Genomic DNA, 208,034 nt, shown 5'->3' on the forward strand with positions numbered 1-208,034 from the left:
GTTGGGAGAAATGTTTGTATAAATCAAGTATTCTGACTAATGGAGCTGTAGTCAGTGTGTATCCAGTAGATTAGAAGCTTTTCAGAAATGTGCAGAGCATGAATCTTTGGAAAATATTTGTATTTATTTCTATTTCTCTTTAGTAGAAGATCTCTGAGTGACTGGGTCAAAGAAGGTAGTGGCATTTTATTGAGGGAGGGTCCAAAATCAGAACAGGAGGAGCTGTGGTGAGGAAGCAAGCAGGAATACAAAATAGTAGTACCCATTTCTGCACAAGGAAGCTTTGTTCACAGCTGTCTCATTATCAAGGCATTCCACTTCAATACCTGTTCACAGGTTGAAAGAATGGAGTGTTGACATTAAGAATCATTCTCAAATATCTAAAGGCCAGAATGTAGGGTTAAATGAGCCTGAGCATGACATTGGGACTGGAAAGTCTAATACTCTTGAATATAACAATAAAGGAGTAGAGAACCAGGAGAATAATTTATTGTGGTGTTAGAACTGTAAAAATGATGGAAGGGCTGAGAAAACAGCCTTTCAGTGAGAGACACAGGAGTTGCACACACTAATAAAAGTGTTACTGCAGAGTAATGAGGTGCTATGTGTCAGCTGACTCACAGTCACCGCCTGGATACTCAGTCTGGCTTTGTGGCCAATGCAAAGCAATTCAAATTAACTCTGCCCTCTTTAAGAGAGGAGAGTTGTTTAGTTTGGTTTATCAAGAAATAAACTGGAAAATTATTTCATCAGAATGCTTACAAGTAGAAAAGCCTGAGTACCAAATAGTTCCTTAACTACTGAAAAACTGCAATAATAGATGTAGATGCAATTAGCTGATGTCCTAAAACACAGCAGAAGCAGGGAATTCTCTGAACTGTTGAGCCTTGATATCAAGTCTAAACAACTTCTGGAAAGTTTACCCAAGCACAAGTCTTTAGCTTCATAAAGAGAAGAGCTGAGGCAAATGCACAGTCTATCAAGCAAAAAGGCCTTGCAGTTTCATTGGGATGGCAAATGTTTGAATCTATTTAAGTTAAAAATACAAGAAGATCAGATACTACTGCAATCATGTAACCTCACCTGCTGTACAAAATAGAATCTGTAGAATTCAAAGACTCATTGCATGATGGTACTGTCTGTCCTGTTTTCAGCTGGGACAGAGTTAATCTCCTTCTTCACAGGTGGCACAATCCTGTGTTTGGAATTTAGTATGAGAATAATGCTGATAGCACACCAATCTAGTTGTTGCCAAGTAGTGCTTACTCTAAATCAAGGACTTTCCATTTTCCCATGCCCTGCCTGCAAGCAGGTGCACGAGAAGCCAGGAAAGAGCATAACTGGGACAGCTGATCTGAGCAAGCCAAGGGGATATTCTGGACCACTGAATGTTATGCTCAGCAAATAAACTGGGGTTGGCTGGGGGCATCACCCACTGCACAGTGATGGCACAGGTATTGGCCAGCAGCTGGTGAGCATTGCCCTGTGTACTGCTTGTTCATCTTCAGTTTTTGTCCTTTCTCTCTCTTCTGCTCAAGAAAATTACTATTATAATCATTATTATTATTAATATTTTGTTTCCATTATTAAACTGTTAGCTGAACCCACATGGTTTTTCCTTTATTTTTTACTTCTCCTTTCCACTGGGCAGAGCAGCAACATTATTATTGTTATAATATTTTGTTTCCATTATTAAACTGTTCTTAGCTCAACCCACATGGTTTTTCCTTTATTTTTTACTTCTCCTTTCCACTGGGCAGAGCAGCAGTGATGAGTGTCTGTGTGATGTTTTGTTGCTTTGTACTGGACTGGAGTTAAACCATGACACCATCTCAGTTGCATATACTCCAATATCAAACTGTGGATGCAACCTCTAGAGGCTGCATTATTATGTTGCAGATTTGCAATATATCTGATAGAAGAGCTGCTGCAGAAAGTCAAAGTCTAGGAGTATTTGCCTTTCAGATCCCCTTCAAAATATCAAAATAAATATGCTACACTGGAAGATATGGTAGGCAGTTTAAGAATGCTAGTGTTTACTAAGTTTGGGTAATAGTGTGATAAGTGCTGCTTTAAAGGCACTACTGTCAGCTAATGCAAAAATGAAAATGTAAGATCACACATTTTTAGCAAGAATTAATATTTCTACTCAACTATATTTATTATGTGACATACAAATACAGACAAGAAATTTAATGCATTAGCAGCAGAACAATATATACCTTTATACGCTGTAATAACTGATCACACATAAGTATTAACAAGGAGAGCAGCACTGAAGTTAAAAGCAAAACAACAGTGCTTACTTTCATTGGAGAAAATAAGGAATGATTAGGATGGAAAAAATACTAAGAGTTAAAAAACTGAAAGAACATGCAGATAGACCCTGCATTCATTCATCTGATTTACTACAACCAGGAAAATAAATATGGCTGACAAGCTTTATTATTTATGCTAAAGGATCTAGCAAGGGTTGCAAAGGGCAGTAACATCTGGGCAGGCTTACAGTTATTTATTTGGACACTTTACAATAGGCAGCAAAAGAGTACCTGCTTACTCATCTGAATTCCCTGAAGAGTTTTAAAACAGAGTAATAAAGAATCACTTATAGAAAGCTAATAACTATCACCAGAGGGGAGTGAAAGAGCCACAGGAGAGCTTCTGGGCCAAAATACAGGCTTCTGAAGCTTTCTGCAGGAATCAGATAGAAGTCCTAAGGGCTTTGAGGCCAAAAGAAACCCCTGCCATGGATCACATCCCTGTATTCCCAATGCAAGCCACACCATGCTCGTTCAGTGACCCATTGCCAGTGTCCCTTCTGCTGCATCAGTCACAAACGCCACAGCTCCGGCTGAGTTTCACCCCTTTTTGCCTTGAGTGATCCTTGTGTATTATATTGAAGAACAAAGCACCTCCTCTGATAGCTCTTATTCCTTGAATACAGAAAAAGCTTTTTAAGAATTTAGATTTAAACATTACTTAGCTTAAACATATTTTTGCACGGACCTCTTGGGAACGACAACATTTCTCTTTAGATCCCTCGAAACTAGACAACGAACTCGTAAAACAGATTAAACTGTTGAAAGATAAATTACGAGCTGTGAGGGAAGAGACTGTCTCTGCACCTGCGAGCAGTCCCGGAGGGGACAGTGCGGAGACCTGTCCTGTGGGCTTCAACCTGTTCCTCCTCCTGCCAGGCAGGCACGGCACCTCACCTTCCCCTGCCCTTGGGTTTTTGTTGTTAAACACTACCAGAACCACACGGCTGGATTCGTCCTGCCTGTCGCTGGGATTACCCAGCCGGCGCCTGCCACCTCCTCTCCCCTCGGGGCTCGGGAGGACGGACTGAGGGAGGGAAAGAGGGAGGGGGCCGCCATCTTCTCAGGGCGGGCGCGGGTGGCGAGTGCACGGCGGCAGGTCCGCTCCGGGCGCTGCCGGGGGTCGCGCGGCCGCGCCCCCGCTCCGCGAGCGTGTGAGGGAGCGAAGGAGGAGGAGGAAAAGCGAGAGGGGGAAAGCGACCGGGAGGGCGGGGTGTGCAGGCAGCTCCCGCGGCTGGGCGTGTGCCCGGCCCCCGGTGCTGCGTGACCGCGCGGGAGGAGCAGGAGGAGGAGTGTGGGTGCGGGGAATTTCCTTGTGTGGCGGCTGAGGAACAACACCGCTCCAGACAGCGGGGCTGCGAGGAGGGCGCTGCCGCCGCCGCCGGTTGCCGAGCGATGTGAGGGGGAGCCCCCCCTACGCCCTCCCCTCCCTGCCCCTGGAGCCGCCTGCTTTCCCCCTCCCTCCCCTCGCTCATCCCCGCCCCGCCATGCCGGACCAGATCTCCGTGTCGGAATTCGTGTCCGAGACCAATGAGGATTACAAGTCACCCACCGCCTCCAACTTCACCACCCGGATGGCCCAGTGCAGGAACACGGTGGCGGCCATCGAGGAGGTGAGCCCGGGCGTGGGGCGCGGGGCGCGCAGCCCTCTCTGGCCTGGCTGCAGAGAACAAGGCGCTACCGGCGCTGGCTCCTGCCGCTCCCTCTCCCGCCCGGCCCCGAGCAGCGCCCTCGGCTGCCGCTTCGAGGAAATGGAAATGGGGCTCGCCCGAGTGGAGAGGGGAAAGAAAAAGAGGGGGGAAGGGCCGGGGCGCAGCTCCCCCGGCCCGCGGGGCTCACGTTCCGCCCGCCCCTCAGCGCACGGCGGGCAGGGTCGTCCGCCGCGCTCAGCTGGGGGAGCCCGAGCCGTCGCTTCTCGCGCCTCCTGACGCCCGAGGAGCCCCGACCTGGGCGGTTCCGCCCGCTTTCCTCGTACATGCGGGGGAGGGGGGCTGGAACTTGAACTCCGCAGTCTCCTCCGTCAGCCCCTTTCCTTCACATCGATACCTGAACCGCCTTGGTCTCGCCAGCTGCCGTGTGGGGCTTCAGCTTTCCCTGTTTGTCCTTTCCCTGAGTGTGTGCCTGCCTGCCTCCGGGCACAGGTGGGATTTAATCCGCTTTCCATTTCCCGCACACAGAAATTTAAACGCACTTCCCCCGGCCATACGGTTTAAGGCAGCCTTCCCTGGGGATCCGCGCCCTCAGGGCCGTGCCCGCTCTTCGGGTCGGGATCCCGAGCTCCCTCTTCCCTGCCCGCGCCGGGACAGCCGGGCTGCGGAGCCTGGCGTGAGCCGCTTTTGTCTCGCCGAGAGCCGGCTGTTTTTCTGTCTTTAAAGATACTCGGAACGTGCCGTTGGACCTGATGGTGAGAGCCCAGCCTCCCTCCCACGGGGATGTCTGCCAGCACTCGGGAGAGGGAGGCTCTTTTCCCTCCTGTTTCAAATCAGAGGGAAATCTGGGACAGGTCTGAACACAGTGAGAGCACATTCCACATCCCAGTCATACACACACAATGAAATGAGAAGCGTCTGTGTATCTTGACTCCCCTAGCAGCTTCTCTGAAGTAACTTGTAGGAGGGGGGAATCTTACTTGTGCTGCAGATTAATTTGCTCCATCTACCTGTTACATCAGTTCTTACAGTGTGTGTTTAGTTGATTTGTTTTGCAGTAAGCATATATTTTAAAAAGAGCCTCTTCAGCAAAAATAACCTTGTCAGTTGTTGATGTCCCTTCTTTCAAAAGAACTGCCACTAGCAATGGATTATTAACGTGTCTTAAGTGAACAAAACCCAGGTTAGGTGTTTAAACACCCTTTTCAGGATTTTCCTGTTTTGCCAGTTCCCAAAACCACTAAAGCAAGGAGTTGAATTCAAAATAATCTTGTTCCTGAGGTAATTTTCTGCCCTGCAAGCTTGCACTTAAATGCCTGGATTTAATTATGCTTTATTAACCCGATAGTCTTAAGATCAACAATTCTGTAACAAAGACAACCTCTTCCTGAATATTTATAGTAATGAATAATTTTAATTGCAAGGTAGAAGTGGTTAATAATTGATTAATACAAGATCCAAGTTGGTATAAGCATTTGTGTCAAAAGCAGTTTTGTGAGATTTAGAGATTTTTATTGCAGTTCTGAAAATTGTTTTTTCTCTAAGTTGAATTTAGTGGATTGGTGTTTGATTTTTAATGGAATTCAATCAGAATGTTAAATCCTTCTTTGTATCTGCATATTTCTGGTGTTAGATGCTGTCTGCTAGTTTAGTACAAAATTATCTGTAGTAATAATGATGATAAACAATGAGCCTAGTAAAGTTTGCAAGGCAGGAGGTGAGAGGTTGCAGACACTGGCAGTAGTTGTTAATAGTATTGATCTATCTGGCACTTCTGGCAAAATATCAGCAGTTCCTGCCTGTTTGTGCTGCTGTCTGAAAGCATGTGTGGAAATGACTACTGAATCTTTTTCTCTGTGATTTGTCAAGAACAACAAATATATTTTCATAGTTTCAAAATGGTAAAATTTTTTTTTCAGACTTGGACTTCTTTGATTTGGAAATACTCAGGTCCATGACGTGCCTGGTTTTTCAGGTTAAATGTGATTCTTGGATAAAAAGCTGTCTATAAGTTGTGTAATAGAGAAGTCAAGGCTCAGCAACTTTTTTCTGGGAGGCTGGGCAAGAAGTAGTTCATCAGCTTGTTATGAACTGAAGCTTATTAAAGAATGTAACTAAAAGTGTTCAGGGAATACAAAGAACCTGTGCATTTCCAGTGGCACTGGTAGTGTGAAGCATTGATTTGCAGAGCACACTGCTCTCTTGCAGCAAGCAGTGTAGTCCTGGGAACTGGGAAGTCTGGCTGTGTATGATTGAGGGAATGTGTTACTTTAAAGCAGTTAATAGGTAAGTTGAAACTGGCTGACTGCTGACTTTGTGTATGCACTGGTTTGAACAAGTGACTGTAAGAGCTAGTTTATTCACTGAAGACACATTTTTACTTCCCAGGCTATTGTATACATTTATTAAATCAACAAATTAAGTGGTTAATACTGATACTTAGAGGATGTCTCTTTACTGCTGCTCCCAGAAAATATGGCTGTGGAATGGGGTATCCAAGTGCCTGCATGAAGCCAGCTCCAGGCTCCCAAGCCTGCTGCTCCCCTGGGAGCTGGGGGGGCAGTGCAGAAGCACAGGAGGGGGGGCTGCTGTCACTTGTTAGCCTGAGCTCAACTGTCTGCAAACACAGATATGTTTTCACATCCCGTTGGGATGTCTTTTGCACTTAACATTGCTGACTACTAGTTTTGTAGTTCTGTCTTTGTTAATTAGTAGGTATCTAATAGTGTCTCAAAAGTTTAGTTAATGAAGCTTTCCGTGGTGGAGTGGAAGGGTCTTGTTAAGTGAGCAAGTCAATAAGATGTTGGACAATTAAGAGTGTATAATTTATCTGTATATCTTTGTGGGCAGTGGTATTGCCTTAAATCTGAATTTGGATTAACTGACCTCTGTCAGTTTCACAATATGGTTGATTCTTAGTACCAGTTGAAAATACTTTCAGTTTTACTGTTTTATATGATTATATACACTGATTACAGACCATGGATCATGGCTTTTCAGATCACCAGAAACACCTGCATTGCAGTTTGGGAGCTGGTGCCTGTTCAAACACTTGCAGAAAGAGCATCTGATTCTTGGCTGAATCTGTTTATTTGCTCTCAGTAGTGGAAGAGGGATTGGGGAAGTCATGGTTGTGGAACACAAAGTGATTTCAAAGGAAAAGGAATCATAGAATTTCTTCATTGTTCTCAGATTAGGATGTTGCTTAGCAAAACGCTGGGAATATTTAGCATCTTCTGAAACAAAATTATTAGTGAGCAATATGTCACAGGTCCTTACAGGTTATTGTTTAATCTTTACAAATGTGACAGTGACTAAGATTAAATAAGTTTTAATTGACAGAGTGCAGAGCATGGTCACATGATTGGGGGAGGGGTTGCTGAAATCAGTAATCTGGTCTGAGAACTGCAGCCTTTTTAATTGTCTGTTTCTACTAAAGGTAACAGGATCTAAAAATTTGTGGTGACCATTCTTAAACTATGAATGCTTAAATATCTGGTTTCAGTACTGCTGTTACTTAGAGCACATGCTTCTCTCTTTTATGTGCTGTAAGTTAAATAAAATAGTCCCTAAATTGTAATGAAACCTGCAAAGTGGTTCTAGTAACTGTGATCATTTTAAAGATTTTCAGAAATTAGTTTAAAGAGTAATTGAATGACTAGAATCTAATTGTGCCACTTTTTTTTTTTTTTGAAGCATGAATTAAGCTGTACAATAAAGAGTGGAAGTGAAGCCCATATTTCTGTTCTGACTGTTTATTGGGATCCAGTGCTGGACCAAGTAACTAGGATAGGGAGCAGTTTTGCAGAGTAATATGTCAACAGAGAGTAGCAGACAGTCCCTGTGCTGAAGACATTTCCATCCAAGTCAGCATTGAGGTACAAAATTTACCCACCTACTTAAACTTCCCTGCATGCACAGATTTCCCTGTGAAGGGAGGAGAATGGAAGCACCAAGAGAAGTTTGATAGGTTACTGGAACACTTCCACATCACAGTGGCATTTGCCACTGGAATAAATGTGTCCTAAAAAGTAGAGAGAACAAACGTGGGGGAAATATGTAGAGTGTACAACCAAAGAAACAGTGTGGTGGTACCAAAGATGGTTTTAGGTCTCTGGATAGAAATGGATTTCAATTGCTTACAGTCTAATTAAAAACCACTCTCAAGGATTTTTTTGTAAAGGCTGAGGAATTAATGTTAAAGACATAACTTGTAATTTCAGGTCTCTCTTGCCTTTGTTTTGTAGGTCCCATTCCATGATGATTATACCTCAATAATTCTGTTATTTTACACTTTCAAAGATTTTTTTTTCCCAATTACTACTCCTACAAATGTAGCATGTCATTCCTGTATCAAATCCTTTTCTTCCTCACTGTCATTTATAATGCAATTTTCTATCAGAAATGGCAACATCTTCTTACCACCTAAGGCAATCCACAGTTTTCAGCTGGCTTGGAGTGGTGTAAGGGATCGATGCTTATTAAATTTGATTCCCTCTTGTATGGTACAATTCTGTAGCATGCTCTTCTGCATTTTGGTTCTGCAAAGCTAACAAGGGGGGGAGATATAAAAACAGCTTCATAGGGTGGGGGAATGTGACTCTGGATACATGGATACACCTGTATATTTACTTTTTGCTTGCTACATTCATAGGACTGGATTCTGTTTTCCTATAGTTGCTGATTGTGCCTTGCATTTCAAAGTTACTTGAAGACAGTGGTTCTATATAGTTTGAGAAGCAGTAGGAAGTGTCATATAACTATTGTTCATTTTGGGAAATTTAGTGTGGTGTCTTATATATTTCTTTTTAATAAAATATATCTTTATGCCCGCTATGGCATGCTCTTTAGTAGAACATATCTGCACAGTTTTCTTATCTCATTACTAAATACATTTCCACAAATACATGTAGTTTAAAATGGTTTTTTTGTGTTCTTTTCTGGAATCAAGATTCTCTGTCATCAGCATCCAGAGATTTCTGGAAAAGTCATTATAACACAAAAGGCATGATGATTTCAAAAGGAGTGTGGGAATTGTTTTCTTTTTGAGAGGAATATAGAGGATGAAAATGGCAGAAATACAGGAGCTAAACTGAACGGCTTCAGCTGGAGCTTTGTGCATATTTTCAGATAGCCAGTTTCAACTTTAAATATTTAACAACAACATGCAGTCAGTTAAAACAATGTCAAACCACAAAAAAACATTTCTGTGCACTTTACCTTAGTGCATTTTGAATCTGCTTCACATTACCAAATACTCCCATTCCTCCTAGGAGCATGAATGAAAAATACAGATTTATAAAGAAAAATATCTATCTTTCTGAAGTATTTTACTAATTGGGGTTTTGTGTTTTGAGTTTTCCATAATGTTGGTGTATTTTTCAGAGCCATTTTATCTGAATCTAGTGTACCTCATGCTGATGCTAGAAGACAGTGATGTAGAAAGTGGCTACTTCTGCTTAGCCTTCACTTCCTCTTCATGTTGTTTTCTGTATACCATAATATGCAGCAATCTCAGGTAAAGGTGAATAAAGGTGAAGCCTTTATTCTGAAAGGCATTGCAAAGTCACAGGACAAAAGCCTAATCCCTGCTCCAGAGTTCTTAGAGTCCACATGTCAAGTGAATCTGGCTGATGAATAGAGATGGAGAAATGCAAGAAAACTTGGTGCGCCTGACTAGTGTAGTGTGTCAGTAACTGAACCACTGTGAAGTGCTGTCTTTTAATTCATATGCCTTGGAATAGTGGTTATCAAACACTTAGTTCAACTCCTAAATCTATGATTGTTTTATAATATTCACTTTCCATGTATGCATGTATTACATACAGCCATTCCCTGTGTGAGCTCCAGCACTGCACCTGAGCCTCGCTCTAGACAGCCCACACGATCTGTCTGCTCCAGGATCCCAGAAACATCCTTTCCACTTAAAGCTCCACAAAAGTTGACTCTAGCCTTGTTTAGGCTGACTCTTCCCTTTCTTGTCTTGGCTATCAAGCTTCTCTATGCTTTTGAAATGTTCATAGTCTCCTTATCTTTCTTGATTTCTTGAAACTCCATTGCTACAGCAATTATTGGTGCTTTGTCCTATCCTTGTGGAGGTCCCTGCCTTGGCCCAGCCCTGTCCAAGGTACTGGAGCAATGGTTGAACCTCAGGTGGGCTTCATGCTGGGATGAAATGACTCTCATGGGTGGGCTGGTGGCAAGAGCCTTCGCTTGTTCTCAGCCCTTGCTGTCTCCAAATAAATCTTTTTTTCCTTTATGAAGCTGCTAGAGAGGGAAGAAGTCATGTTATAGTCAGGCATCTGTCAGAGCAAGCCAAGATGCTGACTTTTATACAAGGAAACAGAAGCTGGAGGGGCTAATGTGAGAATCACTGGTTTAAAGGAAGGAATCAAGTTGTGGAAACAAGTGAAGTGTTTATTGAATAGTAGGGGCTGAATTAATTATGTACTAAAAGCAAAGCAAAGAAATTAAAAGCAAAACACACACACACACACACACATATATATATATAGTGAAAAAATCATTGAGAGCTGGTGAGGTCAATAGAACTAAAGAGTGCATATACTAAAGCCTGAAAAATGTCCATTAAATATTCCAGGAAAGGGGAAAATTATGGGCAAATCTACAGACTTGAAACACCCCAGGAAGAATGTCACAAATTGTCTGAGCCTGTCAGACATGTGAAAAAACAGATATTCAGAGGAAGGTTTTGTTTTAAAGAATATGTGTAAAGATAAAAGACAAATTTGCAAAGGTCAAGTTTCTTTAGGAATGACAGGAGGCAATAAAGAAAACAAAAACACTTTTAAGCACATAGAATTGCAAGGTGAAAAAGAAGACATAATATGCACTTAGAATGTAGTAGTATTAAAAATAATGTAGGTACTGCCAAATCTAAACAAGTGCTATGCTGCAATTTTTGAGTTCAAGGTGTGGGAGATGGCAAGAATAGAGATACAAGTAAGCAAGGCAATAAACAAAACTGAGCTTAAAGCACTCAGTTTGTTGGGGCTGGTTGACTTATTTCCCAGGATCCTGAAAGAACTAAGATGGTAACTAGCATATATTTCTGACAAATCCTCTGAAGACTAGCTTGATATCTGATCAGAGGGCTAAAAAGGCAGAGATGGAGAGAAGAGGAGAAATATTTACATCTAAAAAAAATTGCAATGAATGCAGAAATGCAGACTATGACAATTAAACTGGGGAGAGGTGTTTTTACTCTAAGTGTTCCTGGATGAGTGGCAAGCAAGTACTGGTTCCCCTCTTCCTTCCAGAAATGCTTGAAAAACATTCTAAAAACATTTACAGCAATTACCACTGCTATTCAAGAAGACGGTCCTTTCACATTTGTAGCATAGTCAAATGTGCAAGAGGTTCACAATAGGAGAAATTGTGTATCTCCTTATTTACTCTTCCAGCAGTGCTGGAAGCTGCTAATGTGAAATGAGAATTACTGAGAACCATACTTGTAAAGCTGTACAAAGTGGTTATACCCAGTTTTTATCTAGCGTTGAAATCTCTCCTTTGGTCCATTTTAACTGAGACAGATTTTTTTTTTTCTTTAACCCAGCTGGAATATGTAGTTCTGGTTATGGTACAAGCAGAAGTTTGAAGTTGGTAACTATTAACTTTATTGCAAATTGAAGGCAGAACTTCTGGTTTTTGGGGTTTTTTTTGGTAGCCTTTTCCCCACCCAGTCTCACGTTTGTTAGCACGAAGCTTAAGCAGTTCTGTGTGCAAAATGCTTACTGTGTGTGTATCTGCTCTTGGTGGGGACAGATACCAGCTCAAAGAGTTTTAGTATTAGAGATAAGATTTTCTGTGATTAAGGTGACCACAAGCTTCTTTTGTTTTGACTAAATCTAGACTTCTTTTCTGAAGTTTATATCAATCTAGAGATTAAGTGGTCAAGTAAATTTGGCTGGGAAGTAACAAAAAATGGTAACATAAGAAAGGGAAGACTCACAAAGTAATGGGCACCTGAAATGTTTAAGAGGTAACATGGAGATCAGTCAAATGTGAAGAACAGGAAAAGGAAATTTGAACTAAAAACAAATTGAGAGATTGAGGGAGTTATTCAGAAGCAGAAGTACTGTGATGGCATACGAGGAATTGAAAGGTCAGGAATTGCCACTTGGGGAGAAGCGTTAAGGAGGGGATAAGAAAATGCATCAGAAGTCTGAGGAAGTTCAGAGAAATTGGAATTGACAGGAACTGCAGAGGAAGAGGCAGTGTGGCAGTGTTCACAGGAAGCAGGATGAAAACAGGCCTGAGAACGTGGGGGCAGGGCTACTGTGAAAAGGATCAGTGTAGCAAGGAGGTGGGCAGGAATATAGGGAAGGGGTAGTGGTGGAGGGCAGGGAATAATGGTGATCTCAGCTATATCCTACTGTGTAGTTTAGGAATGGAAGAAGAGTTCTGTAAGTCCCTCAGAAAATGGGATGTAATCAAGAATTATGCAGACTTTATGAGATATTATACATATCTCAATTTTATACAGAAGGAGAAAATAATTTACCTTAATGGGAAGAATTTATTGATGGAGGAACCAAGATACAGTATTGTAACTGAATAGGCTTTTTCTTATGAGCAATGGTGCTTTGCAGGAAATTAGCTTGGGTGGTGTGATTCAGTACTTTTCATCTCTAGTAGTAGGCTTTGTTTTCAAGTGAGTAGGTGTTGGACAGAATTTGAAAAATGTGTTTCTTTGTGTGTGTGAACTCTGCTTCACAAAAATATTTACTACGTAAGTGACATATTGTGCAGTGAAGTGTGTTTCTTTGGAGTGTATTCTTTAAGAGGTGGCTGTAAAAGTTAACATGAAAAAAGCTATAATATAACTTCTAGCATCTGACTTGTTATACCAAGAAGAAATAGAGAACTGAGAGAGAAGGCTGAAACTGCTCCTTGTTGTCGTGGAGCAGTGTGGTGTTCAGAACCATCTGCTGTTTGTGGACCCCTCAGCTAGCCCTGATTAAAGATCAGATTATCAATGTAGTTCTAGCCTGAAATCTGTAATTCTGTCTAGGCATTATGCTAAGTATGTGTGTGGATACATCAAAACAGCTGAAGTGATTAGAGCTGAACAAACTACTTCCACGTTCCTGAAAGCTTTGTACTACATCTAAAAAGCATATAGGAGGGGAATGTTGTAGTGAAGGGATGTGGATGTTCTTACGGATTATTTTCTTATGTTTTATGATTTCTGTTCATTGTTAATGAAAGATTTCTTTCCTAGAATATGCAATTTCAAGGAATTTTAGGCTGTATTCTAGGGAAGTCAACTCAGAAACAAATGCATGAAGTAATCATTTTAAGCTCCTTCAATCAACCAGGATTATTGTTTGGCTATTGCAATAGGAGTAGAAATTTCCTTAGTATTTGCAAACACAGAACCCCTGCTCCATAGTCACGTGTAAAACATGCAGTATGGAGTTTTGCAAAGCATGTGTTTTTAATTATTTGTTTATTTTCCAGCACTGTAGGTGTATGTTACACAGCAATAGAAAAAATGCCAGCAGAGTCCTCCTACACTCTGAGCTCCATGTAGACTAGATGCTGATTGTGCTGATGAGAATAGCTTTGAAGAAGCAATGAAGTAGTAAATCTTTTCTAAGCTGCTTTTTGTTTGATTTCATTCATTCTTCTGCTTAGTTCACTCTCTTCTGTTGCTTAAATGGTCTGGATATAGATGATAAGCTTTTCACATAAGCATTTCCAGCCCAGTCTGTTCTAGGGGTGGAACATGTTTGCCACTGCCTTCCCTGTCCGCCAGGCGATGTGGATGTGGCACTGGTGCAGGGACACACGGTGCTTGGCTACATAGACATTCAGGCATTTGTCTCTTGCTTCAATCAGTTGATTCCGTAGCTCTTTCCTATTTCATTTAAGAACAACAGAAGTTCTGGACTGAACATAACTGGACATGCTTCTGGACATGTAACTGGACATGTTCTGGACAGAACGTAACTGGACATGCTTGTCTTCTCTAAATTGTTTCAATTTTAATTACAGAAATTCTTTGTCTTATGTAGTGTTTTGTCTTAGGTAACAGTTGTGTATGAATTTACCTTCCTAATCTAAATTGATGATACAGGGAAGTACCACCTGTTCCATTCTATAGATACCTTCCATGACAAGAACTCTCTCATTATTTTGGCAAAGTCCACTCTGGGGATAAAGCTTTTATTTTTGCATCAATATTATGTAAATGAATGTTGTATCTCTACTGTTTGGTGCACTAATAATTGCATTACTTTAAGATTCACTTACACATTGAGGCAGCTGGCTCTAGTGACAGGAATGTCTGAATTGTTAATTTTAGTTATACTTAAAGCTGCTGAAATTCCAGTAGAATTTAAGATCATTATTTTCAAGATTGTTATAGTGTCCTGTGATTTCTGTGTTAAGTACTTAAAATGAATGACAGTTCAGATACATTCTTTCATTTAAGTATTGATACTGAGACCATGCAGAGATTTTCAAAATCTCTGAAATTGGAGTGCAAATCACAGGCTGAAGTCTGAAAGCCACTATAGAACAGAAATAATTTTATAATGTTTCAAAAGAAAATAAGTTATACAATTTGACTGGATTTTATGTGTTATAATAATATACCTTTAGTATTATAGGTAGATGCTGTTAATAAATTTCTGCCCTGATAATAGGGAGATGATGTCCAATGTGCTGCTTTACCTCTCATGAACCTTATTTTGACAGCTGGTTCTGTATGTCCCTGGGAATGGTTGGTTCATTTGAGGTGATTTGTCTTACTCTCCTGAAGTCCCCTCTAGATACCTCTGCCATTCTTTGTTGTGGGAATATGGCATCCTTAGAGCTTCAGGTGTATCATAAACTAGACAGAGTTTGTGTGCCTTCTATTCCCTTTCAGAGTGTAGTGTGTATGTGTCTGCCAGAGATGTTTGTGACACCGGTTTATTATTTATTTCTGTTAAGAAGCTCTCAGAGGCCTGTTAAGACTGAAGTTCAATTTTGCTGTGTTGCTGTAGACTCTTTTCTAGGCTAGTTTCTTGTTCCTAGAATTATTAGAAACCTAAAGAAGAAAAAGTCAGAGGTGTGTTGGATGTGGAGGGACAGATCAGTTTATGGCATCCAGCTGATCTGTGCACACACTGCAAAGGTTCTCATTTTTAGTATAGAGTAAGTGCATCATACACAGGGGGAATGTAACTTTATTTTTCGTTGTTTTCTAGAGATTGTAACAGGAGTGTCTGCCTGGTTCAAGTGGAGGTTTGGAAGACTACAAATACCAAATTAGACCACTAATATGGAAACTTTTGAGTACCTGGAAAGTGTTTTGGTTTGTTAATTGCTCCCATAAATAACTAAAAATTCTCTTTTCAGAAAGCTTATCACATGCAGAATGAAAGGGCATTATGTTCTGCAAAGATTAATTCTTGTTGCTTCTGATGGTGTCTAAAAAGATTTAATGCTGGGGAAAAGAGTTCCTGAATTTAAAAAATCTGCAAAAGGAAAATCCCATCAGCCAGCTCATCATAATGCTCTTGAATGATACAGTGTAAGGATCAGCCTTTTCCAACAGCTGGACTCCAACCATGGATGCTGACAGCAGACAGAAATGCAAAAACATGAAGCTAGAAAAAAGTCTCTTGCAGGGTGAGGGCCAGAGAATTTTGTCATGGGTAAAGGTTGGTAAATCTTACTGGTCCATTTAAGACAATCATCCCTGGAAATTTGATCCTGTTGCCTATGTTACTTTATTTTACACGGTGATATATATTAGGATGTTGAAGCCTGTAATATTAAATAAATGGAGATGGATATCAAGAATTGGCTACTGCAACTGAAAAAATAAACAACAATTAAATATTAAATAAGGGAGTTTATTTTGCATCCCCTCTGTTTATAAATGAGCAACTGTAAAGATTAAGTGGATAATCTGTTACGTTGCTTATGAGATGTGTATTTAAAGTCCAGTCATCTTGTCTTTGAAAGCAGATAGCTGCAGTGTTGGAGAAGGAAAGTATATTTCTCAGTGTAAAAATTGGTTAATGCAGGAGGTGGATGTGTCCTGGAGAAATAGTTGGCATAAGCAGCTTCCATTCTTTCTCTAAGCATGAGATTTTATTTTACAAAAATGCTTGATGTCTGTTTCCTAGTTAAGTATCTGTTGCATTTCTAACTTTTTGTAGTGAGGGAGGCCTGTGGAAATCGGTTAATACACAGATACAGCACCTGTTTTGTGTAGTGTGGAACAGTCTCATTTAGTGACTTATTAATGGTGTAGTATTTTGTATCTCTGAACTTCTAATTTGGGATTTCTCTTCTGACAGAAGTAGTCTGTTAAAGAATTCTAGTTTTTAGGCATCCCTTCTTTGTTTTAATAAATGCATTGTACAAAGCCATGCTCAGGTCTGGTTTTATACACAACATAGAGCAGTGCCAAATTCTCCCATCATTTACGTTTGCAGCAGAATTACCTTGCACTTTCACGTATTCATTTCCCAAAGCACATTAGTGTTACTTTTTTCCAGCATGCATAGCCTTAGCTCAAGAGTTTACTACATTCTTCTGCCAAATACACCAGTGCTTGTTTCAACAGATTGTCTTGGCATTGGGCCCTCAAGAACCACGAACCCAGATGCTGGAGAAATAATGCTTTTGTGGAAAGGGACCTTTCAGAGATTATTCTGCAATAAACTCTGTCCTTTTTTTGCAGGTTTGTCTCTGAACCTTCAGTCTATTTAGCTGACAGATCTCACAGCAAAGAGCTCATTTATACAAATGAACTGTCATAGCTACATTTTCACATAGCTACTGCTCCAAGTAAAGTAATTGCCCCAAATTAAAGTGTCTTTAAATTACTGTTGTCCTAAGATCCATTCAGAAGCTACAATGCCTTGCCCCAGACTATGCCTGTAAGGGTTTTTTTCCACCCTTTGTATCAGTTCCTCTGCAAATGTGCAAGGTGATCAGTGGGAGGAAACTGGAGAGGGTTTAGAAAAGAAACTAATACATTGAAGGAGGAAATGATATAAGAGTAGGAGAATGGAAAGAGGATTCTAAAGAGGGATAACATAATTTGGGAAGTTTTTTTACCACCTTCTGTAACAGAAAAGTGGATTGAAGCCAGCAGTGTTGACAGTTCATTTCTAGTAGAAAAATAACACGCTGAGACAGAATGTCTGTGGATATCTCTGATCTTTTGAGTCAGCAAGGATTAATTACAGCAAATATCAGATTGCCTGTAAAGATACAGGAGGAAAGCCAAACTATTGTGGTTCCTGGATACAAGGATAAAAAATTTGCTGTTGTTAATTTTTAAACAAGACCAGTCCAGTGAGGCACAAGAACCTTGTCTTGTTCTGCTGTCTCTACAATAACTACTTGATTGCCTCTCTTTTCCTTAACTGACCAAGTTTCTTCTTGTGCCCTTTTGTTTTTGGGAAGGGTGTTCCTATATGTGTTCAGCATCTGCAGCAGCCTCTGGCATTATTCTGAAACACTGGAATGGATGAAGTGCAGGATTTATGACTGTTGAGAAGATCAATGTTTTAAAGCAAATTGCTAAAATTAAGAGTGAGATCTGATTTTGTTTTAAAGAAATAGTGTTAAGATAACTGTGTATAATAGATCAAATATCAGTGTGTTAATATTTTTTTTTGTATATTTGTCAGTTAGATGCTCAGTATAGAGAAGAACACGTAGGTTCCTGACTCCAGGATAATTTTTCTAATGATACAAGATTTGTTTCCCAAAATTTTTTTACTGCTTTAGCAGTACTTCCCAGCATTTATTTTACAAAATGGTAATCTTGAGACTTTCCTCAAATTCAAATCCAGTTCTATGACTACTTTCAGCAAAACCCCATCCAAATAGGTGAAAATATGAAATAGTTACTTTTACACTTTCCAAAAGGAAGCTGCTGTGGGTAAGAAGGAAGGAATGTGTTAGAGATTTTGAACTGTTTTAAATGCAAAGTAAAGTAAAGGTGATGGCCAGCTCCTTCCTCTTCCTCCGTCCCTACTTCCCATGCTATGCTGTCAGGTTTAGTTTTTTTTCTTTCCCTTGAGAAAATGGAATGAGAAAGTTTGGGCTTCTTGTTTCTCTTGAGAATAGCCTGTTGGGTTATGTAGTGTTTATGGTTGAGTGTATCTCAGTCTTTTGTTTTTAAACTCATTACTGGAAACTGGGAGATTATCCTGGGGAAGGATGTGTACGTGCTTTTCCTTGCTGGCTGCCCCGAACATCTGCTGTTGGCTGCTCCTGATAGAGGATATCAGGTTAAATGCAGTGTTGATCTGATCCAGCATGGCTGTTTTTCTATTCCTTCACAGATAATTAATTATATTCTGGGCCACAAAGAAAAAAGACACTGGTGTGAGGACACTTGTATGAGATAAAGACACAGACTTCTGCTGTATGTTTGGCACAAAAGATGTTTAATGAACCACTAGAGCCTGGGGACTCTCCACTTCTGCTGCTACTGCCCTGGTTTTCCCCGTACCCTTTGGCTCTGTAAAAGGTGCCAAAATCATCTCTGGGATGTTCAGTTTCTGAGTTTCTGTCTTCCTGCTTTTTTTCCTTCCCCAGTTAAATATGCTAATAATAGAACAGTTGTTTCTTCTCTCTCCACCTAAAACAGCAAATAATACATTCATCTTTTATGCCAGCCATCTATATTGCACAGATCTATTTAGACATTATAGATTTGGGGATTGATGCCAGTCTTTTTATTTTCTGAGTTTTTTGGGGGGGAGCAGCATAATTAAATGTTTGAAAATTGCAAATCCTAGTGGGCTTAAATCTGTCTAGACAATGTGAAACAGACTTAAGCAGAACTATTAATAATAATAATAATAATAATTAGAATGAAGCATACGGAGTAGGATGTAGAATAACATTTTAGGATGTTTCAGTAATCTTAGACTGATTTCTTCCTGGTAAGATGGATTTGGTTCTAATTAGTTGACACATTTTACCGTTCAAAGTAAAAACCTTTGAAGCAGGGAAAATGGAAATTGGCCTTTGGCAAGTGAAACTGGACCTTGTTCCTACATGTGGAAAAAAACTTTGCTACTTATCAATGGTAGCTTGAGTCCTCTGTCCTGTGTTCCTTTGAGAATCTACCTTTGATTGTGATATGCTTGTTCCTCTCCCTAGTAGACTTCTGACTAGAAAGTAATTTACCTTAAAAGTGGTTTCATCAGATTGCCATCAGAAATCACGTGAAAGTAAATGAACAGAAGACATAAATACTGTATTTGGAAAAAAGATTGCACAGACAAGGACACACTCAAGAAGGTCACTTTGGAGCTTCTATTCCAGTTCACATGCATAACACCACTTCCACAATAATGTGACTTCTTGTCTTATGTACTGTAGAGAATTTCCCCTGCCCCCCTCCCCCCCAAGTCTAAGCTATATTTACTGATTTTAACAATAGAGCAGTGTGAGTGCTCATCACTGAAGCTGAATGTGACTGAAAATTATTTATATGGCCTCATAGTCTCAGTTGTGCTGAAACAGATGCTAAAATAAGCAGTCTTACAACAGAGTTTTTTGAGGTAAAACTAGAAACATTACCTGAGAGGACAAAGTGATCCCACCATGTGGAATACAAAAGAATACACTTTTCTTCTGGTTCAGGAGTTTACTGGGCATTTTTAAGTGAATAAAAAGAAACACTAGTATATGCAACATCCAAAAACATTTTAAAATGTCCTACTCCTGAAACTACTGAGAATGCACCAAGAAGTTTTATTAGGGTGCATTTTGGTGCATGTGTGTGCATTGGTACAGTGTGTGTGTATTTATGAAATAAGCAGAAGCTTAGAAATGTGAACTGTCGTGAAGCTACAGCTGGATTTGAGCTGATTTCCCAGTACTAAAATGTGGACAAAGAAAAGGACAAGGAAATATGAGGAACAACACTAAAGACAAGGAGCTGACATTTTCATGTTTTGTCCTGAAATGACTCCTTTGAAACACTAGATGTGAATAAACACCAATGCTGCTCGATTAAACAAAGGCAAAGTCTTCCTCTCTATTTTTTTTTTTGGTCTGTAAGCAACAGTGAAATACAGTATTAAAGATGCAAAGCTTTTCAGTATTTTGCCCATTGTAGGCACACATAGGCACTCTTAAATGTCACACACTACGAGAAGATTGCACCAAGGAAGGGAGGAATTGACAAAACTTCCTGCAACAGCAAGTGTAGTTCTATTACCACAGTTGGAAACATAGTAATTCTATTTCATAAATGTATCCAGGTCCCTCTTCAAATGGCTAGATATTTGTTATCCTTTGTTTCCTGTTTGGAAAGCTTTCCAGAACTGATTTTCCCCCCTAATTTCTAGTAACAGTTTGTTAAGGTTCAGGTACAGCTTTGCACTGACACAGCTGAAAAGACAGGCAGGGGATGAAGAGAGGACCCAAGAAAGCCTGACCTGTACAGTTTCAGCACTGTTTTAGGTTTTGCTTGTTGTGTTGTCCTTGGTGCTGTCAGTGGGATATTTTCCCCATTATCCTTTGTTTTTAATTTTTATGTGGACCAGCTGTGTGGAATAGGTTGATGCTTGAGTTGTCACTGGTGCATTAGGGGCATTAGCTGCCATTTCTGTTGGACTCTGTGCCTTGTGGGTTTGTTCCTCTGCTGCCTGATCCTGGTGAAAGTGGAAGTTGGTTGAGAGACATTTCAAACCAAAATGATGACTTTAGTTGAGGAAGCAGATTTGAGGTTTTTTCCTTGCTGGGAGTTTGTGCTTTCTGACTGAGGCAGTCTTGGGCCAGAGGATTTTGTGAATCCATAGATTCACAATCCATCTGTCTGGATCCCTGACCACAGGAATACAATTAATCCCATGCATGTATCCTTCTGACATTTTTCTTCCTTAAGAATTATCTTCCACAAAGGAAGGTGCAGAGATTTAAATTTTCTCAGTTGCACACACAAATCTAAGACTTGGCTGAGAATTGAATTTGTAAGTTTTAAGTCTCTGGCTGTCAGCCTTCTCTTTGGACTGTTGCTTATATTGCTTGTAGTTGGAGACATTCCTTTTGCTTCTACTCCAAGAGGATGATTGCCCTTTGATGCAGTCATCAATGAAATAATTCCTCTGTATTCAGCTGGTTGGAGGGTGTTCTTCCAAGGTTATTTTTAGAAATCACTGAATATACAATGAGGGAATTCACTTCATGTACTCCCATCCAAACAGGTGACTAATCTAACCTTGGAGATCACACTAGATACAGACTTGTTGTAGTAGATGGAATTCAAATTGCTGAAGAGGGTGAACAGATCTGGCATGGCTTTTATGGGCTTGCTTAGATTGTTTTATTTTCCCCTTCCTCTGTACTTCAGAATTCCAGGTGAAAAGGCCTGTGCACTTTTCCTCCTCATGTGTTTCAGATGTGAACTATAAAGATGCTGGAGGTGAAACCTCCAATGGATATAGCAGTACCATGAGACTGTAACCATTAATGTTAAGGCATGGTCTGAATTGTTGGTTTCCATGGAATGCTGTGAAGGTTTTGTTCAGCTATTTGTGGTCTAAATAGATTCAGTTTAAGAATATACCCAGAATCAGGGGGCTTAATATTTCTTTTTGCATTCACTGTGTTAAAATAATTGGATAGAGTCCTAGGAGCTGACTTTTCTGCATAAAACAATGGTTTGTCAGATGTGTAGCTGCTGCAATTCATTGAAATGTTTTGAATGAAAACTGGAATTAATTTGTTAGGTTTTCTTTGCTTTATCATGTATCATGCTAAACAGCTCTTGGCATAATACATTTTGTAGTGTTCAGTATTGTTTTTCAGTGGGCTTTAAAGATACCCCATCTCTGGAACATATATTTTCTTCAAGTTTCACAACTTTAAAAAAAAATAATTTGTATAACCATAATTCTGCTTCTCCCTTCTGGAACAATTCTCCATTTTTGAGTATGCTCATATTTCACTTCAGTAAGCAAAATGATTACCTGCTTTTACTTCTTTCTTTGAAACAAATTGATTGTAAGTGCTTGAGCATTCTGGGCAAGATTTAAACTTGAATTTTATATAGTGTTGGGGAAAGCTTAGCCTAGATAAACTGTGTGAATGATATTTGAGAGATATGCGATTTATTTTGCTCAGCATAACAGAAAGTTCAAATAGTTGAGAAAGCAATTAACTAAATTATCCAGGAAAACTGAAATTAAATTCCATTTTCAATATTCTGCCTAAGGAAGTGATATGTCTCCTTTCTTCAGCAACATCAGAATATATGATGGGTGAAAACTGTTTCAAGGTTCTTTAATAATTCAGCATGGAAAGATGATACTGTGTAAATTGTTTCCTGCTGAGTTTACATGATGCTGGTCCCCAGCCAAAGATGGAGGGGGTGTTTTTCGGGCAAGGGGACAGAATAGGTTGTATGGATGGGGGTGGAAGCAAATAGCAAGTAATTTATTAATTATGGAAATAAAGCTAACTATGCAATAGTTGTAACTACAGCAGGTTTCCAGGGTAGAAATTTACCAAAGGACAATCCATTATTACATTTTTCTCTTTTTTTAGGCTCTGGATGTTGACCGAACTGTTCTCTACAAAATGAAGAAATCTGTCAAAGCCATAAACTTATCTGGTCTGGGTAAGTACATAATTCCTGTTAGTTTGTATTGGTAAAAATAGAAGGTTTAAACAGTCAGATGTCATACTGAATCAGAAAGAGGTAACTCTGAGAAGAGAAATATGTGCATTTTAAATGGCAATCTTGAACTAGCTGTTTGAGCATGACTTCAGTAGGGATGAGGTGTTGTGGGGTAGCTGAACCTCTCTTGCTGCTGTGCTGGTACTGAGTGGTGAAGCTGTGCTCTCCTCTTTCCACTGGGTGTGGGCTCCCTGCTCCTTCTGTCACGCCTGCTGCTTGGCAGATCCCTAGATGAGTTTTTAAGCTTGTATAAAGCCGCATATGCAGTGAGATCAACTTAAGTGGGATTAGATGAGCACCTGAAGTGGTAGGGCCATCAAGGCGGTGGGGGGGTGAAATTACTCTTTGGCTGCAATAAGAAGCTACATTGGCTCTACAGCCTTGTGAAACCTCAGTCTCCCTGGTGGCTTCCACTTATGTATGTTGAGAACTTCATGACAAGAGGGAGCTGATGAGCTGCAACTTTTTGTTGTCATGATGTAAAAAGTCAGATATTTTTCATACAATGCTGTATAAAATATAAAGAACTATTGCTGCATGCATTTTTAAATGTATGCCAATCTCTTAGAATTGTGTATGTTTATCTTCTGTGAAAAAATATTTGAAGCTTTTGTTTTTGTGGATCAGCAGCATTTTGTGAATAAGAAATAGCATTTGTTTTTGTGGATAAGAAATGGCATTTGTTTGGCTTTTGTTCTCACTGTGCAGTCCATAGCAATTAGAGCTAACAAAACCTATATTAAGTGCGAAATAGATTGGCCTGTCAACCTTGGAGAGCCACCAATACCTGACAGAACTTGTGGCCATGTTGGTGTTCAGACAAGGTTAGAACAAGAACTGCTGTTGTGGTATAATTCATCTCCAGTAATTGAAAGGAAGTTCCTTGTCGAATGTAATAAAGCTGTTATCTTTGGATTGTGGAGGGTTCAGTTTAAGATTCATCAGGAGCTGTTTCACTGATTTGCCATCCTTTCTTCTCTTCTTTTTCTTGCTTGGCTGTTTTTTTTTTTTTTTGGCTGTTGAGTTTTTAAAAAATTTTATTCTAGAGTGCTAGACTATGCCTCATAATCAGAGTACCTGTTAGAGCATTGTAGCAAATCACTAGTCTTTGCATAAAATCAGCACCTTGCCCACATTTTAAATTTGTGCTGCCCACACAATCTTGACAAGAAAGGTTTGGAGGCTTTTATCTTCCCCCAGCAGAAACATCACTAACCAAGCCACTTGTCAGCCCCTGGGGTTTCTTTTAACAAAACAAACCCCATGGTCCTATGCTCAGAAGAGCACAGCGACTAGATTTTTAGCATAGGTTCCCTAAATAGTTAATAATGTTATAATAAAATATTGGTTTGTCTTTTTTTCATGTTTTGTCTTTTTTATTAAGGCTTACATAGTGACTCCCAATTTGTACATAGCTTGGGTTTTTACTTAAAGAAAGCCTCTAAACCTTCAAAATTGGATCAGATTTCTTTTTTTGATTTCATACCTTTTATTTGTAGACAAATTTTTACAATTTGTCAGGAAACACCATAGAACAGGAAGAGTATTTTGGAGAATTCCATTGGAAAAGTAGCTTTTTGTGTTCTTCAGAAGCATTTGAGGGGTACCAGCTCAGTTAATAGTACTGCTGCAATAAACTACCATCAGCATTCTGGGGAATGTCTCAGAATCCAGAAGAACAGTCCCCAGGATGGTGGGGAATAGAAGACTCCTGGGGATGCCATGTGGAATGGGTGCTGTGCTTGTTTCCTAAGGTAAAAAGTCAGCATGGCTCAGCTATGGTTGCACATCTAGCCATAACACTTAATGGTAGCAGCCTTTTCACCTTGCTTTCATGCAGGGGCTCCTTTCTCTTTTTGCTGTAGGAATTGTGGCTTGACCTCTTCTCTCACCTGGGTTCATCTAAGCTAAGCTGGATGCAGGAAGCAGCAAAAATGCAGAAACAGTGTGGAAATAATTCACCTTACTGGGTAGATGTGAGATCTAAAGGAGCTGTGACCTGCCACATGCTCATTTTTGCTGCCTGTGCCAGTTCATTGGAAGCTTGTTCAGGTGTATATATGTCACACAATAGAATTAGTTGAGCATCCTTACTTCATGCTACAGCAAAAATTTTGGTGAGTGCTCAGCCCTTGCTGTTGATGCTGAGGAAAATAAGTAACTTTCAGTGCTAATACTCAGTTTTTAAATTTAATAGCTATCTGCAAACTATCTGTCACAGGCTGCAAATTCAAGTGCTCAAGTTAAAGACTTTTAGAATTAATGCTGTTTGTGTTAATACCCATTCTGTACATTATGTCAGTCTTTAATTACATAGTGTTATACCACTACAGCACAGGGTTTTAGTTTCATATATTGGAAATTATAAAATTTGTAGCTGTTTGAGAAATAAAGTTCTTGAATGGTGTTCCAGATAGGACACATGAAGAGACAGGTTTGTTTTTAGTCTGGAGCATGATAAGTTTATTGAACAGGTTATATAACCAATTCACTTAAATTTGGAAAAGGACATTATATCAAAAATACTTTGGATATTAAGTGTGTTTATGTGTAAAAATGGGCTTGAAATGAAACAGAATCATTGCTTGTTTAAACAGATTAATCCTCTCTAAATAATCTTCAGGGTTTATGCTAGTCTCATATAATGAACAAGACAGTCTTTGTCCTTATTAATGCATAATTTGTTTTCTAGGGTGTGGAGTTTTTTTCCCCCCTGACTTCCTTTGAAGCTTTAGAAATTGTCTACAGCTAGAATAAGAAATAGGCAATGTTAGCTTTCTCAGGTGCCAACTTTGTGTGCTTTGTCCACATGCTCAAGCATGACATGGTCACTAAACTTGAGTTCAGAAAAACTTTCTGTTTTCTTCCACAGGTCAAATTGACTTTTGACAAAGGGACTTTTTATGCCTGTCTATATAGGCAAGTAACCTGGTGACCTAGGAGTAAATCACTTGGGCAAAGTAGTTAAGACTCTCAGATTTCCTTTATATTCGAGTTTATTTTATGCCTAGTTTTCCTCTCGTGCCCTGGGCTGAATAACCCCCAACATGTGCAGCTCAAAGCTTTCTGAACATTGATGTTAGATGTGTGCTGCATTAATTGTCCTGGTGCAGCCCAGGACCACTGGATGTCTTCTGGGGCAGAGCTTCTGGTTTTGTTGTCTCAGAAGGGAATCTGGTTGTCATGAACCAGAACTGCTTTCAGAACTGACCTGGCCTGTGGTAAATGCAGATTGCTAGGATATGCTGCCCTGAAACTGGAGAACTAACATAGATATGGTTTTGTCCTCTGTAACGTGTTTTGTAGTCCTTTTTCCTAGGATGACCCAAGAATATTTGATTTCTTGCCTTCTGTGGTAGAGATCCAGCACACTTTAGCTCCTCTGCTTCTTTTTCAGCACATAGTAGAACATAATAGCACGCAGTTAAAATAAGGAAGTGTTAATAAAGATTAAAATCTAAAAGTTCATTATAGGAGTTGGGAGTTGTTGTGATGTCTCTGTATATGGTGCAGAAGTATTATTTCTGTGTCTTTCTAGGATGTGAGATGTTTGTCTTGTCTTGGCACATTGTCATTTTTACATGTGAATAGGTACATGCAAACCAGAATGAGTGAGGTATGTCATACTTCTGGCATATCAGTGTTAAAGTGTAAATAATGACTGGTTTTTGTATCAAGTAAACATTTTTAACAATAACTCTGGAAAGCTTTTTTTTTTAAACCCCCATAAATTGTGATTTCAGTAACCTTTTATCTGATGATGATATCTTCGTGTTTTGCTCTTTTTGAAGCTCATGTGGAAAATGAAGAACAGTATACACAAGCACTGGAGAAGTTTGGTGGCAACTGTGTTTGCAGGGATGACCCAGATTTGGGAACAGCGTTTTTAAAATTTTCTGTGTTTACAAAGGAATTAACTGCACTCTTCAAAAATTTGGTAAGAATTACTTAAGAAAAACCTGTTGGAATTTTAAAGCCAAAGGCTGTATTTTGGAATTATAACAGCTCTTCATATTGAAGATAATTTATGTTTTAGCAACCACTGTTTTTAAAAAATTCTCAGCTTATGAAAATATCTCATGTGCTAGGTTTTCCCCTTGCAGAAGTCCAAACTCAAATCAAACCAAAGAAATCATAAAAGAAACCACCACAACATAAAACCACAACAAATCCCCCTCTTCCAACATTTCTCACACCTAAAGGCTTCCCACAATAAAGTAGTTATAACATGCATTATAAAACACATTTCAATTTGCTTTAAAATGTGAAACCAGCAAAACCCAACTTGATTTACTGTGTGATCACAATGTTTTACTTTACTTTTTCCCACTTTCCATTTGTGTTTGTAAAAGGAGATTTTAGTGGCCCTGGAAGAGAGCATTTTTGCTTCTCAGGGAAGTGAGTCAGGGAAACAAAAATCAAGCAAAATGCTAAAACAACAGTAGCGTCCATCGGGGACCAATCCTACTGCTGAAGCCAGTAAGTCTTAAAAGCCTCTTTGGTGAGCCAAATGGGATGGAGCCAAATGGAAGAACGGGATTTTTAATTATAAATGGAGAATTTTCAGCCTCAATTTCACATTAATCAGAGGGTGCAAAAAGGGCAGATTCAGATTACATCCTACCAGCCAGAGCTTTCCCCTATCTTAAGTACCGAATTTACTTGAATTCACAGAACTCTTATACCAGGGGCTAGGAAGGGGAAATGACCCAGATTCCCAGGAGCATTTAAAAGTCTGTGTCTGCTGAAATCAATGGCATGAAGACACATCAAATGCTTTTGTGAGTCTAGACCAAATGTCGGTAGTTTGCAGCCAGCTGGTCATAATCACTTCTTTGGGGAATGTTTCCAGCTGATGGGATTTAGGGCAGTTCCATTCACTCTCTGATGTTGTCCTGTCTTTTTACCCAATCATGATATTGATGAATACAGCCACAAATGTATTTATCAACAATGAAATGTATTGCATATTGGTTATATTGATTTGAACTTCTCTGGATGTGCAAATACTATCTGAGATTATGTATCAGAAGAGGCATCCTGATTCAGTGTGAGTCAGTTATCCCAAACCTCTCATACAGAGGCAGGCAGCTCCTATGGAAAGGAAAATTGAATGGGTCTTCTAATTGATGCCTTCTGTTGACTAAAACCCCCTCTCTGTCATATATTAATTGCAGTATGATGAATTCATTAGGCAAATGGATCTGGGAAATGTGATGTTTAAGTGGTTTTAAAAAGCAATCTGCTAAAAGCTGCACCCCACTCCCCAGAAAAATCTTTCAATGTATTACATTTCAAGAATACTTCTGAAGGCTAGAAGGTGTTGCTTTTTTACCAAAAATCTTAGCTATTTGTTCTCATAAAACCAAAAACTACTATCTTTGCAAAATGTTTCTGACAAGAATAAATTTTCTTCCACAATTTGGAAAGGACAAAAACACCAAAATAAGTATCTATGGGAAGTTGAACGCATGTTTTTGTTACCTCTTGTTATCTACCTAAGTGTGTTGTGTGTCTTCTCCAAGGAATATTTGTAGGTTTTTTTGCTGTGTATTGTTTTTTTTTTTTAGTAGCAGCTATGTCCTTTTGCTTCAGTTTGTGTGTATAAGAAGAGGCTATGTCATAAGAAGTAGCTAAGTCTGTAGTTTTTCTCAGTTTGTGGTTATTTTCTCTGTTTTTGAAGGGAAGAGTAATTTTGCATAGGCATGAATGTAATTTCTTTTTTTAATATTGCAGTAGCATAAGCACCTTCTTTCTTTATTATTTCTGGTGAAAAGCAGGTCTCTGTAAAGTTCTAACTCCTTCTTAATATGTCTCATATTTATGAGGTTTGAAGCTTTTTGTTTTTTTCTGACTAGCAAAGGAGACCTAATGGTCCTTGAATTTGGTGTCTCAATAGAAAAAGTTTCCTCCAGAAAGAAATACATATGAAAAAAAGATGTGAACTTCATTATTGCTTGTAAATGCCACATTTGTGAAAAAGAAATCTGGAATAAAGAAAAATGATAGTCTTATGTAGCTTTGCCTATTAGAAGTTAATGCCACTAGAAAAAATTTTTAATAACTGGTCACTTTGAAAATCTGTTCATAAATTCAGTGTTTGAGGTCCAGTTTTCTAGAAGGTTAAAAGGGTATTGATCAGTATAAAAATTTCTGTACAGGAATTGGAAATGATTTGGGATGTATTTTGTTTAAGTTATAGCCATATGTGCATTCTCAAAATGAGGTGATGTATCCAACTCTGAATGCTCTCTTCATAATGGTATTAAAAACATGCTTCTCCTCTGGTGTTTCCTTGTAGCACTCCACATGTTTTGGTTGTAAATATTTTCATCAAAAATGTAGCTGGGGCCATGCAACCTGCTACTGTTAAAAAAACATTCTGAAAGGTACTCTTTGAGTAGACCTATCTCTGGAGTTTCACAGGGTGCTGAATTTCCACAGAAGATTTTAACTGAAGTGGATGGGGAATGTGCAAGGAAGTGAGAGGACATGTTCAGACTGGAACAGATGCCAAAGCTATTAACACTGGCAAGGCTTTAGGGCTACTGTCAAGTTTTGCTTTGTCATATATTTTACTTTTGTTTCTAGAAGCTGATGTGTTCTGTCAGCTTTTGGCCTGGATGGCATTTAGAGCTGTAGCTCTACAGTGCTTCTGCACACAGATTTTCCTTAAACTTGTCCTTTGTAAGGTAGAGGAAAGCCCTTATAAAGTTGTTCTGCTTTAACTGGAGTTTCAGGTGCTTGTTTTCCCTAACAATTTTTAAAGTTTCCCAAAAGACTTTGAAGTTTTTATGGCCTTATCAAGACATCAGTGTTTTAAAAAGTATTTCAATAACAACTGAAATGTTTTTGTTTTTAATCCTAAAACCTGTATATTTACTATTCAAGTTAAGGTTTAGGTCTTGAGGTTTTTATAAGTTTGCTATGCTGCTTTCATGTGTGCACTTTCAAATAGTGCATAAAATTTAAAAAAACCCCACCTCAACCTTTGTAATTTTTCTTCACTTTTGAAGGGATATATAAATACATCTTCAAGAAATGAATTTATATTTACTGTATACAAGATCCTTGTAACCACTCATTTTAGCCATTCTACCCCAGTTTGCATTATTTGCGTCACTTTGTGATATGTACTGTGCAATTATTTTCTCTTGCCAAATCTCTGATATAAACTTGAAAGTTTTTTTTTCAACTTCTGTTTTTTAAGAAGATTGAGCAATCAGTTTTTCTTTTTGGTAGTGAGAGATCTGAAAATACTAGAGGCCATTTTCAGAGATAGCATACTACATTTTGTGGCAAGCACAATATGGCTTGTTGATGGCAACCTTGTTACTAATTCCTAATAGACTTGGACCACCCGCTAGAGTAGGCAGTGCTCCCGGGTGGGTGAGGTCTGTATGGTACTTGCTTGTAGTGTTAATTATTATTCCTTCTTAAGTATAGTGCCAAGGGATAAAGGTGTGAGTCTTAATATGAAAAATGTTAGGAGAAGGAAAGGCTCATTGCAATATGTTTCCATTTTAAATATTTTCTCCTTTAAATCCTATTAAATTGCTACACTGAGAAGAAATAAACTCTAGCTGTGCATTTTTGTCAGCAGCCCTCAAAAAGGGGTTTGATCTGTGAAAATGAAGTAGCTATTTAACAAGTACCATTTTCTGTATTTGTTGCTGTTATACTTACTTTTTTCCTTTATTTTTCATTTATATAAAGTTAAAGCTAATGAAACAAGCTGCATTGAGAGGAGTGAATCTGATATTTCTGCTCTGTGGAAGACAGCTGGAACTAAGAGATTCTAATTTTTATTAATAATCCTTGGAGTTTTAGTCAGAAAAAATGGAAGAACAGCAGTGGTATTTTTCTGACCATATGCTCTTGCTTTACTTACTTTTTTAAATGTAAGAAGAAAGAAAATGTGCTTAACTGTAAAAGGTAACAGCAAAATTGAAGGAACTATCTTTTCTGTGTTATGTAATGAACTAGAAAAATTTATGCCCAGAATTTTCTTTGTTTAGACCAAGGTGTTAAAACACAATGTTTGATGCTTGAACCTTTGCAAACATATTTTTGTTTAGAAGGACTTGCTGAAGTCCATGAGAAAACTCCACAGGTGTACATGTTTGAGACTGGACTATTATATATGGAGCTTAATGATTTAAGTTGTGAGCTTTCAGTTTTTCACCAGTACACTTGAGGAAAACTTGGATAACAGTGTGAGTTAAAAAAGGGTACTCTTTGATTTATGCTTGTGGAGATACAAACCATAAACCAATAATTCCTCCTTAGCAGCATGGATTCAGCTCCACCTGGAGTCAAATCTTTATTTTTTTGCCAAGGGGTATTGATCCAGCTGGAGGAAATTCAGAGGACAGTAATAAAACATGATTAGGGCTTCAATAGCTAGGTTTATGAAGAAAGTTTAGAAGAATGTTTACTTCACAGATAACTCTGATTGTGGAGGAGGAAAATAATAAACTGTGTATAAATGGAATCTCACTCTGAAAATATGAGGTGAAGCGCCCAGAGAAAGTGATAGAAGCCTACACTTAGGTCTTTCAACCTAGGTTAGAAAATGTGCACTCTGGAGCTCTCCACTGGCAAGGAAGAAGGACCAGAATGACCCCAAGCCTCTTCCTTCCTTTTCTTTTGCAGCTCTTCATTTTATGCTTTTCAGTTTTCCCGTGAAATACTTCGTAACAGAGAAGTTCCCAGTTTGTAGTTTGCATATTGGTGCTAATAATGGAGCTGATTCTTAGTCCATGGTGGATACACTTGGTATCTTGTGTGAAGACATTTTTCTAGGCAGCTGTGCCAGCAGCTCCATGGGGACACTTAGTGGTGCTCAGCTCCTGTTCTGCTGGAGTCATTTTCCCTGTGGCATAATGGGTGGTGGGTGATGTCCCAGCTCAGCCACATCTGAGCTGCAGGGGAAAGGGGGTGAGGACAGAGGAAGGACAGCACTGTGTCCTTGTATGCAAGGGGAAGACAGTGCAAAGATGAAAGTTTGTGCCACCAGTCCTTGTTACATTTTTCTGAAGTCTTGGGGATAGATGCTAAACCTCAAAGGTCAGACAAACAATGTCTCATCTGTACAATGCTCACCAGAGCATCTGTGGATGCTCTGATTTCCACTTTCTCCCTGCTGTGTTGATTTGCCTTGTCCAACTAAAGCTCATGTCACTAGGAAAAATATTGGAAACTATTAAATCCAATTGCACTTGCCATAAAAAATAGAAAATAACTTAAAGAATGATTTGTCACCAGGCAGTACTGCCATCACCTGCACACACACAAGCTCACTGATGGTTCAGAAGCCCACAGCCAAGCATGGTGACTGCATTTAAGGTTTAGTAATGGCAATAGGAGACATACCATACTGCTCAACTGCCTGAATTTTAGTTTAAACTGAACAAGCTTTAAGTTCTGCATGTTAAGACAAGTATTTAACTTCTGAAGTATACTGAAAAGGCTTTTTTTCCTTTTTGCTTGGATTTAGCAGACAAAATCCACAGAAGTACTGTGGGTACCAGTATACAAAGCTTTTATGGAAAAGAGCTTTATGTTAAAGTAATCAGGAGGAAGTAATCAGGAGGGCTGGCAGTGCATTTAAATGTTTAACCATGGGTCCTTAAACCACTTGAACAACTCTCCCCTTTACAAATGCTGGCTTGCTTGTTGCCTCTACCAGCACTTCTGGCAGCTATATGTTTTGTTTATATGCTCTCTCCCCTGCCATTTCTTCTTCTCTGAGGCTTCTCCAACTTAGGAAGTTTTAATTTTTTACACTGTCATCTTGTTGGAAACTGTCAGAGGAAAACTGCAAGTGCCAAAGCTGCAAAGTTGGAAGTGGAAACGAGGTCAACTATTTTTTTTTCCTTTCTTTGTTTTTTAACCTGTGAAATTTGCTAGCATTCCTCTGAGATGGGATGACATTAATTTCTGTAAAGCTTTCTTGCATCTTGATGTATTTTTTAAAGCACATTTTAAAACATAAAGTAGTCAAAATGTAGAGTCCATTACATATGAACTCTGCACACAGAGTAGGAGATGCACATATTACTGCTTCTCTGTATGCCAAAAATGGGTCTATATTTTTAGATAGTTCAGCTTATGCTTCTCATGAAAGAGGGGAAAAACATGTAAGATCTTTCATCTGTATATTGCTTGCTGAGTTATAAATATGAGGGAGTATGATTCATCTAACTGGGTTAATAATGACAAGTTCATGCATTATGTATGTTTACTTTTGTTACAAATAGAATAGGAGCATAGGGAATACAATAGGCTGATGGTAATGTACAGGTGATGGCACACAGAAGGAATTAATTTGAATAGGCAGATATTCTCTAAACTTTTGAAATGAATGTAGAGGTTTTGGCCTGTTTTTTTGGTGTTGGTATTTTTGGTTTGGTGGTTTTTTTTTGTTGTTGTTGTTGTTTTGTTTTTTGGTTTGGGGGTTGGTTTTTTTTTTGGTTGTTTTTAAGTTTCTTTGGACTCCAGGCTTCATGGTGTGAAATTCTAGGAAATATCCATAACTATTTTGGAGTCTGATTAATGTTTAGACATGAGTATACTTCAGATGGTTTACTTTTTTATGACTTAAAGAAAAATCAGTTGTCTTGAGTCTGCTGTTGAGAAATGCTTTGTTCTTTATTCCTGTGTACTGAATTTGAGGAATAATTAAATGGAGGCTATGAAAGTATTGATCCTTATTGTCAAACTTAGACATTTGACTACATCATACTCATAAAACAGAATGACAAAGTAGAAAACTTCACATGGGAAGATATCTTGAAAGAGACCTCTTCTTTTTTCCACCTGAATAACCATTCTGGATGTGCACTTGCAGCTTCTAGAAGTTTTGGGGTTATTTTATGTAGGTGTTTTGCAGTTTAAACCTTTGCACTTATCCCTCGTATCTCTGACATATAATTTTGTTACCTTTGGGAATGGTTGTGCTGATATGTGCACGTGGTAACGCTGCTGAGGACTGAGGAGGTGGATGGTTTCCAGCACTGCCAGCTAAGCATGTGTACATGTTGCTCATTCAATTTTTACAGGAAGTACTTAAGAAAAACAACCCCAATACAGAGCCAAAATATAATTTGTTTATTCTGAAGGGCTGTGGTTGGGTCCTGCAGCTTGTTGGGGAGGAGAAAAAGTAGGGTGGAGGAGGGGAAATATTATTTGTGTTAAGAGTTTGAAAGACCAGATTTTCTGTATTACTTTAGCTTTTCCATAGCAGAAACAATCTGTGTAACCTTTAAAATTGATGAAGGTTCACTTTGACTGGTGGCTGAAATTTCCAGCAAAAGCAGCAAGGTAGTTTCTTTGAGGAGGAAAGGTGGGGACAGTGGGGCTTTGCTTGTTTGTTTTAACAACAACTGTTATGTATCATGGAGTTTGTTCTAGTGAGGCCACCAAGTAACTACAGGGTGATAATATTTTGTCTCTGGGGAGACTGAAGCATCCATAATTGGAAATATTTTTTCCTTGAAATTTTAGTATTCTTTCACCTCTGGATGGGTTACACTAAAGGGGACTTTGATGTCCCTGACATAATTCCTGAAGAAATAAAAGCATTTGTTCCTAAATGATGGAACATTTGAAATTCATCTTCATGTCAGGATTTCAGAGCCATGATGCAAAGTTCTTTCTATAACTGGAACATTTAAAATTCATCTTCATGTCAGGATTTCAGAGCTTCTTGAAAAAAAATTGCATTTTAAAAGAACATCGTAAAATACCAAAAAAAAGAAGTAACTCATGCAAGGGCAACTTCTACTGAACTGCTGCAGAAGTTATGCTGATTTTTTTGTGTTTGTGTTATTCTAAAGTATTTTGGGTTTTGCTTCTCAGAGCAACAAATCTGTTTGAATAGTTACAGTTTAAACTCTGCCTAGATATTATGATCCATACCTTGAATGTTTTCCCTGAATCATAAAGGAGTTGATATACAATCTTTCCCTAGCTGTCTTATTCCTACAGTCTTTCTTTGTTCTTTTTACTTCCTAAAATATTATCATACAGATGCTTAACAAAAACCATGATTATTTTACCACTTTCTTAATTTGAAATAATTTTTATCTTCTTGAAGTACTTGAAGTACTTCTCTTGAATTGCTTACATACTAAAGACCCCACTAAATTCTTATTTCACAGTTTGCATGAAATAAATAAGGCAGATGTATTGCTTTTTAAAAAGAAATGGAAAATATTGGAATGGTGATTATTTTACAGGCTAGCATTCTTTGTCTTTAGAACTTCTGTCAGAGTAAGATGCCATGTATTGGGAGAGTAGCAAATGTGCTTTATAGAATAGGTCTGAAGAGGCTGGAAAGTAAAAAGGTTAATATAAAATATGCTCATGAACTTAAAATTATCAGTGGTTAAAAATTAAATGCTTCTTTTCATAGAATTTAAATGAGGAAATAAGGCAATGTAAAAATTAGTGGTCTTATTTTGCAGACACTGTTGGATGAGATATTTATAACCAGAAGTAATTCTGGAGGTTTCCTGCTGGTTTGGGTTATAGAGTTTCCAGAGTGAGTTTAATTAGCTTGGGTTGCTTCCATCTTTGATTACTGGCTATGCTGATAAACATCTCCATAAGGCAGGGACAGGAAAATAATATGTAATATTTCCTTGTGAAACTTTCTGAAATGTGTATATTAAGACAGTTTATGTTCTGTGTCTAAATATGTTAACTGATTTGGTGTAATTTTCTTGTTACAGATTCAGAATATGAACAACATAATCACTTTTCCATTGGACAGTTTGCTGAAGGGAGACCTGAAAGGAGTGAAAGGGGTATGTCTTTCCTCCTATTAATATATAGGACTGTTGTTGGTACAGTAGATACATTTAACAAGTGTATTAATCTTATGTGTTGGAAGGTGCAGGACACTCAAGTAATGTATTAGCTCAATAAACAAGACTGGGGTTTTTGTTTGTATTTTGAGTTTTTTTGTGAATCAAGTCATCCTTTCTGTTTGTGGATTCACATACCTCATGTTCTTGAGTATGTATACAAAACAACATTTGAGAAGCTTTAAAAGCAGGCATGAGATACAGAAGACAAGCAGAGAAAGAGGTGTAAGAGTCAGATATTTACTTAGTTGTGTTAAGGGTAGTACTGTATTTTTAAGGATTTTTAGCATTCTAAATTTACCTGGAACTATTAAGAAACACACATTAGAGTGTATGAGCATATTTTTTTTTAAAGAAGCTGAAATCTATTTATCTATTTGTTTACGCCCCAAGAACATTTCCTATTTGAAATAACAGCAACTTAAGACTCAAATGATGATATGTTTATGATAAATTTCAGAGCCTATGGCGAGCAAACTTACTTGGCTTTTGCTTTGTTTGCTAGTGAGCAAACAGGAAGTGACTGGCAGCTATTGTTCGAGGACATCGAAGGAAGGAGAAAAATGTGTGCATAGACTAAAAATGGTTCCTGTAAATTACTGGAGGATAAATAGATTATTTAGTAAGATAGACTTATTATCTTTGTGTTGTTTGCTTACCACATTTCACTCGTGTTTTTCTCTATGTCAGAATAAATACATTTATTACAATACAGTGTTTCCCCACTGCCTTGAGTATATGATCAAATGCTACTTCAGTTAATTTAATAATTGGCTCAATAATTAATTAACATGTAAGAATTAGTTCCTAATCTGTAGTTGCACAGTTTTTCCAGTGTCTGACAGTTGTAGTTGTCTGTTCTCTTGAACTTCATCAAAGTTTCAGCTCTTGCATTTTTAGACATCAGTGAAATAACTTTACAACTTGTTAAGATAATTTTATCCAAATTACCTTATTTAGAGGAAAGAAGACAAAGGCATTTAGAATGAAAGTAATTCAGAATTCTCATGGAATTAGTTATGCTAAGCCATAAAGTCTATATTGTTCCCATTAAGTCAGTTGAAAATCAAATTTTTTAAACTTTAGTGTGATGAATCAAGTTCTTAGCCAAGGCTATACTGCAGCCTTGGGACAGGGACTTTTTTCCAGTAGAGGCAGAGATAGAGTGATGAGAAAGTAGTTACTTTGATTAATTGCATAGTGTGGTCTTGGGACAACATGTTGTTATACTTTTTAAGGAGTAAAATGGAGCTATAAAAATCATAGTAAAGAGCATCCTAGAGATGCTTTTAAAAACATGAGTGTATTAATTCTCTTTGCAAGATTGATTCTCCTATGTGTGAGATTGCTTTTGCACTACCCTTAGAAGAAAGAGTGAAGTTCCTTATTCTAGTAGGCACTGCAAGGGGCCAAGGTGTGTCTTCACTGTTAGAGCCACAGTATTTTTCATGTAAACAGCTGGATGTTATTTTTTCTCTTTTCTTGACAGGACCTGAAAAAACCCTTTGATAAAGCTTGGAAGGACTATGAAACAAAAGTGTATGTATCTTTTGAACTTTTATTTAAGAGGGAAATGTAACTGAAACCTGTACAGGTTATTACTTAATGCTGAGGTTGGATGCTCTCAGCAGGTGCAGCATGTACTGGAAGTGGATGTACACCTCTCTGAGGCTTGGGAGTTGTGTCTTAAGTTCTGGATCTAACTTTGCTTAGCATAAGCCACTTGTTTGGAGTTACCAGATACACTGTTTAAACAAACAGCTATAAAATAAGTTTATAAAAACTGGAATTTTATATCTAGCTAAATAAATTGAATGAGTCAACAAAGCTCAACACCTAATATCAAACACAATTTATTCTGGTTCCTAGTAAATCTTAAGTGATTCTGTGTCCTGCATCAGGGACAGTTGTTTCCAAGGCTGGCCAGGTTAATTGTATTAGTACAGCTGACAGTCTCTGAAGTAGAATTTTGTAGTCAGTTTTATTCCACATTACAGTACTACCTGGATTGACTATCAGTTTTGTGTCACATGTTCAGTGTCTTTGTTCCTCTGAAATAATGCTGCCTTGCATATGCCTTGCATATCATCAGACCATCTCTGATGATACAGGTCCAGAAGAATCATGTATGATGACACTATTTAACATAAATAACTTGCAGATCCACAGCCAACTAGACTGGCTGAAAATCTAGCTTCTCTGGTGCCCACTTAGTTAGTCTGTTTGAAGTCTTCAGAAGTTATTCCTGTAACTCATTTACCCACAAAAGCAACCAGTTAGCTACATTTCATTATTCCTTTTGTGAATAGCAATGAAAATGGTCCAGTTATTGCTTTCTAGCATGAAATTGTGAGGAAGACCTGTGTGGCTTTTGGTTTTTGAAACTGCCTAGCTATAGCTGGATTTTCATAAAAGGGCATTCTGGAATACTGAGATAAACCTCTGGTCTGACACTCTAAATCCATAGAAGATCGTGTTGGCTCCAGTGTTTTATGGTCCTGACACTGGTAAGCAGTCTCATTTGGTGCCATACCAGTTATTGACTATTGAAGTAATTAAGATTTCTAATCACTGCTTATGGCAGTAGTTGATCTCTGAGGATAGGCCTTAAAGAATAGTCCTATATTTTAGTCTGCTGCTGTCTAGCACTGCTTGATTGCCTATGGCAGTAGTTGATCTCAGGACAGGCCTTAAAGAATAGTCCTATATTTTAGTCTGCTGCTGTCTAGCACTGCTTGATTGCTGGATCTGAAATCTTGTTTACTTGTGTGACTATTCATACTGACAACCCACAAAGTTTATGTGCAGAATTTGAAATAAATTTGTTCATTGCTGGGACATACACCAAGAGTAATGTTACTACTGGACCAAGACCTCTAGTGCTTTTAGATTTCTGGTCTAATATTCACTAGGATGAGTGTGTTGAAATGATGTAAAGATTTCTACTTAATCATCAGTTTGTTCGGAGCTGGCATTTCAGAGTCAGATATACCAGAAATGTTTTCAGTTGTTATTTAATTTTATTAAGTACTTGAGAAGTAAGAAATCCCCTTAGAAAATGTATTTGTATATTTGGGGATTTTCATTTGAGCTTATGGACATGTTGGAAATGTTACTTTGTGTGCTGTGTCATTCGGGACCTGAAAACGTGATGCTGACGATGTGTTTTCTGTCTGTGGCATTGAATCCATTGTTGCTTGTATTTCTTTCAGCTGGCAATCCTTTAGAAAACCTTTTTTATGACTTTGCTTTCAAGTAAGACACTTGGGTTTTGATATGAAACAGGTTTTCTTTTTCACAGTTATTTCTACTTTCTGCAAGATTTTTTTAACAAATGAAGCAGACCTACTTGACAATGCTAATTTCTAAGCCATTTATGTGTCAGGTTATTCAACATGCAAAAGTTGAAGGTAGCACACATTCATCAGGAACATTTTTCAGATGCATGAACTATTTTTTTGGTATTTCTAAGTGGTGGGCTGGTACAGTTACTGAGTTCTGTGTTTTTTTAAGTGGTTAGATGAAAGCTCCACATCAATATTTTGAAGTTTTAAGCTCTTAATTCAGTCTGTTGGACTCCTTGACTTTGATGAAGACCAAAGGATCATCTGCTTGAGGCTCAGGATAGGGAGCCTGGGAATTCTGTGTGCAAGACAATTCTTTCAAATAATGGGCTGCTCTTTTTTTGCCTTTTTTTTTTTTTTTTGTAGGCTGTTCTACAACAGTGGAAATTACTTTTCATGGCATAAGGTTGGTAGTTAGGGAGTACTGTTTTTCAGTGCAAGCTGTGTTGCTTATACTAAGGACCAGACCAGTTTTCTGTGGTTTTGTTGAATTAAATTCAGTCTTGGAACTTCCCTGGGACCACTGCCCATAGAACTGTGGAATTTGTCAGACTCCTGGACATAAGATCAGTTCCCAGATAAATTGAGATGTTACGACTTGTCATTATAGAGCATTTGTCTTTAAAAACCAGGGAGTACTGTTTTTAAGTGCAAGCTGTGTTGCTTATACTGAGGAGCAGACCAGTTTTCCATGATTTTGTTGAGTTAAATTCAGTCTTGGAACTTCCCTGAGACCCCTGCCCATAGGACTGTGGAATTTGTCAGACCTCTTGGACATAAGATCAGTTCCCAGATAAAGTGAGATGTTACGACTTGTCATTATAGAGCATTTGTCTTTAAAAACTAGAGATGGGAATCTTAATGATGTGATTTTCAACTTAGGATGAGAATATTAATTTGAGCTTGAATTTGTTCAGGTCATCTTTTTTCTCATACTAATTTTTTGACATAGGAAAACAGTGAGGTTTCTCTGGGTTGCTATTGTACATGCTGCTGAGGTTTCTTAAGAAATAACTCTTTTCATTCTGTGACTGTCCTGGATGAATCTAAACTTCCTTATAGCTGTGTGTTTTGATCATCTGTAGCAGTGGGTGGATGCAGAATCACCTCAAAAAGTCTTAATTACAAATTTTGGGGGTTTTGTTCTGGTATCTTCATGCTCTCTTCTTCAATAAAAAGGACAAAGGAATGGGGAGAGGTAACCTCAGTCTCACCTACAGCTTGTGTTGCCAGAGTAGAATGGTGGATGTAGGTGCTGATAGCCAGAGGTTTGCTCAGCCTTCTTCAATCTGTTAGTTTAGGTAACTCCTTGTTTGAATTCTGCCTAAAACCAGTTCTAGGTGTGTGCTTAGTGAGCTGTCTTTTCCAGTGAGATTTCTTCTAACATGTGAATAACTCTTTTTAAAATTCTTCCCCCTTTATTTTTCTTTCTTTTCCCTTTTGGTTCACATACTATTCAAGGCTGCTAGGCTGCTCTTTTTCTGCACATGCCTCTGTATCATATGCTTAACATCATATTGTTCATCTGCATTTCCTAGTCACAAGTACAGACCTGTGATGCTACATGCCAGATAATGAAGTGGTGTTTTTGTAGTCTGTTGGGAAGTGACAGTTTTCATAATGATTGCTGTCTTTATAAGGAAAAATTTTAAGCTTATTTATCACACTATCTCATCTCTCTTCCTTGCACCTTTGTGATAACCTCTTGGGTGCAAATATACCCAAGTGTGACATATTTGAAAAGAAAGAAAGTTAATTTTAAAATGGCATCTGCTTTGCTTTATTCCCATAACAATTTTTGAGATTCAACCTCTCTCTGTAATGAGGTGTGTTTAAAAATTCCTATGCATCTAGTTCTTGTTTGGGAGAGAGATGTTAAGATCCTTTCTGATGATCTTGGATCACCATCCATCATTGTTGATTACTATGCACCTCCTTTGCCCTGCAGCCACCTAACTTCTCAGACTATTTTCCTCAGGATCACCTTAGCTGAAATAAAAGGGGGAAGTTGGAGCCCTCTTTCTCTATACCCTGGGGCTGCTCTTGAGTAAGGTGGTATGAGGAGAAAGCAATCACTAGCTTCATGCAAACCTACTTCGGTCAAAAATTGGAACTATCCTGAGGTGGCATTTATGAATAATTTATATTTTCTCACCACCAATCATTAACATGACTCAGTTGGAGCCATAAAGATTTTAAAATGTTTTTAAAGCCTTAAAGCAGTGCATTTCTGATGGGACCTCAGTTACAGTTGTTGTTTCCCACATAAAAGCTGGGAGATGCCACCAGAGCAGCGCGGCGGGACTGGTCTGTGTCCTTTGGGAGAGCTGTTTCAGACTGGGCTCTTCTTGCTACGACGCAGTTGCTTTCCCCTGTGTACTTAAACACTAATGGCAGGCGTGCCGGGGGACCATATGGGGAAGGAGTACACATGTCATAAAAACTGCTCATTCTCCCAGCAGGCAGATTGGATTCAGCAAGGCACTGAGCCAGATATCACCCACATGCTTCAGTTTGGTCGGTCCTGTTGTGGTAGATTCCGAAGTAAAGACTTTGTGTCAATTTTACACAGGAAATAGAAGCATGAACTTACTGAAGCATATTATTCACAAATTTTTTTTTAGCTGAATATGTCTGTATTCTGGACATAAACCTGATTTTCCTGAAAAGAAAAAAAATATTTTTAAAAATAGAGTTGTCTTATTTTGGGGCCTGTAAATGCCTATTATCTTCAGAAGTCTTCTTTAACAAGTGTTGTGATCATGCTATGAAATGTAAACGTCAATGGAAACTAATAATATTTGAGCTATTTTTGGGAATGCTGATTACCTCTCCTTCTTTGCCATTCTCCTTTTAAAAACTGGGCATGAGGTCTCTTTGACACAACTGAGTGAAGAGAACAAGTTGTTTGAATATGCGTGTGGCATTTTAAGATCCAGGCGTTAACAATACGTTACTGTGAAAAAATGCAAGTGCTCATATCTAGAAATAACTATAATTCATGAGTTTCTGAACTATTTGAAGTCAATGGAAAAATGAACAAAGTCAAATACAGTCATCTATTAAGATGCCTGCACAACTATTTAAGTGATGCTATTTCCAGTTTAGTAAATTAATGTTTTACACAATATGAAACAATTTGAGCTGAAATTCTGCAAGCATTTCTCAATTTACTTCTTCAGAGCTCTAACTTGACTCAGAAAGGCATTGATATTCATAGCTCCTAGATATTGCTGTCATGTTTCCTTTTAATGCAAGTACGTAAGATGGAAGTGGAGTCACAGCTTGTAAATAGTGGTATAGAATGAAAGTGCTAAACAAGGTTGCTTAAACATAGAATCATAGAATAGAATAATACAATCATTTAAGTTTGAAAATACCTTTAAGATGATCAAGTTCAACCATAAATCTAACGCTGCCAAGTACACATCTAAAGCATGTCCCTAAATGTTACATCTACACATCTAAATACCTGCAGGGATAGCGACCCAACCACTTCCCTGGGCACCCTGTTCCAATGCTTGGCAACCCTTTCCAGAAGAATTTTTTTTCTAATATCCAATCAAAACTTCCCCTACTCTTAACTTGAGGCAGTTTGTTTTTGTGCTATTGCTTGTTACCTGTGAGAGGAAACTGAAATTCCACTGCTAAAATCTCCTTTCAGGTAGCTGTAAAGAGTGATAAGGTACCCTTGAGCTTCATTTTCAACAACGTAAAGAATCCCAACTCCCTCAGCAACTTCTCATCAGACTTGTGCTCCAGACCCTTCTCTGTTGCTCTTCTCTGGACTTGCTCCAGCACCTCAGTGTCTTTGAGGGGCCCAGAACTGGACAGAGCACTTGAGGTGTGGACTCATTGGTGCAGAGTACGGGGGGACTATCACTGCCCTGTACACACTATTACTGATACAGGCCAGAATGCCATTGGCCTTCTTGGCCACCTGGGCACATGCTGGCTTGTGCTCAGCTGGCTTCTGACCAGGACCTCCAGGCTCTTTTCTGATGGGCAGCTTTCCAGCCACTCTGTCCCCAGCCTGTAGCGCTGCTTGGGGTTGTTGTGATCCAAGTGTGGGACCTGGCACTTGGCCTTATTGAACTTCATACCATTGGCCTTTCCCTATCGATCCAGCCTGTCCAGATCCTTCAGCAGTCTTCCTACCCTCCAGCAGATCCACATACCCCCAGCTTAGTGTCATCTGAAGGCTTACTGGGAATGCAGTCAATCCCCTTTTCCAGGTGATTCATAGAGATATTAATCAGGACTGGCCCCCAACACCGAGCCTGGGGAATACCACTAGTGACCAGTCACCAGGTGGGGTAGTTTCATTCACCATCATCTGCCAGGCTTGGCTCTCCAGGCAGTTTTTTTGCCCAGTGAACAGTGTGCCTGTTCAAGCCATAAGCAGCCAGTTTCTCCAGGAGAATCCTGTGGGAAACAGTGTCAAAGGCTTTACTGAAGTCCAGGTAACCACATCCACAATATACTGTTTCAAGTCTAAGATTTCATATTAAGTATTTTTATTTTGAAAGAGATTACCTACAAATTAAATGGAAAAGTCTCTGAATGAATCTGCAGATGCTATGGGTGAAATGATGAAAATATCTGAGCGCATTTTGCTCCTTCTGTCCTCTTTCCCTTTATCATTCAGAGCAGGATGTATGGAAGGGAGAACCTTTCAAGTATTTCCAAAAGGAAAAGGTAACTTCTTCATTGAGGATTTGAGTGTTAGGAGAGACATACTTTACTGTGAGCATTGACAGACAGTAGGGTGAAATGAAATGGAGGCTCTTTCACCAAAAAGCTGGAGGCCCCAAGCCTGGAGAGTCAGGCTGAAAAGGAAGACTAGACAAAGAAAGGATATTTGAAATGAAAATATCTATTATTTAATCAAACAAAATAGCCTTCAGAAACACTTTTCCCAGAGTGCTACCAATTCAAGTGTGTTCCTTCCAGGTGCTATTGTCAGTCCCATGTATGTACCCAGACTCAGCCTGGCTGACTGCTGTATGGAGAAGAGGAAGAATGACAGAGTTGCTTCCCAGCCAGCCAGTTCACTACTGCTGCATGTACACAGGGTGCTCTGATTTTTTACCCTTATTGACTGGCAGAAAATAAATACATGTCTTTGGTGCTTATTTATACCACAATCTGTATGACAAAATTGATTTGTTTGAAATGAAAATTGTGATTTATATTGAAAGATAGTTGCTTTTCAAATAGAAGTGGTAAAAATAGTCCTATATTGGAAACTGAATGGGTGAGACCATTCACTTTGTATCTGTTTACCTTTACTGTTGTAATTATACATCCTGTATTTCAGCTTTGCTTGTCTATTGCACACATCTGACCTCACTGTATATTAGTTATGTGCAGCTGCCTTGTAAATGGACTGACGTGTGCTCACATTTTAATCTTAGTCAGCAAAGTGTGTATGTGTGATATGTGCTGCATGAGCTCCAAGAATAGCAGCATTACAAAACATTTGCTGCTTTCTTATTGTTTCTAGAGTATTTTTTAGAGTTTTCACAATTTTCTTATTGATTTGGGTTAATTCATCTGCCTGGAAAACCTGAATACCCTGCAACACTTGGAAATCTCACAGTGTAGTGTTACAGGACTGTCTTTGCCAAAAGGATTTGGTAATGTCACAATAGGCTGACACTTGAAGCTGAGTTGATCCTTGCATTTGGATAGGACACTCAGCCAGCCTTTAGCACTCGGAGGATTTGCATTCAAAAGGGCTGTGAGGGGTTTCTTTGTTTCCCTAGATACAGTATCAGTCAGATAGCAGGTAGCCTTTTACTGTGGCAAAACAACAGGGTAAATTCTGAATGACAAAGATGAAGATGTAGTTAGATATTAAAAGTAAAATAATGAGGAAATGTAAATGTGAAATGCACGAGGCATGTATCTCTGATACTTGTCACTGAGAGGTGATTTGGGGGTTTTGGTAAAGTATCTTTTTGAGTTTTTGAAAACAGGTAGCCTGAAGCTCCACCAAATGGCTTCAAGGATATCTTTCTCTGAATTGCTTGATAGAGGTCAGTATATTTTCATCTTAGTTTAACTATTTTTTTGCCTGTGGAGTATGGTTTATCCTTTAAAGAGCAGAAAGCACTCTTTCACCAAAATCTAGCTTTCTTTAGGAGGAGTACAATGTATGCTGTGGTATTGTGCATAACATTTGACTGTTTGGCAGTGTTAGCTGTCTTTTGGTTTAACTAGCTTTGAGAGATACCTTATGGCATGCAGATAAACTCCCAAGATTTTGGACGTGGTTTCATTTTCTTGCGGTTGAGTATTGTTCTCTGTAAAAAGTGAAAATACTATACAATGGCAGTTGGTAGTTATTAGCCTTCTCACACCTGGTCACACATTAGTGAGTTCTTTGGCCTCAAGAATTGCTGGTTCATTTGGAAACGGAGAGAACGGAAACATCCTGGATCTTTCCTCTGAGGTTTGACTGCTTCAGAACGATCAAGTATGACATAATGTAAACTCTTCTAGAGTGTGTGCTAGAAATGAGCTGCATATTCATAATTTTCTGTGAATCTTTTTTGTAGTGGTTTATCTTTCTTGTTCAGGATTGTCTGGTTAATTCTTGTGTCTGGACTCTTGTTTGCTGTGCCTTCAAAATAGCATAACTGGTAGTAATTGGGTAAGAGTGGGGACTTATTCTTGATGAAAACAAAACATTCTGGAATTTAGTTTTAATTCAGGCAACTGGAGGTTTTCAGAACATTTATTTCAAAGGAGAGGAGCTTCCTTCAAACGTCTGCTTCTGGCAGGATGCGATGGACTGAGGAGGAGCACAGTGCTGGCTGAATGTGCTGGCTGCTGCAATACTGCACAGGGCTGGCTTTGCTGTGCCTGCCTGTGCTGAAAGCACAGTGGGGCTTCTTGAATTGCTGCTCAAAATGCTTCCCAGTGGGAATGTTGTAGGGAAGGATTAATGGAATGAATTCTTGTTTTCCCATGCTGCTTGAGGTGTAATAGGAGGCAGTTTCTCATTTTTGAGAAGTGTAAGTACAGAACATTTTGTTGACTGGAAGTCCTTAGACCTTCTAGACATTTTCCTATAAGCTGTTAGGGTAATGTTAACATCAGGTTAAGAGAGTACTTGAGACATGTCACCTTTTCAGAGAGAGAGCTAAGAGACACTTGACTGCCCAAGAGGAGGTAGGACAGTTGTGTGTGTTATTTGTTCCTCTGATCTCCTTCCTGTATTCCTTGTTCAAAAGCAGCATAGCATTTCCTCAGGAAGCTCTTTTCAGAATTTTGAGGTTCTAAAAAGTATGAATGACAAGCTAAGTCTTCAAAAAGTAAACACCCTCATGTATTTTCTCTTTATATATATATATATATATATATATATATATATTAGACTTATCTAACTGGGTTGTCAAGTTATACTACTGCGTTTAGGAATAATATGGAGAATAGCTTTAACAAATGCAGAAGGGAGTTTATAGGAATAGGCCAGGCATTGGTTATTCATTTATATTCTGCAGGAGAACCTGTTTTATTCAGAGCTCTTGGAAAATGTTCATGGAAACTTTTAGGGAATTAGGACAGCTGGTCTAGCAGACTTTGAAGTCTGTAACACAGCCGGCTGGTCGGCATTCCCAGTGCCAACTGGCTCAGCAGCAAATAGAGACAGCAACTGTGATTTTGGCTTAGGAAACCCTGTATATATAGAAGATGACTTGATGACAGGCAAGACTCAATAAATCTGGTGACATAACTGAACTTTGTTAACCAGTGTTTGCTCTGTTGGGATTAAACATCCCCCTATGTTTTCAATTAAAACTCATTATTTTTTCTTGTATTTTCTTTCTTTGGAGCAGGAACTTAGTATGTACTTCTCATTGACTCTCTTTTGGAGTATCTGTCAGAACATTACTTTTACAGATGATTAATTAGATTTCAGCTACTGTATGTCATTGCTGATCTTTAGTCATTGTCAAATTTCAAATGAAATGTCATCTGGACGTAAGTCATATGCAAAGCTACAGGAGTTTGGCTCTGCATCTGTCAGTAGACTTTGTGAATAATCTGATTTCCTGAGAGGCTGTGGATTTCTCACTTCGTTGACTGATTCTTTTTGCCTTATAGTACAAAAATAGAGAAGGAGAAAAAAGAGCATGCTAAGCTTCATGGGATGATTCGTACAGAAATAAGTGGAGCTGAAATTGCAGAAGAGATGGAGAAAGAAAGAAGATTCTTCCAGTTACAGATGTGTGAGGTAAGATTCAGGGTGAAATTATTATTATTATTATTATTATTATTATTATTATTATTATTATGCTGTTTGTAGGAAAATTTTGAAAAATGCAATTGTTTAAGAGTGGCTGTGATATTAAAGGGAAATACCAAGTTATTTATTGACTCCATTTATGAAAACACATTTTTTAATTATCCTGATGGGCAAACTTTATAGGGAATTTAGATATTTTCTAATTGCACTAAACTGCTAAATTAATGCAAATAAACCACCAAGAGATTGCAATAAATCAGTCTTTACACCACTACTTCACTGTAAGTTATTTTAAGCCCTTGATCATTCTCTGAATTGTTCCTTTCCTGACAGCTGTTGCATTATTAGAAGTAGAGGCTCTAGTCTAGCACAGGGTTGGTACAGGAAAAAAGTGCTAGGGATGAAATCCAGTTGTCTTTCAATTTGTTTCAGAATGTTTCTACTTCAAAATCTCTGTGATTTTGCAGTATGTTAAATCTGATGTGAATATTTTTGGTTCGATTGCTTTAAGGCTATGTCTGGTTCTGTTGTTGGGAATTCAAGTTGCTGTGTTTGTTTTTAGTACACATTAGCCCAAAAATACACCATGGGTGTTTCTACTGCCTTTCCTGTGATGATGATAGCTAATTTGACTCATATGCCAGCATAGCATAACTGCAGTTGTCCTAGATATTACTTTTAGTAACTGCATGCACTCATACATAAGAGAAAAGTTTCACATTCCTATACAGAATCAGACTAAAATGTTCAAAACTGATTAAGGGATTTGAGTAACAAATAAACATATGGATGCTGTCAGCTAATTGCCCATCTGTATCCTTCCTAAGAAACAACTAGGAACAGATGCTTCTCTCTTGCTGTGTCACAATAAAGGAAGAGTTCACTTTAGTCAGTTGTAGTGATAATGAAGGGTGATGTCTGAATTTGGATTAAATTACTCTAAATGTGGAATAGCTGAAGTGTATCCTGTATTCCTTCTGATTTTGAGGAAAAGAAATTTATACTAGGTCACCTCTGAATAGTTGTAAAAGAGGACTATGGTTTTGTTGTGATAGTAAATGAGAAGGGTGACATATTGAAGTTTTATCATAAGTACCAACTAGTTATCTATAAATTATGGAAGTGAACTGAATACCAAATACCTAGAGCTCCATTTGAAATTAACAGGAGCTGGAGAGGTGATTGTTGTAACTAAATACTATCCAGTGCACACATCTACATTTAGGCTCATCGTTTGTTCACCTGAACCAGCATAAGAAGCTGCAACATTGAAAGCTGGCACTTGGATGCTGCTTTACTTTAGCTGATTTAAAACATTTGGGGTCTCTGGTGAGAAGGGGAAACCCAGATGCACTAGAGCACCATTAAGACATTCATTCTTTCACCAGGAGGTCACTGGCTAAGATGGGGTTAAATTTTTTGGTAATTTCATGGACAGTTAAGGACTTTGATATTTGATCAATCATACTTCTGCTTGTGTGGCTGACATTTTATGCTGTGATATTCATGGGAAGAGCTGCCACTTAATATGGACTTTGTGCCTTATGCAAAAGGACAGTAATTACACTTCTTTTGCACTTGACAGTAGATTCATTGAAAAATCTCTTGCTAAACTGTAATTTGCTGTAATTACCATGTATAAGGATTTGATAAAGAAAACTATGAAATCAACAGGCAGATTTTAAAACTTGTTGAAATAATTGCTCACTTTAATTTTAGCCAATTGCTTTCCTCCTTAATGACATCTGTATAGTAATGAATTTAACAACTAGTGAGATAAATTTTTAGATGTGCTGCTAGGTATAAGAATGGGTTCCTAAATGTACTGCACAAACCTTTTCATGCTTTCTTTAACAGTGGCTTTCCTTAGGAGCCCCAAAGGATATTCTAACAATTTGAACAAATCATAGTGAAATATCCTCACAGGATATCAAAAGTCAGCAGACAAGAATTCTTTTTGTGTGATTTAACTCTTTAAGCCACTTTTTGCTGCATTTTCTTTTAGCTTTTGTAAATCTGTAACTATTAAAACTTGTTGAAATATAATTGAAAATAAAGTGTTAAAAAAAATCCTGTAGCAGTAATAAATAATTTGTTTTGTGAATTACTGTTTTTACAGTACCTGCTGAAAGTCAATGAAATCAAGATTAAAAAAGGAGTGGACTTGCTTCAGAACTTGATCAAGTATTTTCATGCTCAGTGCAAGTATGTTTTACTTTTCATAATCTCTACACTAACTGGAACAACATTTTGTTTTCAAATTTTGACATCATCATAACACTTTTCTAGAATCTTCAAAATCTTAAGTTTCAGCTGTTCTTGCTGATGTTTTTTGACAGATTGCTTTTGACAGATTAGTCATAGCTTTTGTTACTATATTCTGAAACATGAAATGAGGTTGAGCTTGTTTTGTTGATTGTAATTGTATGTTACAAAGGAATACTGAACAATAATTTGCCATGTTTATAAACTACTCTTGAAACAGGGCTTTTAGTTTGATCTATTACTTAGTGGTCCGTTAGTTTTGATGGACTTTGAGTGTATCTAACAATGATGTAAATTAATTATGTGCTCAAGAAAAATAAGTTGCATAAGCAGTGGAATAAAACTATATTGAAAGAGTAACTCTTTTTCTAGTTTATTGGAGGAGGACCCAGTAGTAAAACACAGAGTTCTCATTAGAATTATGTGCTTTTATTATGATAGTGTTACAAATCTGTCATGTAGCAATGAAGTCACAGCTATAAACTTGAAAGAGCCACTGCTAGCTAACCTGTTGAAATCAGTTAAGTTTTTATCATCTTAAAATACCATGCATCTATGAGTTTTTTCCTTAATACTTGTGTTGCTTTTAAAATCAGTTTCACTTGTAGTGTGTCATTAATCTGCTCTGTCCCTTTAATACAATTTTACCAACGTAAGTGCTGTGTTGCATTGTCACTTTCATGACTGCTTCCCAGAGTGAAAATATTTTATGTTGTGAACAGTGCAGCAATATTTAAACAACTATGCATGTAACTGTGATTTCTTAAAATTTATTTTTTAATAATTTTTTTTTAAAGAACTGGAATACTTGGCATAGGCAGCATTACTCTGCCAATTCAAAATGCATGTACTGCAGAAAGATGTAGCATATTCTATAAGCTTGCTTATAGAGCATAATTAATGATTGGGAAACAGAGGGGTTTTCCTTTAGTAAAAAGATTGCATCAGACATAAAATTATGTGGCTTCAAGAAATCACAATTATTTTATATGGAGCTTTTGCTGTTCTGCAAGTGAATCTTTCTTGTTCTGGGCCTTCACAAACTGTGATGAGAACTTGTATTTGAGGTGAGAATGAGGAAAATTTATGTGGCAGTGGATTCTGGCAGTTCTGAATCTAATTGGGGATTTTGCATGTTAGAATAAGCTGTGATGGAAATAAAGAGGTGAATCAGTCAAAGATTAATTTTTAAAAAGTTTACTATTTTGAAGTTTATGCTATGGTATAATAATATGCATGTCTTACTATGGCAACTTTTTAAGCAGAAAATTCAAAGTAAGATTTCATAACAGCTGGCTTTTTGCTTTTCTTTTTAAGTTTCTTTCAGGATGGGTTAAAAGCAGTTGAAAGTCTCAAACCTTCAATTGAGACGCTCTCGACAGATCTTTATACAGTGAGTAGCAACATCTCACGTTTGTGTGGTAAATTTAGTTTTTTTAAGTAGAAGAATTATCATTTTGTTTCAGGTTGTCTGACTGCTTTAATAGTCAGCATTTAAGGTTTAGAGTAGATTGTTGGTAAAGTCTTGTTTTAATATGACATTCAGAAGTCTTAGTTTCAATTCAGGACCCCACTGTGTAAAATGTTAGGAAAAAAGCTTTGCTCAAAAGTGTTTATCAAGTGGAAAATAACATGTGGTTTCGAATGGAACACAAGGAAGCAAGAGCATTGTGAGGCAATATCAAAGCCTTAACCCAGCAATATCCTAACCATTATCAAGTTTTCTGAAAATACAAGGGAAAATAAACTGATCGCATTGTCTTTTCTTTTTGCTTTTATTCTCACTGAATATTTCTCAAAAAATGAACCAATTAAGTAGCAAATTTGCATTGAAAGTTAAAAAAGTGTTATTTTTAACCTGTGTTTTTCTTTATTCAAGATTAAACAAGCACAAGATGAGGAACGAAGACAATTAACACAGCTCAGAGATATTTTAAAATCAGCACTCCAAGTTGATCAGAAAGAGGTGAGTATATTGGGTGGTTTAACTTTGGAATACCTATTTTAATTACTTGTAATGTAATGTTAATATTCAAGATAAAATTATTTTAACTGTTATCAGACATTTAATTCCTTTTGTTAATTCATTTTTGTTTTGAGGCTGATGTTGAATGTTTTTGACAAAGGCATTTTTAAAAAAAACAAATGCCCACTAAAAATGTGACTTACTGAAAAAGAATTTCTTTTCATTACCAGTGTTGTAAAATATTTCAGATGTTGCACTGTTGCTCAAACTGAGAATGAAAGAACTTGGGCAGTATCAAGAAGACAATATTGAACCTTGTCTCACAATATTACTCCAAACTGTATAATGGTTATGTAAAACTGAACTTCAAATGCCAAAACACCTCTGTCATCATCTGCAAAAAATGGCAATCAAGTTTGGTACTTAGCTGCAAAATGCCAGTGTTCAGATGTGCAAGAGCTGGGTCAGTTTGGCAATCCAATAAGTATTTTTTGAGATCCAATTGTGATTGCCATTAGATTTAATGAATTCTAGAGTAGTCTCAAACTCTGATCTGGAAGTAAGCATCTTTTGTATAATGTAATCCTAAATACTGGGTCTACTTTTGTTTCAGATTGCTAATTCCTCCTCTTCATATAAACAAATGCCAGCCAGCTTCCTTTGTGTGGCTGCTGGGCCATGAGTAAGTGATGAATGACCACCCCCCACTCTTCAGATTCTTTCTGAGAGGGATTACAATGAAATAGTTTAGTCTACACAGCTCAGACTTCCTTGATCTTTTCCGGTCTTGCTTTGATCTTCCCATAAAAGTTCTGGTGACTCCTCGCTCTTACTGGTGACAGATGATGGTTGTGGAGCAATGTAATCTAGTGAAAGGTGTTCTTGCCCACAGCTGAGGGTTGGACTTGATGATCTTCAGAGGCCACTCCCAACCCAGTCCATGTGATTCTGTGACTTGCATACAGGCATTTGGAACAGTCTCGAATGCTCCTCACTTTGTTACCTTGGGAAGTTTGTGATAATGACCATTGTACAAAGTCCCACAAGAGCAGCAGGCACTTCCTTAGATTCTGCCTGGCATTCAGGACTCACTGATTTGCCAAAAACTTCCAAATTTGAGCTTGGTAGAATGAGACCCTAGGGAACCTCGTGGAAGTGGTGACTGCTTTGGGTTAGCCATTGATTGTCCACTCCCAAGAAGGAGCCTTTGCTCTTTAGGGTGTGTTAGCAGGTGTCCTCTTTTAGTTGGGTCTGTGGCTTTCATGGTTGCTGGGAATGTCTATCAGTGATACTGATATTAAATATATATGGAAGATGTGACAAGTACACATTTTTTCACATACTCAAAAATTAATAATACACATACATTTGTTATTTCTACTGAGTTTGTGACATTTAAAAATGCGAGTATAAAAGTGCTTTATGCTATTATTTATTAATTCTTCAAATTCAGATATAGATGCTTACCTGCAGAGCATGAGAATTATTGTAATTATTTTTAAAGCTTTTTGAAAACATCAATTAATCAGTGGGATTCCAAAGAGTTCCAGTGGGATGCCAAAGAGTTCTTATATAATTTACTGTACAACCAACTAATGTTATTCTTGTTGCACTGTAATTTTCTTTACTATAACTGATTTCTTTTTCCTTCCTGAAATGCATTTACATTTTGTGACCGAAGTCTAGGAGAGTAAGTGTTACTATGTTTTAATGAAAATAGTGGCATGATTTCCATTCAGATTTCAAGAAACTGGATTTTTCCTCTAAGCTTTTGTCTGTTGGCATGAAAAGACTGATTCTTTCTTCTCTTTGGTGTATTTTATTACCAAAAAGAAAAAAAGAAAAATATTAGCAAAAAATTTATCACTCTTCTTGAGAAAGAAAATTGTTGTAAGACAAATTGGTGATTTCCTTTGTACTTTCTTTTGGAAATTAAATCCAGTTACTTGATTTGATGTTCTTGCAAGATTTTGAAGCTGTATGTATTTTTAATTAGAATGGACTTCATATATGAAATGAAAGAATGTTGACAAACATTCTTCCTGTTATGTTTAAAAAATTTAACACACACAAGCACTCTTAGTGAACCCTCTTTTTGTCATGCCTATATGCATAGTTTCTTCCTGCACACAACTTCCTTAAACCTGGTTTGTATTGAAACTTTATTTTTAAATGTAATTTTGTGTACACCTTCATAATTTTTAATTTTTAAACTTTTATTTTTCAAATGTAGAAGTTCTGCAAGTTTCAGAGTCAACCTTAGAGATGTATTGCCTTAACTGTTCTTGTTCCCATGACCTTGAGTAAGGTCACCTCCTGTGACTGTAGTGTTTAGATTCATTTCTGCTTCTTTGTTAGAACCTATAATCTATTTAGATCACTGCAAAATAGGATAAATGTTGTGTTTCTTGACAAAAATTATGGTAGTTTTGCTGTAGGAGAAGCTGCCTGCAGGGGATAGATATATCTTTTGGAGACTCTGTGGGGCTGTAATAGGGATAGATAAGGGATGGATCTCTGGAACATCCTCCTGGCAATGATCCTGCAAATGTCAGAGATGCTCAGGCTCTGGGAGAGCTGTAAGAGGTTTTTTTGGCAGCTTTACACACAGAAATGTCTAAACAGTCTAAAAATGCTGCTCCATGGGAGCTGTGGAATGGCTGGCCATAATTTATTGTGTATAGGTTGAAGCACCTTGTATGAAAAGTTGTGTTATGTTCATGTGGTGGAGCTGACAAATAGGATCTCAGAATATCTCTTATCAGTAGTCACAGACCATCTTTAGAGAATACTGTTTTCACATTTCTTTCAGTTTTAGCTCTGCTGTTCAGCTTGACTTAAAAGCCAGTATATCTTCATAGACTTTGGGAGAAAGGTTTGAAATTCTTTCTATGGTCAGTGAAGTGATTCACTAAGAACATGCTGCAAATTTTAAATGACTCACTTCTTTCTATACACCTATTTACATTTCCAAGTTGATAAAGTGGTCAAAGTTCAGTTCCTTAGGCTTGTGTACTTCAGCCTGTTCTGATTTTGTTATGTTCAAGATATACTTAAAATGACAATACTCTGCACTAGGTGTGTGTCCTCTAGCCTGCAGTGATCCATTTCCTCCCGTAGGTAATGTACATTGTTTCTGCTCCTCCAGTGAGGCTGTTGGGTCTGTCCCTGTTATCTGTGATTTCTATCTCTGGTTTGTGTAGTATGCAAGCCAGAAATAAGGGAAGATCCTTGGAGTGCCTGCTTATGGAAAAGGCATGCTGAAAGGAAGGATGTTAATTGTGGTGGTGATTTGTGGGGTGGTTACTGTGTCTTAGGAGCTGGATGAAAATCATGAACTTCATGTCAGACAGCTGTGGAAAGCCATCATTTGGCAATCACATTGGACAGTATTGATCTGGACATGGCCTGAACTGAGAATTTAAAATGGACAATATGTTTGTCCTTAAGATTTTTTGACGAAATAGTATTAAATTTTTTAGATACTGTTCACAGTCATGAATGTGTGGAAATACACGTCAGCTGCTGCAGCTTCCTCTCCTGCTGAAATGAGGCAGGAAGCTTGTATTATTGGTTTGCCAGTTTGGCCAAACACAGCAGCTGAGCATAAACAGATGAAGGGAGGTAGCTGAAATGAGGCAGAAAATAATGCACAAAACATAGCAGCACAGACTAATGGGAATGGTACTATGAGCAGGTGTTGAAGGTCATCAGTAATCTTTACATAATTGAGGATGGGGAGAACTGAAATTAATTTCCTGTCAGGCCTCTAATCCTGTGAATGGAGTTCCTTTACTGGCTAATGGAAGGCAGAGATCAAGGCATTGGTAGGGCACAATAGGCAGTGTCAAATCAGATTTTCTTCAAAAGTCAGTAAATGTATGTGTGCAGCGGTTTTTAATGAGTGACAGGAATAGTTTTAAAATGTTGTTGTGGCTTTATGTTGTGCAGAGTGCAAAACCAAATAATTCTATGTAAACAGACTAGAAAGGAATGATAAACAGACTGGCTTAAATCTAAAGAGATGCCTTGTCAGGCACAGACAGCTAAGTGGCAGTTCTTTAGGGCCTTTAAAAGGCTCAGATGATGTTGTAGGTACCTGGTATGGCTTCCTGGCTCACCTGCTGAAAGGCAGGGAGAGGTCACAGGTTGCTTCTGTTGAAAAGGAGCACCAAGGAGTGCTGCAGCCTGTGCAGTGCACAGCTCATGGCTCTCAGGACCACTGAGCTCCTGTAGTGTATTCAGGATGAGCCTGAAGTCCTGAAGCTTGGAGGTGTGGAGGCCTAAGTACTCTGAACAGAGGTGTAGGTGGGAGCTCTGTCTCTACCATCATGTTTAGAATAGCTCACAGTCATATTAGTGAGCTCCTTTGTGGTTTTTTTCCTTACTCTACTTGTATTAGATGCCATATATAGCACAAGAGTAATTATGTCCATAGAGCAATGACAGTAGAAAAAAAATAAAAAAATAAGTAATAGTCACTGATACTGTGTGCATTTAAAAGTCCGTTTTGTCATGTTACTGCTGTTAATATGGTGTGACACATCAGATTGCTCATTTTCAGGTTCTTATTTTTGAAGAAGTTGGACTCTTATAGCAATGGGTCCTGCCTCTGGGTAGTTCTGAGAGCAGTGAGAAGGGTCCTTGTCTCTTTGTGTCTCAGAATTTTACTTTCTTCCAGATATTTTGCTTTAAATTATTATTTTTTGGAAATAAATTTTCAGTTTTCCTGTATGACTCCTGAACTATGTTTCCAGGAGGATTCTTCTGCTTTTCAGACAATAACTTGACTCAGTTTCCACAAAGAAAATCACTTCTTCATATTGATGTATGTAATTATCTTTTCAGTGGAAGAGTGCACTAGCAATTGCAGGTAATAACAGTCTTTAGTGTTTGTACCTTGCTGTGTTTACATGAGTTGGAAAGGCCACTGCTCAGTTAAGTTTTGGGTTAAAACCCCTATATATTAAGGCCAAGAGTAAATATAAATAAAAGCAAGTAAAAAGATTTTGGCAAGTGCTGATAATGGATACTTCTTAAATGTTTTTTGTGCCCTCTGAAAAAATAAATGGATCTTCTTCACTCTCATGGAGGAGCAAAATTTTGCTTCATTTGGCCTGTTGAATTAAAGCAGGAAGGAAAAGCTCTGAAACTCATTAATGGGGAAGTAGTTTGGTTGAAAGTGTGGAGTGCATCACAAATTGCTGTTGATTATTTCAGGATTCTCAGATTCGTCAGAGTACAGCTTACAGTTTACATCAGCCTCAGGGAAACAAGGAGCATGGCACTGAGCGGAGTGGCAGTCTGTACAAGAAAAGTGATGGGTAAGTACTGCTGCAGTTTGCTGGGAGAAATATTAGGTCCTAAGAGCTTAAGAAATATAATACAAAATGTATTTAAAACTGTCACCTTTCTTTTTTTTCCTTTAACTAGAATCAGAAAAGTGTGGCAGAAAAGGAAGTGCTCAGTTAAAAATGGTTTTCTTACAATTTCCCATGGTACAGTAAGTATTTGTTTACAGTATTTTATGTACATGGTTGCTAATACAGAAAGGCAAGCTATGCTGGTCTATATTTATGGTTTGGAATTAGCTAGATTCCTGATACAGTGTTTTGAATATGAGAGATATATTTTTTAAGGCAGCCTTTTAGAAATATATCAAGACACACACAATATCTAAAAATACAGCTATTTTAATGTTCATGACTGTTAATGGGAAAAAAAGGCTTATTTAGTGACTCAGTTCTTGTAAATGTTCATATTTTACCAGGCTATCTAAAAATACAAATTCAAACTTTTTTTGTTGTTGTTGGTTTTTTTTTGTTTTTGTGGTTTTTTTTGGTTTTTTTTTTTGGTTGGTTTTTGTTTTGGTTTTTGTTTTGTTTTGGGTTTTTTTGTGGGGTTTTTTATATTTGTTTGTTTTTTGGTTTTTTGGGGTTTTTTTTCTTAAGGTATGGTTGGGCATGATGCCATTTTTTAGATATGAGTTAAACAACTTTTTATATTTGCAAGATAAACAGAGTTTATGCTGAATTGCTTAATTGCTGAATGCTGAATTGCTTTTCTCCCCCAGATTTGCTGCTGTATGGTAGTCTGTTAGCTCCTTAGGGTCTTTGGAGTAGCTGTTGGGGAAAATCAAGTCTGAAAACAACTTCTACCAGAATGACAAGAAATAGAGAATTACAAATTCCTGTTTATTACTGCTACCAATATTTGAACACATTAACTATGGCTACTAACTATTTGTTAAAATTTTAAAACTTTATGCTTTCATGGTTTGGACTTTTTGCACTTTGCCTTCAACTTGGTTGTGCTTTCCTATAACATTTTTGATATTGTTTTCTCAAAAGTTTTAAAAAAGTTTCTTGAGGCAAAAAATAACTCAGTGTCAGTATTTCCCATTCTTGGTCTAATAAACAGTCTTGTTTCTTGTTCCTGTTATGAACTGTTCTGTTCTTCATCCTGTTATGCCTGTTGCTATGACTACAAGTTGACCCTGGCAGCAAAAATGAATCAATCTCTCATTTGTGCATCTAAGCACAAGCTGCTGCCTTCAGAATTGATAATCAGGAGTTAAGGAGGAGTGTAAAGTCAGGCCTGCAAAGCAGAGTCCTTACTATGGCTTTGGAATTGTCCACTTGTTTATGCCTCTTCTCATTTGGGTGTGTAGGAGAGTGTCTTTGGCAGAGATGCTGGTGTCTCCATGTGCTGTGATTGTGCCTGATGTTTGACATGCTGTACTGGTACCAGTAGGAATGTCACTGGGGGAGCTCAGAGCTGGCAGAGGCTACAAAATCCACTTGTGGAGCAGAATTTGAAAACTTTCACTTGCAAGTACAGTTACTGAGTCTATCAAGATTCTTTCCCTCTCTTTTTATAAGCTGTCTACCAGATGGTCTAACGTTTTTAGAAGCAGTACATTCCCACTGGAATCAGTGCAGCCGTAGCTGGAAATCAGTTGCTAAGGGAAATATTCACATGTGAATTTAGATAGGTGCATTTCACAGGTTTGGTCTATAATGTTTTTATATTACAACATTAGAAAAATCCCTTTTTGTTTCAAAATATACTCCTAAAAGGTATTTTCACTTATTTGCTCACTTCCCCCTTATATATTGATGACAGCTTTATGTAAAAATTAATTGTTGTTTCACAGGCACTAAAACAGGTAGAAGTAATTTTTGTTAAAATTTTTCTAGGCTGCTTTGAATGTCTTCTGAGAATTTCCAAGCTTCTCAGGGTTGATATCTCCTGGTCTCTGAAATATGATATATTGTTCTCTCATCCCATCAGAATATCGGAGATTCAGTTGTCAGTTTTGCTTTCTGTATTTGTATCAAATACAAATTTGTAAATACTTCTCCTTTAAGGTCTAAGTGTTCTTGATGGATTTGGCTTCTTTGGTTAGGTAGCCTCTCTTTATGAGGGACTACTTTGTCAGTCCCTGGAACAGCTATCTTCAAACAATTGCAGGTGCATAAACTGGCCTGTCAAGTGCTCTCCTGATGCATGGAGAGAATATGTTTGGTTCTCTGTCAGTCACCCAGCTGTTACCCTGTATGTGCCTGCCTGCATTAGAATACCTGCAGAAGTTGTAGTTTTAGACAACTAAAACCTTCAAAGAAATCAGCACTTGTACATTTCATGTACGTGGATGAAAAAACAATGATAGAAGAAGATTGAAACATGTAATTAGGAATTCCTAAGTCCTTTGCAGATCAAGAAGTCCCAAGGCAAAAAGATTTCAGAAATATCAGACTCCTCAAAGCTGGATTTGTGTTTAAAGAAGTTTTGCTGGTTGTTTGCAAACGAAAGCATATAAGAGGCTCCTTATCAAAACTTTTTTTGTTGGTCTTTCTTTACTGCTGAAAACCTTACCATGATGATTAAAAGGACAATCTGAAGGCAAAACAATCAGATTTCATCTTTTTATTTTGAAGCTGATCACTGATATCCAGGAGAAATGCATGATGAAAACAGCCACTCAGTCTGTTAGTGGACATATTTGCTCATGCCTTTTGTAAAATCAGCTCTATGTCTCCTGTATTGTCTCGGAGGCCTAACTTTTTGATGCCTACACTTCTGTTTGTGGCTAGAACAGTTTTTTGTCTTTAAGCTTCAACTTCTCCCCAGGCAGTGCCTGCCATGTGGTGAAAGTGTGTTTTCCACAAGCAGTGGGCACAGGCCGGGGAGGCTGCTGGGGAAAAACTGTTAGCTGCAGGATGGAAGCATGAATGAGATGCTATCAGCCACATGCAGAGGGTTTTTAATACCCTTGTTAATGCTGACTTCAGGTTAGGAGTTTTTCAGATAAAAGCTCAAGAATATGTATGGATTCCAAGATCAGCATATTTGCCCAGGATATGTTGTTATTGTTGCAGCCATTTCTTTGGGTTGCCAGATTGTGATACTGAGTTCTTCTGCTGCATTCTCCTGTCCCGAGGGACAAGTCCTGTGGGTATTGCTCCTTCAGACCCCTCTAAAGCATTTTACTGCATTCATTTACAGCTTCATATTTCATGAGTTAGAGAAAACTAATTAGGTCCCAAACGCACTTCAGATCCAAAGTCTTGGGGCGAGGGGATTTTCTCTTAAACATGAATTGCATTTTTACATTCTGATAGAGCCTGTGAGAAAGGTATATATGAGTTGCCCAGTGTCTATATAATTAATAATTTAGAAATATTTTATTATATTTATATATAATTTATAACTGAATAATTAAAACTGTATGCACTTTTACTACTAAAAGGAAGGCTGGAATTTGAAAAGCTATTTATTAGGCAGAGAATACAATGGAATTGTCAATAAAATGTCATCTTGCTGCCTCCAAAACCTCTCTTGGGTATAATTTGTTTTACATTGCCCAGCAAGCGACCTGCACATTTATTGTTTCAAAGCTTGCTTGACTTTGTTTTGTCTGCTGCTTATGCTGGGCAAAGCATGAGCCTACTATTTTTCAAGGACACCATGCTTTTTTTTTTTTCCCTAACAGGAAAAAAATACATGATTGTTTCCTTTCTTATGTTTGTCCATGGTTTTGATTATTTTTAACTGATTCTGCAGATATAATGATACTGTTCTTTTTGGAAAAATACATGATTGTTTCATTTCTTATGTTTGTCCATGGTTTTGATTTTTTTTTAACTGATTCTGCAGATATAATGATACTGTTCTTTTTTGGCCAGCTATATTGTTTTATCACAATGTTTCAAGGGAATCGGTAGTATTTTGACTTGTTGTCCCTTGTTTTTTTGAATTAAATGTTTTCATCAATAAATTTAGATTATATTTTGAGAATATCTACATTTCTTATGCTTCATTGCAAATTAATAACATTATGTGATAGTACAGCTTCATTTGGTAAGAGATTTGTTTAGATATTTAAATCTTATTTTAGCAACTTCTATAAATATTGTTAGAATGCAACAATAAGTGTGGTAACAAGTTTGTGAATATTTCTATCCATGTAATAGGTGTTTCCTAATGGTTTAATGATGGTTTAATTATGTTTTAGATATTATTGTCTAGAGAAAAAGTTGACTGGTTAAATCTGCTTTCTGATTTAATTATTCTAAAAGAATAGTGAAACTAGTTATCAGTTGTAGGAAGTGAAAGCCATTCCTCAAGTCAAGGTTGCAAACAAGTCTTTCTAGGTCCTACCCCAGGTCTGTAGCACAGGTAGGCTAAGGGAAAGAAGAGTGTAGAGGTGCTGTTTGAAAAGTCTTTGTAGCCTTTTTGAGTCTTCAAAAATCCAGGTTCCTTGTGAATCTTACTCTTAGTAGAACACTCACTTTCTGTTCAAAAAGGAACTGAAGTAGCTCAGAGGAACTTGACTAGAAAATATATGTCATTATAAAATATACATTATTTCACTAGATTTTTTAGTAATCAGCTAGCTCAGTTTACTTTTATATATGTTTGCTGCAAGACTTCTCTGTGAAAACTTATTTTCCTTCACTTAGTTCCCTTTACTGATTTAAAAATTCAGCATTTATTCTTAACTGGTTATTTGGGGACCCCTTAAAGGCATTAGCAGAAGTCAAAATAATTAATTGTTAAAAACTAAACAAGTAATTTTTTAAAACTAAATGTCTGAGTGTTAGGGGATTAAATATAAGGATGAGCTTGTCTCTTTTTTGTACCCAGTTCCTTCAGGTAAGTGTTCCTCGTTAGTGGTAATTAAAGAGACACCCTTCTTTCTTTCAAAATTCAGTTACCAGTAAACAAAATTATCAAATAAAAGTAGCTTATGAACCGTTATGTGGAAGAAAACATGAATGAAAACCTGGGGACCTTAAAAATTTAACAGCCATTTGTCAGGTCTTTTTGACCAGTGAGACATGATGGTGTGCTTTCAACCTGCAGCTTTCAGTCAGTGGGGGTGTACTAAAATGTGTGTGTTTTATCTTCAAATAGGCTAACCGACCTCCAGCAAAGCTCAATCTGTTAACCTGCCAAGTGAAAACAAACCCAGAGGAGAAAAAGTGTTTTGACCTCATATCACGTAGGTTTGTTATTCAGGTCTTTTTACTTGCAGCTCATAGCAGAATTTCACATTATTTCTGTAGATGTGTCAGTAATCCACTAGAACATTTTTGCCACTGTAGAATGCTTCCCATTATAAAATGCCCTTCCTATGACAATTTGACCTTTCAGTTATTTTAACATAATGCAACTAACTGTGCTTGTTTCTTTGGAAAACCACTTGTATTTAAAAGCTGTCTTCACTTCTTTTTTCTATTTAATTTTTTTGCTGTCTTACAGCACAGTAACTATTTTTTGCTATGACATCACTCTTCATACTAAAAATGTCTTAGCTCATCATCGTGAAAAGTTAAAACCTTTGCACAAGATCAAAAGGTGCTTGTTAAACTTTTTTAAATTTAAGTCTGGTGGTTGCTATGCAACTGTGAAGAAAATACGGAAACCATTTTTTGGTTTTCTTATCTCATAATAGAAAGGTGAGATAAAAAATCTGCATGTTAAACACACAAAAACAGAATAATTTTTGGATCAGAATGGGATGATATGAAATTGTGTACTAGAATGTTTCCTTTGTTTTCTAACTAAGATATTTTACTGAAATATGTATCACAAATTAGCTGGGGAGAAGAATACAAATGTATTCCTCATTTTTTCCTTTATTGAAGCATAGAGTTCTTCTGCACTTATAAATGTAAGCTGTGCTGCTTATGTGAATAGACTCAAATGTTTGTGTGAAACATAGAGCTAATTCATTTCTGCTCAAGTAACTGGGCTTCCCTGCTTGCTTTTGCACTTTGTTTCTTTGTTGATGACCGTGTCATGTTTTCCCCAGTATCAGCTTATTGCAATGTTACCACACACTTGAAAAGGCATAATTGGCCTCTTAGCCTTGTCCAGATTACTTTTTCACTTTGCTTTACTGTAGAGTTAAAAAAAATTCCTTGTTCTTTACAAAATGGAAATTGCTGTATCATGGCAAGATAAAAATCTCTTAATGGGGCACTTTCCTTTCTGTTCTTTCATATATCTTCACTGTCTTAATATTTTCCATGCTTGAAGCTATCTTTTAATACCTTTTAGCCTGAATATTTTTCAAACTTTAGAAATTTTCATCCTAGAATATATTTGCCTTTAGCTTTACCTCCATTGTTCTCATCAACTATTCTCACTCCAGCTCAGTCATTAAACTGTATCATATCTTATTCTTCATAAATGTACTATGTTTTTTCTTTAATAGTACGCTATAATAATAATGCTTAGAATAAGAAAAGTAGTAGTTAATTAAAAAATTGTGAGCTTGGTGTAATTGAAACAGATTGGGGCTCATGCTGGTTGTAGTTTGGACTTTGTGTCTGGCAGACTTTTTTTTAAGTTTATGATTATTGGGTTTTAAGAGCTCATTTGAGCTCTTTAAGTCTTTCTTACATACACAGATAAACTCAAATATGGACTGTATATTTTACTCCTCTCCCTCCCAGAAGAACTTTATACTTGTGATGGTGGAGGTTATATTCACAACATGGAGCATTTCCTTTGCTCTCCTGCTGCTTGTGTGATAAAAACACAGCACTGAAGAAAGCAGCTTCTGTTTAAAATGCAGCAAGCCACCCTATGTAAACACAGATGTAATCATACAGGAACTATAGGTAGTAAGGTGAAACTTCTTAAATGGACTTTTTGTCTCTCAACACACTCTAGTGATGAGAATAGAGTCCTCAGGAATCAATTAATTTTAGATTTCATTGAGAGATTTCTGCAAGATGAGTTTTTCAATAACTCTTTTTAATCAGCATGTGAATTATTTATTGTGCAGATGACAGAACATACCACTTTCAAGCAGAGGATGAACAGGAATGTCAAATGTGAGTTACTTTCTAATTTTGTTGTTGACACTGGTGGTCTACTGAGACTTACTTTGAACTTCAGAAGTGCCATAACACTTAATAGCAAAATATTGCTGCCATTTTAGATGGACATCTGTGCTACAAAACAGCAAAGAGGAAGCTTTAAATAATGCATTCAAAGGCGATGATAACACAGGAGAAAATAATATTGTCCAGGAACTGACAAAAGAAATTATATCTGAAGTCCAGAGGATGACTGGAAATGATGTTTGTTGTGACTGTGGAGCACAAGGTGACTCAATTAAGCATATTTCTAATTGGTAAAAATTCTTTGTCTTATGAGAATCTTTAAGCTAATGTTTTATACTTTCACTTTTACTCATTGTTTCACAAAAATTATGCACATAGTAGAATATGCTAACAATTTAATGGAACTACTTTAGTAAGATTGATTTGCTATATGCTTATTATCAGAGGGGAGAAAAGTTACTAAGAAGCTTGTTTTTCTCCCATGTATTTTGCTAATTGTAGCTTTTTCTTACATAAATCAAATGAACATACATAAAATATGGGCTAATAATGTAAGATTTAGGTAAAACTGAGAAGCCATAAGTTACTTGAACATTTTCTTAATACACGTTTTTTCTTTTTTCTTTTCTCGTCATGTTTGCTTAAGTGAGACAGGGAGTATGTCTAAGGCTATACTCATTTTGAGAGGAATTCTCCTGCTGACTGGTTTGCAGTGGTGTTTTCTATATCAATGAATTTCTGCTTTAACCCTCTTCAAATTATTTTTAAAATCCTGCTGTTTCTTGTGTTCTTTTATGTTGCAGGGGCACTGCAGGACTTAGTTTTTTGATGTAAAAGTGTAGCTGCAAACATCTGCTGGGATGCTGTATGCGCTTTACAAATCGATAGTAACTTCCAGCAATAAGTATTGTATAAGGCTATGGGAAGAGTCAAGCCTGCTGTCTTAAAAAAAAGAGTGCAAATGACAACTAACAAACCTTTATCAAACAAATTAATTGCTAAGCTGTCTAAATCTTCAGAAGTGAATTATTTGGCTGGAAGAGGCAAGAATGATGTAGTAAATGCAAAATACCAGGAGAAAAGACCACGAGGGCTATGAAAGGAGAGGGATGAGCCTTTGTGTCTTTGGAGCAGTTGAGTGAGAATCTTGTAGTGTCTGCCCTTCTCAATCACTTCTGCTTCACTTAGTTGAAAGTCTATATTTGAAGTACAAAAGAACCCCAACCCTGTAAACATTGTTATTTCAGTTTAAACTGCACCTGTATTCCCAGTTGAGAGTGTGACACCGTTATACTGGTGGTGGGAAAATGCAGTTCCTGAAAGTTGTTTGAAGAATGACAAACTAGATTGGTTAATGGGCTCTCTTGGATAGCAGTGTCTTTCACAAATATAAAATAAAAATTCTCCACTTCTTTCAGCATTAAAAAAGATCCCATTTTTATTCCCAGGTAGAGGAAATGTAAAGACATAAATTAAGAAAAAAAATTATAATTAATGTACAAGAATCTTATTTTACAGAATTTAATTCGTGTATTTTACATTTTCTAGGTGAAATAATTGCCTGAATAAATTTTAATTCTGTGGGTACCTTCTGTTTCAGATCCTACCTGGCTTTCAACAAATTTGGGAATTTTAACTTGCATTGAATGCTCAGGAATCCATAGAGAACTTGGTGTTCACTATTCCAGAATGCAGTCACTTACATTAGATGTGCTGGGAACATCTGAACTTCTGGTAATCAAATTGTTTTTATTAACTTAAAAACAGTATTGTAAAATACTAACATAAGTATATTTTTTGTCACTTTAGCAAGATGTTCTTATCCTGAAGTTGTCTCTGGATAAACACAATTTAAGAAAACTTAATTTTTGAACTTTATTGGAACCTTCTGGAACATAGCGTCCTACTATAAACTTTTTCTTATCTTAGAACTCCAATTAATAGAGGCTTCATATTTTTTGTGTTTTCAAATCTTTTTGTTCTGAGTTGCTTTTTAAAAGAATGCAGCTGTTTGACATATAAATGTACTTCAGATTAAAAATTGGAGGACTTCACAAATACTTAACCCATTAATTATTTAGTATTATTTTAGAAGAAAACTTTAATCTCCAAAGGAAGAAAATATATTCAGCTTTGCTACGTAAAGAAGTTACCAGTTATCAGCTGCTCCATGACAGTTTGTACATGTGTTCTTACCCAGCACAAAGTATTTGCATTCACTGTGTGAACTGGTGTCTTGATGGATTATTCTGCAATTATTTGTTCATGTACTGAATCCCAGTTGAAAATTCACATCCAAAAAAAGCCCTTAATCTGTTTGTTATTGCTGACATAGCAGCAGACCAAGGAATCAGAAATAAGAGGTCCCAACTCTCATTTTCCCTTGATCTCCCCTTGTTATCTGTGTAGCTAATAACTGAACATGTTTATTAATTGAGCTGTGGGATTTTGTTTTTTAACAGCTTGCAAAGAATATTGGGAATGCTGGATTTAATGAGATTATGGAATTCTGTCTTCCAGTTGATGAGATGGTCAAACCTAATCCAAGCAGTGATATGTAAGTAAAGAGCCACTACTACTGAGAAAGGCAGGCATTTCATTTAATATTGCTAAGGGGCTGTGCCATTATGGTTTGCACTAGCAGGCCATGGAAGATGTATAATATCTTATTTATGGTCTGAGGGCTGAGGAGTAAACCTTTCTTCTGATGCTTTGCATGTCTGTTTTATTGAGTTTTATCTGACTGTACTTACTCTAATAGTAAGGAATGTCTTACCAACTCTTTGAATCATGGTTTGTGGGAAAGAAACAAATTGACTTGTTGGGAACCTTAAAGTCATACAAGGATAGGGAAATCATGGTTTGTGGGAAAGAAACAAATTAACTGTGACTTGTTGGGAACCTTAAAGTCATACAAGGATAGGGATTAAAACCAAAGCAATTAATTTGGTGCTATTTGAAAACAAATAGAAATTGTAATAAAGTGCACATTTACTTGAAAGATACAGAACAGCATTTAGAAACGGTACCTAGGACCAAAGTCCATGTGGGATGAAGGCAGAACATTTAACTGAATTCCTCGAAAGCGCTGAACAGTGATGGCAGAGATACAGCAAGGACAGCTGCCTACTTGGCTGGGTACTACTCATCATGAAAGAGCTAGTAAACAATGCAGAAAAAAACCAGAAGAATTGGCTCTGGATGAAGCTGATTTTACATTACGTGTATTTTTAGCATTCTGACAAAACCAGTGTTAAACAAGGCAGTTTAGATAATATTTGACTACTACTATCAATAATTATGCAGAGTATTAATATTAATAATTTAAACTACTAATAATTTTACCATATGCTGAATCAATATAATAAGAACACTTCTAAAAATTTGTATTTAAAAAGATAATTTATTTTGATACCTCTGCTTATCAAATTTGGGGCTATTTTATTGAAATAAGAACCTGAATACTGTCAAATGCTTTATGAACAGAGTTATCCATTGATTCAATTTATTATTATTTATTGGGGTTTTATTACTTCTTGCCCATTACATAGTATCTAGATAATGAGGTATGACATTGTTAATTGTCATCTGTGCAATGCTGTCTTCATCTCAAGAGCTGGTAAGGTGTTATGCCTTTGGGAGGCAAGCAAGCTCCTGCCTTGCAGTGGTGGGAAGAGGAGTAGATGTGTTACTGGGCACCTACAGCAGAAGTGACAGCTTGTGCTGGGTTAGGTGGACAAGTTTTCATCTCGCTGTAGAAATGTCACTAAAAGGTCCAACACATCCTCCCTGTTACAGTTATGGTGAAGAGTTTAAAAAACATACTCACTGCTGCTGAGAGCGAATTCAAATTCAAGGCCTGGATAGTCTGTGCAGAAGTATAAGATGGTATAAGATAGATTTTTCTTTTTATTATCTTTTTTTTGTATCCCATGCCTTCCATCCCTTTCCAGCATGTGTAGGAGTACCAAGTCAGGTAGACATAAATCTGCAAGGTGACATAAACCTGCAAGGCAACATAAACCAACATCATAAAGCTCTGCTCTGATGTATCTGTACGTAGAGCTGGATAGCCTTGATCTCAATATCATCACAGAGTTTGGAGGAAGAAATTCGTGGTCCATCTTCATATTGGATATTTGATTCATTTTCTGTAACTACATTTCATACTTGAAATATGAGACTGCATAGTTACAACTGCAAGGCAACATAAACCAACATTATAAAGATTTGATGTATCTGTACAAAGAGCTGGATAGCCTTGATCTCAATATCATCACAGAGTTTGGAGGAAGAAATTCGTGGTCCATCTTCATATTGGATATTTGATTCATTTTCTGTAACTACATTTCATACTTGAAATATGAGACTGCATAGTTACATGCATATTTAAAAAGAAAAATTATCATAATGAATGATTTCAAATGACTTGCATGTATTTATGGAAATGCTAATGTGTATCTTCAGCTGAAAGTTATAGAAGTAAATCATATTCAATTTCAGGAATGCAAGAAAAGATTACATTACTGCCAAGTATATTGAGAGAAAATATGCAAGGAAGAAGCATGCAGACAATGCAGCTAAATTGCACGCTCTTTGTGAAGCAGTGAAATCAAGGGACATTCTTGGATTAGTCCAAGTGTATGCTGATGGTGTGGATCTCACAGAAAAAATTCCCCTGGCCAATGGCCATGTAAGTGTTGTAAATTTTATTAGACAAATTGTTATAAGTGCAATATGCATTCATTCATTCATTAAAAATTATTTGAAATAATATCTGAAACACTGTTCTGAATACATGTCGTTTTAATGATGTAATTTAACAATAAAAAATAAGATGCAAAATAGTTTAATCTAAAATTGTTTCCAAGTACTATCTTATTTTAAATTTATTAAAACATTAAACATTAAATAATTCAATAATCCATTAGTCTCCAACACATTTATTTATTTATTTACTTTAAGTCACTTTATTTATTTACAGTAAGTCTTCACAGATGTTTTAATAGTAGCATTTGAATATTTTGAAATTACATGTTTTATTTTATTTAATTAATGTTTTATTAAAATTTCTTTTTCTTCTTCAGAAGAAACAAATATCTTTTTTCATTTTATTCTTAGGAGCAAGATGAAACAGCACTGCACCTTGCTGTTAGATCAGTTGATCGAACATCCCTTCATATAGTTGACTTTTTAGTGCAGAACAGGTAACTATGGAAAGCTAAATACTGATGTTGCTTTTATGTAAAGTAATATAAATACTAAATAAATACAAATACTAAAGCTGCATTTGCAAATGTAATTTTGTTCTTTGAAAATGTTCTAATGAGAGTGGCTTAATAATATAGAGTAGGAAACTTATGTTTAATTACCTTTCTTCTTTCTTGTACTCCAAAAGTGGCAATCTAGATAAGCAAACCTGTAAAGGTAGCACAGCCCTGCATTATTGCTGTCTAACAGACAACGTTGAGTGCCTCAAACTGCTGCTGAGAGGGAAGGCTTCTATTGAAATAGGTAAAAGGGTAATGTGTACTTCAATTTCCTATTTGTCATTGCTTCAGATAAGAAACATTGAAGTTGGAATAAGTGCATTTTCTCCTCCATTGTTTATCACAATTCTGTAAATCTTCATTATTAGAGAATCAGTATTCACTGTTTATTTCAAGTTTTAAGTTGACATATATTACACTTAGTTTTTAAACGTTTAGATTTTTAATTGCTGTTTTGTTGTGAAGTTATATACTGCCATTTCATGGCTATCATTCATATGCATATCTGGCATGTTGAATTGCTACTGCTTGTTGTGTTCAGAGTGTTGTGTTGATGTGAGTTGGACCTACCTATAAAAGAAAGAGATGGGTTTTTGAGAGTGTTGCTCTAGTACTTTACTATAGTAATGGACATGTTAATAGTGACATCTCTCATCATACGTTTCTTTTTTTGCTGTAATATAGCAAATGAAGCAGGAGAGACACCACTTGATATAGCTAAACGTTTAAAACATACTCACTGTGAAGAGTTGGTGAGTATCATGTCATTCTGTGTGTGCATTTCATGTCTGATCATTTAACAGTTTACTGCTGAATTTTCAGTAAATATATTCCAGATGCAATAGTGGTGTAGTAGAAATAGTTATATCCTCAAAAATAGTCTTATATGCTCAAAAAATAGTCATAGCTTACATAAAGTTATATGCATTTAAGGACAAAACAATATTTTTCTTCAGATGTAAGGAAGTGGTTGAGTCATCTTTCCTGAAGGTATTCAGAAATGGTGTAGATGTGGCACTTAGGACTGTGGTTTACTGGTGGATGTGGTGGTTCTGGATTCATGGTTGGACTTCATGATTTTAGAGGTCTTTCCCAACCTAAATGATTCTATGAATCTAAGTGTCTGACATCTCCTTGAAATCTAAATACTAAAGTACTTTTTGTGAGTGAAGGCCATGGATGAGGGCCATTCTCCTGTTGCTCAGAGAAGTTGTGGATGCCCCATCATATTCGGGGGATCAAGGCTTCTTAATAAGTCACTTGGATTCAAGGAAACTGCCATTGCAGTTAATTTCTTTGAATTGCAACTTCTAAATCAAAGCAAATACAATGTGGTGCTTCTTATCAAAAAATGCAGAATGGATCTACCATAGTTAATGAAATGTCTAGTTACTTTTGGTTTATTTGTGTTGTATTTGGTAACACAGCTTAATTTAAATTTACTTCGGTGCAGTAACTTTCCAGATTGCTGAAATCAAGATTTTTCCTATTTGTGGACTTTGTTTGCTGTTAAATATGTTGTTTTAAAATAAGTACTGCCCATAATGTAAATGTCAACAACCATATTTTTTTTTTCCTTAGCTTACTCAAGCACTGTCTGGAAGATTTAATTCTCATGTTCATGTAGAATATGAATGGCGGTTACTTCATGAAGATCTGGATGAAAGTGATGATGATGTGGATGAAAAGCTACAGGTTTGTATCAATATTATTTTCTGTACACATGTATGTGTAAGTGTGATGTTCATAACTATTTCAATAACTGCTTTTCACTATAGGTATGAAGACACTGTGAAATAAATTTCTGTAGTAAAATGCAGTAGCTTAGATTTTTTTTCTGGAATTATAGTTGGTCTTCTTTTTCCTCTTAAAACATGATCATGTGGTGCCAAATTATAATTAGCCATGTCTTATATATTCTTTTCAGTCAAATCAATAGTTGGCTTCAAAATATCAGGAATATTTAGATCTGCTGATTGTGAAGCAGATCTAACATGAGCTGGGAAAATTGCCTTTTCAATGGAAGGCACCTCAGACTATCTTTTCATGTTTGTGAAATATCTCCAGTCAATAACTCTAACTTTAGAAGAGTTTATTCATTGTTTTGTCTTCAGGTGAACCTGTGCATTAAATAAGCTTCATCCATTAACAGCAGGGTAGGGTCTTAATTCTGAATCTTCACATCTAAAATATTTTTTTCATTTTCATATTTTTCATACCTGAAATGTCTAGTGGAGTTGTGGTACTTTTAGGTTCAGAATCACAGAATGGTTGGGGTTGGAAGTCTAACCTCCCTGCTACACCAGGATCACCTGGAGCCAGTTGCCCAGGACTGTGTCCAGGTGGTTTAAATGATGGTCATATTACAAAACATTTCAGTAGCACAGAAACTTCATTGCATTTTCAAAATTTAATTTCCCAGTTTAGGGAAGTTTAGGGCCCAACTTGAAAAAGTATTTATGCACCTAAACACACAGACAGGTAAAAAACTACTGTGTTTTGACACCTAAAAATGGCATGACTTTGTAGGGGACAAGTAATTTGAAATTATGTATAGGCTCCTAAATACTAATAACATCCTGAAACTTTCATAATTTGAAGTATTCCATATAAGTATTGAGTTTTTTACCTGTTTACTGGTTTTTTTCTACCTTTTTACACCTAAAAATGGCATGACTTTGTAGGGAACAAGTAATCTGAAATTATGTATAGGCTCCAAAATACTAATAACATCCTGAAACTTTCATAATTTGAAGTATTCCATATAAGTATTGAACAGGTTTTTGTTCTTTGTGTGTGTGTGGTGTTATTTTTGCTTATGCCCTTTCTGATTTCCTTATAAAGTACAAGGAATACTTGTACAAGGAATAATAGGCTTTATGTTAGTCTTCAGATGTTAGCACAACGTTTTTTGAAAGTAGCTAACCAAACCCCTTTCTCCTCTGAATAATGAAATTTTACTTTTTCTTTCTAGAAGCTTTAGCATTTTAATACTTCTCTTGCAAAATCCACCATCTCAACTAGGGCATGAATTGCTAACACTAAATTAATAACATAAAACCAAGTCTTATGTATTGGGGTTTTCTTTGTTTTCAGAAAGATTAAAACATGACAGAGGTTCATTTCCATTACTTTCATAGAATCTCTTTAAAATTGTTTGTTCATCAGACCATTAAATAGGCTTAAATGTTTTGGAGACTAATTTTGACATCAAGAATTCCTCTATTGCAAAATTACCATTTTTACACTACTGTGTGTGCATAGGGCTCTCTCCCCATGTCCTCTCTAGTCCAAGATAGCTGTTACCTCTGGTGCTTGACTTGAACTAATTTGCAATAGAAGGTGTCACAGGCCATTCCGTTCAAAGCACAATTTCTACCTTCTGAGACTCTTCTTGAGATTTTTTCTTAAAATTTTGGTATCTGTGGAAGAATCTGAAATCTGTGAGCTGCTAGATCCAGTTCTTCTGCATGAGCATACTCTATCCCCATATTTATGTATTCCTATATATTTTATCACCCTTCAGATAATAACAATAGTAATGATGATAATTTAGATAAAACAGATTGAAACCTTTAGAGGTCTCATGTTTTCCAGCTGTAAAAGATTTTGGTTATTTACAAATACAAATCCCTTTCTGGCATGATCTAAATTTGTTTTTGATCTGTTCTTGTCTTTCACTTTCTTCATTGTTGCCAGTTGCCTTCTGCAGTTGAGTGGGGTTTTTTTGACTAGTCCCTGAGCTCCATCTCATATAGGAAGGTTTCTGCTACTCAGCAGTGTGGCTAAAATGATGAAGCTCCTATTTCACTGCCCACTAGTAGTAGGTTTATACTGCAGGGACTTTTGAAAGGAGATTTAAGACTATTAATCACAGAGTCACAGTGTCTGTGACTACATTGTTCGCACGGGTGAGTACTGCTCTTGCTTAGGATCACATCAGAATTGTGTTTTAAAATGCCAAGCTATTGGATGTGTCTTGCTGGTAAGGTAATTGAATACATTTTGTAATCTATGTCAGAAAAGGTCATGTCTGAAGTTTAAGTTTTTTTATATATTTCATATATGAATATTTCAGAATATTTCATATAAGAGAGAGTCTAACCTAAAAGAATGTTGAGATAATTCATCTGCTGTTGTTGTACACCATGGCTGCCTCGGGTTTTGCCTCCATTCTGTCATACATTTGTCCCTGTACTGAACTGCTTCAGTTTGGTGAGCCAGTGAAAAGCTGAATCATAAACACAAAAAATAATTTCTGCTGGTTTAGAAAGCAGCTGAAACAAGTTCCAGAACTAGGACAATGGAGAGGTCAGGGAATGGAGAGTGTCAGCCAATAAGAAGTGAGGCTGCTAAGCCAAAGCAAGGGTAGGGACTATCATGTACATATTTCTGATAAATCTTGGAGCTATAATGCTGTGCTATAACATCTAAAGTCCCTACATGATGAATCCAGAAGTCATCATTGAATGTATTCAGAGGAAAATCTATTGCTTGTAAAATCATAAAAAGAATTTCTGCTGGTTTAGAAAGCAGCTGAAACAAGTTCCAGAACTAGGACAATGGAGAGGTCAGGGAATGGAGAGTGTCAGCCAATAAGAAGTGAGGCTGCTAAGCCAAAGCAAGGGTAGGGACTATCATGTACATATTTCTGATAAATCTTGGAGCTATAATGCTGTGCTATAACATCTAAAGTCCCTACATGATGAATCCAGAAGTAATCACTGAATGTATTCAGAGGAAAATCTATTGCTTGTTAGTGATACTGTTGATGTAAATCTTTATTCTGCCTAAATGCTATTACTATAAATTATTGTTTCAATTTCATACAGACAATATGTCAGTATGGCATGTTTGTCTAGCACTATTTCTGAAGGTATATATATACAGCTCTCTGGGCTGGGGATTGTTAAAGCCATTGCTGTACTACCCACATGAATTTGTTACTCCAGCTATTTTAATTATAATTTGATAATAGTAATGACTATGCTTGCTGTTTATGCTCTCTGGGCTGGGGATTGTTAAAGCCCATTGCTGTACTACCCACATGAATTTGTAACTCCAGCTATTTTAATTATAATTTGATAATAGTAATGACTATGCTTGCTGTTGAAGCAGGAAGAATAATGCTAAGTACAAATGATTGCTGTAAATCTCAAAACCAGCTAATCAGATACAATTCAATAATGTGTGTGGGATGAGCAATGTTCCATCCCATCTGCCAACTGAAGTAATCTCCCAAACCTATCCAGTAATACTAGTGAGCTAAAAAGAGTTTAAGAGAAGTTTTGGCTACCCATTTGTTGTAGGCTGAGCTGCAGGTAGAATACTTAGATGAAATCTTGTCTGGGTTTTGAGCTCATGATTTTCCATTTGGGACTTAGCTCTGCTGAACTTCAGATGAGGCTTAGGACCTACAGTTGTTTATTTAGTTTTGAAAATACTGTTGGGTATTTTGATGCAGGGAAACTTGATCCGGTCTGAAAATGTATACTGGTTATCTATAGAAGTTTGGTATTGTATATATAGGGATACAGTATTATCCTTATCCTGTAGCAGTGTACTACAGAAGGAATGAGAATATATTAATAGTTTTGAAGTGCCATTCACCTTAAATCTTTTGTTGTTGTTAGGTTGCATTGTTAGGGTGCACAGTTACTTTGTCTTGAAGAGGGCAGAATGTAGGATGTAGGTTATGTATTAAAAGCAACAAAAATGCTTTGTAGAAGATAGATTTTCTTTCTAGAAATGAATAACCTGTCAACTAATAAATAAAATGAGTACAACTAATGTGGTATCAATGAGTACTTTTTTTATTGTGTTAAAGCAACCCAGTCCCAACCGAAGAGAGGACAGGCCTGTCAGCTTCTACCAGCTTGGATCAAACCAACTTCAGCCTAATGTAGCATCCTTGGCAAGAGATGCAGCAAACATTGCTAAGGACAAGCAAAGAGGATTTATGCCAAGTATATTACAGAATGAAACATATGGAGCAATACTCAGTGGCAGTCCACCTCCCATTCAGCCTGCAGTACCTGTTACAAGTAGTGCACCTCCTCTACCTCCAAGGAATATTGGCAAAGGTACTAGAAAATATAATTGTATATTAGAAGAATAGGATCATAATTTTTTTTTAATTTTTTTTTAGCACAGGTTATTTAGCACAGGTAAGTATTGGAACAGTTATTGATGGCCTCATTTTAAATCCTTAAAGTGAATCTACATAACGTGTTCTGAGTTTGACTTTTGGTATATCTGCAAGACAGTACACAATAGTGTTTGGGAAACAATAGCCAGATAACCTCACCAGAGTTAAACCATTTATTAAAAGGATGGCTGCAGTCAATGTAGTTTGTCAATTTTTTTTGTTATATTCAATATTTTTGTACTTCTGTTTCTTGAAGATGTCATTGTCAGAGTTCACTGTAAAGATAAAATTTCGATAGCATTTGTGTGCTGTAAAAATTTGTTTAAGACCTCAGAGAATGGTGACTGTATGCAGAACATGAGATTTTAACCTTGCAATTTTTTCTCTTAATAAATACATGCTTCAGGGTTTTTGAAATAAAAGTGTAAGTGTCATGATGTGGAGAACTGGATGATTTTGGTGACCTAATAGCTGACTGAAAATCCAGCTGCCAATTACTGATTGTCCCTAGATCATTAGAACAGTGTAAAAGTATGTGTCCCATCCTGATTCAGAGGGTTGTGTGCTTGCAAAATCTGCCATTAAAGCTGGTGCTGTGAACTTCATTCTTATCTTCATATGTAATCTGTTTGCACCACAGTAAAGAAACAGAGAGAAATCTGTATAGGTCCTCTTAGTACAGGTCATATTCAATGTGTTTCATTGTTTTAATACCTTTATTATCCACCATCTTTCATGGAGGCTAAATTTATGTATTCAATTCAAGAAAAGTTACTATTAAACACATGGTTTTTTATGGTGCTGTATTCAGACTCTGTAAGAGAAGATATGATCAGGAAATGTTCTGGGCACACATGGGTGGCTTCTGCCTTTGGGAGCACTGTGCAGAGGTCAGAATGCAGGACTCCACGCACCAGTGATTGTGCCTGAGATGACAAACTGCTCTTCTGTGTAATATGAAACATCAGTTATGGATAACATGGCTACATAAAAGGGGCAGAAAAACTGAGAAGAGAAAAGTGTGTTACTTGGAAGGGGTAGCATGGGACTGGGGGAACATTGGTCACATGTAAAACTTAACCAAGGTGGGATTGCTTTAATATTTCACATGAACTCTAAGCTTAATATCTAAACAACATTTTTTACTTGATGGAAAAGAATGTCTTCCCCACCACACAGGAAAATTGACAGCAGGAACTTGCCTCATTTGTTTAACTGTTAGATTCTATCTCTGAATTAGTGATACAATTGAATAGTTAAAAAGACTGTTTTATCCTTTGATATTATTTTAATCATGGCAAATCTTACCCACAGTTTGCCCTTGATTAAATGACACATTTCAAGAAGTGTCATTTTAATTTCATTCTCAAGCCCAGCCTTCTTGGCATCACTGTAATAGAACTCATGCCATGAAGACATGCTTCCTGCCTTTGATTATTAGCTCATATTCTTTACTCTAGCAGTGTATTAGCTTATTAATTTATATACTTAGTTAAAAGCTATAATGATATCATTGACCATAGCTTCTTGTCAATTGTTGATGTTGTTAATGTTATGCTTATGGTGTATTATTGCTCCTTTATCCTCATAGCTTTAGGCTGTTTTCCAAGTCTTCTGAGCCTTTTATGCTTTTCCCTGCAACCTAATACTTGTTCATACCTAACTCTGTTTCATCTTTTCTTAATATGATACTCATGTGCTCAGTAGGGAGAAACTGCATAATATGTGCAAAATACTGGCTTTATAAAGAAAACCTGTAGAGTGTTTTTATGAGAAGAGGAGGCAGCTCTTCAGAATGAAGTCATTTAAGAGGCTCTGAAGAAGTACTTTTTGACTGTTTCACAACTAGTTATTATAGTTTCTTGCTTGAGTGAAATTCAGGTTTACAGTTTTATTTTGTTTCTAAGTCAAAACTGATGTTTCACTTTGAGGTAGAAATGAATGCTCATGGAAGAGTGAGGTCCTTTTCTTGCAGTATGTGAGAAAATTACAGTTATCAGCCAGGGATTAAAGAAGGTGGCAACACATGCCTTCTACCTTCTTACTGAGAAATCTGCCTTTTCAAATATTGACATATTTTAAAGTAATGACTGGAGACAGATTTTGTTTAGGTAAAGTGTTAGAAGTTTCTGGGTGAAGTCTTGCTGTGTAATTTTTAACACCAGACTGATTTCTGCTCTGGCATTCCTTCAGGATGCAGTGACTAGAGTTGATGAATGTAGTGTTGCTGGATATAGTGGTCTAGCCACACCATTTTTGAAAGCACGGGTGTGAATATTAACACTTTGTGCTTAGGGTAAGCAATAATAATAATGCAGTATTTTCCTTTCTTTTTAGTTCAGCCTTCAGTTCTTGGCAGTGGTATTCAGACAATTTCTTCATCTAATGCAATGTGGAAGACAAATTCTTTAGGAGTGGAAAGTATAAGCAGGCAAAGGTCTTCATCAGATCCACCAGCTATTCATCCCCCTGTGCCGCCATTGCGTGTAACATCTACAAGTATGTTTCCACTTTCCCCTGTTTTCCCTTCTACTGTATCTAATCACAGTTGGCTTATTTTTCCATTTCCACAACTCATACTTCCTCTTTTGGTGACTGTAGCTTTGGCCTATCGTTCCCATCCAGTAACAAACTGTCTTCTCTGATGCTCCAGTGAGGACTGTATGGCGTAGTGCAGGGTCAGCAAGAAACACCATACAGCTAAAGGGTTCATAATTTTATATATATATTTATCTATATAGTTTTAGTGCTGCATTTCTTACTAGTTGTAAAGGTGAGTGTTATGTGTCAGCCTGGGGCTGTCTCTCCACATTGTGCTTGATTCTTGTAGACCACTGGAATGCAAAAGGATGTTTTAATTCGTTGCCAGCTGCTGTTGTGGTGATTTTAAGAATTCAATAGCAATTTTAATTACTTGCTAAACCTAGTCTGCTGTTAGTTGTGAATCACAACAAGGTTTTAAGAAAAGATGTTCCTCTAAATAAAATTTGCCAGATATAACTCACTTGGTTACTTTTCCATAAAACACAGACTGAAGGCATTGACTGAACAAATAATATTAGCACTTTAAAAAATGTGTTATGATCTACTGTTTTCAAGAATGTGACTGACTTCAGTAACAATTTTCTTTGCTTGCACTTCAATGCTTGAATAAATTGAAGTGCTTGTGAGGTCTCCAATTTGACTACGTGAAACAAAAGGTAAACCATTTTCCGAAGAGGTCCTCCTTCCATTACATGTAGTAAAGCATTTTTCTTACATAAGTCCTGTAACAGGGGAGGCTGTAATGAGAACCCAAGAAATGAAATGGTAAATAGAAATTTAATTCCATGTTTCTGTCTAACTTTCCTATATAGATGTACTTTCTCCAGCACCACCACCTCCAGTGGCAAAGACAGCCAGCATTATCGAAGCTCTGAACCAGCAATCAAAACAGCAGCCAGCTCCTCCACAAAACAAGCCAACCCCACCACCACTGCCCCCACAACCTCCTAGCAGAATCTCTCAGAGAAAGCCTATTCCTGGGTAACTGATGTCATTTTAGTCTTTAATATACTTCATCATTTTTAGTAACTTAATATATCTATAACATGCAATCATCAATAAAGCATGCATGCTTTTGCCAGTGATGTGTTCTAGAGTGTGGGAATGAACAGAAGGCAGATGCTAAGGACGTAGGTGATTACTGCAGCAATCAAGGATTACTACAGTAGAAAAAACACAGCCTAATGATTTAAGGTTATATGACTTGCAGAATATCTCCAGAATGCCTAGCTGTGATGGAGATAAAAAACCATAAAAAATACTCAATTCCTTATTCTCATCTAGTAGCAAATAGGAGATAATGGGATCTAATGTCTGATTGTGCCATTTATTGTTCATGTGCTTTACATAAGTTCTGTTCCACTGAATCTTTCCATTTGTGGCAGAAGTACAGAGACCTGGAAAAGAAAAAAAAAAGCTTTTAAATTTGCAGAAAAATAAGTTAGGAAGGACATATGCACTGGAAAACAGGATCATATCCAAAGCATCCTTGAGAAACTGAAGGAGTAGTCAAGGGAAAAGAAGGGTGTCATTCAGTAAGCAACCTTAGTAATTAAGATCAACTACAGGGATGAAGCATGGAGAATAGCAGAGTATGAGTAAGCAAAAGTCCTTAGAAGAAGGATCTGTAAGGACGTTGTAAGTAAGGCAGATGACCTAGTGCTGTTGTGGAAGAGTTAGAATATAGTTTTAACTTAGCCTGCAAACAATAGGAATTAATTCTCTCAATTGTCTCAACATCAGTGGTGCCTCAGCAGGACTGCTGTGTTCATTTTGGGGCATTGCAGTAAAATGAAATACTGAGGTGGGAACCAGGGGAGATCAATAAGGTAATGAGAAGTCTAGAAAATAGGGCCTTTGAGCAAATTTTGGAAGAAGTAAGGTTTCATTTGCAAATTGGGACTGAAAGATGAAAGCAAACTTGACCCTTAAGCTCCTTTCTAGCCCTTTTTTTACATGTACCATAGTACCTAAAAGTAGACACATATTGTTGAAGCTTTCTATAATGTACAGACTAATATGGATGCATAATTTTAAGAAAAAAAATAAAATAACAGTGAAAGGAACTTCAGATTTCGGGAAAAGACATGAATTGCAATAATCAAACCTGTATTATTTTTCTGCCTTTTTTAAAATGAGGTGCAACTTTCAATTCACTTAATCAAAAATACAGAAGAAAAGTAGTACTTTTAAAAACAAAATAGCTGTCACCAGATTTTACTGAAGACATGCCAAGATTTTTATAATTTGGAAAGTATTCTGTGTTGTTGCTTTTTGAGTTCTTGTTTGTTTCTGAAATGGACCAATTTCTCACTTTCTGCACAGGACTGAGAAGTCATCTGGCTTAACTAACAAAGGGCAGACCAGAGGACTTGGGTCTCTACAACAACCTGGTAATTGTGGTTTAGAGATTTATTTTATTATAGTTAAGCTGTCATAATCAATCAAAGGGAGAGTGTGGGTTTGTTGAGGTTTTCTTTTATCTCTTAATTTACCTTATACATTTAAATATAATCAGTGCCAACATTGTTCTTGTTCCTCTTTGTGATTGTGTAGGCCCTGATGCCTCAAGTTCTTTAGCATGAGCAGAGCTATGGGCCAAATAAAGTCAATAATGGGACCATGTAATAAACATGATCACAGAATGGTTGATGTTGGAAGGGACATCCACAGGTTATTTGGTCTAACCCTTCCCTGAAGAAGGGACAGCAAGAGTGGATCATCCACGACTGTGCCCAGAGAATGGAGACTCCACAACCTCTCTGGGCAACCTGTGCCATTACTGTGTCACCCCACAGTGACAAAGTGTTTCCTGACGTTCAGACAGAGGCTCCTCTGTTTCAGTTTGTGTCCACTGCCTCTGGTCCTGCTTTTCAGCCAGGTGGCCACCAACATATATTGGTGTGTGGCTTGTTCATTCCCAGGTGCAGGACTTTGTACTTCATTGCTCCAGATTCTTCCCAGATGTCTGGACCAGGTTTCCTGAAGACCTGTCTTGCTAGTACAGGCTAAGGCCGAGAAGGCATTCAGTAGCTCAGCATTTTCCATGTACTTTATAATGAGAATCTCATCTTCTTCAACAATGGGTTCACATATTCTCTAATTTTTCTTTTGTTACCTATGGATTTATAGAAGCCCTTCTTGTTATCTTCGACGTTCTTTGTCAGATTCAATTCCAGCTAGGCTTTAGCTTTCCTAACCTCACTTTAAAACCCAGTCAAACAAAGGAAGCATTTTGAAAATTTTTGTTTGCACTGTTGTTTGTATATGTCATAAACAAGGTGTCAGATAGACATTTTAGAATAGAAGAATGTGTTTCTGGCTTGAAAATCCAGAGCTTATATAGTGTCACTTTTAATTATATTGCAAATTGATATTGCTCTTTTCATGTTAATAAACAGACTACATTATTCAGAGTTCATTATTCATTTTGTGGTTTTGTTGTTCAAAGTAACTACTACTTTGGGACATGGCAATAATGTAATCTCCATAAAATCTCTACAGTGAAGTTTGTGCAGATTCTGTGGTGGTTGTAGCGGAATTTCTCCTATCTTGTTTGCCCTTCTACTGTATATTTTATATTCATTCGTTATTACTGTGATTTTTTTTCATTTTCTCTTGACATATCCCAGAGGAATTTGCTAATGGCTGTCTGCCATATGTGTCAGGAGTCTCTTGTGAAGGATACAGCACCCTGATAATGATGGTCTTTACTAGGAAAGAAAGGTTCTAACAGCATACAGTCTGTAGTGATGGAAAGGGGGAATGGGATATTTGGTTCTGCCCTCATCTATTTTATCTCTCTTATCATATCTGTTTAATGTCTTAGGTAGTTGTCTTTGGGAAAAGTGGCTTTTTTGGTAAGGAAAAGGATAGAATTCTGTTTCATTATTTAGAAAGAACCAGTAAAAATTAAATACTCATGGGATAGAAAATTATTTATATGCTTTTAAGAATAATTGGTTTGGTTTCAATTTATACCATCACTCTTACTTTTTTTGAAAGCATGCCTAATATTTACTTGATTTATTTACTTTAGCAGGAGAGTCATCTTCTGTATGTGACATTCCAGGAACACAGACTGGTTCTACAGCAAATACTTTGGCACAAATCCAGCCACCAGCACCAATGCCAAGGAAATCACAAATAGTAAGTACAAAATGTGGCGTTTGATTTTATTCATCTTCTGCATTCTATCAAACACATTGTCGACATGATAGTGTGTCCTGCCATGGTAAAAGTGTGAGAGCCATGAAACATATAAGGCCTGTATCCTGTGTTAAGTATCTGTGTGACTTGTACTAAATAGTTACGAAAACTTTTCATCCTTGAATTTCCTATAGGATGGTATGTGATTTTAAGTTTAAAAATGGCAAACCAAACCAGTTTGATTCTTTGTTCATGTCCAGATGTGACCAACACAATCCACAGAATTAGGGCTGGACTTACTGGAGATAGATAAGCTTTATGAGTTAGTGACTTGTAGGTGAGCTTGGTGAGTCACTTCTAACGTGGCTTCATTTTCAGTCTTCAGTGAAGTAAGCTATAAGGGAACTCTTGTGATTTTATAATGGACACAGATATACTGGCAGTTGTTCATGTAGGTAGGTGAAATGACTTCAAACAAGAGTAGCAGGAATCAAACTCAAAACAAAAGAAACTCTTTGTGCTGTCAGTTCTCAGCATTCACCTGGTGACAGGAGAGAAATCTCTTGGTAAGCATATCCCCTGCAGAAGGTGGTTAATTCTATATTTTTCTTCTCCACCCTCCCCTAGCCTTACAGTGACTATTAGAAAAGAGATACTGGATTTAGATGGACTCTTGATCTGATTGTGTGGCCTTTTTATACTCTTTACTTATTTTTAATCTAGGACCATGAATAGTAACACATGTTAGTGTCAGTACCTGTGATCATATACTGGTGTAGGTAAAGACCTGTTTCCAGATGTCAGAGGAGCTGTACATTATGTGTAGTTAACTTGGTCTTTGGTCCTTGCTTCAATTTTATGTTGCTTTCTTGTGTGACAGATGTAAAAGATCCAAATCCTTGATCATGACAGTGTATCTCTGCAGGAAGCAAATCACAATATGTAGAGCCCTTACATTTCCCAGGTGCTGTGTGCGAGTGGGTCTGGGCTGCTTCACACATTCTGTGCAGGAGTGTGGTTCAGTAGTGAATAATAAGCAGAGAGGTAGGAGACCTGCTCTTCTGGGCTCTGCAATGGTCTTGTTAATGCTTGTAATGGAAACACCCACTTCCTTCAGTCCCTGTCTCTCTCCCTTCAACCATTTTTCCTTAACCATGTCCACTGAAATAGCAGCTCTCCAGGACAGAGTTTGGTGTGTTTGGTCTGTATTTAATTTTTACTGGTTCTTTCTCATAGCCTTGCCATTGGTCTTGAGCACACAGGGCCCAAAAGTTACCTGTTTCTCATCTGATAATGATGAGAAACCTCAGAGACATCATCTTGCATTAGTTGGGAGTATAAAATTTTCTGGTTTCTTGCCTCCTCCACTCTTGTTCAACCAAGTCACAGTCCATCTTGCATTAAAATAACCTTCATTTTTTAGGCCACAAAAAATTAAATGGTCTAAGTAGTGAAATTGCATATTAACTTTGTGAAGCTACTGAACTCTGATCTTAATTTCTGTTGTGTGTGCTGGGATTCAAGTGTAAGTACTGGTTACACCCTTCCAGCACATCTGAAACAACTCCTAACCTGACACCTGACTTTCTGTATAATTGAAGTATAAATTTATTTTTTAGATAGGACAAAGTGATTTAGCTATGAAGGAACTAGTGCTGGCTAGTTTGGGGTCAGTGTCTTGAATGTTTAATGTTAATTGCACATAATATGAAGAACATATCTGACTCTCCAGCTGTCTCTAGGTCTTCATTAAGGTGAATTCTGTCACTGAGCAAATCAGCTGGGTGATTTTCTTCTGTCACAGGACAGAGAAGTAAGGGAAAACCTGACTCAGGAGTGTGTGCTAGTTAAGATGCTTTAGCTAAATTAATCTAGCTAAAGCATCTTAGCTGAGATTTAGTCAAGGGCCCCTCAGCTAAAGAGCTTTAGCTAGACTGATCTAGCTAAAGTTCTTTGGCTAAATTGCTCCATTTAGCCTTATACTCCTGGCTTTTTTGCTATGTCTTTACCCTGCCAGGGAATCCAGAGGCCAGCCCAAGTTTAGAAAATGAATGCAGAATGCCCCTTGAGTAAAGAAAAGACAGGTCTAGTACATGCACATTTAGCCAGTGGCTTATCTCCTACACAGTGCATTTACCTGATAGCCTGTTTATTAGGTGGAAATTCCTGATTCACCTTTTGATTTCTTTTTTTTCCTCAATGTGATATTTAGATTTTTGAAACCATTTTGTAGATACATGGGAAATTTCCCTAGAAGACTTCATTCCTCTGGGAATGAGATCTATTTTAATTTCCTTGCCTTCTAAAGAACAAGAAATACCTGTAATTACTGCACTTTGAAGTTAGTAATTATATCACTCTTGTACTGATGTGAAGCTTTTCCCTTTTGACCTGAAAGGTGGTTGTGGTTCAGACTGTCATTTGTCTGAGAGGGATCGTCTGGAAAAATTGCTGTGCTGCAGTGCCAGGCTGGCAGCTCACAGGGATGAGAGAGCCTCAGGGTGTGCCTGCCCTGGGCAGGCCACAGCTTTATTTTTATTAGAATTGATATAGAATTTATACTAGAATGCAAATGAATGCTTCTAGAGGAGCATAACAATCATGCTGCCTCCATCCTTCCCCATCCACATTGTGCTCAGCTCTAGCACAATGGCACAATAAGAGACCACTGGGCAGCTCTGTCCTCAGCAGAGCATTTTGCTGATGGAGAAAATGAGAGTTGTAAACGGGGTCTCTTGTTCCTTTTCAAGCTGTCTGCTCCATGGCTGACCTAACTAGAGACTGGGACCAGGCACTGGGGGAATTCCAGTATGGTGATGAGGCCATCTTTTCCTTATGCCATGTGGAACTTCTGTCCCAAACAGCCACTGCATTAACAGCCATCTCAGACCTAAATGGCACTGACACCTCTGCTCTGACACTTGAGGGTAGAAAGGAGAGATTTTTGCTCCCTATGGCTGGGAAAAGGCTGGACTCATGATGGAAAGCTTTACACTCTGCCTCCAGCTCTTGAGCACCTTCACTTGTTGGGTTGTTTTGCATGGAAATGCTGTGTAGGCAGCATTATTGTTGGTCTGCAACAGAGAATGGAGAGGCTGAAAAGAAATGCAGCAGCAGACTGGTTTGCACTGGAAAAGGTGTGGGATGAAAACCAGAGCGAAACAATTTTGGTATCACTGCACAGAACATAGCTAGGACTGAGTCCCACTGCCATGCTGGAATATTGCAACTCCTTACTAAACTTTACCTTTGAAAGAGCTGCCAAAGGACTCCTGTGGCTGGCGGTCCTCAGAGCACTGCTGGGAGGCAGAGGATATTTTGCTGGGTTCTTGCACCACTGAATAGGGTTTAGCAAATTGAGAAGGAGAGTGTTGGCACGTGGCTCAGGCCTCCCTCTGATAATGCTGCTGCTGGTACATTTGCACAGAATCTGATCACCCCATCCTCTGAACAAAATCATGCTCACTGCAGTGATGTAGAGCTCTGAAGACAGAGGGTGAGCCCTCTGTAGGTGTGGGTGAGTCAAAATGGAGAATTTGGCTCACTCAAAACATGGCTTATGTTACTGGCACAGTGGCTCCAAAAAGCTTTGGGTGGTGCCAGATTCAGCCTGAAGCATGAAAGACATAGCTGAACTCTAACCTATGAAAAACAGCAGTTCTGAAACTTTCTTTAAAAAACTCCAAGTCTACTCTGTCTCTTCTGTGCTGTATTATTTACCTTCAGGGTTTGTGGTTTGTTTTTTTTTCAGTCAAAAACTAAACCCAAGAGAGTAAAAGCAATTTACAACTGTGTAGCAGATAACCCAGATGAGCTGACTTTTGCAGAGGGAGATATTATTGTAGTTGATGGTGAAGAAGATCAGGAGTGGTGGGTGAGTATTTTGCATTTTCTGTCAACACACTTTGAAAGAAAGAAATTAAATCTTAGAGGTTGATACTCACTTTGGAAGATCCCCTGCTGGGTTTTCAAATAACAAGAATAGTTTCATCTCATGGAAACTAGAGATGAAATTTCAAAAGTCAAACTTCAGACAAGCTTTTAGCTTTTCTCACTCAGGGAAAAAAAAAATAAATTTAAAAAGTATGAATGTATATATACATATATATAATCAGCAGGGTTCACAATACACTGGGGATGGTCTCTGTGATCCAGAAAAATTTTGGTGGAGTGTCAGCAATTTAAGAATCTGCTATTACAGGTGTATGTAGTGGGTTTCTGTCCTGGTCTGGGACAAACTTGGAAGAGTTCCAAAGGGATGTTCCCTAAAGGGCAGAATTCAGTGGCCCTTCACCCTGCCTGTTTGGTTGATAAGCCTCTTTCAAGAAAAGTGGAAAAAACAGTTTATTTAGCAAGCAAAGTACTCACAGACATGAGAAAATGAATAATATTAAACAATGGAACCTCTCATTGTTCTGAAGGGACAGCAGAGGGTCCGTTTTGTGAGGTGTAGCTCAGCTCGCTCAGTCTCTTGTCAGTCCCTCCTGTGCTGGAAATGCCATGTCCCAGGCCCCAGTGGGCCACAGGCCTGAGCTCACGGTGTTTTCTGGCTTTTTGGTCCAAAGCAGGGCTGAACAGTTCCAAGAAAAAGAAAAGCCACAGTCCAGGGAACTTGTCTGCCTCAGCTAGCTAAAACTAACTGAAAGCAAAGGAGAGCTCTGTCCCACCCACTGTGCTGCAGGCAACATGCACCAAGAGAGAGAGCTGAAGCTCTTATCTCTGAGTTTTGAATACAGTCTCCTTAGACATTCCACTGATTCTCCTTCTGCCTCCCTTAGCTCTCAGATCTAGTTTTAAAGGTACAGGTCTTATTTCTGGGCTAAACAGACAGATGGGGATACAAATACAATACAGCATCCTAAAGTCACTCCAGGACAGCATCAGAGGAGAGCTTTGTATTGTCCTCAGTCTTCAGATGACTAGAACTGAGTCTATTTGAGCTGGGAAACCATCTCAAGTTTTTACATTGCAGAGTCTTATTGGCTAAAGCAAAATCTTGGAAAAGTCTTGTGCATGAAAACACTTGCCTTAATCTGTTAGCAAGCTCTGTTCTAGTGAAGAACAGGGCTTCAGATTGCATCTAAATTGACAATAATGCTGTATAAACAAAACTGTTGAAGCTTGATTCATCCTTTTGCCTCACAGTGATGGTTAAAGAAACAACTCAACAGAGGCCAAATGTGGGCTGCCAGGCATTACAGATTGCATTGGTATTATGCAGCAGTGGTACTGCAGTAAGATGTTGTATATTCAAAGAACTGGATAAAACTTTTGCATTTGACAAAAACCCAACCTACAGCTGAAATACATGCAGCCAGTATTTCCTATTGGTAGAAGAAAACTAGCACTACCACAGAAAATATTTGGTGGGAGGCTTGTACTACAGGCAAGAAGGTTGCTGGTATTCATTTTGGTGATGCTGAAATGTTGTTTTGAGATTTAACTTGAAAAATATCTGGACTCTTTCAGATTGGTCATATTGATGGAGATCCCAGTCGGAAAGGAGCTTTCCCTGTATCATTTGTGCACTTTATTGTTGACTAGATTGCTACTGATAAGTGGAGACATTTCTCATTTCCAGCAGTCACAGAAATAAGTTTTGTTCTGTTTCATTTCACCTACCTATCCGCAGCCGCCTTGTCAGAGCACTGCCCAAGTCCTAGGTACTGTAGCTTACTTTTTTATTGCCATTGTTCTGGTTTGGGGACTTTTTAACTTTTTTCTACGTGAAAACTTCTCATAAGCAGTTTACACTTTTAAAAAGAAACAACTCTTCCTGTATTTTTCAAGGTGAACTGAAAAGCTTTAACAATCAAAATCCACGTGTCTGAATATCACATTATGAATGTTCTTATCGATCAATTTAATTTTATTCTCCCTTTTGTAACATGACAGTACAACTGTTCAGTGTTGCTTCCCCAGTTAAAGAAATTGTGTGTGCATCTACCAGGGCAGTGAACTTACCCAGTTCTTGACACCATTTGAAGTGTTGGAACCAAAACATGCAAGCTGTTGTGTAGTTCTAAAATGGACTTATTCAGTAGCTTGCCAAACTGGCTGTCATCAAGGATGCCAACAGTTGCAGAAGAAATTGTTTTAATTATGTGTCTTTGGCCAGGTGAAAGCAAAAAAGTACTTCATTTTACCACAGGAGAAACTTCTTTCTTTCAGAATGGATGTAGATATTTGCTTAAAGTTATCTGAAATCTGTGTTAGTCGTTGAACTTTCTAGTTCTAATTTTGTGAGCTTGAGACTGTTTTGTTTTTCTATGCTGCATGTGTGTAGAACCTGTTTTTTGAATGTTCTTTATGTATGTTACATCCATTTTGGTCATTTAATGTGACTACTGCTGGTTAACTAAACTATGGCAATATTAATGAGTTACTACATTAACTCAAGGATTTGAAAACTGCACTTCCTGAAATGTACTTAACTATGATGATGGATTGCAGAACATTTCTTATGCTTGTCTCATTACAGCATTAAGTCTTTAAGTTCTTGAATTTTCTTTAAATCATCCAGCAATGTGTTCACAGAAAGAACATATTTGGTGGAACATGTAGGTAATTATCCTTGGTCAATAAGATACCTGACACCTCACAAGTTCACTACGTTATGTTCTGGTTTATGAAATTTGTGTGCCACTACCTTGCAAACAATGACAGTTTGCCAACTCACTCTGTATTTATATAGAATACCCACATATATGGTAGCTACACTGTTGTTAAACTTGTCTTGCTGATTTGTGAACAAAAGCTAGGCCATGGATAGTTCCCAGTTGGTTGATGGAATTTAAAACACCAATACAGATCTGACATCATTTTGATGTTTGTGTATTGTGAAATTGTACCAGATTTTGCTTATGCTACAGGAAACAACTGAGGCATAGGATACAGAAAATCAATATCTAGGTCACATTGGCTTTGATCACGTTATGTGAACATTGTATCTCTAGATTTATCAAGAGAGCTTTGAATTTCTGGCAAATGGTGCTTAAATTGGCCATTTCATATTGGAAGGAATGGAAAACAGGCCACGACCACCATCTGTGCTTATTTGGAGAAAAACCACGTTGTGAAAATGCTGGAAGAGCAACACTGATCTCCCCGTGTCACCCTTCCTGAATGGTACCGTTGGTTGATGCCTCGGGCGTGTGGGTACAGCCACGTAGATGTGTAACTTTCACTTCCTAGATGCTGTTGCTGCAGTATAAATGGGGAACAAACTGGAATGTTTCAAGATATTTTTATTGCAAGTTGAAGCAAATTAGTCTGTATTTTCAAAGTTGGCAGTAAAATGATAGAGTAATAGTTTAGCACTACAGTTTTATTCACTTACTGATATGTTCAGTTTGCAACACTATTTTGTATGTTTCTATCCCTGATAGAGTCTAGAGAGTAAATGGCATATTATTTTGCACAGATCTCCTAATGTACAGTATTTTTAACACAGAATCTTATAGTGTATGTAACAATTCGTAACATTAAAAAATGATACAAATTTCCCTTGAGTTCTGCTAGAAGAGGAATAGAGTAAAATGTCACAACTTCGTTCACCGGTTACATAAAACCCAGGAAACTTGTAGACTACAATTTAATAGCACTAACAGTGCAGACAGGTAAAATCCCAAGGACCAATAAAGAGCAGCTAAGCAAAATTTATCCCTTGATTTTCTGAGTTTCTGAAAAGGTTTTCTCCTCTGGCAGAGAAAAATGAAATTCTAGAGCCTGTAGATATCTATTTATAATATGAAATTAAGAATTTTAAGTCCAAAATTTTGGCATATTTCATACAACTTTTCAAATCTGATTCAAAAAATCTGTTAATAGACAGACTATTAGGTTGCTGTGTTAACTGTTTAAAAAGGAGCAAGTGACACTTAAAATGCAGCTTAGAATGCTATGAGATGTATAATATTCAATTCAGTTGTTTTTATTTTGTTTAGTTGCAGAGCAACTGTATATATTGTATAACCTAAAATCAACTCTTATTTTCAATGTCCTGGATGCAGTGATTTATAATTAGAGCATGATTAATAAATTTTACTCTTGTTAACCAGTCAAATGTCTGGAAAAATAAAACTACTTTTAAAATCACTTTTTCTGCTTCTTTTCTGTTCCCCTGTACTGCTTATGCAATATTGTTCTTTTTAATGTATAAAAATTACAAATACAAACAAGTATCACTTGAGGAAAAATGTATTTCTTATGAACTTCAGTTGAACAGAAAAACTGTAGATGGCACACCTGAGATTAAATGAGAGGGGTAAAGCACCTGTAATATCTGGGTTAAGCAGAATCAAAGTCTGTATTAACAAATTATTTCTCAGACAACGAGTTAGAAGCACGTGTCAGTTTTATTTTACATTTCTGCAATACTGACATTAACATACAAAACATGATTTAGGAAAAAGAAATTGTGTTAAATATAAAATCCTGTAATGTCCTGGACACTGAAGATGGAATCTTCAAGTCATGTTTGGGGAATGCCAGAGTACCATGTGCAAGGCTGTGTGGCTCTTCTTTGCACAGCAATCTTTGCCAGGATGGTGTGTGGCTCCAGGCTGTCCGAGGAGCCCCAGTGCCTCTCACACAGACACTGCTGAAGGAAATCAGGACTTCTCCGACATTAAAACTGAATCAAAGGCTGTAGACAACACTTTGCAAATGGCTTGTGCTTGTTCCTAAAAAACCCAAACGCACACGTTAACATCTTCTGAAGAACTTTTGAACTTCTCAAAACTCATTTAAAGCAGAATGTGTCCTTCATTGTGCTTTTTGAGACCCAGATATCACCTGTCTGGCCTGCAATGACATGTAGGAGCTGTCTACATGAGCTCTTTTGAACCAAGGCAGAGTTGCTGGCTGTCAGCACAGCACAGCACCAGCATTCAGAACTTCACTTTTTGTGTTTCCCCAGCGCTGCCAGCCAAGAGTCAGTGCCATCAGAGCATCCTGACAGGGAATTCTCCTACTCGTAAGAAAGGCTCACCTCCCTTGCTTACAAATATGGTTGCATGCTCTATTACCAGAATTGTTATTCCATCTCTTCTGCTGCACATCTTAAAGAGATTTTTGTTTTGTTTGGAAATACAAGTGGAGATTGTCCATAGGTTCTGCTATAGCACCCTTTAGACTGGACAGAGCTTTCTCAGGTGAGTACAGTCACTGGCAATTTTAGGGAATGTAGGTGTTTTCCTCAAAGTTGATCCAATGTAGACAGCAGGGCTGTTTTCCCCTCCTCGGCCAGAACATTTATACCTTTTTTTTTTAAGGTAAGCAATCCTCCTTCTGCCAAAAAGCCTTAACAAGGGCCTTGGGTTTTAGAATCTCCCTTTATTGGAATCAGAATTCCAATACCTAATTTAAATACTGAAAGCATAAACTCTTACCAAACTATTGCACTGATATACCCAGAGGCTGCATTCTTCAGAGGCTGCATCTGTTGTCTTCAAAGCCAGTAAACTTTTCCCTGCTCCCAGACCATCGTCATAGCACACCATCCTTACAATCAAATAGAGGGCATGCCTATGTAACACATCCTGAAAGCACATGGCAAATAAAAGTTACTCTGGAACAGTGCAACAGATACTTCAGTTTTCCATGTTTTTATTATTACTTACAAAAGAATACTTTAGATTTATTTAAAGGAGAAAAGTTTTCCTTGGTAAATTTTTTTTTTTTACTTGAGAGTTCAGTTAAGATTTTAAAAAGTGGTGGTTAAGCACAAGTTTAGCTTTAATTTTGCTTCTACTTTAGAAGTGCATTTCTGTGTGGACTGTGAAGACTGGAGGTGAGAGAGTTGTTCAGCCAGGAGAAGAGAAAGCTCTTGGGGGAGACCCTGGGGCACCTTCCAGTACCTGAAGGGGGTCTGCAAGAGAGGAGGAAAAGGACTTTTTACAGGTGCATGTAGTGACAAAAATGGGATTTGAATGGCTTTAAACTGAAAGGTTATAGTAGGTTATTGAATTTAAGGTAAGAAATTCTTTACTATGGGAGTGGCATAGTAAAGAAGGCACTGGAACACATTTCTCAGAGAAGCTGTGGATGCCCAATCCCTGGAAGTGTTCAAGGTCAGGTTAGAGGGGGCTTTGAGCAACCTGGTCTGGCGGGAGGTGTCCCTGCCCATGGCAGGGGGGTGGAACTAGAGGATCTTTCAGATCCCTTCCAACCCAGCCCCTCCCATAATTCTCTGGTGACATTCCTGTCCATAATCTGAAAGTGCACATCACTTCCCACCAGCCCTCACTCTGCCTCTGTGACAGCTGGGACACTGTCCTTCTGGCACAGAGGTAGCTTAAAACAACTTCTTACTTTCCCAGTATTTTCCCCCTGTCTCAGTCCTGGGAAGGATACACAAAGAAACTGTTCCCAAAAGAGGGTACAGTCAAGGTCAGTTGCTTTGGGGGGTCAGTAGCCATGTGGCTGTAGCCAGGTTGTTTGTGACCTAAACCACAGGATGTGTCCTGATTCTTCCACAGATCTCATTGGGAGAAATCCATCAGAGCTGCAGGATTTCCACCATAGTCCCAACACTTCTGATTTTGGCCATTCCAGAAAGGGACTGGTAGAAGACACTTAGTACAAGGTCTCTGGAACTGTACCCTACACAAAGCCTTTCTTCTCCAGCCATCCTGCCCTCTGATCATACTCATCTGGTCTATTCCAGTCACACTATCTCCAGGGTCTCAGGAATTCTAGACAGCTCTGTTTCTGTGTTCAAGGCATCAAACAGCTGTCTCTGTCAGCTGAAGGGTCTGAAGAAATGCCCACTCTGATACAGAAGCTGTAAAAATGGGCAGGGAACTTGCTGCCTGCCTTGGAACCCTGGAGGGAGAGACCTCCACCACAGCCCTAAGGTCACCTTGCTGAAAAATATCTCCATCCTGAAGTTGTCTCAGCTCATTGCTCACATTGCCCTCACCATCAGCAATATGAGACCATGCTCAGGGCAGCTGGAGCCTGCCTGGAGCTTACTACATCCACACCCCCATCTCTGTAAGAAAGATGCCAAATTACTAGTAACTCTCAAGGGTGGCTTGCTTGGAACTTGCTACAGTGCTAATGTGTCTGTGAATTATCACTAAAAGAGGAATTATAGAATTCTTTTGAGTACAGTCTCCTTGTAAATTAATTTCTTGCCATCTTTTCAGTATCTCACAACTCTGTGAAAAGAATTTGGTGCACTGAAGGACAAACTAAATGCCTACAGTGATGCAGATGCAAAAAGCCAGAATTTGGGGAACAATGCAAAGCAACAAATTGTCAGCTTAACCACAAGAGGCTTTATCTGCTTGTGCGTGCTTGCAACTTGAAGACAGAAAAGTGATGGATGAAAGTCTTAAATTAGCTATTTGATCTTTATCAAAGCACAAAGGAATTTAAATAATAGTGTAACCTATGTTTTTAATGAGAATTAAGAATTTAGGAGAGCAAAAAGAGAATTCAAAGTCTGAATAACAAGTACTACCCTTCCTCCCAGGCATTGGAAACAAGTGTTTTATTTTCTGAAGGGACCAAAGGAAACTTTTTGGCTCTCTTCAGAGCATTCAACTTTAAGCAATGCTATTCTCCATGCTCATACTTGAGGCTTTCATGAACAGGCATCACTGGGTTGTTGATGGGTCAAGGCTTCCTAAGGCCAAGTATTTATGGCATCTGGGGCTCTGAGGGCAACCAGAAGGAAACCACATGGCTGCAACACAAAGCTACACAAAGGCAACTGGAAGGCCCTGGGGAAGAGACCGGATTTTTATTTTTAGCAAAGAAGCTACTTGAAGTGCACTAAAGGAAAATAAACTACATATAGGAAATGATGCAAACAAAAAGTAGGCTTGATCAATAAAGTGGAATCATGAGGCTTTATTGCTGGACTGAACTGGATTGCTGGATTAGGAGTGTAAGGATGGAACTTAAAGGAGCTGGGGAACTCAGGTATTCTTAGAAAAACCCCATCCTTTTTTTTTCCTCTTCACAGAAACACCAAGAGGAACTGCCTTACTAACTTGGGCTGAGGAACCTATGGTCTGGGCCACCACAGTCACACCACTTTCCCCCATGAAATAATGGTGTCCAGAGAGTATTACCAAAGACTTGCTTGCCTTTTGTCTGGTACTCTATCTCAAACAGCTTTTTGTCATAAATCCAGGAAAACACAGCCTGTGGAGATATGACATGAAGCAGTGCTGCTGCGAGAGTTTGTTTTGCTTAAAGCCAGAAATGACATTTTGGTCACACAGATCATCTACCAGAGAAGTAAATGAAAGCACTTTTCAACTCTCATCAGAAAGACAAGTTGGGTGAAGCACTTACATACTGATCACATGTAGAAACTTTAATGCCGTATTTGGAAACTCCCATAATAAACTCCTCTTCACCTGGAACAAAAGGTAACTTTCCATCTTGCTTTGGAGGGAAACAAACAAAAGCCTTTAGTGCAGACAGAAGAACATGAACAAGGAAGATACATAACAGAAAACATATTTATGTGTACTTGGGTCCACTGTGTCAGCACCACCACAAACCCTGCTCAGGTCCTGCTGGGTGGGGTCTGCCCAGCGCTCACCCAGTCTCCTATGGTTATGTGAAATACATTCAGGGGACACTGGACATTAGGAGGCATTTCTTTACTGAGAGGGTGACCAGACACTTGAACAGGCTTCTAGAAAGGTGGTTGATGCCCCAAACCTTCAAGTGTTTTAAGAGGAGCTTAGACAATGCCTTTTACAACACATTTAACTGTTTGTCAGCCCTGAAGTGGTCAGGCAGTTCAGACTGGTCACTGTGGGTCCCTTCCAGCACAGTTGATGCCCCAAACCTTCAAGTGTTTAAGAGGAACTCAGACAATGCCCTTTACAACACATTTAACTGTTTGTCAGCCCTGAAGTGGTCAGGCAGTTCAGACTGGTCACTGTGGGTCCCTTCCAGCAGAAACACTCTGTTCCATCCTGCTCTATTCTACTCTAAATATCACATGGTCCCAGTGAGGAATCTGTCATCTCAGGGGAGAGTTTGACCCTGTGGTCAAATCAGGTTGGCTGAAAAATCATGCTGCACTGACCCAGGGTGATCCATGTTCCACTGGCAGCATTTTCAAGAGAGGAATTTGTCATCTCAGGGGAGAGTTTGGCCCTGTGGTCAAATCAGGTTGGCTGAAAAATCATGCATGGCCTATCATGCTGCACTGACCCAGGGTGATCCATGTTCCACTGGCAGCATTTTCACTGTTTGGCTGAAAAAATAGTTTCAGCAAATTTTCAAAAATGGCAAGTTGCTGCAGGATAAACAGACATTCTGTGCTTTTAAAAATATATAATCAGCCCCCTAATGTGAAAAAGTAAGTACAAGCAAGTAAGTTTGGCAAGGATGACCCAAATATTATTCAGGTTCTTTGGTCACAGGTTCATGACTGATGAAACTTGCAGAAACTTGACATCTTCTTCCATGGGAAAACTTTTACAATACTGAAGAACCTGGGGAGATATTCCTTCTAATATTAATCCAAATCGTGCTGCATCAGCTCCCTAATGTGAACAACCAGTTATGGCTTTCAGTACAAAAGTAAGTACAAGCAAGTAAGTTTGGCAAAGATGACCCAAATATTATTCAGGTTTTTTGGTCATGAGTGATGAAACTTCCAGAAACTTGACATCTTCTTCCATGTGAAAACTTTTACAATACTGAAGAACCTGGGGAGATATTCCTTCTAATATTAATCCAAATCGTGCTGGAGGCAATGTAATGGGACTTGTTCAATAAGGACTCATGAAAAGGGCCTTGGCTCTGAGCCTGCTTCTGCAGAATGGTTCTCTGGGTGCATTTTCTCCAGTCACCTAAAATTATAAAACTGTGATGGCTTTTGAGATTCATAGGTTAATAGTTAAGTATGCCACTTTCTTCAAGTAAGTCTAAAATTTACAGATGTCAAACCACAGGATAAATTAAAAAAAAAAAACACACCTAAGTTTAAGGTGTTTTGACTTTGTTGGTATTGCCTTTTGTAGCCCACTTACCTGTGCAACATCTATGTAATTTATCAAGTCCAGTGGCCCTTCAAGACTTTTGCTCTCATTGTATTTCAATTTTTCAATGGCACCAACATATTTAACTCTGAATTCTGCACACGTATCAGAATTACTATTGCTTTGTCCTGCAACAAAGTAAAACAAAGCCATTCTGAAGACTTCCAGAACTGCAATGCCATTCTAATTGCTGTTAACAGGGTTAACATAATAAATTCCCCAATTTTGCAGACTCATCAAACACTTACCATAGTACATTAACCTCTCTTTAAGGAACTGTACTGGACTGATTTAGAACAGACGCTTGGTAAAGGCAACAGTTTTGTATGCATACATGATACTTCTATAAGCAGCACTGCTTATACCAATTCAAATCTGGAGTTAACAACCTTGAATCAGAAAACAAAAAAGCTGGTTCTACTTTTTGAGGTCTATTTGTTTCAAATTAACTGTTTTGTCCAACAGTGATACACTGGTGACTAAAAACAATTAAAATCAAATCTTATTTCCATTATTTTGGTGCAAATGTAAACTTAGAAAAGCAGAAAACAGCCATCCAAAACACTGTACGAGATTTGTGCTGGTAACAGACTGGTAGCACATGTAAGTTGTTCTTCCTCAGACACTTTACTTTGAAAACAGTGACTCAGTCCTAGATTAATTATTAATAATAGAAGCCTAGGGCTGTGCCTGAATTAGTCACCAGGTAGCTAACAGATTCACTCAGTATTACTGAAAATACTATCTTAAGCTTTTCCATTTTCTGCTGTTTTATACAAAGACAGAAAGTTAATCCTGCTCCATCCATACCTGCTCAAGCTCTGATTACATACCTGAACTTTTTGTGGAGTCTGTATCTAGGCTGGCCACAGTACTAGACCTGGAAAGTCCCCCAAGACTGGAATCTACAGACTAAGAAAAAAAAATGATCATCATCAGAAAGTTACTGAGAATGTATTAATAATTCACTTCTAGATGTCCTGCCTCAACTTTTTTTTTTTTTTAAACCCTACGGTTTATGCTCTAGTTACTTCAACAGCACTGGAAAACAGGGAAGAAAAAACAGTACCACCTGTTTCTTTCCTGAAGTTATCTTTCTGCCTCAGTGCAGATTGGACTGATAAAAGTTCATCAGGAACTACTGAGAAGTTCACAGATATTTTCAAAGAAGGAGGAAATGACAGAAGAAGATAAAACAAACCTTAAGGTTACATCCAAAGAAAAAGGAGAAATAAACCTTAGGTTTATGTCCAAATTTTTCTGGTACTGCAATTTTACATGAAGAAATTGACAACTACATGCTTGTCACCAATACTTAACATAGCAGTGCAGGGGAAAAGAAACAGCACCTTGGAAAATCCAGAATATTCAAGTGATCATTCTAAAACCGATCAGACAAAACAAACACATTATTCAAAATTAAGAATACTTTTAGAGATACTGAGAAACCAAAAATACTGAAGAATAAACTCATTCAAGGTACCTAGCACCAGGCGTTGTCCTTAAAGACAAAATTTAAGAACAAATGTACTAATTTTTCCTTCAAACCTTTCTATGTGCTGCAAGAAAATCTTGTGTTTGTCTAATTCACTGTGGAAGTGACTGAGTATTGATCTCAGAATACACAGGCTTTATGACTGATAGGCATTTTTAACTCTCATAACACAATCTGAGGAATGGAAGTAGAAAGTTCTCTTTGTGGAATATGGCATTTTATGGAGATCACATCCTACCATCAGTGCAAGTGAACCACTGAACTGTTAAACTGAACAAGCCCAAGTGCTTCACAAAGACAATAAACACCACATCCAGCTCACCTTGCTTTTAGTGCTGATTTCACTGCTCTGTGAGCTGCTGCTGCTGTGTCGCTTTTTTCCTTTTCTAAACATTTTTTCATAATTGGATCAAAGAAGATCTTCTAAGCAAAAAAAAAAATTAAAATTAAAGTCTGTCATATCATCAAGGGAAGGAGGTCCAGGCAAATACCAGTGACTATGTCCAAAGTGGACCAAAACTGGAAATTTGCTCGGTGAATGGACTCTGTGAATGAAGGCAGGAATTTTACTCTGGTATTCTTCATGCATGACTGGATAAAAAAATTAAAGTCTGTCATATCATCAAGGGAAGGAGGTCCAGGCAAATACCAGTGACTATGTCCAAAGTGGACCAAAACTGGAAATTTGCTCGGTGAAAGGACTCTGTGAATGGAGGCAGGAATTTTACTCTGGTATTCTTCATGCATGACTGGGGAAAGTTCCTCAAGCTCTCTGCTAAAACTTCCCTATCCTTCTGAATTGCCAAAAAAGCTACCTCGTTTACACAGTATTGCAAAGGTCAGTTTCTAATGCAGACAGATTCAGAAACAAGGCAAAATTTAAAATTTATTCCCACCTAAATATTAGGTGATTTTTATTTGTGAGTACAATCTAAGTGCCCTATAAAGTGCATACAACACATTCCCTGCTGCAATGACCGTGTTTCCAGTAAAACAAAACAAAAAGCAAAATCTATCTCCCCTGCCACCACCCGACTAAACACACCCCACAACCAAATAAAAAATAAATTTTAAAAAAAGGCAAAAAACCCCTGAATCCCAACCCCAAGCTACTTCTGAACAACTACTGACTGGAATACTCACAGGAGCAGCCATTACCACTTAAAATATTCCTGAAAATTAAGCAAAATGCGTGGTACATTCACTGCATTAGAACCGAGCTCCTGGGAGTTGTGAGAGGATTCCCGAGCCCTGCTCCCGTGCCTGCCCCACTAACACCTTGCTTCGCTTCAGCTTTGGCTGCCCACTGCCAAGCAACAGGATGTTTCTGTTTCCCTGTTTCTCTGAAGCCCTATTTCTCAGCTCCAGACACGAACTATTTTCATTACAAAACCTCAGAAACTTTGAGCAGGTGGAAGAAAGAGGACAATTGACGACGACAACCTACGGAAGGCGGCTCACGCTGCAGAAAATAAAGAAAGAAGCACAAGGCGGAGCTTAGCCGAGCGATGCCGCGATGGATCACAGCGCCTAGGCCGCCGCCAGGCAAACACCGGGTCCCTGGCGGACCAAAAGCCAGGCAGGGGAGCCAGCGGTGCCAGCGCAGCCCCGAGCCCGGCTTCCAGCCGGGATGTGCCGGTGCCAGCGCAGCCCCGAGCCCGGCTTCCAGCCGGGATGTGCCGGTGCCAGCACAGCCCCGAGCCCGGCTTCCAGCCGGGATGTGCCGGCGCCTCCCGCACAGCGCTGCCGGCCCTGCAGCGGCCTCCCTGGCGGCTCCGCACCCGCTGCTCCCGGGCCCCCAGAGCTCCCGGGCTCTCCGCGGAGCATCTCTGCCCCTGCGGGTGCCGGGGCGGCCCGGGAAGCCGGGCAGGGCAGCACCGCATCCCGCCTTCGCTTCTCTCGCCGTTCCTCCCTCCGTCCCCGGCCGATAACCCGAAAAGTGACAGGGCGATGTGGCCGCCGCTCACCGGGCGCGCCGGGCCCCGCTGGCTCTGGCTCTGGCTCTGGCTCTGGCTCTGGCTCTGGCTCTGGCCCTGGCTCTGGCTCCCGATCCCGCTGCCGTTCCCGCTGCCGCCGCCGCCGCCGCCGATGCCGTTCCGGGTCGCGCGGGCTGCGCAGGCGCGGCGGAAGGCGGCGGAAGGCGGCGGGAGCGCGGCCATGGCGGCCAAGCGCAAAGCTGAGGCGCTGATCCCGGCCGAGGAGAGCGACCAGCTGCTCATCCGGCCCCTGTGAGGCCCGGGGAGCCGGGGGGCGCGGGGGGCCGGGCCGGGGCCGCGGCAGCGCCGCCGGGAGCCGCCTCTCTCCCTGGTTAAGGCGCCGCTGCAGGCTGAGGGTGTTGGTGGTAGCGTTCCCACAAGCGTTGTTTTTGGGACAGCATGGAGATGCTACTCCAGGCTTATTCGGCCCGATTTGTTACTTAGGTGGCCTTTAATTGTACGTGTCAATAGTTTGAGACTCGAGTGCTCAGTTAAAAAAAAGAAGAGGCCAAAATAATTGCCTTAAAGAGTTTTTGTTTTTTGATTTATTTTTTTTTTAATTTCTGCTGCGTTACGTAGGGCCTCATTTCCTTTGGGATAAGTGCAGCTCTTCAGGTACTTCGGATATGAGTTAAAAGGGCCGTGCAGTTGTTATTTCTACCCTGAAAAGTAACCCCAGTAAAGGCATCTGTGCGTGTGGGTTGTTTCTGTCCTCATGACTCTGATGTCCCTTTGCAGAGGGGCTGGCCAGGAAGTGGGAAGGTCATGCATCATTCTGGAGTTTAAAGGAAGAAAAATAATGGTAATTATCGCATGGATGTGTTTGTATGCCCTGTCAGTGTGCTACTTCAGATCACCGAAATGATCTGAAATGGTGTGGGTTAAATTCAGCCTCTGCTCTGAAGGCACAGTGCTAGAAAAGGCACCTTCTGTAGCCTTCTGGGGCAGTATAGTGTGTATGACATTAGGCATCACAGAGGCTGTGCTGTAAAATAAAACCCTCTCCCCGCATAGAATGTGTGTGCTTCCAACCCAAACATTCTGCTTGAAATCCAATGCTAAAAGTAATGTTTAATGAAGAAAAAACTTATTTTGTGTGATGCTGAAAGTCACTAATAACTATATCATAGACCAAGATGGAAGAGGGTTTTTTATACGTTCTACTAGAAGTTTTAACTTTCTTTCATTTTTCAGCTTGACTGTGGAATCCATCCTGGGCTGGAAGGAATGGATGCTCTTCCTTACATTGATTTGATAGATCCAGCTGAGATTGATCTCCTCCTTATTAGTCAGTAAGTGGCACATAAAAGCACAAATAACTTGTGGTCATGGTCTGAGCTGTGTTCACTTGTAGGTTATTAAGACAGGCTGAAAAATAGGTGTTATTTAGATGGTAGGGAAAAATTCTAGTTTCCAGGTTTTTAAAAAAAGTTTGAAGGATCTCCATTTAGAATTAAGGACTGAATGTTGAGGGTGTTCATTCACTTTTGACATTACAGCTCTTCTCTGAGGTCACTCTGATTTCTGACTGTTTTGCAGCCTGGCCTGCTTTAACACCATTGTGATAGCGTGTGGAGTGAGTTTTTTACACAAAGACTGCAGAAGAATATTGGTTGTATTTTTTGCTCAGTTGGCTTTAAATTGAAAAGGTTCTTGGAGACTTACACAAGCTTTGACTGTGGTTTATGTATTGCTTAGTGGCTGAGAGACAAGGAGACCCATTTCTAAATGATGTAATCAGTAATAAAAAGCTCTCCATAAAATCCTGAGCTTTTGTGGTATGTGTTTGTTCTACCTGTATTTCAAAAGTAGTTTCTTAAGATGTGTCGAATTAAAAGTGTGGAGAAATAATTTAATTTAATTTTCAGAGTTCCTGTTTTATTCTGTAGTGCGCAACATGCAAAATTAGGATTGTGTTTTTAGCTCTCATGTATCTTTGATGTTTAGTGTGCCTGGTTCCTGTTCCTTTTCTCCCTCTAAATTTATATGGAAATTACAAAAATAAGGTAGTTCTAATACTATACATTATAGTATTGGCAGTTAGTGGAGAACTTCCTGTATTAGTTTTAGCTTTTCTTCATCACATTTCTGGTCACCAGTCTGCAGAATGTAGACCAGCACAGTAAACAAGGTTGAAAATTCTGTTTCTGGATTTTCATGACACCATATTAGTCCAGTGAAGTAGTGAATTATAGATATTATATGTTAGTGTTGTGTAATATGAATGTGTTAATTGGATTTGTGTCTCTTAAGCTTCCATTTAGATCACTGTGGGGCTTTGCCATGGTTTTTACAGAAAACAAGTTTTAAGGGAAGGACGTTTATGACTCATGCCACAAAAGCTATTTACAGATGGCTTCTTTCAGACTATGTTAAAGTCAGGTAAGCCAACCTGTGGGCTGTCTCTTCCTGAATTATTTCACCTATTATTTCCCTTTCCAAGGGGAAACTTCAAGGTGAAGCTACCAAAGGTAGCTGGATGAACCTGGATGTTGTCATAAGTAGCAACATTACATATAACCAGATTAGAAGTAATTAATCATTTTACTACCTCATAGATAGTTTGTACTGAATTTTGAGCTCCTAAAGATATAATTTGCTCTTCAGGACAAGGAAAGATCAAATATTAAATATACAAAGAGGGCTCTGTTACTTCCACGATGGGGTTTTTTTTCTCTCTCATGTTTTTTGTTTTCTTGTGTTTCATGCCTTGACACATTATTTCCATGTGAGTGCAGTGGGTTTGAGTGTATCTCAACTCAGCTGTTGTAAGCTTGGATCAGAAACCTGATGAACAGTCCTCTTTTAACTTGTTTCTTCTGGGCTGGTAGGAAAAGCATGGATCCATGTGGTTTTTGAGGACTGTTATAAGCTAAGTTGCAGATCTCTGCCCAGGGCTGGGAACCTTTTGAGAAACACAGAGCAGATTCTTAACTGAAAAGACTCTTCTAGCATGGCTTTTCAAAAGAAAGATACTTTAACTCTTCTTAAGTGAGCTACATTAGAGTAGCTGGGCTTGCTTTCTAACATGGGAGATGTGTGTTACTGCATGGAAATCCGTCAGTGGGGAAAACCCAGGAAGTTTTTTCCAGCTGTTCAGATGAGCTGGTGTTTAACCATTTCACTTGTTTGCAGTAACATCTCAGCAGATGACATGCTGTACACAGAAACAGACCTTGAAGAAAGCATGGACAAGATTGAGACCATCAACTTCCATGAAGTGAAGGAGGTGGCAGGAATCAAATTCTGGTGCTACCACGCAGGCCATGTTCTGGGAGCAGCCATGTTTATGATTGAAATAGCTGGTGTGAAGGTATTTTCTCTTTCTTAAAAGTTGAAATCAAGCCTGAGTACTAATGTAGTCAATTAATTATTATTGTCTCTTATGCCCCACCACTGTGGGGAGTTGGACTCAGGTCAGGGGGAGAGGCCTTGTCTTAGGACATGTATTTTCTATTGGTTAAAACTGGCAAGTGACACAGGTAAGATGTTTGGACTGTATGGGAGTCTGAGCCATGACTCAGATTTAGAACCACTAAACTTGTAGCTTCCCTTGCTGGGCTGATCAGAGGCAGTTGTGTGGAAGCTGCATTTTAGTAAAACCAGTGAACAGATGTTTGTTTCTGTAATTCTCACGTGTCTGCCTGGCTCAAGTTCTTAAATAGCATTTGTCCATGTATGTGAGTTACATTTTTATCATAACACTCCTGTGCTAAAGTACCTAAAGAAATAAGATTATTATTAATATTAGGCACAGAGGGATTAAGTAAATTAATTAAGTATAATCACAGGCAGAACTCTGTCAAAGCCAGATACTTGAAACACATCTCATGAATTGGAGTTCAGCAGGACAGTCACTGTCCAAGGAAAGTTTTACACAGCCCTGAAGAGGGAAGGTGGTTCTGAGGCTTGCTGCCCAGTAGGAGTTGGTTCATGATTTGTAAAGACTGAGAATTATATGAGTTTTAACTTTTAAAAAATCCTAGAAATAGAACTGACTTTACTATGATCACAATAAAATTTAGATCTCTCAGTGTTTCTTTCTTTTTTTTTTTTTTTCTGATTGAGGCATGATGAAGAAGATTTTTCTCTTACTATGCATGACTGAAATAGATTGGGTTTTAATATCATTATTCTCATTAATTCCCTGTGATAGTAGGTGACCTGGCAGACCAGGTGTCTGCTGTCACTGACTGTATGTTATTTATCATTCATGTTTTCATCAATGGAATTATTGTTAAATAAAAACTTGTCAATTTTGAAACTATCAATTTAGGTGGAGAGAGTTGCATTCCACCTCGCTGTTAAGAATCCATTAAAAATAAATAACAATTAAAAATTACTTCTTGGTGTACTGGGGAACATGATTATTCCATTTGGAAAATCAGTTAGGTTACAGCATTTTTTTAGTATCAGTAAATATTGGAAGAATTTTTAATAAATAATTTTATTGCGTTATTCATTATATTTGTATTCTGGTATGTAAATGCAGTTTGATCTTTTATTTACTTCCTTGTAGGAGTTGCTGTATTTTATGTTATGTCTATTTTTACTTTTTTGTGGTCAGTGCAACTATGCAGAAGGCTGACAATGGCACCTTGATATCTGAAATGAAAAATAAGAGCTTAATAATTGTTTACCTGGTTTTGTTGGAATGATGTTACTGCTTGAAAAACCTTTACTATTGAAGTTTAAATACTTGTAGTACTGTTGACCTAAAATTGTAAGCACTGCTCACATAAGAAGAGTCTTATTTAAAGTACAGCTGACCTTTTTATCAGAAATTCATTAAAACCATCTTAGCACAGTCTTTTAAAGGCTGCTGACTGCTGGAACCTGTAACCAGAGCACCTGCTTCTCTTTGTGTCCAACAGCTGTTATATACAGGTGATTTCTCAAGGCAGGAAGACAGACACCTGATGGCAGCTGAGATTCCCAATATTAAACCTGACATTCTTATAATTGTAAGTTTTGCACAATTATTTCTTTCTGTTAGTGATTATGAATTATGTTAGTGATCACGAATTATTCTGTTGGTAATTATGAATTAGGGGTATGACTTGACTAAAGCCAAAATGGAATGACAAAGACAGTGGAGATATAGTGGTAGGGATTTGTGTTAAATATTCAAAATACTTGGGTGTTCAGAACTCTGACATTGCTTCCCATTGTATTGAAAAGTCTAATTATAATTTTATAATTCTTCTGATGAAGCTCCTTAAGGCTCTAGACAGACCTTTTTAAGATGGGAGATTTATTCGATTTTGACTTGCGTTAAACCAACCCAAATTTAACCAGACATCTCTTTTAGTAGATCCTAACCTACTTCCAGATATGTTAAGAATTTGTCCTCAGTGGAGGTGCCATGAGTGTTATTCCATATTTTTGTTCTGTTTTCTGACTGAAATTATTTTATTCTGAATCCATGCTTGGAAAACAACAGCTCAATGGGAAACTTTTTAACAGTTTTAGCTGGAAACAAACACTGTGAACTTTTAAAATTATTTCATTTACTGTGTCCCTTCTAGCTGTTCTCTGTAACTAATAGTCTAATTTAAAGTCACATCAAAATCTTGTGTTTTGTGTAATTCCTGTATTTGAAGTCTGGGGTCAAACCATGGCACATGTATCACTGTGGGCCCTGTCAGTGTGATCATCAAAGCTCTGGCAGCATTTGCAGTTAGGAAAATAAGTGTGTTAAATTTGAAACCTCTTAAAAGAAGCATTGAAATTAATAGCTCTAACTTCTTTAGTGACAACAGGATCTGTCTGTCTAAATTGCTAGGAGGGATTTGGGAGCAGGGAAGTTTTGGTTATTTGCCTTGGCAGGGTGGTTTTGGGAACCTGGGGAAACGTTTCCCTCTCTTTGACCTCTCTCCTTCCTATCCCCAACACGTTAACACCAGTATTACCTGGTTTTTTTTGTTGGGTTCAGAGAAGATGAGGAATTACTGTCTGTGTGAGCCCTTTCAATGCCCTGTCCCTCCTTTGGCAGGAATCCACATATGGCACTCACATCCATGAGAAGCGGGAGGAGCGCGAGGCGAGGTTCTGCAACACCGTTCACGACATCGTCAACAGAGGGGGCCGGGGTCTCATCCCTGTGTTTGCCCTGGGTCGAGCTCAAGAGCTGCTCCTAATCTTAGGTATGTACCTTCCCTTAATGGAAAGGCACAGAAAGGGATTTAGAGTGTTTTCAGGTATCATAATTCCTTGAACAACTCTTCAACCATTTTACCTGATAATTTAATATATAATGCATGTTTGTTCAAATGCAGAAGGTTCAGTAAACCAATTCCTGCTTTATGAAGTAGGATGGGAGACCTAGAAAGCAAGAGATGATGGTGTGGTAAAATGTGCTTGGCTTTTGAATCTTTTTGCATCATGATTTCAGCAATTAGGGACAATTATTACAAATAGAAAAATAACAAGAAGAAGTTATAACAACAACTGTTTAACCTAAACTGTACTGCAAAAAAAGGGGTATATTTTCTTCTGAAGTTCTGCTATTTTTGCACTTTAATTTACAAACCTGTATGAAAAACTCTGTATAGGAAAAGCTTAGAAGACCACAGAAGACACTTCTAACACTTCTGAAATCCTAATAATAATGAAAAATAAATTAGGCTTTTGAACAAAGTGAGTGAGAGCTACCCATGAACGCAACCAGCTACTTCACATAAAATATATAGACAGTTGCTACAAGGTACTTAAGAAAAAACAGCTTTTGAGTAAATTGTTCCCAGGCCTCTTTTCTTCCTTTTAGCATATTTAATTTGTACTATGTTACATGATTTTTTTCACTAGTCTTTCTGCTCATTCAAAGACTGGCACGATCAAAAGAAAACTGTCTCAAGCTTAAAATGCTTATATTTAGGGGTGTTGAATATGAAGTGTTCCCTAAACGACTTGAAATCTTTCTCACTTTTCAATTCAGTTTAGTTCAGTATTAGAAACTAGTTTGTTTTCAAAATGTCTTACTGGTCTATTCAAACGTTAAGAAGAAATTCAGATCTAGGCATGTAGAATTATTTACTACTTTTCATTGATTGTGAGGGTTTTTTTTAATTTATAGAGAACATAAAAACTGAACATTCAACCTTGTGTGGCCATTAGGTTGTAATTTGTTTGCCTCTCTTTGCTGTGTAGATATTAAACTGAGTTTCTAAAGATAAGCTTGAAAATATATCTAGGAAAGCTACACATGCAATTGGATGCTTAATTAGGTAGAAAATGCAATTGCATCTTGCCTGCCTATGCAGTTGAGCCTGCAGGCTTCTGTGTTTATTTTTCTTCTTTCTGTAACTGTGTGACAAAAATAAAATTCTGTGTTATGGTGTAGAAAATTATGATGATGAATTCAGTTTGTGACTGGTTATCTTTCACTGGCTGTTTCCACCTTACACCTGAGCTTATTAAGGTAGCCATGGCAGTGAGCCTCTGAAATGTTGTGAGCAGCTTTGCCTGCAAATCAGAAATGTTAGGTAGAAGCACATTGTAATGTCATTGTAAATGCACAAATACAGCCAAAAGAGTGTACCTCTATTTTTGGACTATGGTGTCTCAATTGTGCAACATAAATATCTTTCAGACTAGCAGAAATGTATCCAAATGGGAAAATTTAGAACTTACATTTCTACATTTCTATGTAGAAATGTTCATCAACATTTCTACAGTTGCATTCAGTCTCTTCTTTGTGTTTAGGAAAGGTCATGGCTACTTCCACCAATGATAAAATCAATTGTGGGTAATGGAGGCCCTTTCCTTGTTTTTGTTCCCATTGGGCTTGTAAGGTATAACTGTTGGTGCTATACACAAAGCCAGGCTTGGTAATGGAGTGATTCCTTCTCACCTTGAACTCCATGGATTTATTTTACAGAATGTTCATACAGTGAACTCTCATGAACAAATCTGTGTGCAGATGTCCCTGGCCCTGGATGTATAATTAATATTTGACAGAGATGTTTTAGCTTTATTGTAGAGGTGTAATAAAGCTTCTGTTGTCATAAATGTAGACTTATTGCAGTGTAGTACCATGTATACTTTATACCTTGTAGCTAAAGGTGGTGGTTGATTGAAATTTGACCTGCCAAAAGGACCTGAAGTTCACCTTTGTCATGTTTGTTTGCCTCTTTGTTTGTTTGTACTGGTTGTATATAGTTCTAGCTGATGACTGTTTTAGAAAAGCAGATGAAAGCAAAGAGGCTGTGATGGTGATTTTCTGTACCAAAAATGAAAAAGCCCACTGGTAAATCTGTTTTACAAGAATCACTCATGTTTCTGAGAACCACGTACTTCATAAATAATCCTGTGGATGGAATTTTGTTTTGTTGTTTGGTGGCTGGGGTTTGTTTTATTCTTTTTTATTATTTTGTTTGTTTTGTGTTTTTAGATGAATACTGGCAGAATCATCCTGAACTCCATGATATCCCCATATACTATGCCTCCTCTTTGGCCAAGAAATGTATGGCAGTTTATCAGACGTACGTCAATGCCATGAATGACAAAATCCGCAAGCAAATCAACATCAACAATCCTTTTGTTTTCAAGCATATCAGTAATCTGAAGGTAAGCTTGAGATTCTTACAGAAAGGTGAATGTGACAGAGGAATTCATATTTGCTCAATAGTTTGCATGTTTAATATCCTGATATCATAGAATATTCTGAGTTGGAAGGGACCCACAAGGATCGTGGAGTCCAACTCTGAAGTGAGTGGCCCCTCCAGGGATTGAACCCACAACCTTGGTGTGTTTCTAGCACCATGCTCTAATCAGCTGAGCCAATCAATATCCTTGATATCCTAATAGATTGATTAGGTGCAGGTTTATATCTGAGTTATCTGCTGTCCCAGTGCTTAGAGGGCTGTTTGAGGGAAGTTTATGCCCCAACATTTTTTCCACTTCAGATCCCTGTGCTTGCAGTTTACTCCTTGTGGGTATCAGTAAGATGAATTTTCCTGCAAAGGGCACTTTTTGTGAGGATGGGGTATAATCTGTGAACACAGGGCCCTTCTTGTACATAGTTTAAGAGTGCAGCTGGGCTGTCCTTGGTTTAAGTGAGCTGTGGTAAATCATATTCTCACTGTGTCTTTCTAGAGTATGGACCACTTTGATGACATTGGCCCCAGTGTTGTGATGGCCTCCCCAGGTATGATGCAGAGTGGCTTATCCAGGGAGTTGTTTGAGAGCTGGTGCACAGATAAGAGAAATGGAGTCATTATTGCAGGGTACTGCGTCGAAGGAACTCTTGCTAAGGTGAGTTGCTGATGCACCACAACCTCTTAATTACAGATAGCATTCATGCTAGGTTTTGAAAGAACTGGTCAACAGGAAGTGTTTTTGTTTGATTTACTGAGATTGTTGTTGGGTATGTATGAGTATGTTGTCAAAACTGATTGTTTTTGCCTAATACTAATGAAAAGTACAATTTCCATGTGGTCATTTCCAGTGATGTTATATAGAATAATCTTTTCTAGGGGCAGTTATCTTGTCATGAGAAGGAATGATTGGTACTTTAGACCTCTCCACTGCTTAATTTTTCAAGAAGGTAGCCCTAATCATAATTCTAGAGAAGTTGATATTAAGTCTGACACTACTTACATGTCAGAGACCAGACTGCCTTGTGCACCTTGTGCCACTGAGCATCTGTAGGGAATGAAATCCTTCCAAATTCCAGCGGCTAAGAGCAACCACAGCATCTAATTTTGACTTCAGAGCTAGAAATAACACATTTGTTACTGTTTTGATGCAAGTCAGAGAGATTTATCTGGAAGAAGGATGAGCCCCTAGAACAGCTGAGGATGCACAAGATGAAATGGTGTGTGTGTTGTGCATGTGTTTTTTATATGTGAGTGTGTGTTCGGGGAAATTTGAGAGATTTTTTCACTGCTTCACATTTAACATGGCTGCCACTATTATTTCATTGATTTTTGAAATGTAAAGCATTAGTGATAAGGTGTATGTAGGAGGCTTTACTTTTTTTAATTATGGTGCTTTTTATTTTCTAGCACATCATGTCTGAACCTGAAGAGATCACAACTATGTCAGGGCAAAAACTCCCACTGAAGATGTCTGTGGATTACATTTCTTTCTCTGCTCACACAGATTATCAACAAACCAGTGAATTTATCCGGGCTCTGAAGCCTCCACATGTGGTCAGTATCCATGCTGCCCTTTTCTCCAGAGTGGGATTCATCAAACCAGCTCACAGCCTTGAGTCAAGGCAGGGACTGGTGTCTAGCAGTAGCCAGCATCCCTGTGCTTTGAATAATTAAAGGTGGAGATTTTAATAATTTTTGCCAAGGTATCTTAGCAAAGTAAAAATCAACTTGTTCTTGAGTGTTTGCATGTGGGACCCCTGGGCATGACTTTCCAGACAATGGTGTAGGCCATAATCTGTTTCAGCAGTGTTTTGGGAAGTAAGATGCAGTATGGGACAACGTTAAGTTGGAGATGCTGGTATTGAAATAGTTCACTGGAATTTGCCTTGAAATAAATAAGAAAACATTGATTGAAGGTATGTGCAGACAGCAAAAGACAAAGGCAGCACTTGGAGGGAAAAGCATGAGCAAATAATGGAAAGAAGAAGGTGTGAAGGACCAGAATGTGAAAATGGCAACTAGGATCTGAAACTGGTGATGAAACAGTGTGCAAACACAGATAAGAAAGAAAAAATCACAGAAGAGAGGAGAATTAACTTGGCAAAGAAAATTGTGAACTGTGAAGCATCCTCTTTGAATTGTATATTTAGATCTACACAGACACATAAAAATACATAGCTAACTGACTTCTGTTGAACTTAAATTAATACTTCCCTTTCATAATGCAACAATATATTTGTGTGAAAACTTAAATGGGATCTCTGTAATGCCCTCTGGTAGCATGGATTTTTCAGCTAATACTCAGGGTTGTGAAATCCCACCCCTCAAATAATGCAGAGAATTCACAGACACAACTGTAATTGAGCTCATGTTTCCTACACTGTGACCTCATGGAATTGCATTTTTATAAAGAGGAGATTGAATATGGCAGTTTTCTTGGATAATTTGCTTGCTAAACATGTCTGGTTGGACAAATAATTTCTGCTAAGAGGAAAATGTCTTTTTTATAGATTTTAGTTCATGGTGAGCAGAATGAAATGGCCAGATTGAAAGCAGCATTGATACGGGAGTATGAGGATAATGATGAAGTTCATATAGAAGTTCATAATCCTAGGAATACTGAAGCTGTGACATTAAACTTCAGAGGAGAAAAACTTGCCAAGGTATGAAATTCATATTTCTTATATGTAGAACGGTATTCTCTTCTGGTGTAAAAACTACATGTTCTCTTCCTAGCCTCTCTTTTTAATTGATTTCAAATTGCATGTTGGCCAGGCTCTCAAAGTACGTGAATGTTTCGTGTTTAGTTGTATTTGCGGTTTGGTTCAGGGGTTTTGAGGTTTTTTTGTTGTTGTTGTTTTGGGGGCTTTTTTGGTTCTTCACTGTTACAAACATTTCTTGTGTTATGTCTCAGAAAGTTTCTAAGTTACTCTGATCTTCTTTTGTTTTCAGAGTTAATGTTATTTTTTACTCTGATTTTTCTGAGAGAACCATATTTCATCTCCATAATTACTTGAAGCTGTGAATGCTTCAGATTGCTTTGTTGCACTATATGTGCAAATTTTTTCTCTCCAGGTGATGGGATCTTTAGCAGATAAGAAACCAGAGCAAGGACAGAGAATTTCTGGAATCCTAGTTAAAAGAAATTTTAACTATCACATCCTTTCTCCATGTGACCTCTCTAGTAAGTACAGACAGTCATGTGATCAGTGGGTAATTGAAACTTACTGTGCCATTAAAACATTTATAATTCTGGGGGTTTTTTCCCCACAGTTTTGTGTTTCATAAGCAATTAGTGAACACCTTAGTTTTATTTCTTATTTGTTCTTAAAAGTTCTGAACTGTTGTAGTGCAATGAAATGTATTTAATTTCTTCACTCAAACTTAAAATCTTTCCTTTCTCTAACAGAAAAGAAGCAAGATTCCATTTCCCTTCTGGTTACTTAAAACCTTTTCCTCTGAAAGAATATTCATAAAACATTCCAGTGAGAACCAGAAAACACCTCAATCAATAGTCCTACCATTTTCTAAAATGTCATTCGTTTTTAATGTAAAAACCTACAGAACACAGAAAATATCTGCATAGCTCTCCTGTGCTTTTTATTACTCAGGGAATTGATCTGTTCTCAGAATAGAAGAGGAATTGAATCTGAGGTCAGAAGAGCTTGAGGGAAAGCAGTTCTGCTGCCCTAGTTCATTGTTTGTCTCTAATAGACAGGATAATAAAACAAGCTGGTTTCCTAAGTGTGGGAATCCATAAAATCAGAGGGTTTTGGGAAAGCTGCAAAAGGCAGGCCTCAGAGACAGCAGAACTGTGATTAGAGCTAAGCAGTAACCGTGAGATAAGTCAGCAGAAAAAATTATGTAAGAAGTAGAAAAGTAAGGACAAATAGAACAATGGTCTGTGTATTAACATTTGTCTAGAATAACTCCCTAAGCTGCAGAAAAGTATATCTAGGAAGATATTAGGAAGTTCTGAGCTTAATAATGGAGCTCTGTGCATGGTGTTTTAAGGCTTGCAAGCAGGTATCGTGTTTGAAATAAGCAAGCATTGTTTTAACCAAAGGTACGTGTGCTTATAGTGATTGGATGGAACCACTGTCAGTATGCTTTTGCTTTGTGTGATTGGTCAAAAAACTTCTAAAGTTGTAACATTAAGTTCTTGGTCTGCTGCCTGGGATGTGAGCTGATGGCATCTTCCCGTTGTCATAACGTGTAGTGAGACTGATGCTGGAAAATAAAACAGCTCAAGGCACCTTCCTAGCTGTCCTGTCCCGTTTGTGATTTGTGCATAGCCCCCGGCCGGCGACACCTAACCACAAATACATTATTTATCTTACAGCAGGTGTTCCACCTTCCTCTTTACAAATTGCCCTTTTCAGCCCCCTTGTCTTAAATGTATCAATGCTATTATTTATCTACAATGGCAATTCTGTTTATTAGAAAGGAAATTCTGAGGGCTGATTCTAACATGCGCTTCCTTTGAAATGGTTTCAGATTACACGGACTTGGCGATGAGCACAGTGACGCAGACACAGGCCATTCCCTACACGGGCCCTTTCAATCTGCTTTATTACCAGCTGCAGAAACTCACTGGTGCGTGCTGGGGACTTACACTGGCCAGCCTGTACAACAGCTTCCAGTCTTCAGGGGTCTCTGAGTGGAGATTTCTTTGTATTTTACAGCTTTCGTTAGACTGTGCAGCTTCTGCCAGATGCAGTTCACAAGTGTGACACAGCTTGGCGGGGGCGGGGTGGGATTCTACTGCATTCACATTACAAAGTGATGAGCATATAGCAATATAGAGCATAGGCTCATTTCTGTCTCTGTCAGCCCCCAAAGTGAGTGCTCTGGCCACTCCAATGGAAACTTTATTTATTGATTTTGTATCTCTAGCCCCAAAGGGAATGCCATCCAATTGATCAAAACAAGAGCTCTGCCCTCCTTTGTGGCAGGCAGCCTCCTCTGTGCCTCCCCAAGAGGCACAAATTGGCTTTTCCTGGATGAGAAGCCATTTAAGCCTGACACTGGGATGGTCCCCTGTGCCTGTCTCTGGCTTTCTCAAGGGTTAGGGGCAGCTCCTATCCTGGGTACACACACACTGCAGATTCCTTTCGCAGATTTAAAGCTCAGATTTTTTTTTTAAATTCTCTGGTGTTAGAATCTAATTCATATCAGTAGTGAAGAGAACACCTCTATTCAGTTGAGGTTCAGGTCTAATAACCCAAGTGCTAGCAGGCACACAAGTGCTTTTCATTTAAGCCCTATGGTTATGTGAGCAACGGGTTATTCTTTCAGGGGGCAAGAGCTGGTTACTTCTGCAAATGGAGCAGAATTAACTAAATTCCTCATGTGTTTTCTTTTTTTTTTGTTGGTATACTCACTCAGTGTACTAAGCTAGTCAAATAAAAGAATTCAAACCAAGTAAAGTGGCCAAAATTAACTAATAAAAAAACCCCAAGCAATCCAGAACAAAGAGAGTATGGGGTTCCATTTTGTGAGCTACTCTGAGCAGTTGTGATAACAGACAATCCCTCTTATTCTTAAACTGACTTATTTTCTTATATGAATAAAGTTAGTTTTCCAGTATAATTTCATTATTGCTAACCATTTCTTGTCACTCCTTAGGTGATGTAGAAGAAATAGAAATCCAACAAAAACCAGCCCTGAAGGTTTTCAAAAATATTACTGTGATCCAGGAACCAGGCATGGTAGTTCTTGAGGTGGGCATTGGTGAGGGAGAAAGAAGTATTTTGTTCCCCAGTTTCTTCAAAATAATACCATAGAAATGCCATGCGGAATTCAATGTTTTAAGGAGTTTTCTGTTGTATGACAAGTAGAGCAAAGGCTAGAACAAAGTTCCACTTGAGCTGTGGTCCTGTGTGCGTGTGTGTTATTTGATTTACCCAGTGCCTGTTGGGTTTTTTTGCTGTATCTCATGAGTATAATGGCAGATTTGGTGCCCTTTTTTAATTTGGCAGATAGTAATTGGAAATAACATCAAATGGTGTTTGTTCCTCCCCCAAAGAGTTGTGGTAATTAATTATTTTGTAAATGTGCTCAAAAATATTCAAAAGCTTAAGTTTTTCATGGGAAGTTACTAGCGTACACCCAGTTAAAAGTAGTTAATCATTTGATGTGAAATATATGACAGTCATTTGAAGCTGGAATTCAGAGAAAAGCAAAAAGGAGAATGCAATTAATGTTATGTTGTCTTTATGTTGCATTATTCACTCAGTCTAAATCATGATTTTTTTTTTTTTGTCTTCTAGTGGGTGGCAAATCCTGCTAATGATATGTATGCAGACACTGTGACAACAGTGATACTGGAAGTTCAGTCAAACCCCAAAATACAGAAAGGTATAAGTTCAGTGTGTGCTTATTTAACTGAGGCATTTCTCTTTTTTTTTTTTTTTTTTTACATTAAGCTTAGAGGGAAATAATGCCTTCCAATAGATTGCAATCCCCTTATTGTATTTCCTTGCATTATGGAACTTACTAGGGGAGTAAAATTGCTACTTAAAAACAGAACTACAGGTTGGTCTTCATTTTTTGTGACATGTTCATTTGTTGAAACTTTCTCTTATGTGACAACTGATAACTGCCTGTAGAAATCATGGCCTTACTCAAAATAAGTTTTAAGCCTTGTACAAAAAACCTGAAGTGATTAAGTTTTGTATGGCCCAATCCAGGCCATTTTTGATTCTGTGATTCAGTATGGACAGATATTTTCACTGGATTATCTCTCTTTATTATATATTTTAATAATTTTGTATAATAGCAGTCAGTGTTCCTTAGGGGTTTAGTCCCATACCTGACTCAACACATTTGTTAAAAATCCTTTCACCTGAGTTTATAAATTTTTTATATAATTTTTTAAAGCCCATAACAGTTCTTACTTTGTCTGAGGGTAAAGATTTTCCAGTCACCTTGACCCAAGCAAATTCAGAGTGTAATGTTCTGATCTTGATTGTGATAATTTTCACTGTATAAGCCCTTCTGGCCATGTCCTCATGTTCTGCTCTATGAGAGAAACCAAAAATAGAAATGTTATTTTTGAATGATTCTTTGACCTCCTCTTTTTTCTTTCTTTTTTTTATACAGACGGAAAAGACATTTTGCTGTTTTGCCAGATTTTTTTTTATTTCTTCTTGTAATATCTGTCTTACCCTGTTTTTTTGTAGTCCCCACATTCTCTGTATGATTTGTTAGTGACAGTATCTAGATTCTCCACACTCCACCACCCTGAAATTAGTTTTTTGTATTTTTATGGGCCTTTTAGCATTATCTCCCATGTTGTTTTATGGTGCTGATTTTGTCTGCTAATCTCAGGTGTGGCTTCTTTCAGGATTTTTTTTGTTCTTATTTGGGATAAAAACATTTGAAAGAATTCTTGCAGTTGTGTATTTTAGGGTATGTACACAGGATCAAAAGAGATCAAATTAAAATATCTTCACTTATTGTTGCTTAGTTGACCATGTGCCTGTGTTTACCTCATTCCCAGGATAAAATTATATCTTGCATAGTACATTCAGTTACTGCATCTTATCTAAGGAATGGTAAATTTTAATATATTTATTATGGGGTTTAATCAAAAAGGTAGCAATTTTCACAACTATCCTTTCCTGCAGACTTCTGACTCTTTAACAATCAAATACTTAACAGGGGTTTTTATTAAGATTTAAGCTCAGTCACTTGCAGTTTTAAAATTTTTCAAATAATTACTCAGAAACTTACTACCACTGTGTTCTGAACTCTTCAGCTGATTTAGAAGTACTGAAAACCCATTTTTCAAAAGACTTAAAGTTTTTGTATCCATCAGTCAAAAAGGTAGCAATTTTCACAACTATCCTTTCCTGCAGACTTCTGACTCTTTAACAATCAAATACTTAAACAATTATGTTCAAAAGAAAATCACTTGTTTTACACTACCCCTCAATTTTGAAATCAGGTCTAAAAAAAGGTTGTTTTTATTTCAATTTCTCTATGCTGAAACATATTCCAGGAATGTCTGTGCTTATTATGACTGCTGACATTCAGTATAAAACAAAACCATCCAGTTTTATTTTATTTTATTCTCTGCATGCTCCCAGCCTCCATGATGTGATAGTTTTGTGTAATAGGAGAAAATGGAGGCATTATAAACAACTGATAAAAGTAAATTATTTTCTCTATTAAGTAAAGGATATGTGAGATGCAATGAGTGTTAAGAATAAACAGGAGAGGTAAAAAGTCAGAGTGTGAATTGTGAAATTTTTCACTTTAAAATATGACAAGAACAGGAATATATAATGGAAATGTATGCATTTCCTTGACTCTCATTTTTTTAAATGCATTTTTAATGAGTTGTTTAAACACACATAATTTTTTAATTGTTTTCAGGAAAGTCAATTTGTGAATAGCATCTATCAATTAGCCATTTTTCCCTCCCAGTAAATGTCTGAAAGTATTTTTTTTTTCTTTTCAGCTGCAGTAAGTAAGATTTCCAAAAAAATAGATATGGATGTATATAGGAAGAGAATGGAGATCATGCTTCAGTAAGTTGGTGTATCTTTTTCTAAACGAAAATGAGCAATGTTAACCACATAAATAGAACAATCTTAGTATAAAAGGGTTTAAAGATATGTAAGAATATTTAATGCAAATTTACTTCAGTCTAATTTCTGTGAAGGCCAGGAATTAAGTAAAGAAAGAGGTCCAGTAAAAAGTTCTCAGCACCATTAAAATTTTGAATACGGGGCCCAGTTATGTCTTCCAAAAGCAGATTTTTAAGTTGTCTCCAAAAGTTATGCTACAAATGGTTAATGAAAACAACTTTGGATCACATTTCTTTTAAAGCTTACTCTGATGTGTGTTCCTTTATTTGTGTAGAAATCTTGCCTCTTTTGAAATCAAATGAATCCTTCCCTTTGTTTATGATGGGATTATTTTAGTAAAATATTTTCTGTTATTTGATACCCAGTGTCATAATAAAGATTGATATTTTTAATTACTTTGGAATGAGTTGAATACTTGTTGCTGAAGGGTGATACTCACATGACAAAGTGACCTCAGGGTTAATAGAAAAACCTGAGTTTGCTGTTTGGCCACGCCTTACACTCCTGGCTCTTTGCTTTAGGGATATGTTTGGAGAGGACTGTGTGAGTTCCAAAGATGACTCTGTGCTGTGCATCACCGTGGATGGAAAGACTGCCAACATTTCCCTGGACACCCGGGTATGTAAAGCAGAGCACTCTGTGTGTGCTGTGTTCAGCTCTCTCCTGTCTGGCACACAGGGCTGCCTGCACTGTCATGTACTCACTTCCTAAGGAAATGTACTCGGTGTCAAAACAGAGAGCATTCTTAACTAAAAAATGCTAGCAATGTTTATGCAGAAAATGCAGTACATCTGGGGAAAAACTGCAGTATTTTTCAGCAGCTCAGTTGTATGAAAAAAAAAAGAATAAAGAAAGATTGTAGAAGACAAACTGTAGAAGAGTTAACCCACAATTTGTTTAATGCTTTTAAAGCATGGCTGTGGTCTGAATAATTGAACAGTTACAGGGTAGGAATATTGTTAATCACTTTTTTGTCGTCTTGATCCTTTTGGAGCTAAACTGAAAGCCTGAAACACTAACAAAAAGAAATACTTTATTAATTTAATAGCTTACAGAATTGGATGGCATGCATGTTAGAAGAGTGCTTTAAGAAGCCATCACACCTAGTAATTTGAATAATTTAAAACTGTAAAGAATGGTTAAAGCCATGTCCTTCATGTTCTTAAGCATTTAACATATCAACTTTGTCATTACTAATAACATATTAAACACAGCTTGTGTATTGCCTCTATTCATAGTAATAATATAATGTACATTCATTCTATGGAGCACCTCTCACATGCTCTCCTTAAGGGGTCACAGCAAATGTTTTAAGTGTTCTGCAAACATATTTACACAGTGCTCTCACAGTTAACACAGTTTCAGTAACATTGCTAGATAACATTAAATGCATGTAATGGTTTGCTGTTTTAAGTGCCTTTTTTCTTCCCCCCAAACCTTTATGGTTGGAAAAATCAGAAGAGTAACAAGTTAATACTGAATTAAAGGAGGTATAGAGTCTAGAAAGGCCACAGGACCAAGAACAGTATTATTATTCAAATGCTCTCCTTTGTTTCTGAGGTAGAGCAGTCAGGAATGTAGATCAAGTTTCATGTTTGGGGTGGGCATCTTTCTCTAGGAAAATCTGTTTTAGTAAAAAAAATTAATTTATTTGGATTATTTTTGTGTAAATGTCATCATGTGTTTGGGAACATCAGTGTGGTGCCTGTACCTCTAGTGACTGCATGTGTTTTGCAGTGTTAACCTAATATACAGTGTGAGTGAATTCACAGATAAAACAAAATCTCCAGGAACTGAATCTTGTGTGATTTTATTTGATTTCAAATGAAGTGTAATCCACAAAACTTAATGCATTTTAAATTGCACTTTTGAGGATAAGACTCAAAATTAAGCTTCTTGCTCCTCAGCAGGACTTGCTTGAGTCTTCTCTGGACTCCTCTACATGCTGGCAGAGCAGTGAAAAACATACAGTGCTGCTGTTGATCATTTCCATGGCTGCTTTTTGGTTTCCCCTTGGAGCATTTGCGTGCTGACAGGGAGTGTGCAGTGCCCATGTTGTGACATCCTTCTCTTTCTGTTCCCAGACAGTTGACTGTGAGCCAGGAAGCGAAGACGACGAATCCCTTCGTGAAATGGTGGAACTGGCAGCACAGAGGCTTTATGATGCCCTCAGCCCTGTATACTGACCTCTGTAGATACTTAGGATGTCTAAAAAAATCTTTTAAATTTTCAATTTATTTGAGATATTTTTTACAAGTAAATAGATTTTTTTCTTGAATAAGTTAAAGGTTTCAATGCTGTGAATCTGAAAGTGCTGAGTAATTTCACATACTGGATCAGCAACCTCATAACAACTGTATTTGTGCATATAGATGCAATTAAATCAGGCAAAGTGTGCATATGTTCTCTTATGTGCACATACAAGAAATAACTCTTAATCTGATTCAGAATTACAAAGATTAAATGGAGTTTTGTATTTTGGAATATTAAAACCAGTTGGAGGATAAATTGGATATATTGAGTTTGCATATATAGTTTTGTTCCTGTTGAGGAAGTGATTTCCTGCATGCTTGTATCAGCATGAAGTCAAAAGAGTCTTGAACACAACTGAAAACAGAATCCATGTTTTTATGGTGGGGTTAGTTTGGAACTTTGAAACTCGGCCTGCTGGCTTGCCTTTAACTGGACTAGAGGAACACCACCACCAGCAAGAGAAGTGGGGCTTATGACCTGTGACAGCCCCGTCTGCCCCAGGTCGGTGACCACCCCGGCCTGGGAGAAGGGACAGGGAATATCAGACATTGCAGGACAGAGCAGAATTCCAAATACAGCGTGGCCGATGCTCTGAGGTAGCTGCTGCTGTTGTCAAACGATGATCTAGACAATTAGCGACACTTTCCTCCCCAGATTGTGTCGTTAGCACGCTAGACAGTATGTAGTCTTTTAAATGAGATAATTGCATTTTCTTAAGAAGGAAGTCCCTCTTTGAAACAGATAAAGACCGTGAAACTGCGCGCGTTCTGTGGGGAGCGCTTCCAGCCCACGAGGGGTGTGTGAGGGCTGGGTCCCCGGCGCGCCCTCCCCGCGCACCTGCGCCGCTGAGCCTTTTGAGGAGAAAAGATTGAGTGTGGCTGGAGCCTGAACGCGGTTGGGAACCGGAGCCTTCCCCCGGCCCGCCCCGTTTCCCGCTGCGGAGGAAGCGGCGAGGCCGCCGCTCCCGGCGGATGTCCGGCCGCGGCCATGGCGCTGCCGGAGGCGGGAGCCCGCGGGCGGCTGCTGCGCTGGCCTCGCGTCGTTCTCTTCGGAGACTCCATCACTGAGGTACTGCCCGCCCGCGCCCGGCCCCGCCATTCCCGCAGGGAGCGCCCTGCCCAGCATGCCGGCAGCATGCCGGCGTTGGTCTGGGCGCCGCTGCCGGCGGCGGGAAAGGCTCGGTCCGGGAGCGCTCCTGGCCCCGGCCTCGGCCCCGGAGCCGCCTGAGGCTGTGCCGGGGCCTGCGCTCTCGGTGGGCGAGTGAGAAATTCGGAGCCGCCTCACAGAAATTCTTGAGGTGGCTGTGTGGAGGTGAAGGTGTAGCTTGCGATGTTCCGGTGTCAGGGGCATTTTCCATCCCGGGGCCAGCGTACTGCCCGTGGCGCCTGCAGGGACCTGTGCTGTGCCCTCGGGCTCCTGCATCCCTGCTCCCTGTGTCCAGCTCACCCAGCCCGGACACAGCCCCTCCACTGCGCTGACTGCGCCTGCTGGACATCTCTGAGGCAGCAGCAGCTTTTTGGCGATGATTTTGGGTCCCTGCCTTCTGTTCTGTGGGTTGGGTGGTGCGTCACGGAGCTGCTCTGATGAAAAACTAACCAGAGACCAGGTTTATCTTTAATGGGAGATGGGTGTCTAAGCCGACTCACTGCAGAATTGTAGCAGAGAGGATGGTGCAGCGCTGGGAATAAGGAGAAGGAATTCCTTTTTGTGTTTCTGGAAGAGGTAGGTATTAAACTGAACTCCATGAAGAGGGAGGATTTTTGAGAGGTGCTCTTCAGAATGAAAGAATCGTAGAAATAAAGTAGAAAAATATTCCAGCAAACACAGCAAACCCTCACAGGCCAAAATGAAGCTACAGTCCAACGACAGTCTGGATTTTGAAGGGACCACAAGATCTGTCCCTCCAGAGGTACCAGCCCTGTGTTGCCTCAGGTGCCAGTGGTGTGCCTGGGTGACACCAGGACTCTGCCCTCAGAGGGACAGGGCAGGGAGGGAGGAAATGCACCAGCAGCAGTGCCAGAGGCCATGCACAAAAGCTGTCCAGGTGCAAAGGTGCCAGTGGTGGGGCTAAGCTCTGGGGAACAAGTTCTTCCAGTGAGGATCTAACCATTTTCCTTGTTTTCAGTACTCCTTCCAGGAAAATGGCTGGGGGGCATACCTTGCTGAGAGACTGGTCAGGTAAGAGCTTAAATTTCAGAAGTAATTTCCAGCTTGCAGAAAGTCATGCAGCTTTTCTAAATGAAAACCAGCAGCAGTTAATATTTAGTACATGTTTATTTGTTGACATTTATTTATTTAGTGAAGTGGAACTGCCTTCTGGGCAGCATGCCCAGAACTGGTAGATATACTCATTGTGTGTTTCCACTCAAAGCTTGAGTGGAAATCAAAAATTCCTTAGTGATTGTCAGGATTGTTGTCCTGGTTCTGTGGTGTAACAGGTAAACAGTACATGTGCAGCCTGTGTGTGCACTTTCAAAGCATGATCCCATTGAAAACTCGTGTGACATCTCATTTTTCCTGAGAGGCATGGAGGCAGATAGCCTGAGAGAATGGTTCAAACCTTCCAAAATTTTGTTTTGGTGGACAGAGGAGAGATGTTCTTTTTGATATGTGTCTCTTGTTTCAGAAAATGTGATGTTGTGAACCGTGGGATCTCGGGCTACAACACCAGATGGGCTAAATTGATTCTTCCAAGACTGATCACTGAAAGTACTAGTGCTGACAGTATTGCTGCAGTTACTATTTTCTTTGGAGCCAATGACAGTGCTTTGAAAGGTAGAGTAGCCTGCTTTCTGTCTTTTTCTTTTTTCCTGTGAGCTGTTCTCTTAAAACAGTTTTACAGTTTAGCAAAATAGGCAGAACATTTCGGAACAGGCTTTTCCTGCTGCTTCTCCAGGAACTGATTACTCTCTTTCCATTTATATAGAACTTTGTTTTCTGTCATTTCATTTTTATTTAAAGCATGCAGTGCCTCTCCCTATCACCAAATTTTAATATTAGACAAATAAATTTCAGGAGGCTCAGGACTTAGTTGTGTAGCAGTTGCCTAAAATTGGAGTTGGGCATCCAGCTGTTCCTTCTGTCTTCAAAGGAGACTGATGAGTTCTTGGCAGATGGGCTGAGGGGAGGAGGGAAGGCAGCATTTGGATTCTCTTTCAGATAAGCTTAGCAGGATGCAGAGTCTGATCAAAATGATAAGTGCATGCAGGACTGACTGTATGTCCATGGGCCTTTACAAAATTTTCTCTGCATCCAAGAATATTGGAAATCTCGGGTTTTGGTTCAGGTGAGGTTTGAGGTGATTATGTTTTCTGATATAAGATACTAAGTTGTGAAAAAAGCATCTTAAAAAAACCCAACTGTTTGATTTTTTTTCTCTGTGCCTTATTTGCCTGTTGGAAATGCTGTCTTTAAACTCTTGATCTGTCTGCTTTGGGTATTGAGGAACAGAATTTTCCTACCATACTTCCCAAATCCATGACTGAGAGGAACTGCATCCTGGAAGGGTGTGTCCATGGCCATATGTGCAACAGGGCTGTTATGCTGTGTAAGAAGGCTGCAGGGAGCTCAGCCCCACTGATCATGTGCTGCACCCCTGACAGAGCTGAACCCCAAGCAGCACGTGCCTCTGGAGGAGTACGCCGCCAACCTGAAGAGCATGGTGCAGTACCTGAAGTCAGTAGACATTACTGCAGACAAGATTATTTTGATAACACCCCCACCTCTTCAGGAATCAGCTTGGGAAAAGGCATGTCTTGCCAAAGGTAAAGCAGTGATGAGGATGGATGGAATTTCTGCATTTTACCAGTGGAGTGTAAGTGACAGATCCCAGGTTTTCAGGTGATTTCCTTCATGTGTGTGCCATATTACAGTCATGTTCTTTTTGGAAAGGGGCTGCTGTTTTACTAAACAACTTCTGGATAAGCTCATGGAGTAACTGCCAAGTAATGACAAACATCCTTTCCAAAGTGTTGATTGATCTGTTAACGCATAGAACTGACAGAAGTGGCTGCCCTTGAAGAACGTGGGGTTTGTCAACATGTCCTAGGCAGATTCTGTCATGTCCCAGCAGCTTCCAGAATAATACAAATAACTGAAGAAACGTTGGCATTGTGGGCCTTAGAAAAGTTTTTACTGGGTACAGCAGATTTCACATCTGTTTGGATAAGCTGTGATATCCTAGCCAGGATTATTTTAAAGTTAATAAAAATAATGCCAGAGAATATAATATTCTAAGGATGCTAATAAAAATGCTTGAAAAAGAAGAAAAAGGTAGTTAAATTATTTCCCATTATGTTATTTAAGCTTATTCTAAAATTAGAGACATAATAGCACCACTTACTTCATGTTACTGAGCTGGTGGAAATTGCCATAATCCCATTGACTCCAGCAGTGGCAGTTTATACTTCCTGAGAGCAATGTGCTCTTTTCTGTTGGGACACCTCGTCCAGTTCTTGCACATTTATAAAAATTTTCTGAGTTAGGTCAGGTACAAATATATAGTACATAGATATACATATATATAGATACAGAGGTGGTGCCTTCATGGCACAGTTTTCTATGATTTAAGTGGTGTTGCATATCCTGAGTCATGTTTTCAATCAAAGTAGTATAACTTTGAAGATGACTCTAAATTTAAACTGTGTTAAATCAGACAACATTATTGTATGAATTTGCATTAGGAGACTTTGATGTGATGTCATGTGGGCACACCCAAATGCTGCTTATCTGGCTTCCAGCTGTCAAGAAGCACTTATAATGTTAATCCATTTTCCTCTTAAAAGTGTCCTTTTTATGGGGTAGGGATGGAGGAAACTTGAATTTAGAGCATTGAATCTGCAAACGTGTCTAAAAGAGAGTACTGGCTAGGGATGGAACAAAAGACAGGGTGATCTCAGACCATGGACCACAAATGAAGTGTTGTGGGCACAATAAGCAGCAGTATCAGCCCGTCTGCCCTCCAATACCAAGGAGAAGTTCTCTGCCTGGTTCTGGTTTTGTCAGATCTCAGAGGAAAGGAGAGATGGGAAGCAGGAGGATGGTGATGTTCACAGGAGCCTTCATCCAGGTGCAAAAAGTAGCAAGAGGGCTACTGCAAGGAGCAGTTCAATGTGGACTCAGACAAAAAGCAGAAGGCAACTTGTAAATAGATTTCCATTTACTTAACTCTTTTACCTGCCTTAGTAGGTGTATGAAGAGTTTTAAATCTAAGCACTGCTTTCACCTGAAGCTTGCCAGAAGGTGAGAGCTGTGAGCAGCAGACTTACACTGTCTGCTTGTTGCTCTTGCTTCTCTCTCAACCTGATGCTTTTCTTCAAAAGAGACATTTTCAAAGAGACAGAAGCAAAGGGTGCCCTGAAAAAAGACCACACAAGCTGTAGCTCCCAGCCACTGACATTGCTGTGCTTTGGATTTAGTTTGTGATTGGTTGTGTCTGCTGGTTTAACGCCTGATGCAGATGGTGTGTGCCACAGAGGAGTGAAATGGTGCTGCATCAGTGGCGGGCTCTGGATGTTCTCCTTGTTTCTGCTTGGCAGGTGAGAAGCTGAACCGCAGCAACGGCACCACGGGGCAGTACGCGCAGGCCTGCGTGCAGGCCGCCCGGGACTGCGGCACCGAGGTGCTCGACCTCTGGAGCCTGATGCAGAGGAATCAGGTACCATGAAATCAGAAATAGTTGAAACTGTCACAAACTGGGAAACGCATCATTTAGCACAGAGGAGCCAGTGGTGCTGTGTTATCACTGAAATGCTACAAAATACATCCAAATTACACTGTAGGGAAGGACAAAAATAATCCAGAGTGCTTCATAGAAATAAAGCTGTGTGCAGCCTGGCCATGGTGCTTGGTTAGCAAATATCCTGAGTACATTATATCTAAGTAGCCTTTTCCTTGAACTTGAGTCATGGAATAGTTTAGGTTAGAAGGGGCCTCTGGAGGTTTCTTGTCCAACCCACTGTGCAGTGTTGGGCTCATTTCAAGGTCAGATGTGGTTGCACAAGGGTGTTGCTGATGCTTCTGGCCAAATACCCAAACTCATCCATGGGAGACTGCACACTTTTCCTGTGAGTAGGTAACTCTAGTTTGGACCCTGAACATTTTCTCTCCCCAGTGCAGTAGACTGCTGACTTTTGATTACATCACTTAATCCTATGGTCTTTTAGTGATGAATAGCAGTGATTTTGGCCATCAGAACATTCTCTTAATATTTTAACATAAACAGTGAAAAATTAAACCAGTTTACCAGCTGACTTTGAAGAATTACTAAAGGCTGTCTCTTTGCAGCTAGCAAATCCACTAATAAATGGTTTTAACCTCACTTGTAGGATTTCTCTTCGTATTTATCTGATGGTCTTCATTTATCGACAAAAGGCAACAGCTTTCTAGCAGCTCAGCTGTGGTCACGCCTGGAAAACAAACTGTCTGCTCTTCCTTCACTGCTTCCTTACTGGCGTGACGTGGACCACACGAACCCCGAGGCCAGTCTTCTGTGACAGCCCTGCAGGGAGGAGCCAGACAGAGCCAGCTCAGTGTCCAGCAGCATGCTGCAAACTGTGTCCTCAGGGAACAGGACACTGGGGAGTCCCCAGCAATGCTCTCCTCTGTCCCCTTCTCTTGGTCTGTGGGAGAATAAAGGTGAGACCACTTGGGGTGTGTCCTGCGGTGGTTCTTCTTCATGCTGCTGTTCCAGGATAGCTGTGGGGATGAGTAGCTCTTTCCTTGGAGGACTCAGAGGAAAATGAGTCTCAGCTGTTCCATAGCCGAGGGATAGAGGCTGCCCTGAGCAGTTCCTGCTGAGCTTTGGGGACTGCACTGTGATTAATCCCATCTACTTGCTTTAAACACAGAGGGGCTTGGAAGAGGCAGTAGTGTGGAGTTTGTCAAGAGCCATTAGTGTCAGTCCAAATTCATTTATGTGGATGTAGTACAGCAGGAACAGCAGTTCCCTAAGTTTTAGTGTGGCTTTGGTATTGATAGAGAGTAGTTTAGAGCAGGGCTTTTAAAATTTAACTTACTCTGGCACCAGCAGCAGCTCTTTATACCCAGCTCTTCTGTATAGGCACAGGTTTCTGACCAGTGCATGTTTTTGAGCAGTATGAAACTGGTGATATATGACCTTGGAGAAACTAGGAAAGGTCTGCATCTCTGCTGACAAAGCTGCATCGTATGCCATTTGCCATCAAGTTAAGAAGACCTTTCAAGTGAGTTGTTAAAATAATTTTACAACTCAGCTAACACATAAGTACTGCAGACTATGCAGGTTTTGGCCAAGAGAACACAAACTACAAAACTGCCTTTACAAACAAAAAACCCCATTGTCTGCAACCTAAATGAAATTCAACAAGTATGGAAAAAATGTTTGGGAAATGATTGTCTAGCAAGCCAGATAGCAGCAAAAATGAGGATACAACTAACCACACATAAAAATATCACTGCAAATATAGCCCCTCCATAGTTCTGGGCTGTATTAACAGTTATGTTGGCATAGAACAGGTGTGCTGTTATGTAGGGGGTGAGAGTAATGAGAGGCTCTCATGCTGTCCTGCACTGTTAGTGCCATTAGACTCCCTTTGCTTCATTAAATAATTAAGACAAGCTGGCCAAGACCTGTCATCTACTATGTAACAGTGTTATAAACTGAACCATAAGTATTTTTCATGTGCCTGGAGCCAGAGCAGAAGCAAGTTTAATATATAAATATTTATGAGTATTAAACAGGACTATCCTTTCTGTAATAAATGCTTTCAGAAAATATTGGCTGAACAGCCAAAGGGGTTCCTAGAGGGAAGCTCTGGCTCTTCCTGCCTTAGATGTTACGAACAAACATGCAAGTACTGCTTTCAGTTGCTGGAATACAGCTCGGGCTGGGCAATGGATTCAGTGATTTCCAAGGCCTGCTCCAAATCTCTGTTTTCATGCTCCCAGGCACCTGCCACTGCATGGTTTTCACCTGGGATGTAAAGACCTTTGTGTTGAGAACATGTACTCACAGATCTGGGAGCTGAACAGCATTTGAGCACAGTCCCATTCCTCAGGCATTTCGTGTCACCATCTGAACTGATGATAATCTGCAGGGCACATGGCAGTACCAGCTCCAGCCCTCATGGTGCAGGTCTGGCCTCTGCAGCAGCTGAGCTCAGAAAGGAGTAGTCAGAAATCCTGCCTGGCTGCATGCCAGACTTTTAACCCAGGCTTTGACAACCAGAGAATGGAGATCTTTTAGAAGAGGACGGCATAGAAACAGCTCTTGTTTAACTGATTTTTTTAATAAAAAAAGCTTTTATTTTATTTTGTTGGGAATTAAATTAACTCCTCACATGTGTACTTTGCACTGAATCAAAAAAAGAAACCTGAACAAAAACAAACAACCCCAAACAAAGTTCAAAACCAGTATATAAAACATAATAGCTAGTCAGACAGGAATACCATAAGGCACACATTCAAGTAACTAGTGTAACAAGTATCCTTGGGTGTGGAGGAGAGGGAGCACTCACACAGCTTTGCAGCACAGGTTCAGTTCCTTTCCCTCACATTTAAAAACATGGGCTCACCGCAGCCGCGCTTCCCTGTGCCTGAGTCCAGGCTTGCAAGAGTTAAATGGTTCTGCCCTTGGCCACGTTCTGTCAGTTTAATCAATAGATTATTGTGGGAGAAACCAGCTGCAGAATGAAGGTGCTGCTGTACTGCCAGGACAGTTGCTCTGTGACTCCACTCTGTCAGTCCATCTGCTGCCAAGCTAAAACAACGCTCATGGGCCAGTCCCAGCTCACCTGAGGGATCTCCAGCTGTACAGAAGACACCATCCAATTATCAGCTTCTTACATCATGTTTTACTACCTGTGTGAGTATCTGTATTCACAAAATCTCCTCCTTATACTTACCCTGCAAGTTTTACAAGGGTTTATTTCTTTATTCAATTCACAATTGTTTTTAAACAAATGCCTCCCCTGCAATGGAGTGATTTTTTCCCGTCATTCATGCAGTAGGAGCTTCCAAAGGCCACAGAGACCACAGAAAACTGAGCTCAGTAATTTGAAAATTTCAACAATAGTGTTGCCTGTTTTAAAATAACATTTGGAGAAACATTTCTGCACCAAAACTGCTGTAAACAGCAGTTTAAAATGTCATCTGCATAAATTATTTCTTTAAGCTTCTTTCTCCAACCAGACACCTGCGACACACAAACTTTAGTGCAGAGTGGGAAGCTCCCAACAAAAGCCACCACGACAAGGCAGCCTCACCACTGAGGCAGAAGAGTTTCATGCTAGAGGAGCATTTCTCATGCACCGTGTACAGCCAGTCCAGTGTAACAGCCTCTGTGATCCTTTTATTTATACAGAAGCTGGGCCTTTTATGTTGCTTTATTCTGATTATGCATTGTACTGAATGCTGCAAGACTGTATTTTTATCCATTTCATTACACTTTCTGTTCTCAAGGCATTTGCTTAGGCTTTTGGTTACATGTACCTTAAACTGCTAAATTATCTACTCTATTATGGAACATACTGCAGAGTTCATTTTGGTTTTAAAAGCCCCTTAATTTTGTCTATCAGTGCTGTGAGACTACAAAATATTAAATTATAAAAAAAGGCTGATATACACAATCCAATATCCATCAGGACATTTGGCTTTGCACCACAGGTTGAAGGAAATGTTAAAGGTCAAGGAAGTAGAAAAACAAATCCAAAAAGCTTCAAAAACAAGCCAGTTCTAGTTCGGATTTTCCTTTTTAAAAGATATAATGCTCTAATAAATGTAGTTTAAGGAAGGTCATACACATGACCAGCATCTGCAGTAGGTCACTTCCTTATTCTCCCACTCCCTCACAAAAATATATATACATATATTTATATTTATAGAAATGAAATGGTTTCAGATCCTTGTTTTGCAGACAGGAGCCCTACACTTAGCAGGCAGCAGGGCACTAGCACTCTGTTTCTTTGCTGTCCACCCGGTTCTGGCGCTGCAGTTTGAAGGACGAAGCTTTCTCACTCCTGATGACAGGATGGTCTGTCAAGTCCTCGAAAGATTTGGCGGCAGAGCTGCTGTTTGGGAAGGGGTCCTTGTCGAAGGCGTCCTCGTCGATGTGCGAGTCGGTGCTGGGGTCCTCCTGGATGGTGTCCATGCGCTGGTGCTCCTGCTTGGGCGGCGCGGGCGCGGCGGGCGCGGGCGCCAGGGGCTGCAGCGGCTGGGGCCGGCTCGCCGCCTGCGCCGCGGGGAACGGCTTGATGATGCGGACGGAGGCCGAGTCCAGGCTGCTGAGCATCTCCACGTTCTGCAAGACACAAGCGGCCACGTCACCGGCAAAAGCAACCAGCAGCCAGTGCAGGGACAGCAGCATTTTTAAAGGGAGGAGGCACGTTCTGAGGAGCAGCTGCATTCCTGTGGGAACAGCTTAAAGGCTGCCGTGTCCTCCGTGCCGCTCCCTGAAGGCAGAAAGGCTGTTCTGTCTCTGCTTCCTCCTCTGTATAAAGCACCACAGGTGACAGCCTCACCGGGAAGAGCTGATGAGATGGCCCTTTTTTTCTGGGGCCCAAACTGCTTTGGCAAAGCCTAGGACTGGAAATGCAGGGTCAAGCTACATGGCACAGAGCTCACTGCAGGGAAACAGTCCAAGGTACAGCATATTCCAGTTCTCCAGCTTGGAGAGTTCATGGTTTCATGTACAAGAGCTGCACTGAACACAGGGTCAAACACTGCAGGGATCGGTGTCATCGTACTCAACCCAGATTAAGTTCAAGTCCATTGATGTCTGCTACTATTTCAGGATGGTTTGGAAAATATCCAGACATCTCTAAGCATAAAAACTCCCCAAGGAGCTCAGCAAATGCTAATACTGGGAAAGAATGAGATGTTTACCTGCTACCATTTCCCAACTCTCCATCCTCAGCAGATTCAGAAGTCACGAAATCTGTTTGTTAAACTGTTGCTGGTGCAAGGAGAGCATTGGCTGTACATGTGCTGTCTCTCCTGCCTCTGGGATTTTCTCAATTGAATGCAGGTAAGAAGCACAAAGATAACTTTTCTCATGTCACAGCTCTGGGGCACTCAAACTAAGATCACCCTCAGTCCTGTCACAGTAGATGACAAAGGCATTCTGCCTCCGTGGTTTCCAACTTCAGTATGCTTCTTCCAATGGTTGTACAAGGAGAGCTTTGCAAGGCTTTTTTCCCCTCCCCTAACAGAACTTTTCCTTAACTGAGTATTTTAGTTCTTAATAGGAACAGGAAAAATACCCAAACCTCTATGTCACAAGGTGCCCCGTGCTGGACTGTAATTAAAATTTATCTTGGCACTTTTTTGTTCTTTCCCTTCTCCCAGCTCATTATCTGCAAGGTGAGAAGTGCTGCTGATGTGACCCTTGAGCAACTGGAAGGCTGTAGCACATCTGCTGCTAGAAGCCACCTCCTGCAAGCAGCCATTCTGCAGCACAGACACTGCATTCTGCAGAGATTTTTGAGCCTCATGCTCCAGTGACTCCAGTGGCTGGGAACTGGCAGCCTGTGGTGGTGCTGCCCAGTGTGCTGTGCTGAGGGGATGCCGGGCACGGGTGCAGCCCCAGAGGGTCTCCTGCCCCTCTCTGCTGCACCAGAGGGGCTCTGCCAACAAGGCTCAGCTCTAACAGGAAGGAGGAATCAGACCCTGCAGTGCTTGGTAAGAGTGAACACAGGCTTGTTCAGAAACCAGCTTCCCCTCTCATGGATTGAGCCCTGTGCAGCGTGGGGCTCTCTCTTACTACTCTTATTATTCTGCAGACACCTGAGGTTCAGGTTTTCCAATACACATGGGGCAGCATTCTGGCAATCCAGACTTAGACAGCAACTTACACTGGGGCAGAACAGGGACTTTGTGTTCTCCTCATACTGCTTGTCCAATTTCTTGTCCTATTGAAAAACACACAACAAAATAAGAAAGTTAATTTCCCTATGGCAAAGACTTGTTTCTCCTGCAGGGACTCAGCACTTTGTGGGGGTCCCCTACTTCCCTTCCCCTACTTCCCATGCCTTCCCATTCATCCCAGGAGTGCTTGTGGGCACAGCATCCCTTTGCTCCAAGCCCACACACCACATGTCCACACTCTAAGTGGCCATGAGCTCACTGACTCTTTATCCATCCACGCAAGATCAACTAAGATCACTTCCCACTCTGGGTCTTCTCTCAAAATGTGGGTGTCTTTTCTTCACAGGGCTTTAGAAGACTTTGTTTTTAATGATAAAAATACTAAAATTATACTTGGGTGGAACTCAGAAGGCAGAGAAAGAAAATCTGCCTGGGAAAGAATGGGAAAGGCTCCAGGGAATAGTCATGGGAGCAGTGGGTCTGCCAGGGCCTGGCAGAGTTTAGCAAGAGTTTTGCCTACTGAAGGAGCAGTAAGCCTTACATATGCTGGATTTCCCCCCAGGGTTTGCTAAAAGCTTCCCATCATTTCTCCCACAGCCATCTGCCAGTTCACATATGAAGCGTGTTCTCACAGCAAAATCCAACAGAGCAGTCATCTCAAAGACAGCTTACTCACCACACAGTGCACAAGGATGCTGAGAGGAATCCAAAACAGTAAGGAGAAGACAAGCACAGAGCCCACTATATTATCTGCCAGGAACTTCCCTGTGGAACCAGTTCAGATCTGTCAGTTGCCCACCAAATACTGTTTCATGAACACACACACACCTATCCCCCCTTCTGCAGCCACTGCTCAGGCAAGTGAAGCCTCAGAATTGCTTAGAGAAGCACAGGCTGTCTACTTTGGAGTAGGCAAAGATAAAACTACACAATTTAAAAATCTCTATCCAGTATGTTAACAATAACAGGTTTTTCTCTGTTGTTCTCTGAAGAGAAATGCTGTCAGGCTGTAATAGTGAATGTGGGTTGTTTTGGAACAGCCTATACTGAGCCAGCCAAGCTGCCCCTCTCCCTTATACAAGACACACTGCGAGTCCATGACCACATTCTGATGTAGCAGTCATTTGATCTCTACCTGCCTCCACACACAAAATATCTGGATGCCAAAGATTCAAAAACTGCCTCTATCCAAGCAGACTAAATAGCTTTCTCAGTTACCTAAGAAACAATTTTTTGTCCCTGAAACGTGAAATTGAAAGCTGCAGCTCAGATAATTGCACTGTGCAGGCACAGTGGTGCCATGAGCACACACAGGGCTCATGACACAGCACCAGATTAACCACGGGTTTTGTCTGGTGCCAGTAACAGAGTGAGACACTGGGGGTGACACCTGGGGTGAGGTGACACCTGGGGTGAGGTGACATGACACCTGCTTGGGTTGCACAGTTGGGATCAAGACCAGGAAGGCCCACTCAGTCACAGGGAGTGACTCAGCATGGGCACAGCTTGAGGTGTGTGACCTCTGGTTTTCTTAAATGACAGAGAAAGGAAGTGTTCCCCTCCTCCTCTGTTGACATTTAAATCCCACTGAGAGGCCCACTTTATACCCTGCTGAATCTAGCTGACCTCTAAAGAGACTGACTGTTACTTGCTTTTTTCCTAATTGACCTAGTTCTTGATACTCAGACAAGAAGCTATCATCCCTTTCACAAGCTTGGAAGATGCCTAGGAAAAAATTGGAGTAGAAAAATGCAACACAATCTCCCATCCTTTCAGCTTTAAAAGGTGAGATCAGTAGTGTCAAACTTCAGGCAAAAATACACTTTGATATATCGCAAGCACAGCCATCCTTGCACTTGGTGAATAAATCCAGGCAGCTAACTCCCCCCAAGGATTTAGAGGTTCATGTCATGAACTCAGAAATCCCCAAAGGCTATGGTTGTGTATCTTACCAAAAGTATTGATGCTGAGTTGGTCTATGAAATCCCAAAATCGTTCAATCACATCCTGTACTTGCTTCTCGCATTTGCCCTGCAAAAGTAACAAAATGATCTTATACTACCCAAGTATTAAGTACTGCCTTCTTGGAGAGGGAGGTACAATGACAGTAATGAAATGAGAATACAGACACAGCATGACTTCGTTTACATTCTGAATACAGAATTACTCTCTTGCCCAATAGCAGCAGTCCATTTTTACTGCCTTTATTTTTATCAAACCAGTTTGAATTCAATTGCGGTCTGAATCAGAAAATTTTATTGTTCAAAACGTGCAAAATCCACTCCACCTTTGGCCCACGTTAGGGGACATAAAACATGTTTCTGGAGAGATTTAAACACTGGAAGCCTCAGTTCCCATTATCCACAAAGAAGGCTGCAGCTCTCAGGAGCCCAAGGTTACAGACAAACTCACTCCCAGAGTTGGCTGTGCTGGTTTAACACAGCAGAACCTTGATCTTCCAGATCTGCCAGCAGAAGGACTGGGACATGCCCTCCCAAATTCTCTTCTGCTGGCACCCAGTTTAGCTCCAGCCACTGGGGTCTGCAGGTATCCATGCAGCTGCACCATGGAAAAGGCCACTGAATGCCAGCAGCCCACCAGTCTCCCTGCCACAGGCTCACTGCCCCTTTCACATACTGCTGGCTGGATTTCCATGTGATTGCTCCCTGACCTGAATTATTGGAATAAAAACTAATTGGGCTAACGGGAACAACTGAAAAGGCAAGTGCTGCAAACCCAACCAAGCTTATGGCAGTGCTCAGTCCCCTCCTTTGTGCAGGCTGCCAGGCTGCTGAGCTGTGCAGGGCTCCTGGCTGAGCTGTGGGGAGCAGCAGAGGGGGTAAGGAGCATCTCCAGAAGGGAACAGCTTCCTCCTGCATGGCTCTCTGCAGAACTCCAACACCCTCAGCCTCCAACACTCTTTAATATTTACCCCATGAAGAGGTACTTAAAACCCAGTGCCCTGCTCAAGCTTTGGCTTCTCCTCCCCAGCACAGTCCCAGCAGAGCAGAGCAGCAGAGCTGGGCACACTTACGTTTGTGTCACAGAACCCCACAGTGCAAGGCTTGCCCTTGCGCAGGAACAGGAACTGGTCGTTGGCATCCACGTATGGCGTGCACCTGTCCTGCTCGTCCCGGCAGCACACCTTGCAGGAATTGTCTGTTTCTGAAAGAGAGCAGCAAACTCATGCCTTGGAAGCACAAAGAGTCACTGCAACCCACAACCCTCGTGTCCCCTGGCTGAGCACAGTCCTGACCAGCTGCCCCACAGGGAAAGCAGGACCAAGCCACCCAGTTTTGGGCACTCTGACAATCAAACCTAAAACTCAATCACATGCCCTGTGCAACACATTGAGGGGTACAGTGGGACCAAGTTCTCCAAACTGATACCCCAAAACTGCACGAAGAGGTTCCAAGCACATCCAAAAAGACAAATTTAAATATTTCTTGGGCTCTGAGTCCTCTAGGCACTCAGCTGTGCCCTCCATCTCAGATGATGGGGCTCACAGCAGTTCCTTGTGTTGCTCCTGTAAAGTTTTCATCCTACTCCCAGCTGCCTTCCCACATTTAGGAAATAAAATGGACAGCAAAGGAGCAGGAAAAATCACTAGCAGAAGTGTATGGCAGGCAGGTTAGCAGAGGAATTAAGTTGGGCATTCTATATTCTCAAGGCACTTTAATGTCTCTGAAATCTTTCTTTAACCCCTTGCTGGAGGCCACTACTCCTCTGCCAGATGCTGGATCCAGAGATTGGTTGGAACCTCCTTACCATCCCTTGTCCATCTGTGCTGAAGCTGGAAGGTAGGAGAGTGTCCTCTCCTTCAGCTGGAGTGCCAGAGCCTAAGTCTCATCTTAATATCTTCAACCCAAACCACCAGAAGACAGGAGGACATTCACATTCCCTTTTTAAACAGAACAGCTGACAAAACCCAACAGATTAACTTTGCCAGAAACCACAAACTCAGCCATGCACCAGGCCAGCCCACAGTGAAGGCAGCACTCTGCAAGGAGCAGAGATGAAATACAAGTTTCAGTCCCCTCTGTGCCACGCACCGTTGCAGGCACACGAGCGCAGGTTCTTCTCCCTCTCGCAGAAGGGGACGCACTCCCCATCCTTGCACTTCCCCATGTCCACGCACACGGTGTCATCCGGGGCGTTCCCCGGAGGGGGACACTCGCTGCTGTTCCCTGCAGATGGAAGTCAGCAGAGTGGGAGGACTGTTAGAGCAAAGGGCAGAGAACCTAAGTGTGCAGAAGAAAGAAGGAAAATAATGGAAATACAGACTTATCCCAGGAAAACCCCAATAGCTTGTTCAGTTTCAACTGCAGGCTGCCTGCCAGCTGCTCTGAGAGGCAGCAGCAGCTCTGGAGGCTTCAACAGCCTGGGCATTGTGGCACTGGCAACCAAGCAGTAGGTGCAGACCCTGGGGCCCCCCTCGGCAAAACACACACTGACTTGACTCCCTGTCTCCAAGAAAGACTATGAGGAGCAAGTAAACAAGTGGGGAAGTGAAGCAGAGCTGCAGCAATTTCACCTTTTCTACGCAAAACTCGTTCTTGTTCCCTCCCAGGGACACACTCTGTTTTGCTTTTTTTTTTTTTCTTTTAAGGGATAGAAACAAAATATTTTTAAAAATCAACCTTTATGTGCTTCTGGGCAATAAATCACAAAGTGACTCTTGAACAACAATGAAACTCATTATGGGAGCATATTGTGATGCTTAACTGGGCTCTAAAATTACACGTACCGGATGACTAAAGGGCACTAGACTGAAAGTGGGTTGAACAGGACACTGAGCCTGGAGCACTTGGCTAGCTGACATACAGGGGACAGAACCACATCCTACCAGTGCAAAAAGACTCTCCTTTACAAGTGGCATTTATGGCTTCCTGGCATTTCTTTTGTGCACTCTCAAACTGGCAGCCTTTACAGCAAGGACTGTTTCGGTCACTGGGGAAAGATCAAAATGAAAGAAATAAATATTAACCAATTTTTTAAAAATAAGTACAAGTGTGACAAAGCCAGAGAAAAAAGATGGTTAGGAAATAAAAAGCTACTTCTTGGAGACTGACTCATGGATTCAACCCTTGTCCTCTCTGCCCCCTCCCACAACCACCTTTCTACATACTCACTGTTCATGTTCTGAAGGTCAAATCACATTGAAAGTACAGTATAGTGAGAGACAACAGAGGGACTCTTGTATTTATTCAAGGCACTTGGATCAACCTCTTGTAACCTGCTGTGTAACTTTTACCCTTTCCTTTCTCAAACATTTCTCCCCTTCTGTTTGCCGTGAAGGTTTCCTACTTTGTATTCTGCATTGTCTTTACTTTCATTTTCTCACCTAATGCATGAAGGCCCTTAGTACAAAAGCACTTATTAAAATGCATGGATTTTCTTGCTAAACAACAGGAATTGCACAAGCTCTCTAATGCTACATGGTGTAGAGCTGAACTATGAAAAAAAAAGATTGAACACTGCATTGCAACAAGGCCATGAACACCCCAAAAAGCAACAACAGAAAGAGGAGTCATTCAGTGCAGTCACTGTGCTGTCTGCTCAAACACATTTTTCAGCAGTCTGGAATTACCAGTGTAAAAAGCCACCTTCCAACACAAACAAAACTTGTATTTGCACAGAAAGTGTCACAGGAAATTTTTTAATGCTTTTTGATTGCCTAAGTTTGCTTAATAATAATGGTAGTAATAACAATGACAACAAAATAATAATTTGCAAGACTTGACTTGTGGCTCTTGACACTTCTCAGAAAAACAAACAGAACACTATAAAAATTAATGTCTGCACACAGAAGTGTTTCATGAAATCTTTCACTGTTGTGAGCTCACTCATTCAGCCTTAAAGCCAGGAAAGGGGCCTGTGACACTGCAGGTGGCTTTAGGAGTTTTCAGCCTGGCCCAACATTCTCTCCTGTGTAAAGAGAAGCTGCAGCTCATTTCCCCTTACCTGCACTTGGCACCATCTTTCAGTTTACAGTCTGCAGAGCAGCAGGGATCATCCATCTGGTACAAGAGGCCAGGATCACATTCCTCGCCTTCATCCACTCTGGAGTTCCCACACACTTTGTTGTTGCGCTCTTTGAAGCACTCCTGGGCCTTGACCTCTATAGTCCTATGGATGGATTTTTTGCTGCAGCTTGAGAACATCTAGAGAGTCACAGAGGAAAAAAGCAGCACTGAGTGTACCTTTTTGTCAACGACTGGCATCTAAGACAGCCACAGCCTCCCTGTATCTCTGAGCTCGGGCATTCCAGAAAGCAGTTATTCCCTTTGTACTGTCAGTGTGATACCTTGGAAAAACGTTAAGATGGGTCAGTAACAGCTGGGTCAGTAACAGACACTGCTGCACACTGAGGGACCCCCACACAGTCTGGCTCAGAGACACCTCCAGCTCTCCCATGGCTTCAGCAGCCCCAGGAGGGGATGTGAAGCTGCAGCAGGAGGCACAGGCTGAGCTGCCTCTGGGCAGAGGGGCTGGGCACGGGCACAGGGCAGGGCATCCCCACTAATGTGGGTTTCTCATCTGTAGAACAGGCACAATGCCAACTCCACACCACCAGGACAAGCTTCCACCACGGCTGTGGCACCTGGCAGCCCCTCTCCAAGAGCAGCTATGGACCACCCCAACGCTGTGGGGTACTGAAGGTGCTGGGTTTGACTCTTGCTGGGACTTGCTTGTAGCAGCATATGGCCACAGCTAATTACAAACAACTAATTAAAATGCACCTTGACATGCTATGAACTCCAGTGAAACCCAGATTACAAAGATGAACTTATCTTGCAGAGGACCCAGCTGCATGCAAATGTTTTCTTATGGCTAATCCATTACATTCTGATGGTTTCAAACTACAGGAATCATTAACTAAAGAGATTTGCCATGCAAAGGGTCACTGACCATAGCAGAAACTTTTGTGTTGATGCAAAACTAAACGACCATACCTTGTTGTTTTCATGATCCCCACTGACAGCAATAGGATACATGACATATTTCCCCCCCTGGTCTTCAGTAGGGGCACACTCTGGCAGACTGTCAGGATCATGCTCTGCTCCAAAGTTATGTCCAAGTTCATGTGTTGTAACCAGGTCAGCCTCCTTTTTTGAACATGAAAAAAGCAAATTTGGAAAAATTTAGTCTGACCAGTAAAGGAAAGAAGATCCCAGCTACTTCTAGGCCACCAGCAATACTAAAATATACCAGGACAATAGAGAATTTCCTATGAACATTTTTCTGGTTTTCTGGAGAAATTAAAGTAAATAAAATTGTGGTACTTTTCGAAGTTAAGTTCAAGGACCAGACTGAACATTAAATCACTGTTAAAAGCAAAATACTGTCCTAGAATACCAATTCAAACTTGTTTTCAAGGCAATGCAGATGCTTAAATACAAAAATTTGCTTCTGTGTAGCTGGAAGGCATAAAAAGTTAAAACAAAACCCAATCCAAACACCAGCTACTACCATTAGTCAATCTACCATTAGTCAAATCTTGTTTAACCTATCTTGCCATTAGAATTATTCATTCTAAATGGATGATGACATAAGGAATGCTGAATAAACTCCACTACTGCATGATTTCTAGGAAAGACACCTACAATTGTGGCCCAACAGGGATGGATTTCCCACATCACTTATGTGAGACACGCCTGCCTGTGCTGAGGATCCCAAACCGGCTCTGCTCGCTGCGCGCCTCCCACGGCGCCTTCCCCTGCAGATGGTGTCACACTCACAAGGTGGCAACCACAAATTAAACTCACACAGAAATTAAGAAACCACAAGGAGACTGGGCAGTTCTGGAGAGGATCTGTCACTGCAGCTGCTGTGTGGGCACGGTAAGGTCCAAGAGCTGCCATGAGCTGCCCTGGTCCGTGTCTCAGCATGGCTAATGGGGGAGCCAGAGACAGGAGAGCTGCCCGGGCGTCCCTCCTGGGCTTCACCGTGTTTCATTTGGAGAACAGTTTTAAGGAAGTTGTTTTGGTTTTGGATTTTTTAAAGCCAAAGTGGAAACCATGCAGCACTTTCCTGTGACATCAATGTGAACCATCATCCCAAGCCGTAAGCCTGCCACTGGAAGACAAAAGACTAAACCTCCTTTGTAATAAAAGTCAGAACTCCAGCCTAGAGATAGAACAAATGCAAATAGCATGGCAACAGCTATTGCTAGAGCTCTCTGTCAACATCCCTCTAACACATGGCTTTACTGTCTTTTTTCCCTATCTTCTTGACAGTTTCTGTGCCAAGTTTTAGCCCACACATCAATTATAAATTCCTATTATTATAATCATGCTACAGAAAAGCACAGCTGAGAAGCCAGCAGAAGTCTTCAAAAGTGAAATATGCCCAGCTTCAAAGATTTAATACAGGCAGACATAGGCACTGCTCTGGTGTCTTTACAAGTGAGACAACACTCATATTTAGGCCTTTGTGCATTTACTAGCTCATAAAGTATGGAAAAAACTCCAGGAAGCATCAACTTACATTAAGCTCAGTATTAGCACTAATAAGCCCTGTCTACTATACTGCTCTCTGCTCTAGTTACTCAGGACACAGAAAAATCAGGTGGAAGAATTTCATTAAAAAGCTCAAACTAAACCTCCTACTTTGCCTGCTTGTCCTGTTTGAGCATTTATTTTGTTAAGAATTTTGTTGTTTGTTTGGGGATTTTTTGTTAAAACAAAACACATTTAAATTCATCTTTAGACATCAAAAGCCTGTTTATATCTAGGAAACTACAGCTCCTATGAGACACTAGCTGTTTCTGTTCCTGTTTCACAGTGACTTCAATTTTCAGTTCCATTCAGTCCTGTCTCCCCTTGTCAGCTACAACAAAAAAGATGATTTCTGTTTTATGATCTATATCTTTGTCCCCAGAGATCTCACTCAAATGGAAAGCCAGCAGCTCTTTTCTGAGCGAGCACAGGAGCTTGTCACAATCCCATGGCACACACCACCAGCACACATGTATGAGGAGGACACTCTTCTACCTTTGTAAGGATGGTCTTCCCATAGTTCTTGGTGCTGGTCAGGCCACTGTTCAGATAGATATCCTTCTTTGCAATTTGACTGTAATAAGCTGAAAGAGTGAGAAATAAACAAATTAAAATTGAGAAACATTTTTCTTGAGTTTCAGGGTAATTTCTGGAAGAGAGGGATACTTGTCTGGGGAAATGAACAGCTTTACAGCTTTATTGTTCTCACAGGCTCACTAGTGAGACCTTGCCAGTTTCTGGCCTTGGGAATCTTTCAAGCACAGCTCCAACAGCTCATGTATTGCAGTAAAGGCAAAACCAGCAGAAATTTCCAAGACAACAGCATCTGCCATCCCAGAACCGCTGCAGGATGTGCCCACACAAAGCAGCCCTTAGAACAGGGCTTTTTCTATACAGCCTGTTCACACCAGACAGTTTAGTGACTTTGTTTAGTGACTTTTATCCTTCCCCCTTCTTCCAGCTTCAGCCAAAAAAAACAGCCATCCCTTCTATGTAAAAAATCAGCTCCTAGAGTGTGTGCAAATAACACAACGTACTCCATGAAAGTTGGAGAAAAAAATTAAACGTGAATAACAAAAACTAGTTTCCAAACCACAACTGGGAAAGAACAAAAAGAAGCCTTGCCTTTAGGACAAATGCCACCATGGCTGTTAGGTCTGGGAGAGCCAACATAAGCCAGTCCAAGCGTTCCCATGTCAAAATCTTGGTACGTGAAGAGATGAGCAAGGCACACGTGAGCTGCTTTCTCCGCAATATCAAAGCTGAATTGCTTTTAAAAAAAAGAAAAAATAGTCAAATCCCTGTTAGCTTACAGTTAGAAGTCTATAGATAATAATATTTATTTAATGTGCCAGACGAGTCCCTCCTGGATCTGGGTAAGTCAGAAAACAGCAGCTGTTTAACAGTCCTGCAGAGCTGCAGGAAATTAAACTAATGTCCAAGTACACTGTACACATTCATTTACATAACTTGTCTATTCATTTTTCCCTTTTCACAGGGAGGACAAAGCCAAGTACAATAACTTGATGAAGGGCACAAGGCAGCCAGTCTCAAGGCCAGACATATCAGGACTGCCTGACTCAGACCACATTAATAAGACTAATTGATGTCTGCTCTGTAATTATGCAAGGGAGCCCTTTACCAAGGGCTACAGGGCACAGCAGCTGGTTTGACTTTGTGTGACATCTAACATCATGTACAGGGAGCAGAGGGCTTTCACCCATTACTACACAGCAGCCATATAAATGAGCAATTTTCTGTTAAGGGGCACAATTTTTCAAGGGTTACAACCTACCTCTAGCAGCATTTTCACATCCCAGGCATCTTTCTTATCATCTGGGTAACTTCTTGCCATATTATAATGTTTTTCTCCAAGTTTTACAACACTTGGCGCATTGTGGATGATAATCTACATGTTAAAAAGGGCAACAACAATGAAAAGGAATTTTTATCAAATTTATAGCTACAGAAAAGGTTTCAATGTAATTTTAAATATCCCAATAGATCTGTAAGGAGAAAAATGCAGACTCAGCATGATTCTAATATTAACTTTCCAGCCTCTGCTAGTTAAATACACCAACTAAATCATAACTACATTGTAAGTAACCCTTTTACAGGAAAACATCAGAAGTTCTCACTCTTAAATTCTGCTTTGAGATGCCTTTTACTTCTAGAAAAACCCCAGACAAATACAACCAGTATAAATAACACCAAATAATTCAGAGCTCAAGCTAACCAAAATGTATGTTAAAGGACTGCCACTTTCCCAGGAACCCAGAATTAGCTCATCATGTTCTCTATCCCCTCCCTGCCCAAGTAATGCTTCTTTTTTATGCCTGCAGATCTTTTCCCAGCAAAGTACAGCTGGCTTATACCATTAGTCTCCATGTCCCACATCACAGCTCTTGCAGTACACTGAGCTGATGGAGTCCTGTTTTTATGCTGTTTTCCAGACTTCTGTGCACTTCAAGACACCATCATAGAAACTCAGGTCACAACATTCCCCGTGTCCATATACAAGCCTCTACACTAGCACGATGTCTAAGGCAGCCATTAAAGCTCTTCAGGCAAGATTGTTTTCACCTGGGTTTGAGGCCCACTCAGGCTTTGTAAGCCAAGAACTGGCAACAGATATAGAAAATAAATGCATGAGATGCATGAGTATGTCTGAATGAAACAAAATTTGCTCATATTCAGGTGAAAAATTTACTTTTGAATCAGGAATAAATATGGAAATTCACATCTCAAACACCACAAGGAACTGAAAATGGCCACCATGTCAGATTATTAACAGTGGCAAGATGCAATTTCAGAGTGCTCCTGGCTGGAGTGAATGATGTAGGATTCCATTAGTTTAGCTCTAACCCAGACAAAATAATCAGAAGCCCTGCTGTTTAAACCACGTTCCTTTACTTGGAAGCCCTCTGCAGAGGGCAGTGAATACCTGCTCTATCTGTATGCCGTACCCATTGAAGGTTCCATCGTCCCAGGACGTGTTTCGGTAGATGTCATCTACTCTGTCTATCAATTCAATCTGTGTGGAAGAGAAAACAAGTTACCCAAGTGAGCTTCATGGAGAAAATGACATTCAGAGAAACTGCTACACACTTACCTAGAAACAGTCACTTGAATTAAAACTGAGCCCCGTGCAAGGTAACAAGACAAACTCCCTAAATCCAAGTACTGTTGGTTTTGGATCAGTCTTATCCAAGATAACTGAAAATTTTCCATCATAAAGAAGTAGCACAAAACTTTTCCATTTATCTCTTTTGTTTGTGTAGTGGAATAGCAATAATATTAAGAACAAGACATTTTGGGAAACACTTTGTTCAAACACTAATTTTCCAGATTTCTTTGAGGGGAAGGGCGGAGGAGGGAGCTGTTTTAACAGCTTTGTTTCAGCATGGTGCTTAACTAGTTTAACTGACCCCCCAGGCTTGCTTCCCTCACCCAGCCAAAAACCTATTATTTTCCTCATTACGGTTCAAGCACAAGGTTCCAGAAAGTCTCTTGTCAGTGCTCACAATCAATACCTCCCTTTTCAAGCTGTTCTCTTAAAAAAACACCTATAAATATAAACCACCAAACTTGCTGAGAAGGAGAAATGACATTCAGAACCACTCAGTAATAGTTAATGCTTTAGTGTTCCCATCAAGGTGTTCTTAACAGTACCCATCTACCCAGGAAACACAACAGGGGTCAGCCTCAGCACATGTCAGATGCTGAGATAAGAGCACTTCTGCAAACACACCGATGAGGCCCCCTCACCTGGAGAATGTAAAAGCATTTCTGGGGACAGAAAGGTCAAAAAGCCAGCAAAAATGGAACAGAATGATTAGCATTTCAAAGAGTAAAGCTCAGAAAGAGACTTTAGACAAACAACAGGCCTCCAAACCTGTTTTCATTTGTTTTGTCTCCAGTCCTCAAACCCCCATACTCTCCTCTTCTGCTGAAAGGCAGAAGGACCTTGTTCTAGTTCACAAAAACCTGTCAGACAGACAACCCCAGTGTTTCAGCTGGGTCATTCAGTAACTGGTACACAATGGAGCCCTGCTTCCCTGAGGATGGCTGAACACCTGCCTGCTGATGAGAAGCAGTGAATTAATTCCCTTGTTTTGCTTTGCTGCTGTGAACAGCTTTTGCTATAAAACTGCTTCTATCTCAACCTACAAGTTATCTCACCTTTACCCTTCTGATTCTCTCCCCATTCCATATGGGAGGAGAGAGCAAGTGGCTGCCTGAGGCTGAGCTGCCTGCTGGGGTTAATCCACACCACCAGTGTACAACCAAACAAGCTGTTCACTGGGCCTGCTTCTAATTTACTGTTCTGGACAGAGAATCCTGAAAAAATCTGGAAAAGAAGATCTAAATGAGTTGCTTTAACTTCTCATTAAACATGCTTGAACTTTAAAGATGCTTAGACCATTTGCAGTGGATTTCAAAACCCAGGAGATTCTAGAGCTCTGACTGAGAGAAGCTCCTGGGCAGAAAGTGGCTTAGCTAACAGAAGTATATGACAGGAAGGAATTTGCTTTTAAGTGAAATTTGAAGACTACTGAACTACATTAGCTTAATTGCAGAATATTTTTAAAGCATGATTTAGCACTTTTCCAGGTAAAAACCATGTGTACAAAAGCACTATAAGCTGTATGGTGCTTTAACTACTGCATCAGTGTGTTTTCCTGCATCTATTCCAGCAAATTTTAGCAGGGTACAGTTACTTACCAAGTAATTTATAGTGGTGCTCTCTTCCCCACGGCCCATGTACTTGAAGAAACGATGGTCTGCCACTACCAACATCTTGCAGGTGTTTTTGGAGTTCTCTGGAGTGGCTCTTTTCTTCCGGTGGGTGCTTTCTAAAGTAAATATTTCCAACAAACACTCAATGCTACTACCACTGCTGAGTCTAGTGTCCTTACTGAAGACCTGAATTTGAGTGTGGGTGGGCTCCTGGGAGGAGAATGGGGATGTTTAGTTTTAGTTTGGGGCTCTTTTTTTTTAATAGCTATTCTTTTATTTTTTTCTTCCTAACAGTCCACAAACTTACTGTAAGGAAAAGAATGCATGGCAGTGAAACTGACTTATTCGTTAGATTTACCTATAGAGTTTTTAGGGTCATCACCACAGCCTTAACACCTCCTCCTGTTCCTAGTCATTACCCCAACTTTTGCTGACATAGCAAAGAAGAGAAGAAAGTGGGACCAAAAACTCTCAAAGCCCTATCACAGCTCAAGATGGATTCCTTGAGTGACCATAGAGGCCAAACAGGTCTCACTGCACAGTGCACAGAAGTACAAAGTTGTTAAAAGAGGCATGAGGAGTGCTGCTTCCCCCCTCCATCCCCACAATGAATTGAAAGAGCTAATTTGTTTCCAAGATGCTGCCCTCCCAAGGTATGGACACCCACCTTCATTTTGTTTCCTGTCTTCCAGTCCTTTTGGCAACAGTTCATCTTCACTCAGCTTTAAATAGCCACATACTTTGGGGGACTGTAACCTTGAGAAATCTTTGATATCTTCAGATCTGTAGACCAGCAGTCTTTCATCTTCCACATCATCTACAAATCTCCACAGTGGCTGACAGCACAAGGAGAAGTTAGGAACACAATGAACCCAAAGTCTAGATAAGTAAAAACTTTATGTATGCACCATTGTACCTCCACAGATTCCTGTCCACACACACAAATGCACTGTGTTCACCCACAGCAACAAATCTACTGACAAAATGACATCCCCAAGAAAGCCAACAGATTTCAACTCTCTTATGCTACATGGGAGTCCAAAAGTCTAAGAGCATCTTAACAAAGTAGTGGCAGCTACCTGACAAGGCCATAGGAGAGAATTTTTCTTCTCCTCAGAATCTGAACAAGCTGAAGAGGCTTCTCAGGTTCCTCTGCTCCCCTCTGTAACAGCATGGAGCCAGAAGGATATCCTTAAATGCACTGACCAGGAGCACAGGAGGAAGCAGGTAACAGAGAGCCTTTAAGCACACAGCACAATGTGGGCTTTTTGATGTTCAGTAGCTACCCAAGTCTCTCACAAGCATGTGTCTCCAAAACCAAAGAAGACCATGAAATCTCAAGGAAAGACTCCAATTCCCACAGCAGATGCATACAAATAATCTTTTTACTTTCCTGACCAGTCCTATTCTTATCTGGATGTTAAAGCTAAAGCAACACCCCCAGATATGACACAGACAGGGTCAGCTCTCTGGCCAGAGCCAAGCAGCACAGCCTGCCTGCACCTACAACACAGTGCCCCTGGCTCTGGGTCTCCTCTGGCCCCTAGGCAGGGCTCTCCCAACTCCAGCCAGCCATCACTCAGCACACTGTGCTTTCCCTTCACAGCAAAAAGGCCCCAGAATGTGCCATGTCAGCAGCCACGTGTCTGCAGCACAAAACTCAAGGTTTCACACACTAAGGCAAGGTGTGAGGGCACCAGTGGTTTACACAAAGGCCCACAGCCTTTCCCAACCATACACAACTACCTTGAAAAGAGAAGCAGGGAATGGCAGAGCAGCTTTGTCCATGCTGCCTTTGGGGAACAGAGCCAGGCGTGCTCCCTCTGTGACTGAGCACAGGAATCATCCCACCCAGGGCAGTCAGAGGCCAAAGCTGACCTGGGGACACCAGCCAGGCAGCAGGACAAGCCAGAGGCTGCACACCACTGCCTGCCCCCAGCTGCACTGACACAGGAACAGGGGCTTGGCTGCGTGGAGAGACAAGACACACCCACAACTGCCCTGGAGCACAAACACAAAAATGCTTTACATCACAAGCAAACAGATACTGTAGTTCTCAATGTAAAACACAAGTACAGAGACTTGGGGATTTTGATCACGTTTTTATACTTTAACATGACTAGATTTCTCAGGTTTACCCATAATTCTGCGTATCTTTGGGTTTGGAGACAATTACAATATCCATGTAACAATCAGCCATAATTACTGTTATTCAGCCATTCAAATACTGCTTGTGTCTGGGAATATACTGCACTGAACATCTCATTATGACAGTCTCTAATTATATATTTGTTGAATATTTTTTGTAACCAAGAGTTCAAAATAACACAAGCAAGTAAAATGGTGAAAAACAAGGGAGTAGGAAAAATAACTAATTTTCAGATAAAATATCAGATTTTCAATGAAGCTCTAAGAATGGGAAAACGTCCAAGATGTAACAAAGCCAGTTTTAAAGAGCTTCACAGACATTGACTCTGTTTAGACTGTCACAGTTTGTTAGAGGCCATGATCACCACTAATTTCTGACATTATCCATTCCTGTTTCTGAAACCCCTTCCTGTTTAAAATATACCTTCTCCCTGATGTACCTAAAACATGCAACTATCAGAGAATGTCACTCACTAATAAAAGCCAATACTTGCAAGCCAAACTGGTTTCTTATTTCTCTCCCTCCTAACTCCAAAAACAAGCACTACCACCAAATCTAGTTTGAGCTACAGAAGTGTCAACATATCTAACAAGGAAGAGGAACACCCAGAGGAAAAGAAGGTGATTGTCTGGATACAGTTTTTAACAGCAAAGCTTACCTCAATATTGTATTCTTCTCCATCAGTATTGATTCGCACTGTAAAATCTTCATCCCCAATATGCGCCACAACCTTGGAATTATGCTCTCCTTTAACATAAACATGGAAGCATTAAATTAATTCAGCTGTTTGCATGCACTCCTGCACAGACACTGTTTGGTGGGGGTTTTTAATTGTTTCTAAACTTCATGACAAATTACCTTCCTCAGTCTCTGTACTGTTCAATTTAAAGAAAACAAAAACGATATTAATCAGCACTTCCCCCGAGTCTTAACTTCCCAATAGTCAGAGTCAATGAGACTCAGATTTAACAGAAAATTTTGCAGGAAGTGTTGAGATGGCTCTGGGGATTAGTAATGGGGGACACAATATTTCTGCCAACAAAAGCAGCATGCATCTAACTACTATCAGACAGCAATTTCACGGCGTCAGCCTGCATTCCAGTGGAAAAGTCTCACCACATCACAAAGGCAACAAAGAAATCAAAACAACTTAGCAGAAGCATTAGTACTGCATGAAAGTGGAGCACAGCATCTTTCTTTACAGAAAAGTAATCTACAAAGAACTATCTTTAAGTCTTTTAATTGAACAGTCTGGGCATTACTGCATCACCTCTACCTTGGCTTTGTGTTCCAGGGCAAGGAACATTCAAGTCCTACATTCCAGCTGGAATTAAAGCCACCATCAGCATTTTAAAAAAATAATAATTTGCAAGCTGCTGCTTAAGTAAATTATACCTTTGTGTCCTGCCAAACTCAACACAAGAGTCCTGTCTTAAGAGCTTGATGCAATACACCCCACCACCCACCAAACCTAAAAAAGTCCCCAAACACACCACAAAAACAAAACCAGAAAAAACGCAAGAGGATAAGGGTTATGTTTATTTCTTCATCCTAACCACATTTGATGAAAATTAGGGAAATACACCATTTAGTCTGCCCAAGAGACCCGAGCAAAGCTGTGGTTTCTCAGCATTGACCCACAGCCTACTCCATACTAACCAACGACATGTCCGGTGAAAAAGTCTCGCCATTGAACACGGTACTCCTTTTCCTTGCCTTCACCATCCACAACTAATGCTTGAAATTTTTCTGAAAAGTGTTCAGCAGTTGCAGTTAAGTATAATTTAAAGTGCCTGTAAAAGAATTTACTTGCATTTATTTTTATGCAAAACATACATATAACAGATACATTCAAATCTCCATTTTATTGAGGGTCCAAAAGAAGTCCAAAAGTATTAATTCTGATAAGCAGGCTACAAAAACATACACTGTGTAATTGATAACTGTAAATATTTTAGAGTCACAGATGTTTAAATTAAAAAAAGTTTAAAAAATAACCCTCCAAATCTAAAACAGTCGGAGTTTGCCCATGATGTGTGCCTTCTCCATTTGCAGTTAAGCAAAACCAGTTACTGGTAACTATTTAAAAAAATAAATAATCAGACCAAGAAATTTCTTCATCTATTTGAAATTAAATTATCTTGAAGTTCTTACTTTCTGACATAATACAGGCAAAAGACTATAAACAGAAATCTGAACTCCCTACATTTTTTACAATATATTGTCACAAAAACGGAAAACTATACCAAGAAATAAGCTGATAACCTTTCTGGAAGAAGCCTCATGGGCTCTTGGTTTATGTGGGCTTTGGGTCAAAGATTTTTGGCATGCTTCTCTGCAATTACTCTGTAATTGTCATTGGCAACTTCACCCTGAAGCCAGCATGCATGAGGCAGTGCAAAACAGGGACAGTCAGACATCTGATCCCATTAACCTTTCATAATGGCCCCTCCAAACTCAAAAAAATGCCCTTTCAAACATTCAGAGATTCAAAAATTATGCATAACTTGCATGACAGTTGAAGATGACACAGGGGAAAGCACATGAATACACAGAGGACAAAAGATGTCAGACAAACAAAAATCAAACTACATTTGTTAATACAAAGTGTTATTCTGACCCTGCTCCCCAATTCATATTCACAATTTCAGCACTAAAATATCTACAAGGCGTTTTTCTGACTCTCAGAATAAAATCCCTGCAAACTTCATGCCTGCTCCCTTCTATTTCTCCTCCCCCTTTCACCTGAGCTCTTATTTCCCATCTTATGACAAAAACCAAAAATCAAAACTAAACCAAACAAAATATGAAAAGAATTTTAAGTATTGAAAGTATTTTACTATGAAACTATTTTATTTAATGGGACATTTATACTCAGTAGAAAAAGGATTAAACCTCATGAAAATAAATACAGTAAATCTCTTGGCAACATACCACACACACTACCCAAACTGAAGACTGAGATTTTCAAGAAACAGAGGACAGTCAAGAAGTACTGACAACATTGCCAGATGAAGTATAAGTGAGATCCAACTCTATCAGTGGGAGTAATCTACATGAAACTAAACCTAAAAATAATTAAGTATTGAAAATATTTGAAAGTATTTTACTATGAAAGTATTTTATTTAATGGGACATTTATACTCAGTAGAAAAAGGATTAAACCTCATGAAAATAAATACAGTAAATCTCTTGGCAACACACCACACACACTACCCAAACTGAAGACTGAGATTTTCAAGAAACAGAGGACAGTCAAGAAGTACTGACAACATTGCCAGATGAAGTATAAGTGAGATCCAACTCTATCAGTGGGAGTAATCTACATGAAACTAAACCTAAAAATAAAGCAAACGAAATCCTAAATTACTACCACTTCAGCCACCAGATAAATAAATTAGAACTTACTTTCCCCTTTCCTCTGAGCCTCTCTGAAGTCATATAACCATGCAGATCACTAACCTAGAAGAACTGGCCAGTCATGACAGAAAGCAAGACAGCAATTTCTGGGTTTGAAACTGCACGTTACTCATCAGAAACTGAAGGAAAATATTATGCTATTTCATTGCTGATGATTTAATTACCTTTGCAGGGCTGAAAAACTTAAGAGCCTCTCTACGTGTGTCTCAGGCTGGAGGTCCCTCTTCTTCAGGGAGTGCTGCTGGATGCTAGACAGAGAGAGGATGTCGTAGTCTGAAAGCATGGACTCAACTGTGTCTGAAAGACCAACAAGGAAAGTTTTAGTTTCAAAAGACTTTCTTTCTAAATGCACACATAAAAAAAGAGCAAACCAGAGACTCCCATTTCAACAGCAAGACCACAGTTTGCCATAATTTTAGGATAACTACTGTACATTTCTGTAATGGCCTATTTTGTGTACACAAGTAGAAATCACAGAGTGAGACAAGACAATCTGAGAGAGACAGAGTTTGCTTCACTTTTTCAACAACTTCTGAGCAACCAACTCATCGCTTTTACTGCCACTGCAATGCAGAACTAATGCCCTCCCTGGCTGCCCCCCAGAAACTAAACGGGGACAATGTCTCCATTTCTTTGGGGTGAATTATTCTCCTCACCTGCTGGTCCCCATATGAGTCTGAGGAAGAAAATAGTTTAACCTAGGAGACTTAAGCAAAGTTAATTTGCAGACTGGACTGCATTGAGCCTTTCTGCCCAAGAGCAGCCAGAAAACAGGTATCTGCATAGCACAATCAATCAGAACTGAGTAACAAGGCAATTCATTTGAGATACCCTGATTTCCCTATACCTCACCATCATGCAAAACTCCTTTTCCCACTCAGAACACGAAAACTTGTTCAGAGAAAGGAGACCAAGTGCCTGAATTCCAATGGGAGCAGTACACAAATTACAAATTCAGATCAATATTCTGGAGATTAACAAGTCCTGCACCATTACCAAATGCAGGACAGCTGCAATCAGTGCTTGGCTCTTGCTGATAAAACCTCCTGCTACTTTTTAAGTCATTCCTTCATCAAAGCACCCATCCATACTCTTGCTTCTCTGGATCACCCACCACCCATCGAGACACCCAACAACGACCCTGGCTTCCACCAGCACGGAGATTCAGGTGCTATTTACAGCCTTCACAAGAAGCTGTTATTTCCACACTGCTGCTTTTCTTCTCAGCCAGAGGTGCCCACTCTTCACTGCACTAAATGAGGACTTAGATGTGTTTTACAAGAGACAGAAGTGCTCACCCAGACATCCTTTAAAAAAAAAAATTCCTGTTTCCTTCCCCTCCATTTCCAGCTATGCTTCTAAACCAGACCTGATAGCTACCAAAGAGGTTTTCCATTAAGGAAGATGGCACTCCTTCAGAGTCCCTGGTCACTAGCTTGCCCCACTCAGCAAAGCCACCTCATGTGTTTTATTAGCCTTTAAGGTAAGCAGCACCACTGACATGCTGTTTTACCAGCTATTGTGCAACAACTGAGATTGCCAACTTGAAATCTAGATGTTCATAGCTCTTGAAATAATATGGGCTTTTTACACCTGACACTCAGTACCATAATTTATCCCCAAATCCATGCCTCCAAAGCCCAGGAAAGCTTTAAGAACACATGCACTGATCAGGGCAATGAAAGCACCTTGCTTTTTCTTTGCAAGGGGGTGGGGAGAACTAACCAGCAGTGTACAGCCACAGGTGTGCTTGTGTACACTGAGGTGAGCAAGGCACAGAAGCAAAGATGACCCTCACAGCCCTCCTGGCCCTGCACCAGACCCACTCCCAGAGTGCGGCACGCTGCTCCTTTCTTGGGCAGCAGATGCCACTGAGAGCGGTTCCCAGGCTTCTCCCTCCCGGGCCTTGAGCAACACAGGAAGGGCAGTGCAGTTGCAATTTCCTGCTGTCTGTTTACAACCCTCAGGTCGAGAGCACCTGCACATGATTACCATGTGTTTCGGGTTATATGCAAAGACAAGTTTCCATCACCGCGTTTTCTGTTGTGGGGATTTTCCCCACATGTGACCCACTGCTGCATGTCAGGCAGGGCCTTCATTTTAGGTTGCCATATGCTGCAGAGCTGGTTCACTGGAGCCATGCAGTGAGTAAATGCCTAACTTCTCCCTCCAAACAGCTCTTTTTTTCATTAAGAAGTCTGTCCTAATTAATTTATTTTTAACTGGCATCTGCCTTCATCCAGAACCACCTAGGAAGGGGGTAGGAACAGGCAAGGGAATCAATTCTGGGAAAAAAAAAAACACCTCATTAAACTGCTTAGTTCTGAATTCTTTGAATCAAACTCGAGATTCTATCACTACACTCAGGCTAGAGCTGACCCCTCAAAGTGAATGCTGACATACAGGATATCCAACACTGGTTTATGATACAGACCAAGTGTGTGGTACATGGCATGAAACAAGAGGAGTGGTACCACTGCTGTGCTGTTTGGAACTTGCCACACACAAAGCCTGCCCGAGAGGCACAACCCCCACTACAAAACATTCCTGTCCTTTTCCACCTCTGCCTTTGAAGTACAGACCAGAACCAAGAGAGAGCCATGCCAAAAAGCAAAACGCAGTTGCCACTATGGCCAGACAAAATGTCTCAGTTTCATGGCAAGAGAACTGAGAAGTCTGCTAAAAAAAAATCAGACGTTTTTATTTGGTAGGCAAGTCCTACTCCACCTCAATATACACAAACACCCTTCTGGAAATGCCTCACAGAGACACAGGAAGGGTAGTAAGAACAAGACCTAAGAAGTTCATGAAGATGAGTAAGATGATTCTATTGAAGTAACAAACGAAACACATGGCACTCCCAGTTCCTGTAACCCTGAAACAAGAGTGCACTTGTTCATATTTCCTCTTACCCTTCCTAAATTTGTTTGCTTTTAATTTTACTTACAACATAAGTAGAGGCTTAAGACACACTGCTCCCAGACATAATCTGTTAACTAATTATGGTATCAGCCAGATGTGGAACAAATATATTGGTAATACACTCAAACCAAAATTTTTCAGTAAAATGTTCATATTGTGAAAATTAATCGACATTCATGGCTTATTGAAAATAAAAGTTTAAGCATCATTACTTTAAAGAAAACACGGAACTGCACAGAGTCCAACTGTACAGCAGTCTGTGGATGGGAGCCATAGAAAGCATATATTTTTTATTCAAGTTTAAAAATCTTTCTGGTATTCCTTCCTCATTATTTTCATTATGGTCCAAGAGTTATTTCCCATGGGCTTCAAGAGATCTGAGCTTAGGTTTCCCAATCCATTTTTTTGCAGTTCATTCCCTTCCACACCCTCCTAGATTTTTGCATTCCTGTCATTTTAGGGAACATCTTAATTGCAACCTGATATGTCAAATTTATTGTCACCAGCCTTCACCTCATGGTACCTTCTTTCCCGGGGAGAAAACTCCTAAGAACCTACAGAAATCAGGTTTGTAAGAGAGACAGGGAAGGGATACTGGTGACAAAGAGAATATCCCAAAGCTCTCAAGAAGAAATCCACAGCAGTGATCCACTTCTACCCCCAGCTTTGAACCCACCAACTCTTGCCTCTTTTTTTTTCACCTTGTTTCTGGGCTAAAAGCCTCCTGGCAGTAGACTTCCAGACTTAACACAGGAAACCATCTTTTAATAAACTCTGCTCCAGCACCAAAGAGGTCAAGAATGCATGGGAGAACAGCTTAACTCCCTGAGTTAGAGGCCACTGCATGTATTTCAAAAGAAGTTTCTCTTTCAGTGCTCAGCTAGCAATTCAAATACCAATGTCAGTCTTCTCCAACCAGCTTGGCTTTCATAAGCACAACAGTAAATTCCCATGATCTCATGCCCCATCTATTGTCCAGAACCCAACAAGTAAATGTGGCAAGTCAGCCATTTCATAAGCATTCTTTTGCACTGCATCATTTATGGAAAGGTTAAGCTTACCTAGAAGCATAAAGTTTTAACCCAGAAGATATAATTATATTTTTTTAAACTCTCTTCAAAATTATCCCATGATAGAAAATGTTCCTACCTAAAACTCAAGATCCAAATTTTTTTTAAATATTACTTTTAGGATTTAAAAAAGATCACTAGTTAATCAGTGGGGCTTGCAGGAATGATTGCAGTTATTTCTCCAATCATCCCAAGGGAATAAAAGCAGGAATAATTTTTCAGTCAAAGGCACTGGAATGGGATGACAAGCCTACAGTCCTAGAACAACCACTGCAAACACAGTCAGGAAGGATTTTGCAGTGGGACTGTTAAATCAGTGTCATCTCCAAGACTCAAGGGGCTCCAGGCTGTATTTCATGCAGTACTCATTGACTACATCTGGGTTCTGATCTCAAGCTGATTTCCAGTGGGTATCAAACACCTATCAAAAGCTTATGAGCATTTGACTAGTAACAATTTTTCTGATTCAGCTGAGGAGTGACTGAATAGAAGGGCTCCATATTCTTTATTGTTACTATTTAGTTTTGTATGCTCTTCTTGTACATTAAAATATTTTAATTGAAGTAATCAAACACAGTAATTTGAAATACAATTCAGAATCTCAGAATTTAGATGAGGAAACCCAGACTGGAGTCTTTCCAGCTTGAAGCACAAGAGCTAAAGCAGGTGTCCATCACCTACATAAACCAGCTGCCCCTGTGTCTGCAGTAACAGCTGCTCACTGGCTGCAACACAGCTGGATCGTTTGGCTGCAGCACCATTCCAGGGAGTGCTAATGGAGAAGGTAAACATATTCATATTTCAACTGGGCACACTAATGGTCTGTGCCAGGCAGGAGGTGATGCAGTCCTGCATAAATGTTTGTGGATACCCTCTCTGAACAGCTTATGCTGCTTTTAGGAGACTGTTGACAAAGAGGACACACTGAGAATGTTCATCGTGGGAAAGCTGCTCTGTAACAATTCCTTGCATGTGCTGTTACATCTTCCTCCAGCACATCTGGTACAGAGACATTGCCAGAGACACAATACAAAGTGAATTGAAACACTCATCCCACACAAAACAGCCCATGCTTTCAACAGTTTAGATAAATCATGTTTACTTGTTTCCACTGAAGAGTGGTTGCTGTTTTGCTCATCAAGAACATGTAAACAGAAGAACTTGTCTGAGAAACAAGTTCAAAGCAACAAACCAAATACATTCTAATAAACCATAACAAGATAAAAGTTTACACTCTGGACACATTTCTGGACAAACCTGTTAGTAAGACTGGTCAGCCACATCAGCACTGCTGAAGGTTTTAGAAGGCATGTTTTTAACTCAATCCCAGCTGCAGCAAAGTAGTCAAACCCCGTGAGAAAACAAGGTGCCCGCACTCCCTCAGCAGCAGACAAAGCCTCGGGGTAGGGTTAATCAGCCCTCGTGCAGGGAGGGCAGGGATGCTGCTGCTTTACTGTCCACCAGCTACTCCACAGTGCACTTCTCCTGCAGTTAACTGGGCAACTACTCCCTCCTTATCACACACTCAGACATGCCAGTGATGGGTATCATGGAAAAGCTAACAGCTGACTAAATACCCTTTAGCTCATCTCAGGAAAAACTTGTTCATGTAGCAGCACCTTTAACTACTCCAAAGTTTTTCCCCACAGTAAAATAAACATCTGTTTCTAGGCAGTGGGAATATTTCCTTAAGGGTGCAAATTCTGTTTAGCAGAAGCTGTATAGATAATTAAGCTGCTGTTTCTGGTGGTTTTGAATACAGCTGAATACCCACAATGGCTCCTACACATTACCTCACACACTTCCAACCTTGCAAATTATCTCCTTCACTAATCACATCTTAAATAAGGACCAGTGAGGAACAAGACTTACACTGTTGGATCTACTTGATTTAATAAGCCTGTCCTATTAATGACAACAGACCACTTTTCAAAGGGAAAAAGAGAAAAAAAAAGTAATAATAATAAAAGTAATAATGCACATTAGTACAGAACAGGAAGAGGAAAAAAAAGTAATATCCTGCCAAACACTGACATTATAAAAAATAAGGAAGCCTACCGAATTAACATCCTCATAATTAAAGTGAAACAATACAGCCATCCCATCTTACAACAGAACAGCATCATATGATTGATGTTCAAAAAACCCCAGCACAACCCATCCCCAAATCACATGCTTTCATACATCCTGCAGAGGGGAACTGCCCAGTCATGGGATGCAGTGTCTCTGGAAACAGAACATTTGTCTGGCTATCAAAAAACTACAAGTCTCACTACTGTACAAAGATACCACATCACAAAATCCTGCTGTGTCACAAAATAAGTTTGAGTGGAACTGATTCTAAGTAGGCACTAATTACTGCCTAGACTACACTTGTGAGACCAATCTCTTCACTTCTGACTGCATTTCTTTTCCTTGTGGATACAACTATGGACTGATTCACACACGAACTTCCAAAATTTGAGGCACCTCACAGGTACTGAGGGGCAGAATTCACAATTTCAGTGCAAACCTGAAAAACTGAGAAAGGAAACCAAGGGATATCATGTTCTTGTTCAACACCTCAGTAATTATGGATCAGCCTGGGTGGCAGCTGTAGGTGCCTCCCCTCAGAGCACCCTTGCCTTCCCCCTTCCCAGTCCATGCACCTACAAAGGTGCATTAAAAATGCAAATATCAAGGAGAGAAAAATGTACAAATAATGCACATTAGTACAGAACAGGAAGACAAGGATGGATATTGTGAAGAGATGCAGGCCACAAGTGACAAAGATGGGCAGTAGTATCAGATGTATCTGCAAGAATGAAAGACATCAGGAAGAGCATTAGAACCTTGGAGAGTGTTGCTGGACATCCCCAAAACAGGCAAGCTCATGTGCTGTACATGAAGATCACAGAAAAGGACAGCAGGATAAACTGCTCTTTGTTAAAAAAAAACAACAGCTCTTGGTTTCACAGCAAATCACGTGCCATCATCAGTCTGGCAAACAGGCAAACTCGGACACCTATAGTTTATAAAAAAGTGGGGGGGAGGGATGAAACTGTTTAAAACAGAAACTTCTATTACAAAGACAAATCTCTGCCTACTACTAAACTCACAATTACATCCCAATGTCAAGTCAGAGTGCCAGAGTGTTGGATTGTGGCTGGCTGGGCTTCCTCACTCGGCCCTTCCAGCACAGAGCAGAAATCCATGCTGGGGCTTCTGCACATGCACACAAAAATTCCAGAGTGGCAGAAGCATGAAACTGAGATGAGTCACTGCTGCTATCAGCAATGTACAGCAGCAGTGAAGTTGTCAGTTTTTACTGGGGAGAAAATTAAACCACACCAAATCTTAAATGCAAACAGGAATTTTACTTTTTGTCTGCTTAAAGGTCGGAACAAATTGGCACTACTGAAAAGCAAACCCATGCTGAGTACTGCATTAGGCTCCCATTATCAAAATTCTTGCAACAGTTAAAAGTAATTCTTATTAATTAGAATTTAATGTAGCATTGACATTCTTCTTTTTGTTGACCTTGAGTACTTCTTGCAGAGGTTACACTTCACTTTTTTCAGTTGGAAATGGAAACACTGACCTATTCATATGAACAAATGCAAACAAACCTGAGAAAAGTACTTGAAAACCTTGATATTAAGTAACTTCATGGAAAAGATTGCTAATCCCCAACACAAAAATAATACTGGTAATTTGCATTCAATAGGGCCACGTCTACACCAATCATTTGCTGTTTATACAGAGACAAAGGCACTGCATCAATTCCTGCAATGATTTTGAAATAATCCCACCACATCCTGGGCAGGGACCACATGCTGTGGGATTGTGTGTCCTTGAATTCTCCACCATGTGATGCATGGTGAGAAACACACTTAACCTTCAGCTTTTGGGGACAAACTGCAAAACCAGCTCCATCTAAAACAGTAATCTTGCTCCAAAGGATGTCCAAATGGGATAAGAAACTGTAACAAAAAAGGCAGATCATGGTACAGAAAGGAATCATTTGACCCTCACCCAGGTCTTGCCTTAGTCTCCAACAGTAGCTTCAGTCCAGCAGGATAAAATTTAATCTTGCATTAAGATTTTTGTCACTAATTACTTCACTGCACATTCTTGCCACTGAGCTAAACTTCCAATTCCTAAATTCTCTGGCAGCAAGTTACATTCCTGGCCTCTGGACTTCCTGCATTTTGTCACACCATGTGTAAAGAATTCAAAACTGACTGCCAATCAATTTATGCTGCCCTGTGTCACTTAGCTCCCCTGGTTTATTCATCTACACAGCTACCATTTGTTTTTTTCACTCAACAAATCTAAATCCAAGTCTTCTGATGTGCATCAGGCAGGTTTGCACTGAACCATTTGTACCAGGTCATTTCTCCAGCTCACGCAGTTCTGAGTTCTGTGGAGTATTTCTGCATTGTGGAGAAAAAACTGGTGAAAATCAGGGCACCTGCCTCAGATTTTATTAGTGCAATTTGGCAGGTAGAAAAAGATCCCCAGTGAGTGATTTAAAGAGTATCATCTGCCTAGCAAAGGACTACCTTATTTTTCCCTGCCTAGCTTGTGACAAAAAGTTCTCATTCAAAAGGCACAACAGTTGAGTAAAACCCATTTTACACCCAGACTCTGTTGGGGGTAATCCTGCACACACCCTCACTCTGTTGGGGGTAATCCTGCACACAGGCTGCTTAGTTCCCTGCCTAGCTTGTGACAAAAAGTTCTCATTCAAAAGGCACAACAGTTGAGTAAGACCCATTTTACACCCAGACTCTGTTGGGGGTAATCCTGCACACAGGCTGCTTAGTGGCAGCACACAACTTGCACCACTGAATTGTAACACAGATTCAGGCAGTTCTTTAGATATACTCAGTGACCCATTCACCTATTCTGCACCCAAGCTGGACACTTGCACTGTTACTCTTTTCAAGTACATTGAGCTCTGTTACCATTCAGATATGTCTGAACTCCAAGACAAACAACATAAATATATTATAGGTATAAAAGGTTATCTTCAGAGATAAATTACAACAAAGAAAAATCTCAAAAGAGTTGCCATTAATTTTTCTGGGGCCAAACTACAGCATCAGTATTGAGTAGTGGAGTCCCACTTCTCTAGAAATTGTTCCCTGATGTCAACATTACTAAAAAGAGTACACCTAAAGACAAATGGAGGTGGGTACCATCCTGCCTTCATCCCTCACCTGGAACACAACCCTTTCCACCCCTCAAAAACGATGGGGCAGGTGCTTGGACAGTCACACTGTGAGCTGCTCCACAAAAATGGATTGCACAGAGAGTAACTATGCCCTTTACTGGAAATAAACCAAAACCAAGCAAACAAAAACCCCAAACCACTCAAAAAAGATAAAAAAGAAAAAAAAAAAAAGAGAGATTAGCTTCCAGACAGCTCACATTCCATGAATGTGCTCACAGGAATGGGGAAGGGATTGGAAAGCTGAGGTCAGGTTGTGGCAGTCCCATTTTAGATCAGTTTAGACTCCTGGAGCACCACACCCTAAGATTACTTCAGCCAAAAAAAGCTGGAAAATGACCCATATTGTTTTATCACTTATTCTATTCTTTGTCAAATTCTTTTTTCGCTGTATATTTTTTTTTCCTCCTTGAAAAAATGAACTCAGAGTAATAAGTGAGAAGTTCTCAATAGAAATCACGAAATTCATGAAACTTCCTTACAAACAGTGCTCATCAGAAATCTGATTTCAGTTCCCAAAAATTAAGCTGTGGAAAAACAAAGCTTTCAAAATAAGAATATTGAAATTAGTAGAAGAAAAAGATGATACTTAGAAAACCAAGCTGCAAGATGAGGAAAACAGAACTCCAACAACAGATAAAGATAAAACCACAATAAAATAGGCAAAGGTATTTTTAAAAGCAGCTTGTAAAAGGCAGAAAGCTAATACTTGAAATATTTGTTATTTTATGAGAAGAACCACACAGCTAAATAACCCAAAGGGCTTGTAAAACAAGTAAATTTGGGGCTGCAAATACAGCCCCAAGAAGGGATGCTAAAAGCCAGTACCATTAACTGACCTTACTATTCACTGGAGAGGAGATTCAAAAGTTCCCCAAAAGGAACTTTTTGTCATGATAGGATATAAGCAATGGCCTGTGTTTGAGTCTTAGGAAAAGAGGCTTTACAACAACTCAAGAAAATGACCAATAAATCAACAGGATGTGAATGTATTACCCCAAGAGTTACAAAGCACTGCAAAAACAGAACTGGTCAGCTCCTAACTGGTGTGGGACTAAAGAGCCACTGGCGTGGTGCAGGGGGTCTGACAGACCCATTTCCACTCCAGGTACCGTCTAATCAAGAAACACACTCAGTGTCCCGACCTGGCCCACAGGTAACAGTAACAAGGACGTGTAAGTTACCAGAGCTGGGGCTAAACAGGATACTGGGAAAGTGGTGCCTCCTGTACATACAGATGGATCTGGCAGTAGTGTGTGGATAAAAGTAACAGCTAATGTAGCACACACGGATTTTTCAAATTCCCTCGCAAAATACTTTTGTAAAATTAGTTTAGTGGACCACAAAACAAAACCTGATGAAATTCAAGGTGTGAATGTGTGAAATAACATGTGAGGAAAAGAATTCCTCACCGTATTTACACAACAAAGTATATCAGTATAATTATTACCACTCAAAGCAAAACAAAACCAAAAAACCCCATAAAACCAAAAGAAAACAGAAACAAATAAACCCACCCCCTCAAAAACCTCTAAAACAAACAAACAAACAAAAAAAAACACACAAAGAAAAGAGACCCTGGAATGACTATTAAAGACCAAAAACTGCTCAGAAAGGAAAAAAAAAAAAAAGGAAAAAATCAAGAGCATTCATAATTATAAATTTATGCTGCCTTTGTATTACAAAGGGTGTCCTGCAGCCCTGACCATACATCTCAAATACATAAAAATCCAACACAAAATATACAGACAAAAGTAACCAATAAAGCCATGATTCTTTCCTCATACTAAGAATTATTATATAGACTAATATTTTATCACTTAAACAACAAATGAGACAAATTGCATTGGTATGTAAGTCACTACAGGTGTGAAGAAAATGAGTAATTCTTCCAACATTTAGAGACAGAAGAAATGAGGTTTTCCTCCATGCAGTATTTCATAAAATTGAAGAGCTCATAGTCCAGGCACAGTGGTATGTGGGCCAAGCAGATAATAGCCATCAGATAAAGCCATCAGATAAAGACTGCAGAGAGATCCTTTAGAAGGCATGAGGATCTGACAGCCCAAGATGCAACTTCTGTTCAGGACCTCCCTGACCTGCCTGATGTTGAAAGAACACGCTGTGTTTGTTTTATTTCTGTTACACTTCCTGGAGCATCCACCACTGAGCCCCATCCTTCCCAGGTTCCCACAGCCACGAACTGCTGAGGTGTGCACAGAAGCACAAATCCATCCACCTCAGGTGCAGGAGAGGAGGGCAGAGGTGCAGACACCTGTCAGGAAATGTGCTGAGAGATGGAAGGCAAGAAAGGAGACTTGGAGCAGTCCCTGCTGGCCTCGCTGACTGGAGACAGGACAGCTATCTCTGTATGAATGTACAGCTGATCAATCACTGCAACAGTGCTCCCAGACTGTCTTTAGACAGTTCAGTTGTTGGTTTGAATGTCAGCATCACCCCATGTACATCCCGCCCTGCACAGCAATGGCCTCAAGGAAAACAACAGAACTTATCACAAAATCATTTGTTGTACCTTTGATTTTCAAATCAGGGGTTTTCATGTGGGGGCCAGACACTTTTCCTTTAAAAAGCTTTTAGAGGAGACAAAAATTTTGCTGCTCAAGTGATGAGGAACTATGATACAGAGAAGAGGAAAATGGAGCAAAGACAAGGATCCAAGAAGTAAGACACGGGTCTTAAGGGCAAGACACGGCCACTGCCTCACACAAGAGTCCATCTGCCCTTCCAGTGACAAGCTTCTGCTTATCAAGTGAAAGGCTACAACTTGTTCATAGCAAAGCAGAAGTTTAGATGCGAAACTGTTCACAGAAGTTAAATAAAGCAGCGGTTCCCCTCCGTGTCAGGCTTCTCCAGAGGTCACTTCCAGCTCCAATGGCTCCGGGCTCTGGTGGCTCTCCACACAGAGCTATGAGGGGATGCCATTTACATGATTTTGCCCAGTGAGGCTGTGCAGCCTCCCTCACTGGAGATATTCCAGAACCGCCTGGATGCCATCCTGCGGAATGTGGTCCAGGATGACCCTGCAGGAGCACGGACACTGCACCAATGACCCGGGACTGCGGTCCCGTCCTCCCCGACCTATTCCGGGATGAGCGCGCCTTAACAGAACGCAAACTCCTGTGAGGGAAACTCCTCAGCAGACCGCGCGTGTGAAGACAATGGTGTCTCCCCGCAGAGATAATCCCAAACACTGCCCATCAGCGGTGCCTGCAGCAGCAGGGCTGCCCTGCCCTGCCCCGTCCCTCACATCGCCCATCGCCAGCCCCGCCACAGGCGCGGGGCCGTGCCTTCCTCCCCCCCACTATCGCAGTGGTCTCTTCCTCCTCCTCCCCCCCTCCGGGGCTGCCGTGGTCGCGCCCTGTGCTCACCGTAGCGCTGCGGGCGCTGCGGGTGCCCCAGCGCCTCCAGCCCGCCCGGCCCCCACAGCAGCACCAGGGCCGGGACCAGCCACAGTCGAAGCCTCATGGTCCGGGCGCGGCCTCCTCCGGCACTGCGCGCCCGCCCGCTCGCATCCGCTCGGAGCAGCTTCGCCCTCCGCCCGCCGTGCCGGGCCCGCCGCCCTCCTGGGCCCGCACCCGGAAGCGCGGCAGCTGCGCGCGGGGCATTGTGGGGCGGGCGGGGACGCCATCTTGGGCGGGGGCGGTGCGGGGGGAGGCGCCGCGGGGCCGTGAGGGAGCGGGGCGGCGGCTGCTCCCCTCGGGGAGCCACGGCGGGGAGGCACGGCCTCGCCGCCCCTGCAGGGTCATCCCAGAGCAGACGGCACAGGATTGCAGCCAGACGGTTCTTGAGTATACTCAGGGAGGGAGACAACAGCCTCTGGACAATCTGTTCCCGTGCTTTGTCGCACGGACAATAAAGTTCTTCCTCACGTTCAGGTGGAATTTCCTGAGCATCCATTTCTACCTGTTGCATCTTGTCCTGTTGCTTGGCACCACCAAGAGGAGCCTGGCTCCATTCTCTTGACACCCTCCCTCGAGATACTGACACATTGACGAGGTCCCCTCTCAGTCACCTCTTGGGGCTGAACAGGCCCAGCTCTCAGCTTTTCCTCATAAAAGACATGCTCCAGTCCCTTCATCATCTTTGTAGCCTCTGCTGACCCTGTCCAGGAGCTCCATGCCTCTCTTGCACTGGAGAGCTGGAACACAGAACTGGACACAGCCCTGCAGGTGCAGCCTCACCCGGCTGGGTAGAGGGGCAGGATCACCTCCTTCCTGCTGGGAATGCCGTTCTTCCTGCTGAGAGGCTTGCTTTCTTGGGACAGCCTCACCACAGCTCCCTCACGGCCTTCCCAGGGCAGGATCAGACCCCTGGGCAGGGAGAAGGCTCTGGGTTCTGCAGCCCCTCTCTGGGACAGCGTGGGCTGTGCCCCTGCCTGGTGCTCTCAGGCTCTGCAGTGCCACTCACAGCTGCTTTGCTGCTTCTCCCCCATGTGAGGGACTCTACTCAGCGACTTGACAAGGTTTTGTGTAGTTTCCTTAGCACAGCTGAGCATTGTGGAACTCAGTACAAATAATAAGTGATGGGTCCATGATTCAACTGTTCCCAAAGGACTCACCTTATTGAGATAAAAGCACAGAAAATGTACTTGTGTTGCAGCTGTGCTGTAGTACTCTGGTTAATGTTCTCCAGAATTAGGTCGATCTCTTACCTTTTTGCAGATGCCTCCAGCAAAGATGATTGCAAGTAATGTACTTGGCAAAAAGGGAGAACAAGTGTCCCCATTGCCCGTCCTGGTTAAGCTGTGCTGCTCATTAATTAACCTGAAATTTAAAAAGCATCAATAAAATTACTCATTTTTCAATTTTTCATAGTACCATAAAGGCAGATACATCACTTAGAACAAGAGTGTTGTCCCCAGTTCTTGTCCCCGAAGATGAGAGGATTGTAAGAGGTGAAACTTCTGGGGAAACTTCTGGTGGGTCTGCTTTGAACTTCCAACAATTTGCATCTAGTGACTCCTGAAATCAGAGGTTGTGTCTTGCTTAGCAGCCCTCACTGCATCTCCTCCATACATTTGTTCAGTTGATTGGATGCTCAGGAAGTGCCAGCTGAACATGAGGAGGAATTTCTTTTCTGTGTGAGTGACTCAGCACTGGAAGAAGTTGTCCAGGGAAGCTGTCAAGTCTCCCTCACTGGAGATATTCCAGAACACCAGGATACAATCCTGTGCCATGTGCTCTGGAATGGCCCTGCTTCAGCAAGGAGGTTGGACCAGATGCTCCACTGTGGTCCCTTCCTTATCCTTTCTGTGATTTCTGTGATTTCTGTGATTTCTGTGATTTCTGTGATTTCTGTGATTTCTGTGACCTTCTGCTTGTAAACTTGTAGCATCCATGTCATCCTGTGGCAGGGAGCTCCACAGTGTCACTGTAGCCACTTTCCTTGCTTTCAACTTGACATTTTGTGACATCATGTGATGACCCGACCCTGTTTCTCGCCTGGGCAAGGACAGTACATCAAATTTGCCTTTTCTATGCCACTCACCACTTCAGAGCCTCCATGGAATCCCCTTGCAGTCTGGCGAGGCTCCTCTTGCAGACTGACAAGTCCAAGTGAAATCTCCTTTCCAAGGAAGTGTTTGCTGCTTTTCTATGAACTTTACTATTTCTGTTATTCCTGTTTGTGATGGTGGGACTGGAACTCCATGTGGTGTTCATGACAGAGGCATCTAGTAGATTTATAAAGTGGCACAACAATATTTCCTGCCTTGTTTTCAGTATTGCTTCTGAATATTTCTAATATTCAATGTGCTGTTGATCTCCACTGAGCTGGCATTGTCCCATAAATAACATTAGGACAATGTTATTTGGAGCTCACACTCCTGATGTGTAGTGGTCAGTTCAGACAGCATGATCTCCACTGAGCTGGCACTGTCCCACAAATAACATTAAACTTCCCAGCTCACACTCCTGATGTGTAGTGGTCAGTTCAGACAGCATTATTCCATGTGTGATGTAGGAATGTTTGGTCCCCATGTGCATTGATTTACATCTGTCCCTCTTCATGGTCATCTGTTGTTCTCCTGCCGGGCACTGAGGTCTCTGTTCTGTTGCCCACCTGGAGGTGTCCAGTGCTAGTCCAGATGACACAGAGGGTCTGGGTGAGGCTTTAGGAGAGTCTGGGGGTCCCTGCTGAGTGCTGTGCTGGAGCATACGTGTCCCCCATGCAGTGCATCATCAGTGGGTGTTTATGAGCCCTGAACAGAGGAAGGTCTTTCTGCAATTCTCAGCCACACCTTTTCTCTCCTTTCATGAATAACATGATGTCTTCAGCAATCTTTGTCACTCCTTATCTCACTCGGATTATTTATGAATAAGTGCAGAGATGTGAAGGTGCATTAGTGACTTACTTTCATTGTGAAAACTGACCATATACTTAGTCTTCTAACTGCATTTCAGTCCATGCTGGGATCTTCTCTCTTGTCCTGTGGTTGTTTAGTCTCCTTAAGAGCCTTTACCAAGAAAGCCTTGAAAGTCTTTCAGGAATCTCAGTAAACTGTATCTCTGCAATCCTTCTTATCCAGGTGCTTGCTGACACATTCAAAAGACTTCAATCTGAGTTTATGAGGCAAGATTTCTCTTGGCAAGAGCAATGTTGACAAAACCCTTGTTGACCTTTCCCTGGTAAATCACATCTCCCCACTATGCACTAATTATAATTGTACCAGTCTGTGCAGAATAGGTGTCACTTTTAATGGTCACAGTTAAAAATAATAATGTAATATTTGATAAAATCTACTCCTTAGATGCCAAGAAAGTTTTAAGCAAGAATTGATACCACAGTTAGAATTTCACAGCACTGTACAAATTATTGCATCCTTGATTTTCCTGGGTGAACAGTGTCAGTTGAGAGTTTGTCTCAAAGTTGTTTGTTTTGTGTCATGAACTTCTTTTTAGGTCAATGTCTCCATTTGAAACAGATCAGAGGTAAGGCTAATGATAAAGTGTTCCAGCAAGGGAACACACACTCAGGAGGCTCTTTTGGGTTTTCCACCATGACTTTATCATCTCTCATTATTGGTTTTGCAGTCAGTTTGGTTGATGAGTTTCAGCTTGTGGCACCTGGTACACTAAGATTATTGAAATCATCTTAGATTATTTCAGACCCTCTTGACAATTATTTATTATTGGGTTTTATGCATTTTATGACTCTTTCCTTTTATGTCATTCATGAAATCTACCATAACCCTCTGAGTTACAGATTTGATTGGGTTTTTCTCCAAATGAAATGTCTTATTTTGGTTAGCCTTCCTTTGTGTGTGATTAATCCATGTTTGTGCTTAATCTAAACATCTTTCTGGCTTTTGGGTTTTGGTTTTTGGGTTTTTTTGATATAGCACAACCATTCTGAAGTATATAATAAATAATTTTCCTCTACCCATGTCTGAATTCTAGTGACTTTCTGTAATTTTTGACCTCCACTGAGTACAGAATTGAAGTTTCAGGTAGATGATACTTCACCAGTTTTCTAGGATGTCTTTTCACATTAATAACAACTAAACAAGTGCTCATCATTGTAAGGATTTGGTGAAGGTTACATATAACATTTAAAAACATCAGTTTTCATTTGCCATCTTATCAGATGTGATTTACTATTGCAGGATCTTTCTGCAAATCTTAGAATCAACTTTAGATTGAATGTTTTGGAATGGCATTGTTCTATCTGTGAATTATTTATCCCAATTTCCAGATCACATGTTGGACTTCAGAGGTGTCAGTACAGATCCATGTTTTTACTGATGGATAGACTATTCTATCTTTCATTAATTTGTAACTTATGAAGGAAGATACAGAAAGCCAGATAAAAAGTTTCTTTTTCTATTGTTACTTGAATTTTCCCAGTGACTAGGTTTTTTCTTCCATTTACTTCTTATCTGACAAGCACACTTTAAAAATAAAAGTTGATTGCCTGTAAATATTTTTAGGGTTATAGAACTGTGCTTTGGGTTTTGACAGAGCCCACCACAATGGAGTTGTTAAATTAAAGTGTTGAGACTATTGCTATTTAATAATAGCATAACAGTATACAGTAATTATGAAAATTGTCACTGATTTAGTAATATGGTTTATTCCACATTAATAACCATAATTGATTTGGCATCAGCAGATTAGTTTAATGGCATGTCTGAATGTGGGGGTTTTTTTTCAAATCTTAATTTGTTTATATAAATATATCATCTTGTGTCCAGTACAAGACCACTTGTGGAGGGTGTTGATACTCAGTATTAATAGAAATGCATTCTTTCCTTCCCACAGTAAGGAATTTGAGCCATTTTATTAATATGAGTATGGACTAAACAAGCATATGCTAAATAGATAGGATATAATTAGAAATTAAGGGGAAACAGCACATAGTGTGTTGGTGAGGAATAGCACAAGTACAGCACATTGAATAAAAAGAAAAGAAACAAAAGAATTTTCTATAAGTAGGCAGTGAATGTGTTTCCCTGTGTTAATAATAAAAGCTGGAGATGTGGAGTGACAGCCAGCTGGGTAACTGACCCTGTTCACGGGAAGGGTTCCTTTAGGAACAATTGTTTGGTAAAAGAGGTAAACCCACTACCCAGAGCGATTCACAAAATACACGGTTTAGTAGTTTGTTTGGAAAGGAAGATGGATTCTGTGGCACGCCCTGGAGGAAGATGGTGGATTACCTTTGTTTTGTGAATGTTTGAAGCGTAAATGATCCCCCGAGGAAAAAGTCCTGATCTTGGTTCTGAGCTAAAGAGATAAGCAGAGCTCCTCCCCACCCATGTGGGAGATGTAGGCTTCATAAAGCTGCATATTTTCCCATGGGAATTATTGAAACCTGTATTACATGTGGCTTTTGAATCTATGTTGGGCAAAGTCCTGTGAAGTGCAGTGACTTATAAGAAGTGTTCATACTTTGGGAGAAGGATGGGATGAATAGATTCATAAATCTCTTCCACTTTCATGTTCATCTGCAGAAAGAGAAAAAATAAAATAAAATAAAATAAACACAACCAAAACTTTAAAAGCAGCTGGGAGCTTCTCAAAGTGAAATAATCTCCAAAACATGAAAAAAAAACCCCAACACCAAAACATCATCTGTGTTTGTGTTGCACAAGGAGGGTTTTGTTTTTGTTTCATACCATGGAACAGGAGACCTAACAGCAAGAGCAGGTCTGCCAGAGTTAAGAGGCAGAAGAGTGGTATACTTCGGCCTCATTGCTGAGGTTGTCTTCTCCCTCTTGCTGCTAAATGAGATCTGGGCTCCTGTGGCATAGCAGTTCTGAAGTTTCTGTAATCCCTCTCTTTCTTACCTCTTTTTCCTCCACTCTTCTCTTCCATGTCTGTCTTTCACCAAGTCACCTGACACAGTCTCCTCTTTAATCTCCATAGATGTTTTTCTTTCCCATACAGCATTTCATTACTTTGAAGACCTCACCCTTACTTAGCTCTGTTTGGCCTATTGTCACTTTCAAAATATGCAAAATTGTACTGCACATAAGTGATCCAGGAGTTTCCAACATTGCAACATTAGTGATCCAATGATTTCCCAACATTTCCCCTACTTACTCAGAAAGGCAGAAATTTGGCTACAACTCTTGAAATATACATATTCCAATATTTTCTGACTTCGAGGAACTTCTGTGGTCTCCTGTAGTCTTCCAGGGCTACACAAATATTCTGCAACTGGACTGACTTACCTGCTGTGCTAGTTTTGAAATCTGCTATTACTGCATCACAAAGGAAAGCAGAAACTAACATAAGAGAGCTTTTTAAAGAGAGAAGCAATCTGAATTTGTTCTTCATTATTGTGAGCATATGTTCTATATAATTATAATAACACATAATGCTTTTCTTCCCTCAAGCATATAAAAGTTAATCTTCTTAGGGAGGGAATATACTCTTGTGAAGTTACTTCCTGCTACAGCCTTTTAAAATCCACAAAGAAGTTACTTGGGCCCTACCTTCTGACAGAAAGTGGTCCCTATTTCTTTTATCTGCCAGGAGATGGTGCTGCCAGTCTTCTATCTCTTCCTTTCCAGTTTTTAGGAAAGGTGGCACATGTTTATGTATAAATAATGAAGATACTTCTGCCATCTGACTGGTACGCCTTTGTCCTAATAGGATCTTAAGAGAAACAGAAAACACCTTTCCATATTTAAAGCTTACTACTATCTTACTTACTACTTACTACTTACTTTACTTACTAAAAAACATACATATTTAAGATTCACCAGGTGTCACTGGCAAAGCCATTTAGGAATTTTCCAGAGTTTTTTAGTGCTCGACAGCAAGATGATGAATGGAAACCACTTAACTTTATGATTTCCTGGGTAGTTTCACACATGCCTTTCTCACCTTTACAGACATCTGTGGATACACTCTGGCAAGATGGTTCATACTTTCACAGGCATCCCAGCCCTGTTCAGAGAGCAAGAGCTGTGACACTGCTTTAAATGGAAGCAAGATGCAGTTTTAAAACTCATCTAAATCACTTTTTGTAATTTAGACAGTTTTGTTAGCATCAGTGTTAACAGGTCATGTGGCTTCAGGTTGCACTGAGCACACTTCACAAAATTTGGCCTGAAAAGACCTTGCAATGTATAATGGAAAGACACAGTCTCTTCTGCTTGATCACATTTACAAATATGTGTGAATGCCACAGAGCAGCATACTTCCTTTTAAGCTTAAAGAATAAATCTTTTTGCTTTGTTTATTTAGTATCAGATTTTCATTTCATCAGTGCAATTGTTTGGTAACACTCATGGCTACAGTAAAAAAACAAACAAACAAACCACAAACCAACAACAAAACCCCCCCCCAAAAAAAAAAAAAAAAAAAAAAAAAAAAAAAAAGCCAAACCACAAAAACCCTCCAAAAGAACTAAAAAAAACCACTGGACTGTCACAGACACTGGTGGATGTTAACATCTCTGGTATCAATTCCTGCTCTTCAGAGGATATCAGGTATTTTTATTGATTCTCTTTTCTCTCCTACGAAAAGCTTCTTTGATGCGAAATTTAATACAAGAAAAGAGAATCTAAACACAAGGTAAAATGTGTTTCTTCTGGGCAGTATTTTTGATCAGACATTAGGACAAGACATTATTCCAGGACTATTGTTAATATAAAGGCAGCAAATGTGGACCTTGTGGAAAGTAATGAAATGTGAGCCAGTCTCCAGCTGTACTATTTTGGTGTATGAGATGCAGAGGGAACTGACTGCCAGTATAGTCCAGCAGCCTAAGCAAAACCTGGCAGCTGGACAGCTGGACACGTACCATAGTAAAGAAACCAAAACAAAACACCCCAAAACATTTAACTGATTAAATTTGCATATGTTTGGGTTTGGAAGGATCTGCTGGCATTCTACCTTATGCAGACTGCTTTGCTTCTACATTTGTGTGTGTATATGCACTATGTCTTTATCTACATATGAAGAGTTCCTGTTTAGGCTTAAAATAGTATGAAAGAGACAAATTAAACTCTTTTGGGCAAAGTGAAATCAGTATTCTGTGGCTCCACAAGTGAGATTTATTCTTATGCATGGGAATTGAAAGGTGCTGCTCCTGGGGTTTTTTCCCTTGCAAGCTGGGTTGACAATAAGGGATTTAGGTGTGAGTGGAGACTGCAACATGCTATGGAAAATTCACGTACTGGATTCTGTACCATCTGTATTACAAAGAAACAGAAAAAGAGTGGGCTAGAAAAAGGCTGTGCTGGAATGGATTTGTGCCTTCTAGGGTTTTTTTGGCAATACCTCAAATATGGAGCAATTCATGGAATACATGGAATGTAGTGTTAGATTTTGCTTGCTATTCCTAATTAGAGCTGTAGTAGACCACACTTGTGAGTGAATGAGGCATCATCAAGAGTTGCCTGAAAAGAGATAAATGCCTCAGCCAACCAAAAAAGACCTTGCATTTCCCTGGGTTCCACAGTGAGAACTGGAGCCCTGAGCCTCCTGCAGAAGCAGATGCTCTTAAAAAAATCGCTGTGATGGGATGTTGCAGCAGTTCTCCTTCTGTAAAATGAGAAGTTGTGTGCTTTGTCTTAATGATCCTCCAGAAACTATCTTAAAGCCTCAACAGAAGGGAAAGATCAGGACAAGAGGATCTCGTGTAGTGACCTGGTGACTTTGCAGCAGAAGGACAGGGCAGAGTTACCCTAAATTGAACCACTGATTGAATGAACCCATTCACCTCAGAACTGGAGGAATGCAGGCAGTTTTTTGCTGAAATGCTGGAGTCCTTCCTTAGTGTCTACAAGCTATCAACAAGTTCAGAGGTTTCATTCTCCTTACTTATTTTTGACCCTGTCAACTCACTGATCTGAGCAATGCAAGTGTGAAGCATTGCTGCTCCAGGCTAGCAAGTACTTCACACTCTGAATAGGTGTAAGTGCCTGCACTGAGCAGGCAATCTGGATCCAAATCCTCACAGCTTTTTCTCAGACAAAATAGTTCTCCTGAGTATGTGAATGAGACCAGGAGAATTTATTTTCAAATAATTTCTTTACAAAGAAAAATTCACCAAATATCTTGGGTATATGAACACTGTCAAAATCTTAATGTGACCATAATTCATACATTTCACCTGTTTCCAACAAGAAAAGGAAATCTCTATGAGCAGCCTGCATCTAGGACAGCAGTTCACCACTGCAAAACGAGCCTGCACATGTGTTGGACTTGTAGACACCCTACTGATGTCAGGCTCAGGAGCACCAGTGGCTCACTTCATCCAACACTCAGGGTCCAGGTGACCCAGACTGGCCATCCTCCTGATGGAGCTTTGGTGAAGGAGCTGAATTTGAACTGCTGAAGACCTGTGTGTGATTCAAGTCACCTGCCCATCAGCTGAGATTTCAACATTTTTTTTAATATGTCTTCTTATTTATATGCTTTTGATGTCTCATTTTCATGGTGCCTCATTTCTCTCCTCTCCAGGGCTTTCAGTTCCGTGTGCTTGAAATATGACTCATAGAATTGCCACTCCCCAGCCCTGCCCTATTACACTGCTCTGGGATGTGCTCCCAGCCAGATCTGATACAGGGCACACAGCAGCAAGACAAGAGAGAAGAGCACTTCCAAGAGACACTTCTGCTTCAGGACAGTGCTGCTAGAAGGCATGTTCCCTTCTGCACCTGTGCAGCCTCTTCATCCTGCTCCTGGCCTACCTGCAGTGCTTTGGTTGGAAGTATATTCTGTGTAGTGGTAGTAGAGAGCCTGGAGAACCTGCCCTCAGCAAGTATGCTGGCTGTGTTGTTCATTGAGCTGTAGCTTAGATCACGCTGGTAACGCAGCTCTGCCATCCTAAGGCAGATGGGAGCACTTTGGTAATTCTGCAATCACAAATGTCAGACTAGCTCAGGAGTCTCCAAACAGTTTGGACCACTGGAGTGTAGTCAACTCTGAAAACTTATTGCACCCTATTATTAAACTTCTACCTAAAACCATGTTTTCATATGATTCTAGAGTGGAGTCCAGTGACTCATGGGACACAGTAAGGAAACCACTGGCCAAAATACTTCAATTGTAACTAACTTAAGGTACCATTAAAGAGACTCTGTCTGTCTCCTCACCTTTCTGTGTGTGGATCAGTTTTCGGTGGTAGAGCACAGACAGTGATATATATTAGATATGCAGTGCAAGAGCCAAGTGTTCAAGGTATTATACACCTGCTGACCAAAAGCACCAATTTAAAAGGACTGGAAAATAACCTGAAAACAAGCACAGTGCTAGACCCATTTTAAAGTGATTATCTGAGGTATTTTTCTTTATGAAAAGTGACACCAAGCTTGTGTTTCTCACACACAAGAAAAGTGTTATTGGTGAAGAACTGGTAGGCAGAAGTTTCTAAGGTCCATAAAGTAAAAAGCACAGGCACAGAGTTTACTGCAAATCTAGGACACAATCTCATACTTGCTTATTACTCTTTAGATATTTTTGTTCTCATCTCATATTAACCAGGGATGTTAATATGGCTCTTTGTAAATTTTTTTTGCACTTGGGGGAAAACATAATAAAGGGAGTGTTTGAGAAAATGTCTGTTCTGAGCAAATGCCTGTTAGTTAAGATAGTAGGTAAACAGCACTGTAATTAAAGGACTCAAACACTTTTGAAGTTATTAAGGAAATGTGTGACAAATATCATCAAGAATGTGGTTCAAAGGATAAAGCTCATATCTCTAAGACACGCAAGGAAAGCCCAGTTCTGATCCTCTGCTAGTTGGGTACCAGGCTTCAGCTGAATCAAACTTACTCTGCTGTCAGATGTCCACAATGGGCAACTTTTCTTACTTTATCTGAGATGCTGAGAAAAGATGACCCATGGGGTCAGGACAAAGAAGGAGCCTGAAACAGGTGATAAGAAGGGCCATGAAAGATGAGGAGGTCAAAAAGGTGACCAAGAAAAAGTTTAAGAGAAAAAAACCCCCAGACTCTGTACTGCCATCAGAGCTCTTGCTCTTGTCTCCTTGATATCTTCTTCTCGTTTCCTTTTCCCTTTGAGCTTCACAAAAACTGTTCCAGTTTGGCCAGTTAAATGATGCTGAGTATGGTTTGTCATTGTTTGTGTTTGTAATTAAATCACACAGAATTCTTAGGTGCACTTACAGTTTATTTTGTTGGCTGGTTGGGTTTTTAAAATTTATTTGTGTTCACAAATACAGGTTAAAAAAAAAAAAAAGGAGTGGAAGGCATAAATAGTTATGCAGAATCGAGGTCTACCATTGTTGGATTTCTGGATTGTCTGGAAGACTCCTCCAAAACAGCTGACTGGGAAGACTGACACAGGTGAACACACCTGTGGTGGGATCCCATGGGCCTCCACTTACATTTTCCATGGAAGGGCAGCAGCAGTGTCTGCACAAGACTCTTGTAACAGTGGCCATCCTGCTTAGGTGCCTCTGCCAGGTTACAGACTGATCAGATGTCTGTGCCAGGGCCTTGCTGGAGGAGTCATTTCCCAGTGAGAATCAGTAAGAGAAGCAGACTATCCACTGCAAATTAAACCATCCTTTTTGTCAAAAGTCAGTTCTTCTGTGTGTTCTGATGAAAACATTGCTGGAGCCAGTGTAACCAAGGATGCATTGCTGCTGTTTTTGAGGCAATTACACTGAAATTACTGAAAACATCACTTTTCAGGGCCTTTTACAACACTAAAGTGATTAGAACAAAATTAAACCATTTGAATTTTAGTGTGCTGCTGTTGGACACGTTTTCTCATTTACCACAGCTGACACAAATCCATGTCTTTTTCCCTTGAGGATACAGATTATTGGTTTTCTGAGTATCTAAGAAAAAGTCTAAAGCATAATTTACCAAGCGCCAATCTCCAGAATGCAATGGTAGTTCCCCAAGAATAAAACCAACCCCACTGACCATACGAATGTATTTGTACTTAATAATGTGCAATAAGGGGTCTAAAGTAAAAAATAGGTAGTATAAAAATAAAATAAATTAAGGACTTTAGAGGAAAAAAATCAGCAACACTGTTGTTTATGTAAGATGAAGTAAGTATAGTGGCTAGTTTTAACACAGGGTAACTTTAATGTATTTGTTAGTGGATTAGTGAGAACAACTGACTGCATTAATGCTTTTAATGCTATGCAGAGTATTGGGATGATTTAGCATTTTGTGTTTGAAAGACATGCCCCGAGGAACCTGTAACTTTGAAGCTGGACTTGCTCTGAGAGAAGATATGAACCATGTAGTTTCCATAGGTCCCTTCCAGCCTTAATGGTTTTATGACTTTAAAGCATTATTGAAACTAAGATGCTTTTATTAAAATATTTGCCTTGTTAGTGGCTGACAGCATTGTGTAATGATAAGAGCAGTGGAGGCATGATGTTAAGCTATTAAAGTCATAATCAGTAAAGTATGGAGCCATAAACAAACAGCTGCACTTTATAAATGTGTGTGTGCAGTTTATACAATGTAGAAAAACAGTTTAAGTGTGAGATGTTTTGTAAGAACCTTAAATGCATATTACTTGTCTTGCTCCTATTAATGCAAAGATACTGTATATGTGATAGTAAGTAAACCTGAGCAGTTTTTTTTTAATTTTGTATGAGTTTTTTGCTTTTATATTGCTGGATTACTGTGCAAACTTCTAGTATTTCCTATCATAACTTAAACCATATTCAAATGAGCTATTTGAAAAGTTTAATTAATAAGTAAACTGACTGTTCATACCTGTATACAAAACTCCAGAAAAGAGGAGTTTATCTGTAAGGATTTAGACTTTTATTTCTGGTTTTTTTTCCAGACAACATGACCAGTAATTACTGTTAAATGTGGTTTCTAAACAGTCTTCAACCAAGACACCATAATTAAAGTAATGTATTTAGTACAAAATTTTAACAACATTTTTATGTCCCCATTTGAGTCCAGAAATCCAAGTTATGCAAAGGCAGGAGTGGCTCACAGGACTGCACACTCAGAGGTAATGATGTGTGGTTACTGGCATGGGGTCAGCCTAGGTCCTTAGTAACCAAAAGTTGTTAGCATCTGATTATAACTAATTTCCAACACCAAATGAGTCAGTCTCTGCAAGCAGACACAGTCAAATTGTCAATTCTCATAAATATATATATATACACAAACACATGTAAATACTTATAAATAAAATGTATATTTCAGTATACACACACTAGCACAACTGAAACTATTTGGTGTATTACTCAGTATTTCCCCACCTTTTAATTCTTCTGAATATGGTGCATCTTTTAGGTTATAATTTCAAACAGAGGATTACAAATCCACTTCTCAGTTGAAAGAAATAGAATTCTTGCTCTAGATTGTTTCATTTTAATGAGTTAAACTTCTTTAGTGAACTAATTTTTTGTGGTTAATTATCAGCTCATCTCGTTTCTTGCATTAATCCCATATTATCCTGTTTCCTTGATGACAGGCATCACTACCAGGACATTTCATTCTGGAACAGTTCAGAAACAGCCTCCCACACAATAAAGCACAGGAGGACTGTAAACAAGGTTTGCCTTTTGATGCTTGAATTTGTTTCTACCCTTAAGCCCAACTTCTGAAGGTAGAAAGAAACTGGATCATGCAGAACACCTGAAATTGTAGTAAAACAGGTTTGCTGACCATGCCTGTGCTCTGCTGGGTTGTCATATGGATTGATGCTTCTGCTAAGGGCACCAAGCTTCTTTCCTCGGCGAAGATCTTAATTTTTGTCTTTTATTTACAACTCTTCTTTTTGTGCAGTTAGAGACTCAGGAGCTTTCACTGCTGGAAGATACTACTCCTAAAGAGACTTTGATCATGCAGCCTAATGAGTGTCACTCACTTTGAGCCAACAATGAACATTACAAGACCAGACCCAGAATATAGTGCAAAGTAGACAAACAAACCTGCCTTGAGTCTGACAAGAAGGGATGTTAAATTTCTTGTACCTGGGTTTTTGTTATGTTGCCACATCATCCATCCTAATTTGCATTGCCATGGGGAGGAGGAGTGCTCCTGGCCTCTCCTCTCATGCATTTCTCTTCCTGAGGATCAGCATGTGGGCAGGGGAGGGAGGAGGAAAATCCCTGCAGGTAGTTTTGCATTCAGGCTGTCTGATGCCAGCCTAAGAGGGGCACCAGGGACAAGCAGAGATGAGACAGCAGAAGATTTCGATGGCAGTATGGATTTGTGTTGGACTAAATTGACTGCATAACTGTGACCTCAGAGGGATCCTCCAGAGCATGTACCCAGTGCAGCAACTGGTTGTCAACATGGCCCAGGAGGACAGGCTGCCACTGGAGCTTTGTACCCCAGCAATCTCTATTTAATGAAAATCTTCACACATCACTGGCAGGGAGTATGAATCAGCACAGCCTTTGGATTGCTGTCATTTGGAAGGCTCAGACTGATACATTTTATCCCACAACACTGTTTAGAAGCAATATGTAGAGTTTTAAAAGTAAAGGTCTTTGAAATTAAGCAAGTAAACAAATTACTAATAGCAAACAGGAGCTTTGGGAGTGGGTGGGTGCAAATGGATATGAAAGCTGAGTGACAAGGAAGACAACCAAACACAAATACATCAAACTGCATCTACCAGTTCTTTTGTTTCAGTGGAGTAGGTCTCTGAGGCAGTTTCCCTGAACAGCTGCAATTTCTCTATTCCAATTGGAAAAGGAAAACATCAGAAAGCTTCACAAGTCAAGGGGAAAAACAAGCAGGAACAGACAGGAAATCTGCTGTTAAATGTAAGAATTTTAATTTTTGGTCATTCTTTCCACAAAGGTCCCTCAGTAGTCAGACACTCCTCATTTCTAAATTTCTAAACTCTAAATTTCTAAACCTTCTTCATTATCACAGTATTTTTCTTACTAGTCAGTGATAATATACATGTATAATATAATACACATGTATTTGTTTCTATTTCTTAAGAGCTCAAAGATTTTTTTCTCATTGTTTTAGAAATTGGGAGTGCTTTGCACAGGAAAATACTTCAGAAGAAGAATGCAGGGCATGGAAAACTACTGACATCCCTGTATCTTGTCTATGTCTCTGGCCCCACAGGTGGCAGGGTGGAGGGAGTGCTCCTTTTGGCTACATGAGTAGGAAAGAATTGATTACCAGGGCAAAAGGAATAGAAGACTTGTCCAATCTTGTACATTCAAGTCTGTAATAGGCATCTACTTCAGAAGGCCCCATAAAATATGTAGTCAATAAATCTAAGCTAAAAGACAGGTTTTAAACATCCTCTTACCCAAAATACATAAAGAAAAAGACTGAAAGCCACAACTATTAAAAAAAATAAGGTACAAGAAGAGGTCAGGAGATTGAGCATTGCAGAGGCCCTTGGTTTCTGCAGTATCAGGAAGTACATGGCATACAGCTCTAGCAAAAAGCACTCTGCTCCACTTTCTCTTACTGAGGAGGAAATCAACCTTACCACAGTTCTTCCAAAGTGGTTCTGAGAGGCAAACTCCTCCTGCATGTCAGTTGGCCAGATGAGCATCCATCTAGTAATTGAAAGTAAGGGTTGTGAAGGATCTCAAGAATAAACATCCTCTTTCAGACAATACTGTGGTTTTGTGTAGTTTCCATCAAAACAGCAAAGTGTTTTATTGGTCTGTGTATTCTGCTTTTTAAAGTTCTTTATCTTGTACACCCTCACTTCTCCACCCAGATGCAGGTGTTTCTAAGTGCATTCTTGTAATCCATTATCATCTCAGTGCTATGGTCAGGACTCCTCACCCTTCATGTTTGGTTTTGTTTGTAGGTATGATGTGAATAATGTTCAAGCAGAATGATTACAGATAGCATGCACCAAGTGGGAATAAGATTCCATGTACAAACTCTATAGCATGAGGTTATGTTAATAAAATGTATTTCAAAGACTCATCCCTTGATAATAAACTAAATGCTGAGTCTAAAATTCTTCATATTGCAGGTAAGATCTGACACTGCAAGACCTCGGACTACTTCGCTCAGAGAGAACAGGCAGCCTGTTCAGACAGCAAGAAGCACCAAGTCTTGGGAAAGGAAGAAAAAAACAAACAAGAAAAAGTCTCTTTTGGATGATGATAACCAGGTCATCTTATGGCAAATCTAACCAATTGCAGACTTTGGCTCAGCAAGCTCATGTCATATGTACACAAGGTATGATAATGGAGTAGTCAGCACAGTGCTGCACTTACAAAATCTCGTAGATGAGTTATAACATTAAAACTGGGCAATAGAGTATATTACTCTAGCAACTCCTTCTCTGAGCTCTTCTTCTCAAGCCTTGCTTCTACTCACACATCAACTACACCAAGCAGATGTCTTCTCATGCAGCTGAGGAAGCAGTGCTGAATTCCAGACAGAGCAGACAAAGTCAGTTCTAAGGGTTTCATCTAAAACACCAACATCAAGAACAACAGGATTTGTTTCACTGGGAGATGTACTTTCCATATTTTGTTGTCCTTGTTGTCAGTCATGTGATTGCATGACTAGTTGAGGAATCAGACAACTCCAATGGAAAAGAGAAATTAGGTCATCTGGTCCACCCTTGCTGCCAGGACATGACTGTTCCCTGCAGTGATCACTTCCCACACAGTTATCTTTCCAACAGTCTTTTTGAGGATGGAAATGCAATTCAGAGTCCCGTTTGGCTATGGCTTCCAGAGCTTTTGAGGACTTTTTATTTCGCCAAGAATGCTTAATGAGAGAATCAGATCTAACAATTTTAAATTCATTTCAAAGAAAAGAAATCAAAATCTCAGAATTTTATTCTCAATAAAAACTTTTTAATAGAAAAATTATGCAATATTTGGGATAATTTGGGACAATGTTTTTATTAGACAGGAAATAGTTTCTGTGACTCAATTCTACCAATTAAACAATAGGATTCCTGCTAAAAAGATCAAGCAACTAATTCAGTAAGTAGTTTAGGAAGCATCCAGTACTTGTGATACTCTCAGCAGACCATCATCAGGAGACCCAGCACTAGTGCTAGCTCACGGGAGGGATTTCAGGTTGCCTTGATAAATTACTCCAAGTGCTTGGATCCCCATCCTTCAGCAGAACATCTCAATGGGCAAACAACACTCAGACTGTACAGAGCAGGACTGGTTATTAAGGAAAAAAAAATTAATGAACACAAATGGAAAAACAGTGATAAAACTTAGACATAGGGAATGTCACACTACTTCCCTTATGGCAGCTTTAGCATGACTTCCATGCTGCCTGCAAATGCAAACATCCCCCATCTTTTACCACTACATCACCATGCTCATTGAGTAAATCCATTATTTCAACTAGTAAGTGGCAATCCAAGTATTTCCCTAAGGTTTATGTCCTGCCCCAAAGGACCCATTTGCTTAATTTTTACTCAGAGATGTGACCATGTACTTTGGTGTAAGGTTTGGTTCACTTTCTGAAGTTAGGCAGGGATTCCCCAGACTTTACTCAGCCTCGTTGGACCACTTTGGCTACCAAAAGCCCATCCTTCTCTGCCTTCTCACACTTAATCTGTATCATTTCTTGATGGTTTTAGACCATCATCCTTCACTAGAGAATTTTGTTTGAACTTCACCCTGCAGCAACATTCTCACCAGAGAGGATTCAAAAGCATTTAAGGAACTTCAGTACAAACTCAGTGGTTCAGAAACAAGCTCATCATGACAAAATGAGTAATCTCTAGATCTTTGAAAAGATCACAACCACTGCAACCTCAAGTACAAGTGCATGTGGTTGCTTTTTTTCTCAACAGAGAAATAATAAGATTTTCTTGATAAAACATGCCTTTTTTCCTTCTCCAGCAGAGGAAGAGTGCTCTCAGGTGCTCCAGAGTTCAGGAATCAAACAGGCTCTCCAGTTGCCTTATTAAATCTTCAAATTCATCCACATAGCTTTTCCTTTTGTCCCCAGCAGAACTACAAAGACACTGCAGGGTTATTCCATCTCTGCTATAAACCCTGAATTCATTGTCAAATTCTTATTATTCTACTTGTCTTTTAAAGTACATGAGAACACTGTATTTCATTCCTTTACATAAATAATGCCTGACTCTCTTAACTTAAATGGGCTTTATCCCACTATTTCAGGTAGTCATTGCAGTTACCAAATGTTGTCCAAAATACATTGGTCATGAAAGGGTCAGTGTGGCAGGTGGGAGTTCCCAGGGTTTGGATGCTTGTGTATGTCATGCTCTCCACAGCAGGGTTGTGAAGCTTTACTGTAATAACAATAATGATTAGATCCATGGTGACATGACAATTTTCCTTGGCTTTTTTGCAGTAACAGGTTTCTAGATTCCACTTGATGAGGAAAGATGTCATTACTAACAGAAGAACACACTAAATTATAGACCTTTTGTAGGTGTAGCAATTTCCTACTGTTAGAGAAAAACAAAACATTCCAGTATTACAAATCCCCTGAACAGTCAACTTGTTTTCTTTCTGTTACTTTTCTGACTGCACCATTTAATCCTAGTGATTTATTAATTAGTAAGAAGGCCTGCCTGGTTTTCTCAGCAAGTGAAATTTACAAAGTCAAGGAATACAATATGAAGTTCCAGGATGCTGATATCAATCTCATATTTGTACCTGGATGGAAAAAAAGTCACATTTGGAAAGCTTGAGGATTATTCAAAAACTAAAGCAGCTTTGACAAGATTTGCCTTTTCTCCTCCAGTTCCAATTGGACAACAGTATTTGCAATTGACCCATCAAGCCAGACAGATAAGCAACATTTCCTTTTTATCTTTGAAGACAGTGAATTAACAAGTGAGCCATTTTTATAAAGACCAGCCATTTGGAAAAAGAAAGTATGTTTATTTCTTTCAAATGTCAATGCCCATGCTGTTAAAGATCATTCTATTCAGCAACCAAAACAATTCCTTTTTCCTCGGTTGTTTTTTTCCTTTTGTAATAGATTATTTGCAGATGCAATCCAAAGAAAATTGCCTCCCTTACCAGCCAAATTATCACTGACAAAATACAAATCTAACTAATTGCAGACCATTGATGAACCGAATCCTCATTAAAATCAGCAAAACTTTGAGCAAAAGGATGTGCAGTATATTAGGACTCACCTCTGAAAACCAATTACTGTTGCAGATGTATTGAAGTTCTGCACAACATACTATCCCTGCATACCACAAAATGTTCCTGGAGCACTTTGTTAATCTAAGATTTCTCTCCATGCAGAGCTGCTAACAGCAGAATGCTTACAAGATTTAGCTAACAGGCAGCCCTGACACAAAAATAAGTGGGTAGAAACTAGCTAAGAGAAAGCTTTTATTTGGATTTCTAGGTATCAGCAAGATGAACATACTGTGTGGAGTGGGATGTGATATCTAGGGTGTCTCCCCCAGACTTATTTGAAGTTTATAAACCACAGCATAAGTTGTCCCCCTTTGAAGCAGAAGTCTTCAATTGGTTAGGCTGACACACTTAAGGCTGTATCCTCCACAGGAACCATTTATATTATTATTTCTCAAAATTTTTATTTATTATTTATCAAAGCTACTGGTTTTGAAGGATATTCCACAGGTTCACTAGAGGTGACCACGTGCTCTTGGTACAGAACAGCACGTAACGATCTCGCTGCTCGCAGAAGGGAGCAGCACACACAGAGATATTAAACATCTTTTCAGCCTCGACCACACACCAGGCCTTCATGCATGACATCCCTCACTTTTAAGTGACAAAGCATCCCAAGTCCTTTCCACGCTGGAGGCAGTAACAAGAGGCAGCAGTGTTTGCATTCAATACTGACAGACAGGCTCTGGTTTTCCAATTCTCCTGCCTCACAGCCTTTTCAGTGGTGATCATCTTGCTGTGTCTTGTCCCCTCTGGGATCCTACACACCTGGCACCTGGGTGCAGGCCACCCCCTCAAGTATCTGCAGTGTGCAAGAGCTGAGAGCCATTTGTGCCTTCGAGCACGTCTCCACCACCACGCAGAGTGGCCAGCCCTCGCTCCAGAGCCTGAGGAGGACAGGCTGAGCAGCAGCCTAGCAGAAAACCTACCAAGCAGGCTTAGTAGAAAGGAAGAGCAATGCAAGACAGTTGGAGTAAAGCAGAGCAGGAGAGCAACCAGAACATCAAAACACATTTGTAGGGATAAGTATCACAACAAAGTAGCTTTGAACTTGGCTGCTAAATAATTCAAGCGGGCCTAACAAAAGCCCTGATTTTATTTCCCATTGAGCATTGCTGAAACTGTCCCAGATGTATGAAACTTGAGGGGAGGGACAAAATGGAATATCAAAAATTGGGTCAGTTAAATTGGCTCTAGCTGCAATTCCACTGTACACAAACTTCTTTGGTGATACTCTGGTACTCCTTGAGAAGTTCCTCTTGTTCCTCCCACTGATGAAACTGTCAACCACCTCTCAAACCACAAACCTTAACAGCAATAAGTTGGCATGAGTTTCCACTTGACACAATCCTTACTGAGCACTAATATTTATTTGAAGCATTTTGGCATAGCTACATGTTAACAAATATCTATATTTTGAAGTATCCAAATAAAAATATATTTTATGTGGGTGCATATCCTATGTTTATTAATATATTTATGAATTATATTTATGAATAAAACCCTACTGAAGACCCAGTGTATGAAAATTGAAAATTATGTTCTCAAGGTCCTGTATTTATACAGATCAATTCTAACATTAAAGGTGAATTAAGTTGTTAATAAAGTTCACCAACTATTGAAACCTTTGAAATCATACAGCAAGATCTTGTTCAGATCCTTCAGTCTGATCAAATTAGCTCTATAAATGAAGTTTAAGTCACCTATACATTGAAACCAATGAACAAAGGCAGGTTTTGTGTCAGCCTGGATTTTTCAGAAGGGATGGGAGCGGCAAAACCTTGGCTCTGCCATTTTATAAGAGCCAAAGTATTCTGTTGCCTCCTGGTTCACATTGGCATAATTGGTTCTATGAACAGAAACACAAGTACCTTTTAAACTTCACTGGGCTGATTCACACATCCTGTACTACAGAGGTTTCGGTATCACTTAACACACACACAAAATCTCTTTGGAAGCCTTGAGTTATGTGAAGAATGCTATAATGTACAGTGTTGTTATTGCTGTTACTGCTGAAACCAAACTCTGTCACTCCCTGGCTGTCACACACCAGATTTCCCTGGGGAATGCAATTTAAGTAATTCATAGCATAGAAACAAACATCTCTTCTCCCTCTCATTTTCCTCCTTTTTACAGAACTGTAATGACCCTCTTTTATTGTTTCCAACAGATTTACAACAGATTGGAAGTACCCAGCATCTGCTCAGCAGCAACAACATGAGCAGCCATATGTGATTTGAAGCCAAGGCTTATAAAAAACCACAGTCTTCTCCCTCCAAACAGATTTTACAAACTGTCCTTTTGCTTACAAAGTAGAGGGCTTTTACAATGACAATGGCCACAACAGGAATGAGGATTTAACTAAGCAAAGAGGTTGGACAACAAAGAAGGTAATTTGCAGTAAAAAAGCTTATGAGCCCCTTCTAATGGCATTTACAGAATCTCTGCTCAGAAATTCTTACACATATCAATGCACAGATCCTACACTTCAGACAAACTGCCTTTAAACTGGTTTGCATATACAGAAATACAAGTTTTAAAATAGTTGATGACATAGTTTCAGGCTACACTTTATTATCAGTGTCCTCATGACAATGTGGCAGAAGACAACAAAGCATTCCTCTAGGCAGCTGGAGTCTTTGCAGCGTAGCAGAAAAGATCATGGCAGTAACCCAAAGCTGGTACTAACATTTCACCCTTCCCACTCTGGCATTTTATACAGCTGAAAGCTGGCCAGGCTGTAATTGCTGGAGCTTTCAGCAGCCGTGTCATCTAGCCCCATTCACACAAAACAGGGCAGTTAGCTCTTGGTACACAAGTCTGGATTTCAGCTGTACAATGGGAATCTCAAGTCTGTGCTTCCAATAATGTCTGGAATAAATTACAAAGTCTGCCCTTTTCCTACATATGATGATTTATTGCCCAGGTTTACCTGGGAGGGAAAGACTCAGCAAAGTTATTTAGGGAATTACAATCCATCCCTTTTATTTGTGGTATTGTCCTATTCCTCTACACATTTCATTCCCTCTCCCCTCCAAACAATGCAAATGCTTGGCAGAATTTTGGAAGTACCAATGAGGAGAGATGCTGCTGTACTCATTATTATTAAAATTTAAAAACTGATGCTGCAGTTTCAAGACTTTTTTCATGTAAAACACAGATGCAATCAACAAGAGACAGTCTAGAATTTGCCCAGCTTGATAATAATCAGAAATAAATTTAATAAATTAAGCTATAATCTAGATACAAGGCCCAGCTGTTCCTGTAAGGAAAACTGACAACTCTCTCAACAAGGTGCAAAAGCAAGGAAACAAGAGAACAGTGTTAACTGACCATGCAGTGCAAGCTAAGACAGCACAGAAAGCAAACCTTGAGCAAAGAAAGCAAAAAATGAGCAGATAGAGCTGACTGCTACGTGCAGGACCCAAACAGCCTTACGAGAGAATGGCAGCACTTAGCAGCTAAAACCTTCATGAAACAAAGAAAGGATCAGTAAGAAATGTGTGGGGGAGGGGAAATTACGAAACCAAAACACCGATTAAGAAGCATATGAGTTTACTATGTAGAGTCCTGCCACACAATACTTTGACAGCAATTCAAAGTGACTGCATGAAGAAAATGGAATTTATACAGGTTTTTTTTTTTAGAGCAATGCATGTCAATTGAAGCACAGAATCTGAACAGTTTTATTGTAGAAACACTCATTGTGCACACTCAATGAATAAAAACATGGAAGGTGGAAGATATACCACCAGAAGCTTTCAAGGACTAGTAATATATATCCTTTTTTGTAATGTGATTTCTTGTCCAGCCACAACACTACAAAGAGTTAAATATTTTCAAAAACCCACCAACATGGGAAAGTAAGAGGTAGAGATTTAGGAAAAAAACTCTTAAGGGATCCAGGGGGAAAAGAAAAAAAAGCAGAGCAACATATTGTTACAAAAAGGTCCAAAAAAATGAGGGAAAACAGTAACATTAAATGTAGTCTAAGAACAAGAGAAAGCAGATCATGATGTAGCAGCACACAAACTAACATTCTAGAGCATGACAAAGTCCTCTGCATTACTAAACATGTAGCTGGGACACTGTAATGAGATCCATCAGGAAAAACACAACAGAGAACCCAGCAGAGAACTCCAATAGATTACAAAAAAAATGGCATCATTTAGATGAGAATATTTGCAAGCCATGAAAGAGTATAAAGAAATTGGCTATCTTTTCTCAGTTCATAACTAAGCTAAATCCATTTCCTTCATTAGATTTAGTTATTAAGAAGTCCACATGTCAGATTAACTATGAGAAGTTATCCGGGGTATTTTTTTAAAACAAGTTCATTTAAAAGCAGACTTTTAAGAAGTATGCAATAAATTTGAGAAAGACATTTCCAGCACAAAATACTTACTTCTTAAGTCAGCCCTTAAGTTATTATATGGAATTGTTACAAGTCAACAGTAGGTGGTTTATAAAATGTAATTTTATTTAATGTTACTTTGCTGTTACAGAGGGCATAACATTTTCACAAGGCTTTTTTGGGACTACAATCAATGATTAGCAACACACAATAGTGGTCCAAACTCTCTAACAATCACTGGACAAACTTGACACCTTCTCACATGTGCACAAATCTGCATGGAAAAGTACTAAATTTTATACTTGGACATGTGAACTTCAATTGGTTTTCCCATTCCAGTGTATTAAGAAATGACATGCACTTTAGTCTGCCAAAAAGCACTGCCTGTACTCCAGCAGTAACATGCTGCTTCTAATACATAGTAAAGTGAATACCAGAACTACAAAGGCAGGAGTGTAAGTGAACTTTTATTGGGAAGGGATATCAACTTAAACAGCAGCAACTGAAGATTAAGAGAAGCCCCTGTTTTTGAACACACAAGCTTCTGTATTACATGATACGGGAAGCAACTCAATTTGTGGTTTTCCAAACTTTAAATGCTCAACTTGATCTGGCCCAGAACTTCCATATTCCTACTGAAACGAATACACAGTAGCATGTGAAAGTCAATTATGGAAAGGAAACCCTGCAGAATAAGAAGGGAATGTGGAGAATTAAATGCTATGTGAAACACTCTTTTGTTGCAATTAACTACATTTTCATATCTTACTGTAATACAAAACACAGTCAACTGGCAGGAACTGGTTCAGATTTGTTTTTAAATACCAGGTACACTTTAGTCCGCTACATAAGTGTTTGGAAGTTACTTATGTTTATATGAAATGAAGCTATTAATACTTTTCTACAGCAGTAACCGCACACCAGGAAGGCCAGGACAAACACAAATCAAGGAATGGAGTTTTCCCAAAGCTGCAGTGTGAAAAGACTATAAATTGATTTCCATACACATGGATGGGCTTTCTTTGCTATAGGAAATCCAAGTGGAGCTATAAGGAATGGAAACGTGTAAAAAGGTTTTTTTGAGAAGGAAAGGGAGAATGACGCCCCACGTGCAGTTTAGTTTTCTGCACCTTCTGCAGCATCACATTCTTCTCCTGCACTGTCTGATGTCCATAACTAGAAAGAAAAGAAGAACAGTGTCAGCTTTCAGAAGTGCAGCTTGAAGTCCAAAAAGAGACAACTACTGAGTGTCAGGAAACTACAATGAATTAGACTTAGGGATGCCCACGAAGTACCAGTGCACTGGCACTGCACAACCTGGCTTCCAGCACTTGCTGGGGGACAGGTCACTGGGCAGAGCTCCCCATGCACAGGGCACAAGGAGCTTCCTCCTCAGGCAGTGCAGACATGCTCTCAGTGGCTCCAGCTCTTGTGCCTAACAGTGAGCTGTGCCATCTATCCCAGGCCATTCAACAGCCTCAATGGCAGCTCCACAGGCAACTTCCATTTCAAACACAGCAGTCTGAATCCTGCAACTGTAGATTGCCACTTTGGTTATCAAAGCTACCCACTTCACTCTGCTAACAACAGACACTTCTACTGAAAGACTATTGCAAAATAATAAATGTTGTTCTAATTTTAAATGCAGTATTCCCTGAAAAACTGCCATAGCTGCGTATTTTAATACAACTTAGTTGTTCCATAAAGCATTTTTCTTAAATGGTTTATCATTATAATAATACACTCAAACAAACTGATTTTATTCTTAGTCCACTGAAATTTCAGAGCTTTTGAATGAAAATCAGGACAACAAGTAAAGTAAGCTACACTGGATGTACAACAGGAGAAACTTTGTTTTGAGGTAGTAATCAAAAAAGTTTGAGTAAAATTCCCTGATAGATCACAGATGACCTTTTTAAATTCCTTGTCCTATCTTACACATTAGGTTGGGCTGAATGCCCCTTCTCCCCTCTACCATAAAGGCCATCACACCAGGAAGAATGTGAGCTAACCAGGCTGTTATTCCAGATTACACGTCATGAAGTTGGACATCAACTTACACAACATTCCAACTAAGTTTTGAAAAGCTATCATAGGAAACAGCCCAGGTCAGTGCTGTGCTTTGTGTGAGAGGAAAATAAGGTTTTTTCCATCACAGATTCAGTCTAAGCAAACACCTGGAGAAAAGTACCAGATAATACATAAAAAACCAACTTACTGTTAGGTTGTCTCTAAGCAACTGCATGATGAGAGTACTGTCTTTGTATGAGTCTTCGTTCAGTGTATCAAGTTCTGCAATTGCCTCATCGAACGCCTGGAATAATTAAACAATCTTTAGCCTCTCTATTAACTGATCATTAAGCAAGCAGAAGCTAAACCTACCAGAAAATGTAGCTTAAAAAATAAAAAATAAGCAACATCAGAAGTTAAATGACGTGCTCTACTTGAAACAAAACCATACTAAAGACAAAATAAAAGCTTCCCATGCTGCTGAAAATTTAAGTCACATTGCAAACACAGCCTGCTTGTACCCCTTCAATCCCACTAACAATATGAGCTAGGAAACCAGAAACTTTAAATTTCATCATTTCATTCACAAACTCTAGGAAGCAATAACTCATAGTTTTAACCATAAACTCTCTTCTACTTTCCCTGCAGACATACTGGGGAAAAAAAAGTGACTTACTGTCTTTGCCAGTGTGCAGGCAAGCTCAGGATTGTTGAGAATCTCATAATAAAATACAGAGAAGTTAAGAGCTAGACCCAGACGAATTGGATGTGTTGGCTGCATCTCCTTCTTGCTGATATCAAATGCCTCCTGATAAGCTCCCTGTGAGTTTTCTATTGTTTCTGTAAAAGGATGACAAAAACTGGTTTTAGGTTTGTTTAAATTTTTTAAAAGAGATTCCTACCTAGATGACTCCATTAGTAGGAGACTCTAGTGCTGTACATAAACCTGTTCTTAGGAAAACAGTGCACTTACCTTTAATCAAATTAATGACTGTACACCCATCTTAAGTACAGTTGCCACTGACAAAGCACAGGGAGCAAACTAAGCTACTACAGAGCAAAGGCATTCAAGAGAGATAAACACACAGAACTTAGTAAACACAAGCATCCAAGACTACTTCAGTCTTCAGTGGTCTTTGATACTTTGGGGGTGGAGGGGAAGCATTTGTGCATTACTTTTTCTACAGAACTCGTACTCCATCCTTTCTCAGGATGGACATGTTCACGTGAGTTACGGGTGCAGAGTAAAGAAGGCCCAGTTCCTTGAGGAAGTTTGGAAGGCACACACAGCATGCTCCTGAAAAACCGAAGGTTTGCATCCAAAATCTCCGTGTAGACAGGCCAAGATTAAAAGCCTGAATGTTGTGCCCAAAATAACTGGGATAAACATGACAGAGAAAAGAGGTTACCAGGTCAGAATACTTCAGGAGTGCTACCTATAATCTATTCCAGATTCACTTCTGATAGACAGCCAAAGGGCCAACAGCTGCCTTAAACATGCTGCAGAATGGAAGGAGATTGTAGGAAAAGAAAGGTCATTGTCAGAGCTCAAAATATTCTGTGAGGGAGCTAGCTAGTACTGGCACTGCTCCAGCAAATGCTGGTAAAAGAACTTGGTAAGTAAAATATAGTAAGTACTGAAAAGAGTCAAGACAGATTTGGACTTTCCAGTACTTACACAGTAATGATGCTAAAGGACTATCTATTTGTTGAGAACAGGTGAAAGAAGGCAAAAAGCTAGCAAATCCAGGAGATAAATTAGCTTGTAAGTACATAAAATACATTTGAAGCTGAGAAAATAAACAGATGTTTTGAGGTGGAACATCAGAAAAGCTTGAAGTCTTGAAGCTTGCAAGAAGTTAAGCAGAAAAGTCCACATGGTGATACACATAAACTGTAACTTCAGAGCTAAGCACCAGCAGGATCTGCTAACAAGGCTGCATCAATCAACCTCCCCTGCACTGCATCCCCTATCAGCATGTGTGCCATTTAACGGCAGTCATTTCAGCAAACAGGAGCTGGTATTTCTGTGCTTGGACAAGCCCAGATTTGTATCTGTTGCTTGAGACAAAGTATAAATCAGATGATCTTTGTGAAAGCCAAAGGCAGGTTTTCTCTGCTCCCCATGGACTCGCTGCTGCTACTTGAATCAAATTAAGTGTTCGGAATTTCTGAATACAACACATTAATGCAAAGACTTCTACTCCATTCTGTATGTTTTCATCTTTCAACTTGAATGCTCCTACAATAGAGGCAGACTAATGAAGCCTTCACTGAAGGGACAGCCAGCCCCATCCTCCCACTGTGTGCTGCAATCAGTTTCTGGTGGCCAACAGGGTCAGACCCTGCCATGCCCAACCCCAGGGGGCAGCCACTGCAGCATCCACACGTTCCAGCAGTCCCTCTCCTTTGTGTCACAGCACCAAAGCACAACTAATTTTAGTCTGGTATATAGAAACAGATCACTAACTTATGATACCAAGAGTTTTTAACATCACAACACTATTTGGGCACCTTGCTAGACAGTTTTAATAATGTATTCTGTACATCTGCTCAATACAGAGTTAAAACCTTCCCCAGGAGAGGTTCCTGAGGTACCTACAACTACCTGTGCACCTGTTCTAACTCCTAGGAAAGGTCTACAGTCTCAAGATGCCCAGTATCAAGCAGCAGTTTCCAGGCTTTTCCTGCTGAATCCAAAAGGCAAACTAAAATTTCAGGAACAGTATTATTCCCATTAAAATCAATAATTTTAGAGTACAGCTCATGCTTTTTTTCTAGAGTATCAATCTAGTAATTTTGTGGCTTCTTTACAAACGCAGATGACTGCAATGAAGTCTGCTTCACATTGAAATGGTTATAATTTGAAGACCAACAGGACTCTACCATGGAGTACAAAATATTATAGAGATTCATTTACTTGCCCAAACCAACTTTTAGTAAAGAACTACAAACAAGCAACTTTAAATATATTACCATACCTTCACCTACACTGTTTCCCAGAAGATTTGAAGTAAGCATTATGGAACAACTATTCAGGAATTTAGGGTAGATGACAGGAACACCGGCTAAAATTCCCCGGCATTCTTAAGGTCTAGTCAGTTTTGCTCTCTGTCTGTATGAAAACTGGAGATTTCTGACTGAAACACAGCTAACTCATGTGAATTTGGAGTCTGTGTATTTCATTTCCTGGCCCCTCACCCATGAGCAGAGCTGTACTTACGTTTTCTGTCATCACCACAGGCAACCTCAGCCAGGTATCGGAAGTAGTCTCCCTTCATCTTCAGGTAGAATACCTTGCTCTCTGGATTAGTTGCATTAGCTATTAAATATTTGTCCAAGAGCTCCTGAAACAACAACAAAACACACATTGACATATTGCAAACACCACTGCAGCTAAGTTCAATCTACTTATCTCCCAGATTTGAGTTCATCCAGTTTGGATGGACTCAAATGTTTGATACAAGGCTAAACAGATTTCTAAGGCATTTTAGATAGATGCACACTTATTCCAACAAACTGACTTTAGGCACAAAACCAGAGACTACATTAAGATGAACAGGCAACTGGCTAATCAGACTGCAAGTAACAAGGAAAGGTTTACTGATGTACAGTTTCAGGACCAAGTTTAGTTTCAGGAAATACACTCTCATTTCAAAAACATTGCAAATGAGTAAGCTTTTACTGGAAAAGCAAAGCACAACACAAAGTTCCAAAGATACTTTTTTTGTCATCAATTCTGTTTATTAGACTTGTGATAAGGAATCTCCAGCCCACCTATCACAGGGGGTCAAGGATTCAAACCCATTCAGTTGGCAGCCAACCTCACCAAAGTGCACCAGCTCTTCACAAGGCTCTAAAGGAACACCTGGCTGCAGCACAGCAGGGAGGCGTCCTTCATATCCACCTTGCCAGCCCCTGAATGGAAAGAGCTATACAGTGCTCTCCAGCACAGCCTGAGCTGCTGCAAACACCACTCCCCTTGTTCACAGCTCCCCTACCCAATGCCAGAAGGACAAGGAAAGGTTTGCAAGCCTCCAGAAAGAGAAGGTAAGTCTCTCTCCAAGGCTGCAAATCATCCTAAAACAGGGGTGAAGAAAGGAGAGAAGAGACATAGGACTTTCCCCTAGAGAACAGGGTAGTTCAGAGAACTGACAAGCAGCAGAGCAACTTCTGGCTGACCTTGCCCCTGAACTCCAGAGATTTTACCCAACTCATTACTACAACCAACCATGCTCTCCAGAATTGACAAAAGATGCAAATTAGTTCAGATACTCAAGGAAACCCTGCAATGCCCAGAGAAACGTCACAGTAGGAATTTAAGTGATAAAGATCTGCATTTACTTATCTGTAAAGTAAATAGGTCAAAAAAGGAGCAGAAAGTTTCCACAAAGCATGCAGCTGGCTAGTTAAGATTTTTGTTACAGGAACATGTATCCAAATACAAGAAGCAGCTACAAAGGAAATATTCAAGCAACTGTTAGCTTTCTACACAAAAATCCTTAGCACTTTAATTGACTACTAGAGCACTATAATCAAAACAAGCTAATTTTAGACAAACTTACTCCCTATGCATACCACCATACCAATATTACTTCCTTTAATGATCAATAGAAGCAAAGCAGTCCAGTTCAAAGTGTTTACTCAATCCAAGTCCATTTGAGGTTTTGGCAATTATTTTAAACTGACACTTGTAGTAGGGTACTTCCAATTGGGTAAAAAAGCATTTTTGCATCCAAACTGTACGTGTCCCATGGATGTAACACTGCAGTGCCCAGACAAGCTCCCTCAGAGATGCCCACCAAGGCAGTAAGGCAAGAAGAGAGTCACACCTGCCCTTGATACCACCCTAGGGAAAGCAGCAGAAGGTAAGCTGACACCAAGCCTGACATACCCTTGCACCTACCAAATCAAAGACATTTTTAGGAGTTTCTATAAGGCTATAAAAACCACTGCCAAAGCCTAGACACTGGCTATTTGACAAAGGCATAAGTGAGGAATCTGTGTAACACTTTAACACAGCCAAGTACAGAGGGGCTTCAGCAAACATACAGAACAGTACAGATCACTGGTGTTATGGAAAAAGCAGCAAAACCTTAGGCCCATTTCAAAACAAGAGTTAAAAGATAGTAGGCAGATGGGTAATACAACACTGTATTAATACTGTTATTGTGCATGAATCATTCCATATTATAATGAGTTATTCCCACTCTATAGATTTCTGCAAAGAAAAAAACATCACATTTTGGCTCAATGTTTCCCTGCTGCTTTTCTCCTATGACAATGTCTAGGTCAGCCATAGAAGGGCAACACTACACAAACCAGTTTCAGCCTCAGAGACAACAATGTGGTAACCTCAAGTCTAACATTTGAGTTTGATTTTCCAAGAAAGTGCCCAGAATGATGAAACGTGATAATACACCTGTGGTTTAGAACTAATTAATGTTCCATAAATCCATGATGTCTGAAGAATAACCACCAGGCTCCAAAAGCCATCCTATGGCTGGGACTGCATTAAGTAGCAGAGATGTGATCTATCCATGTGCTCAGATTAACTGTGCCACAGTGTAAGAAGCACTGACCAGAGAAGCAGTGAAGATACCTGGTTTAAAATGCCATGTAGATACAAAACTGTATCTTTGATTCATCTTTCAAATACTGAGAGCACTCACCAGACAAGCAGTGAAGATACCTGGTTTAAAAATGCCATGTAGATACAAAACTGTATCTTTGATTCATCTTTCAAATACTGAAATAAAACTTTCAAGATGTTACAACTATATCAACAAGGGAACCATCAGGCAATCAGGCATTTTTTTTATGCTTTCCAAACCACAGAAATTTACTGTATACTTAGCACACAAGAAGTCTTACCCATTTTATTAAAAAATTCTGGCTTTGGAGGCAGCTCTAGCTCTAGAGCTGATCTGGCTTGGTTATGGCTGAAAAACACTTAACCCCTGGATTCTAGTGCACACTAAAGAATGTTTACAGGAAAGCTTTAGCATGGCAAATTTTAGCCAAATCTGAAAGCTACATTCCCTAGAGCATCAGTACCCACTTTTTCCTCCCCCCAGATGGGGTAGGCCATACACTTTTCCTGGGAATATGAAAGGATTTTGCTGTGCCAGCCCTCCACAAGCAAGCAGCACTGTGGCCTGTGGGTCAGTGCATCCTTAAAATGCTGCCTTCATTACACACAGACATTACTCTGATAACCAGTGGCTCTGTCCAAACTTCTGAGAAACTTGGAGAAAGAAGTGATGCTGAGAATGAGCTGCAGTTTTTCAGACAGAAAAGAGTGGGTTGTTTCCTAGGCACTTCTCAGGTGGAGAAGCTCAGCAGCGCAGCAGCTCTCACTCCCAGTTCATCTTAAGGACCTCCTAGTCCTTACATAACACAAGAAGAGACCTGTGCCTTTTCCTTCAGCTATGGTGGAACATTCTCATTCTGGACTTCACATATTCAGTTTTGTTTTTTGAATAGCCTTAAATGGAACAAGATCTCATTTATGAATCACATAGGTTAGAACAGAATCCAAACAGATTTTGAGTGAAGCTGATTATTTATCAAGCCAGATGTTAAATCTTTCAAATCAATGATTTATTTGGTGTACTTCATGAGCCATTCATCTCAGGATTATCACAATTTCTTGGAAGGCATCTTACCCTCCCTCTTAGAGACAAAATCTTGGTGGCATAGTGAGAGCAGACAGCACAATAAGCCAAACTATTTGCTTTACACTGCTGTGAGTCAGTAATAGCCAGAAAAACTTGTGATTTCCTGCATCTCTTCTCTCATCTTTCCCCACCTGGACATTTTTACCTTTCCAGCAGAGAGAAATTAGCCAGGAATTCTTATTTCAGCATTCTCATTCTGGACTTCACAAAATAGCCTTAAATGGAACAAGATCTCATTTATGAATCACATAGGTTAGAACAGAATCCAAACAGATTTTGAGTGAAGCTGATTATTTATCAAGCCAGATGTTAAATCTTTCAAATCAATGATTTATTTGGTGTACTTCATGAGCCATTCATCTCAGGATTATCACAATTTCTTGGAAGGCATCTTACCCTCCCTCTTAGAGACAAAATCTTGGTGGCATAGTGAGAGCAGACAGCACAATAAGCCAAACTATTTGCTTTACACTGCTGTGAGTCAGTAATAGCCAGAAAAACTTGTGATTTCCTGCATCTCTTCTCTCATCTTTCCCCACCTGGACATTTTTACCTTTCCAGCAGAGAGAAATTAGCCAGGAATTCTTATTTTAAACATCAGCTGGTATTAAGTAAAATGACTACAGGCAGGCAAAGCAATGAAGTAGACCACAGAGAGCATCAAACTTTTTGTGATTTTACCTAGGCAGAGACAAGCACTGCCAGAGGCATGATTCTGGAATTAAGTAAGGCAATACTTAATGGATGAGGAAGACTGCCATCCATGCTCCCATACAGTGAATGTCCCCATCCCTTTCATGTATTAAAATACGGCTGCCACCATCACTTAAGAATTGCAGCTCTTCCCATCACGTTCTAAGCCAAGCCTTGAAAAGCCAGGAATTATGTGCTCTGCAACACAAAGCATGCTCAGAAGCTGCAGGAAAGCCACCTGAATGAAGGTGAGCAGCTGATCTGCCCTGATGGGGGGTGCCTCTCAGAACCAGGAGCAGTATGAGATACAGGAATCAAAGCTGCATCCTCAGACCAGACCCTCTGTGACCCACTGGAGCTGCATTACAGCAGGTTTGCAGTGTGACAGTCTGTGGTTGGTAGCTGCTGTCACCCCACACTGCCATATTATGCTCAAGTGGCCTGCTGGTCCTCCTGGAGCACGACAAGATTCCCCACTCCACTTCTCCTAAGTGCTGCTGATCCATTTCAGTTTATTTCCAGCTTCATGGTGTGCTAACACTCTTGTCATCCTAACAGCATCATATTCTCATACATGATATTCTTTTCCCCTCCCATGAAAGGAAGGCTTATTTATCTATTATGGAACCTGGAACAGGTCTGCAGCTGCCTGGAGAAGCCATGGGGAGCAGGCTGGGAGCCTGGCAGCTAGATACTTCTTCCCCTAAAAGCTGAATTTTTTTTTTTTCTCTTTCCATTGGCAAACATCTTCCTCTACATGCAGATGAAACTCACATTTCAATTGCCTTTTTGGATCCTTTTCCAACTCTTGTTGGAAAGAACTCTTGTTCTTTCCCAACTAAGTATCCTCTCAGTCCCTTTTCCCTTCTGTTTAAGTAGGCTCAAGGGTTGAACATGTGGTTCTCACTGACCATTTCAATTAACCTGAGCCAGAAATACTAAGTCAGTTTATCTGCTCTCATCACTTCCCCATTTTCCCAGCTTTATGAAAAGCAAGTCCTGAAGGAATGTCAGGCATACCTTTACCTGAAGGTATGTCTGACACAGACAAAGCAGCTCCCTGAAGACAGATCTCCTCAATAATTATTTGTGGTGTGTGCATCCAGCCAACCTCTCCTTACAATACACTGGCACATCTCCCCTGCAATTCGTGTTCCAGTCCCACTCCACATATGCTTTCTGTTTTCTCTTTTCAGGGCAACATCGCCTTGAAAAAGCTGACATCATAACAGAAAGTCCCACCACTCTCTCCCCACCTAAGCCTATTTTAAAAGGCAAGACTGATTGAGACATTAAGTTCAACCACAGTGTATGCTAAATACTTTCTATACAGTTTAACTACAGGGTAGGTTCAAGTGGCAGAAAAATACCACTGCTATCTGGTCTGTGCTCTTCTCTCTTCCCACATATCCAGCTATAAAAAAATCATACCAGCAAAGATGAATTTGGAAAAAAGCCCATCTTGAATACCCAACTGACCTTTTAGCTTCCTTCAGTGGTTGTGCCATTTAGACTTGGACTTCAGTACGAGTAGCGAGTTCATGAGTGTAAATCTCCTCACATACTACAATACCAATAGCTAGTGGATATATTCTTCACACTTAACCATTCAATACCAGAGGATAAATGTGAACCAGCTCAGCTCCAGAGACTATCTACCCATCACAACTAGTTTGAGGCCAATTTTCAAAGCATATTAAAGACAGCATGTGCCTAAGTAAGGACAGACATTCTCAATGTGGTAAACTCAAGTAATCAAAAACACTTATAATGTCACCATCACTCAGATGTCAACACCTATGACATGTTTGGGTCACATCACCAGCACCAAGTTTAGTGTTACAGTATCAAAAGACAGATCTACACTGTCATTTGCATTTCTCACTGAGTACAGTTTATCATTAATTTTGTTCCACTAAAAGGAAAGAAGTCAATGTAAAAGCAACCATCAGAAACAGCAATGCTCTCCAAAAGTTAGTCCCATAAGTTAAGCTGCTGTGTGGTATTTAGCAAGGAGGAGAGTGTCAATACTCTAAATGGCTGGCACAGAATTTTCTGAATGAAGTCTATGTCGGATAAAGTTTGATTTTTTCAAGTCAGAGTGTTTCAACAATACCCTTGAACCTTAAGCCTATATATCTTACTTCAAGATGTTTAAAATACCTTATTTCAGCACCATCTCCATCTTCTGGGAATGTAACTTTAAATGCTATTTTTAAAAGTGAACATCTTAACAGTTTGTGTGAAGCAACTGGCATTTGCAGGTTTTAGTAATTTAAAACAATATCCTTCACCTGGCTTGAACTCGTATGACATGAAAAGCATCTAGAAAAAACAAAATCCCATCGTAGTAATTTTTTGACAGAAGAAAAAGCTAATATCAATACTTTTATATGGAAAAAAAGAAACAAGAAAAAACAACAACATCAAAAAAACAAACAAACAAAAAAAACCACACACACAAAAAAAAAGCTGAACTTCTGCTCAGCAGCTCTTAGCTGTCTAAGTGTTCTCAGACCTGCCAGCAGAGGAGGTGCCGTCATTCCACAGAGTACCAATTTTTCACAGGTTTTACAGGAACTGGACTGAGTTTTATTGCTGTTTCCTAGATGTTTCTTTGCTTTCTGAACTGACACTGAATGTTCTCTGTTTTGAGCTTTAAGTGCTTTTGGGTTGTTTTGCTTATTAAGGAGCACAGGCACCAGAACAGATGTTACCTGGGTAACAGCAAGTAACTGATTACTTCATGTTGTACCACACACTAATTGGCCAAACCCCACAGAACCAAAAAGTCACATGCAAGTGAAGAAACTGTTTCAAAATAAACCTATTTTGAGACTAGGTTCCTAAAAATAATGCACAAGGCACAGAGTGCATGTCAACACTTCTTCTAGCAAGTTAACTCACCACCCTGAAACATGGATTCAACATCAGAGTCCCATCTAGATGAGCAGCCTGCATCTCACAGGAACACTAGGAGTCTATGAGGCTACATAAATTCAGGGCTGCAGTATGCAAAATATTTGGAAAAATTATTCAGTCTCAAGTATTTTTGACAGTCCATCTAGACCCAGTATGAAAAAAGGACCTAGAAACAGCATAGACAGAAATGGTTTCCACCCCAGCTGCAGTCAAAAAGCAAAGCTAAAGTTGGTGAGGCAGCTCAGACCAACATAATCACCTAATATAACTTAAATGTGAATTTCAACACATCAAATATTCCAAAGTCTCTGACAGCAGAGATGATTGGTGTGGGTTCAGACCTTTCAATAAGGCTTCTACTCACAAATGACTGCCTGTTTTAATCGTCTAGCAGAGTAGTATTTAAGACTTCTTGACTATTTTAAGTAAAATCAGTCATTCCAAAGTCCACAGTATGACTCACTGAAACCTAGGTGTTTTTTAACGTTCAGCAGTTGTTTTCTTGACAGGAAAGGGAGAGTCCCCTGCTGCAACAGTAAGATCACTTTACTTTCAACAGTGTAATTCAGCGGAACTGAGTTCTTCATCCTTCAGGATCCAAGCTCTATGCATCAACTCCTTTTGGGAGAACATTAAGTGATTTTCATACAGACCTCTCCAGACTAACACTGTTTCAGTTTATGTATTGAGGAAAAAATGTGTGCACCTTTCCAGTAATGGCATGGCCTTAAGATGACCTGACAGAGCGCTACTGAGAGCGGAGACAAATGTACCTGACATGAAAACAGAGAGGTGACCTAATTCATCTTTTCCATTTGGTTCCATGTCTTTGTCTATAGAGTTTTAAGAACTGGCAGCCAATACCTAGGATTGGCCCTGAATGAAGTATCTGGAATCTCACTTAACAAATACACTGGAAGCCTGAGCTGCAGCACGTCTGCCCACACTATTCCCACCTGGGGTTGAGATTAAATTAATCTAGAATTTACACTCACTGCTTATACTTCTCCTCAAGTTAGAAAGTTCTGTGGTCCCCAGAGAACTATGTAAGCCAGGAACTGTAAGTGCATGGAAATACAAGTTCTCCTTTCTATAGATTTTTTCAGACAAGATGAACAATCCAGTGAAAGTCACAGAGCTATTAAGTTTTTACAGAAGACCCTGAAGTTTTCTAGTTCCCCCCCCCATCAAATGTAGAAATGAGTATTAAAAAAGAAGTCATTCTTCTTTTCAAAAAGTATAAATTTTTGATGAGTTAATGGCTCTACAACACAGCTAAAAGCTTTCAGGAAAAATTCTTTGGTATCTGACATATTTATCTCAAATTGATTCTAACATTCTTCCATGACTGCATTTTACATACTTCTAATTCCTCAAAATACTTCCAAGTGCTCTTCTCTTAGCAAACACACATTTTAGACACCAAATCCTTCTCTTCAGAATCCTGGCCATCTAAAAGCTTCTTTTAGTATCCATTTGTGGCATTGCATAATATGACAGAATCAACCAAAAAAAGTCTAAATTTCTATTTAAAAATACTTCTACGCTCTGCAGATACAGAAACCCAAAGGTAAAATTAAATGACTGGCCAAGGTATATCTAGACTAACAGCACTCAAGACAAACAACAGCACACAAGGAGTTATGTGGTCTTAAGGTACATTGCCCTTACACAAAGAACTCATTTTGACTTGCTTCAGTTCTCGTCTCTCTTTGGGAGCTCTTGATCAGAGGCTTGGGATCACTGAAACTCAAAATGGTAACACAACAGATATACTTTCTTCCCACTGCATGGTGTAGCTTGGAAGAGCCTTTTGCATCATCCTGTATCTTGAAGGAAACCAGCAATATATTATTTTACTCAGTCTATTGGGACTGTGACTGAGAGTGTGTCAGTAATTTGTTATTCCCCAAATGAGACAACCTGTAACAATGAAGTCTAACCTTAGGTCAGAAAAACTGAAGTCAGCATTTCAGATAACCTGGTTACAACATCTCACAGAAAGTGAGCCATGACTTTTTGCTAAGGCCCTGCTACCTACTTTTATTAAAAACAATTTCTGCTTACAAGAATTTTGCAAAATATATTTGACTTCAGAACAAAACTTCCTGAAGAAGTTTTATCCAGGAATGATGTGGCTGTCAGTCAGGTAAGAGTATATATAGTGTATTTAGAAAAGCTATTATTAAAGCAAATGCAAATTCTTCTGTTTTCAGAGCTGAATACTACTTGTATATCAGGCTACTTCAGTGAAGAGAGCATATAAATTAACAGGTCATATAAATTAAAGGAGAGAATAAAGAGTAACAGAGCAAATAATAAACCCTTATCAATATTAGAAACTGGTAAATCAAACCCTTGATTACTTTAACAAATTTAGAGAAAGGTACATAGCTAATTCAGGACTTCCAGTTCTTAGATCTTGACATCTGATGTTTTGGTGGGTGCACAGACTACAAGATGTGAAACTGAGCACTCACACTGTTTTGCTGCCTCTCCTTTGTGCCTGGCTCACACAAGCCAGGCACTGTTATATATTCATATACAGGATGGATTAGCAAATGACAAGCTTCCAAATCAGCAGTATGCACACTAAAGTGTTCTCATGTTGGTTCCAGCTTCCTGGAATGCAGAAAGGATGAGGAGAAACTTGTTAACACCCCTCCAATAAATTTGGTGGAGCTATACTGAGTATCACAAATGAAGTGCTATCACTTACCTTACCTTTGTGACAAAATTGGATTCAAGTCTATGGGCAGTAAGAAAGCACCTGGCCCCTCATTCTCAAGGGCCAGGAGCATAAAGCTAAATATGAAAACATTGATTAATCAAGCGTGCACCTTCATCTCCCAAACATACAAAGTATACCCATGCACTTTTACCAGCCCTTCCTCTGCTGTTTTCTTCACTACCTTCCTCTGAAAATCAGGCATCCCCCCCACTACTGAAACCAGAATTCCAAGCTGCAGTGCCTGTACAGAAACTGGTACAATCTGCTCCTTTAACACTGTGCTAAACAACCCCAATTTGTGCCATGATAAAGAAATCAAGTGTAATAACCTTCAAAATCAAGTGTGTTCTTTCCCCATCAAGTTCTGTCTCGCTCACATACAGCCTTCTGTGCTTTTCTTCAAAAAGGCAGCTCATCACATTAGTATCCAAGGTAGTAGAAGTGCCTGTGAGACAGCTGTCTAGCAGGTTAGCATGACAGTGATTTATAAAATCTGTTAAAAACTTCACTGCATTAGCAGAAAAAAACAAAATTTTTGGCTTTATTGTCCAGTTTGACCCAGTGAGCACATTCTACTTTCTCAAGGCCACCAAAGCAATAAACGTCCTCCAAGAAATTTAGTAATTCTAGACAGCATTCAGCTGTAAGGGGAGGGGGCAGCAAGCAATGACTGCATGGGATGGAGGCTTCAGCTACCATCAGAATTCCTTGAACTATTCTCAGCTGGAGTCTTGAACAGTTCACAGTCTGTTCAAGAACCTCAGTGCACTCTAGGCTTTGTTTCTCCAAGAATCAGTCCCTTTTCAGAAATGATTCATTTTCTTTGCACGAGAGTGAGGATTCCAGCAGCAGACTCTATTGAAAGATGACAGAGAAGGTAAGAGAAGGTAGAACTATGAATAAGTCAAGTTCAGATCTAAGTTTCAACCATATTGAACTAAAAAAAATTAAACTATTAAGTTTCACAATTCTTACCACAAATGTTGATGGCTGCTAGAAATTGTGCTAAGAACACAAAGGAAAAATCATCTCTCTCTCCACAAATTACTTTTCACAAAAAAAGACTATTTATTCCAAACTATTCATCCAATTCACATTCACTCCACAATTCTGGACTTACCAAGAAGTAACATTCCCAACCTAACTTTTATGAAGTAGCCTTTCCTTTCAGTCAGCCATTTAAGAATAGCAGTTGCTTTAACTTACAAAAGGTTAAAAGTAGTACTTGAAACTGTCCCAACCACAACTGGGACAACTAACTCAAGTCCAAATGTAATATTAATTGATTAGCATGCCTGACCTTCAAAATAAAACTGCATCCTACACAGTTCCCTGTATCAAAAGACTGTATGGAATACCCTTTTAGTGGGTTTCACTTCTGCACCATATATTTCTGTACAAACTCTCTCTCTTCTCTGACAACAGGAACACAGAGACAAAGAATTCACAAGATAAGAAATTTTGGTAAATTGTTTAGATAGAAGCATGAAGCTGATACCTACTGAATATCACAAAGTTCTACATGTGCAATAAAAACCACAAAGATTTCACTTTTCTGTAGGCCAAAGTTAACAGCAGGGAAGAAAAAGGGCTGTGGTCAAAGCTATCCATCATCAGACATCAAATATTTTAGCTGATATGAGTAATCTATTTGCAAGAAAATGCCAACTTCACTTTCAATGGACCTCTGAACTTGTGCTGTTGAAACAAACTGCTCTAAAGATTACCTTCTAGCATCACGATTTTGTTCTACTCATTTTAAGTGACTAACTTTAGAACTAGAGCTACAAAATGGATAATAATCAGAAGTGGACAGGTTCTTTTACTCATTTTCATTAGCTTTTATTGTTTCTTAAGTACGTGAAGCAGCAGTAGGAATAACATTGCAACCTTGGGGAGGAGGGAGGGAGGAAGGAAGGAAGGAAAGGGGAGCTGGCAAGAGCAACACACTAATACATGCTTTCAACAATCAACAGTAAAATCTCTCAGAAGATCAAAGCATCCCATCAGTCTTAAGATAATAAAAATACAGTCAATACACACCTATAGCTTTCATTGCAGGCACTGCCACAGGGTGGCAAAAAGAATCAACAGCACAAGTAATGTGACTGTTCCCTCATTTCTCAGAGTTCACAATGCCATTGCTCACTTCCAGAAAAACAAGCCAACATGGGCCTGACATAATACAATGTAAAAATGTTTACAGAGGACACTGAAAACTGATAAATGGGAAACAACTTAAAAGCCTCAGGTATATAACTTTTCTACACAAGATTTTCTAAGAATATTTAAAAAACACTTTAACATTTCACCTAGAGACAGGAGAAGTAACAATCAAGACACAGTTGTTTTCAAGCCCTAATGATTCTGCATATTCATCAAGATTTAAACTGTGGGCAAATAGTTACCAAACCTTATCTCTATTAGTCCAAGAAGAGCTCCAACACATCAGGACCTAGAAACTGAACACATGCAAACACTCACAAAACCCCTCGAGCTGGAGAGCACTCCCAGGCAAGGGCTGCTGTCCTCCCTGCCTTCACATTACTGCTCTCTGCAGAACAAAGGAGCCTGAATGCAACACAAGTTATAGCCATGCAAAACCACCGAGGCTCTCAGAAAAGCCACCAGTTTAATCTGCTTCCCCAGAAAGGGTCCAATTCAAAAGTTAACTTTTTTGAAAAACTGTTGTCACTGAACAGTGGAGTGTGCATGTAACTAAGCAAACCTTATACTCTATGTTCCATCTTCAAAGTTTCCCACATCATTTCACTAATTATGTGAAAGTTGCTGCTGCATCCACCCCTTTTACGTTATCTAGTATCCATCTCGAAATGACTCAAGTCAAGAGAAATCAACACAAACTTTGTCCTCAGAGTATATGAATCAACATAGTACAGCTTTATCTTGAAAAAAATTAAGTTGCCAACCTGTTTCTTTATTCAAGAAGAGAGTTTCAAGAACAGTTTTAACTATGAGTCATAAGGGATGATTCAACATTAACTCTCTACATTACCAAAGAATTAATCAATCAATACAGGGAGTTCAGCAAAACCTCCTAGTGTACCTTTGAAATAAAACATTTGTGCAAGTTGTTTGACAGCCATACCATTTCTCCATTAGAGCTATTCTCATCTGAAAGATCAGTCATAAAATTAACAGCTGAAAAGCATTCAGATCATGCCTACTTGCAAGATAGGCAGTTAAAGAATGACAGTTAAATAATCAGTAAAAGCTTTATTTTTATGTATATATCTATATACAGATATCTCAACGCAACTTTGAATGTTTGTATTCTAGTGGTAATTAAGTTCTTTATCAAACCATGACCTGAAACAATGCTTAACTGACTTGGGGCATTTTTTTTTTTTTTGCAGGAAAAAAAGTAATTACAGATTCCATGTTCCTGAAATTTTAATTAAAAAAATTAGCAGCATTTTTAATGGTAGCACAAGTACTTCTACATGAAGATTTAGAAAGATGCCACACCAGTAGTTAAAAAAAAAACCTTTTGAAAAAACTGTTAGTAGTATGACTAACAGCAGTCACACTCCACCCAACACACCCACCCTTGCTAAATCCAAATACTCCAGATGACAAGCAACCTTTCCATACTACTTGCCAGCAGTTGTTAGTTTAGCTGCCTTCCTAGAATTAAAAAGACATCTCTGAGATTCAGCTGAAGAGATCTGAAAAAGGCACAAGCTGTTACCATAGTACTAGTACAGAAGAAATTATGATTCAAAGGAGGAGCCAAAATAATTGTGTGGCTCAGCTTTAGGAAACCCATCCTTTGTAACGCCTGCTAGTCCTGAATTCCAACCTCTCCTGCTGACTCATGGATCATAGGAGTGGTAGATGGAGAGGGAAAGGGAGGGAATCAGAAGAGAACAGAACTGCACATGGCCCTCAAAGGAAGAATAAAAGAAAAGGAAGGCTTGCAGTAGATAGCCAACATCTCCTTCTACCAAAGGAAGGCATATCTTTGCAGCAGGTCAGGACAGGAAAAGCATGCTCAGCTGCAGGTTTTGGTCTTCACTACTTCCTGCAGCCTTCCAGGCCGGAAGGGGAGAGCTGCCAACAGGCCATTAGCGAGAACGCAGTGAGAAATTCATCCAGCACAGGAAGAGCTTGCTGTCCCTACACTACAGGTCTGGGCTAGCACAGCTACCAGAATACCTGCTGGCCACCATCAGATGGGGTGGAATAACTTCAGTAGAGACACTGGGTGAAGGGGCTCTCCCTACAGAAACAAAAGTTCCTTGTCAAAATGGCACAACCAGTATGAGATTTTATGCATCACTTTCTCCAAGGCACTAGATTTGGTAAAAGGACAAAGGGAGATTAAAGATTAAGAGTGAGCTTTACACGGAGGTCTCAAGGAGTTAGTTCTGAAGTGGGGCACTGAGTAGAGAAAAGAGTGACACAAATGCTGGCACTTCATCACACAGGGTTCACAAGAATGACCAAGAAGTTAGTTCTGAAGTGGGGCACTAGTAGAGAAAAAAGAGTGACACAAATGCTGGCACTTCATCACACAGGGTTCACAAGAATGAAACTCTTGTCACAGGAAGCAGGAATCCTACATTAGTTCCATCATTTTCACAAAGGTGAAAGTTTCATAACATCAATACACCTGTAACTGGAGAAACAATTTTGCTCTTGTGGAAGGTAGGGGCTCTTAAATGTGCTAAGGAATTAACTGATTCATAAAGGTAATAAATATGAAAATTATTTTCAAGATAACTCATTTTGATTTAGAAGAAAGAACAAATCTAGGTGGCAGCATACAAGGAAGTATACAGGTATTTTCAGCACAATCCAAAGAAGCATTCCCTTGTGCATGAGCCAGAACACTTAATCAAGAAGAAAAATCAGTTACTTCCAAACGAGCCACCTTTAAATTCACATCTCCTAAACAAATCTAGGATAAATTTACCTCAAAATTGTCTATTTCCTTACAGACTTGCTTCCTCCTGGTCTCACATTAGCAATACTAGACACCAAAGAAAAGGTAACTAAGAGGAGCAAATCAACCACTGAAGATGATCTGCCACAGAATTACTACAGCACTATGCACATGCAGTTTCTTGCAGTACAATTCCCTGGTCATGTAGAACTGGGTCCAGCAGCCTCCACACTGCTGACACACATCTCTTGAGCTCCCACTACAGTTCTCCTATCAACAGCGTCTGGAATTCTGCTGCTTCCACAGAAATGTACTTAGAGGTTTGACGCATGCTTAGGGTGTCATTCCAGTCTTTACACCTCAGCTTTACATTGCTCCATAATTACTGCAAACTCATCTCAAAGGTACCCTGAGAAGTCAGCTTGCATCTAACAAAGACAATTTCTACATGTCTCTTTCCCCCCTTCAATACAGATGTCTAAGTTTGTAAAGTCAAATTTATGTTAAAACATTCCTCAAAATGTCTCTTGAAGACCCCTTTAGAGTATTTCTCTTCATGAGGAAGTAAACAAAATGCACACATTGTTTCAACGTTTGTAGCAAGTTATTAGTTGATCTGAACAAAGGAGTTTTCACGTTTTCAGCTTATCTTACGAATAGGTTTACTAACCACAGCACAGAGACTAAATTCTCTGTATCTCTGCAACTACCTGGTGAAATACTCAGTTCTGAATGTCTATGAGGTACGTTTCTGGGTGGAGTGATTCACATGCAGTATCTCAAATACCTCTACACATACAGGGCCAATAGCACAGTGCAGTTGTTCCTCCTCATCACGGGGACCTAGGTAAGGGTTGTAGAAGTTACACTACTGGCCTCACCTACCCCAGCACAACATGGGATGATATACCCCAACCAAGTTCCCAATGCTTCCCCCAGTACAGCAACACACTTAAATACTGCATTTCTCTACCTTAAACAAAATATAAGAAAACACAAAGTCCCCACTTACCAGCACCGTGGTGCAGATGGACCTGAGCTCAGACTCCACCTTCTCCCGATAGTCCTTGATAAGCTGCATCTTCTTGTCACTGGTGTCTGTCTTCTGCTCGATGCTGGAGATGACCCTCCAGGCCGAGCGCCGCCCCCCCACCACGTTCTTGTAGGCCACGGAGAGCAGGTTGCGCTCCTCGTTGGACAGCTCGGCCCCTTGCTCCGTGACCGCCTTCATGCAGGTGGCCATGTCATCGTAGCGCTCGGCTTGCTCAGCCAGCTTGGCTTTCTGGATCAACTCGGTCTTATCCATGGTGGCTGGCAGTGGGACAAGAGCAGTGCAGTAGCAGAAGAAGCTGGAGATGTCACACTATCAACACGAGAATGCGCCTCAAAACCTGACAGAAAGAAGACAGCAACCGTGATGCCAGGATAAACACCACCCAACACGGTCGTGCAGCACCCCATCGCAACTCAGCAAAAAAAAGAGAATTACTGCGAGCCTTGCCTTCCCTTCCCCATCTCCAGGTGCTGCTCCTGGAGAGGCGGACTGCAACATCCTGCCCTTCCATGCAAGGCTACGGGGACTCGTCCCAAGGGTCCACCCCTCGGGAAACCACGACCTAGAAACCCAGGCGGAGAAGTCACACTCGGCCGGTGCTATCCAAGGGACGGCAGCCAGCCGCCCAAGCAGTGGAAATAGCTGGTTTTCCATCTGAAAAAAGCCATCGCCCCGCTCTTCCTTCGTGCCCTACGTGAGCATATTAATATGCCCTCTAACAGGGGCTCGTGGGATGATTCCTGGTTACCACCCTGCCGAGGGCCCTCGCCCAAATCCCTGCCTCCGTGCGCTACCAGCCCTGCGGGCGAGCGCCGGAGGCAGGCGGGCATGAATGCTGGGACTGGCGGGAAAAAAAATACTTAATAAAAGCAGCAAGGCGAGCTCGGCGCCGGGGAGCACAGCGGGGGTTAAACCCCTCCAGGACCCGCCTCCCGGGGGGCGAGCGGGGCCGGGGCCGCGAGGCCGGGGAGGGGGCCCGGGCGCTTCTCCTCCGGCGGCGGGGCGCGGCGGAGCCGGCCTCCCGTCCGCCCCGGCGGCCCCCCATCCCGNGGCGGCCGCCGATCCGGACCTCGGCGCGGCGGCTCCCGGTACACGGCAGCGGGTACGGTCCCGGGCTCAGCGGCCGCGTCCCCTGGGACGGCGGGGGGCGCGGGGGCGGCCGGCGGAGTCCCCGTGGCGACGGGGCGGGAAGAGGAAGCGGCGGCGGCTGCGAAATGGCGGCGCTGGATGCACCTCCCGCTCCCCGGGGCCGCCGAGCTCTCCACGCCGCGATCACAAAATGGAGGACGCGGCGGGAGGAGGCAGCGGAGCGGGGCCCATCCCGCCGCCGGCCGCGGCCCCGCGCTCACCTGGGTCCGCCGGGCTGTGGGGCCGGGCCGCACCCGGTCGGTGCCGCGCTCGGGGCTGTGGCGGAGAGAAAGAGCCGCTCCCGTCTCGGCCGAGCCAGCGCTGAAGGGCGTTGGCGCGCGCACCGACCCGCTGCGCGGCCCGCGCCCACGCGGCCAATCGCGGCACGGCCTGC

At 39.8% G+C, this 208,034-nt stretch overlaps 6 protein-coding genes across 16 annotated transcripts; 3 read left to right on the forward strand and 3 right to left on the reverse strand.

The window, feature by feature from the left end:
- The first annotated feature begins 3,377 nt into the window (after positions 1–3,377).
- ASAP2 (ArfGAP with SH3 domain, ankyrin repeat and PH domain 2) lies at positions 3,378–87,580 on the forward strand. 5 transcript variants are annotated; one of them, XM_039715672.1, is made up of 29 exons: positions 3,378–3,931; positions 22,514–22,586; positions 26,438–26,583; positions 35,384–35,458; positions 37,008–37,057; positions 46,978–47,107; positions 49,239–49,324; positions 50,702–50,777; positions 51,264–51,350; positions 53,032–53,040; positions 56,571–56,674; positions 56,784–56,853; positions 61,770–61,857; positions 63,652–63,700; positions 63,808–63,974; positions 65,313–65,446; positions 66,175–66,269; positions 68,216–68,405; positions 68,834–68,919; positions 69,111–69,226; positions 69,667–69,734; positions 70,564–70,677; positions 74,810–75,065; positions 77,468–77,629; positions 78,487–78,655; positions 80,000–80,067; positions 81,714–81,823; positions 85,575–85,697; positions 87,293–87,580. In XM_039715672.1, exons 1-29 carry the CDS (start codon positions 3,806–3,808, stop codon positions 87,365–87,367), a joined length of 3,102 nt encoding a protein of 1,033 aa, XP_039571606.1. In that variant the 5' UTR covers positions 3,378–3,805; the 3' UTR covers positions 87,368–87,580. The 5 variants fall into 5 exon arrangements, with proteins under 5 accessions (XP_039571606.1, XP_039571607.1, XP_039571609.1 ...); XM_039715673.1 differs by having other exon boundaries at positions 81,717–81,823; XM_039715675.1 differs by lacking the exon at positions 77,468–77,629.
- Positions 87,581–90,161: 2,581 nt separating this feature from the next.
- ITGB1BP1 (integrin subunit beta 1 binding protein 1) lies at positions 90,162–99,424 on the reverse strand. Of its 6 annotated transcripts, none has more exons than XM_039715682.1 (8): positions 99,386–99,424; positions 99,307–99,327; positions 97,662–97,762; positions 96,678–96,756; positions 95,836–95,972; positions 94,136–94,228; positions 91,216–91,365; positions 90,162–90,507 (listed from the first exon to the last, which is right to left on the reverse strand). In XM_039715682.1, exons 3-8 carry the CDS (start codon positions 97,731–97,733, stop codon positions 90,436–90,438), a joined length of 603 nt encoding a protein of 200 aa, XP_039571616.1. In that variant the 5' UTR covers positions 97,734–97,762; positions 99,307–99,327; positions 99,386–99,424; the 3' UTR covers positions 90,162–90,435. The 6 variants fall into 6 exon arrangements, with proteins under 6 accessions (XP_039571616.1, XP_039571617.1, XP_039571615.1 ...); XM_039715683.1 differs by having other exon boundaries at positions 99,307–99,324; positions 99,373–99,414; XM_039715681.1 differs by having other exon boundaries at positions 99,307–99,397.
- On the forward strand, positions 99,413–119,027 carry CPSF3 (cleavage and polyadenylation specific factor 3). Of its 2 annotated transcripts, XM_039715678.1 has the most exons (18): positions 99,413–99,567; positions 100,054–100,117; positions 100,510–100,607; positions 101,569–101,697; positions 102,451–102,628; positions 104,190–104,279; positions 105,311–105,461; positions 107,708–107,883; positions 108,412–108,570; positions 109,323–109,469; positions 110,426–110,578; positions 110,991–111,099; positions 112,413–112,511; positions 113,544–113,638; positions 114,188–114,275; positions 116,383–116,452; positions 117,034–117,130; positions 118,597–119,027. In XM_039715678.1, the coding sequence occupies exons 1-18, from the start codon at positions 99,428–99,430 to the stop codon at positions 118,696–118,698; spliced, it is 2,145 nt and encodes a 714-aa protein (XP_039571612.1). In that variant the 5' UTR covers positions 99,413–99,427; the 3' UTR covers positions 118,699–119,027. The 2 variants fall into 2 exon arrangements, with proteins under 2 accessions (XP_039571612.1, XP_039571613.1); XM_039715679.1 differs by lacking the exons at positions 99,413–99,567; positions 100,054–100,117; positions 100,510–100,607 and having other exon boundaries at positions 101,646–101,697; positions 102,579–102,628.
- A 635-nt stretch (positions 119,028–119,662) lies between these two features.
- Positions 119,663–125,415, forward strand: IAH1 (isoamyl acetate hydrolyzing esterase 1 (putative)). Its single transcript, XM_039715680.1, has 6 exons — positions 119,663–119,833; positions 120,891–120,943; positions 121,392–121,540; positions 122,368–122,529; positions 124,303–124,421; positions 125,092–125,415. The coding sequence occupies exons 1-6, from the start codon at positions 119,753–119,755 to the stop codon at positions 125,257–125,259; spliced, it is 732 nt and encodes a 243-aa protein (XP_039571614.1). The 5' UTR covers positions 119,663–119,752; the 3' UTR covers positions 125,260–125,415.
- A 1,598-nt stretch (positions 125,416–127,013) lies between these two features.
- Positions 127,014–162,556, reverse strand: ADAM17 (ADAM metallopeptidase domain 17). Its single transcript, XM_039715677.1, has 19 exons — positions 162,013–162,556; positions 149,581–149,713; positions 147,656–147,789; positions 146,655–146,743; positions 144,515–144,683; positions 143,833–143,963; positions 142,052–142,141; positions 140,903–141,016; positions 140,233–140,377; positions 139,603–139,691; positions 137,563–137,715; positions 136,571–136,770; positions 135,453–135,556; positions 134,659–134,793; positions 133,641–133,771; positions 132,559–132,637; positions 131,283–131,371; positions 130,594–130,650; positions 127,014–129,041 (listed from the first exon to the last, which is right to left on the reverse strand). Exons 1-19 carry the CDS (start codon positions 162,554–162,556, stop codon positions 128,691–128,693), a joined length of 2,937 nt encoding a protein of 978 aa, XP_039571611.1. The 3' UTR covers positions 127,014–128,690.
- Positions 162,557–185,618: 23,062 nt separating this feature from the next.
- YWHAQ (tyrosine 3-monooxygenase/tryptophan 5-monooxygenase activation protein theta) lies at positions 185,619–208,018 on the reverse strand. The gene is made up of 6 exons (XM_039715576.1): positions 207,862–208,018; positions 206,471–206,849; positions 190,747–190,870; positions 188,200–188,363; positions 187,732–187,827; positions 185,619–186,689 (listed from the first exon to the last, which is right to left on the reverse strand). The coding sequence occupies exons 2-6, from the start codon at positions 206,762–206,764 to the stop codon at positions 186,630–186,632; spliced, it is 738 nt and encodes a 245-aa protein (XP_039571510.1). The 5' UTR covers positions 206,765–206,849; positions 207,862–208,018; the 3' UTR covers positions 185,619–186,629.
- Between the last annotated feature and the right edge of the window lie 16 nt (positions 208,019–208,034).

Source organism: Passer montanus, unplaced genomic scaffold (genome assembly GCF_014805655.1).
Source record: "Passer montanus isolate IOZ18808 unplaced genomic scaffold, ASM1480565v1 scaffold34, whole genome shotgun sequence".
Lineage (NCBI taxonomy): Eukaryota > Metazoa > Chordata > Aves > Passeriformes > Passeridae > Passer > Passer montanus.

Coding starts and splice junctions, on each gene's coding strand:
- ASAP2 (XM_039715672.1), top strand. CDS start 3,806: ATGCCGGACCAGATCTCCGTGTCGGAATTCGTGTCCGAGACCAATGAG. Junction 65,447..66,174: donor TGGGAACATCTGAACTTCTG/GTAATCAAATTG, acceptor GTTTTTTAACAG/CTTGCAAAGAATATTGGGAA. Junction 80,068..81,713: donor TGGGTCTCTACAACAACCTG/GTAATTGTGGTT, acceptor TATTTACTTTAG/CAGGAGAGTCATCTTCTGTA.
- ITGB1BP1 (XM_039715682.1), bottom strand. CDS start 97,733: ATGTTTAGAAAAGGAAAAAAGCGACACAGCAGCAGCAGCTCACAGAGC. Junction 96,757..97,661: donor AAATCAGCACTAAAAGCAAG/GTGAGCTGGATG, acceptor TTTTTTTCTTAG/TCTGTAGATTCCAGTCTTGG. Junction 90,508..91,215: donor TATATCAGTGCAATAGTTTG/GTAAGAGTTTAT, acceptor TGGGTTTTTTAG/GAACAAGCACAAGCCATTTG.
- CPSF3 (XM_039715678.1), top strand. CDS start 99,428: ATGCCGTTCCGGGTCGCGCGGGCTGCGCAGGCGCGGCGGAAGGCGGCG. Junction 99,568..100,053: donor CAGCTGCTCATCCGGCCCCT/GTGAGGCCCGGG, acceptor GTCCCTTTGCAG/AGGGGCTGGCCAGGAAGTGG. Junction 100,608..101,568: donor GATCTCCTCCTTATTAGTCA/GTAAGTGGCACA, acceptor GTGTCTCTTAAG/CTTCCATTTAGATCACTGTG.
- IAH1 (XM_039715680.1), top strand. CDS start 119,753: ATGGCGCTGCCGGAGGCGGGAGCCCGCGGGCGGCTGCTGCGCTGGCCT. Junction 122,530..124,302: donor AAAGGCATGTCTTGCCAAAG/GTAAAGCAGTGA, acceptor TCTGCTTGGCAG/GTGAGAAGCTGAACCGCAGC. Junction 124,422..125,091: donor GCCTGATGCAGAGGAATCAG/GTACCATGAAAT, acceptor CCTCACTTGTAG/GATTTCTCTTCGTATTTATC.
- ADAM17 (XM_039715677.1), bottom strand. CDS start 162,556: ATGCAACAGGTAGAAATGGATGCTCAGGAAATTCCACCTGAACGTGAG. Junction 144,684..146,654: donor GAGAAGAATACAATATTGAG/GTAAGCTTTGCT, acceptor TTGTGCTGTCAG/CCACTGTGGAGATTTGTAGA. Junction 137,716..139,602: donor GGAAGACCATCCTTACAAAG/GTAGAAGAGTGT, acceptor TGTTCAAAAAAG/GAGGCTGACCTGGTTACAAC.
- YWHAQ (XM_039715576.1), bottom strand. CDS start 206,764: ATGGATAAGACCGAGTTGATCCAGAAAGCCAAGCTGGCTGAGCAAGCC. Junction 190,871..206,470: donor CCATCTGCACCACGGTGCTG/GTAAGTGGGGAC, acceptor TTGTTGTTTCAG/GAGCTCTTGGACAAATATTT. Junction 188,364..190,746: donor CTGTGGTGATGACAGAAAAC/GTAAGTACAGCT, acceptor ATCCTTTTACAG/AAACAATAGAAAACTCACAG.